At 35.0% G+C, this 271,733-nt stretch overlaps 44 protein-coding genes, 3 long non-coding RNA genes and 1 other non-coding gene across 58 annotated transcripts; 18 read left to right on the top strand and 30 right to left on the bottom strand.

The window, feature by feature from the left end:
* Positions 1-14,718: 14,718 nt before the first annotated feature.
* LOC105953339 (sugar transport protein 8) lies at positions 14,719-18,032 on the bottom strand. Its single transcript, XM_088820613.1, has 5 exons — positions 17,886-18,032; positions 16,926-17,750; positions 16,525-16,844; positions 15,819-16,445; positions 14,719-15,382 (listed from the first exon to the last, which is right to left on the bottom strand). Exons 2-5 carry the CDS (start codon positions 17,038-17,040, stop codon positions 14,942-14,944), a joined length of 1,503 nt encoding a protein of 500 aa, XP_088676739.1. The 5' UTR covers positions 17,041-17,750; positions 17,886-18,032; the 3' UTR covers positions 14,719-14,941.
* A 1,442-nt stretch (positions 18,033-19,474) lies between these two features.
* LOC105953265 (sugar transport protein 8) lies at positions 19,475-22,164 on the bottom strand. Its single transcript, XM_012976922.2, has 4 exons — positions 21,731-22,164; positions 21,305-21,624; positions 20,143-20,769; positions 19,475-20,058 (listed from the first exon to the last, which is right to left on the bottom strand). Exons 1-4 carry the CDS (start codon positions 21,843-21,845, stop codon positions 19,618-19,620), a joined length of 1,503 nt encoding a protein of 500 aa, XP_012832376.1. The 5' UTR covers positions 21,846-22,164; the 3' UTR covers positions 19,475-19,617.
* A 2,568-nt stretch (positions 22,165-24,732) lies between these two features.
* On the top strand, positions 24,733-27,188 carry LOC105953338 (sugar transport protein 8). The gene is made up of 4 exons (XM_012977001.2): positions 24,733-25,045; positions 25,239-25,558; positions 25,667-26,293; positions 26,521-27,188. Exons 1-4 carry the CDS (start codon positions 24,919-24,921, stop codon positions 26,959-26,961), a joined length of 1,515 nt encoding a protein of 504 aa, XP_012832455.1. The 5' UTR covers positions 24,733-24,918; the 3' UTR covers positions 26,962-27,188.
* A 270-nt stretch (positions 27,189-27,458) lies between these two features.
* Positions 27,459-29,525, bottom strand: LOC105953264 (mavicyanin). Its single transcript, XM_012976921.2, has 2 exons — positions 29,222-29,525; positions 27,459-28,031 (listed from the first exon to the last, which is right to left on the bottom strand). The coding sequence occupies exons 1-2, from the start codon at positions 29,382-29,384 to the stop codon at positions 27,661-27,663; spliced, it is 534 nt and encodes a 177-aa protein (XP_012832375.2). The 5' UTR covers positions 29,385-29,525; the 3' UTR covers positions 27,459-27,660.
* A 1,122-nt stretch (positions 29,526-30,647) lies between these two features.
* On the bottom strand, positions 30,648-34,323 carry LOC105953337 (sugar transport protein 13). The gene is made up of 5 exons (XM_012977000.2): positions 33,960-34,323; positions 33,538-33,860; positions 32,847-32,971; positions 32,468-32,759; positions 30,648-31,762 (listed from the first exon to the last, which is right to left on the bottom strand). Exons 1-5 carry the CDS (start codon positions 34,093-34,095, stop codon positions 31,061-31,063), a joined length of 1,578 nt encoding a protein of 525 aa, XP_012832454.1. The 5' UTR covers positions 34,096-34,323; the 3' UTR covers positions 30,648-31,060.
* An 8,174-nt stretch (positions 34,324-42,497) lies between these two features.
* LOC105953336 (protein TIME FOR COFFEE) lies at positions 42,498-49,132 on the top strand. Its single transcript, XM_012976999.2, has 13 exons — positions 42,498-42,944; positions 43,030-43,584; positions 43,670-43,875; positions 43,960-44,185; positions 44,275-44,662; positions 44,786-44,843; positions 44,948-45,049; positions 45,154-45,421; positions 45,549-45,630; positions 45,715-45,781; positions 45,879-46,229; positions 46,338-48,474; positions 48,550-49,132. Exons 1-13 carry the CDS (start codon positions 42,845-42,847, stop codon positions 48,588-48,590), a joined length of 4,581 nt encoding a protein of 1,526 aa, XP_012832453.1. The 5' UTR covers positions 42,498-42,844; the 3' UTR covers positions 48,591-49,132.
* Positions 49,133-51,813: 2,681 nt separating this feature from the next.
* On the bottom strand, positions 51,814-54,858 carry LOC105953335 (vacuole membrane protein KMS1). The gene is made up of 8 exons (XM_012976998.2): positions 54,507-54,858; positions 53,799-54,010; positions 53,606-53,684; positions 53,213-53,512; positions 52,954-53,111; positions 52,584-52,700; positions 52,307-52,489; positions 51,814-52,219 (listed from the first exon to the last, which is right to left on the bottom strand). The coding sequence occupies exons 1-8, from the start codon at positions 54,568-54,570 to the stop codon at positions 52,037-52,039; spliced, it is 1,296 nt and encodes a 431-aa protein (XP_012832452.2). The 5' UTR covers positions 54,571-54,858; the 3' UTR covers positions 51,814-52,036.
* A 4,907-nt stretch (positions 54,859-59,765) lies between these two features.
* On the top strand, positions 59,766-64,304 carry LOX5 (PLAT/LH2 domain-containing lipoxygenase family protein). 2 transcript variants are annotated; one of them, XM_088820616.1, is made up of 10 exons: positions 59,766-59,962; positions 60,137-60,346; positions 61,027-61,322; positions 61,405-61,651; positions 61,738-62,075; positions 62,156-62,242; positions 62,317-62,424; positions 62,565-62,872; positions 62,951-63,214; positions 63,358-64,304. In XM_088820616.1, exons 2-10 carry the CDS (start codon positions 60,139-60,141, stop codon positions 64,124-64,126), a joined length of 2,625 nt encoding a protein of 874 aa, XP_088676742.1. In that variant the 5' UTR covers positions 59,766-59,962; positions 60,137-60,138; the 3' UTR covers positions 64,127-64,304. The 2 variants fall into 2 exon arrangements, with proteins under 2 accessions (XP_088676742.1, XP_088676741.1); XM_088820615.1 differs by lacking the exon at positions 59,766-59,962 and having other exon boundaries at positions 59,999-60,346.
* A 432-nt stretch (positions 64,305-64,736) lies between these two features.
* Positions 64,737-65,713, top strand: LOC105953333 (photosystem I reaction center subunit II, chloroplastic). The gene has a single exon (XM_012976995.2). It carries the CDS (start codon positions 64,921-64,923, stop codon positions 65,557-65,559), a length of 639 nt encoding a protein of 212 aa, XP_012832449.2. The 5' UTR covers positions 64,737-64,920; the 3' UTR covers positions 65,560-65,713.
* Positions 65,714-68,331: 2,618 nt separating this feature from the next.
* LOC105953332 (Haloacid dehalogenase-like hydrolase (HAD) superfamily protein) lies at positions 68,332-70,559 on the bottom strand. The gene is made up of 8 exons (XM_012976994.2): positions 70,396-70,559; positions 70,221-70,286; positions 70,046-70,143; positions 69,903-69,940; positions 69,687-69,774; positions 69,339-69,548; positions 69,171-69,236; positions 68,332-68,698 (listed from the first exon to the last, which is right to left on the bottom strand). The coding sequence occupies exons 1-8, from the start codon at positions 70,439-70,441 to the stop codon at positions 68,510-68,512; spliced, it is 801 nt and encodes a 266-aa protein (XP_012832448.2). The 5' UTR covers positions 70,442-70,559; the 3' UTR covers positions 68,332-68,509.
* A 1,861-nt stretch (positions 70,560-72,420) lies between these two features.
* LOC105953330 (thermospermine synthase ACL5) lies at positions 72,421-78,409 on the bottom strand. Its single transcript, XM_088820618.1, has 10 exons — positions 78,203-78,409; positions 77,839-77,905; positions 77,628-77,722; positions 77,419-77,521; positions 73,688-73,776; positions 73,441-73,597; positions 73,267-73,342; positions 73,091-73,149; positions 72,842-72,978; positions 72,421-72,729 (listed from the first exon to the last, which is right to left on the bottom strand). The coding sequence occupies exons 1-10, from the start codon at positions 78,334-78,336 to the stop codon at positions 72,648-72,650; spliced, it is 999 nt and encodes a 332-aa protein (XP_088676744.1). The 5' UTR covers positions 78,337-78,409; the 3' UTR covers positions 72,421-72,647.
* Positions 75,216-76,701, top strand: LOC148768961 (uncharacterized). Its single transcript, XR_016032112.1, has 3 exons — positions 75,216-75,469; positions 76,180-76,223; positions 76,338-76,701. It is a non-coding gene; the product is annotated as an uncharacterized LOC148768961 (long non-coding RNA).
* Positions 78,410-82,031: 3,622 nt separating the features above from the next.
* Positions 82,032-85,249, bottom strand: AO1 (amine oxidase 1). The gene is given in 5 exon segments (XM_088820617.1): positions 82,032-82,418; positions 83,075-83,625; positions 83,735-83,848; positions 83,981-84,889; positions 84,891-85,249. Coding segments are annotated over 5 exon segments (1,980 nt in total). The 5' UTR covers positions 85,125-85,249; the 3' UTR covers positions 82,032-82,246.
* Positions 85,250-87,913: 2,664 nt separating this feature from the next.
* Positions 87,914-90,610, bottom strand: LOC105953329 (Mitochondrial import inner membrane translocase subunit Tim17/Tim22/Tim23 family protein). Its single transcript, XM_012976992.2, has 5 exons — positions 90,347-90,610; positions 89,482-89,656; positions 89,206-89,396; positions 89,021-89,093; positions 87,914-88,275 (listed from the first exon to the last, which is right to left on the bottom strand). Exons 2-5 carry the CDS (start codon positions 89,645-89,647, stop codon positions 88,190-88,192), a joined length of 516 nt encoding a protein of 171 aa, XP_012832446.1. The 5' UTR covers positions 89,648-89,656; positions 90,347-90,610; the 3' UTR covers positions 87,914-88,189.
* A 1,696-nt stretch (positions 90,611-92,306) lies between these two features.
* Positions 92,307-94,894, top strand: HSP70T-2 (heat-shock protein 70T-2). 2 transcript variants are annotated; one of them, XM_012976991.2, is made up of 2 exons: positions 92,307-92,514; positions 92,888-94,894. In XM_012976991.2, the coding sequence occupies exon 2, from the start codon at positions 92,908-92,910 to the stop codon at positions 94,642-94,644; it is 1,737 nt and encodes a 578-aa protein (XP_012832445.1). In that variant the 5' UTR covers positions 92,307-92,514; positions 92,888-92,907; the 3' UTR covers positions 94,645-94,894. The 2 variants fall into 2 exon arrangements, with proteins under 2 accessions (XP_012832445.1, XP_088676740.1); XM_088820614.1 differs by having other exon boundaries at positions 92,308-92,514; positions 92,877-94,894.
* A 450-nt stretch (positions 94,895-95,344) lies between these two features.
* Positions 95,345-97,023, bottom strand: LOC105953327 (uncharacterized). The gene is made up of 2 exons (XM_012976990.2): positions 96,552-97,023; positions 95,345-96,443 (listed from the first exon to the last, which is right to left on the bottom strand). The coding sequence occupies exon 2, from the start codon at positions 96,401-96,403 to the stop codon at positions 95,522-95,524; it is 882 nt and encodes a 293-aa protein (XP_012832444.1). The 5' UTR covers positions 96,404-96,443; positions 96,552-97,023; the 3' UTR covers positions 95,345-95,521.
* A 5,969-nt stretch (positions 97,024-102,992) lies between these two features.
* LOC105953326 (Sec14p-like phosphatidylinositol transfer family protein) lies at positions 102,993-106,303 on the bottom strand. The gene is made up of 7 exons (XM_012976989.2): positions 105,877-106,303; positions 105,508-105,628; positions 105,117-105,205; positions 104,984-105,030; positions 104,756-104,844; positions 103,932-104,065; positions 102,993-103,821 (listed from the first exon to the last, which is right to left on the bottom strand). Exons 1-7 carry the CDS (start codon positions 105,970-105,972, stop codon positions 103,111-103,113), a joined length of 1,287 nt encoding a protein of 428 aa, XP_012832443.2. The 5' UTR covers positions 105,973-106,303; the 3' UTR covers positions 102,993-103,110.
* Positions 106,304-114,064: 7,761 nt separating this feature from the next.
* On the top strand, positions 114,065-114,786 carry LOC105953263 (uncharacterized). The gene is made up of 2 exons (XR_001172410.2): positions 114,065-114,249; positions 114,571-114,786. It is a non-coding gene; the product is annotated as an uncharacterized LOC105953263 (long non-coding RNA).
* Positions 114,787-119,184: 4,398 nt separating this feature from the next.
* Positions 119,185-123,064, top strand: LOC105964145 (putative serine/threonine-protein kinase WNK9). Its single transcript, XM_088820619.1, has 7 exons — positions 119,185-119,806; positions 119,901-119,938; positions 120,054-120,281; positions 120,382-120,602; positions 121,115-121,272; positions 121,371-121,800; positions 122,201-123,064. The coding sequence occupies exons 1-7, from the start codon at positions 119,741-119,743 to the stop codon at positions 122,842-122,844; spliced, it is 1,785 nt and encodes a 594-aa protein (XP_088676745.1). The 5' UTR covers positions 119,185-119,740; the 3' UTR covers positions 122,845-123,064.
* Positions 123,065-125,810: 2,746 nt separating this feature from the next.
* Positions 125,811-132,855, top strand: LOC105953324 (uncharacterized). Its single transcript, XM_012976987.2, has 8 exons — positions 125,811-128,701; positions 129,053-129,182; positions 129,334-129,416; positions 129,706-129,941; positions 130,668-130,754; positions 131,174-131,273; positions 131,450-131,642; positions 131,966-132,855. The coding sequence occupies exons 1-8, from the start codon at positions 126,542-126,544 to the stop codon at positions 132,571-132,573; spliced, it is 3,597 nt and encodes a 1,198-aa protein (XP_012832441.2). The 5' UTR covers positions 125,811-126,541; the 3' UTR covers positions 132,574-132,855.
* A 93-nt stretch (positions 132,856-132,948) lies between these two features.
* On the bottom strand, positions 132,949-134,399 carry LPA19 (photosystem II 11 kDa protein-like protein). Its single transcript, XM_012976988.2, has 3 exons — positions 134,084-134,399; positions 133,483-133,898; positions 132,949-133,221 (listed from the first exon to the last, which is right to left on the bottom strand). Exons 1-3 carry the CDS (start codon positions 134,148-134,150, stop codon positions 133,084-133,086), a joined length of 621 nt encoding a protein of 206 aa, XP_012832442.1. The 5' UTR covers positions 134,151-134,399; the 3' UTR covers positions 132,949-133,083.
* Positions 134,400-147,099: 12,700 nt separating this feature from the next.
* Positions 147,100-151,831, bottom strand: EMB2820 (Cytidine/deoxycytidylate deaminase family protein). Of its 2 annotated transcripts, none has more exons than XM_088820620.1 (11): positions 151,109-151,831; positions 150,956-151,007; positions 150,776-150,849; positions 150,275-150,396; positions 149,971-150,053; positions 149,798-149,894; positions 149,282-149,683; positions 148,507-148,622; positions 148,023-148,411; positions 147,845-147,921; positions 147,100-147,655 (listed from the first exon to the last, which is right to left on the bottom strand). In XM_088820620.1, the coding sequence occupies exons 1-9, from the start codon at positions 151,209-151,211 to the stop codon at positions 148,243-148,245; spliced, it is 1,218 nt and encodes a 405-aa protein (XP_088676746.1). In that variant the 5' UTR covers positions 151,212-151,831; the 3' UTR covers positions 147,100-147,655; positions 147,845-147,921; positions 148,023-148,242. The 2 variants fall into 2 exon arrangements, with proteins under 2 accessions (XP_088676746.1, XP_088676747.1); XM_088820621.1 differs by having other exon boundaries at positions 147,845-148,411; positions 151,109-151,384; positions 151,514-151,689.
* A 9,953-nt stretch (positions 151,832-161,784) lies between these two features.
* Positions 161,785-165,855, top strand: LOC105953322 (RNA recognition motif XS domain protein). Its single transcript, XM_012976984.2, has 3 exons — positions 161,785-162,724; positions 164,526-164,839; positions 165,287-165,855. The coding sequence occupies exons 1-3, from the start codon at positions 161,853-161,855 to the stop codon at positions 165,640-165,642; spliced, it is 1,542 nt and encodes a 513-aa protein (XP_012832438.2). The 5' UTR covers positions 161,785-161,852; the 3' UTR covers positions 165,643-165,855.
* A 3,151-nt stretch (positions 165,856-169,006) lies between these two features.
* LOC105953319 (cysteine synthase) lies at positions 169,007-172,067 on the top strand. 3 transcript variants are annotated; one of them, XM_012976982.2, is made up of 11 exons: positions 169,007-169,183; positions 169,491-169,547; positions 169,655-169,764; positions 169,892-169,949; positions 170,492-170,755; positions 170,830-170,967; positions 171,082-171,133; positions 171,242-171,321; positions 171,453-171,512; positions 171,596-171,676; positions 171,777-172,067. In XM_012976982.2, exons 2-11 carry the CDS (start codon positions 169,506-169,508, stop codon positions 171,867-171,869), a joined length of 978 nt encoding a protein of 325 aa, XP_012832436.1. In that variant the 5' UTR covers positions 169,007-169,183; positions 169,491-169,505; the 3' UTR covers positions 171,870-172,067. The 3 variants fall into 3 exon arrangements, with proteins under 3 accessions (XP_012832436.1, XP_088676751.1, XP_088676750.1); XM_088820625.1 differs by lacking the exon at positions 169,007-169,183 and adding an exon at positions 169,239-169,310; XM_088820624.1 differs by lacking the exon at positions 169,007-169,183 and having other exon boundaries at positions 169,387-169,547.
* A 440-nt stretch (positions 172,068-172,507) lies between these two features.
* SECE1 (secE/sec61-gamma protein transport protein) lies at positions 172,508-173,190 on the bottom strand. Its single transcript, XM_012976983.2, has one exon. The coding sequence runs from the start codon at positions 173,142-173,144 to the stop codon at positions 172,629-172,631; it is 516 nt and encodes a 171-aa protein (XP_012832437.2). The 5' UTR covers positions 173,145-173,190; the 3' UTR covers positions 172,508-172,628.
* Positions 173,191-178,222: 5,032 nt separating this feature from the next.
* LOC105953262 (transcription repressor OFP13) lies at positions 178,223-179,194 on the bottom strand. Its single transcript, XM_012976919.2, has one exon. The coding sequence runs from the start codon at positions 179,151-179,153 to the stop codon at positions 178,431-178,433; it is 723 nt and encodes a 240-aa protein (XP_012832373.2). The 5' UTR covers positions 179,154-179,194; the 3' UTR covers positions 178,223-178,430.
* Positions 179,195-180,557: 1,363 nt separating this feature from the next.
* LOC105953317 (late embryogenesis abundant protein D-34) lies at positions 180,558-182,728 on the bottom strand. The gene is made up of 4 exons (XM_088820623.1): positions 181,865-182,728; positions 181,492-181,782; positions 181,258-181,397; positions 180,558-180,753 (listed from the first exon to the last, which is right to left on the bottom strand). Exons 1-4 carry the CDS (start codon positions 182,201-182,203, stop codon positions 180,720-180,722), a joined length of 804 nt encoding a protein of 267 aa, XP_088676749.1. The 5' UTR covers positions 182,204-182,728; the 3' UTR covers positions 180,558-180,719.
* On the bottom strand, positions 182,716-184,318 carry LOC105953318 (Lactoylglutathione lyase / glyoxalase I family protein). Its single transcript, XM_012976981.2, has 4 exons — positions 184,184-184,318; positions 183,664-183,891; positions 183,111-183,186; positions 182,716-182,954 (listed from the first exon to the last, which is right to left on the bottom strand). The coding sequence occupies exons 1-4, from the start codon at positions 184,253-184,255 to the stop codon at positions 182,914-182,916; spliced, it is 417 nt and encodes a 138-aa protein (XP_012832435.2). The 5' UTR covers positions 184,256-184,318; the 3' UTR covers positions 182,716-182,913.
* A 3,549-nt stretch (positions 184,319-187,867) lies between these two features.
* Positions 187,868-190,509, top strand: LOC105953314 (hypothetical protein). Of its 2 annotated transcripts, none has more exons than XM_012976977.2 (3): positions 187,868-188,003; positions 188,603-189,014; positions 189,391-190,509. In XM_012976977.2, exons 2-3 carry the CDS (start codon positions 188,678-188,680, stop codon positions 190,344-190,346), a joined length of 1,293 nt encoding a protein of 430 aa, XP_012832431.1. In that variant the 5' UTR covers positions 187,868-188,003; positions 188,603-188,677; the 3' UTR covers positions 190,347-190,509. The 2 variants fall into 2 exon arrangements, with proteins under 2 accessions (XP_012832431.1, XP_012832430.1); XM_012976976.2 differs by having other exon boundaries at positions 188,630-189,014.
* On the bottom strand, positions 190,493-191,564 carry LOC105953316 (hypothetical protein). The gene has a single exon (XM_012976979.2). The coding sequence runs from the start codon at positions 191,113-191,115 to the stop codon at positions 190,579-190,581; it is 537 nt and encodes a 178-aa protein (XP_012832433.2). The 5' UTR covers positions 191,116-191,564; the 3' UTR covers positions 190,493-190,578.
* Positions 191,565-192,441: 877 nt separating this feature from the next.
* On the bottom strand, positions 192,442-194,071 carry LOC105953315 (C-8 sterol isomerase). Its single transcript, XM_012976978.2, has 3 exons — positions 193,240-194,071; positions 192,993-193,142; positions 192,442-192,910 (listed from the first exon to the last, which is right to left on the bottom strand). The coding sequence occupies exons 1-3, from the start codon at positions 193,924-193,926 to the stop codon at positions 192,626-192,628; spliced, it is 1,122 nt and encodes a 373-aa protein (XP_012832432.2). The 5' UTR covers positions 193,927-194,071; the 3' UTR covers positions 192,442-192,625.
* Positions 194,072-205,824: 11,753 nt separating this feature from the next.
* Positions 205,825-206,507, bottom strand: LOC105953261 (uncharacterized). The gene has a single exon (XM_012976918.2). The coding sequence runs from the start codon at positions 206,343-206,345 to the stop codon at positions 205,962-205,964; it is 384 nt and encodes a 127-aa protein (XP_012832372.2). The 5' UTR covers positions 206,346-206,507; the 3' UTR covers positions 205,825-205,961.
* Positions 206,508-212,658: 6,151 nt separating this feature from the next.
* Positions 212,659-216,221, bottom strand: LOC105953313 (Major facilitator superfamily protein). Its single transcript, XM_012976974.2, has 9 exons — positions 215,855-216,221; positions 215,233-215,462; positions 214,624-214,688; positions 214,372-214,534; positions 213,952-214,100; positions 213,593-213,832; positions 213,346-213,514; positions 213,158-213,250; positions 212,659-213,073 (listed from the first exon to the last, which is right to left on the bottom strand). Exons 1-9 carry the CDS (start codon positions 215,931-215,933, stop codon positions 212,774-212,776), a joined length of 1,488 nt encoding a protein of 495 aa, XP_012832428.2. The 5' UTR covers positions 215,934-216,221; the 3' UTR covers positions 212,659-212,773.
* A 3,525-nt stretch (positions 216,222-219,746) lies between these two features.
* LOC105953312 (NAD(P)H-quinone oxidoreductase subunit, putative (DUF581)) lies at positions 219,747-222,512 on the bottom strand. 4 transcript variants are annotated; one of them, XM_088820627.1, is made up of 4 exons: positions 222,445-222,512; positions 221,642-221,816; positions 220,448-221,260; positions 219,747-220,100 (listed from the first exon to the last, which is right to left on the bottom strand). In XM_088820627.1, exons 3-4 carry the CDS (start codon positions 221,218-221,220, stop codon positions 219,971-219,973), a joined length of 903 nt encoding a protein of 300 aa, XP_088676753.1. In that variant the 5' UTR covers positions 221,221-221,260; positions 221,642-221,816; positions 222,445-222,512; the 3' UTR covers positions 219,747-219,970. The 4 variants fall into 4 exon arrangements, with proteins under 4 accessions (XP_088676753.1, XP_088676752.1, XP_012832427.2 ...); XM_088820626.1 differs by having other exon boundaries at positions 222,214-222,501; XM_012976973.2 differs by lacking the exon at positions 222,445-222,512 and having other exon boundaries at positions 221,642-221,984.
* A 5,681-nt stretch (positions 222,513-228,193) lies between these two features.
* On the top strand, positions 228,194-229,003 carry LOC105953260 (uncharacterized). Its single transcript, XM_012976917.2, has one exon. It carries the CDS (start codon positions 228,348-228,350, stop codon positions 228,915-228,917), a length of 570 nt encoding a protein of 189 aa, XP_012832371.2. The 5' UTR covers positions 228,194-228,347; the 3' UTR covers positions 228,918-229,003.
* A 391-nt stretch (positions 229,004-229,394) lies between these two features.
* Positions 229,395-230,130, bottom strand: LOC105953259 (Acyl-CoA N-acyltransferases (NAT) superfamily protein). Its single transcript, XM_012976916.2, has one exon. It carries the CDS (start codon positions 230,071-230,073, stop codon positions 229,561-229,563), a length of 513 nt encoding a protein of 170 aa, XP_012832370.2. The 5' UTR covers positions 230,074-230,130; the 3' UTR covers positions 229,395-229,560.
* Positions 230,131-230,618: 488 nt separating this feature from the next.
* On the top strand, positions 230,619-231,750 carry LOC105953239 (uncharacterized). Its single transcript, XM_012976894.2, has 2 exons — positions 230,619-230,787; positions 231,132-231,750. The coding sequence occupies exons 1-2, from the start codon at positions 230,714-230,716 to the stop codon at positions 231,598-231,600; spliced, it is 543 nt and encodes a 180-aa protein (XP_012832348.1). The 5' UTR covers positions 230,619-230,713; the 3' UTR covers positions 231,601-231,750.
* A 632-nt stretch (positions 231,751-232,382) lies between these two features.
* On the top strand, positions 232,383-234,905 carry PHP (PLANT HOMOLOGOUS TO PARAFIBROMIN). The gene is made up of 4 exons (XM_012976971.2): positions 232,383-233,511; positions 233,931-234,013; positions 234,127-234,217; positions 234,586-234,905. The coding sequence occupies exons 1-3, from the start codon at positions 232,518-232,520 to the stop codon at positions 234,214-234,216; spliced, it is 1,167 nt and encodes a 388-aa protein (XP_012832425.2). The 5' UTR covers positions 232,383-232,517; the 3' UTR covers position 234,217; positions 234,586-234,905.
* A 5-nt stretch (positions 234,906-234,910) lies between these two features.
* On the bottom strand, positions 234,911-235,802 carry LOC105953311 (non-specific lipid transfer protein GPI-anchored 5). The gene is made up of 3 exons (XM_012976972.2): positions 235,425-235,802; positions 235,266-235,322; positions 234,911-235,183 (listed from the first exon to the last, which is right to left on the bottom strand). The coding sequence occupies exons 1-3, from the start codon at positions 235,741-235,743 to the stop codon at positions 235,074-235,076; spliced, it is 486 nt and encodes a 161-aa protein (XP_012832426.2). The 5' UTR covers positions 235,744-235,802; the 3' UTR covers positions 234,911-235,073.
* A 1,098-nt stretch (positions 235,803-236,900) lies between these two features.
* LOC105953238 (non-specific lipid transfer protein GPI-anchored 26) lies at positions 236,901-238,495 on the bottom strand. 2 transcript variants are annotated; one of them, XM_088820384.1, is made up of 3 exons: positions 238,050-238,495; positions 237,362-237,424; positions 236,901-237,278 (listed from the first exon to the last, which is right to left on the bottom strand). In XM_088820384.1, exons 1-3 carry the CDS (start codon positions 238,372-238,374, stop codon positions 237,142-237,144), a joined length of 525 nt encoding a protein of 174 aa, XP_088676510.1. In that variant the 5' UTR covers positions 238,375-238,495; the 3' UTR covers positions 236,901-237,141. The 2 variants fall into 2 exon arrangements, with proteins under 2 accessions (XP_088676510.1, XP_012832347.2); XM_012976893.2 differs by having other exon boundaries at positions 237,362-237,463.
* Positions 238,496-239,429: 934 nt separating this feature from the next.
* On the top strand, positions 239,430-240,917 carry LOC105953258 (non-specific lipid transfer protein GPI-anchored 21). The gene is made up of 4 exons (XM_012976915.2): positions 239,430-239,822; positions 239,943-239,969; positions 240,239-240,298; positions 240,517-240,917. The coding sequence occupies exons 1-4, from the start codon at positions 239,489-239,491 to the stop codon at positions 240,699-240,701; spliced, it is 606 nt and encodes a 201-aa protein (XP_012832369.2). The 5' UTR covers positions 239,430-239,488; the 3' UTR covers positions 240,702-240,917.
* A 757-nt stretch (positions 240,918-241,674) lies between these two features.
* LOC105953308 (non-specific lipid transfer protein GPI-anchored 20) lies at positions 241,675-242,800 on the top strand. The gene is made up of 3 exons (XM_012976970.2): positions 241,675-242,074; positions 242,352-242,405; positions 242,515-242,800. The coding sequence occupies exons 1-3, from the start codon at positions 241,744-241,746 to the stop codon at positions 242,682-242,684; spliced, it is 555 nt and encodes a 184-aa protein (XP_012832424.2). The 5' UTR covers positions 241,675-241,743; the 3' UTR covers positions 242,685-242,800.
* A 1,363-nt stretch (positions 242,801-244,163) lies between these two features.
* Positions 244,164-248,360, bottom strand: LOC105973301 (uncharacterized). The gene is made up of 2 exons (XR_016032113.1): positions 244,943-248,360; positions 244,164-244,471 (listed from the first exon to the last, which is right to left on the bottom strand). It is a non-coding gene; the product is annotated as an uncharacterized LOC105973301 (transcript).
* Positions 248,361-250,623: 2,263 nt separating this feature from the next.
* Positions 250,624-252,997, top strand: LOC105953257 (Bifunctional inhibitor/lipid-transfer protein/seed storage 2S albumin superfamily protein). The gene is made up of 3 exons (XM_012976914.2): positions 250,624-251,145; positions 252,240-252,275; positions 252,533-252,997. The coding sequence occupies exons 1-3, from the start codon at positions 250,749-250,751 to the stop codon at positions 252,763-252,765; spliced, it is 666 nt and encodes a 221-aa protein (XP_012832368.2). The 5' UTR covers positions 250,624-250,748; the 3' UTR covers positions 252,766-252,997.
* SDE3 (P-loop containing nucleoside triphosphate hydrolases superfamily protein) lies at positions 252,922-257,668 on the bottom strand. The gene is made up of 5 exons (XM_012976968.2): positions 257,417-257,668; positions 255,951-256,785; positions 255,704-255,874; positions 253,583-255,049; positions 252,922-253,482 (listed from the first exon to the last, which is right to left on the bottom strand). Exons 2-5 carry the CDS (start codon positions 256,749-256,751, stop codon positions 253,213-253,215), a joined length of 2,709 nt encoding a protein of 902 aa, XP_012832422.2. The 5' UTR covers positions 256,752-256,785; positions 257,417-257,668; the 3' UTR covers positions 252,922-253,212.
* A 977-nt stretch (positions 257,669-258,645) lies between these two features.
* On the bottom strand, positions 258,646-260,922 carry LOC105953306 (proteasome subunit beta type-2-A). Its single transcript, XM_012976967.2, has 3 exons — positions 260,574-260,922; positions 259,686-259,809; positions 258,646-259,161 (listed from the first exon to the last, which is right to left on the bottom strand). Exons 1-3 carry the CDS (start codon positions 260,729-260,731, stop codon positions 258,829-258,831), a joined length of 615 nt encoding a protein of 204 aa, XP_012832421.2. The 5' UTR covers positions 260,732-260,922; the 3' UTR covers positions 258,646-258,828.
* A 1,659-nt stretch (positions 260,923-262,581) lies between these two features.
* Positions 262,582-263,140, bottom strand: LOC148768962 (uncharacterized). The gene is made up of 2 exons (XR_016031988.1): positions 263,045-263,140; positions 262,582-262,949 (listed from the first exon to the last, which is right to left on the bottom strand). It is a non-coding gene; the product is annotated as an uncharacterized LOC148768962 (long non-coding RNA).
* A 1,140-nt stretch (positions 263,141-264,280) lies between these two features.
* On the bottom strand, positions 264,281-267,456 carry PAP85 (cupin family protein). Its single transcript, XM_088820631.1, has 7 exons — positions 267,134-267,456; positions 266,025-266,468; positions 265,760-265,935; positions 265,588-265,668; positions 265,186-265,461; positions 264,762-265,080; positions 264,281-264,675 (listed from the first exon to the last, which is right to left on the bottom strand). The coding sequence occupies exons 1-7, from the start codon at positions 267,423-267,425 to the stop codon at positions 264,494-264,496; spliced, it is 1,770 nt and encodes a 589-aa protein (XP_088676757.1). The 5' UTR covers positions 267,426-267,456; the 3' UTR covers positions 264,281-264,493.
* Positions 267,457-271,733: the final 4,277 nt, after the last annotated feature.

A 271,733-nucleotide genomic window follows, 5' to 3' on the forward strand; every position in this document is an offset into this window, starting at 1 on the left:
ACATTTTTTGGTAATTTTGATCGTGAAAATATTTTTTGGTCGTCCTACCAATGTTACCCAAAATCTGTGTACTATATAGTATACAGTTTTTGATGATTTTGATCAAGAAAAAGTTTTTTTAACGTTTCCCCAATTTGACCCAAAATTTGTGAAAAAGTATAGAGTTTTTGGTGATTTTGATTGTGAAAAAGTTTTTTGGACCTTCCACCAATTTTATCCAAAATATGTGTACTATAGCATACATTTTTTTGGTGATTTTGATCGTGAAATAGTTTTTTTGACATTTCACCAATTTTACCCAAAGTCTGTGTACTATATAGTACACAATTTTTTGTGACTTTGATTGTGAAAATCTTTTTTGGACGTTCCACCAATTTTATCCAAAATCCGTGTACTATAGTATACAGTTTTTGGTGATTTTGATCATGAAATAGTTATCTGGACGTTATATTAATTTTACCCAAAATCTATATACTATAGTACACAGTTTTTGGTGATTTTGATCGTGAAAAAAAGTTTTTCTGACGTTCCACCAATTTGACCCAAAATCTATGTACTATAGCATACATTTTTTTTATGTAGTGTGTGTTTTGTTTTTAGTGTGTATTTACGGTGTAGTGCTTGTTTTTTTATTGTGTTTACGGTGTAGTGTGTGTTTTTCTTCCTGTTTTTGGTGTAGTGTGTGTTTTGTTTTTAGTATGTGTTTAAGGTGTAGTGTGTGTTTTATTTTTAGTGTGTGTTTATGGTGTAGTGTTTGTGTTTTTTTTCCAGTGTGTATTTTGTTTTAGTATGTGTTTTCGGTGTAGTGTGTGTACGGTGTAGTGTGTGTTTTGTTTTTAGTGTGTGCTTACGTCCTACCAATTTTATCCAAAATTTGTATACTATATAATATACATTTTTTGGTGATTTTGATCGTGAATTTTTTTTTTGGACGTTCCATCAATTTTATCCAAAATCTGTGTAATATAGCATACAGTTTTTGGTGATTTTGACCGTGAAATAGTTTTTTGGACTTTCCATTTGTTTTACCCAAAATCTGTGTATTATAGTATAGAGTTTTTGGTGATTTTGATCATGAAAAAGTTTTTGGGTCATTCCACCAATTTTATCCAAAAATTGTGTACTATATTATAGCATACATTTTTTTTGTGATTTTGATCGTGATTTTTTTTTTGGATGTTTCACCAATTTTACCTAAAATTTTTGTATACAAATAGCGTACAAGTTTAGGTGATTTTGATCGTGAAAAACTTTTTTAGACGTTCCATCAATTTTATTCAAAATTCGTGTACTATAGTATACAACTTTTGGTGATTTTGATCATGAAATAGTTATCTGGATGTTACATTAATTTTACCCAAAATCTATATACTATAGTACACAGTTTTTGGTGATTTTGATCGTGAAAAAGGTTTTTTGGACGTACCACAAATTTTACCCAAAATCTGTGTACTATAGTATAGAGTTTTTGGTGATTTTGATCGTGAATTGTTTTTTGGACCCTCCACTAATTTTATCTAAGATCTGCGTACTATATTAAAGCATACAGTTTTTAATGATTTTGATCGTGAAATAGTTTCTTGGACGTTCCACAAATTTTATTAAAAATCTGTGTACTATAGCATATTTGTTTTGGTGATTTAGAACGTGAAAAAGTTTTATGGACGTTCGACCAATTTTACCCAAAATTTGTGCACTATATTATACATTTTTGGTGATTTAGACCATTAAATAGTTTTTTGGACGTTACACCAATTTTAACTAACATCTTTGTACCATAGTAAACCTTTTTTGGTGATGTTGATCGTGAAAATATTTTTTGTTCGTCCTACCAATTTTACCCAAAATCTGTGTACTATAATAGTATACAAGTTTTTTATGATTTTGATCGTGAAAAAGTTTTGTTAACGTTCCATGAATTTGACCCAAAATCCGTGTACTATAGTTTAGAGTTTTTCGTGATTTTGATTGTGAAAAGTTTTTTGGACCTTCCACTAATTTTATCCAAAATCTGTGTACTATGCATACATTTTTTGGTGATTTTGATCGTGAAATAGTTTTTTGGACGTTTCACCAGTTTTATAGTATACAGTTTTTTGTGATTTTGATCGTGAAAACATTTTTTGGACGTTCCACCAACTTTACCCAAGTTTTTGGAGATTTTGATCATGAAAAAGTTTTTTGAACGTTCTACCAATTTTACCCAAAATGTGGGTACTATATAGTATACAGTTTTTTTGTGATTTTGAGCGTGAAAAAGTTTTTTGAACGTTCCACCAATTTTATCCAAAATCTGTGTACTATATAGTATACATTCTTTTTGTGATTTTAATCGTGAAATCGTTTTTTGGACGTTGCACAAATTTTAACTAAAATCTGTGTAGTATAGTATACATTATTTGCTGATTTTGATCTTGAAAATATTTTTTGGAATCCTACCGATTTTATCAAAAATCTGTGTACTATATTATACAGTTTTTGGTTATTTTGATCGTCAAAAATATTTTTGGACGTTCCTCCAGTTTTATCCAAAATCTGTGTACTATAGTATAAAGTTTTTGGTGATTTTGATCGTAAAAAAGTTTTTGGGACGTTACACCAATTTTACCCAAAATATGTGTACAATAGTATAAAATTTTTGGTGATTTTGATCGTGAAAAAGTTTTTTGGACGTTCCACCAATTTTATCCAATATTTGTGTACTATATAGCATACTGTTTTTGGTGATTTTCATCGCGAAATAGTTTTTTTTACGTTCCACAAATATTACCCAAAATCTGTTTACTATATAGTATACAGTTTTTGATGATTTTCATCTTGAAAAAGTTTTTTTGACGTTCCACCAATTTGACCCAAAATCTGTGTACTATAGCATACATTTTTTGGTGAATTTGATCGTGAAATAGTTTTTGGACGTTTCACCAATTTTATCCAAAATCTGAGTACTATAGTATGCAGTTTTTGGTGCCTTTGATCGTGAAAATGTTTTTTGGACGTTCCACCAACTTTACCCAAGTTTTTCGAGATTTTGACCGTGAAAAAGTTTTTTGAACGTTCTACCAATTTTACCCAAAATCTGTGTATTATAGTATACAGTTTTTTGTGATTTTGAGCGTGAAAAAGTTTTTTGAACGTTCCACTAATTTTATCCAAAATTTTTATACTATATAGTATACAGTTTTTTGTGATTTTAATCGTGAAATCGTTTTTTAGGCGTTACACAAATTTTAACTAAAATCTGTGTAGTATAGTATACACTATTTGGTGATTTAGATCTTGAAAATATTTTTTGGATGTCCTACCATTTTTACCCAAAATATGTGTACTATATTATACAGTTTTTTGTTATTTTGCTCGTTCAAAATATTTTTGAACGATCCTCCAGTTATAACCAAAATCTGTGTACTATAGTATAAAGTTATTGGTGATTTTGATCGTGAAAAAGTTTTTGGTGATTTTGATCAAAGTTTTTGGTGATTTTGATCATGAAATAGTTATCTGGACGTTATATTAATTTTACCCAAAATCTATATACTATAGTACACAGTTTTTGGTGATTTTGATCGTGAAAAAAAGTTTTCTGGACGTACCACAAATTTTATAAAAAATATGTGTACTATTATAGTATAGTGTTTTTGGTGATTTAGATCGTGAATTTTTTTTTGGACCCTCCACCATTTTTATCTTAAATCTGTGTACTATAGCATACAGTTTTCAATGATTTTGATCGTGAAATAGTTTCTTGGACGTTCCACAAATTTTACCAAAAATCTGTGTACTATAGCATATTTGTTTTGGTGATATCGTACGTGAAAAAGTTTTGTGGACGTTCGACCAACTTTACCCAAAATTTGTGTACTATATTATACATTTTTTGGTGATTTTGACCGTGAAATAGTTTTTTGGACGTTGCACCAGTTTTAACTAACATTTTTTTACCATAGTATACATTTTTGGTGATCTTGATCGTGAAAATATTTTTTGGTCGTCCTACCAATTTTACCCAAAATCTGTGTACTATAGTATACAAGTTTTTTATGATTTTGATTGTGAAAAAGTTTTGTTAACGTTCCATGAATTTGACCCAAAATCCGTGTACTATAGTTTAGAGTTTTTGGTGATTTTATTGTGAAAAAGTTTGTTGGACCTTCCACTAATTTTATCCAAAATCTGTGTACTATGCATACATTTTTTGGTGATTTTGATCGTGAAATAGTTTTTTGGACGTTTCACCAGTTTTATAGTATACAGTTTTTTGTGATTTTGATCATGAAAACATTTTTTGGACGTTCCACCAACTTTACCCAAATTTTTGGAGATTTTGATCGTGAAAAAGTGTTTTGAACGTTCTACCAATTTTACCCAAAATGTGTGTACTATATAGTATACAGTTTTTGGTGATTTTGAGCGTGAAAAAGTTTTTTGAACGTTCCACCAATTTTAACCAAAATCTATGTACTATATAGTATACATTTTTTTGTTATTTTAATCGTGAAATCGTTTTTTGGACGTTGCACAAATTTTAACAAAAATCTGTTATAGTATACATTATTTGCATTTTGATCTTGAAAATATTTTTCTGACATCCTACCGATTTTACCAAAAATATGTGTACTATATTATACAGTTTTTGGTTATTTTGATCGTCAAAAATATTTTTGGACGTTCCTCATGTTTTATCCAAAATATGTGTACTATAGTATAAAGTTTTTGGTGATTTTGATCGTAAAAAAGTTTTTGGGACGTTACACCAATTTTTCTTAAAATATGTGTACTATAGTATAAAATTTTTGGTGATTTTGATCATGAAAAAGTTTTTTGGACGTTCCACAACTTTTATCCAAAATTTGTGTACTATATAGCATACTGTTTTTTGTGATTTTCATTGTGAAATAGTTTTTTTTTACGTTCCACAAATATTACCCAAAATCTGTGTACTATATAGTATACATTTTTTGGTGATTTTGATCGTGAAATAGTTTTTTGGACGTTTCACCAATTTTATCCAAAATCTGAGTACTATAGTATGCAGTTTTTGGTGCCTTTGATCGTGAAAACGTCTTTTGGACGTTCCACCAACTTTACCCAAGTTTTTCGAGATTTTGATCGTGAAAAAGTTTTTTGAACGTTCTACCAATTTTACTCAAAATCTGTGTATTATAGTATACAGTTTTTTGTGATTTTGAGCGTGAAAACGTTTTTTGAACGTTCCACTAATTTTATCCAAAAATTTTATACTATATAGTATACAGTTTTTTGTGATTTTAATCGTGAAATCGTTTTTTGAACGTTACACAAATTTTAACTAAAATCTGTGTAGTATAGTATACATTATTTGGTGATTTTGATCTTGAAAATATTTTTTGGATGTCCTACCATTTTTACCCAAAATCTGTGTACTATATTATACAGTTTTTGGTTATTTTGCTCGTTACAAATATTTTTGGACGATCCTCAAGTTATATCCAAAATCTGTGTACAATAGTATAAAGTTATTGGTGATTTTGATCGTGAAAAAGTTTTTGAGAAGTTACACCAATTTTACCCAAAATATGTGTACTATAGTATTATAAAGTTTTTGGTGATTTTGATCGTGAAAAAGTTTTTTGGACATTCCACCAATTTATCCAAAATCTGTGTACAATAGCATATTGTTTTTAGTGATTTTGATCGTGAAATAGTTTTTTTTACATTCCACAAATTTTACACAAAATCTGTGTACTATATAGTATACAGTTTTTGATGATTTTGATCGTGTAAAAGTTTTTTTGACGTTCCACCAGTTTGACCCAAAATCTGTGTACTATAACATACATTTTTTGGTGATTTGATCGTGAATTAGTGTTTTTGACGTTTCACCAATTTTACCCAAAGTCTGTGTACTATAATATACAGTTTTTGGTGACTTTGATCGTGAAAACCGTTTTTGGACGTTCCACCAACTTTACCCAAGTTTTTGGAGATTTTGATCGTGAAAAAGTTTTTTGAACGTTCTACCAATTTTACCCAAAATCTGTGTACTATAGTATACAATTTGTTTGTGATTTTGAGCGTGAAAAAGTTTTTTGAACGTTCCACCAATTTTACCAAAATCTGTGTACTATATAGTATACATTTTTTTATGATTTTAATCGTGAAATCGTTTTTTTGAAATTGCAAAAATTTAAACTAAAATTTGTGTACTATAGTATACATTATTTGGTGATTTGATCTTGAAAATATTTTTTGGACGTCCTACCAATTTTACCCAAAATCTGTTTACTATATTATACGGTTTTTGGTTATTTTGATCGTTAAAAATATTTTTGGACGTTCCTCCAGTTTTATCCAAAATCTGTGTACTATAGTATACAGTTTTTGGTGATTTTGATCATGAAATAGTTATCTGGACGTTATATTAATTTTACCCAAAATCTATATACTATAGTACACAGTTTTTGGTGATTTTGATCAAGAAAAAAGTTTTTTGGACGTACCACAAATTTTACCCAAAATTTGTGTACTATAGCATAGAGTTTTTGGTGATTTTGATCATGAATTTTTTTTTTGGACCCTCCACCATTTTTATCTAAAATCTATGTACTATAGCATACAGTTTTTAATGATTTTTATCGTGAAATAGTTTCTTGGACGTTCCACAAATTTTACCATAAAATATGTGTACTATAGCATATTTGTTTTGGTGATTACGAACGTGAAAAAGTTTTGTGGACGTTCGACCAGTTTTACCCAAAATTTGTGTACTATATTATACATTTTTTGGTGATTTTGACCGTGAAATAGTTTTTTGGACGTTGCACCAATTTTAACTAACATTTTTTTACCATAGTATACTTTTTTTGTGAAAATATTTTTTGGTCGTCCTACCAATTTTACCCAACATCTGTGTACTATAGTATACAAGTTTTTGATGATTTTGATCGTGAAAAAGTTTTGTTAACGTTCCATGAATTTGACCCAAAATCCGTGTACTATAGTTTGGAGTTTTTTGTGATTTTGATTGTGAAAAAGTTTTTTGGACCTTCCACTAATTTTATCCAAAATTTGTGTACTATGCATACATTTTTTGGTGATTTTGATCGTGAAATAGTTTTTTGGACGTTTCACCAGTTTTATAGTATACAGTTTTTTTGTGATTTTGATCGTGAAAACATTTTTTGGACGTTCCACCAACTTTACCCAAGTTTTTGGAGATTTTGATCGTGAAAAAGTTTTTTGAACGTTCTACCAATTTTACCCAAAATCCGTGTACTATAGTATACAGTTTTTTGTGATTTTGAGCGTGAAAAAGTTTTTTGAACGTTCCACCAATTTTATCCAAAATATGTGTACTATATAGTATACATTTTTTTGTTATTTTAATCGTGAAATCGTTTTTTGAACGTTGCACAAATTTTAACTAAAATCTGTGTAGTATAGTATACATTATTTGCTGATTTTGATCTTGAAAATATTTTTTGGACGTCCTACCAATTTTACCAAAAATCTGTGTACTATATTATACAGTTTTTGGTTATTTTGATCGTCAAAAATATTTTTGGACGTTCATCCAGTTTTATCCAAAATCTGTGTACTATAGTATAAAGTTTTTGGTGATTTTGATCGTAAAAAGGTTTTTGAGACGTTACACCAATTTTACCCAAAATATGTGTACTAAAGTATAAATTTTTTGGTGATTTTGATCGTGAAAAAGTTTTTTGGACGTTCCACCAATTTTATCCAAAATTTGTGTACTATATAGTATACAGTTTTTGATGATTTTCATCATGAAAAAGTTTTTTTGACGTTCCACCAATTTGACCCAAAATTTGTGTACTATAGGATACATTTTTTCGTGATTTTGATCGTGAAATAGTTTTTTGGACGTTTCACAAATTTTACCCAAAATCTGAGTACTATAGTATGCACTTTTTGGTGCTTTTGATCGTGAAAACGTTTTTTGGACGTTCCACCAACTTTACCCAAGTTTTTCGAGATTTTGATCGTGAAAAAGTTTTTTGAACGTTCTACCTATTTTACCCAAAATATGTGTATTATAGTATAAAGTTTTTTGTGATTTTGAGCGTGAAAAAGTTTTTTGAACGTTCCACTAATTTTATCCAAAATTTTTGTACTATATTGTATACAGTTTTTTGTGATTTTAATCGTGAAATCATTTTTTGGACGTTGCACAAATTGAACTAAAATATGTGTAGTATAGTTTACATTATTTGGTGATTTTGATCTTGAAAATATTTTTTGGACGTCCTACCATTTTTACCCAAATTTTGTGTACTATATTATACAGTTTTTTGTTATTTTGATCGTTAAAAATATTTTTGGACGTTCCTCCAGTTTTATCCAAAATTTGTGTACTATAGTGATGTGTCTAATTGGGCTTTAACCCAAATGGAAAAAAGCCCAAGAGGCTCATTAAAAGGAAAAGCCCAATACAAAGGCCTTAATTAAGAACTTTATGAGAAGCTTATGGGAAGAAAACTAATGTTTTTTGTCCCACATTGGTTTTCTACAAGAAAACCATACCAAACTCCACCTATGAATATGTGTTAGCAATCACATAACAAGGTAAGCACTATTTAGGCAATTAATAAATATTATTTGCTTATATTGTGATAGTTTTCTGACTAGAGCGTCGGAGGACAATCGCCGGGCCACCCCCGGCGTGTCACCTAGTGTTTTCAATTGTTTTGTAGGTTAACGAGTGGAGCGATCCCTTCGACTACCTCGTACGCGTGGCAAGGACTCTCGGCATTCCCGATATTGGGCTTGAAGATTCTCGGACTTAGGAGACTTGTGCGCTTCAAGACCATTGGGCTGACCCAACATTTTGGAGCAGCATCATTTTGGTGCCGTCTGTGGGAAAGAAAACTAGATCGCGTGTCATGAACGGAGGTGGTCTAGGCGATCTCAACCAACTTCCTTGAGGAAGCGATGGAGTCTCAGAGCCGCCTCGAGGTAGCGACAGAGTCTTAGAGTCGCCTCGAGGAAGCGACGGAATCTCAGAGCCGCCTCGAGGTAGCGGCAGAGTCTTAGAGCCACCTCGAGGAAGCGACGAAGTCTCAGAGCCGCCTCGAGGAAGCGATGGAGTCTCAGAGCCGCCTCGAGGAGCGGCAGAGTCTTAGAGCCGCCTCGAAGCAAAAGAACTACGAGAGCGGCCAACGAAGAGGGTCAAAGCGATCCCAACCAACCGCCTCGAGGAAGCGACGGAGTCTCAGAGTCGCCTCGAGGTAGCGGCAGAGTCTTAGAGCCGCCTCGAAGCAAAAGAACTACGGGAGCGGCCAACAAAGAGGGTCAAGGCGATCCCAACCAACCGCTTCAAGGTAGCAGTGGAGTCTCAAAGTTGCGGAGAAGGAAAAGAACTACGAAAGCGGCCAACGAAGGTGGTCAGGGCAATCTCAACCAACCGCCTCGAAGTAGCGGCAGAGTCCCAGAGTCGCCTCGAACGAAAAGAACTACGGGAGCGGCCAACGAAGGTGGTCAAGGCGATCCCAACCAACCGCTTCAAGGTAACGCTGGAGTCATAGAGCCGCCTCGAAGGAAGAGAACGACGGGAGCGGCCAACCTTGCGGGATCTTCAGCACCGGTCATCTAGATGACTGCAGAGGAATTATAAGCCTTAATCGAGAAGACGGCGACCAAAGTAGCATCTTGGGCACCGACGGACGCTGTAGCTCAGTATATCAATGCTCAAAGCACAAGTAACATTGAAGAAATTATTCATATGGGAAACGATCCTACGAATTATGTGCATGTCCATACCACTCCGCCAATTCTGAGCTCCATGACTCAGACGAAAGAGTATCGCTCGACGATCAAAGTTATTCCTCCGAACGGGCTCCTCGAAGATACGCTCACCACCACTCGCCTCAGCGTAGCGCATCCTCAGACCGCATGCCTCGAAGATACGATCACCACCACTCACCTCAGCGTAGCACATTCTCAGACCTCGCGCCTCGAAGAAACACTCACCGCCACTCGCCTCAGAGTAGCACATCTTCATACCGCGCGCCTCGAAGATACGCTCACCACCACTCGTCTCAGCGTAGCACATCCTTAGACCGCGCGCCACGAAGAAACGCTCACCGCCACTCGCCTCAGCGTAGCACATCCTCAGACCGCGTGCTTCGAAGGGAAACTCGTCGTCAATCACAGCGTCCACTAAGGCAAAGAGCCCGGGCCCCTTCAAGGGAGAGAGCGACGCAAAGCCGTCGGACGAGAAGCGGTTATTCCCGGTCGTATGACTATCGTCAAAGACCTCGAGGCGGGGGACACCACGAACATGCGCACCACCGCGAAACTCCCCTCGAAACTAACTCGGAAGTAGAGCTTCCCGACACCAATGAACAAGAAGGCATCGACCAGGCTCCGATGACTGCAATTAAAGGAGTCCTCGGCGAGAAGTCTCGACGTCGACGGTCGCTCACTTTGGGGCATTGTCCACCCGAATTACGCATTTATTCCTGCTATTATGGAAGAAGTGTTGCCTCTCGGATTCAGGATCCCAATCTCCCCCAATTCGACAAAACCGGGGATCCCCAAGATCACTTAAATAATTTTTACGCCAAGATTGACCTCTACGATCTTAGTAACATAGCCCACAACAAGATTTTTCGGACCACGCTAGCTGATCAGGCACAAATTTGGTGCAACGGCTTGCTCGAATGGTCCATAGACAATCTAGACCAACTAGCGACAATTTTCCGTCACCAATACTCTATAAGCAAGAAATACGTCAAAACTGGTCGTATCTCTTCAAGGTCATACAACGGGACGGAGAGTCGCTCATGAATTACCTGCAACGATTTGTCAAAGCAGTATATGAAGTGCCCATCCTTAATCACGAAATGTTAACCGACATACTGCAACACAATTTGAAGCATGCTCGTTTTCAAGAGTACATCGAAGGCCGACCCCCTATGACCCTAGAGGAGCTCCTGAATCGCACAGAGAAGTACGTTCGGATTGAAGAGACTGCAGAGATGAGGGTCACCTTAAGTGAAAGCGTGATGAGGGAAGCCACAACTATAATATAAAAGAAGAGAGACGTCCCGCCAAAAATCGCACCTTCGAGAAGTTCTCAACTCTCAAGGATAAACTTGTTGACATGATGATCATCGCAGAGCAGATATGAATTCTACAACCACCGAGATGGATGAAGGAGAATCCAGAACGATAAAATTCGGATGATTACTATGAATACCACAGAGATCGAGGTCACTCTACTGAGGAGTGTTTTCAGCTTACGCAAGCGCTCGGAAGACTTGTCCAAAACGGGCATGTAAACCACAACATTTTCGAGTCTGCAAAATATAATAAATACGAGACAAGAAAAATAGGGAACAAATAAATTTATTAATCAAACGGAAGCGGATTACAATCTCCGTGAATTCCCCTGATTCTTCTCTCATATTCTAGATTTTGATTCAAGGGCTTAAAAGTTTGTTCTTGAATCGAACATATGATTTCCTATCACGAACACCTCGAATTTAAATATGTTATGAATTCGAGGAATCGAACATATGATTTCCTATCACGAACACCTCAAATTCAAATATGTTATGAATTCGAGGCGGAGGCTCGAGACGTGAGCTTGAGAGCTCGATATGTGTCTGTGTGAGTCTGATTTTTACATGCATAGAATGTCTTCTTTTATAGACGCAAGCTAGGGTTTATTAGCACAAGCTAGGGTTTCATGATTTGCAGCATGGGCCAGACATTTTAAAGCCCAAATATATTATGGACTTTAATTTGAGACCTAATTAATAACAGATTTATTTTCGTTATTAATTAGTAATTTATCTCAAAATTTCGATGTCTACAGGGCACTTGAGAGAATTCCTAGAACAATCGCAATCCTGAAAAAATACTTTACTTAGTATTTACTATTGCCCCACGCGGGCTCCATGTAATTTCTTTTTACCAATAAGTCGGTGGCATACCGCCCCGGACAATATTTTCAAGGCATACCGCTAGCCGCATGATTCTTAATAAACTCTTTTAGTCGGTGGGATACCGCCACCAAGATTTCTACATCAACCATTTGTCTTCTCTACGCGTTTTCATTCAAGGCATCTACAATCGATTTAACAGAAAATCAATAGACTCAAAAACTAGCTAAAGGGGAAGATATCAAGGATCACAAAGGGTCTGGCCAGCCCGAACCTTGGTTTCTCGCTCCCCAAAGCTCCAAAAAATAGAGCAGCTAAAGCTCCGGGGAGTCTTACCAGCCCCATAAAACTTAGATAAACGGGCAGACTTCCTACATAAAAAAACTTGAAGGTCTGATCAACCACCAAGTGTAAAAATACGAACTTCCCACTAGGCGTTAAAGCCAAGGGATACCGTCTTACCTAAAAAGATAAAGTAAAAACTTATTTTTTACGAGAGTCGAGCCTCCCACTAGGCGATATAGCCAAGGGATACCGTCTCACCGAAAAAGATAAAGCATAACTCATTCTTTACAAAAATACGGACTTCCCACTAGGCGTTAAAGCCTAGGGATACCGTCTTAGTTAAAAAGATAAACTAAAAGCTTATTCTTTACGAGAGCCGAGCCTCCCGCTAGGCGATATAGCCAAGGGATACCGTCTCACCGGAAAAGATGAAGCATAACTCATTCTTTATGAAATGCGTGCTTCCCACGAGGCAATAAAGCCAAGGGATTTCACCCCGCTAAAAAGACAAAAGTAAAGCTCATTCGTTACGAGAGACGGACCCCCCACTAGGCAATATAGCCAAGGGATACCGTCTCGCCGGAAAAGTTGAAACATAACTCATTCTTTAAGAAATACGCGATTCTCACTAGGCAACAAAGCCAAGGGATATCACAACTTCTTCCAATAATTTTGGCGATTGATCGCCGCTGTACAACAAATGGGCCTCCCTTCAAAAAATATCATCGCCTAAGTGCAGCAACCGCCTCTCCAAGATCCATGTAGCCGACTTCAAAATTTCCTGCTACCTTGAAACTCAAGGAAAACAAAAAAAAATATTTCGTCTTCGACCGACTATTCTTAATTACTCCCAGGCAGACCCACGAGCCCGTGGCTCAACTGGGAGTGGGGGGCTTAATGATGTGCCTAATTGGGATTTAACCCAAAAGGCAAAAAGCCCAAGAGGCTCATTAAAAGGAAAAATCCAATACAAAGGCCTTAATTAAGAACTTTATGAGAAGCTTATGGGAAGAAAACTAATGTTTTTTGTCCCACGTTGGTTTTCTACAAGAAAATCATACCAAACTCCACCTATAAATATGTGTTAGCAATCACATAACAAGGTAAGCACTATTTAGGCAATTAATTAATATTATTTGCTTATATTGTGATAGTTTTCTGACTTGAGCGTCGGAGGACAATCGCCGGGCCACCCCCGGCGTGTCACCTAGTGTTTTCAACTGTTTTGTAGGTTAACGAGTGGAGCGATCCCTTCGACTACCTCGTACACGTGGCAAGGACTCTTGGCATTCCCGATATTGGGCTTGAAGATTCCCGGACTTAGAAGACCTGTGCGCTTCAAGACCATTGGGCTGACCCAACATTTTGGAGCAGCATCATATAGTATAAAGTTATTGGTGATTTTGATCGTGAAAAAGTTTTTGGGACGTTATACCAATTTTACCCAAATCATGTGTACTATAGTATAAAGTTTTTAGTGATTTTGATCGTGAAAAAGTGTTTTGGACATTCCACCAATTTTATCTAGAATCTGTGTACAATAATAGCATACTGTTTTTGGTGATTTTGATCGTGAAATAGTTTTTTTTTTACGTTCCACAAATTTTACCCAAAATCTGTGTACTATATAGTATACAGTTTTTGATGATTTTGATCGTAAAAAAGTTTTTTTGACGTTTCACAATTTTGACCTAAAATTTGTGTACTATATTATACATTTTTTGGTGATTTTGATCGTGATTTTTTTGTGGACCTTCCACCAATTTTATCTAAAATCTTTGTACTATATAATATACATTTTTTGGTGATTTCGATCGTGAAAATATTTTTTGGCCGTCCTACCAATTTTACCCAAAATCTGTGTACTATAGTATATAGTTTTTGGTGATTTTGATCTTGAAAAAGTTTTTTTTTGACCTTCCACCAATTTTATCCAAAATATGAGTACTAAAATCACAAAAAACTGTATACACTATAATACACAGATTTTAGTTAAAATTGATGCAACGTCCAAAAAATTATTTCACGATCAAAATCACCTAAAACTGTATACTATAGTACACAAATATTAGTTAAAATTGGTAGAACGTCCATAAAAATATTTGACGATCAAAATCACAAAAACGGTGTACAATAATAAGTACACAGATTTTCGGTTAAAATGGCAGAACGTCCAAAAATTTATTTCACGATCAAAATCACCAAAAACTGTATGCTATATAGTACATAAATTTTAATTAAAATTGGTGGATAGTCCCCAAAAACTTTTTCACGATCGAAATCACCATAAACTGTATACTATAGTATACAGATTTTCGATAAAATTGGTAGAACGTCCCAAAAACCTTTTCACGATCAACACCAAAAACTGTACACAAATTTTGGGTAAAATTGATGAAACATCCAAAAAACTATTTCACGATCAAAATCACCAAAAACTGTATGCAATATAGTACATAAGTTTTAAATAAAATTGGTAGAACTTCCAAAAAACTTTTTCACGATCAAAATGCAAAGTGTTTAATTTAAATTGATCAAACAAAGGTAAATACAAAGAGCCTTATATATTAATTTAATAATTTAAATCGCAAGTAAATATTCATCAACAGGACAGCTTCCCAGATGTACAAACATACCAGAAAGTGTCGAAAAAAAATCGAAAAACAAGACCAACATTAATCTGGAGACAAAGGACAAACGAAAACCGAAAACTAATTCACCCAAAACAACACTATGTACACAAAATCCTTTTTACATGTTCACATTATTCAAGCCATGTCGTCTCTCTTCCCTTCCTCGTCGTCGTAGAACTTTTTCCACACCGGATGCTGCTTCCATACTCTTTCCTCAATAAGCTCGATCGGTATTCCTTTCGTCTCGGGCAATAGGAACACGACAAAGAGTCCCATCACGAGAATCCATGCGGAGAAGAAGAAGAATATGTACGCCCTCATATGACACATCATTGATAGAAACGCCTGCGCGATTATGAACGTGAATATCATGTTTGTGCTGACAGCAAATGCGAAACCTGCTGTTCTTGTCTCGATCGGGAATATTTCACTCGGAATCAGCCACCCCATCGGGCCCCACGACCATGCGAACGACATCACAAACGTGCACACTAAAATAACCACTAGAGCTGCTAGCCCCTTGTGCAGTGTGCCGGTTGCACTTAGATGAGTTAGCAAGATTGCTCCAATCGCAACCTGCATGCAAGATTTTTTTTCGATCAGATCGATGAATTTTCGTAGGGGTTAAACTTGGAACGAAATTTCCAAATTCAGCCAATTCTGATGTAGAGTTTTCCAACTTTGAAACAAATATCTTCATTCCGATTTTGATGACCGAAAATAGTTCCGATAAATCCAATTTTTTTTTCCCAGATATTTTTATGAAATAATTATGTTACATTATATATGTAAGAATATATTAAATAGTATAGTTTAATAGGTGGGACTAGATTAGTTTTTATTTAACTCGTTAAATAAAGACATTTTTATTTCAGATTTTTTTTTTAATTCCAGAAATTGGAATTTTTTTTCCGATAAACTTATTTTCGATCCGATCCATTCGACTTTCAGCCCTAATTTGACGTTGTAATATTAGTAGAGAGAAATTAAATACTATTAACAACTATCATACCTGTGAGATGAACATCTGGACAGAAGCTTGGAGAAGCAGCTTTCTCCTTCCTACTTTATCCACAAGGTAGATAGATACGAAAGTAGCACCAACATTAACCAATCCGGTAATGACAGACGACAACAACGAAGCATCGGATTTAAACCCTAATGTCTGAAACAAGACAGGAGCGTAAAACATGATTGCATTAATCCCCGTCAGCTGTTGGAACACCTGAATTATATTAGCAACAAACAGCGCCGGAATTCCAGATCTCTTGAACAGTTTCTTGAATGGCTTCTTCACTTGTCTCCCTTGTTCGCATGCAGCCACAATTTGCCGAAACTCGGCGTCAACTTCATCGACACCCCTTATCTTTTTAAGGGCCTTTTTGCCCTCGTCTTCTTTGCCTCTCTCGATAAGGCTCGATGGCGTTTCGGTAATTATCAGAGATCCGACCAAAAGAACACAACCTGGTACTGCTGCAAGGCCTAACGAAATCCTCCATCCGTTGGGATGAATCATCGACGTGGCGTAGTTTATTAGGTTTGCGATGAAAATCCCGATTGTCACGAAGAGCTGGAAGAGGATATTCACCGCCCCTCTGTGTTGTACCGGTGCGATTTCTGTTAAAAACAACGGAACCGCCTGCAAAAATGGTTTTAAACTTTTAATCAAGACTTTATGCAATGATTATATGGTGTACATTGTATGTATATATGCTTACTTCGTTTCCGAAACCAACTCCAATGCCGAAAAGAATTCGACCAACAATAAGCATCCACTTGGCCTCGGCGGCCCCACACAAGCAAGCCCCACCGATGAAAAAAGTCGAAGCCATAAGAATAGTGGGGCGGCGCCCTAAAAGTGTACAAGCTCTCGATGCAAAGAAGCTAGCTATCAACGCTGCTATGTACAACGAAGATGTGAAGAGTTGCAGCATTTGGTCATCGTATTTACAGTAGTTGTTCTCCGACACGTGCATTTTCCTCTCGTGTACGTTCGGGAAAAACTTTATCAAGAAATCGTCCATAGCCGTTACTCCACCTGATTAATAAATAAAACATTCAGACTTCATATTTTTTTTCAAATATATATATATATTTTGACTAACGCATGTTTATGTACCCGAAATGCCGATGTCGTAACCGAACATTAGCCCTCCGAAGGCAGCAAGTATCCAGCATGCAAACACATACGGTGTCACCTTCGACTTGTAATGTTCGATATCGTTGTTCGCCATTTTTCTCTGCTTCTCCGATTATTCCAGAAATCGTATATATTTCAGAAAATCCTCAAAACTTAGAATATATCCCTAATAAGAAGATATATACACACAAATGTCCTTATATTTCTTGTTGTCTTGAATTTTTATCTACATATGCAGAGGGGGGCGGGGGCGCGGGGGAGAATATGAGATAAAGAGTTCTATAATACAGAAGAATCTTATAGAATCTTTATCCGTTATTCTCCAGTTATATTTCCCTCTACATATAAAAAAGAAAAATATTTCAAAATTGCAAAGAATCTGCCCTACTTATATACTATTTCTTTATCTCTCTAAATTTAGGCATTCCAAGTAACGGATAATTTTTTGGATAACTGACGGTGAAAACTGCACCATTAATGAAGGTAAACAAAGATTAACCTTGTATTACTACCACAATTAACGGGGTTGAATTCCGTTTATTTCTCCTCAGTGAAATTCCACCACCTTTTCTTTAATTAGCAGATCCAATTGACAAAATTTTACAAAAAATAAAAAAATCTACTATTTATAGATAATTAAATAGATTATACTATTCAATTACCAAAATACTTTGGAAAAGGCGTTACGACGGCGTTTCATTGTCCCAAACTTCTCAATAGCCGATACCACCGCCTTGTTGTCGGAGTCTGCCGCCGCCGCCGCCGCCGGAATGTGTTTCAGCTGCATGATCTCAATTCTCAAACCTGAAGAAGAGAAGAAGAAATAAACACGAGCTTTAGAAATGAATGCAGATTAATTAACTAATGAAACGTAAAATCCAAATAAATTCACGGTGAATAAATACATCATTATACAGTAAAATTAGAAATTAATCCAACCGTAATCTGAAGCATCGCTTATTAACTTCGAATCCATTTTGTAGTTCAGTAATTTCTTCACCGTTCGAAATTTCCAGAGAAAGAATGGTCAATAATACCCTAAACCCTAATCAATTTGGGAAATGGAGCTGATACCACTTCTACTCTGATTGTCAATATATTCTTTTTTTTATTTTTTATTTTTCAGGGCATTTTTTTTTCTCACGATAAAATTAAATAATCTAAGAATAAATTACTGTCACCCCTGGGTTATGGTTAAATTACGAAATTTCCTCTTATTACAGTCACCCCTCAACTATGTAATATCTTACGAAAATACCTCTCAAGAGGTAAATTTAAGGATGTTAAATCAGTAAGATCGAACCGAAATTTCAGTACGCCAACATTTTATACTGTTTACAGAACTGAATATACGATTTGGTACGGTAAGTAATCGAATTACATAAATTTTATGTAAAAATATTTAAAAGGATGGAGTGTCTGCAATTACCCAAACAAGAGGGTTGTTTCGTAATTTGGCCATATCTCAGGAGGTGGCCGAAATTTGCCCAATAATCTAATAAAACTCAATTATATTATTGGACTTTCAGTGATCCAATAAAAAACATGCTTGGAAGGCAAGATAAGCCATGACAACATAGTATTTACCGGTCGACTCGACAAGTTATTGGGTACCAAACATCAAACAAACCAATTATTTAGTTAATCATGATTAATCTCCCCAATTAAACGATACCTTAAGTTTCTTAGACTTTTAATCTTATTTAAGTAGTGTTTGCTGCAATAGCTTTTTTAAGTGTTTGCAAAATTATTTTTTCTGAGCTCTCAGTTCGCTGGACCGGCACTTGGGCCGAGATGACCGGACCTCCGTTAAATGGGCCTTTCGATTTTACTGAGCGAGCTACTAACTTGGCCCATCAATCTGAATATAGGGGTTCGGCCCATTGGTTCGAACAATACATTAATAATTATGGCAAATTACGGCAACCCCTGAGGTATGACCAAGTTACGAAAAAACTTCTCTTGATTGGGTAATTACAGCCACGCCCTCCTTTTAAATATTTTTACATAAAAATTATGTAATTCGGTTATTTACCGAACCAAATCATATATTCAGTTCGGTAAACGATATGAAATATTGGCGTACCGAAATTTCGGTTTGGTTTTACCGATTTAACATCCTCATATTTATCTCTGGAGGGGTATTTTCATAATATAATACATAGTTGAAGGGGGCTGTAATTACCCAAAAAAGATGGAGGTTTTCGTAATTTGACCATAACTCAGGCATTGGCCTTAATTTGCCATAATAATTAATAATATTTCAAATATACTTTTATCTGAATAATATTCACCAATTTTTATTCCAATCAAAATTCAATTTTTTGCCTTTTTTTTTTTTTTGTGTAATTTATTGTTTCTTGGTGAATGATGAATTTGTATTGTAATAGGACTGAACTGTGCATTGAGTTTGATTAGCCTATTCGAGTTTTCGTTCAACTGAACTCGCACCCGTGAATGCCTATTCGCCGATGGATATCAATGTGCTATTTCGGAACTAGAATAACGAAAACACGATACCGAAGTATACAACTTATAACGTTTATAAATTAGTATTAAACATTAGGGAAACATCCTGGATGACGAGACGAACAATCAGTTCCGATAACAATTTTCGATAAAAAAAAAAAACATACGTAGAAAATCTCCCTTAAATGTTCGTATTATATATTTATGCCATCTCGTCTCTCTTCCCTTCGTCGTCGTCGTAGAACTTTTTCCACACCGGATGCTGCTTCCATACTCTTTCCTCAATAAGCTCGATAGGTATCCCTTTCGTCTCGGGCAGTAGGAACACGACAAAGAGTCCCATTGCGAGAATCCATGCGGAGAAGAAGAAGAATATGTACGCCCTCATATGACACATCATCGATAGAAACGCCTGGGCGATTATGAACGTGAATATCATGTTTGTGCTGACAGCAAATGCGAAACCGGCTGTTCTTGTCTCGATCGGGAATATTTCACTCGGAATCAGCCACCCCATCGGGCCCCACGACCATGCGAACGACATCACAAACGTGCACACTAAAATAACGACTAGTGCTGCAAGCCCCTTGTGCAACGTGCCGGTTGCGCTTAGATGCGTTAGCAAGATTGCTCCAATCGCAACCTGCATGCAAGATTTTTTTTTTTTATCAAATCGATGATTTTATCGAGTTGTAATCGATGATTTATCGAGATGTAAATATCGTACCTGGGAGATAAACATCTGGACAGAAGCTTGGAGAAGAAGCTTTCTCCTTCCTACCTTATCCACAAGGTAGATAGAGACGAAAGTAGCACCGACGTTAACCAATCCGGTAATGACAGACGACAACAACGAAGCATCGGATTTGAACCCTAACGTCTGAAAAAGGACAGGCGCGTAAAACATGATTGCATTGATTCCGGTTAGCTGTTGGAACACCTGAATTATATTGGCGACGAATAGAGCCGGGATTCCGGATCGCTTGAACAGTTTCTTGAAAGGCTTCTTCACTTGTCTTCCTTGTTCGCATGCGGCTACAATTTGCTGAAACTCGGCATCGACTTCGTCGACACCTCTGATTTTCTTGAGGGCTTTTCTGCCCTCATCTTCTTTGCCTCTCTCGACCAGGCTCGAGGGCGTTTCGGTAATTATCAAAGATCCGACCAGGAGGACGCAGCCTGGAACCGCTGCAAGCCCTAGTGAAATCCTCCATCCGTTGGGATGAATCATTGACGTGCCGTAGTTTATTAGGTTTGCTATGAAAATCCCGATCGTTACGAAGAGCTGGAAGAGGATATTTACGGCCCCCCGATGTTGTACCGGTGCGATTTCGGTTAGAAACAATGGAACAGCCTGCAAAATTAGGTACATTTTCAAGATTTATATATGTTACCTTAACTATTCCTCAATTTTATATTATAGTAAATTACACTTAAACCAAACTTGAAGGGAGGTATATGTAATTTTCCAAAGTTGGGGGTGTAGATGTAATTTGACCTAACATCAGGGGACGTAGGTGTAATCTACTGTATATATATCATTGGGCAAATTACAAAAACACCCCTCTTGTTTGGTTAATTACAGCCACCCCTACTTTTACATATTTTTACATAAAATTATTTAATTCGATTATTTACCTAACCAAATCGTATATTCAGTTCGGTAAACGGCATGAAATGTTGGCGTACCAAAATTTCGGTTCGGTTTTACCGATTTAACATCACTAAATTTACCTCTTAAGGAGTATTTTTGTAAGATAATACATAGTTGAGAGAGTGGCTGTAATTACCCAAATAAAAGGGGTGTTTTCGTAATTTGGTCATACCTTACGAGGTGCCCGTAATTTGCCCTATATCATTTACTACTTATATGGTGGTATAATACTTACTTCGTTTCCGAATCCAACGCCAATGCCGAAAAGAATTCGACCAACGATAAGCATCCACTTCGCCTCGGCGGCCCCACACAAGCAAGCCCCACCGATGAAAAAAATCGAAGCCATAAGAATAGTGGGGCGGCGCCCTAAAAGCGTACAAGCTCTCGATGCAAAGAAGCTAGCTATCAACGCTGCTATGTACAACGAAGATGTGAAGAGTTGCAGCATTTGGTCATCGTATTTACAGTAATTATTTTCCGATGCGTGCAATTTCCTCTCGTGTACTTTCGGGAAAAACTTTATCAAGAAATCGTCCATAGACGTTACTCCACCTGATCGATCAACAAATATTTTCGAAAATCGTCAAGTACAAATATCCATATTTCATTTTCGAATATATATATATATATATATTTTAATTTATTTATTTTTATGTACCCGAAATGCCGATGTCGTAACCGAACATTAGCCCTCCAAAGGCAGCGAGTATCCAGCATGCGAACACATAGGGTGTCACCTTCGACTTGTAGTGTTCGATATCGTTGTTCGCCATTTTTTTTTTTCGGTTTTCCGCTTCTCCGATTATTCCAGAATATTCTTTTATTTGTAACCTAACAAGAAAATATATATACACAAATATTATTTATTTATTTCTTTTTTTCCTTTTTTTTCTTATCTATATATGCTTAAGGGGGTGGAGAGGATGAGATAAAGAGAAGTTTTATATAAACAAAATAATATAAAATCTTTATCTTTTGCTCTCCATTTTTATTTCCCTATTACATATACAAAGACTAGAATTAAAAAAAGAAAAATAAATAAATAAAACTATGTCAAAATTGTTGACATTGGACCTTCTTATATAGTACTTCTCTGAATTTAGGTGCCCCAAATTCGGATAATATTTTGGATAAATTGATGGATGAGGTTTTTTTAATTAATGGTGAAGATTACGCTATTAATGAGGATTAATTAAATTAATTTCAGCCAATATTTTTCTATATATACTATAAAAAGAAGATTTACTTGATTTAATGGCAGAAAAATGTGAATCACAATTATATGGTTGACTTCAACTTATTTCTCGTCAAAGGTCAAAGATTACATTTTAAATCAATTATAATCACGCCACGTCATGAGTGGATAAGGGTCTAAATTATCATTTGTGCGAATTAAAATTTTGTTGAAATTAAATAGCGGTAGATTTTGAGCTATATAGCACGGAAACTTTAAATACTATTATTTGGTTAAATTAGTAGCACTTCTCCCCTTCGATTAATTTTGTAGGTGGTTGATTAAAAGAGAAAAATACAATTTTGTCCTTAAACCAATGTTATAATTTTGTTAATTAAAAAACTTTTTAGACTATTCACATCTAATACTAGAATTTTAACAAATTTAACACAAGATGTATCTAACGAGTCAAACATCTTACTGGCCAAATAATTAATTAGTCAGTGGAATATTAATCCAACATCACCTAATCCGATGTAATCCGATATAGGTAAGCAAATGAGGCCTTAACGTATTCGCATTTTGGATACGTTTTGTGTTCAATACTCGATATGGGCCATTTTGGAATTTCGGAAAAGTTAGAAACATTTTTTAATAACAATTTCCAAATATTTTTGTTGTTTCCCGAAATATTTACATGATTTAATGATCACTTACAAATTTATACAAATTAATACTCCCTCTGTTCCATAATATCTGTCTCTTTTGAGAATTTCTTTTCTTTCATATTATCTGTCACTTTACAATTCCAATGCTGCATTAATTGCTTATTTTTCAATTTTACCCTTATTAACTCTGCAACACTCTTCCTGCATTAATTAATAAACAAGGGTATTTTGGTCCATCAATATATACTTTCCTAAAATCAAGACATATTTATTGAGATTCTTAAGATTTGTGCCAATGTAAAAAACGACACCTATTTAGGAACGGATGGAGTAGTTGATAACAATATTTATTTTGAATATATTTGTCATGGAAATTTAGGGTAAGTTACAACCACCCCTTGAGGTATGATTAATTTACGAAAAAACCCCTCTTGTTTGGATAATTTTATCCCCTCAACTATGATTTTTTCTTACACCTCCACCCTTATGGTGTCAAATTCAACAGAATCATCTAAATTTCGTGGAATATGCTCTAGTTTATACTCGTTTTGTGTAAAATACAGTTTCTGATGCACCACAATCTGATATATACAAGCCAAAAAACACATATTATGATCATCTTGCTTCAAAATGTGGAGTTCGAATAAGATAAACGGATACAATAGTGATGATACTCTATATAATCTCAAAGATTCCACTAAAATTAAAACCACAAGGGTGGACGTGTAAAAAGATTTATAGTTGAGGGGGTGAATATAATTACCCAAACAAGAAGGGAATTTTCGTAATTTGACCATACCTCATGGGTGGTTGTAATTTACCCAGGAAATTTATAAAGAGAATCTATATAGAAATAAAAATTTATATATATATTAATACCATATTTTTAATATACCCCTATCTTTTTAATATTTGCACATTGCCTTCAAGTTTTTGTATCCCGTTTGCTTATATCCCCGTTTCCCGATTTGTTCGACGCTACACCCAGTGATAAACATCGGGCGGGTCTTCTGCTGCCACGTGTCTCTTTTTTGTATTTTATAATATATTATCCTCTAGGGTTTACCTTTAGGAGTTTTAGAAAAATAAAAAAAAGGACACGTGGCAGCAGAAGACTCACCCGATGTTTATCACCGGGTGTAGGGTCGAAGGAACACCGTTTCCCTGTGTGCTAAAGACTAAATAGATTATCACTAATTTAAGTTTCTAAGGGAATTTTAAGTGAAATAAATATTACAAAATGATGACTAGGCAACAACTTGGTTGCATATATACACGTGTTACATCCAAATAAGCATTAACAAGTTGACACGTGACGTGGCAATTAATAATAACCACTTACATAAAACATTATAAATAAAATTAATCTATTGATCGGAGCAAATAAAATACATAAATGTATTGAAATATTATATAAATTATATGATTGAAGTTATTATATGAATATTTAACAAGTGGATAATTTGATGCTTACGATTGGAGCAAATAAAATTTATGAATGTATTGTATTATTACAACAAACATTTCACGAATATTTGACGCCTCGTTTTAATACTTGTACACTGGAGTTGGTGTACGAATTTCGGGTGAAAAAAATAAAATAAAAAAAGGACTTCTTTTTTCAAATAATTGTAAATAAAAACTCGATTGACTGGGTTTATTATCTCCTACATTTAAGTATTTTTTTCAAGAAATGAGATGAATTTGGTTATGTATGGAGGGTGGTCAAAGCACAAAGATCCTCTTTATCAGGGGCAATGCTGTAAATTAGGAACTAACCCCTCGCGAAAACATGCCTTTAAAACTCCATACTTTGTTAGTGTGAAAAAAAACACACTTGTACATTTTAATTACTACTTAGCTTTACTTTTAACACTTAATTACACTCCCAAAAAGAGGGAAAAAGAAAATCAAGATTCATGTTCATGCAAGCCTAGTTTATTGAGACACTCTCTATACAATTTTTCGAGTTACGACGATTAGAAGATCGGAAAGATCGGAAAGATGACGAACAATAGCGCAGAGCCTTCCGCACGTAACTACAAATCGAAGATCACACCTTACGTCGTGGTGTGTTGGATTTTCGCAGCCTTCGGAGGATTGATGTTTGGATACGACATTGGGATTTCGGGTACGTACGTACACACACGTGCAATAAATTAAATGCTTGCACACTTTATGCAATTTTATATAAAATAAGGTTTTAGGGGGTGACGCGATGCGACCCCCTAATTAAAAATTTATGGCATCGCCACTGCTTGTAACAAATAACAATACATCGACACGATAAATCAATTGTTTTTGTTGTTGTTCGATTTTTTTAGGTGGAGTGACGGCGATGGACGATTTCTTGGAGAAATTCTTTCCGCTTATTTATCAGAGGAAGCTACACGCAAAGGAAAACAATTACTGCAAATACGACGATCAACTTCTTCAGCTTTTCACGTCGTCGTTGTATCTCGCGGCTCTCGTCTCCAGCTTCGGAGCGTCCAAGGTGTGCACGGTCCTCGGGAGGCGCCCGACCATTAGATTGGCTTCGATACTCTTCATCATTGCGGCTATAATTAGTGGAGCGGCACCGAACAAAACTATTTTGATTATCGGTAGGATATTGTTCGGAGTCGGAGTCGGATTCGGCAACGAGGTAACGAATCGACAACTTATTTTCTCGTTTTTTGGAAATTTAAAAAATCTTGTGCATGCACATTTTGCATGTCGAAATTAAATTGTTAAAAAATCAAAATTTTCGCAGTCGGTTCCGCTCTTCCTATCGGAAGTAGCGCCGGTACAACACAGGGGGGCCGTCAACATCCTCTTCCAGCTCTTCATCACAATCGGAATCTTCATCGCAAACATCGTCAACTACCTAATCTCCGCCGTCCACCCGTACGGATGGCGAATCGCCCTCGGCCTAGCCGGCGTCCCGGGCGTCGTCCTCCTCATCGGCTCGTTCATCATCATGGAGACCCCCTCCAGCCTGATCGAGCGCGGCATGGAGACCGACGGCCGCGAGGCCCTTAAGAAGATCCGCGGCGTCGACGACGTGGAGGCGGAGCTCGAGAGCATCCGGTCCGCCTGCGAGAAGGCCCGCCTCGTCAAGCACCCGTTCAAGAAGCTCATGAAACGCGCCAGCGTCCCCCCGCTAGTCATCGCGATCTCGATCCAGGTCTTTCAGCAGTTCACCGGGATCAACGCCGTCATGTTCTACGCGCCGGTCCTCTTCCAGACCGTCGGCTTCAAGACCGACAGCTCGCTCCTCTCCTCCGTCATCATGGGCATGGTCAACGTTCTGAGCACCATTGTCTCGATCATCGCCGTTGACCGCGTCGGCCGTAGGAAATTGCTCCTCCAAGCTAGTGTCCAGATGTTCATATGCATGGTGATACAATATTCTTCCTCTATTATAATCTATTTTATTTAATTTACCTACAGTAGAACCTTAATTTACCTACAGTAGAACCTCGATTAAATAATAGTTTATCTCGGTCCCGAATCGGTGAAAACGTGTTAAATTATTAACTCGATAATTTAATAATTCGCTAAATTAATAAAATTCCCCTAGTCCCAACTGTATTAATTTACAGAGGTTTAACTGTATGAATGTAGGTTGGAGTTGGATCAATTCTACTAGTCCACTTGAAGCCGACGGGGTCACTCGACAAGAGACTAGCGGCGGCGGTGGTGGTGCTTGTCTGCCTTTTCGTGATGTCGTTCGCGTGGTCGTGGGGTCCAATGGGGTGGTTGATTCCGAGCGAGATATTCCCTCTGGAAACGAGAACCGCCGGATTCGCATTCGCGGTCAGCACAAACATGCTCTTCACGTTCGTTATCGCGCAGGGATTCTTGTCCATGCTATGCAACATGCAGTCGTACATCTTCTTCTTCTTCGCGGCTTGGATTTTGGTGATGGGATTGTTCGTCCTGTTTTTGCTGCCCGAGACAAAGGGAGTTCCGATTGAGGCCATTACCGAGAGGGTTTGGAGGAAGCACCCGGTTTGGAAGAATTTCATGGCGAAGGAAATCGTGAGGAACACCGAGATGAACTGAAGTGGGATTCGAGAGTTGAAATGAATCGTCTTCCTCTCGCCCGAGTTCTGTTTTTTTGTTTTTTGGATTCGATTTATTTGCGGTTGTTGGTTATTTTTTTCGTTTCGAAATAAGAGAGGCTTTAGATATTGCGCGCATTGAAGCGCGGATGGGCGAAATAAAGGGCGGAATAAAGTACTTCTTGTATTGATTCAACTTTTTTATGAGGAAAAAAATCGATTTTGAAACTTGACTCCTTTTTAAGTTGTTCATGAGCTTACGAGTCGGCTTGCAGATTTTATTATTATTTATTTCTTATTTATTATTATTATTTAATAGTAATGATAATAATAATAATAATAAATGCAAGTTCATTTTTTTATTTTTCATTATAACATAAATAACTGTCATAATAGAAAAATTAATACCTAAATTAAAAAAAAAAAAAAAAAAAAAAAGTGAATGAGTTGAGCTCGAGCTCAGAAAATGAAACTTGATGAGCTCAAGCTCGAAAAATATGGTGAACTCGGCTCGTTTACACCCCTAAATCGATAGGGTTGAATAGAAGACTGAATAGAGGTACGCACATTGTGTATTCATATATATATGATTTGTCAAGAAAGCGAAAAAGGAAAGAAAAAATATCATGAAATGAATTATTTTCGCCCTAATTAAAAACTAGTGCATCCGATGATCGAAATCGATATCTCATAGTTTACATTACCAACGAAATAAAAACACGAGCGCTAGCTGCGAAATCGTAAGCAGCAATTCGAGCTTAGTGATCAGAGGAGGTGCACCACTGGGAGAAGGTGCGGGAACCGCAGACTCGGGAACTGGAGAGGGGGTGAATATTCCGGAGGGGGTGGGCGGTGCTGAGGTGGAAAGAGGGAGAACGTTGATGTCGACCTTTTGTCCAGCCTGGCAGTGACCTGGCACGCCACATAGGAAGAAGTGGTGGCCTCTAGTGTCGATGGTGATCGAGTCGTTCCCGCTTGTGTGTGTCGAGATGGGAGAAGATACATTGCACGCGCGGTATTCGGTGTGTGTCACTTGCATCACGTTGTGGAATTGAGGATTGTACTCGAAAACTGAAATTCGAAAAAAAAAATCAAAAAAGGAATCATTCATATATATATATATTGATGATTTTAAAGTATAGAAAAGTTTTAAAATCCAAAAAATTAAATAAATCCAGATTATATTCATGTAGTCATATAGTGTGGTTGGTGAATATTGAAGTAGTGGGCATCATAATTAAGGCGTGCACTTTTGACAAACCATGTTTGATGTTGTTTACTTTTATGATAGTACCATGAGTTATTTGTTTGTCTTACACGACTCTCTTACAGTGTGATTTTTTAACGGAATCTTTTTGGTTTCAGTGAGAATTCCTCGAGAAAATGTCAATTCTACCTCAAAACAGTTTTTGAAATATAGGTGGCACTGGTATACCTTCTATAACCACCTTATTTTCTTGAACATCATTTTGCAGTACCAGTGCACTTTCTTAAATTGCTAGTATGAACCATCATAGCATATATAGGCAATTTTTTAAACATCCGTGCATGGTTACTTTCAATATGTTCTACGTCTTGTGACTATTCATCTATTTTATTTTTATGCAAATAGGGGACAAGAAAAATTCTATGGCAAGATGGTGGTTTAATTCGATGGTTTTTAAGGAGTCAGAACTGAGGTATGGGATAAAGAAATCAACGGAAAATCTTGGTCCTATTGAAAATACTAGTGAAGGTGAATATCCGAATCTAAAAGGTAGGACTAAAAACATTCACAGTTGGCGGGGTCGTGACAGTTCTAGTTACAGTAATATCGACGTTTAGGGGTGGAATTGGCATTTTTTGGTAAATATTCTCTAGAATAAAAAATATTGCATGAAAAATCGCATCGTAAAAGGGTCGGTGTGAAACGGAAACAAACATCAGGGCGTGGGTGTTTTGGTAATTAGAAATAGGTAGGGGTATTTTCGTAATTTGACCTAAGTTCGGAGGATTTTCGTCATTTACCCTAAAATTTATCGGTGCTCTAGTGTGGCCACTCTCCCACCTTCCACTTAGACTGTTGGAACATGGAATCCAACTAAGAGAAATCATTAATTATAAGAAGAAATCAAGAACACAAACATATCTAGTACCATATATAATACTATGAAACATCATAAGATATTCAAATTAAAATTAAATTAAATAAATAAAGGAAAGAACATTATTTATTTGCATGCAGAGAAAATATTAATGAGAAGATGAAAAGAAAAACATACCGATGACGTCACCAAGTTGAAAGGTTTTAGTAAGAGCCCATTGTTTGTAATCAACATTGCCAATTGTAGTCCATCCTGCAGAATCTCCCACCTTATATACACCTCCATTTGTTGCCTCAATCGAAGCTCCGAAGACGATGATCAACCACAACAAAACCGCCATCTATCGATATTTCTTCTTCCTCTTCTTCTTCTTTTTTTTCTGCAAAATATGTCAACAATTTGAGTATATATATATAAGTATAAAAATAATAAAAGCTGGGATTTTGGGGTTGTCGATTATAAGTTTGGTGCTTTTAATGATGAGTGATGACTAATGGCTACTGTTTTTAAGGAGTTTGTTGGGGGGTGGTGGGGTGTGTGGGGAATTAATGGGGCTCACAGGCGTGGCGGAGTCAGTATAGGAACAGAGGGGGCCATGGCCCCCTCGGTATTTCTCAAATCTAGAAATATATAAAAACTCGAGTGAATATAGTAGCATTAACGGCCCTCCCCCTAGAATTTTTAATTAGTGTATTGGCCCTCCGAACTTAAAATCCTGGCTCGGCTAGTGGCGTGGCTGAAGTAGAATACCACTTTCTCCATTTTATTTGATTCTTTATTATTTTTTGTGATAAATAGTATAAAGAAAAATTTGAAGGTTAAAGTTTACTAGTGGCTATAGTGGCATGGTTGGCTGTCCATGTTAATTAGCTTTTAGTTCACTCCAATTCTTATATTCATTATTCAATGTGTGTTTTTAAGACAGCCAAAAATATGCTTAGTTAATAAGAAATTTTGAGTTCATTTTCAACAATTGTAAGAATTTATCTAGGCAATATTTAGGGGCGTGTATGTATATATATCAATCGAATCGAGACGGGATTGATTGAATTTATTGAGTTTTTATAGTTCTGTTTGAGTTTTGTTTGATATAAGCAACCGAATCGAAAGAATCGAGTTCAACTAAAAATTGATGTTTTCGTACATATTCTATCATTTTTTTTTTCTAATCGAGCTTGGGCTCAAGCCAAGCTTACCGAACAAAAATACGTGTTCAAATTTGGTTCGTGGCGTTTACTAATTGAACTCAAATGAACTTCTAAAAAGCAATCTCAAATTAAGTATTGAATAATTTAATTAATTAGACTTAAACAATATTATTAATATTAATTAACAAAAATAATAATCCTGTCTCACATTCTCACTATCTTAGTCCTAGTTGTTGGCGGCCGCATAACTAAAAAACATCATAACAATTGTTGGAAAACTTAAAAGCAAAGAATGATTGAATAATATAATTAAGGTTGTCTCTTGTGCAATGAATTAGTATATGAAATGTTGTAATAATTAAGATAAATTAAATCGAAATTAAAAAGCAATATAATTCTATGAATTTTTAAAAATAAAAAATTAAGATCAATGGAGTTTATAGATAAGAAAAATATTTATCCTTGGTCCAATCTAAATTTTTTTTTTTTTGATAAGGGTCCAATCTAAATTTTAGTTTCTCCTTGTTACATAGTAGTGAAACAAACCCCTCTCTTGCATAATATACATACACATACACCTATATAGAGAGTAAATTACAATCACCTCCCCGAGATAAAGTTATAATTACGAAAAAGACCCTTTTTTGAGAAATTACATCCAACCCCCTACATTTTGTAAATTTCTTGAATCCACCCCTCTACAAAAGGGTGTTAATGTAAGAAATGTGCAAATTGGAGGGTGGTGGATGTAATTATGATAAAATGAGGAGGGTTTTTATAAATAGACTTTATCTCAAGGGATGGTTGTAATTTATCTTATCTATTAAATTATTGTAGCATAATTCAAAATCTACACCCAAATCCTTTATTAATTGTGGATTTGCCCATTTTTCATCTCAATATTACCATTTCCCCACTTGCCATTATTCTCCTCATCTCCAACATCACTCATAAACCTCTTCCACAACCAATGCTTCTTCCACACCATCTCCGTCATCTCCTCTATCGGCACGTTCTTCGTCTCCGGCAATAGGAAAAACACGAAGAACGACATCACGAGAACCCACGCGGAGAAGAACAAGAAGATCCCGAACTTGAAAACGCAAAGCATTGACAGAAACGCCTGAGCGATGACGAACGTGAACACCAGGTTCACGCACACCGTCACGCTCTGCGCCGCCGACCTGGTCTCCAGCGGGAACGTCTCGCTCGGGATGAGCCACCCGAGCGGGCCCCACGACCAGGCGAAGGCGGAGACGAACGTGCAGACGAGGATCACGACGAAGATCGCGTATCCGTGGCTCAGGTTGTCCGAGTGGTCCGTCACCTTGAGTCCCAAGATCACCGCTATGACGACCTGCGATAGGAACATCTGGACACCGGCTTCGAGAAGGAGCACGCGCCGCCCTAGCTTGTCGACCGAGTAGATCGATACGATTGTGGAAAGTACGTTGACGGCCCCGAGGATCACCGACGAGTATAAAGCCGCATCGCTCCCGAATCCGACGGTGGTGAATAGGACCGGCGCGTAGAACATGATCGCGTTGATTCCCGTGAATTGCTGGAAAACCTGCAGCAAAGCAAAATTTCCCGGTAAAAAAAAATTCAAAAAAAATGAATGATAGTAAATAAGAATTTATTTAATTTAACACCCCTATGTTGTATAATGTTGCTAAAAAGTCCTTGTATTATTTAACATTCTTCCTGCATGGTACGGTGAGTTTTGATTGGGGCAGTTTGCTGAAACAATTGCATTGTAGAGAACTTTTTGCAAATATTAATTAATAATGGGTTTTTTGCAAAAACTACCCATATGTAATCACTAATTGCTAAAAAGACCCTTGTGTTAAAAAAATTAACAAGAACCCCCTATGAATAGTCAAAGCCAAAAAGGCCCCTAACAACTTATTGTGTAACGCACGCGCGGATTGTGAGAGTACAAGTGTGTTTTTTGACTTGAAAAGTCAAAAATACCCTCCAAAATTCTTTTTGTTTCCTTTTTAGTTATATTTTTTAATATTTATTTTGTAGGGTACTTTGGTGTTTTCACATAAGTCAACACTAGATTTCGAAATAAGAACCGGGTTGCTTCAAAAAACGCAACATAGAGGGGCTTCTTTCTAATTTTTTTAGCATAATGGATTTTTTCAGCAATTAGAAATAACACAGGGAGGTTAATTTGTGCTATTAACTCTATTAATAATATAGGGAAAGTTTTAAAAACTAAAACAAACATAGGGTGTTTAATGCAATTGTAAACAAATAAAAAACAAACCTGTAAAGACAAAGCAATGATCAATTGAGGCCTGTTTTTCCTCATGAGCAAATTCCTGAAAGGGTGCTTAACTAGCTTGGCTACACGGCTAGCCTCGACGAGCTCGTTGAATTCGGGCTCGATATTATCGGTACCTCTAATTCTCCTTAGCACCGCTTTTCCTTCGTCCAAACGCCCTCTTTCGATTAAGCTATTGGGTGTTTCCACCACCAATAGTGCTCCGATTGTCAGAAGGCCGGCCGGTATTCCGGCCAGCCCTAGTGACAACCTCCACCCCCATCCTCCAGCAATTCTAGAACAAAAAATAAAAATAAAAATTGTCATGTTTCTAGATTAATGACGTCATTAATTTAATGAAAATAATTATTTATTTAATTACTTAGCAGTGCCGTAATTAACGAGGTTGGCGAAAAGAATTCCGATGGTGACGTTGAGCTGGAATAGAATGTTGAGCCCTCCACGTATTCTTGTGGGTGCAATTTCTGATAGGAACAGCGGAACTGCCTGATAATTAATTAATTAATTTAATTACCAATTAATTCACAATTAGTCTAATTAATTGAAATAATTGAAGGAAGAATAAACAAAAGAAGAAACTACAAGGAAAGTGTGATACTTTAATCTTTAATAAATTGGGGCCCCAAAGAAGTAATATTCATACATGTGCAATAATGCAACTCATTATTAATGGATAGAAAAATATATTAAAGTATGGTGTAAAAGGCTGTAAGAATCAGTATCAGTGTATCACTGTCCTTCTTTGGACCACAAATATTTTCCCAAAATACCCCTACCAATTATAAAGCATGTGCATTTTCTTGTGTCACATAATTTCCAATTTGGACTGTATTATTATTATTTCTATTTTTATAAAAAAAAATTGTTACAACAAACAAATGGGAGAAAATTCAAGAATTAGGACGAGGATGTTGAAGTGTGAACACCATATTTTTGAACTACGAAAAAAAGACACTCACATAGTCGTTATACGAGTGTTCGGAATTCGGATCCAGAATATGAAATTCGAACGTAAGTAAGATTAAAAAGAAGAAATTAAAAGAAAATGGTACCTGATTAGCGAAACCGACACCGCATCCGAGCAAAATACGGCCGACGATAAGCATGGCTAGGTCTTGGGCACCGGCGTTAAGACCAACTCCGATAATGAAAAATAAACCCGCAATTAACATGGTTGGTCTCCTTCCGAGCTTTCTCGTCGTGTAAGAAGCGAAGAAAGTGGCGACTAAACCCGCGAGATACAATGATGACGTAAACAATTGCAGCCCTTCGTTGTCGTATTTGCAGTAATTACTGTTTAGCCCCGGATCGTTTACTTTCTCGTGCACCGCGGGGAAGAATTTCTTCAAGAACGGGGCCATTTCCGTCACGCCACCTGTAATTTTTTTTTTTAAATTAGTTTAATTGCAAAAACTTAATATAATTAATGGTATATATTATTTGAAGAAAGAAAAAGAAAAATTAAAAGACTAACCCGAAACACCGACGTCATAGCCGAACATTAGACCTCCGGTCGCCGCCATGATGCATGAGATGATTACTATAGGGGTGATCTTGGCCTCGAACTCCGTGCCGCCGCCCGATGAGGCGGCAAATCCTCCTCCGGCCATGTCTCCAAGCTGTATGTATATGTGTGTATATTATGTTATATGTAAGTATTCCAAGTTCAAGAAAAGAGGGAACAATGGAGTTGATTGCTAGAGTGATGAAACTATGGGAATACCTAAAGAGGTATATATAGAGTTATAGGTTAGTGAGAATTAAAAAAAAAAAAAAATAAAGAAGGGGTGATGGTTTGTTTTTGTTTTATTATACTTCCCACAAATATCATGGTATATAATTTGTTATATTATACGGTTGAATTTTTATAAATTGATACAGTTGGAATTAGAAATACTTTATTAATTTAATAATATATCAAATTATCAAACTAATAATTTAATATGTTTCAGTGAGATAGGATCAGAATAAAATATTTTTTTTAAGCGAAATTATTAATTTATCGACATTCGTATATATTTTATATAAACGCGATCAAGAATATGTGCAAGAGTTCATAAGAACCATGGGGATCTTTACACGTGCACCATTTAAAAATGGTTTTCTCTTTTACTTCCTAGTTGACGGCTATAATTGATAGTCAACGCACGTCTCTACATCTCAGGCAACAATAAATAAATAAATAGATTATTTCTTTTGTGATCCGGTATTCGGTATTTATTTATTTTATTTCATTTTGGAAAGAATACTAATAAAAAATAATTTACTCTTAGGATCTTTTTGCTTTTGTATAAAAATAAAAAATACAAGATTTTTTTATATAAAAATGCAAAGATTTTATTACAAGCTGTGAGGATCATGCCACGTGGCCCTATATTAGCTGCAACAAGATAAAATATGTATATTAATATTAAAAAACAAAAAAATCAAATCGTTGTGATCCATTAAAAAATATGATTGGTCAAATATTTGACCTTTCTAAAATTCTCAGTGTTGAACTTTTGTTACATAAGACAAAAGCTTCTTGTGACACGTGTTTTTGTGGTTTGATATTTTTTAAACTTTTTATAGGATATGGTAGAATCAAACATACATGTGTGGCCATGTGACTCACAAAATTCCAACCAAGAAAAATGTGTTAAATTAGTATTTATATATATCTTATATATAAAAAAGAAACGTCGGCAACTCTAAAAAAAATTCTAAAAAATTCTAATGGTATTTCTGTAAATATTTATTTTTAATATTTTCTTTACTAATTTTCTTACTATAATTTCCAACAATTATTAATTTCTTATTTTTCACAATATATCTCAAATCTTAAGAGATAAAGATAGAAATTCAATTTGTTAAATCTTAATTTATATATTTGGATCATAAATCTTAATATGCAAAATTTTAAAAAACTAATGTTATATATAATATGAATAATACTACATTATTAAATTTTTCTATGTTAGTGTATAATATTTTCCTATTATGTATTAAATTGATTATTTTTTTTCACTTTTTAAAAAATATCTCGTGCATCGCACGGGGAAAAAATACTAGTATGTATAATATAACTAAGAATTTGTAAGTATTTATATGTGTGTGATTGCGTATAACTCAAATGTGCAGAATCACTGATCAGTGTATTTCATCAGGTGTAGCAGAATTATGTGAATAATGCTACAATTATATTGATGTTATTTTAGGTTAACAAGCAAGCACCTTTTTTATTGATGTATTATATTTGATCATCAATTTGCAGAAACAGGAAACAGTACAACAAGAATTTTACACCAAAAGATAAGAGATGTGTTAGATGGATACCTAATTCTTTTTTTTTTCTTAATTAATTGCAATATATATATATATATATATATGCTCATTGTTTCATTATTTTTAGTTTTTAAAGAGAATTATATGGAAGATATAAAAGAGTATCATCCTAGTGATTTATTAATAGTGTCACACTTTTAATTAAACATTTAATTTAGTCCAAATTTAACTTAATAGTGTAGCTTGCATTAGAGATTTAAATAGCTAAGGAATTTCTAGCCAAAACTAGTTTTTTTAGGAGCTATGTGCAATTAAATTTAAATTCAATTTCTGCCAAATATTTTCATAAAAGTCAGATTCCTATACAGTTATACTTCATAGGATATATATATATATATATATATATATATATATATATATATATATATATATATATATATATATATATATATATATATGCAAACCTAAAATACCTCATACAAAGGAGCCCAATAAGGCAAAGGGCCCAAGCCATGGTAGCCCAAAGAGATGAGCACCTTAGCCCAGTGGGCCTCGACGGGAAATATGTCGACTAATTGCCGAGCAATTTGCACTCAGACGACTGTACCGAGCTGGAAATCCGACACTGTGGCAAGAGCATTCATTGCCCTAACGAAGCGCCACTGACAACCGGTCAGTGGCATTTAATGCATCCGACACTACCATTTAATGCTGAAATGATCGGCGCAAGCCGAAAAGTCGGAAACGGTCATAACGTCGTACTAGCTAGCCTTACCAAAAAAGGATTAGCGGCGAGTTGACAGGAACGGCAAGGCGACGTATTCTCAGCCCAGTTTTTTAGGAACTCTTTGGGACCCGATGAAGGTAAGTATAAATAAGAACCAATCCTAAAAAAAAACACCATTCGACACCTACCGACTTGACCGTCGGAGCGCTAACTTCAACAATTGTGGGTTCTCACCTTTTGTAGATCGGCCGAGTTCTCCGAGGCCCATATCGAGTAGTCGACCCCTCAAAAGTGACCCCACATCATCAATCGTGTTCGACAGACGGATCACTGGAGTTTGCAAAAGCTTTTACAAATGGAATATGAATTTCACTTAAAACAATTTAACTCATAATTCATAACTTCTGCTTTTAAATAAGTTTTAAAAAACACCTAAATAATATTGCACCGAAGTACATATTTTACTTTCTCCATGCAATATATTGGGCTTCATTTATTTTTTTATAACAATGCCTAAAGCCCATAAATAATAGTCCTTAAAGAAGATAATAAATAAGCCCATAAAATTTAGCTTATGCTCAAACATTTTTCTTAATGACAAACTAATTAACAAATTAATTAGAATAAGAATTGCCACGTCATTTTTACAATAAGCCTAGAGTTCGCTTTCACTAAATAATAACCTCACCAAATTTTTATGTCCACCTGGCAACATTTTGAATTAATTTTTTTTTGTCCACACCACATAAGCTTGGGATCTGATGAAATTAAATAAATAATAAAATAATAAATAATAAATAACAAATAATGAATAATAAAAAAATAACAAAAAAAATAATAACGTCTCTATCCCCCACCGAAAATTCTAAAATAATATAGCCAGATTGTCTTGTTCCACTATCCAAATAATATATTTTATTCCCCCAATCTTTACAATTAAATAATGTCAAAACGATGCAGTTTTCAACAGTTTCAATAATATAAACATATAGTACAAAATAGTATTTAAATAGGGATAAATAAAATATCAATTTATGCATTCCCCTAGACGAAAGTGGGAGGTGGGCCCCAGTCATAGTGTAGACTAGTGCTAATATATTTCCTAGATAAGATCCTAATATATTAATATTACAACTAGTAATTAAAAATTGGGACAATTAAAGTATTATTTTTAATATATATTTACAGTTTAATTTAAAGAAAAATAAAATAAAATAAAAATATCTTGGCTAAAGACACTGTATCACATTACACGCTTGTCGCATTTCATGGACTTTTTGAATACTATATACACTTTACAAGTGTGTATGAGTGTGTGTGGAAAAGATAAAGTGGAATTTAAAAAGTAAATAGTTAAATTGTTCAATATATATTATATACATATAATTATGTATATATATTGGATAGAATATTAATTAAATTGGTATGGCATATTCTTTAATATGTTGTTTATTTAATTTGGTAGAAAACATTTTTTTAATATTAGACCAAACTCTTTGATGGGCTTTCTTGCCATCCACAACCACTAAAAAATAATGTTTCTCAATTAATATTAAGCAATTAAGTTTTAAATAAATTGAAGATGACCCTTTTGGTTGTTGAATCATACAAACATTGAGATAAATTTATAATATAGATGATGAAAGTGATTAAAATAAATTATTATTGTTATTAATAATAATAATAATACTAATACATAATAATATGCACCCCACCCCCCCACCCCACCACCACCACCACATAAACTTGCTTGCCAGCCATGTATATCATGCAAAAAGGTGCATCATATCTTGCTCTTTACATTATAAAATATAATTTAATTTATACAATAGTTATAATTGGCACCATTTATTTCTCCTAATTAGTTAATTAAGACATCACTTTCAATATTATTTCCTATTATTATTATTATTATTATTATTATTATTATTATTATTATTATTATTATTATTATTATTATTATTATTATTATTATTATTATTATTTATGGGATGTGATAAATACCGAATCAAATTTAATTATATCATTTTGATTTCAAACGTGATTTTGACTGTGTTTTAATTTGAATTTGGCAAAATTCAAAGCACGTAATTCGTAGGCCTTTGAGTTAGTTTTCTAATTCAACTTAAATCATTGAGATTGGATATCGTGTGAGAAATATATTCATGAATCGACGAACATTGCCAACTACTTTAATATTGTGAGTTATTTAAAATTCAAAATGCAAATCATTCATCAATAAGTACTTTTATCTAGTTAAATTCAATTAGATTAGAAAGCTAACATATATAAATAGAGTTTCCGAATTTTAAATTTTATCAAAATTAGACAAAATAATGGTTAAGTAACATTTAACGTCAGAACAACATTAGTAAATTTGAAAAGGATATTTAACATTTCAAATTAAGTTAGGACAAGTCATTGTCCGGTCTTGTTAATAAATAAATTACATAAATAAATAAAATAAAAAGAAGTCATTAAAAAGTTAAATTCGAAGGCAGACACGCACACGCGGTTAGAAAAAGTGCCACGTTGGAAATGATGACGTCATTAAGTGGGTAGACACGTGGCTGGTATTATTTGAAAAATAAAAAAATAAAAAAATAAACAAAACAAAGCAAAAGCAGTGGTGGCTCAACAATTTGGGGATGTGGGTCCCACGGGTCCGACGTGGTCGATACAGTGTCATAAATAATGGGGTTATTATTTTATTTTTTATTTTTTTATTTTTTTATGGGGTATAATTAAAGTGACAGTGGGCTGTCCTATACAGGGTGCTTTTAACGTGAACTTTAATGCACATTTTAGTACTCTTGATAATGCTACTTTTATTTATTTAAACCAAAATTAAAACAATAAAAAAATAAAATAATTGTACTTTGACGTTAATTTATAGGCCTTTTCTATTATTTTATTTACGTGGATTAAAGAGAAAGTGGGTTTAAATTTTCAAAATTTTACTTCAACTAAAAAAAAGGAGTATTAAAAATTAAAATGAATTAAATATATAAATATTTTTAAATATACATTATAATTATAAAAAAAAATGATATTGTATGTTTTTAAATACAAAGTCCAAATTTATAATCCTAGGTAGACTATGCCTAACTTCAAATTGGTGTTTATATTATTTAATATCCATTATTATTATTTATTATTATAATATAAAGGGTAAATTACAAACACCCCCTGAGGTATGACCAAATTACAAAAACACCCCTCTTGTTTGGATAATTACAACCACCCCTCAACTCATCAAATTTAGTGGAATCTTCGAGATTATATGGAATATTATCACTTTTGTACCCGTTTTATCCCATTCAAACTCTACATTATGAAGCAAGATGACCATAATATGTGATTTTTAGCTTGTATATATCAGTTTGTGGTGCATCAGAAACTGTATTTTTTACACAAAAAGAGTACAAACTAGAGCACATTTCACGGAATCTAGATGACTATGTTGAATTTGGCATCATAAAGGTGGAGGTCTAAGAAAAAATCATAGTTGAGGGGGGTAGATGTAATTATCCAAACAAGAGGGGGGTTTTGTAATTTGACCATACCTCAGGGGGGTGTTTGTAATTTACTCTAATATAAATTAATTGACTAGTTCAACTTAATTAAACTATGAGGCTACACGCTTTTACATGAACATGATTTCCGAAAAAAATAATAATAATAATAATTTAATTAATCGTCCATGCCACGTCATCGCTTAGTTATTTTGCCCGGTGGCTTTATCATTCCCTCTCACAAGATATTTGGCTTTAGATGAGTGGTGGATGGGCATTAGCCAATCACATGATCCAAATGCTCTCTAGAGGGATATAACAAACAACAAAAAAATTGAGATATTCTACACGTGTCGTTACCACAATTGGACACGTAAGGAAAATGACCATGCCACGTAGGAACACTACTACAAATGGCGGGACCAGCCAACATTGTGGGCCCCATCAGGGAAAAGGTGTTTAAAATATATAAAATCAATTACAAAAAGCGGGTTTTTATATATATTAGCATTTTTTAGTTTTTTACTTTCTTGATTTACTTTCTTAGGAAATGAATCTTCATAAATTATTCTCATGAGTATAAATATTGATTTAATTATATTTTTGAAATTAAATGAATTTTAAATTTGTAATAAAAGTTATTCAAAAAAAATATATATACTTATATATATAAAATATTTTTTTACACTAATATTGAACCGGCATAAATATTCTTCTTAATTGAGCAGATATTTAACTTAATACTAATAATGTTCAACAATTTTAATTGCAATCCATATTATTTAAAATTCAAGATTCTATTATTAACTTCAATTTTTTTAATTCAAAGTGCAATTTTGACTAGAGAAGCAAACCGCAACAAATACAAAAAAAAGAACGTAAACCGAAAGGTGGGACCCATAGAAATTTGGAAAAAGATTAAAAAATTATGACAAAGCACCATTAAAAAATAAAATAAAATAAATATCTAATAGACCATGTTTTAATAAGCATAATAATAATTAAATAATAATGATTTGTACCGCTACGTGACAATTAAGCATTAAACCGATAATAAAAAATAAAAAAAAGTTAATCAGTTGGGGCCCACGGGCATTTCTCGGAAGTTCCGTGACCGTGACTCCAGTTTTATTTCCCCCGACTGCTTCCTTCTCCACCGTCAGATCATTCAAAAAATCAACGGCGGAGATCTGTCCCAATTCTCCACGCCCCCACCAAACATGTCTGCATCAGGCTGCCAGCTAGGACTTTTTAATTCCAACTCTCCACGTTGCCACTTTATCTGACGGCCCATATTTTCTCATCCATCCCGCCAACAAAATCTGGACCGTAGAATCCGGACCCACACGGTCCGTGAATTAATTATTAATTCATTAATTATCGGCTGTTTATATAATAATAATAATAATAATAATAATATAATATAGCTTTATTATTATTTTATATTAATTGCAGGTCTCAAAAAATTGATGACTTGCCACTTTGGAATAGATTTGATGTATTAGATCAGATTCACGGGCATTTAATTATAGAAGAACAGTAAATTCTCAGCATTTACTTACTATTTTTTAATTAAATTAATAATAGGCTAATTTTTAAATTAATTAAAAAGAAAATTAAGTAGTAAATTGCGGAACCGGAAAATAATGAAATTTGACCGGGGCTTTACCGATATCTTCTGCGGTCACCTAGATTCCTTGTGATCGTCATTTTGCTTTTACCAAGGTCACCGTTCAACCGGCTATATCCGGTCACTCCTAACCTCTCTCTCTAAAGGTTGTAGGGAATTATTTGTTTAATGTGTGTCCTTTTACTTTTTTTTTTTCCTTTTATCTTTTATAATTTATAATTCACATATTAAAATTTGGCTTATTAATATTAGAGCACACTAATTTTTGTCTTGCTCGTTGTAATTAAAGATTAACATTGATTAATCTTTTATATTTAACTACAATTCGTAAATTATACGAGTTTGTACAATGAATTTACTTAAAAATTATGGGCAGGAAAAATAAAATACAAATAATTATATGTCACGCTTCAACTTTTTCAGCTAGATCAACTTGTTTAGAGAAACATAACTGAGTAATTGATATCGATTTCGATAATTTGGGAGTATATTATCAAATTTATGTTAATGATATACTTATAATTGAATTGCAGTTTGATAATCAATCAAAAAATAAAAAATAAAATTGACTAAATGTTTCCACTAATACAATGATTAGAAGAAAAAAAGAAACATAAATAATTACATATTGGCCCCTCCCAATCAATTTACAGAGCCGTGAGTAGAATGCCTGCCTCAAATAATAAAATGACAAAAAAATCATGGAAGCTTGTGGAGGAAGGGAAACCGACACGTGGCGGTCACGATTTTTATTTTAATGAAGGGTAGATAATACCGCCATGTTGGCAACTAGGGTATTTGTAGCCGTTGGATTAACTAAGGAAATGGAGGGTGGAGATTGATTTAAATGACAAAGCGAGCGCATCTGAGGCCTCCACGTAGGCAAATTTGTAGATGTGAAATAGCTCCCCTTCAAAAACAGATGATGAGCGAGAGATTGTGTTCAGCAGAAATAAAAGGATTCATTTAGAGAGAGAAAGAGAAGAGCAACTTGTGAAAGCTGAAAGCGAAAGGAGGTAGAGAGAGAGAGAGAGAGAGAGAGAGAAAGATCTTAAAAGAAGATTGCGGTTTTATCCGGCCGGATTTATACTAAATCTCGGGTGTTTTCCGGCGATTGCTTAATTTCCGGCGAATTATGCGATAAAGCGGAGTCTGATGAGATATTATCGGGTAGGGTTTGTTGAACCGGGTCAAGCTCCGATTTTTATCAGGAAATTACAGTAATGGATAGGAACAGAGAAGCCAGAAGAGCTACTAGTATTGTGGGTTCTAATGGCTTCAATAAAAGAAGACACAGAACAAATAGTCTCAGAGATTCCCCAGGTAGATTCAACTCAGATCTGACTTAATTTTTTCTTCATCAAGATTCAATTTTTTTTTTTAAAGATTTGATTTTTTTTGGTTGCAGATGAAGAGGGGGGGATTGAGTTGCAGGAATCTGCGAGATTAAGGGAGAGAGTGAAGAAAGATCGAGATCGAGAGAGGGAGAGAGAGAGAGAACGGGAGAGAGATTTAAGAGAGAGAGAAAGGGAGAGAGATTTAAGAGAGAGGTCCAGCCGTAGTAGCAGTAAGAGAAGAAGAGCAGAGAGATTAGCTACCAACAGAGACGATATCGGTGGAGATGAAACTACAGATGAAAGCTTCAACGAAGACGACGATGAGGAAGACGAACACACCGCCACCGCAGCCGCCGCCGTTCGGTCGTTTCCGCCGCCGCAGACGGCGGCGGCCGGTTCCATTTCCAACCACCACCACCACAACCAAAACCACAGTTTCAGCACTAGTTTTAGTCAGCAGCATAGTAGCAGCAGCGGTAATATTATGAGTAGTAATAACAACCATCTACAGCATCGGAAAAGCTTCCCACTGAGCTCTTCCTCCGCCAAGGTCTTGAGAGCGCCGCCGGTCTGGAAATCCGGCGATGAAATGATCAGCGCCTCCGTTCCAAGAAAAGCTCGCTCTGGTAAATTTAAAAAAAAAAAAAAAATTTTTGCCTTTTCTTGATTTTCCTTCTTCTCAATGATTTCTCATTTTTTTATTTATTGAAGCGTCTACGAAGAGGCTGCATGATTGGATTTCAAGCAGCAGTAACAACAACAGCAGTGGCGGTGGAGTCGAACAGAATCCCGGCCAAGTTTCCGATTCTCCGGTGGGACAGGCCCCGGTTTCTGCATCACCTCCGTTGCAAATTCCGGCGGCCGCCGCCGCGCCACTCTCTCCGTCTTCTTCCAATGCTTCCGCCAGAAAGAAGCTTGTTAGTGTTTCAAGATTTCATCTTTTTTTTATTTTTAATTATATCGAATCTAAATCGAGACCGATTTTTTTTGGTAATCTACAGAAAACTTCCATTAGCAATCCCGGGCAGAAACTCAAGCCACCGCAAAAGGTCTCATCTTCTTCAAAGCCCAGCTCATCGAATCCCGAAGAATTGGAGATCGAAATCGCGGAGGTTTTATACGGTTTGATGACACAATCACAAGGCCCTTCTTCTTCATCGAAGAAAGAAGATTCTAGAGAAGTTAAGAATTCCGAAGCAAATACTTCGAGCCCTCTTTCCGCTGTCGGTAAGTATCAACTCTGCTTAATGTAATTTAAGTTCCGTTTTATTTTTTTTTCGATCGAAAAATTGATAAAAAAATGTTCTTTATTGCAGCCCCAAAGAGAAAAAGGCCGAGGCAAATACCGGAGAATTCCGTTTACCGAGACCCTGTTCCTGCGAAACCAGGGGCAGAGCAGATGCCGAAGATCGAGATTTTGTCTCCTAATTTGGAGAAAATTTCTGGATCCGGAGGTGAAATTGGGTACGAAATGGGGGGTAATTCTGTAATTTCACAAGCAGAGCCGCCCGTACCGGCAGCATCGGAATCGACGAAGCTGGATTTGGAGTTGAATTCGGTGGTGGAAGAATTGAGGGAGAACCGAGATTTGGTTGCTAAGGAAGAGGTGACGTCACCAAAGGAGAAAGAATCTCCTGCATTAAGAACATTAAGAACAGAGAATAGCAGCAACATGGATTTACAGTCAACAACTGTCATTAAAGAGTGAGTTTATAGAAATTCGATATTCATCGAAACCAAAAAGATTTGATTTTTATTTATCTTTATTATTTATTTTCTTATTGGGTATTGTTAAATCGGGTTTTTGTTTACTTTTTGGGAAATCAGGAATTTGGTGTCGCTGATGGAAAATCGGAAGGAAGAAAAGTTCGAAATAGATCTAATGGTGAGTGGAGCACAGATGATTAAATTTTTTTTTTTTAATTATGTTGTTTTAATTGATGAAATGGGATTTTTCATTTGATTTTATTTTTTATAATGGTAATTCAGGCGCCGCCTCCACAAGTAAGATCGTCTCCGGAGAGAGATAACAAGATTGCTTCGAAGGCATCAACAGTGGATCCTAAGCCGATTTTTTCAATTGATGATGCAGTAAGTAGATCGATCGGTCATTTTTTATCGAATCTTTATTTTATTTTATTTTCGTCTAGAAGTATGTTTATGATTTAATTTTTTTTTGCCCTTAAAATTTGAAGCTGTCGGTACCAAAAAATAAAGAAGATGAGAAGGGTTCGACAAATGTGGCAGCTGAAGAAAAGAAAGGTACAGGGTTAATCGAAGAAGCAGAATCTCACAAAGAAATCGAGAGTAAGGGAAGGAATATTGATTTGCATCTCGATTTGGAAAAGTCCGATAGAGACGGCTGTGCTGGATTTAATTCGACAGTGAACAAATCGCAACCGCAGATTCATAAGCAGATGCCGTTTAAGCCAACCAAAGAAGAACCACCCACTGATAAATCTGGTATTTTTTTTTTTGTTTTTTTTTTTTAATTTTTTATTTATTTTTCTGGGCTTAGTATTTTCGTATCTTCGAAATTATTTATTCGGTTTCTGATTTTTTTTTAATATTTTTTTTTTTTCGGTTTTAGGTCATGTAACAAGCTCATTGCCTTTGCCTTTGCCTATGCCAATGTCAGTTGCTAACTGGCCGGGCGGGCTTTCTCCGATGGGGTATATGCTCTTAATTAGCTATTATATTTCGATGCTCATTTATTCTATTTTTAGCGATTTAATTAATTTAATTATAATTGGCAGATACATGGCCCCTTTGCAAGGAGTTGTCTCGATGGATGGAAGCGGTGTCACACCATCACATATGCAGGTAAATAAGTTTTTCCTTTTTTTTTTTTTTCTTTTCCATTTCAGTATTTTTTTATTTTTTTTCGTTTTCTTGATTGTTTGTGATTTGAATTTCTCAGCCACTATTCTCTCAGCCCCGTCCGAAAAGATGTGCCACACATTGCCACATTGCTCGAAATATACACTGTCTGCAGCAGTACATGAAGATGAACCCCTTTTGGCCGGGTCCCACACCACCCCCAGCCTCGTTATTCGGGTCGACCCGCCCGCCCGCGCATGATCCAAATGTGAATGTAACAGTTAGAGGTGGTAATAATAACAACCCCGATAATAAGGCTCACAGCCCCAATCACAGTGGAAAGGAGAAAATTTCTCAACCGAATATCAATTCCGATTCTTCGCAGAGAAAGCAACAACAGATTCTAATCCAGCAACCATTACCGCCTTCCGTATCACCCCCTAATTTACTGGTATTTTTTTTTCCTCGTATTTTTGCTCACCCCACTATTTTATTTCTTGATTTCTTTCATTTCATGTAACTAAGGTTTGATTATTTTATTTATTTATTTATGTAACAGGGGCCCACTTTCATCTTCCCGTTGAACCACCAGCAGCAACAAGCAGCCGCCGCTAGGCCGAGCTCCGCGAAATCTCCGGCTGCCAGCAGTGCTTCGTCCGCCGCTGCCGCCACGTCAGCAGCCGCGGCTGCTGCGGCGGCTATGAGCTTCAACTACCCTAACATGGCTCCAGCCAACGAAACTCAGTACGTGGCTATTATGCAGAACAACGGGTACCCTTTTCCGATGCCTGCTGTGGGCCCCCCTCCGAATTACCGGGGCCCGGCCATGCCGTTGTTCAACGGCTCTTTCTACTCTCCTCAAATGATTCACCCTTCACAGTTATTACAGCAAAACGCGAGTGCGCCTAGTAATTCCTCGTCTTCTCAGAAGCACTTGCAGAGCCAGCAGCAGCAGAATCCGTCGTCCAATAAAACTCAGCCACCTCAGCAGTACGCGCAGCACCAATCGAGGCCAAGGCACCACCTCGAAGGTGATCAAGATAACAATAGTAGCCCATCGACGAATGATAGTAGTAGTAGGGGGTATCGGCCTCCCATGAGTATGTACGGCCAGAATTTCGCTATGATGCACCCGCAGAATTTCGCCTTGATGACTCATCCTCCTCCTCCTCAAAACGAGAAGAAGGGGGCCCACCAAGCGTCGAAAGGTGGGGGCGAACCCTTGCCTCAGCATAGTTTTGCTATGTCGTTCGGTCCTGTGAATGGAACTAGTGGTGATATGATGACATCATCAATGGCTCAAAATCAAACGATGTTTCAGAATTCCGCGCAGAATATGATGATATCATCAATGGCTGCACACAAGAAGAGCTTCAGAATTTCCGATGACGGTAAATCGGGAAGCGCCGATTCCTCTGGGAAGGCGGCTCTTGGCGGCGGCGGTGGTGGTGGTGGTGGACAGTCGATTGCGTTTACGAGAGGTGATTCGCCGGTTAGTTCGATTCAAGCTAATAATAGTGTGATTGAGAGTTCTGCTCGATCTTTAAACAATGCGTCGAGTTCTGCACATAGCTCTAGGGCTGTGGCGGCGGCGAATGTTGTGGGGCCCACGAGTGTACAGAATGCTCATATTGCTCAGCTCCACCACCACCAGCAGCAACAGCAGCAACAGCTGCAGCAGCTGCAGCAGCAGCAGATGATGCAGTTTAAACAGCAGCAGCACCAGCTTGCAGCTAGTCGGAGTAAGGTGGTGCCGCCGCCTACGAATAATACCGCCGGAAGTAATAATAATAATATATACTCTGACCAATTGAATTTGTCTTCTTCTACCATGGCTGCCAAATTTCAGAATGCGCAAAACCACGTACAGAGCAACACCAGCAGTAATGGTGGGGCCCAGTCTCCGCAGTGGAGAAGCTCCACTACGAAAACCCCGTCTTCTTTGGCGGTGCCACCGCCAACAACCACGGCCACAACAACGTTAAAGAATATTCCTCAGCATCAGCAGCACTCTCGAAATCAACCTCAGTTGATGCACACTCAAATATCCTTTAGTGGCGGTTCAAATCAGAAACCACCGTCAGCAAGTCCACAAGGGGGGCAAGGGCCCCCTCCACCATCTTCCCCAATGATGGTCGGCGGCTCTCCGACGACCTCCTCCGTCTCGAAAGGTGGGCCCGGTGGCAGCCCGCGAACCACTTCGTCCGCTTCTACAAGCAACAAAACGGGCCAAGGTTCTTCCTATTCGGTGCAGTCGATAATGCCTAATCAGAGGTCTCCCTCGATTCTTGGAAACCCTAACGTAACTTCTTCGTCCAGCTCAGCACCGAAAGCTCAAATGCCGAAAACTATGCAGCAGACGCAGATGTTCTTCTCGAATATGTACAGCCAATCGCAACCGCCACATTCGACGAGCAATAGCCCGAACGCTTCGGGCCCCGGCCCATATTATACGCAGCGGAGGCGGCAGGACCAGCTGGCCCCTGGCAGTGCTCCCACGCCGGCTGTGGGCCCCACTAGTGCTAATACGAACGATCCGGCCATAGCAATTGCTGCGGCAACAAAGGGTGGTGGTGGTGGAGGATTGCCCCCTTCACAGGGGGTGATGCACGCCATGTTGCCAGCTGGCTTCTCGTATGTGCATCCTGTTCCGGCGGCTGTTCCGGCGAAACCTTCCGAGCAGAAACAAACCGTGGGTTAGTATTTACATGCCACCTGTCTTTATAAATGGGGAGTAAATTTTTACGAGTGAGTTTTAATTTTTTTAACAGGAAACGAAAATTTGCATCAATGGCAGCCTGAGAAGAAGTGAAAGAGACTGTGCAGTGAATCGTAATATCACAAGACAAAAAACACTCTGATGAAACACATCTTTCGTGTGGTGGATTTAGCAAAAAGGCCACCGTTTTTCTCGAAGGAAGTGCAAGGAGTGCTTTGGAGGTTGGATGGTGCTCTCTACATGAAAATTGTCCTGAAATGCAAATGCAGTGAATTTGGCTGTAATTTGACGGTCAAGGAGTCGGGGCTTTGAACGGGAAAAAAAAGATCGGATTTTTTGCGTTCGGTTATGGAAAAAGAAGTTAGGAAGTTAGAAAAAAGCAAGTGAGGAGCACAGCATATATGAAAAGATTTTCTCCCATCTGTTTTGTTTGGTCATAGGTAGTGGAGCTTCTTTTTTTTCTTTTAATCTTTAGTATCTTCTGTTTAGCTTTTGCTGAAATAACTAAAAGGAAACTAAAAAGACTAACATTTGGACATATATATATGTATGTATGTATGTATGTATGTATGTATGTATATGTTGTTTTTAGTGATATGGAATGATGGACCACAATGTAGTTGTGTTTGTATGGATCTGGTTGGAATATGGGAGAGGAGGAATACTTTTTCTAATATTACAAACTCTAAATATTGATGTTTCTTTTGTGTGTGTGTGTGTGTGTGTGTGTGTGTGTGTGTGAGAGAGAGAGAGAGAGATAGAGAGAGAGAGAGAGAGAGAGAGAGAGAGAGAGAGAGAGAGAGAGAGAGAGAGAGAGAGAGAGAGAGAGAGAGAGAGAGAGAGCTGTTGCTTGTTGGTATTGTGAGAGAGAGAGAGAGAGCTGTTGCTTGTTGGTATTGTGAGGGAGAGAGAGAGTGATGCTGGCAGTTGTGAAATGGGGAAGTGGACCATTTTGGTTGGTTTTTGTTTACTTGGGGCCACAAACAAAATAATAATTTGTTTGTGGTCCAATTAATTTGGTGACCACGCGCCTGTGTTTACTGTCTGCATATTACTACACGTGGTCTATGTCTATTCGACATTTATTTCATTTGCATCCTTCTTTTATCTTCACATTTGATATCTGCACCTAATTTAAAGTTTTTTTTTTCTTTTTGATCTTTGACAAATGCCTCATTGCCTCGGAGTTTGATCAAGATTTAATAAAATTAATGATGATAGAACTATTTCTTCACACACACACTTACCAACATTTCTAATATAAATTACGGCCACCCTCCTGATCTGATGTTAAATTATGAAAAAAATTCTTCATGTTTGAGTAATTACAGTTATTCTCTCAATTATGAATCTTGTTACACGTCTCTACTTAGGCGTCAAATTTAATGGAATCTTTTAAATTATATGGAATATTATTTAGTTTGCACTCGTCTTATCTCGTCCGAACTCCATATTTTGAAACAAGATGATCATAAGATGTTTCTCTTGGCTTGTAAATATCAAATTGTAGTGCATCAGAAAATGTATTTTTCCGCAGAATTTAGAAGATTCTTTTGAATTTGACACCATTAAGGTAGACGTGAAAGAAGATTCATAGCTGATGGGATGGTAATAATTATCCAAACAATATGATTTTTTTCGTAATTTAACCATACATCCATAATTTACAGTTCTAACAAACTTTGTAAAAAATCTAATTAGCTATTTTAGATATTAACCTAAAGGGGAAATAACTTGTGTATTACTATAATAACGCAATCATTAAAATTTATTGAATTAGGAGAAAGCAATAATACACAGTGGGACCCACAATGTTGCAAGAAAATCAGACAGAAGAAGTCACATCATAGAAATAAACAACCTGGAAATCAGGAAAAAAATTTATTGTGGATTTCATATTTGAGGGTGTTTTGCTGTCAGTAAATAATTTGATAAGGGGTATAATAGACTTTTCACAAAGTCTCTTTATTGTGAAACTTTGCCATACAATTACCGACAGAAATGAACAAATATATATGGACCCATATTCACTGCAAAGGTATGGTCCTTATTTTCTAGCACATGGTACAAGAAAACAATGCTGGCCCAGGTTCGGAGTGCGGTTTTGGGTAGGTTTGGAGTGAGGTATGGCAGTCTTTAGTCAAATTAGTCAATTATCCTTTTATTTTATTTTTTCCTCTTTAGTGAAGAATTATTCAATTGTGCATTTAATGAAATCCGTCTTCATTTGCTCAATCTCAATATTAAACAATTTTGGGAGCAAACTTTGTGTGGATATGACTTATAGTCGATGTCAGTACGTATAAGTTAAAAGTTTTGCATCATTCAGTGATGCAGACGATGTGTCGGTGAAATGAGTTAAGTCTACCTAACAAATTTAGTGAAAATGCTAAATCATATCGAATACATGTAATTAAGAACAATAATGCATACCTTGCAATTATATATGACACTTCAGGCGTTTAACACTTGCGCGCCTTCCTCCGTATGACGGATAATTATTCTACTAGTTTAAATGTCGAACTTCCGTATATTCTACTCTGACAATTTTGCTTTATTTGCATTAAATCGTCGTAACATCTTTTGGATGTAATTCGATTGGACCAAAATCTAATCTACAATATACGTTTATGTCGGTAACGACTACAAATTATTCTTCTCTTGCATCTTTGATCACGAACTCAAATTTCGAGATTTGAGTAGTTTGCTTAAAACCCCTGAAATTATTAAAATATGAAAACCCACTGTCTATACTATTATTTATAAAGATCTCATCATTGTACGGATTAATATATAGATTTTGAACTGCGTACGTGTACAAAGTATAATCGCTAATCGCAATTTAAAGCACTAATTCCGCTGCACTATATGTTGGACTAATCACAAAGCATAATTAAGAATATAATAATCGAAGGAATAAGCAATTAGTACGAATCTTTGATTAATCAACTTTTTTAATGCTTAAAGAAATTGGGTAGTGTGTTTGCCTTGGATTAATCAACTATTAATTAATTAGACACCAATTATTAAAATAATAATAATTAATTGGACACCAAGTAAATCGAATCCAATCATCCCTTACGTAACTGATAATAATATGAATAGTACAAAGTATATTCTCTCCAAGAATTATTATTAATTATAATTTTATTCCAAATTACAGGGTTTATTCGAAAGTGAAAAACTAATTCCAATCCTATTCTAAAAAGACCCAAAAAATCGAAAAAATTGGAATGAAAAAGTTCTTCCAAAATTGAATTTTTTTTTGGATCGAAATCAGCGATTTTTTTTTTCAATTAAGTACTCACATATAATATAAAATACATAATAATGTTTCTTTTATTGCCCAAAAATTAGTTACACAAAGCTCTTTCATGGCAACAAATAGCTTAAATTTTGTATTCCTTATGTACAAGCTTTGACATGTGGGCTTCCAAATGCAAAACCTCATCCTATTATAATTATAAAAATTATTATTTAAAAAAAAAAGACTAGAAATAAAATTTAAATGAAAACAGGAAAATAATGAACATATAAATTCATCTAGAAGAATTCTCAGTAGGGTTGTCCGACTTGTTCTTCACGGCATCGATTTCCTTATCTTGCAGCTTCTTTAAATACCTTTGCGCAGTCGAGTTCACAATCTTAACGAAAAAATTCAATAGCATGATCCAAACCACAGTATTCCAAACTAAAGCAAGCGAAAAATCCCATTTCTTCACCTGATAAAAAAAATATGCAATGTTATATAGAAAGTGCATAGAAAGGTAATTAAACGGGATTAGGCGAAGCGGGACCCGCAAATGTACCTCGACATTTGAAGGGACGTTATTAGGTTTAGTGGCTAAGTACTTGTCTTTCATCAAATGAAGCTTCGTAATAAGGCTTGGTATGATTGAACTGAAACCAGGTAGAAAACTAAGCACCCAAAGTAGCTCGTTTTCGATCCAGTAAAGAAGTTGGTTGTTGCATACGCATATGATAAAAACTGTCTGCAGAATTATATAACAACATTTGATCAAGTGTAATAATAATTAAGAAATAAAAAAAATAAAAAAGGCGACAAATCGAGGTTTGTTTATAAACCTGTATATGAGTCTTGATAATAGCTTTGCCTATAATAGTGGCGAAAAAGAATTCCCAGAAAGGGATTCCGAATTGTCCGCACATTATTCCCGCAAGATCGAATAATGGATTAGGTACCTACAAAATATTCCAATAGAAGATAATTTAAAACTTTTTTTAGCAAACTCCCCCCGAAAGAACTCACTTTACAGGGGGTTGTGTGCTAAAAAAATGCATTATAAGGGGTTTTTTTGCAAATATTTATATCCGGGGAGTTTTTATTAGCAATTTGACATACACATGGCTAATAAATGCAATAAACTCGGGGTTATAATATAAGAAGAATGGAACGGTGGATTTTCGAGTCACGTGCGAAAATTGAATTACTAACCGAAGCAAGAACTAAAATTGTGAAGAAGTTCAAATACTGCGCGTGAGAAAGGAACCAAAGCTTGGTTTTATTTAGTTGAGATGATATAAGCCCGTCTTTTTCTGCTGAGGAACCATCCAATTCTTCCATTGCATTCACCGTACTGCCCGACAAACGAGCTGCATAACGAATAAATATCAAGTCCTAAACATGAATCGAGATACATCACTAATGAAAAATACAATATGGCATTATTGCATGTAGAACCTATGTATAATACCTGCCCTTGAAATGAAGTAGGGTGGAAGTTCACCGAGGGCAGTACCTAGACCCCACAGAATAGCCTCCAGCTGGACCTGAGGCAAAATGCTGCTAAGGGGAATCTTTACACCGTTCGATGACTCAAAAAACGGGGGACCAAAATCAGCACAGTCCTTTCCGAGCCACGTGGGACCGGCTTTCAACTGTATTGTGTCGTATGGAGCACTTTTGATGTCTGTTCGGCCGCATTGTATTGCTTTTATAGTGAATAAGGCGATGTGGGGTCCAAGGTATAGAACAAACGTGTGCAATCCAGATCCTATTTTATACATAAGAATTAACAGAATTAACGCATAATAATCAAGAACTAAGGAATTAGAATGGAAATTTGCTTGTTCGAGTCTTTGCTTACCAAGTCCTATCGAAGATGCAACACCAAGAGCAACCCACCACAGTCCAAATCGAACATAATGGATAACTTCTTCAACATGCTAAATTGCCGATTAAAGAAGCGTTAAATAAAGTATAGTAATTTGCAAATGCATCAAATTGAACAAGGCAATAGTACGAAAGAACCCGAAAAAAAAAGAGGGTATTTCGGTCACCTTTTCATGAGGACCATGAACAGTGAGAAGTAGTGCACAAGTTATCAAAATAATAGAACTCAACGGAATAAACCAATTGCGATGCGACAATAGATAAACTACTGATTTTCCGAGATATTCTCTAACAGCAAGAATGAAAAGCTTTAGTGTCTGGAAAGGCTGAGAGCTCAGCGTCAAGTTTTCTAGTTCTCGTCGATGCTTTGTATGAAGCCCTGCAAAAGCAGAAACTAGTCAACCGAAGGAACATAAAAACCCGACTCTCCACCAAAATCAGAAAGGCCGTCGTTCTAAACTCGAGCACGTAAGCCAATACATAGACGCTTAAGAATTCTTTTAAGCTTCATTGAGTCGTAAAATTATCTTGCTTCTTTTCGGTAAAGATATAATTAACAAGGGGCAATAACAATTTTCTTTAGACAATTTCACCAACATAAACATTTCTTGTAGTAAATACACAAAATCATTTAATGCAGATTGTTACTAGTGTGTTGAAATCTAATTAATTCCCCCAATAAAATAAATTCCATTGAGGCATTACTACAAACACCTTTCAGCATATGCTGATATATATGCATACGAAGAACTCCCAATTGAATTTCAATCATCAAAATGGAAAAGGAACCAACCAATCTATACTCACTTCCCACTTTTCCAGAAACAAATCCCTAACCAAAAATTAAACGTTAAAAAATCCATATCGAAACTTGCCTGAGATCGACATGGCTATATCGCCGGAAATACTGTCGGAATTTGATTTTTGGTCGGAGCCCATTTACCTATATTCTTTACACACGCCAACCCATCAATGTATGCGTACGAATCAATCTACGGAAATGAATTAGAGAAAGGGAAGAAAAGGGATTGTGTTCATCAGAAAACAATTTTTTTAGAGAGAGAGATCTGATTGAGAAGCGAATTTTCTGGCAGATATATAATTTACCGAATTTTTGCATGGGAAATCCCGCCCTATACATTTATTAACGACCGAAAATTCATTATTACTACTGTTTTATTGGACTTCAATTTCAACTGAAGAAATGTTTTTTTTTTTTTCTGTTATGAACCAGACATTCATCTTTAATGATTTTAAATGGGACAAATTCAATTTTGGTCCCTCAAGTTTACACTCATTACATATTTGGCCTCGTATGTTTGTAAAAATTACATTTGATCCCTCATATTTCAAAAAGTCGACACTTTTAACCCTTTCCGTCAATTTTTCGTTAGTGCTAACGGAATCAAGCTTGTGCCCTTCAATGCCTTAACTGACGGACTAACGGTAAATTGGCGGAAATGACAAGAAGTGTTGAATTACTGAAACATGAGGGACTAAATATGTTCTTTTGTGAACATGGGGGACCAAATATAAAATGTGTGCAAACTTAAGGACGAAAACTGTATTTTTCTCGATTATAAAAATAAAATAAAATATTCAAGTGAGTTCAACATAAATATTGGACTTACACTTGTAGTTGGCCCAATACTTTAGTAAAATATTAGGCCGTATATTGGGCTTCTATATTGGGCCGTAACGTAAAGCATAGAGTGTAATATTGGAAGTAATATTTTATTTTTTGAATATTTTAATTAAAACTATTGTTCATGTTTAATAATATATATATATATATATATATATATATATATATATATATATATATATATATATATATATATATATATATATATATATATGAAATGCTATTTACGGTCACAAAATTGCTATTTGCGGTTTTTCACAAAATCCCCCAAAACTTTTAAAAAAATCCAAAAACCCCCCAAAACTGCAAATAGCAAAAAAAAAAGAAAAATCGAAATCAAGCTTGAAGAAGGGTTGGGCTTCGATTTTTTGATGTAATTTCGACTCTTTTATGTGTAATATGCATTGGGTAGGTCGATTACGGAACCAATTTCATGTTAAAAAGCCCTACAAATCGATTTGTATGGTTTTTTTTTTCGCAAAAAAATGTTCAAACGCCCAAGATGAACGCCCGGAACGTGCGTTCGTACACGCCTTGGGCGTTCGATTATAAAAAAAATTTGGCACTGGACGCCCAACTTGGGCGCGCAAATGCAGCTTGCACGCCCAACTTGGGCGTGCACTGCATGAATGGGCGCCTAAGTTAGGCTTTTACGCGTTTTGGGGGGAGGGGTTTGAATTTTTTTGGGAAGTTTTGGGGTTTTAGAGAGAAAAAATGTTTTTTTGGGGGGTTTTGTTATAAACCGCAAATAGCAATTCCATATATATATATATATATATATATATATATATATATATATATATATATATATATATATATATATATATATCGCTCAGTAAAATTTCCCAAAGAAACCAAATTTGAATAAGTTGGAAAGTTAGGCACAATTCTTGATTTGACTAAGCCAGCTTTTCGAATGAGATTGGAAATTAAGTTAATCCGATTTGGCTTCGTTAAGGGCTTTTTAGTAATTAAACAATTGTGAAATCGGCAAACAACTTGATTTAATTTCCCTATTTGGTGGTAGTTGAAATAATGCAAGTACCGTTTTGCATTATCTTTTGAAAATGAAACTTTATCCGCTTCACTATTTGCATTGAATATTTTGTTCCATTGATAAATATGGTAGGTACATTTAAATACCAAAAAGAAAATATGAAAAAACAATAAAATTATAGATTTTTTTTTTTTTTTTCTAGCGAAATGACCCGCAGTTAATCATATACGTGCACTGAGTAAACCTACACTCACATATTTTCATTCTGAAAAACAACAATTAATTAGAAACGAATAAAATACTAATTTATTAACTAATCTACGATTAGTTGAGTTTAATTAATTTATCTAATCCGAGATTGAAATGTTTGAAAAGTGCACGTGTTTATGGATTAGTATGTGATGCTTATCATGATAAGGACAATGATTGACGTAATAAAAACAACAACGAGAAAATTGAGTCCTTCAAGTAAAGAATATATGCACAAATAACCCTAATTTTTGCAAGTGAAATCTTTTAAACCACAATATAATAATATAAATCCTTATTCATTTAATAATTCTGTAATATTTATTTATTGCCATTATTATCTTTTTGTGGTTCCCATAGTGGGGGTGGCTTTCCATATGTTTGGTTGTTTAGATAGATTCCCTTTTTACCCTTTTTGCTAATTTTCCTAATAATTAATTGATTTATTTATTTTTGTTAAAATTATTCTTTCCATTGGCCACAAGAAAAGAATAAAACTTAGTGTGTTAAAATTTCCCGTTATCCTTTTCTTTTATCTTTCAATATGTGGTATTTATTGTTTCAAAAATATTTGAATTATTTTTCAAAAATGACCATTGAAAATTCTCAGATTTTATTGTAACATAATTAGTTGCCAAAAAACATAAATAAACACTATTTTTATTCCAAAAATTATCCTTCAAATATTTTCAATCACATTTTTAGTGGTACACTAAAAATTGTCTAACCTCAAATTACAATGCATTACTCCATACGTTTCAAAATAAGTGTCGTTTAAGGTAAAACGCACACTAGTCAAGAAATCTAATAAATAACTTTATTTTTAATGGAAAAAATCCTAAATTGTCCGTTACAAATCTTGAAGAGAGATAAGTTAGTGCTACAAATTAATAAGCCTGAACAATTAATGATATAAGAAAAAATTGATAAAAGAACAATTATTTTTTTCTTGAAACTTTAAAATTTAAAGTGACATTTATTTTGAAATGAATGTAATACTTATCATACCGTGCATCCGATATAGCATCTAATAAGTAATAACATCATGATCGTACTACCAAAATCTAGTTCAATATATTTAAAATATATAAAAAAAACTAATTTTATTACATATTGACAAGAATACCCCTCATCAATTCAAAACTTGACAGCCCAACAACTATCATTTAATCCAAAAGTACACCAATGTGGAATCACATTTAAATCTTTGGAAATAAAAACCACATGTGATCTTACTAATCATGAAATTGACTACAGCATAATCAATAATATAATATTATATATATATATATATATATATATATATATATATATATATATATATATATAATGGAAAAAAGGAGTTGATTTTGACCAAAGGTTCTGTGTTTACACTCACATTTCATGAATATATATTTATACTTTCACACCCTCTTACTATTAATTTAATTTATCTTAATGATCGTCTAATTAGATTATCCTAATTAATATAAGTACAGTTAAACGAGTCGTCGTCTCCAAGTGGGATATTCAATTTATTAAGCCATTGGTTAAAATTGACCGAACAATTAATTATTTTCTTATTACAAAATAAACTGCATTATTTTTAATATTTGCAACTAGGGTATATTCTTTTTTAGGTGGAATACTTTTAAATATTCAAGTTGACATGTTTGAATTTTTATAGAGAAAACGCTCTAACTTGTGATTTCGAAAATTAGATGAAAATTTGAGTAATCCTGAAGAAAAAAATAATTCGATTGGTTGTTTACGGACGCATACACATAAGTGCATGTTATTATGTGTAGATTAAAAGTTTAAGATCATTTAGTGTAATTTAATGAGGGTAGTATCTATAAAACCGTTTACGGGAAATAATGTCAAATGTGTCGAATAACAACAACAACAATAATAATAATAATAATAATAATAATAATAATAATAATAATAATAATAATAATAATAATAATAATAATAATAATAATAATAATAATAATAATAATAATAATATAAAATATAATCATTGTAGCATTTAAAATGAAAAAGAAAACACGATACCTTTTCTTTACATTGGAATTAAAGGGTTCTTAAATTAGCCAAATATGTGAAGACAAATCACATGGTTGGTCTGCTAACCACGTGGCATGTTTTATGATATCACACTTTTCCATATAAAACAAACGAATGCTGACGTGTCAAATTACGTTGTAGCAAATGATTACCCAATAATTTCAGATTATGGAACAGTTTAATTTAATGTAATGCAGATAAAACTTGTGAGAACGATCAAATAAATATTCGATGTAATTTATTTTATATTGTTATTTATTTGGCTGTGACTGTGAGTAAAGCATTGTTATTCAATCATTGCTGTCAATCCACGTCATTCTTAATAAAACAAGAAACAAATAATATATATTTATATTTTTATAGTATATAATTAATATTATAATTGCTTATGGATTGATTCATATGAATTAATAAATATAGAATAACCAATTAATAAAACTTGTATGGATAACAGGATAAGTCTTTTATAAAATGAATCTCAAATCATATAAAATTCTTATTTTGAACTACAATTTGAGTAGTTTCATAGATTTTACTTTTTAGAGGTAAATTACGATCACTGGTAAGCTCAAATTATAAAAAAGTCCTTTATATTTGGATAATTGTAATCACACCACTCATTTATATATTGTTTTATAAAAAAAAACTTTATGCACGTAAATTTGATACTACAAGGACGAACGTGTAAGATAATATACATAGTTCATACTTGATTGGATAATTGTAATTACCTAAAGATGAGAGATTTTTTCGTAATTTGACCATATCTCAAGGGCGTAGTCGTAATTTTCCCTAAATTTTATCCATGAGATTATTGGTTGACTTATATAATAATTGCAGAAAAGATAATGTGACAGGGAATAAATTAAAGATTAGGTAGTACATACAATAAAGTTTGATGCAATTTAAATATCTAATTTAAAAAAGATAAAAAAAAGTAATAAAATAAAAATTTAAAAAGATCCATGCAGAAGAGAACATGGCAAACAAAAACAGAGCACATATTAAACACAATTCACGAGGAGAAAAAAGAAAGTAGGTAATCAAAGCAGTAGATTTTGGTGCATGAATTAAAGCCAATATCCACCCAATCCAATTACGCCAGCTGTACACTTAAATAATTAATAATGCCAGGCTGGAATGCCAAGGTGGAAAATATTTATTTATATTCCTCATTTAATCTTTAATAAAGACAACACTAATCTTTTTTCTTTTTTCTTTTTTACACAGTTATCGAAATAGCTTCAAACAGTAAATTGTGATTGTAGGGGGGTCGTGGCCCCCCGTTTACCTTCCGCCATTGCTACCTACTTAGCCATTAAATTAAGAGAATTTAAAGGTGTTAACAGATTCGAAACAAAAATTAAACAATTACCAAGAAGACGCCATTGGTGGGTCTCTCTCTCTCTCTCTCTCTCTCTCTATATATATATATATATATAAACCTCTCTCTGAAAACCCAGCATCTCTGATTTCTTATTATTCCCCCATTAGAAAATAATTTCAATTTCTCATTTTCTTGTTTTTTTTTGCAATGGGGATATTCCCACCGTGTCATTCATCAGAGATGATGGAGAAATTGCTGGGTACGGTGTGCGGGAAGATTAAGGATGAACCAGTTGTTGAGCTGAAGAAGATAAAGGGCACAGTTGTCTTGATGAAGAAGAATGTATTGGACGTGACTGATTTTGGCTCTTCGATTCTTGATCGGTTTCAGGAGCTTTTCGGTAAAGGCGTCTCTTTGCAGCTTATTAGCTCCGTTAATGGCGACCCTGGTTTGTTTCTCTCTCTCTCTCTCTCTCTCTCTCTCTCTCTCTCTCTCTCTCTCTCTCTCTCTCTCTCTCTCTCTCTCTCTCTCTCTCTCTCTCTGTGTGTGTGTGTGTGTGTGATCAGGAAATTAAATGAAGAAATGGGGTAGTTAAGATTTAAGAATCATGGGTTTTTCTTGCTGTCAATGATGGCGACCCGGGTTTTGTCTACTCTGCTCTTTTTCTCGTGTGTGTGTGTGTGTGTGTGTGTTTAATCAAGAAATGGGGTTAGTCAATAATTAATGGAAAGAAAACAAAGAATCAGCTACTAAAAAATTGCAAAAATTAATGGCTTTCTTTCAGTTGTATGTCTGTGTGTGTGTGTGTGTGTGTGTGTGTGTGTGTGTGTGTGTGTGTGTGTGTGTGTGTGTGTGTGTGTGTGTGTGTGTGTGTGTGTGTGTGTGTGTGTGTGTGTGTGTGTGATCAAGAAATGAGGTTAGTCAGGAATCATTGCTGTTTCTAATTATTAAAAGAATCAGCAGCAACTAAAAAAATTGCAAAACTAAATGGCTTTCTTGATTGTGTTCTTCATGTGAATCATCTGTATGTATGTGTGTATGTATATGTTTGTGTGTGTCTGTGTGTGTATGCATATAGAATGAAGTAAAGGGTAGTCAATAATCATGGATTCTTGGATTCAATGGCAGCAAATGAGAACAAAGGCAAACTAGGCAAAGAAGCATTCTTAGAAAACTGGATCTCGAAAATCACTTCCCTCAACGCAAAAGACGAAGCCTCGTTCGACGTCGTTTTCAACTGGGACGAATCGCACGGAATCCCGGGTGCATTCATAATCAGAAACCACCACCACAGCCAATTCTACCTCAAGTCACTAACACTCGAAGACTTCCCCTCTCACGAAGGCCCGATCCACTTCGACTGCAATTCTTGGGTTTACCCCACTCACCGCTACAAATACGACCGCGTCTTCTTCACTAACAAGGTACTTAAACTTTTCAAGATTCTTACATTTCTAAATAATTCGAATGTAATAAACTCCGAGATCAATGTTTTTTTATCTACAGACGTACCTGTTTGATGATACACCGCAGCCGCTTCGGTTTTACAGAAACCAAGAGCTGAAAAATCTTCGAGGGGAAGAGAGGAGTAGTGGCATGTTGAAGGAGTGGGATAGAGTGTACGACTATGCGTATTATAATGATTTGGGAAGTCCCGAAAAGGGGAAAGATTACGCCCGCCCGTCTCTCGGTGGTAATTCGGATTATCCGTATCCGCGTAGAGCTAAAACGGGTCGTAAACCGAACAAAAAAGGTATATCATTGGAATTTAATATAGTAGGTTGTTCATTTTGGTTGTTGTAGTGAAGTCTTGCTGAATTTATTCGAGTTGACTTGCAGATCCCAATTTGGAAACACGATTATTCCTCTTGAGTTTGAGTATTTATGTCCCGCGCGACGAAAAATTCAATCAAGTGAAATTTTCCGATTTCATCGCATATGCAATCAAATCCATCGGTCAAGTATTCGTACCAGAGATCAAAGCTGTGTTCGACAAAACAATCAACGAATTCGACACTTTTCAAGACGTGCTGAATCTATACGAAGGTGGGGTGAAGCTTCCGGAAGGTCAAACCCTAGACAAGATCCGGGCCCACGTACCGTGGGAGCTCCTCAAGGAACTCATCCGATCCGACGGCGAACGGTTTCTCAAATTCCCCACCCCTGATGTCATCAAAGGTATTAACCAAAAAAAAAATCATTTTCGAAATTTTTCGGACAGCATTCATTACATAAGTTCTTGAATTTGTTCTGTGCTGAGGATAAAACAGCTTGGAGAACCGATGAAGAGTTCGGTAGAGAAATGCTAGCCGGAGTTAACCCTGTTATTATTCGTCGTCTCCAGGTAAAAATGGGATCTTTTTTATTCCAAAATATTCGTTACGAATAAATAATATTAATATTTTTATAATTTCACAGGAGTTTCCACCAACCAGCAAATTGGATCCTCAACAATATGGGGATCAAGATAGTACCATTAGACGAGAACATCTTGAGAAAAACATGAACGGGCTTTCCGTCGATGAAGTAATATATATATATATATATATACACACACACACACACGCACACACACACACACACACACACACATATATACATATATATACACCTTGTCTATTTTCTTACCGAATTACAAAGTAGGCTAATATAATGTTATTACACAGGCTATGGAAAAGAATAAGCTGTTCATATTGGACCACCACGATGCTGTAATGACGTACCTGAGGCGAATAAATACGACAACAACAAAGACTTACGCGAGCCGAACGATACTTCTTCTCCAAGAAAACGGGACTTTAAAGCCACTTGCAATCGAACTGAGTTTGCCACACGAAGAAGGAGACGAGAGAGGAGCGTTCAGCAAAGTATTCACTCCTTGCGATGATGAAGGAGTCGAGAATTCGATTTGGCAGCTGGCGAAAGCTTACGTGGCGGTCAACGATTCGGGCTATCATCAGCTCATTAGCCACTGGTAATAAAACAATTAAAAAAAAAACCGAAAGACACGATTTTTTTTTTTAATTTCATTTTTTTATAAAAATGCACGCAGGTTGAACACGCATGCGGTTATAGAGCCGTTTATAATTGCTACAAATCGACAGCTCAGCATTGTTCATCCGATACACAAGCTTTTAAAACCTCATTTTCGAGATACAATACATATAAACGCCTTGGCTCGACAAATACTCATCAATGCAGGTGGCGTACTCGAGAGAACCGTATTTCCAGGAAAATACGCAATGGAAATGTCGTCTGCGGTTTATAAGAACTGGAACTTCACCGAGCAGGCCCTTCCGGAAGATCTGATCAAACGGTTAGGAATTCGTTACCGAGATTCCTACTTTCCAATTTTTTTTTTTTTTTTTTTTTTTGTCTTAAAAATTCAATCTTGATTTTTTCTTTTCGTAAACAATCGATACGGAGTTTTTTTTTTGTTTTTTTCGGGCTTCAATGCAGAGGAATAGCAATTCCGGACTCGAGCAAGCCACACGGGTTAAAACTCGTGATCGAGGATTATCCGTTCGCAGTAGATGGATTGGAGATCTGGTACGCAATCGAATCTTGGGTGAAAGAATATTGCTGTTTCTACTACCCTACAGATGATGTCGTCAAAGGAGACACCGAGCTTAAAGAATGGTGGAAAGAGGTAAGAGAAGAAGGGCACGGTGACTTAAAAGAGAAGCCATGGTGGCCGAAAATGGAGACGCAGAGCGAACTTATTCAGACATGTACGATAATAATATGGGTCGCTTCTGCCCTTCACGCAGCAGTAAATTTCGGGCAGTACCCTTACGCAGGGTACCTTCCGAACCGGCCTACCGTGAGCCGAAAATTCATGCCTGAAGTGGGGTCCGCAGAGTACGCTGAGCTGGAGGCGGACCCCGATTTGGCGTTCTTGAAAACTATAACTGCGCAGTTTCAGACGCTTTTAGGTGTTTCTTTGATCGAGATACTTTCGAGGCATTCGACGGATGAGGTTTATCTTGGGCAGAGGGATACGGTGGGCTGGACCACGGACGATCGGCCCTTGGCGGCGTTTGAGCGGTTTAGTGCGGCTTTGGTGGAGATTGAGACGAGGATTACGGAGCGGAACGATGATGTCGCGCTGAGGAATCGGGCGGGCCCCGTTAAGGTGCCGTACACGTTGTTGTATCCGAGTACTTCGGATACGAGTAGGGTTGGTGGGCTTACCGGGAAGGGGATTCCGAATAGCGTCTCGATTTGAATTTGTTTGTGTATAGTGTAACATGGTTAGAGAATAAGTTTTTTTTGTGTTGTTGTGAGTTTGTTTGTTTGTTCTTTATTGGTTATATTACATATTAAAAGGAGTATTCTTTGTTCACATTGTTTGTAAGCATTTGTAAACGAATTGAGCCAAATCGAAAGCAGTTTGTTTGAATTTTTATCGAGTTGTAATAATAAGCAGCTGAGTTGAGCTTGAATGATTCTTTAATCGTCGATCATGAATCGAAACATTGTAGTTTGATTTTTTTGTTCGTATTTTACTTTCCTTTTAAAACAAACTCAATCTAGGGGCAAACTACATAGCTAATCGAATGCATATGTTCGAACTTGATTAGTTATGTAACGAATCGAGCTCGAACGAACTTCTTAGGATTGATCTTAATTCAAAGTCTCTATAAATTTGCTTTAATTTTAAATAAATTAGTTCTATATTTTCTATGATGATGTCATTAAAAAAGCAAAATTAAGATTACGTAATAATTTATTTAAATTTATGTTCAAAAATAAATAAATATCTCAATCTATATATATATATATATATATATATATATATATATATATATATATAGACAAAATTGGATGAATAGGCCTTCTAAAAAGAAATGGCTAATCCTACGTGTCAGTTTCAAACGTTCTAATTGGTCAAACACCATATCACCTTATCAAATATCCAAATTTCCCTCCACACAAAAAATAACCAAATTCCAAACCCTAAATTCTCATCAAATATTCATTCAAATCCAGAAAAATAAAAAATCACTGGAAAAAAAAATCATGGCAATGGCAACTCAAGCATCTCTCTTCACCCCCACCCTCTCCGGCACCAAATCCGTCGATCGCGCCGCCGCGCCATGGAAGCAGTCCCTGGCACAATTCTCCGCCGTGAAGCCGATGAAGGGCGCCTCCGCCGTCTCGCACCGCCCAATCCGCGCCATGGCCGAGGAAGCTCCCGCCGTGACTAAGGAGCCGGAAGCGCCGGCCGGATTCACCCCGCCGGAGCTCGACCCGAGCACCCCGTCCCCGATCTTCGGCGGCAGCACCGGCGGGCTCCTCCGGAAGGCGCAGGTGGAGGAGTTCTACGTCATCACGTGGGAATCACCCAAGGAGCAGGTGTTCGAGATGCCGACCGGCGGCGCCGCCATCATGAGGCAGGGCCCGAATCTGCTGAAATTGGCCCGAAAGGAGCAGTGCTTGGCCCTGGGGACCCGATTGAGATCCAAATACAAAATCAAGTACCAATTCTACAGGGTTTTCCCTAATGGAGAAGTGCAGTATCTCCACCCGAAAGACGGGGTTTACCCGGAGAAAGTCAACGCGGGCCGTACCGGAGTCGGGCTTAATATGAGGTCCATCGGCAAAAACGCCAGCCCGATTGAGGTCAAATTCACCGGCAAACAGGTTTACGACTTGTGAAAAGGTGATATGGTATTTGGTGTATTTGTTGTAATATTTGTGTGATTAAATGAATTATTTATTATTATTATTAGTTATTTTGTGTTTGTTTGATGTATTTTGTGTATGGTGAAAAAAAATACTCTTGTTATCTATTTCATCGAGTTTTTTTTTTTTTTTTTTCGAATTGTTTCGTAATTAGTTAGCGCTGGAAATTGGAACGGAACTTCAAATTTCTGTTGATTCTTATCTGAAATTTCCGATTTTTGAAACAATGGTTTTCTTTCGAACTTCAAAAATTTAATTTCTAATTGTCTTTGGAATACATGTGAAATTCTAATTTTCGAAAATAATTCTAAAATTTCATTTTTAATCCAAAGATAATACTTAGAATGTTAGTGTATACTATATATATGGATATAAATAAATGGATCCTTGCTGATTTTTTGTGTAATGATCTTATATCTGATTATTCTAAATCTACTCTGAACCTTTGTAATCACTTCCTAATTTTGATGTAATTTGGAATACTTTGCTGGTTGGTAATGAAATATTTATGTTCAAAAAATTAAATAAAAAATAAATGGAACCTTGGATTTTGTTGATGACTAATCGAAAATCCATCTTTGAATAAGTTTTTTCATTTCAATTTCTGATGTCTCTGGACTTTAATCGGACTTATATTCTTTCCACAAATTGGTAATTCATAGCAAATCCATCTAGTTTCCGGTTATTTATATCGAATGTTTTTTTATTACTGATATACACACCAATATAGATGTATGTGTATGAACGAATGATAACTATCTAACCGATGTATTTCACCACGTGGAATAGTATGAACCTAGTTTCCATCCTCATGAGTTATTAGTTATTACTAGTGGATCAATGTTTAGTATTTAATTGTATATGAGTTCTTGAATATTCTTGGCACAATTAATTATAAAATGGCGAAAATATTTATATGCTTCCATTATTATTGAATATCTAATGGGAATAGAATATCATAAATAAAATAATCATTAACAAAAAAAAGAACACGTTAAGTAGAATATTAATATCTGACCATTGATTGAGATACTCCAACTCCCACGAAAGATAATGACAACAATTATTTTACAATTAGTGGAATATTTTTATTGCATTGATACAACAGCCAGAGCTATAATATATAGGGCTGTGCATGGATCGGTTTTAACCACTAACCAACCCATTTTCGACCCACAATTTGTGATGGTTAATCAACCATCAACCGACCCATTTAAGTTGGGTCGATAATGTCAACCAACCCATGTATAGTTGGGTCGATAATGGTTTCTAATATGCTAAAAAATTGGTTAGTCGGTTAATATCGGCCAACCAACTTTATTCATTAATTTATTATTTATTAATTTTAATTAAAATATTTAATATTTTAATTTCAAATTTCTATTTTATATCACATTTATTAAATTATTTAATATTGACAAAAATCCTAAAAGCAATAAATCTAACCTAATTATCTAATTTGAACTATTTTAATTTTAAGACATATAGTCTAAATATTTGGACGATTATTATTTGTTGAACTATTTATGTTTAATTGTAATATATATGCCCGTAATGTTTTGAATCTTTTATTTGAATATTATTGAACTAGTCGCATTTAATTTATAAAAGATATAGCGTTGTAACAAGTAATAAAATATTAAAAAATAATTAAAAAATATTAAGATGGATGACCCATCAACCAAACCACCAACCAACCCATTAAATTGGTTTTCAACCATCATCCAACCCATGTAAGTTGGGTCGATAACGGTTTCCAATATTTACCAAAGTTGGTTAGATGGGTTGGGTTGGTTTTATGACTGGTTTTTAACCAAACCAACCAACGCACAGCCCTAATAATATATTGTTCTAAGCTAATTTTTTTATTTTTTTATTTTATTAATTAATTATTTTTATATTAAAATAGATTTTAAAATGGTTGTGCCTATCCTTGTCCGATCCCCACTCGGAGAAAATGACATGTCCTCCACGTAGACATGCTCTTCAGAAAATAATATTTTATTTTATTTCATTAGAATCCAATTCCAGAAAATACATAATTTACTCTAATTGTGCTTATTAATTACAACTTACGGCTTGTTTAATAGCTCTTTATGAGCTCTTAATGGCACTCAAATCTTATTCGGTAAGAGGTAACATTGTTCGGCATGTTTGATAAGAAGTTCTTAATGAATCAATTTCTTGCTTACCGATTCAGCTGAGAATTTTTGACTTATTCATTCAGAGGCACATTACATAGATATTGGACCAATTTGTCCATATACAAAATTTTGATTATTCCAATTACTTTTTTCTCTTTTTATCATCAAACACAAAAACCGAGGACTGTTTAGTGTGTAATTAATTTTAAAATATAATACAAAGATATCTTCTTCTCTTATGTTTAGATATGTTTATGCAAGAAATAAATTTATGTTAAATTTTTTTATTTTTATATATGTTTCTTAAAAAAAATGGATTAGATTTATCTTAGGCTATATTTATTTTTATTAAGAGAAATAATCAAGTAATTACATGTGACGATTGTTATTTTTCATTAACTTTTATTGATAATTTTATTAGTAACTAAATTTATTTGTTTATAGTTTTGAGGGTTAATATAGTTAAATTACATCATTCAGTTATAATAGGATTTGAGTTACCAAACATACTTATGCATTTAGCGTTCAGTATTCAAACAAAAACTCGAGTTCGAACACACACTAAACTATTCAAAAGATAAATAAAACAATACTTTATTCATTTAAAGTCGAGCTCGAGCTCAAGCTCAAGCTCGTATATTCCAGAAAGTAAATACATTTTTTTTATTTAGTGGCAAATTAATGCTTCTTTTTTATTTTTGTGCAAACAACGTACAGCAGAAATAATTTACATTGAGATGAATGTACAAGAGGTTGATGCATAATGTACAACAAGAGTTTCAAGCACCAACAGAAGTGGCTGAAAGAAGTGAATCAATTTCAGTTATGGTGTGGCTAATCCTCTTCTTATCACTGTCATTAGCGTTAACCTCTTCATTAATTACCCATATTTCTGGAATCACTTGTGCCATGTTTGTTAATATCTCCAATGCATAATCCGCTTCTTTGCTCTTAATTGCGCTACCAACCTTTTTTCCAATTCATATAAAAATGTACATTTCAATTAAATCATCCCAATAAATAATATCAAAAAATACATGAATCACGAGGCACGCGTTGTACAAGTAACTGTTTTTTCGGGGAAAATTACAGTTTTCACCCCTCAAGTTTGTACTGATTTCACATTTGGTCCCCTTTATTTATAAAAAATACATTTGGTCCCTCACGTTTCAATAATTTGACACTTTTAGTTATTTCCGTCAATTTACAATTAGTACTTCAGTTTAAGGCAGTGATGTGCACACGCTTTATTCCGTTAATACTAACAGAAAATTGACGGAAATAATAAAAAATGTCAAATTATTGAAGCATGTGAGATTAAACGGGTTTTTTGTAAATATGAGGGACCAAAAGTGAAATTGGTGCAAACTTGAGGGACAAAAACTGTATTTTTTTCCTTTTGTTGATTTACACGTGGCAAACAGAAATATTCAGACTCACCAGAACTGTTCGGAGGCCAAAGATTTTCCCAGCTGCAACGTTCTTCACATTGTCGTCAAAAAACAGCTGCAAATTTCGACAATTATTTATTTATTTATTTATTATTAAAAAATAAAAATGAAAAAATTATCGAGAAATTGGATTTGATCGTGTGGAGCGGCGGCGTACCGTACGGCGGGGGTCAACCTCTGCCACGTCAACACCGATCTTCATAGCTTCGATCGACGGCTTCAAAACCACCGGAAACTCGTCGGGGCGGTTCGATTTCCACAAATTAGGGTTCATCGTCTCGAAACATATGATTTTCTCGAAGCAATCTCTGATTCCCAATCGATCCAGTGCTTTATCCGCGTGAATTCTGTCCGAATTCGTGAAAATCTACCAAAAAAATAAAAAAAAAAAAAAAAATAAATATATATATATATATATATATATATATATATATATATATATATATATATATATAATCATCGCCGATGAATTTTCAATTATTCATCATAGTTTTGTTTTTCTTACGATTTTCCGTTGGTTGATCGACTGTAAGAGGCGGCGCAGCCGTGGGTCTGGCCGGATCAAATCATAGGGCAATCTTCCGTGCACGAAACTATATATCGACGGCGGAAATTTGAAATTGAAGGTCAGTTTTTTTTTTTTTTTTTTTTTTTTTTAATAATTCAAATTAGTGATTTTTTTTTTTAAATTCGAAAATGAAGGAGTTCTTCTCTTAATTACCTGTGATAATCATCGGGATTAATGTTATACCCTAAAGCCTGCAAAAATAATTAGGCGGATAATTAATACAGTTTAATATATAAATTGAAATAATTAGTTTTAAAATATTTAGAAAAATGAATATAAAATTAAATAAAAATTACCCGAAGGCCAGCTAAGGAGCTTCCGTAAGTTCTAAAAAGCTCTCTGTTTACATTTGGCGCTTCTGATTCTGCAAACCCACATTTCTCAACAAGAAAATCTGCATTTAAAATAAAAAAAAATTAATATTTTAATTAAAAAATTAAGAAAATAAATTAATAATATTAATTAATTAACCTTGAACGTTTTGCTTAAGAGCTTGCCCAATTCCAGACTTGGAAGAATACAAGGTGTCGTCCAAATCTGCCCATATACAATTTCAACAAAATAATTATTGCATGAACAAAATTATTATTTTTTAATAAAATTATTATTATTACAAAAAAAAAATGTGTGTGTAATAAATAGTTACCAAAGATGAGAGAGTCAAAGGGGGAAGAAATGGTGCAAGAAGCCATGGAAATGGAAGAGGGACAAACTTGTTGAGAAAAAAAGAATGAGGGGCTTTTTGGTAAATTTACTTTGGAGGTTTGATGGAGGATTTGTGATGGAAAGGGACAAGAAGGGGATTTTGAAGAAGATGGAGAGAAGGGTATTTATAGGAAGTGGAATTAATTAAGGGGTTGAAAAGAAATATCAGGAAAACCGAATTTGATTTGATTGATGACTCAGCGTGGGACCCACACGCTATTCATCTTATTAGTAGAGAAGTTTAATGATTTGTTTATCGGTTAATTGTCCGAATTAGTGATTAAGAAAAGTTGCACCGACCTTTTAAGTGAACATTAATTAATATTTAATGTTATGCTTTGGTTTGGCTCTAGATTGTTATAGGGGCCGAACTTATCTGACTTTGGAGTATAATCTTCGAGATTCGGTTACTCATAATTCTGTATGGATGTAACTGTAAGATGGAGAAATAGTACGGGGAAATATTTGTAATTAGCAATACCACAAGGGTTTATAGGTTATTTAGTCTTACTTCAGCTGTGTACGTAATTTATGAGACGAAAAAAGTATGCTAAATTAATTTCTTTAGTAGCATTGACCGTTTTCTGAGCACGGTTGACCATTTAATAAAATAGTGAACTTATGAAAATGTTCTGATAATTGATGGTGAATTTCTAATTGTCGATATCGATAAAAAATGACAGTGATTTTATCGTCTCACCGCGTGGTCTTATGTTGTTGATAGACGCGCCTTGTAGTTCATATGGATTTTTAGCTGATAAAATCGTGATGGTATTTTTTGTAAAATAAACGAGCGATGAATTTTTATTGAAAATGAAAGATCGAATATTTTTTATTGCGACTAGGGACTTTTTTAGCTTATTGCCTTAATAAATAATGATTATGTTCTAGTAAAGTGCTGTCAAGCATTTTAATTGAAAATTAGTTATGTTTGGTGATTAGACATTTATAACGAATAAAAAATGCGACGTGACCTTATGTTTACTCCAATAATTGTCCTTTTTTTTTCTTCCTTTTAAATACAATGGCATGAAAAACGTGAATGAATATATTTCAATAATTTTATTCTTGACTATGTGGCCTTCATTCTTAGATTACGACCATTCTCTAAGATAAAATCAAAATACAAAAACATATCCTATTTGTACAAACAGTACTCCCAATTATGTATACACGTTTATCTTTACAGTGTCTTACTGAATGATGGTGTTTTTTGTAAAACAATACTTACAGTGTCCTACTGAATGATGGTGTTTTTTGTAAAACAATACTTACAGTGAATGATGGTGTCTTTTGTAAAACAATACATAGTTGAAGGTGGTTGTAACTATCCAAACAATAAAGATTTTTCTGTAATTTGATCTTACATCAGAGGCTGGCCGTAATTTATTCAAAATTTAAATGGAGTTTATCGATACAGCCTTTACCTCGAGGGATTTTTCGTAATTTGACCAATCAATATATTTATATATATATATATATATATATATATATATATATATATATATATATATATATATATATATATATATATATATATATATATATATATAACTTGTTATGCTCACCAAACTAATAAATCTCTAGCCCAAAAGTGTTGCCCGCAAGGCCCAATGCTTATTTTCAACTTGATTTTTTGTTTTATTCTGAAAGAATAAATATAATCAATTTAATTGAAATGCGTCAATATCAATGAATGAACAAGAAAATAAAATTTACAATAAATGTAAATTTTGTATCTTCACATTCTAGAATTTCTTAGATATTCTAAAAAATATGCTTGTATTAGATAATAATAATAATAATAATTATTATTATTATTATTATAGTTTAAAGTATATAGAGAGGACTATTGAGGAATTCATATTTCAAATCAAGTATCTTTAATTACATTTTTCTTGTCCATTTAATGATCTTAACATATTTTAATCAAATCGAGTATATTTAATTTCAGATCAAAAAAATATAAACACTCGGGAAAATGGAATTATATATAAATTAAAAAAATACAAAATACATAAAGTAAACATAATTTCTTTAAGGCTTCACTATTACATAAGCAACAACAGAAGTAGAGAGGAGACAAACACTTCCTTAATCTTAAACCTTAATTTTCTTTCTTTTTTTTTTTTTTAAATTACTCAATTAAATAGCAGGAAATATAATAATTCAAGAAAAAGATATAAAGCTTAATTAATTCTTTCTGTAAGCATTTCCATGGCCATAAATGAACCTGGCATTTCCTTCACTATAAACATGTGTCTCATTGTTCAACCTGCAATTAATCAAATTAATTAAAACACGTGTTAAATAAAATCTATTAATTAATATTTTGCAAGAATGTAAATATTATATTGAAATAAAATTGATTTATTTATTTTATTTACGATTTTCGGACAGCTTTGCTCAATGTAGAGGACGACGAGAATGTTTTGCCATCGAGATATCTGTTCTCCCCTTCGATTCTCTGTTTTATTCTCATATCGAATTCATCGGCACTCAGTGCGAACGGAGAATCCGAAGCCTGATTATTATTTTTATTTAATCAATTATAATTTATAAAATAAACATATAATATCAAGAATTTTGTTATGTGATAAATTTTTTTTATTGACATAACATATAATTATTGATACCATGATCCATCCCCACGTGTCAGCATATGATGGGATATGAGCTGAATAAGGTACAACATCTGCACATAAATCATAATTTTTAATAAATATATATAATATAAGAAGCCCCTTTTCCATTATTTATAATTAATTAATTAATTATTTTTTTTAATTAATTTTTTTAAGGATGAACTTACATTTGAAAACCTGCTTCAGAGTATTGAAGATGCAAGAAAACACTTCTGTGTGGCTGAAAATTCCAGCTGGTCCTGCCTGTATTATTGGAAATTATATATATATATATATATATATATATATATATATATATATAATTTAAATAATTTGAATGAATAAAAATCACACACACTAACCTGTGTAACAAAGATGCCAGCTGGATTAAGTTTTGGTTTAACAATTAATTCATAAAAAGATTTGGTGTAGAGTTGGTAACATGGCCCTCCTTCAATTGGATCTGCTAAATCTCCTATTATTACATCATAAGTCTCTTCTCTTCTTTCAAGTTCAGCCCTAAATAATTAAAATAAAGTAAAAGAAAAAATAAAAATAATTTCTTTTAAATTAATAAAATTATTGGAAAAAAATAAATAAATAAAAAACCTAGCATCATTGATTATGAGTTCAAGTCTAGGATCATAAAAAGCTTCCTTGTTGACCAGCAAATGTGACTTGCAAAAATTTACCACTTCCTGCATCATGATTAATTAAATAATATTAAAATTAAAGAATAGAAAAAAGGGATTTTATATTATATTAAATATGGAGCTCACTACCAAAAAACAAGGCTTTTGTAACAGAAATTTTGTGACAGGCTAAATCTGTCACAATGAATGACTGAATTAGTGACAAATTTGTGATCGATTCTTATAAAACCAATTTACAATTGCTTTTGACGCAATTGTTATGAATTATGTGACGAATTTTGTGACAATAAATATTCGGTCACATTTCGGTCACATAATTTGTAACAGAAATTTATTCCGTCATAGTATTTGTCATAATTTGTTTATGGATATGTAATTTAATTAGTATGAGTTACAAATCTGTCACAACATCTTTTTCGTCAAAAATATTTCACATGTAATTCTGTCACGAATACCGTCATATTCTAAGTTTTGTCATTGGTCCGTCACAACATCATTTTCATCACAAATGGGTCACAATTTTTTTTGTCACAACTCCATCACATTCTAAGTTATGTCATTGATCCATCATCGCATCCTTTTTGTCACAAACACGTCACATAAAATTCAGTCATAAATATGTCATATTCTTGAGTTGTGCCATTGATCCGTCACAACATCCTTCTCGTCACAAATGTGTCACGTATTATCCATTCACAATTCCGTCATATTTTAAATTCTTCATTAATCACTTACTAATATTTATTTAGTCATAGATCCATCACAATCTAAATTTCTTCATAGTTTGTCACTACCTTTGTTCGCTATATATATCTCTTTAAAAATGTTATTTATTTACTCAAAAAAAGAAGAAGTTATTTACATGTTGGTTAAAATCCCAATTATGTCACTAACCGGCCCTATTTATTTTATATTTTGAAACCATAAAAAATAAAATAATAGGAAAAAAATATAGAATAATATAACAAATGCAACCTATTTATTATAATTTATTAACAATTTCAAGTAATTTGATTTTCTTATAGAAATTATGTAAAATGGATAATTAGTCAATTTATTAAAATATTTCTTATAATGGCGTGCACAAAAACTGTATTTAAGCTAGTTACACTATTATTATATGTTATCCTTGTTTTGTTTTATTATTGAAAATCTATTATTTACAAATTTTAGTGTTATATCAATATATGTTGAAAATACCACATTTAATGTAAACTAAATTATTAATTTGATTCTTGATTTATTATTAATATTATTATTACTTAAAACCACAATTTATTTTTTGAGCATGAAAACTAATTCTAGCAAAAAATATTGGTCTGACCTTCTTATTTAATTTTTATATCTATATTTTTTTTAATTTTGTTTTTATCAAACTGATGATAAAAGATATTGATAACAATTGAATTTAAAAAAAAAAACTAGTTAAAAGTTAATAAATTAATGATAATTTAGCATTAACTCCCCCACTACGGCGTCATAGTGAAACCCCACCCAAAACAAGCCATTTAGGTTTTTGAGTTTTGCACATCACAGGCACACACTCACGTTTTTTCTCCACTCATCGTCAAAGGGCAATGGCGGCAGCGGCATAAATCGGGGGTAAATGATTTATAATGTCGGGCAACAACACAAATGTGGTGGCGGAGAACCATAATTGATTTGTACGATGAATCTACACCCATAAGGCAGCGGCGAGCGATTGTCCTCGTCGGTACACTATCATTTGGGCATGAAGGTAAATTTCAGGATTAATTTATCAATATATATATGCGTAGCTTTTCTGTTTGACTTGTAAATTAATAGGTGGGTGAAAACCGAGTAGAATGTGATGGTTTGATACATATTGAGAAAATTATTGTGTATATTAGATGTATTTGACTTTATTGGTTAATTCAGCAAAAGTTTCGGTTCGGTGATTTTACAAAATTCTCTTGAATTTGGGCGTATGGGGCTATTTGTTAGCTATATCCCACCATTATTTTGAAATAAATCCTTGTAAATTGTAGATTATGACATTAGCCTGTGGTTGCTATCTACAGAGGCATAAGAGATATGCATTATATTATATGTACTTTCTGAAACAATAAATGATGTTTGTAGGTAATTATAATTGGATGATGTGAATTCGAAACTATTGAATGTGTTTTAATTAGATGGACCCTGAGGTCCAAGACGTTTTAAGCAGAAGCTATGCAGCTTCTGTTTCGTCTCCCTCTTCACATATTGGGTACATTAACACCTACATGAAGTTGTTCCAACATTAAAATGGTACTTGTATAATCAGGCCATTCTACAGGTTTTGGTTATGCTCTTGCTTGGAATAGTTGTTCCTTTTTTAATCAAAATATTTGTCTTCTATCTTAGAATACGATGGTTGGCTCTAATTGGCACATTTTATTTTTCAGATCTTATTATTTCTGATCTTTGTTGAATTTTTTATGGCAGGATATTCAATACGGAAGCTTAACAGCTATAGTAACTGGTATACGGTATGTGATCGGGGGTAATTTTCTTTTGGTGTTCTTTCTCTTGGGGTTCTGCTTTATGTAAGAAAATTGGACTTAGTTTATTTGAAATTTCACCTTTTTGTGTTACATTGTCAGATGCAGTTTAGATTATTCGTGAAGATGCAGATGTGAGACTAGTGTTGGGCAGGGACCACGTGCTACTCAGATATAGTATGAAGTTGTCGAATTGTCAAATTGGAAAGATCGTCCAAGATGAACTGGTGGGGGTTGAGGGGATGAGAGGGAGAGAAATATAAACGACGATAACATGGCTTGCGGATGTTGGAGGTGATACAGGACAATAGTTTAGAGATTGGGTCTTTGTTATAAGATATTTATGGCTCGACATTTGTAGTATATTTTTACCATTAGATATATTAGCAAACTTTTGAAATATCACAACAGAGATAATGGTTTTGTCTTAATATACTTATATGAACATTTTATTGGTTTTGTTGTACATTTCTTTTGATACAGACAATTTGTGACAAAGTGTTTGTGACAGAGGATTGGTGACTAATTGTGACGCTCTCAGTGACACAAATATATAACGAAATCTTTCATTCATTGGTGATGAATTATTGACAACATGAATTGTTTATGACGGCATCCGTCACAGATTTTAGGAAAAATATTTTCATGTTTATTGACGGATTCATGACAACACAAACTATTTGTGACGGAATCCGTCACATAGTTTAGGGACGGGTTATTGACAGCACAAACTGTTTGTGACGGAATCCGTCACATAGTTTAGGGACGGATTATTGACTGCAAAAACTTGACTTTGACGGAATCCGTCACAATTTTAGGGAAAACATTTTGTTAGGTAGTGACAAATTATTGACAGAAAAATATTGCTTGTGACGGAATCCGTCATAGATTTTAGGTGTCTTCGATAAGGTAATTTTGACGGAATTACTTTCATTTGTGACGAACGTTTCTGTGATAAACAGTGTGATGGAATTAAAATCTCCGTCACTAATTTAATTAGTGACGAGGGTGTTTCTGACAGACATATTCCGTCCCTATGCCGTCACTAAAGCTTAATAGTGACTGATTTTGTTGCTTTTTGTGACAAAATCGGCTGTCACTAAAGCCTTGTTTTTTGGTAGTGGCTTATTAATTATTATTATTATTATTAAATATTATTAATATTATTATTATTATAATATACCTCATCAATGTCACACATTATAACCTTATCAACAGCCCAGTGTCTGAGTATTTCTCTTGCAGTAGAGCCTTCACCTCCCCCCATAATGAAAATTGTTTTTGGACTGAAAAAGTTAATTTTGTGGATTAAAATGAGATAAGTTATAAATACATGGGCTCAAATGAAATTACAGAAAAATAACATAAAAATATTTAAATTAAAAAAAATACTTTGGATGATTCAAAAGTGGTGGATGGACAAGACATTCATGGTAGATGAACTCATCAATCTCTGCACTCTGTAGCTTTCCATCAATTACCAGTGCCTGAAAATTAAATTAACATATAATTAAATCAATAAAATTTAATTAGTATACTAATTTATTAATTAATTACATTATATTAGATATAAATGTTAGTATTTACATATATATATATATACCTTTCCAAAGGGCTTAGTGTCCAAAAGTTGGATGTCTTGGTACTGTGAGGCACCTGTGTGCAAAATGCTGCACCAAAAAATAATTAAAAAATAATAAATAAACAAAGTGAACTTTATAATATTTAATTAATTAATATGTTTTTAGCTTCCTTGATCTTTGCTTTGCTTTGTCTCAACTTTCTCATACATATATGTAATATCTCCACACACACACACACACACACACTTCAATTCAAAACTTAACAATGTGAATATATGTTTGTCATGGAAGATTAATTAGCTAGTGTTTTCTAATAAGTTAATTAGTCACATTATACATATGTATATATATTATGTATATGTATAATGTTTATGTATAGATTACCTCTTGAGAGCAAAGCACCACCTCAAATTCTCTTCGATCTCTTCCTCGTACCAACAACTCTTTCTTTGAGCTGCAGCAACTGCATGACCATTCCCGTTACCATTACCATTACTCGAGATTGAAATATCACCCATTTTTTTTAATAATTTCTTATAAGTTAAATATATCTATATATGTATAATCCAGTAGCTACTTATAGATATAGAAAGATGGAAATGTAATGGATGGATATATATAGAGATGAAGGAGGAGATGGGGGGGGTGGGGGGGGGGGTGGGGGTGGGGGGTAGGGGGGTAGGGGGGTTTGGATGTTAGAAAATGAACATGCACCAAAATCTTAATGGATTTTGGGAAAAACACATAACCCTAGAAAAAGGTTTGATAAAAAAGAAAGATCAACTTGCGGTTTTTAAGGTTGATTTTATCTCGCGTGGGTTGTGTTTGAGTTTGTTGCCATTTGCCAATGGACATAATTCATTATAATATATTATATATACATACATATGTATACTCCTCATCACTAGTGTTTTGTCTTCCAAATTAAGACATGTGTGTATATGATGTTTTGAAATGGATAATGCTCCCTAAATTATGATGTGTATATATTATAATTTGTAATGATAAATAAAATATTTAAAAAATGTCAGAAAATCCGAATTATTAACCCCGCAATTTGTTTGGTAAACATTCTTGAGCTCCTGTAAAATCAGGACAATTATATTTTCACATCTTGCTAGAAGCCCCGCGGTCGACTTAGTTTGAGAATTTAGACAAAAATAATTATTTTAAGCTGAAAATACCTTATTATCTCCAAATTCATCAGTTCTCAAAACCAAACTGACTCACTCCAAAAAATGGCATTTCTTTTACTATTCCGTGCTATCTCTACTAGTGCATGCCGCCGACCGTCTAATTTCTGCCACAATATTATTAAAATAAATAAAAAAAATATTTTCATATCTAAGATGTTTATTTTCAGTCCAATTTTTTTTGTTTTTCCTCTTTTTAACATTTCCGAAGGTTGCGTATTTAAATTGAGAGATTTGAAATGGATGGATTTGGACACGTAAATAATTTTGTAGATAGCATGTGGAGAAATTAAGTGGGCATGATGAATTAAGGTGATGCACTATATATATCTTGTGTCACACAGAAATAACCATCATCATCTATACATATATATAATATGCTGAGAATCGAGATTTTATGGGTACTGCAAAAAGATATAAAATATAATGATTCAAGGGGTGACAAAACCCCAATATTTTGGTTTATATATTTTATGGGTGCATGCAATATCTTGGGTTTGAGAGAGAGAGAGATCTCTAGAGAGAGAGAGAGAGAGAGAGAGAGAGAGGCGTGCAGTGGATTTGATGATTTTGTGTTCTGTTTGGTAAGAAAAGATAAACGGCGTGCTAACACAGACGCACTCAATCATCACCATCACCATCACAACATCAATTCTATTCCAACACATACAACATATTGAAAATTATAATATATATATATACAAAAATCTAAAAAAAAAAACATGATATATTTGTTATCCTCTTTTAGGTATGATTGGCCACATGTCGATTTATAATCTATCCCTTGTCACCACTTTTTATGAGCTTGAGGGTCCAGCTGGGACCATTAAGCATGGCTTACAAAATATATGATGTCAAATCTACATCACCATGATCATCATCATCATATCCATAATATAATCTTAAATTAAAAAAAAAATCCTTCATGTTTGGATATTTACAACCAAGTCCCCCATCGAATATAAATCTTCTTGCACGTCCACTCTTATGGTGTCAAATTCAATATAATCTTCTAGATTCCGTGAAATGTTTTCTAGTTTGTACTTGTTTTGTTTAAGAATGTAGTTTCTGATACATCACAATCTGATATTTAAAAGCCAAGAGACATATTTTATGATCATCTTGTTTCAAAATATGGAGTTCGAATGGGAGTAAAACGGGACAAACTGGAAAATATTGCACATAATCTAGAAGATTCCACTAAATTTGACACTATAACGTGTAAGAAATTCGTAGTTGAAGGGGGGTTTGTAATTATCAAAATATGAGAGATTTTTTGTAATTTAATCTTATCTCAGGGGATGACTGTAATTTACCATATATATATATATATATATATATATATATATATATATATATATATATATATATATATATATATATATATATATATATATATATATGCAGATCAAGTATGGTGACAAACAAGAAAGGATTTGAAATTGTGATGATGGATTTACCTACCAAATGTGTTTGAGATAATCATGTTTCTCACATGGTCCCATAAATGAAATCTTCTTGCTAGGTTGTAGTTTTGATTTTCCTTTTCTTTTTTACAAATTAATTCGTAGCTACGTATATATAAATTGCACGAGAGGTGCATAATTGTATTGAGCTAGCCATGTGCGATAAGTTCAATTAAGAAATATTGACAGAGAAAATTGAACTCGAATCGTTAAACATCAATGTCGTGCTAGTATAGTTTTATGTATAGACATTAAAGCACCTAATTTATAAATCAGTTGTTCTTTCATTAATAATAATAATAATAATAATAATAATAATAATAATAATAATAATAATAATAATAATAATAATAATAATAATAATAATAATAATAATAATAATAATAATAATAATAATAATAATAATAATAATAATAATAATAATAATAATAATAATAATAATAATAATAATAATAATAATAATAATAATAATAATAATAATAATAATAATAATAATAATAATAATAATAATAATAATAATAATAATAATAATAATAATAATAATAATAATAATAATAATAATAATAATAATAATAATAATAATAATAATAATAATAATAATAATAATAATAATAATAATAATAATAATAATAATAATAATAATAATAATAATAATAATAATAATAATAATAATAATAATAATAATAATAATAATAATAATAATAATAATAATAATAATAATAATAATAATAATAATAATAATAATAATAATAATAATAATAATAATAATAATAATAATAATAATAATAATAATAATAATAATAATAATAATAATAATAATAATAATAATAATAATAATAATAATAATAATAATAATAATAATAATAATAATAATAATAATAATAATAATAATAATAATAATAATAATAATAATAATAATAATAATAATAATAATAATAATAATAATAATAATAATAATAATAATAATAATAATAATAATAATAATAATAATAATAATAATAATAATAATAATAATAATAATAATAATAATAATAATAATAATAATAATAATAATAATAATAATAATAATAATAATAATAATAATAATAATAATAATAATAATAATAATAATAATAATAATAATAATAATAATAATAATAATAATAATAATAATAATAATAATAATAATAATAATAATAATAATAATAATAATAATAATAATAATAATAATAATAATAATAATAATAATAATAATAATAATAATAATAATAATAATAATAATAATAATAAATAAATAAATAAATAATAAGTAATTAAATTGGGCTGAGCACTCTAAATACAAGATGGGCCCATAACGTTGTCTAATTCGCAGTCCAGCAAACCCTTGTCAAAATTTATACACTATTTTTTTTTTTGATAGGAAATTTATACACTATTGACTATGCACAAATTTTTAGTTAAAATGTCATATATAGAGTGGAAATTAGAACCGAATTGAACTAATATTTCACCCGTGTGATGGATGGAGATATTCATCGTGAAAGTAATTATTTCGATTAGAATAAAAGTCCTCGAATATGCAATAGAAAGTAGTAGAAAAATATAAAAAAAAAAAACGATTCCGTTGGTGTTCAATTTCTCACAAGGAATAAAAAAAGGCTAAATAATGTATTAAAAAATAAATTAAATCCAAATTTCTCACATTCTCCCCAAAAAAAAAAAAATCTTTTCCATTGCATCAGAAAGTTAATTCTGCACAAAATAGTACAACTGTAAAGTCAACGGATCTGTTAAGTCAACGGTTGTGTTTTAAGCAATGGGTTTCTCTCAAAAAAATTAGATGGCCTCAGCTCAAAACCATCATACAAAACAGGCATCACTGGATAATCTTCTTGCTGTGGATTATGATGAAATCCAACAGTGTACCAAACAACCAAATCTTTATTCACAATACCCTTATTCCTGCACAAACACATTAAATATCAATTAAATAAACAATCATATAATTAACAACAATTTCTTACATTAAAAAAGGGGCAAATTGCACTTCACCCCCTTAAAAATGCCTTTTTTTGCACTCCCCCCCCCCCCCCCCCCCCCAAAATAAAAAAATGAGACTGTCCCCCTTCGAAATATACAACTCGGTGTACTTTGCCCCAAATGTATATTTTCGGTTTAATTCTTGTCGGACTTGAGTAAATTGGTAGGGTAATTTTGTCTTTTGAGGATTTAAATGTCATTTAACCTTTTGTTTTCACCCTACCTTACAATGACTATGAAGAACAAAGAACAAAATTTGTAGAATTCGGAAGAAAATCCCGTCTAATTTGGAAGAGAATTTTGTTAATTTGGGAATCCTAAGTAAATCTGAAAGTAGGATTTTCAAGCTGAAAAGGTATAATGACATATACACCCTTAATTTGGTGAGAATTAGACTGGAAATACACATTTGAGGCAAAGTGCACCGGGTTGTATATTTTGAAGGGGAGATAGTCGCATTTTTGTATTTTGAGGGGGGAAAGTGCAAATAAGGCATTTTTAAGGGGGTGAAATGCAATTTGCCCCTAAAAAAATTAAAAGATAATAATAATTTCCAAAATTAATTTAATTTAATTTACCTATTGCTCCAAGTAGCCAAACCATCATCACCATGACTTCTATCAGCATAAAACCCTCCAGCCCACCTCTCTGTTTTATTATAACAAGTCACCCAAATTTGGTACTTAGTATAAGAAGCCCTAATTTGTGGATAATCATCGTCGACCAATAACGAAATCGCGGGCCGGCCCGTGATTAACTTATATCCCACATTGTTTCCGATCTTCGTCTTCTTTTCAGGATTGACAATCAATAGCTCCACGGGCTCTAATCCCACTCTAATCCTGGCATCGGATTCCGTTTCGACCGTTTCCTTAACAACCCTCCAGTAACTCCTCCTAGGTGTTGAATTGACGGTTTTGCCCTTCGCCCTAACGGTTTCGAGTTTCGACTTAACGAACGAGTTTTCGGCACCGTCGATGTCCAAATCGAGGTAGTACGTTAGAAAGTGGTCGTGGTTCACCGCTATTGCATTTTCCGCCACGAGTGTCCCGTAGATTTCGTCGGTTCTTGTCTGATCTGCGTTCGTGTATTTCGTCGCCTTCATTTCAAGAACACCTGATAAACTCACCTGCAATATATATATTTTCATTTCGATTTCTTGAATTCGTTTCCACTTGTTTGATTAACATACTAAAATTCTTGAAAAGGGCAAGAAAGTAAATAACTAAAAACATTACCCCTACTTTGATTGAACCACTTTTCTTGAACTCCCAGTCAAGTATATAATCATAGTTCCCCACAGTTGCCACCATTCTCACCACAAGATTAACCTCTGCTTCACCACTTATTATCTGCAAAAAATAAAAAATAAATTAAATAAAAAATAATAATCAGTTTATTATTATTATTACAAACTTGTCCTAAAGATTCAATCTTTGCATATGATGATCAATTATCAATATATAAATCAATATTTTTTTTACCAGTTTTCCAGGTACACCAACTTCTGTGTGCCTCCAAGCAACATTTCCAGCGAAAGACTCGAAAATACAAATCGCGTTCGGCACTTTTTGCACGTGTCCATCTCCACCAGCCATGTATCCATCCATGTAAACGGCATTTTCCGGACAATCGATAAACGGGACGAGAGAATTAGCCGATCGGCCGAATCCGAACTCTCCCACATCCAAGAAAGTTCGGTAGTACCATTCTTGAGTGGGGTCCATGTACGGCACGAACGTCTCCGACACATGCCCTCGATAGAGCACGCGTCGAAACCTCTTCGTCGTCGGGTCGAAGATCGAGGCGGTCGATATAATCACACCCGCTCGCGCATCGAACGCCACGTGAAATTCCCAATTCGCCCATCTAACCTCATGCATGTCGATTGTTATGCTCGAGTTTTTCTCGTTGCAAAAGACGGAACTGCCCCTCCGCGTTTGGAAATCGGCGCCTTCGAGTTTCGGCAAGTGGGTTTTGAACCTATCGGAATATTCGATCACTTGAATTTTCTCGACATCGACTAGCAAACTTATGCCTTCGATAGGGCGGGCCCACATGTTGGAAGTGCCTCCCCTGTAAAAGCATGTGACTCTAACAACTCTCTTTATTGCAGCTTCACCAAACCAGCCTGTCGTGAGGGGCATGCACGTAATTTCGGATAAGTTGAGGCCTCTTCTCGCAATCGAATCTCGAAATTTAGGGTAGCTAGTCGAAACCCTACTCGCTACGAGAAGCTCATCGAATGTGAACGGTGGATATCCATTGCCTTTGTGAAGTCTGTCGGATACGATTGAATCGGTGATTAAGTCGACAACGAGTTCGCGCGTTTCGCCGTTTACGCGGATCACTACATTGGCTCGACGAGTGGGGAACGAGCGGTTTTTTTCGGTTTCGGTCGGAAGATAGCCATTTTAGGACATGGTTTTTCTCCGGTTCTTCAATGTCAAGAAAATGAAATGTTGGATTATTGGAAGAAGGGGTATTGTGGGAATAAAAATTATTGATTGTATGTCTAATTGAGTTGATTTCTTTAGGGGTGAGAGGATCTAAGGGGTGAGATTGGTATATGGGAATATTTAAGAAAAGACACAATAGTGTGGCAAGAATTAAGACATGAATTATCATGGTAATCAAGAATTGATTTTTAGCACATGAGAATTTTGTGATTCAAGAATCGGATAGTGGGGGGTATCATATATGAACAAAAGGGATTAAATTTATTTTGGTTTATTGTGTTTGGCTTTATTTTGAATGATGATTGTGGCCCACAGTGGCGCAGAGCCAGTATAGAGCTAGTCGGAGGGGGTTACGGTCTCCCCAACAATTCTCAAATCCTTATTTGTGTATAATTAGAATTATCGACCCCTCTCATATAGTTTTAATGTATTCCGTCTCGAACTTAAAATCTTGGTTCAGATAGTGGTATCGCATGTGTGAATGAATTTTTGTTGTAAGAGTTAGGTAGAAATATTGATATTCCCATGTTACCATGTGTCAGCTTTTTGAAAGGTTTTTTTGTTGTAAGGGAAAATACATTATATACTATGGCATAATTAATATGTATTAGTTGGCAAAGTTTATTATTTTTTTTGTTTACTTGCTTTGAGGGCTAAGAATACTTGATTTTGTACATGCTTTTTTATCAACTTCTCTTTCTCTTTACGCTTGCGATTTTAAAGAGAAGATACAGATGCACTAGGTGAGAAATCGGACAGATCGGATCACATGTAGAACTTTGGACAAATCGGAAAAATCGGAGATCTGAATTTTGGAAATTGGAATTCTGAAACTTATTTCAAAATTGAAAAGATTTGAACCGAAATCAGTGGAATTCAAAAATTCTATTTTTAAATAAAAAAATTCTGATACAATATAAAATCATTGCTATAAACATAATTTTTAGGAATTATTTTCATAAATAAAAAACGTATCGGAATCACGTATATATTACATGATTCAAATAATTTTTAAAAATAAAAAATTAGATTCATTTATTTGAATTGGTAATGAAATTTTTTATTCCCAAATCGTATTTTTTAAAATCGAATCGACAAAAATCAGAAATTTTAGTCCAATTTACAAATTAAATCCCACCATTTCTTCAAAGCAACCCCTTTTGTACGGCTAAGCCCAATTTATTAGTAAGCGGCCTAACAAAATTTAATCCAATGAGCCCAATAGGATTTTCTTTTTCTCTCTCTTTTACATTTTTCTTGTTCGTAAATGATTAATACAAATTCAACAAAATTATTAATATTGATCTATCGATTATTTAATATTTCGGTAAGTCAAGTCTCAATCTCATCGTGTCTATTAATTCATAGAGATTTAACTGCACGACGATCTCCAGATTAGGGAAAACTTATCGAAATTACTATAAGAGTTTAATTTGCACTTAAACAATATGGGAATAATTACAAGAATTTAAAGAAACCAGTTCTTGATTAGTGAACACAAACAATGAGTTATTAATTATCAGTAAAATTAGGAGGATTAATGTTTTTTAGTATAGATTGTGTGAATTTAAGTGCGGGATTATGCTCAAAAAAATTGCAAGGTCGAAGCTCAAACGATTGACTAATCGTAGGCATGATCGGAAAATCTTCTTGGCAAGGTACATGGTGAAACCCTAACGTGTACCATAACACTATGTCCTTGTTCTCTATCTCTCGGTCCCTGCATTTAAAAAATAATTATTAATTAATCGAGATCAATCGGTTGTTGACTCGCTCGGAACCTTAATCAGATGATCCATAGGTGGATCGTCTCACGATTAAGTGATCGATGCTTCCGGACCACCGATTCTTTTAAATCGTTTCAAAATTTTTAAGTAAAAAAAAAAAATTAAAAAAAAATTAAAAGATACCTTAGGCTCCATTTAGCCAAATTATCATCACCGCGGCTTTGATCGGCATACATTGCAGGTTGCTGTTACTGGCTGCCATGTTAGTTCTGGCCCAAAATTTTATATTAGAATATAGGGTAAATTACAAACACCCTCTCTCAGATATGGTCAATTTACGAAATAAAATCATTTTGTTTGGATAATTACATCTACCCTCTAAACTATGATTTTTTCTTACACCTACACCTTTATGGTGACAAATTCAACATAATCACCTAGATTATGTGAAATGTGTTCTAGTTTGTACTCGTTTTGTGTAAAAATATAGTTTCTGATGCACCACATTCTGATATATACAAGCCAAAAAACGTAGAGTTCGAATAAGATAAAACGGGTAGAAAAGTGATAATATTCTATATAATCTCGAAGTTTCCACTAAATTTGATGAGTTGAGGGGGTGGTTTTAATTATTCAAACAAGAAAAGGGTTTTCGTAATTTGACCATACCTCAGGGGTGGTTGTAATTTACCCTAGAATATATATATATTTGTGAGGTAAATTATTTGTCCTTTTGTATTGTAGTGGAGAATTTATAAATATGAATTAGTTATAATAAAATATTCTTATCATCTTACAGGGAAATGGGGAAACATACACGTGAAACGGCATCTCCCAAAAGCGAAAATATCGGAATTTGAGAGAAATGTATAAATATTAGAAGTGTAGAGGTATATTTATAAATATGTTACATAAACATCTATAAGTTTTTATTTATATGTAAATTCTTTTTACATATTTTCATACAAAAATATATTCAAAATAAATATTATTATCAACTATCAATTTGCAATAGATTATTAAAGCATGTAAAATAATTAGCGAAGCATCAAAAATATTTTGAAATTTGGTATTCAAACATGTTTATAACTTCTTAGAAATTGCAAAATGACCCATAAGGTGTCCAACAGGTGTCCTCGAGTATCGGACACAAGGCGCGGATACGTTAAGAACTTGAAGTTTACGTAACTTTTAAGGAGATTTTACAGAAGAAACTAATGCAGTTTACAGGTATGAAAAGAATGACGTCATCTTATTGTAAATGCTGAATTTTCAGTGGTTCAAGTATTCAAGGGGCTGCTGCTAATTCATGAACAACCCAACAAAACATTTAAAAAAGTTCGGAAAATTACCCGTTTTACATCCCCCAATCGAAGTGACAAAACTGTTCGATTCGATGTAAGTTTTCGATGAATCAATTGGATACTAAAATATTGGAGAAAAATGCGATAGTATATATATTGATATATTCCCCCGTCTTATATTGATAAAATCAAGGGAAGTAACTTCAAGTATGTCTGTCGAGAAACTTCTCTATCACCACTGAAAATGCAGCGAAACCAGCACAACCTACACATGCTGCTTTCGGACCACCTAGTGAAAACCACAAAACAGTCGTGAATTAGCAAAACGGATTTTAGCAGACATTCTCGATAATCAGTACAAGAAATAAATCTGATACGGAACAAATTCGATTTAGTGAATTAAAATCATCGCAATAGAGAGAGAGAGAGATGAATAGTCAACTTTGTAACAGGAAAGTCAATAGAATCGCGAGTTACCGAAATCAATGCCATACGCCAAACAAATTAGTATTGCAAGTTCGCCAATCGCATGTTTTGCAATAGCATTTTGCATTTCAACTAATGAAAGAGTTAAATCATGCACAAGAAAACTATCTTGGCATTATAAAACGAGTTTGTTACGACATTATGAACCCTTCATAGCTACTAAACGGGAGAACAAGAGATCGAAAGTTTAGGTCTACTCTTTAGGAACTTCGATATAGCAAGCAGATAACTATAAATTCTAGGGAAAATTACAGCCAACCCCCTGAGTTATGGTCAAATTACGAAAACCCCCCTCCTGTTTGGGTAATTACAGCCACCCCCTCAACTATGTATTATCTTACGAAAAGACTCCTCCAGAGGTAAATTGAGGGATGTTAATTCGGTAAAACCGAACCGAAATTTCGGTACGCCAACATATTTAAAAGGAGGGGTAGCTGTAATTACCCAAACAAGAGGGTTTTTTTTTCGTAATTTGGCCATACCTCAGGGGTGGCCGTAATTTGCCCTAAATTCGAATACATCAGCAGAATTTAGTCAAAAATTATTACCTCTAGCCGATATTGCGCCTCCAGTTACACAACCAGCAACAACTGTATTTGTAATATCGTGCTTCGCCCGTACCTTCAAAATTAATTACCACCAGTTAAATCACTAAACAGATTTTTTTAATTTTTTTTTCCTAAAATTGTGAAAATATAATTTTCTTTTTTCTAGGTATAGAAAATATCGAAACCTTCTCAACGACGCATTCAGAAGCAGAGTAAACAACTCCCATAACTGCAAAGGCCTTGCATGAACTCCAGCTCCTTTGACCCATCTGCTTCGCTTGGTAAATTATCTGTTGTTTTCCAGTCATTTGATCTTGCATTACGGGATTATCGAGTGCGCCGAGAAATAATCCCATCATTAAACCCAATCCACCCCCTGCATACTACTAAAATTAAAATTTAATTGTCCAAAACCATATAAAAAGTAATTAAACAAACCAAAATGGGGTTTCGGAAAATACCCATTACTCCACTGACGACACTGCGTACGAGACAGTTATTCCAAATGTCCTGCCCTCGAATTTCCTCTACTGTAGGCAAGCGGATAGGCTCGATTGGGGGCTTCGGTGGTGATTCTTGTGTGCTTGAAGAAGCATTTTGTGGTTCACTCTCGGGAATCGAACTCATGAGGGGCGTCTGTGCAATAATAGTAAATTGTTATACCATATTATATAAGAGATTAGAACAGAAAACGAAAACGTAGAGGAAAAAAGTTACTTATTCTTGAATAGACCAAAAAAATGCTTTAGTAACCAATTTCGGAAAAAAGGCTTCAGTAATTAACGTCTTGCTACCAATTTTACGACACGTACTAATCATATGCATCTTAATCCAATCAATATATTTGCTTACAAGCTGACAGGCGAATTTGGTTTACGCAGACTCCAGTGAAAATTAAAAAAGTCGGATACGAGAATCGCCTCATTTAACCAATCAAAATCTTCCCATTACTAACTTCGTGACTGGCTAATACGAGCAAATCTTCATATTGAAGTGTCTGTTTTATTTCTAATTTTAGAGACTACAGCAAAACACAAAATCGAAGCTTCGATGCACCGAACTTTACCTCACTCCACTTTAATAACTCATCTAATTATGCGCATTCCAGTGAGCAAAAACTAAATTCAACCAAAAAAAACAAGACTGTGTTCTTCAAGTAAAATGATTCCATAAACGAATACAATTACTGCAAAATCACTTACTTTTCGAGAGGTAAAATTGTGAACTAAATTCCCCATACGATGAACTAAGATTTGGAATTATCACGAAAATACCTAAATCATACATGAAATTGAAACGGAAAATTCGAGAGATTAAGAAATGTACCTTGGAAACGATTGAGAAGATTAAACCCCACGCGCTAGGGTTTTAGAATGTGTGTGATTTGTTGAAACCAGAAAGGAAATGAGATACCGTTGGATTTCGAATTGAAAAAAGGAGAAGAACAATGACTGATTAGGGTTTTAGATGTGTGTGACGAAGTAAAATAAATAAATAAATAAAATTGGGGGTTTTGAGTTTTTGACTTAAAAAACAATTTTGATATGAAAATGGATACTTGCTCAAGAGGAAACCAAATTTAAAATACCTAAGAATTATTTCCATCTTTTTACACAAGGGTTTTAGGGAAGTTTCACATAGATTAAGAGCTCGTTTTGCTAAACTTATTTTAAACAGCTGATAAGCTCTTGCATCTAATAAGTTGTTTTAAGAATTGATAAGTTTTTACGTTTTTTTATAGGGCTGGAAATCGGACGGAATGGATCGGAAATACCTTATTCGGAAATTTTCTAATTTTTTTCGGAAGTTAAAAATAGGTTCCAATTTCCGTTCCAAAAATATCGGAATTTCAAAATATATTCCAATTTCGGAATACCTCGGAATCGGCGGAATTTCGGAATTTTCGGAAATTGCATTAATTCTTAATTTTTTGTTCCAAAATCGGAAATAATGGTAATTTTAAGATTTTTTTTCCTAATATTTTCGTAATTTTCCGGCAAAATGCAAGAATTCAAAACAAAGGTTAATAAGATGAAATGTAAACACTTGTAAAAACAACATAATCAGTTTATCAAAGCAAACATAGTTTTTGCAACATATGCATAGAAAAATAATTCAGAAATACAATAAATATATATATATATATATATATATATATATATATATATATATATATATATATAGAGAGAGAGAGAGAGAGAGAGAGAGAGAGAGAGAGAGAGAGAGAGAGAGAGAGAGAGACCATAAATCTAACCATATAAGCATATATCATAACTTTTATATTTTTTATACAATATATATCGTACATTATATATTTCGGAAATAAAATCGGATCGGAAATCGGAATTTCCAATAATTTTATATGTAATTCCAATTCCGTTCCAAAAATAATCGGAAAAATTGGAAATCGGAATATCGGAAATTGGAATGAAAAAATAGGTTCCAAATTCGGATATTTTCGGATCGGAATTGGCGGAATTCGGAAATTCCGTTCCAATTTTCACCCCTATTTATTTATTTATTAATTTTTAAAGTGTTTGGTTAATAAGTTTATAGGCTATTTTTATTCATTATAATATCTCTAAATAAGGTGTGCAGAGGTGCGTTTGTAGATGCCACATCTCGTGTAAAATAATGTAACCAACAAAACGTATATGTTTTACAAAAGTTGTATATTTTTGCACAAAAAGAAAAACGTGATTTTATATTTTATTAATATAAAATATACTTTCGATAATTTCATGATTTTTAAATATTTATACAAATTGAAGTGATACTATATATGCCGCGATTTTATGATTGTTTTTTTTTTAATGGTATTATTTGATATAAACAATAAAATCTTTGGAACTATTATTCATTGTCAAATCAATCAACAAAGAATAACGGTCATATTTGCGACAAGCTTATTAAAAAGAACACAAGTTAGTGATTGAGAAGTAAGTCGATATTAAGTGTTTATTTCTAAAAAAATGATAGTGATTGTAAATACGTAGGAAATCAATTTTAAATAGGAAAAAGCAGAACAATAATGCCTTCCAAATGACAGCTTAAGGCAAAAAAAGCAAAAACAATATTCAGAATCTACAAACAACTAAAAATAGATTATGTGCAAAAAAAGCTCAGAAGCTGTTTCTAAAAACTTTTGCAACGTCAACTAAAATTAGCTTAGAAGTAAACTCAAAAGATGGGCCTAATAATTCAATTAATAAGCCCAAATTAAAAGCCCAAGTTGGTAAAATAATTAATTAGCTCTAATTTAAAAATATATATATTTTTTTTTTTCAGATCGTCGTCTCCAGAAACTTCACGTTTTGAGTTTCGAACAAGCTCTAGAATATGTAGTCAGCACCTTTTGTATGTATCGTGTATTTCGTTCTTCCCCATTCAATACTCTCTCTCTCTCTCTCTCTCTCTCTATCTCTCTCCTCAATTCGCCTGCAACTTCAAACACTTCTCTCTCTCTCTCTCTCAAGAGTGTTTCAACAAATTAAGTAAGTTCATATTTTCCGTTACATTCTATACTTGCTATTTTAAGTATTTTACTCTGCATTTTGCTGTTTGATTAATGGGTTGTTTTTATGCATTGTGTTTTTGCTTCTGGTAATTACTTAGTTAGTTAATTGAGTAACCTGTGTGTGTTTCTTGCTTTGCTTTGATTGTTGATTATCACTTTGAGTAATTAACTGAAAATCAAACATCCTTTTGGTTTTAGTTCTTGATTAGCTGTATCAATGAGCATGATTTCACATTTTAAAACGTATTTAAGCATACCAGAGATTTTTCTAGCATATGAAGTGATGATGTCTTTGTGTTTGTCAAAATGCCGGTGTGGGGAGCCTAAAATAAAAAATAGAATCATTTCAGGGAATCTTTGATTTTCAAGAATGGATGAACCAGCAGCATACACTGTAGCATCCGACAGCGAAACAACAACAACAACAACCGGAGAAGAAGAAAAACCGTCACCTCCGTTCCCGGAGATCGCAATCGGAATCGACATCGGCACCTTCCAATCGAACGTTGCCATCTGGCGAGGCTCCCAAATTGAACTCCTCAGCAACTCTATCCGCTCCTACGTCACCTTCAAAGACGAGCTCCCCGCCACCGGCATAACCACCAGCCACCACACCGCCGGCGGGGACCACCGCGAGTTATTATCCGGCGCAGCAATCTTCAACATAAAACGTCTGATCGGCCGTGCCGACACTGACCCTGTTGTCCACGCCAGCAAAACACTCCCGTTCCTCGTCCAAACTCTAAACATCGGGACCCGACCGTTCGTAGCCGCCTTCGTGAACGACACGTGGCGGTCAACCACCCCTGAAGAAGTCCTTGCAATATTTCTTCTTCAAATTAAGTCAATGGCTGAAGACCAGCTGAAAAGACCCGTTCGTAGCGTTGTGATAACCGTTCCCGTTTCGTTCAGCAGATTCCAACTCACTCGTATCGAAAGATCTTGTGCTATGGCTGGGCTTCAAGTTTTGAGGTTGATGCCCGAGCCGACAGCTGTCGCCTTGCTATACGCTCAGCAGCAGCAGATAAATCTGCAAGAGAATATGGGAAGTGGGAGTGAGAAAGTCGCGTTGATAGTCAATATGGGGGCTGGATTTACTGATGTAGCTATCACCGCCACTGCAGGTGGTGTTTCTCAGATCAAAGCCTTGGCGGGAAATTGTTTGGGCGGCGAGGATATACTTCTCAACACGATGCGCCACCTGTCACCCGACATGGAGGCTCGTTTTTCTAACCGTGGGCGCCACGAGATAAGGGAGATGGGGTTGCTTCGATTGGTCACGCAGGATTCAATCCACAAACTCTCCTCACAAACGAATGTTCGAATCGATGTCGATTTGGGAAATGGGAGGAAAGTAAGCAAAATTCTTGAAAGGGAAGAATTTGAGGAAGTGAATAAAGACATCTTTGACGAATGCGCGAGGCTAATACGACAATGCTTACGCGATGCAAGAGTTGAAGCAGACGATTTGAATGATGTGATTCTTGTCGGTGGATGCTCGAATATTCCGAAGCTGCGAAATATTATTACAGGTGTTTGTAAGAGAGAATTGTATACGGGTATCGACCCGTTTGAGGCGGCGGTTCGTGGGGCGGCATTGGAAGGGGCGGTAGCTTCAGGAATCAACGACCCGTTCGGAAGTTTGGATCTTTTAACGATCCAAGCAACTCCATTAAGCATCGGAATAAGAGCAGATGGAAACACTTTTATACATATCATAAATCGAAACACAACAGTGCCTGTTAAAAGAGAAATGATTTTCACAACGGTGCACGATAACCAATCCGAGGCTTTGATAGTTGTCTACGAGGGTAACGAGGAGGTGGCTGAAAAGAACCATCTTTTGGGATTCTTCAAAATTACAGGAATACCCTCGGCTCCAAAGGGCGTCCCGGAAATTAATGTGTGTTTCGATATCGATGCTTCGAATGTTTTAAGAGCTTTTGCGGGGGTCGTTATGCATGGGGCCGAAAATGTTGGCCCCTCGTTTATGGAGGTGAGGATGCCTACGGTAGATGATGGGCATGGTTGGTGTGGTGAGGCTCTTAATCGGGCTTTTGGGTCGAGTTTGGATTTGGCCACGGCAAAAAAGAAAACCGGGCATTGAGGTAAAATAATGTGGAGTTTACTTATATGCTTTTTTTGTGTAGTTTGTTGAGTAAAGATTTTTTTTTTTTGTTTAATAAATCTGTTTTGTTGGTGTGAATCTTGTTTTAAATGTGTCATATATCTTTAGGAGGTGATGATTTGTGGCTGCAATACAGTGCTTATGCTCCTAGGTATGTTAATTATCAGAGTTTGTTACCTTATGTTCAATAGTATGTTGTTATACTAATAAATTGATTATATTTTTGAAATTATTGAAGCATGTTGTTACAAGTAGTGGCAACTTTTTGAAAGTTGAGACCAAACAACTTTTTTACCTACCAAAACCTAGTAGAAAACCAGACAGGAAAATAACTTTTCCATTGTTATTACCATAGAGCATTGCTGCCAAAGTTAATAAATAGTGTTATTAAGGAACTTTGTTTAGTTTAGAAACAAGACAACTTAGTGTAAGAAAGGTCAAGCCCTGCTGCTGAAGTTACCATCAACATAATAGTGATGGAGACCACTACAGTTGGCACCGAAAAACTCGTTTATTACTTCTTGTTATTGTTGTCGAATTGCTTCGTGTGATTGTTGGGATGGATGGATATTGTCGCAGAATCGAAATTAGCATTTTCGAAAAAAAAAATCAATTTTTTTTTTAAATTAAAATATTAATCTACCTGATTACTGTCCAATATTTCCGAAAAAATCAAGAATCGGAACGAACAAATTGGAAATTTAGATCGAAATCGGCAGAATTTGGCCCCAATTTGCAGTCCTAACATTACTTAAACAAGATTCTATAAGGGGAAGAAGAAGAAGATTATATCCATTACTGAAAACTCAGGAAAAGAGAATCTAATAAATATCATAATAGAATAAAAATGCAATCTTTATTCATTCCTCCAAGCATACAAAAAGAAAGAGAAGCCAAGACCTTGTGCATTAGCTTCCCTCAAACTCTCCGAGCATCTCCAAGACAAAACCGGCGAATCACAAACCGACAAGCTTGTCTGAAACATGAAAACAGCATTGCCTAAACCCGGCCCGAACAACCAATTATGCACATCCCAATACACTTCGACCGCAAGCCCATCGATCAAGATCGAGTAATTCCCTCGAAAATTCCACTGCAAGTGCTTAATTTGCATAACCGTCTTCATGTCAATACGAACAACAAGACCCGGATCTCCGCTCGAATGTGGGTCGTACTCGATTTTCAGGTCGTGTGTCGGCCCGTTTTCGAAGAAACGGGTCTTCGTTTGGTACACCCTCTTTGCAGAAATGTGCTCCCTCTTTGAAATCAAGACTGCATTCAAGGGCGAAGCGATGGCTCCCGTTTTCTTGAGTGCTTCTTTCTTTAAGTCACCAACTAACAAAAGCATCTCACCGCTCGAGACGATTGCTATGTAATAACCCTCTAACGGCTCCGACCTGGATCCGAATTTAGCCGAAGAAAGATCCCAAAAGACTTCGATTTCGGTTGAGTCCACTTGGGAGAATTTGGACCCTTTCCTCTTCGAGAAGAGAGAGGGTTTCACATCTATCTTGCAGATGCAATGGTGCGAAGAATCGTCGATTTCGACACTAAGGCATTGGCCAATCAAGTTTTTGCTCCATGAAAGGGTGATCAAGCAAGATTTACGAAGCAATTTACACTTGTACACACAGGTGATTGAATTCGGACAGGCTTTTTTAGTCACCACTGCACTTGAACAAGAAGCATCCGCAACTTGCACACCGTTTTCCCCAAAGCAAGAAGGGAAATCTCTCATTTTGCTCACATTCAAGAAAATTCCGAGCCCTAATTGTGATCTATTGAAGCAAATAAAAATCCGATCTTTACACACTTTTTTTCTTTTTTCCGACAAAGAACGAAACCAAAAGTTCAAGAAATCGAAAAGGGCATGTGTGGAAACATACCAATTGAAGTGAATTTCAAGAACCCACTTTTGATTCGTGTCTGAACTTCATTTCTTGGTAGGATTATGCAATAAAAAGTTCTTGCATAATTCTTTTTTTTTTTTTGAAGTAGCCGGAGTAAATTGATTTGTAAGGAAAGGACAAATGAAATTATGGATTAGGAAAATTGTGTAGGAAAACAGAGTATAAGAAACTAGAAAGACTGTCAGTGAATTATGTAGGGTTTTCTTTTTTTTATTTTGTTTGGGTGACAGAGAAGACCATATCCAAAAGGTTTGAATTTTCACTATCAACTTCGTTTGAAGAGAGCAGAGAAAATAATGGTCACATGCCTAAAGTTGTGTAACTGCTTGCATTGAAATATTGAGAAAATCGGATGCAAAAAATAAAAAATAAAATTTTTTTTTTATTTTTTGAGAATAAATAAAAAATAATTATGAGAATATTTGAAGAAACAAAGAAAAGGAAAGATTCCTGTCCATTGATGACAAATCCCTATTAAATAGGTCATATTGTTCAACAGTTGTTACCTTCAGTTCTTCTGCCAAGATTTCAGGACAGATTTTCTTACAATCATTTACTTATTATTTTCATAAACACAAGTAAAAAATTATAATAATAAAAAAAAAAATGTCAATCTTGTTTGATGTATTTTGTACTGTTTAGTATGTTCTTTTGTGAAAAAAAAAATGAATAAAAAAATTTGTCATCATATAGAAAAAGAGAAGTGCAAAGATTTACCACTATTTTTGGTGATTTAATTTAACCAAAGATCCATCAATCCTGGCTAAGTGATGGGGTTTCCCACTATTATTGTCTGAAACAGACAAATTTTAGAGCATATTAAATGGAAATATGTTGTAATAAACTTCCATTTCTTTTATCTTTTATAAATATATGTATGTATGATGATGTGTGAGTAACATAAAGCAAATAATTGTGCAGGCAACAACATTATTATTTGCAAATGTTTTTGCCCATAATAACTTTTTTAATAAAAAAGTAGGATCCGAGGAAAAAGGACTTGGTTTTAATAACTTGCAAGAAACACCAATTAATGCAACTTCCACACACCAAATCTGATGCAATAATACAGTTACTGTGTGTGTGTGTGTGTTTTTTTTTTTTTTTTTTTTTTTGTGTGCATGTATTTTCATGTGGTCATAAAATAGTGTATGTGAGTAATGGTTTTTTTAGGTTAAATAAATTACGACACCAGGTCCAGAAGTAAGGTCAAATTACGAAAAACCCCTAACGTTTGAGTAATTATAATAACCACCTCCTCAACTTTTAATTTTCTTGCACGTTCACCCTTATGGTGTCAAATTCAACATAATTTTCTAGATTTCGTGGAATGTTCTTTAGTTTGTACTCGTTTTGTGCAAAAATGCAGTTTCTGATGCACCACAATCTGATATTTACAAACCAAGAGACATATCTTACGATCATTTTGTTTCAAAATGTAGATGTTTCAAAATGTAGATCTCGAATAGGGTAAAACTGGTATATTGAAAAATATTTCAGGTAATTTAGAAGATTCCGCTAAATTTGACATTGAAGAGGAGGAATGTGGGTGATTGTAATTACTCAAACATGAGAGAATTTTCGTAATTTGACACTACCACAAGGGGTTGAGAGTAATTTACCATTTCTTTTAATCATAATTTCCTTATAAATAAGCTTTTAAAACACAAATGGACAAATTTCTGGTCCTTACGTAAAATCTTTTAGCCTGTAGGTCTAGTCACTTTTCAAATTTCAGTAAAAAGAAAAAAAATCTAAAATAAATTATATGTGTCAGTAAAAAAAAATTAATTGTTATTTCTTTTACTGGTTTCTGATAAATTAGACTGCTTAGACTATATATAGCAATATTCAACCAGAATATTTCAATGGTCAAAAAAGTGTGTTACATATGAGACAAAACATGGTAATATGGATGGAATTATAAATTTTAATCCTTCATTATTTTAACCAAATCCTCATATTGTAAAATAATAATATATTAAATTTAATATTTATTGCAATAAAAGAAAAGAAAAAAAAAAGTATATGAAATGAATAAAAAAATGTGGTCCAAATGAAAGCAAGTAGCGTTACACCCCTTTTGCCCTATCCTCTTTTCTCTATCTAAATATTTTCTTTTAATCAACTATCATAATTATAGTTAAAAACTTTTTCTTTATTGCAAAGGAAATATAGATCAACTTTTGATCATTTTGTCACCTTTTTTTCAATGCGGGACAACCCTATGGTTTTTAAGAACCGGTTGGAATAAAGATAGTTTGCGAAGACGGGTCGAAATATAACAGTTCGAACCTCCGACTTATTGGTCGACCGGTCGACTTACGAGTTTCAACCAACTATAAATTTATATAAATCGATCATCATAAATAGTATACGTAGGCCGTTGATATTGATGTAAATAAAAAAAATTGGTTCAAGAGACGGCCAATCATGATTTCGAGTAAACTCTTATTGACCCGATTAATTTCCCCATTGACCGCGAGTCAATAAATGTGAACTCTTGGCTCAAGACTTGTTCAAACACTAGTTAAAAAGACATAAATCAAAGGCTTAAGCTAAATCGTTGGGTTCGTAAACTCCGAGGTTCATTCATGGTGTTATATTTATTTTAGGGTAAATTTCGGTCGCCCCTCAAGTAAAGTTAAAATACTGGAAAAAACCCCAATGTTTGGATTATTAGAATTATACTTCCTTAATCTATGAATTTTCTTACTCTTTCACCCTTGGGGTGTCAAATTCAACATAATCTTTTAGATTTCGTGGAAATTTTCTCCAGTTTGTACTCGTTTTGTGCAAAAATGCAGTTTTTGATGCACCATAATCTAATATTTACAAACCAAGAGACACATCTTATGATCATCTCATTTCAAAATGTGAAGCTCGAATGGATAAAACGGGTACAAATCGAAGAATATTTTACATAATCTAGAAGATCATTCTACTAAATTTGAAATCGCAAAGATGAACGTATAAGAAGATTCACACTTGAGGGGTGGTTGTCACTATCCAAACATGATGGTTTTTTTTTGTAATTTAAAATAAATGATACTATTTTTTATTTGTTTTTGATAAGAAAATATCTATATTGGGCCATATCATAGATATATCTAACTTTCGGTACCTTATACATTCATAATTATTGGCCCAATTCCCTAAACATTGGGCTAAATATCTAGTCCGATTAAAAAAATATGCTAGTATTAACCAAGAAAGCTCGGCCCAAACTAATTTTTCTTGAAAACCAAATTTTATTGAGCTGCAAATTGTGTAATTGCACAAAAGTTCATAATCTAACTATCTTTCGTATGCTAGACCCGATGAAATATATCGAATAATCTCACATAACAATCTACAATAAGTACGAACGCATGCAAAATGTATAGTAATTTATACAGGAGTACGGTGTGGCCGGATAAATAGGATAACACATCTCGATACTGCTTTCGCTTTCGCCTAAAAATTAGCTTAGATTTTGAACTTTGTCATAGTTTTTTTCTCCGAGCTGTTAGCGAGATAAAGCTTGATAAAGATAAATATCGCTAATCTTGTGGTTAAGTGGTACCATTTCGTTTTTTCTAGTAAGAACTATCGTGTTCGATTTTTTTTTTAGGAAGAACGACACTCGACAAAAATGATAAATAAATAAATAAAGCATAATGTTACAAAAAAGCCACTAATGACAAGAGAGTACTACCAACCACCAAAGCAGTTACCTTTTTCACAATATATATATATATATATATATATATATATATATATATATATATATATATATATATATACATGAAAACACAATAAAAGAATGGGTTCCACACCTCACGCATGAATAGTGTTAAATATTTTTAGCCATATTCGAATTTTGTTTTCTTTTAGAATTTAAAAAGTAAAATAAATATATAAATACTAGTTAATTATGTGAAGAAGAATTAAAGAAAGAAAACTACAAAAAAACCACCCATGTGACAACCCCTTAACTCATTGATTATCTCACCACTAAACTTTGTAACCAGACAACCTAGTAGTCAATATTTAGTCATGTCTTCACACAAACATTTAATTTTAAATTTTTTTAGTGGGGTTCCTTAATTAGTCAACTTTTAGATACTACTCTTTCCTACTAATTAATTAAGTACTTTGACCTCATTTGAACTTGTAACCGCCATATTGAAGAAAATAAAGTTAAATATGTGCTAAATCGAGTGAAATATATATACTGAATAATTTTTTAAAACAAGTGAAGATAATATATATAATGTATTTCATCTGGTGTAGCATCTGAAATAAAATAAAAAAGAAATTAATCTATATTATCACTTAAATAATGTTTTTCTAAATCTAAATTATTAGATATCTCTTTTGGAATATTGCAAAGTACTCCCACGAGGCTTGTCTATGAAAACAACAAAGTTGCACATATTATTTATTATCTTTACAAATAATATAGACATTGTGCAAAATAGAGACATAAATCAAGAAATATTGACAAATTAGTACTTCCTCTCTTACCACTTAATTTTCTTCCAAGACTAATGTTTTCTATAAGTGGCCCTAAAAAAATATTTGGCAATTTACATCCACCTCCCTAATTTAAAGTCTAAATACAAAAAAACTCTTCGTTTTTGAGAAATTACACCTAGCCCCCTGCAGGTAACTAACCTTCAAACTAATGTTGAAGTAGGTTTCATTTTTACTAACTAATGTCTAAAAATCAAAGCAATTAACAGAAATGTTAAGTCGCATCGTGTATATATAATTATATATAAATATAAAATAAATAAATATATATAACATCAAGCACAATATTCTATCCCTGAAATAAAATGTGCAGATCTAGTGAGCATCTACATTAAATAATATTCTTCAATGTCACTTTCAAGAATTTACAATAATACCTGCTAATGGCAGCAGACTGTCCAACAAGAAACAAACCATAAAATTCCAAATATCAAACAGTTTTTCATTTAATTACAAATAAATAAAACAGATAAACAAATCAATATTTAATCTATTTTATGTATTATCACTTTGACATTTCTCCACTGAGCCCCTCTGATCATCTCTTGAAGTGAGTGACACATACAACTTAATATATATATACACGTAAAATTATCATTTTGCACCCCTCAAGTTTGCATATATTTCACATTTGACCCCTCATATTTTCAAAAATTACATTTGATCCCTCATGCTTCAATAATTTAATATTTTTGGTCATCGCCGTCAATTTACCGTTAGTTCCGTCGATAGTGAGGGCACATGCTTGATTTCGTTAGTTTTAACAGAACCTTGACGGAAAAGACTAAAAATGTTGAATTTTTCAAAGTTGAGGGATCGAATGTGTTTTTTGTAAACATCGAGGACCAAATGTGAAATCGGTGCAAATCTGAGGAATGTAACCTGTATTTTTCCCATATATATTAAAGAAGAAATAAAGCTAGTACAAAAAGGAATTTTGTCTACATCAAACTTAACCATAAGCTAAAATACAAAACAAAATCTTATTATTATTGAATAAAACAACTAGGTTATAACAAAATTATTGGAAAACACAGCTTTAAGCACATAACCTTGATTGATTAACGACAAATTAATACGTGACAAAATATTATTACATATATATATACACACACGTAGGTGTATGTGTATGTATTCACATTTTAGTGTGTGTAATTTCAGTTCCCAATACAGTTTCACAAGGTCATGTTCATATACATATATAATATATATGAGAATATAATCTGCTCAAATTGACTTTTGTAACACATACATATATTCCTACCATTGTTAAAACCAACATAATTACGATTTAATTAAATATATTAACTGACTAGATTAGTACAAATAACAAGATTACAAGAGGAAGAGTTTTCAGACATGGCTCCAATTAATATTTATTTTTTTATATTTTATTATTTTAAATTAAAGCCATTGACATTGCAAAGTCCAACCGAAAGGTTAAAATAATTAATCAAAATTTCAAATATTTGAATATGTACTAATTATTTAATTGACATCACTGAGTCCAACCAATTTATTTTTTTAATTTTAATTTAAAATCTTCACTATATATAGCAAAAATAAAAAAGTACAAATAGTAATTAATTAGTAGGTAAATTTAGTTCTTCCTCGGAGAATTCGCCGGCGCGTTGATTATTTCCGATGAGGTGGTCACCGTCACGACCACGTTATCTTACTTCCATGTTATGTTTTTTTCTTTTGGCACAAAACCAAAGTTTAGACCACTTAGCACTAAATGTGTGACATAATTAATTAAATTATTAAATATATATATATATAATTAAGTATATTGCACGACATTTCACAAACCACTTAGCACGCAGTCTATTTCTTTACACAAAATCTTGGAGACAAAATCAGTGTACTATAACTATGCAATAAATTACCCTTTTGAAATTGAGAAACAATTTAATTAATTAGGAGAAAACAATGAATTAGTTATAACAATTATTTTGGTTAAAGGGGAAGATATATATTATATATAAATCTATGCATGCACTCTTAATTTCTTGATCTAGAACCGTTGGGAGATTGACATGTGTCGGCGGATGATTTGTGGAGAGACGATCGAGATGAGGCCACCCAACGGAGGCCTCATCTTCGACCGGTAGATCATCTCGTCGTACGGCCTTCGGTAGAACTTCAGAAACGGAACGAACGACTCGCGCGACTTCTCGATTTTGCTCGCTTGATGAATCACATCTTTATTCGAGCGGAAGAACATCGCCGGGGATTGCAGGAACGAGGGTTTCGGAGTTCTCGGGTGGCGGATGGTTGACTGGTCAAACTTTTGCGTCTTCTGCGGCATCGGCGTCGATGGGAAGAATCCCTTCCGGACGAAGAAGTCGGTGCCGCCACCGCCACGTGGCGGCGGCAGCCCCCGGGCAGTCGGGGAGGCGAAGGAATGGGACCTCGCGTTGAGAGGTGAGATGGTTGGACCCGACGAGAGTGAATTAGGGTTCGTGGTGGGCCCCACTTTCGACGCTGACGTGTCGTTGGTCAACGAGAGGTACCACGGTTTGAGTGAGTCCAAGTGGTGGGAGACGGTGAAGGAGAATCTCGAGGAGGAGCACGGGCCGAGCTTCGCGGCCGATGAGGTGTCGAAACGGAGGGAAGCCGCTCGAGGGTACGTCGTGAAGTTGTTGTAGTACTCTTGCGAGTCCTCGAAATCGATCGAAGAGACCACCGTTGTCAACGGTGAGAGCTCCACAAATGATTTCATTCCCTTAGATAAAATTAGCCAAAATAAAATTAAATAATATGATTAAAACACAATTAAACTATCTTTCTATTAAGGTATATATATATATATTAAATTAAATTATATATATATACCTTCCAAAGATAAGGAAATAGGGAGGGCGGGTCAATTACAAAGGCCTTGTGAACCCGACCCGGATAATAATCCGCAACTATTTTCAGTGCTGGCAACAACATATTCATAAAAGCAGACGCTGACCTGAAAAAGCCTGCAATTTTATTCCACTCAACAGTTATAAATCACATTTTAGTCAACAAGAATCTAACAAACCCCAAAAAAAATTCAAATAAAATAAAATAATATATATAATTTTATCAAATAATAATGGGACCCCTTTTTTGTTTTTTTCTTTTTTTTTTTTAAATGAAAAGTCAAGAAAATTCAAATTACTGTTGGGTCTGGGTCTGACATGTAATAAGAAGAAATTAAAAAAAAAAAAAAAAAATTATGGTCCCTTTTGAATAAACATAATTGAGCTAAGAGAATGATTGAATGACATAATATACCCCTACATACACTAGACCTGACCGTGACACATCAGGGGCACTCCGGGCAATTTCTGAAAAAGTTTTTTTCCGACACAGTCTTCTATCCGATTTTCCGACATGATTGATTTACTTAAATAATTAAGTGCTCATTAATTGAGTAATTAGGCGTGACCATTGGAAATTAAACAAAGGATTATGATTTTTTTTTTTCAGACTGGTTAATTAAAGTGGGAATTTTGTGTGGAATCCCTATGCATTATGGGAATTTACATTATAAAGCTGTGTTTTAGATTTTGTTACACAGAGTGTATATTTATTGAAAATTTCTAATAATTATTATTTTCATCATTATTAAACATAACTATATATATAATATATATTGAGATTAATTAAAGAAAAATGAGACTTACAGGCATCAAAGAGGAGAACAAATTGGTCAACATTTTTAACCATGGTTTGTATGGCAACTTCCAGTGTGAATACTAGTAACCTAGTAAACCTGCAACAGTTAAAATATAAATAAATATAATAAAAAATAAAAAATAAAAAGTAAAAAATAAAAAATAAATAAAATAAATAAATAAAACGAAAAAGGAAATAGGCCCACTTCCAGAAGTAGATAAAATTATGAAGCTTACAGTTTCTGAGAATGGAATTTCTGATAATCTTGCTTGATTCGGAATATCTGATATTTAGCAGCATAAAATACAATTAATATTTAATTGTAATTAGCAGCATAATTAAATACATTAAAAAATAAATAATAATTACCACGACAGGCCTTAATTCATCGTCATGACCAGCAACATAGGCAACACCCTCACCAATCTCAGCAGAGAATTCATCAGCTATCAGATTATCTTCAAAATTAAAAATAAAATTAAAAAATAAATATACACATTACATTAAAATCAGTGTCATATAGTAATATTTATTTAAATTACTTTTTCTCTTTATTTCAAAATACTACAAAAAAAAAAAAAAAGTAAGATTCCTCAGTTTAAAAACAAGACGAAAAAAATGTGAAAAAAGTAGACAACAGACAAAAAAAAAGTTAGAAGGGTGGCGAAAAACGTGACATCTTCATTTCAAACTTAATCAGTCCAAAAAATAAATTTTGAAACAAAATAAATAAATTAATTAGTAAAAATAATTAAATTACCAGTGGAGATAATGGAATCTCGCCATGAAAGACAATTCCTAAGCTGCTTAGCTGCTTTCTTCACACTATCTCCTTTTGATTTCAAGAACCTCTCCACACACGCATTGTTGCAGAACTTCTCCTGCCACGTCATCATTCGTGTTAGCCAATCAAAATCACTTCTCCACACACACACACACACACACATACGTCTTGGTGTGTGTTTGTGTTTTTTTTTTTTTTTTTGCTCGATAACGAACATTTTTTTTAAACTTGTATGTAAGCAAAATATATATAACGCAGACATGATATATAAACGTATATATACTACATACATACATATGTATATATACACGCAGTGGGAGGTGTAAGTGTGTGTGTATGGCGAACCTGTTTGACAGTAAGAGGAGATTGTTTCTTGAGAAGTTCGAGTACAGATTGAACTCTCTCTTTCTCTTTCCTGGGTTGTTCTAATTTCCATCCCATTATTATCTTCTTCTTCAACTAACAAAAAACACACAGAACAGTGGTGTGCTACTGCGTGTATATATTACTGTGTGTGTTTTTGTGTGTGTGTGTTTGTGTGTGTTGGAATGAATCTATCAAGAAAGCACAGAGATACTACTCTTCTTTTTCACGCAACCATTTTCAAATATCCAGACTGTATCTCTCTCTCTCTCTCTCTCTCTCCTTTTCACACTCTGCTGTGTGTGTGTGTGTGTGTGTAAGAGAGAGAATATTTTCACTGTGTGTGTGTGAGATTGTAGAGAGAGAAAGTGAGAGGAGAGAGAGAGGGGATGTGTGAGAGTGATAGTCTATGTGGAAGAAAAAGAGCCCGTATTTATAGCCGTGACGGAAGCCGTTAAGTGGCGTGGGACTGTTTATCAGACGGCTCGAAAGCGAGGCGTAACGGAAAACGTCGACACAGTTACGTTTCAATTTTGTCCTTTCCACTTTTGCCCCTGTCATTATTAACAAAACTCATTTCTGTTCTGGGCTTTGCATTTAATTTATCTTCATTTATGGCAAAATTAACATTTTCTTCTGCTTTATAATTGTGACATGTGTACTCGATTTTGACCCGAATAGTGTCCAATTTGAGTCAATGCGGGTCATGAACCGACCCGGATAATATATTTGGATCTTACACAATCTATTTTAACTAGGGTAAATTATAACCAACCCCTGAGGTATGGTCAAATTATGAAAAATACCCTCATGTTTGGATAATTACAATCATTCTCTCAACTATAAATCTTCTTTCACGTTCATCTTTGCGGTGTCAAATTTAGTAGAATTTTCTAGATTATACGGAATATTCTTAATTTTGTACCCGTTTTATCTCATTCGACATCCACATTTTGAAGCAAGATGATCATCATAAGATGTGTTTTTGGCTTGTATATATCAGATTGTGGTGCAATTTAAACTGTATTTATGCACAAACTAGAGAACTTTTCACGAAATCTAGAAGATTATGTTGAATTTGACACCATAAGGGTGGGCGTGTAAGAAGATTCATAGTTGAAGAGGATGGTTGTAATTATCCAAATATGAGGAGTTTTTTTGTAATTTGTCCATACTTCAAGGGTTGGTTGTAATTTACCTTGTATGTTGAGACTAATAATATTACCATATATTTTCTCACTTATTAATTTACCTTTAAATACAAATAATTTTCCATAAATTCAAAACATATGATATATGTTGCTATAATTAGGTAAATGATTTTTTTTTTTTTAATCTTATCTAGCTAGCTTATGACATTCAATATGAATTTCTCATCTTGTTCAGCCTAATATTGATCGATTTACTAAATTAACTTAACACCAACAAAATTATACGTAACTACAAGTTTGGTTCAAGTCGAATTTCGCTCGAGCCCTCTAGTTTGAATTATCTAACTAGTTTCGTACGAAATAGTGTATATATATTAATAGATTTTATTTGACATAAAAAATGCAATTTTTCCAAGCATTTCGTCCATACATATATATAGGGGTGTAAATGAGTTGAGTCAACTCATGGGCTCGTTTAGCTGGCTCGACAAAAGCTCGAGCTCGAGCCCATCTTTGATCATTCATAAGGTCATCAAGTAAAAGCTCGTGCTCACCAAATTTGACTTAAGCTCGAGCTCGAACTCGAAAATAATAGCAAGTTCGCCTCATTTACACCACTTCATATATATACGATCTAGTTGTTGCTGTTATTATTATTATTATTATTATTATTATTATTACCACATTCGTTGAAACTAACTATTAGAGTACAACATAAAACATTATATAGAAATGGTAAAATGAATTAAAGATAGTACAAAAGGTAGTGCAGGACAATGGTCGGATTGTAATAATGAATTTGGAGAAATTTAGGAAGAAAATAAAACCCGTGAATGGATTCGAGCAATTTTGGGTGTGTTTGTTTGCTAGGATAGGATAGGGATAGGTTGTACTGATTTTTATTCTATCCCCTCTGTTGGATTTTCCTGCTTTTCTCTCACATATCTTTCTTCTGTTCATTCGTCATTTATCACTTCCAATCGAAATTAAATAATTTATTTATTCAAATAATTCTAAATCTATGTGTGCAATTATTAGAGGTGGTAATTAAAATGATATTTCAGATTTTTACCGATTTCGATTTTAAATTTCTAAAATTTTGGAAGAAAATTGAAGGCCAAATTACGGCCACTCCTGAGTTATGGTCAAATTACGAAAACCCCTATTTTGTTTGGGTAATTACAGTCACTTCCCTCAACTATGTATTATCTTACGAAAATACCCCTTCAAAGGTAAATTTAGGGATGTTACATCGGTAAAAAAATGAATCGAAATTTCGGTACGCCAACATTTCATACCGTTTACCGAACTGAATATACGATTTGGTTCGGTAAATAATCGAATTACATAAATTTTATGTAAAAATATTTAAAACGAGAGCGTGACTATAATTACCCAAACGAGAGGAGTTTTTTCGTAATTTAACCATACCTCAAGGGGATGGCCGTAATTTGCCCAAATTGTAATAATACACATTAGATTACGTAACTGATCTAATTCTATTTTTCGATTATTTTTTCCAAAATTACATTTACAATATGAATATTATTATGTATCATATATTATATGTGGATGAATTCAATTTTGGAATAAGTCTTTTCATTCTAGAAAACTATAGTCGATCCACTAATTATAAGGTCTTGTTTAGTTGCCAAAAAACTTTAGTCCGAAAAACTCATTTAAAGACAAGATTATTATGATTATATAATATTTGTAGATTGACCCTAAAAAATATTGGATACAACAAATTAAACATCAAACAAATTTCGATTATTTAATTAATCATAATTAATATTCTCAATCAAACAAGACCCTAGTACATAATGCATACTACATATTCGATCCACTAAGCTCATTCAAGGTTCGACAACTACATATTAGATATTGTGTATTTTAATTTATGATGTTTTGATTAAAAAAAAATTATATTATTATACTTAAAAAGAATAAATTAAATCAAGAATGCAACATCAATAGTTTTTTGTTTTAAAAAAAAGACCTATAGTAATAGTTTAATTTAATTAAAATAATTTAGTCAAAACTTTGGTATTTGCGGCAGCCTTTTAACATACACATATATCTTGACTTCGTTCTTCCTACGGCGGAGACCAATTTGCAGTTGCACGTGCGTGTCACATGTTTTCTTCTTCTAAGTGAAAAATAATTTTTACTATTTCCCGTTTAAATACAAATTATATACTGTTTAAATTTGGTTTCTTATCCAGTACTACTACAGTTGTACCAGACATTCTCCACGTGGCACTTAATTATTAGATAACACTATTCATCGTCATTTGAATGGAACAACGTTTCTATTTTTGTATTATCAAAACATCCCAAAACTTTTAAATATTTATAAAAATGGCCACAAAACGTTTCCGACGAATGTCATGGCGTTTCGGTTTCCAAAACGTGAAACGCGTGTGTACAGAAGTTTCCGTGCATCATAAGCGGGAACCCCATAATCATTTCACTTTTTTTTTATATCTCATAATAAAAAATTATATTGTAATTTTTTTTATATAAAAACCTCTAACACGTGGCAAAATTAGAATTAAAGTTGGATGCATCCTTACCTACTATGAAACATAACAATGGTTTTTTTTCAAAATTCGAACACCCACTATGACTTTTTACCCCCACATATAGCACGGTTTACTTATTATTTCATCATATCATGGTTTAATCATTTAGAAATATGAAAAAAAAAATAAAAAAAATCCCAACCTAATAATAACTATTTATTAATTGACTTCATTTAGTGGGTTTGTGGGGTTTGCCCTAGTATGGCTTGTGCAAATCTTAGTCTTCAATCTCATCATGACAAACCAAACAATTAAAATAAAATCTATTGTGTTTTCAATTTATTTAATAAATAAAGAACAGACAGCTTATCAATCTCCTGCAATAACTTGTAAATTATACCAGAGATATAAACTACAATAGATATAAAAGTCATGCGTTACAAACTCGGGTCTCATTTAACTACCCATTCTCTTCCTTAACGGGCTAATTTTTTTTTTCAAGAATAGTTAATTAAGGTTGATTAATTAGTGGAGATAATCCAATTTTAATAATGTAGGACCCCTTTGTTTGCTTTTTCTTCTTTTTTTTTTGTCAACTTAATTATTACTCAAATTTAAGTATTTAACTAGGCTGTTTTTTTTTTCAAGAATAGTTGATTAATTAGTGGAGATAAGCCAAATTAATCACGTAGGACCTCATTGTTGGCTTTTTTTTTTTTTTAAATAATTTAATCTAATTTTTTCTCTTTTTGGCAACTTGATTATGACTCAAATTTAACTAGGCAAATCGTGGTTTGCTCCAGGGATAAAGCCAAAAGGGTGCGAATTTAAAAATATGTTATGATTGTTAGCGTAATTAATTTTTAAAATCTAAATCCTACTTTTCCTCTTGCCTGAACTTAATTTTTCTTTTATATTTTAAACTTAAAAATTCAAGTTTATTAGAAAATTCATACGTCTATTGACTTTAACTAACCTTTTAATATCTTACTTATAAGTTATAAGTACTTGCACAAAGATATTAATAACTCTAATGAATCAAAGTGAATAATTATAAAAACGAGTAGAATTTAGGTTACAATCGCTGCAGTCCTTGAGTTAGCTTTCTAATTGAACTTGAATCAGCTAGATTGGATGTCGAGTCATTTATATTTTGTATTTTAGATAACTCAAAACATCAAAAGTTGCGGGTAGTGTTCATGGTTCAGGCATATCTTTCTCATCCGACATTCAATCTTAGAAATTTAAGTTGGATCAGAAAACTAACTCAAAACACTGCAAATTCGGCGTTTTAAGTTTTGCCGAAAGCAGACTAAAAAATGGCCAAAATCAAGTTTGAAGTCGAAAACAGTATTAACTAAAACTGAAACGACAACTATCACATCCCATAGTAACCTGAATTGTAAGAAGCGAGCAAAGTTTTGATACGTTGTCTCACAAATAAAGAAAATGAAACAATATTTTCATTTTCTTTCAACTTTGGAGGTTTAAAATAAATAAAAATATCAAATTAAAGGAAAAAATAAAATAAAATAAAAACTAGTTAGGTGGTTGGTAGTTTTGGACCTTTGGTTAGCCTGCAGCATGACAAAGATGGAAAGGTTAAATGATGTGTGTCTTTTTAACGTTGTAATAACAAAGTGAAGGTATCAATTCTTTTATTTTTCTTTTTTCTTTTTTCTTTTCTTCAGATAACCGTTGCCAAATTCTTTAATTCAAAATTAATACTCTTGAATTGAAAAAAAAAAGAAGTGATAATTAAATTTACAAATTGGAGATTTAAATAATTAAATATATAAAGTTTGATTTTCTGATTAAACGAAATATGTCACCTTATATACCTTAAGTCTCTTTCGACTATCACTTTTAAGTTATATTGACTAAATAGTAGAACTTAATTCGATAATTTTGTAATAAAATAGAAAATTAACAACTTTATCTACAAATACTAGATTTAATATGTATAGAACCGAACATCTTACTAATTAAGTAATTACCTAATTAGTAACAAATTAAATCGATACAGATAATCGAACGAGACCTTATTGATTGGATCGTAACGACCCATACCCGTATGATTGCTCTATGGGGGCCAGTTAGAAGAAAATGGGTTTGCGGTCGATCAATTGGGTTGGCATCAATTAATATCGTGCAAAATATTTGGACCAAAATTAATAATAATTAAAAACATAAAATTGGCAAAGAAGTTAATTAATGATGTTCTTTCTGCACAACTTGTTCTACGTATGTAAATCTGGTAATGATTAATAGGTCTGGAAAAAAAGCAACCTAATTTTTGTTCAAATTCAAATCATTTGGCCTCCACTTCTGTTTGATAAAGATTGCCCCTTTGACAACAAAAAGTCAGGGGCAGAGATTTAGTCGCATAAAGTTTAAGGTTAAATTACAATAACACCCCGAGGTGAAATCATTTACAAAAACACCTCATAATGTTTTTTATAATTACATCCACCCCTGCATTTTTTGTAAATTTCTTACATTAATACCCTTTGTAGGGTGTGAATGTAAGAAATTTAAAACATGCAGGGGGTGAATGTAATTTCTAAAAAATAAGGGATTTTTTGTAATTGCCTCACCCCTGTAATTTGTAACTTTCTTACATTAACACCCTTTTGTAGGGGGTGGATGTAAGAAATTTAAAAATGCAGGGGTCTAAATGTAATTTCTAAAAAGAAGGGATTTTTCATAATTACACTCACCGCTGGAATTTGTAGATTTCTTATATTAACACCCTTTATGTAAATGAATATAAGAAATTTAAAAAAATACAAGAGTCTAAATGTAAATTTCTCAAAAAGAAGAGATTTTTTTGTAATTACAGTTTACCTCAGGGAGATACTATTTTCACTAGCCATTTTCAACACACAAATAAATTATGCAAAATAAATAATCACGCAAAAAATCGAATCGAGGGAACACAAATCACAAGAAATAAACCTATGCATCACATTAAATAAATGTAATTTCAAATATTTTCTTGGTGAAAAAAGCAATAAAATTGCAATATATTCATTCGAGTAAAATGCAAAAGAAAAAGAAAAGACTTGAGACAGAATTTTGATTGGACGAGACAATTCGCAGGTTGATTTGAGACTAAATGTGCAAACCGAATGAATTCATTCTGAGAAAGTAGTTTGTTCAGTTGATTGAAAGTTGTGTTCTTTAGTGTAATTTCAGCAAAAAAAACAAAAATAAAATAAAATAGTGCTTCACCCGTGAGGGAGTAAAGACTATTGAATTTATTTTACGCAACAATTCAATAATTTTGACGTAACAGTACTAAGTTAATTTGTGATATACTACAATACAATATGTCCCGGGTCCGATCAAACACATGCATGCTACATATTGACACCGGTGAAAGAATAGACACCAAGTATATATATATATATATATATATATATATATATATATATATATATATATATATATATATATATATATATATACACTCCATCCAAACACCCTGGTGTGTGTGTGTACGGGTGGAAATCGGAATAAAATTTCTGACTACTGTCGATTTCGACCCGGAAAATTCTGATTCGGAACCCTTTTTTTTATTCCGGTTTCTGAAATTCCGATTCCCGATTTTTTCGTTCCGCTTTTGGATCGAATTTTACTTTCGAATATTTTGATTTTTTTTTTTGATATTATATATATATATATATAATTTTATAATGTATGATTTTATTATATTTTGTTGGAAATTTTTGAAAAGAAATGATTTTTGTAATGAAAATCCCCATTGTATTCGAATTTGGAACAAACAATTATAAATTCATGTAATTTTCATAATTTCCAAAATTCCCCGATTACGAGGCATATCGAAATTGGAATGAATATTTGAATTCCAAAAATTTGGAACGAAAATTGGAACACATTTGAACTTCCGAGAGAAAATGAAATATTTCTAAAAAAACTACTTCCAATCAGTTCTGTCCGATTTCTACCCATACGTGTGTGTTATTAAGTACACGAATAAATATTATGCAATAAAGTGATGCAATACTAGAGCCCAAGAGATTCTCCAAGTGAGCATAAAGTGATGGTAAATGGGCTTAAATATCACATATGTTTTGTTGGGCTAAAAAATGGATATATAATAAAGCCCAAACACAATATCCAACTTTTACCAATTTTAATTACAATCAACTACAAATTAATATTTAATTGAAATCTTTATTAAATAATAAAAAAGAAAAATATTAATATGTGGGATTGTCTAAACACATGATTTATAGCCTTAGAAAGAAGGGAAACAAAGGACACAAAATTAATAAAAAGGGTAGTTTCTGAAAGCTTGAAAACAATGGGTAAAAATAGCTTCTTCTACCACAAGTCTACTAGGTACGAGAGAGACATATTACCAAGCAGATTAATAAAAAAAATGAATACGTGGCATGCATGTTTGGTTTGCAAGGGATTGTTAAATTAAAAAAAAAAAAAAACAAATTTTAAAAAGAAATAGTGAACCTAAACTTCACCCCTGTCTAAGCAAAGACCACCATAGTTTCTCTCTCTAAAAACCTTGTTTTCTTAAATTGTTTATTTCACCTAATATGAGAAAAATCCCCTTGTTCTCCAAATGGGGTGGCTTCATTCCTTTTTCTCTCCCCTGAAGAAGCTCTGGATTCGTCTCCACTCGACTCACAACAAGAGTACGTTTCTCGATCATAACTCCGTCCAATTTACTTACTTCTCTCTTTTTTTTTTTTAAGTTCTTTCGTGTTTCGATACATTGATAATCTACTTCGAAGTCTCAACACGATCATGGGGGGCAATGGCCCCCCTACGACTTCTTGAAAACCTATAGTGTTTTTTATATGAAGATTTGTTATTTGTTAGTAGTGTCTATTGTGGATTGTAATAAAGTTGCGTAAAGTACATTCACATGCAATAAAAGACGAAACTAGGTGATCACGACGACATTGTTTAGGGAATAAATATACGAAGCTTACTCACTTGTCGATTTTTCTCAGGGAGAGGCATATACATACTTTACGAAGATGTCAAGTCCTGCCCTTACGAAGATGTGCATGTACTTTGGTCTATATTGGTTGAGTCGCATCCACCGCCAGCTTTGCCGCCGCCAAAGTGATGGTTCTCGATAAAAACACACACCGGAAATACATCATGAAAATCAAGACTCGAAACTTACACGTATATTGTACATAATAAGATAGAAATTTTTCCTTTTTCTTGTTTTAATTACGGATTCAGCTTCTTGATTTCCGCATCGAGCTCACATTTTCGTTTTTCACATACAGAGTACGATCATAAATTATTGAAGTTCAAAAAAAAAAAATCCGGGTTTTATTTTCCAGTTACGATAACTATATATATTTCGATGAGAAGTGATCGAAGGAAAAAGCAACGTTGCATCAAGAGTTCTTAGCTTACCAATAAATCTTTAAATGGCTTTCTGTTGCCTTGTCAATTTCCAGCAGCTGACAATCGAAAGTTCGACGGCTCCTTCACAACTTCCGGAAGGTAAAAGGTTGACTAACGATAGGTACTGAATGGGTGCAACACAACCTATAAAAGTATTTCAATATCCATCGCTGTAATAATATTTAGATGATTAGAAAGAGTCGAGCAGTCATCGGTGATGATTGTGGGCCCACCCCCGAAAAGTTTAATGCATTAACCAAACATCAAATAAGACATAATTGTTTAACTAATCACCGCTTATAAGTTCTTAACAACCAAAAATCAAATAAAAAATAATTGTTAATGACCGATCGTAGTTTGGCTATTTGTATACGAACTACGACAACTTCGAAATTTCATCCCTCGTGTCGGGAAGGATCGAAATGTCAGTTATCAAACCAACTGTAATATATCAATTCAACACCAAATACGCTCGACTATTTTTCCTTCCACGACAAGTGCTTGTGCTATGGGAAACCTTAATAAAATAAAAGTGTAACATAGGTTTACTTTTTTCCGGATTCTTTTTCAGATGTTCGTATCGGAACTTCTGAGATGCTACTAGCGTAATGATCGGAATACGGAGAATATTGCAACTGACCAGAAACTGCAAACGTAATCGTGTCATTGATTTCCATAGGTTTGGCAGAAACAGAATTTCTCCAAGTGATACTATTGGCTGAACTCCTATTTCGGAGAAGCTAATCAAGTAAGGCCTCGTTTGGTTGCTGCCAAGATAAGATTAAATAATCTAACGAAACTCAATTAAGTTGTGTGTATATACATGTGGACTTACCATTCAGTGGCGCAAACGAAGACGTGGAATCAATTGGAGGAGATCGAGAACACGAACAATGGCTCTGATTACGGAGGCGTTTATGATCAGCACCGCCACACGATCGCCGCCGGTGCAGCTTCAATCGGCTATTATTTTCCAGATTCTCTACTAGTTTTTTTGGGTAATTTACGAAGAAACCCCTAAACTTAGGCTAAATTATGAAAAAAACCCCACATATTAGTAATTATCAATCCTCACCCCACCCCCGACATTTGTTTCCTGTCTTACATCGACCTCCTTATCATATGATTTTTCATACAATCTTTTTTATTCCGGTGAATATTTCGTGAAAATTGCTAATTTTATGCAAGCAAACGTAACATTTCTTTATGTTAATTTTTTTAAAACAAAAAATAATCTCAAAGGGGTAATCGTGATACCAAAAGGTTGTGATTTTGGTATTTAAGAAGAATAAAAATTTCGTGTAAAGGCCCCGAAAACTTAAATTTGTGTCCTAAAAATGTTGCAGGGATAAAATCGGCATTTTTTCGATATCCCACGACTCAAAAGGATTATTTGAAAAATCACACCATAAATGTTAGTGGACTTTACGCAGGAGTTATCTATCGGCGACTTTCTTTATCATTTGAGCCTTCTTATAGCGAAAACTTTCGTTTATCTCGATACTTGCCATTCATCGGGCTTTGGCCTGATGGGCTTAGTTCACATCTATCACTAAGTCTTGGCCCAATAATTTTGGGTAATGAAGGGTTCGGCCCAATATTACCGAACTGACCCTCATCAAAACTAATAGCATATAAAAATGAAATAGAAATATATACTGCAAAAATTAGTGCCATAAAAATTTTAGATTAATTAATAGGAATGACCCTAATAGTTATCCACATATCATTGGTGCCATGATTGAAACTTTTTTCTACCTTTATGCTCCAAAAACCAAACATGCATATATGTGGAGCCACACAATAAAAGATAGATCACTAATCCACTTATTCACTTTTATCAATCACTAGCATATTATGATTTTCATGACTAATGTAAGTCATGTAAATATAATCACTTCGTTTATCCGATGAAGTACACTGGGTAATTTTTAACTATTAACGTGGTGGAATAACTTTCGACTGAGCACACATATACTTAGATGTATGTATAATTATGCGCAGATCATTAATGGTTAATATTTAACAATCACCCAATATATTTCACCGAGTGTGGCATCAAATAAATCGTAACGATGTAAATTGACCTACTATTGTGGTATTGCCAATCTTTCCTATTAATTCATGTTTTTCTCTTTCATCTTTATATAAAGATGCCCAATTTTCAAAAAAATATATATATATATATATAGCGTGCATTGAATATTAGTTAGATGTCACAAAATTTGGAAATTTCCATTTCTGCATGTCTCTTTTGACTTCATGCATGTGACCTTGCATGTGCAGATGTGCTTATATATTTTTCAATCATGCACACATCAAAATATATGTAAATTAAATATTATATATATATATATATATATATATATATATATATATATATATATATATATATATATATATATATATATATATATATATATGATATTGACAAGTATCTACGTGTATATTTTATTATGGATGGATCAAATGCATATTTAAATCTACCGTACGTATGTATCCTTGATCACCTTCCATTAAAAAAGAAAAAGTAAAACAGAAAAGCAAATGTTCAAACAAGTATATATATATATATATATATATATATATATATATATATATATATATATATATATAAAAGCGCACACACGTATAAGTGTGTGTAAAACATATGATTTTGCTTCTTCATAGGTTTTAAGACAAGAAATTAAAGGTAGTTTGGTAAGTGAGTAGACCAAGAAAAAAGTTTACGTGTACTTTAAAACCACTTGATTATTTACACTGAGTGGATTTGAATTGTAAATTTGATTAAATAATGATTAATTAAGCACACAAACACATATATGTGTGCGCGATTATATGTAAATTTTGGTTGCGAACCACCATAACAAATCACATGTGAAGTAATTAAGCCAAGTTTTTTAAAATCAATTCAACATAATAATATTGATAATATGATAAGTATAATTTTCAAAAATATAAGTTGCACACTTTAGAAAGTTATACTCTTCTAGAAGCAAAGCAAGAAATAGTGTATTACACGTAGTTAATGCATAGCTGACTCTACAGTCAATTGTAAGTCTAATTAATTAGGTGAACCATTAAATAATTCAGTTGATAATTATATATATTTAATCTATACAAGTACAGATGATGATCTGTTGTACGTAAAAGTACAAGACTTTTATCATTTTCCCAACTCATCAATGAAGAGAAACTTCCTTTATTTATTTATTTATTATTATTATTATTTATTATTTATTTATTTTTCTTTCTTTTGCGTAAATGGCACTTTATTTTTTTGGTCAGCAAACACAACTCTTGAAATTGATTATTTGGAAGACTTTCTCGAGGGGTAGGTAAAGTCATTATTATTTTTAAATAATATATTAATTAATTTTGGATTTGCATATCTCATTATTGACCATATGGAGGCACATTTCAGCTTGTTTACAACTAATATTCTGAATTTTATTTTTTTTAGTTATTACATGATAAAAAAATATATAATAATATTTTAAAATTAGTGTGAGACTTGGTTCTATTTAAGTTCCAGGCTTTATTCTAATTGGTTGGGCCTTGGCCAAAATGAATTTTTAACTAATTTTAGGGTAAATTACGAACACATCCCTGAGGTAAGGTTAAATTACGAAAAACTCACTCATGTTTGAACATGGGTAATTACAATCAACCACACAACTATAAATTTTTCTTACATTTTCACCCATGCAATGTTAAATTTAGTGGAATCTTCTAGATTATCTGGATTATTCTCCAGTTTATACCCATTTTAACCTATTCGAGCTCCACATTCCAAAACAAGATGATCATAAGATGTGTCTCTTAGCTTGTAAATTATCAGATTGCAGTGCATAGGAAACTGCATTTCTGCACAAAACGAGTACAAACAAGAGAATATTCCACGGAGTCTAGAGGATTTGTTTCCTTAAGGATTGATGTGTAAGAAAATTCATAATTAAGAAGTGATTATAATTACCAAAACAAGAGGGGGTTTTCTTCGTAATTTGACATTTATTCGGGGGTGGTCGTAATTTACCCTAATTTATAATAGGACAAATGCCAGAATCAGATCCACAATTGTCCGAGTATCTTTTGGGAAAGAGAAAAAAAGTAAATAAACTACTCAATTTTCACGACAGGAAAAAGCGCTTTCCCCACTAAAACACGCTTTCTTAAATATAATCCATCTCTTACCAAAATCCGTACTAAAATATCCCTGAAACCCCCACTTGCGCCACTGCCAAAGTCCCACATTATTAAATTGAATTAAAATCCAATTTATTTACAATTCGTAGTTTTTTTGGTCCCTCCCTCCCTCCTCTTGCTTAGCTGTTTTCAGGCCTGTCTTAAGAAAAAAAAAATAAAAAATTATATGCTTACATATACATACATATAATCGGCGTGTGTGTGTGTGTGTGTGTGTGTTTGTTTTACAGCTCTTGTTGTACATTAGAAAGAAAAGGAGAGGTGGTTTTGTCTGGATTTTGAAGTCTTGTGGTGTTTTGAGGGGAATATTAAATATAATTTAATTATTAAAAATAAAAAGTAATAAAAAAAAATGTCCTTTTGATGGATTCCCCTATGCATCTGCTTCCACAATTAAAATCATTCTAATACCATTTTTGGTGTTTTTTCTGGTTTATTTATTTATTGTGGATTTGTGGGCTCATCATCCCTTTCACTTTCTCTCTCTAAAAAAACCAGAGAAGAAAGAAGAAGATAAGTTAGAGTGAGAAAATAATTTCAAGACTTCAAGAAATGAATGGTGCCATTGTTCTTGATTCTGAGTTTGTTGAAGTTGATCCCTCTGGCAGATACGGAAGGGTATGCTCAATTTCCCCTTTTCCTCCCAAATTCAATTTTTTTGCAACTTATTTTTCATGAATCTGATTTTTTTTTTTTTTTTTTTTGTGTGCAGTATAATGAAATTCTGGGAAAAGGGTCTTCAAAGATAGTGTATGTATTCATTATCATACATTAGATTCAATAAAAAAATGATCTTTACCTCTGTTTTATTCATTAAAAATTTGATCTTTAATTTACATTGATTTATTAATCTGTTGGTGTGTAGTTATAGAGCTTTTGATGAGTATGAAGGAATTGAAGTGGCATGGAACCAAGTGAAGCTGTATGATTTCTTACAAAGCCCCGAAGATCTCGAAAGGCTGTACTGCGAAATCCATCTCCTTAAAACATTAAAACACACAAATATTATGAAATTCTACACTTCTTGGGTGGATACATCCAATAGGAACATCAATTTTGTCACCGAGATGTTCACATCCGGCACTCTCAGACAGTAAGTGTTCTCGTAACTATTCTCGAAAAATCGAAAAAAAAAAGATCGATTCTTGATTTTGGATAGTGCAATCTTGACGATTTTCGGACAATTCGATAAGGTTTAGGATGAGGCACAAGAGAATCAATGTTAGAGCAATCAAGCATTGGTGCAGGCAGATCTTACACGGGCTTCTCTATCTTCATAGCCACAATCCTCCGGTTATTCATCGGGACCTGAAATGCGACAACATTTTCATTAATGGTAATCAAGGCGAAGTCAAAATCGGGGATCTTGGTCTTGCGGCGATTCTCAGGAAATCCCACGCCGATCGGTGTGTCGGTGAGTTATAACTAAAGGTCTCGTTTGGTTGGGTAGATTAGTCGTGATTGATTAAAGAATTGGACTTTGTTTGATGTTTGGTAAAATTCAATAATTTTCTCATGGCGTATCTTGCCTTTAAGGTCTCGTTTGGTTGGTAAGATTAGACATGATTAAGTAAATAATTGGACTTTATTGGATGTTTGGTTAGTCTAATAATTTTTAGGGTCGGCCCGTAAATGTGAAAAAAACGGCTCTAATCTCGACTATGGTCTAATAATACAATCGGGTTTTCACAAGATTATTTAATTTTATCTTGGCTAATCATAGGAACCAAACGAGGCCTAAGGAGATTATGTAATCTTATCTTGGCTAATCATAGGAACCAAACGAGGCCTGAGGAGATTATTTAATCTTATCTTGGCTAATTCTTATCTTAAGAACCAAACGAGGCCTTAAAATATATAATCATAAGCCATTATCAAGATTAGAAATCAAATTGGTTTGATTATTTGTATTTTTTTATTTATCAGGAACACCGGAATTTATGGCTCCGGAGGTGTACGAAGAGGAATACAACGAACTAGTCGATATTTACGCATTTGGCATGTGCGTTTTGGAAATGGTCACATTCGAATATCCGTACAGCGAATGTACCCACCCCGCTCAAATATACAAGAAAGTGATGTCTGTAAGAAATCGAGAACCCCCATAATTAAAATTTCTACGACTAATTCAAAACTTAGTAACAATACATTATTTTTTTTTCTTTTTTCGTTTTGTTCTTAGGGAAAAAAACCGGATGCTCTCTACAAAGTTAAGGATCCCGAAGTGCGTATATTTATCGAGAAATGTTTAGCTACGGTTTCCGATAGGCTTTCTGCATGGGAGCTTCTTAATGATCCGTTTCTCCAAATCGATGATTATGGTTATGATTTGAGGCCGTTGAATTTTCATCGAGATTACGATGAAGCAGGCCCCATTTTAAGGCAGTCTCTTATGGGTCATAGCGGAAACAGTTCTTTAGTCAACGGTTACTCGGGTTATATATGTTACGAAGAATTGGATTCACACTCGCTTGAATATGAAACAACTAAGATTAATTTATTCTCGACACAATTAGATGAAGATGATTTCGAAAATGTGGATATTAGTATCAAAGGGAGACGGAGCGAAGACGGAACTATCTTTTTGAGACTCAGAATTGCAGATAAAGAAGGTATTTTTTTTTTAATAATTGAATTGGAATATATACGAGATTACTATATTATAATTATTGATGTTACCGAAAAAAAACACTATATTATTATTATGTATTTTATATTTTAGGTGACTAAAAAATTTGGAACTTTTCGAATTATAGCTAATTCCGATCCAAAAATTTCCGATTTTGGAACAAGTTTTTTTCGTTCTAATTTCCAAAATTCTGTTTTTTCCATTTTTTCTGGAACATAATTGGAATTAGTTTTTCACTTCCGAAAAAAAATCGGAATTTTTCCGCAAGTGCTAATTCCGATATGATCCGCCCAATTTCCACTTCCAATTTTGTTCAAACTGTCGATTTTTTTTTTTGAAATTCCCTCTATAATAAATGGTTAAACATTGTTTTTTTTTTCCAGATCATTACCGAAATATTTACTTCCCTTTCGACACGGAAACCGACACCGCTCTAAGCGTTGCAACCGAAATGGTGTCCGAATTGGACCTAACAAACCAAGACGGGACTAAAATAGCCGAAATGATCGACGGCGAAATCGCTTCATTAATACCCAACTGGAAAACCGAATTCGCCCTAGAAGACACAAATCATAAATTCTGTCATAGTTGCGCTTCGGATAGTAGTACTTCTTACAAGCCAGCTGGCAAGAGCCTCAAAGTTCTAGAATGTACGAAAGACGGATGTGGGTCCGGGTCCATACATGGCCGGTTCGAAGAGATCACTTACCAAGTCGAAGATTCCCTAGTGGGCCCCACCGATCAAGAAAATGAAACGTTCGATCAATTGGCAGAAAATAAGGATATAAGGCAGGAGCTGATGTGGCTCAAGGCCAAGATCAAAGATAATTCGAAAGGGTACAAGGATGACTTTGAGCTTAAATTGCCTCCTTTAAATTCCGAAATAAACGTGGTTAATCAAATGGTGTATAATTCTTGTAGTCCGGTGCACCTTGCCACAGCCAAGAATTTCTACGCTGGTGAATGGGTCCCAGATTCGATTCACCGGGCAAGTTCTTTGCCGGTTGATTATGCTACGGGTTTCTAGAAATTTTTTTTTTCTTTTTTCGTGGAGCTCGTAAATTGTCGAATTTTCAAGTGGAAAAGTTGCTCATGATCAAGTTCACTTGGATTTGATATGAGTGGATGTATATTGCAATCTAATTTTATATAGCAAAAACAGTATAGAAAAAGGTGGCATTTTCTTGTATTATATCTTGTGGAGCAAATGTATACATTCATCTTGTAATAAGAGATTTCATTTTCAAGTATTTGGACATCTACAATGGTTGGAAGCATTTCCATTTCGATTTTATTCTTTTCCGAAAATTTGTATTTTTAAAATTTTCAAAAACAAAATCTCCGAAACAATTTCAAATGTTTCTGTCTCTTTCAAATATGATTTGACTGTAATAGTAAAAAGATTTACCTATTCCACTAAAAGAAATTCACTATAAAATAAATAAACATCACTTTATTTTTCAAAATTCTTCTAAAACACTGTTTTCAAACATTTTTAAACATAATCTGACTGCCGCGTTATAATATAAGGGCAAATTACGGCCACCCCCCTGATGTATGGTCAAATTACGAAAAAATCCCCCTTGTTTGGGTAATTACAGCCACCCCCATCCTTTTAAATATTTTTACGTAAAATTTATGTAATTTGGTCATTTACCGAACCAAATCGTATATTTTGTTCGGTAAACGGTATGAAATGTTGGCGTGCCGAAATTTTGGTCCGGTTTTACCGAATTAGCATCCCTAAATTTACCTCTGGAGGGGTCTTTTCGTAAGATAAATACATAGTTGAGGGGGTGGCTGTAATTACCCAAACATGAGGGGGGTTTTCGTAATTTGACCATAGCTCAGGGGGTGGCCGTAATTTGCCCTATAATATAATTATAAACCCTAAAAATGCTTCCAAACATTGTCTAAATATTTGCAATAAATAGTCAACGATTTGAGGTTGAAATATGTGGCATAAATCTTCTTGAATTTTTCTTCAAATTTTGTGACACTTGTTGTCCTTCTCTATCAAGGAAGAATTAGTTGTGGTCCATTCCACCACTAGAATATAGACTCGTTGATAAATATGCCCAATTTTGCCCTATAGTTGATAAATACCTACCTTTAGATATAAGATATTTAAGCCCTCTATTATTTAAAGTTATATATATTTGGATGAATTATTTAATTGTGATATTTTACTATGCTTTGTTTCTTAAGGTCAAATGGTGCAAGCATTTTCATGGAGTGTGACAAACAAGAGGATTAAACAAGGAAGCAACAAGTGTTTGTAAGTGAAGACATAAAGTTGAAATCATTTTGTTTTTTCTTTTAGAGTAAGTTGATTTAACTTTATAAAAGAAGACTTCTAGACTTAGAAAAGACATCATAACAACATCCTATTTAGTCACATACTTCCTATCCAATGTGGCAAAATAATTCAATCTCATTTAATATATCGAAATGATATTTACAGAGTGAAATTTGACATGGCACATAGTTAGTTCAATAGTTATTAGCCTTTTATATTTCAGAACCTTATCTGTCGATAACTCTATCGATCCAAAAAATCTCTCGACACTGATTTTTGTGCTTTTAAAAAAAAAATATGTGTTGTTCAACACGGATCCAAGTATGGATTCCGTGTTGACCAACATTGGATATCATAATTGGGATAATCGTTGTCCATTTAATAACGTGATGAAGTTCAACTTTTGTTACATACAACCAACATTTTCCATATTTGCATGCTTATTAGTAAAAGGGGGTTTATTAAATGAATTAATAAGTTGTTCCATAGTGACACGTATACATCATCAACACTAAAAGCAGATTCCTTTACAAAAGATAATAGTCTTCCATATAACCACTCATATATGATATATCCACTTGTCACACCAAAACTCAAACTATATCCCTTTTTTTTTTATTATAAATTTTTAAGTTTAATATTTTTAAATTAATAATACTAATTCTTTCAATAGGTAAATAATTTTTTTTTACATAATTAACATAAGTAATACAAAATTATATTGTTTGTTTCTTATAAAAAGTCGGTTGATCAGGTACTAGCCGATCAAATCAAATTTTCAAGATTTTAGAACCAAGTGACCCATATCTACATGAGTAGGTTGATTATCGACCATAATTTATAAGTCGGAAATACTTCAGTTTATAATTATAACTATACTCTTGATATTCTATTTATGTATTTGAAATTATAATTAATACCGGCATTAAATTTTACTTATTATGTTTACTCAATTTTTTTTTTTACTTATTATGTGATAATTATTTAAAAAAAATTAACTAAAAGTTATCAAAATAAAGAAAAAAAAAAAAAATCCAACACCAAAGGAATAGAAATACCGAGTAAGCCCATATAACTCGTTAAGCCCAACTCAGTTGTGTCCTACCACTCTCCACAATAATTATATTAATTGGGCTTAGCCCATTTGAATGGTGTTATTTTTAATTTATTTTATTATTTATTATTATTATTCTTATTATTAATTAGGGTAAATTACAACCACACCCTGAGGTATGGCCGATTTACAAAAACCCCCCTCTTGTTTGAGTAATTACAACCACCCCTAACTATAAATCTTCTTACACATCCACCCTTGCAGTTTCAAATTCAGTGGAATCTTCGAGATTATATGGAATATTATCACTTTTTTACCCGTTTTATCCCATTCGAACTCTACATTTTGAAGCAAGATGATCATAATATGTGTTTTTTGGCTTGTATATATCAGATTCTAGTGCATCAGAAATTGTATTTTTACACAAAACGAGTACAAACTAGAGCACATTCCACGAAATTTATATGATTATGTTGAATTTAACACCATAAGGTTGGAGGTGTAAGAAAAAATCATAGTTGAGGGGTAGATGTAATTATCTAAACAAGAGGGGTTTTTTTGTAAATTGATCATACCTCAGGGAGTTGGTTGCAATTTACCCTATTAATTATTATGATGCAGAAAATGAAAAAGAGAAAAAGAAGCACAGAAGCTTCTGAAAAAACCTGACTACATTCAATCAGAGTTCTGTAGCAGCCTGCCCAAATCTAGAATCTTTTTACCCCCTTGGATTCCCATTACCTTTTTTACCACAGTAATTACATTTTTCCATTAAATTAACTTTACATAAATTACTGCTTTTCTTCCCCCCAATTTTTCATCAAAGAAAAAAAAAATCACTAATTTGTAAAATGAATAATTGAAATTTATTTTTATTTTCCCCTTTAATTATTTCAGTTTTTCCTCCCTCCCTTTTCCGCATTCTTCTGCCGTGTAGTGGGAAAAAGAAAATTACAGGGAGGAATCTGCAATATATATATATATATACACACACATATACTTACACAAAAGTCGATAGCAATTTCGTTTCGTCGGTTTCTTCGCTTATTTTTTTTTTTTTTTTTAATTTTCTCCCATCGCAATTGTTCTGCCGGAAATTGACGTCATTTGATCTCGGATTAAACGCGCACCGATTTTTCCGGCGAGGTAGAGAGATTGATTGACGCGAAATTTCGTTAATTCTTTTTTTTTGTTACATAAGAATTTGGGTGGGCTTTTGGTTTTGCTTCAGATCTGGTAATGCTAGACTGTACAATTGGGAATCCATGTCGATTTTTTTTCAATTTTTCGGTAATGTAAAGGTGAATTTGGTCGGAATTTCGGCACGAGTAGGAAATTGAAGAGTTTTTCTTATGTAGTTGGTGCGTGAAAATGGAAGGTAGTGTAAGATCAGGTGGTGTGTTGAAGAAGAAGAGTTCATCAGGGTGTTTGATTATCAAAAAGAAGGTTGATAATCGGAATTCAGGAGTTGGGGTTTCGAGTGTTAACATCACGGAGAAAAAGCGGCCCAGATTAGCTGCGAGTGATGATTCGAGTGCAAGTGATGAAGACGAGTCGTTGGAGTTTATGAGGCGAAAAGTAAATGATAGTAGATTGCATAATGGCTCGATGGGGTATAGAAGAAGTGAGATTGAAAACAGCGAGTACGATATGAACAATGTCGGGTTAGATATTAGTGGGGAGAGGAAGAGGAGTAAGGTAGAATCATTCGAGTTCGACGAGTATGATGAATTTGATAGAAAGAGGGTGAGAAATGAGTATGAAGAGGGCAGGTTTAAGATGGTTGAGCATATGGGTGGTGAGAATGCAAAGGAATTTGTGACTGGGTCGTCGCGTAGGAATTGGATGGTGGATAAACGGAAGCAAAGTTCGTATATTCATGGCTCTAGTAGTGGAAGGATTAAAGGGGGCGAACACGGTGGTTTGAGGAATAAAGGGTTTGAGTTGGAGGATGATGAATCACAATTGCCAATTTCGTTGGTAAGGTTGAAGTATGAGGAGACTGCCAAGGAACCAATCAGGGTGCAGGGGAAAAACGGGGTATTGAAGGTTATGGTGAATAAGAAGAAAGGGATGGATTTACATTCTCATCATAAGAAGTATGATCGTAGGGAGGTTGACGAAAGAGCAGGTTCCAGGTCGGAAGACGTTTTAAAGAACTTGTCGCCACCACTGCCTGTTTATCGAGCTTCGAAAGCACTTGAAAACCGAGCTTTGTTGGTTGACAAGGAGAAAACTATTGAGAGGAAGAAAATTGAGGTGAAGTTGGAAAAAGTGAAACCGGTTTTGAGTAAAGGTATAAAAGCTATAGAGTCGGAAAGTGATGGTACTGATACTGCACTTAAACTGGCACCACCAGGTCTGCGAGTTTGTAGCTCAAAGAAAGTAGTGAAAATGGAGGAAGAAAGAGCACCTTCTGAGAATGTCACCCCTGTTGTTAAAGTGAAAGACGAGAAAGAAGGGAAAGCGAAGCGTGGTGGAAGTACGGAAAAGCAAATACTGCGAGAAAAGATAAGAGGAATGCTAATTGATGCTGGGTGGACTATTGATTACAGACCAAGAAGGAACAGAGACTACTTAGATGCTGTGTACATTAACCCTAATGGAACAGCATACTGGTCGATTATCAAGGCTTATGATGCCCTCAAAAAACAGTTGGACGAAGACAGTGCTAAAAGAAAACTTGATGTGGGTTCTCCTTCATTTGCTCCCCTATCTGAAGATCTGATAAACAAACTCACAAGACAAACCAAAAAGAAAATCGAGCAAGAAATGAAAAGGAAGCGGAAAGAAGAAGGCACGACTAAGAGTGCTAAGAGATCTGCTGTTAGAGATGGTGGAGAGAGCTCAGACAGTGACCAGAACGAGGAGAGACTGAGTTCCTATAAGAAAGATAATTGCAAGTCACAGAGAAGCAAGTTGCTAGAAGTGGATCGGGAGAGGAGTGATGATGATGTAAGCGATGATTCGCCTGAGAGGAGTCTCAGAAAAGTGAAAGTCGGAAAACCTTGTATTGCTTCCAGTGCTAACGTCTTGCAAGGAAGAACAAGTAAAGTAATTGGGAGATGCACACTTCTTGTTCGTGGTTCTGATGGATATGTTTCATACAGTGGAAAGAGAACTGTTTTAGGATGGCTTATTGACTCTGGAACAGCACAGTTGAGCGAAAAAGTGCAGTATATGAACCGTAAAAGGCATCGGGTGATGCTAGAAGGTTGGATCACAAGAGACGGTATACACTGTGGGTGCTGCAGTAAAATCCTTACAGTTTCGAAGTTTGAGGTGCATGCTGGCAGCAAGTTACGTCAGCCTTTCCGGAACATATTTTTGGAGTCAGGAGCATCCCTTTTGCAGTGCCAGATTGATGCCTGGAATAGTCAAGGAGAATCTGCACGTCGTATTTTCCATGCTGTTGATGTCAATGGTGATGACCCGGATGATGATACCTGTGGTATCTGCGGTGATGGGGGTGCTTTGATCTGTTGTGATAGTTGTCCTTCGACTTTTCACCAGATCTGTTTAGAAATACAGGTATTTATTACATGGTTCTTGTGGTTATGCTCATTAGTACAGAGTGTATATGGTTTCGTATATGCCCTCACTTTATCTTAGAATAATCTGGAGTTCTTGTTAGGAGGAAAGCAGAAATCTGCTTTTAATTTGCTCCGAAGTAATATTGCATACACTTCTATTTTAAGTGAATAATGTACTGCAAGATATGTTAGTCAACACTCCCCCCCCCACCCAGATGATACACTCTCGCAATAGTGACGAGAGATTATAAAATGCTTAACTAGTCATGTTTTCGCGTAAATTATATTTTGTATTTACTTTTTTTTTTCTTTCTTGGAGGTTAAGTACTTTCTTCTCAATCTATTTCAGATGCTTCCGTCAGGTGATTGGCATTGTCCAAATTGTATATGCAAATTTTGTGGGGATGCCAGTGAAAATGCTTCAGAAACCGATACTAGTGGTGACGAACTTACCAAATGCAGCTTCTGCGAGAAAAGATGTAAGTGTTTTTATGGGTTTGAAATTCTCTGTGTAGCTTTGTCTCTTATTTTCTATCTTTCTGTATATCTCATAAACACACATACAAATGAATTTTTTCCTTTAATGAGTTAAAACTGAAAATGCCGTTCTTGTTATATTGTTTCTTATAGATCACAAATCATGCAGTCAGAGGATGTATGCTCTACCTACGAGTTCAAATGCTTCATCTTTCTGTGGGATTAAGTGCGAAGAGGTATTGTTTCTTCATTGAATTAAAAGCTAGAACTATGTATTCATTCCAAAATGTTTTCGTGCTTTGTTCGGGTAGCCCTGAGGCCCAAATGAACATCTTAGAAACGACATTCCAAAATGTTGAAGATGCAGTGCAGTAGGGTTAATCTTTGCCATCAAGTTTTCAATTCCGGAATTTCACATCATTGACTAATACTTAGATTGCTTGAATTGTATATGCGATATGTTGTTCTCTATTTTCGCTCAATGATGGGGCTTCAGAATAAAATTCTCTTCTTTTGCTTCTTCAGCTCTTTGATCATTTACAGAAGATTCTTGGAGTTAAACATGAACTGGAGGCAGGATTTTCATGGTCATTTATTCAGCAAACAGATGTTTCTGATACCCTGCATCCTCTGTTTCCTCAGAGAGTGGAATGCAACTCCAAGCTAGCTGTTGCATTATCTGTTATGGATGAGTGTTTTTTGCCCATTATTGATAGGAGGAGTGGGATTAATATGATTCGTAATGTTCTCTATAACTGTGGGTAAGCCCTTATTTACCATGGTAAAGCATATATGAAAAGACGTGTCTGTATATATAAACATACATAACATATTTTATCCGCCTCATTTATGTTGCACCACACTGCTTGGACATGCTGGAAAATGGTGATGTAACTTTGTGCGACACGTAAAAATATGGTTTTGGCCTCGTCTAGACATACAAGATAACACACACACACACACACACACACACACACACACACACGCATATATATAGAGAGAGAGAGTGAAACACTTTCTGCCTCCAATCTTCTACTTTACGTTTATTGGATTATTGGGTCCCCAGGAACAAGTTTATGGACATAAAATTGGTACTGTCTTGAACGTTATTTTCAACCACAAATGCCTTGTAAGCATTGGATCCTTGACTATATGTGAGATGTAAGCCTGTGATTATGTTTGTGATGCTGAATTTGTTTGGATGGAGCGTTATCCTAGGTGCAGAGGTGGACTAAGTGAGGTGAGTAATGAGTGAAAGTCTTACTTAGTGAGGTTTTGTTGATGAGGCCAAGAGCTTTTTTCTTATGTGATCAAGAACCCAAAAGTTTGCAATTCGTGTAATGGATCGTCTTAAATTGAAGACTAAAATCTGAAAGTGAAACATGTGATATCTGAAAGTGAGAAGTGTGTGTGTGTGTGTGCGCGCGTATGCTGTGTGTGCATGCAAATGCATTATAGTACTTATAACTAATATTTGTGCTTTGCAGATCAAATTTCAACCGTCTGAACTATAGTGGATTCTATACGGCAATTTTGGAGCGAGGTGATGAAATAGTTTCTGCAGCGTCTATAAGGTAATAAAACAATGTTTGACATTAATGGTCCGTCTGTCGTAGTGAAATAAAATTAAATTACAGGTTTAATAATCGTTAATACATACGTGAATGGACTATGACTTACCAATTATCTCCTAATCATGTTTCTTCATTTTCTTTCTAATCTTTGTATTGTTCTACAATGATCAGTAGTCTCAGATTTATTTTAATTTACTCAAGTAATGGTTTACTGCAACCTGGTTTCTTATTAAGTTATGTATCTCTTTAATTATCTGCCTCAATTTACTGGTACCAGGTTTCTGCACAGTGTTCTATTGATAATTCTACTTTTCTTATTGAGTAAAAATGTCCTATTCCTTTTTTATTTTCTTTTCATTTTTTTTTAGTTTGTCCTGAAAGGAAACCCAATCTGATCATATGATTATTCATCTCATTAGGATCCATGGAACCCGTCTAGCTGAGATGCCGTTTATTGGTACTCGTGAACTCTACAGGCGGCAAGGAATGTGCCGGCGCCTTCTATCTGCAATTGAAACTGTAAGAATATTGTATTGGTCTTGCTGACCTGTCATGTCCTACGAAGTGTGCTTACTTCTGAATTACGGCCCCTTTTGACAGTTAAATTCACCCCCCCCCCTCCCACCAACCCCCACCCCCACCACACATTTTTCTGTGTGCCCACATTGATTAATAATCAAGAATTGCAACTCCAGGAACTCCGTTCTCTTAATGTTGAGCACTTGATTATTCCGGCCATATCAGAGCATATGAACACATGGACTACAATTTTTGGTTTCCATCGACTTCACAATGTGCTCAAGAAGGAAATGAGGTCCATGAATATGTTGGTGTTTCCAGGAACAGATATGTTGCAGAAACGGTTGATGGAGCAAGAAAGTTCCGATGGTAATCAAATATGAACGAACTCTTTTTGCTTCAGAATTAGTTTTTTTTTTATTATTAAAGTTTAAGGAAATGTTTGGCCTTTTTTGACATTCTTTACATTGTTCCCCTAAAATTAAAATATGACTTTTAGGGGGAGAAAACTACACAATCTGTTTGCTATTCTTATTAAAATCACACGAAACGTCACTTTATTTTTCAATTTTTATTTCCAAATGCCTTTCGACATAGTTATCATATTGTGAGTTTCATAGCCCCAAAAGGGTGCAAAATATTGTCTTTAAGTTATGTTAACTTTGCCTCTGAATTCATCCTTTCAACTGTAGGTATGAAGGTTTCTGAATCAACCGAGAATCAAGATCAACCCAGATTGCCCGTTTTGGTAGAAAAAACTGACGTTGATTCATCTAATGAACATGATAATAAGCAGACAAGTGACAGTTCTGGATTCTGCCATAACTCCAAGCCCAATAGCAAAGTTAACGGTCTCGGTTTAATTAATAATCCAGCAGCTACTATTGCTTCAGATTCTGTTTGTAAATCTGATATCATTCTTGCTGTTGAGGCTGTCACAGGCAACACACGCAAAATTGAATCTCCTTGTCTGAAATCTACTCGTGATTCTTACGGCAAAACTCCAGTTGCAGCCGAGGGTATTGGAAAGCTAAATAACCCTTTGTCTTTAGATAGCGCAGAAATCGTAAATAATGGAGAACATATTGCATCTTTTTCTACAAGAGTTGTTGAGGATCAGCCGAGAGAGCCTACTACGAAGAGTGAACTTCTAGAAGCTTCCATTGATTCTGCTGCCACCTCTGATGAAAATGATAAACATGGAGTAGAAAGCAAGGTACCTCTTGTGATCGATGAAAAAGTTGCTTCTCGTGTTTTCTCTTCTGAAGACACAGAATCTACTGATAAAAACAGCGGGTAGTTTACCCTCAGGTTTTCTTGAAATTGGTTAAATTATTTTTATCGTTCGGAAGCAGTTCTTGAATTACTAGGGCTTTTTTTTTTTAGATAGATGCCGAGGGTGAGCAGTAAATGAAATTGGTTGATAGATTTTTTTAGTTATTCGGGGTATGCCGATAAAATTAGGAAAAAAAAAACAATTAGCTTTTGTCCGAAGGACGGACATATTTATTCTGTACCACATTGTTCGAATATCGGCCCACGAAGCCTCTATAAGAATGTGATCAAATAACATTAAGTAGCAGCTCGAATTGTAGCCTCTGTGGGTTCGATAAATGTCTCGATATTCCACGTGTTGTAGCATTTATAATGTCGGAATTGTGAACGACAACTATAATAACCTCTGTAACCGAGTTTTATTCTGGAAGAGAGTTATATAGGCCCATTAATTAAGGCTATATATACATGAAATGAAGGGTAAATTGTACCTAACAACACAAATAGGTTCATTGTGTTTACACCGAAAGCAATTTCACAAAAAATCTTCTGCTGTGTTGAGATCACTCAATATTTCGGACCTGACTTCTTCCGGAAGCGATGCAGACGGGCCCGCTTTCGAGTAAAAGCCGGCAAGAGATCTTATCGCCTTTTCGATCATAACATAGGATTCCTACAAGCAACAATGTCCAAACGTTATAAAAAAACATCGCTCTTTCATTTCATATTTTAAGCTTAAAAAAGCATACAAGAAACTCGTAATGAAAAAAAAGTAAGGATTTTTTGCGGATTGATATCAAAACGGTTGCAAAAGACTATTACGTATTATACATAGTTAGTAACACACGAAATCTAACTTACGGAGAAACATAAGCACAAATTATCAAAGGTTGTTTCTTGACATGGTAAAATTATTTTGAAAGAAACTTACTACCTCATTGACAACTGTCTTTTGGCCGCTCCAACTACTCAAATATTCCCGGATCGATTCCTTTGCTGCATCAGCTGTTCGTCTGAACTTAGCATTGTTCTTTGTATCCTCGTTTACCGATTCACGAAGTGTTTTCACAACCTCTCTAGCGGATTTCAAGTAAGCCTTTGGCAGAACTTTACCCGATTTTGTTTTCTCATTAGGATCGAACAAGGATTTCAAAGCCCCACCTAAACCCTCGTCTTCTTCCTCGGTAGCATTCGAGTTCTTCTCATCGGCATTTGCTGGTAACAACATTAGCTCAGAGCTCAAGTTCAAGAATGCAAGTACAGAAGCAGAAGAACCTCCAATAATTAAACTTCTACGCGGCGACTGTTCCTCAAACGAAAGCATGGCACGACACCCGGATTGAAACCCCTCTGTTACACAGTTAAGAAGATCAGTAGAAAGAACATAGATTCCACTGAGGCAATTTGTCGAACAGTTGGTGGGATGGCATTGATTAACTTGTGGATGCAGATACAAGACTCAATTACAGAACAAATTATATAAACATGAACACGTTAGTGATTGTTTCTAGAGAGAGAATATATAGAGAACTCACTATTGTATCTTTCAGATGATTTGGAAACGGCGAGTGGGCACATTCTTGCTGAAGGGAAAGCTGCCATTTTTAATTACCTTTTGAAAATTTTAAACGATATTCAGTAGCAGCTTCTTCTTCTTCTTGTTCATACTAAGTTACGAACAAAATCCGTCACTAAAAACATGTGGTTGGGTTGGGTTGTGGTGCTTGCAAACAGCAGTTTTTTCTCCAGTTATCCGTTGAATACTCTGTCGGGGATTTCATGAGAACCTCGGGGTAAAATAGTCAATGTCAATCAATAAAGTTATTTAAGATTTTTTAGTACGCTTTTTTTTTCCAGTGAGTGTTTTTGGTGCAGTGTGTGTTTTTATTTTTAGTGTGTGTTAGTGTGTGTTTTCGGTGTAGTTTGTTTTTATTTTTAGTGTGTGTTTTCGTGTAGTGTGTATTTTCGGTGTAGTATGTGTTTTTACTTTTTAGTGTAATGTGTGTTTTCGGTGTAGTGTGTGTGCTTTTTTTGTAGTGTGTTTTTTTTCCAGTGTGTTTTTTCGGTGTAGTGTGTATTTTTATTTTCTGTGCGTGTTTTTTGTGTTGTGTGTATTTTTTTTTAGTGTGTGTTTTCGGTGTAGTGATTTTTTTTAAGTGTGTGTTTTTATTTTTAGTGTGTGTTTTCGGTGTAGTGTATTTTTTTTTCAGTGCTGGTTTGGATAAAATTAGTGGAACGTTCAAAAAACTTATTCACGATCAAAATCACCAAAAACTATAAACTATATAGTACACATATTTTGGGTAAAATTGGTAGAACGTCCAAAAAACTATTTCCCGATCAAAATCACCAAAACATGTATGTTATAGTACACATATTTTGGATAAAATTGGTGGAACGTTTAAAAAAAAATTTCATGATCAAAATAAACCTAAAACTGTACGCTATATAGTACACAAATTGTGGGCAAAATTAGTGGAATGTCCAAGAAACTATTACACAATTAAAATCAACAAAAACTGTATGCTATAGTACACAAATTTGGGTAAAATTGGTAGAACGTCCAAAAACTATTTCACGATCAAAATCACCGAAAACTGTATACTTATAGTACACAAATTTAGGGTAAAACTGGTGGAACGTCCAAAAAACTATTTCATGATCAAAATCACCAAAAACTGTAATCTATAGTACACAAATTTTGGACAAAATTAGTGGAACGTCCAAAAAACTATTTCACGATCAAAATCGCAAAAAACTGTGTGCTATAGTACACAAATTTTGGATAAATTGGTGGAGCATCCAAAAAAACTTTTTTACGATAAAAATCACCAAAAACAGTAAACTATGATACACAGATTTTGGGTAAAAGTGATGGAACTCCCAAAAAAACTTTTTTCACGATCAACTCACCAAAAACTATATACTATAGTACACAGATTTTGGGTAAAACTGGGGGAATGTCCAAAAAAAAATTTCATGAACAAAATCACCAAAAACTGTATGCTATAGTACACAGATTTTGTGTAAAATTGGTGGAACGTCAAAAAAACTATTTCACAATCAAAATTAGCAAAAACTGTACACATAGTACACAAATTTTGTGTAAAAGTGGTGGAACGCCCAAAAAACTTTTTCACGATCAACTCACCAAAAACCGTATACTATAATAGTACACGGATTTTGGGTAAAATTGGTGAAACATCCAAAAAACTTTTTCATGATCAAAATCACAAAAAAACTGTATGCTATAGTACACAATTTTTGTGTAAAATTTGGGAACGACCAAAAAACTATTTCACAATCAAAATCAGCAAAAACGGTATAATATAGTACACAAATTTTGGGTAAAATTGGTGGAACGTCCCAAAACTATTTCATAATCAAAATCACGGAAAACTGTATACTATAGTACACAGATTTTGGGTAAAATCGGTGGAACGTCCAAAAAACTATTTCATGATCAAAATCACCAAAAACTATATACTATAGTACACAAATTTTGGATAAAATTGGTGGAACATCCAAAAACTAGTTCACGATCAAAATCGCCAAAAACAGTATGTTATAGTACACAAATTTCTGATAAAATTGGTGGAGCATCCACAAAAACTTTTTTACGATAAAAATTACCAAAAACTGTACACTATAGTACACAGATTTTGGGTAAAAGTGGTGGAACTCCCAAAAAACTTTTTCACGATAAACTCACCAAAAACTATATACTATAGTACACAGATTTTGGGTAAAATTGGTGGAACGTCCAAAAACTATTTCATGATCAAAATCACGGAAAACTATATTAGTACACAGATTTTGGGTAAAATCGGTGAAACGTCCAATAAACTATTTCATGATCAAAATCACCAAAAAATGTATACTATTACACAAATTTTTGGCTAAAATTAGTGGAACATCCAAAAAACTATTTCACGATCAAAATCACCAAAAGTTGTATGTTATAGTACACAAATTTTGGATAAAATTGGTGGAGCATCCAAAAATATTTTTTTACAATATAAATCACCAAAAACGGTACATTATAGTACGCGGATTTTGGGTAAAAGTGATGGAACTCCCAAAAAACTTTTTCACGATCAACTCACTAAAAACTATATTCTATAGTACACAGAGTTTGGGTAAAATTGATGGAACGTCCAAAAAACTTTTTCATGATCAAAATCACCAAAAACTGTATGCTATAGTACACATATTTTGTGTAAAATTGGTGGAACGTCAAAAAAACTATTTCACAATCAAAATTAGCAAAAACTGTATACTATAGTACACAAATTTTGGGTAAAATTGGTTGAACGTCAAAAAATTATTTCATTATTAAAATCACCGAAAACTGTATACTATATATAGTACACATATTTTTGGTAAAATTGGTGGAACGTCCAAAAAACTATTTCATGATCAAAATCACCAAAAAACTGTACACTATAGTCCACAAATTTTGGGTGAAATTGGTGAAACGTCCAACAAACTTTTTCACGATCAAAATAACCAAAAAACTGTATACTATAGTACACAGATTTTGCGTTAAATTGGTGGAACCTCCAAAAAATTATTTCACAATCAAAATCAGCAAAAACTGTATACTGTAGTAAACAAATTTTGGGTGAAATTGGTGGAACGTCCAAAAACTATTTCATGATCAAAATCACCGAAAACTGTATATACTATAGTACACAATTTTGGACAAAATTGGTGGAACGTCCAAAAAACTATTTCACGATCAATATCACAAAAACTGTATGCTATAGTACACAAATTTTGGATAAAATTGGTGGATCATCCAAAATTCACGATAAAAATCACAAAAAACTGTACACATAGTACACAGATTTCGTGTAAAAGTGATGGAACGCCCAAAAAAAAAATTCACGATCAACTCACAAAAAACTTTATACTATAGTACACATATTTTGGGTAAAATTGGTGGAACGTCCAAAAAACTTTTTCATGATCAAAATTACCAAAAACTGTATGCTATATACACAGTTTTTGTGTAAAATTGGTGGAACGACCAAAAAAGTATTTCACAATCAAAATCAGCAAAAACTGTATACTATATTACACAAATTTTGGGTAAAATTGGTGAAACGTCCAAAAACTATTTCAAGATCAAAATCACTAAAAACCGTATACTATAGTACACATATTTTGGGTAAAATTGGTGAACGTCCAAAAAACTATTTCATGATCAAAATCACCAAAAATTGTATACTATAGTCCACAAATTTTGGGTGAAATTAGTGGAACGTCCAAAAAACTTTTTCACGATCAAAATCACAAAAAACTATATACTATAGTACACATATTTTGTGTAAAATTGGTCGAACGTCCAAAAAAAACTATTTTACAATCAAAATCAGCAAAACATGTAAACTATAGTACACAAATTTTGTGTAAAATTTGTGGAACGTCCAAAAACTATTTCATCATCAAAATCACCGAAAACTATATACTATAGTACACAAATTTTGGGTAAAATCAGTGAAACGTCCAAAAAACTATTTTATGATCAAAATCAAAAACTGTATACTAGTACACAAATTTTGGAAAAATTGGTGGAACATCCAAAAAACTATTTCACGATCAAAATCACAAAAAACTGTATGTTATAGTACACAAATTTTGGATAAAATTGGTGGAGCATCAAAAAAAAACTTTTTCACGATAAAAATCACCAAAAACTGTACACTATAGTACATAGATTTTGGGTAAAATTGGTGGAACGTCTAAAAAACTTTTTCACGATCAAAATCACCAAATACTGTATGTTGTAGTACACATATTTTGGGTAAAATTGGTGTAATGTCAAAAAAACTATTTCACAATCAAAATCAGCAGAAACTGTATACTATAATACACAAATTTTGGGTAAAATTGGTGGAACGTCCAAAAACTATTTCATGATCAAAATCACCGAAAACTATATACTATAGTAAATAGATTTTTGGTAAAATTGATGAAACGTCCAAAAAGCTATTTCATGATCAAAATCACAAAAAACTGTATGTTATAGTACACAACTTTTAGATATAATTGGTGGTGCATCCAAAAAAAAATTCACGATTAAAATCACAAAAAAACTATACACTATAGTACAAGGATTTTGGGTAAAATTGATGAAACGTCCAAAAAACTTTTTCACAATCAAAACCACCAAAAAATGTATACTATAATACACAGAATTTGGGTAAAATTGGTGGAACGTCCAAAAGACTATTTCACAATCGAAATCAGCAAAAATTGTTACTATAGTACACAATTTTTTGGTAAAATTGGTGGAACGTCCTAAAACTATTTCATGATCAAAATCACCGAAAACCATATACTAAAGTATACAGATTTTAGGTAAAATTGGTGGAATGTCCAAAAAGTTATTTCATGATCAAAATCACCGAAAACTGTATACTATAGTACACAAATTTTGGATAAAATTGGTGGAACGTCCAAAAAATTATTTCATGATCAAAATCACCGAAAACCATATACTAAAGTATACAGATTTTAGGTAAAATTGGTGGAACGTCCTAAAACTTTTTCATGATCGAAATCACCATAAACTGTATACTATAGTACACAGATTTTGTGTAAAATTGGTGGAACGTCCAAAAAACTATTTCACAATCAAAATCAACAAAAATTGTGTACTATAGTACACGATTTTCGGATAAAACTGATGGAGCATCCAAAAAAAAAATTCACGATAAAAATCACCAAAACTGTACACATAGTACACATGTTTTGTGTAAAAGTGGTGGAACGCCCAAAAAACTGTTTCACGATCAACTAACAAAAAACTGTATACTATAGTACACAAATTTTGGGTAAAATTGGTGGAACGTCCAAAAAATTTTTTTATGATCAAAATCACAAAAAACTGAATGCTAGTACACAGTTTTTGTGTAAAATTGGTGGAACGACCAAAAAACTATTTCACAATCAAAATCAGCAAAAATTGTATACTATAGTACACACATTTTGGGTAAAATTGGTGGAACATCCAAAAACTATTTCATGATCAAAATCACTGAAAACTGTATACTATTTTGGGTAAAATTGGTGAAACGTCCAAAAAACTATTTGATGATCAACATGACCAAAAACTGTATACTATAGTCCACAAGTTTTGGGTGAAATTCATGGAACGCCCAAAAAAAAATTTCACGATCAAAATCACCAAAAACTGTACACTAGTGTACACAAATTTTGGGTAAAATTGGTGGAACGTCCAAAAAACTTTTTCACGATCAAAATCACCTAAAACTGTATGCTACACATATTTTTGGTAAAATTGGTGGAACGTCCAAAAACTATTTCATGATCAAAATCACCGAAAACTGTATACATAGTACACAAATTTTGGATAAAATCGGTGTAACGTCCAAAAAACTATTTCATGATCAAAATCACCAAAAACTTTATACTATAGTACACAAATTTTGGTTAAAATGTGTGGCACATCCAAAAAACTATTTCACGATCAAAATCACTAAAAACTATATGATATAGTACACAAATTTTGGATAAAATTGGTGGAGCATCAAAAAAAACATTTTCACGGTAAAAATCACCAAAAACTGTACACTAATGTACACAAATTTTGGGTCAAATTGGTGGAACGTCCAAAAAACTTTTTCACGATCAAAATCACCTAAAACTGTATTCTATAGTAAACATATTTTGGGTCAAATTGGTGGAACGTCCAAAAAACTATTTCACAATCAAAATCATCAAAAACTGTTTACTATAGTACACAAATTTTGGGTACAATTGGTGGAACGTCCAAAAACTATTTCATGATCAAAATCACCGAAAACTGTGTACTATAGTACACAGATTTTGGGTAAAATTGGTGGAACGTCCAAAAAGCTATTTCATGATCAAAATCACCAAAAACTGTATAGTATAATACACAAATTTTGGATAAAATTGGTGGAACATCTAAAAAACTGTATGCTATAGTACACAAATTTTGAATATAATTAGTGGAGCATCCAAAAAAACTTTTTTCACGATAAAAATCACAAAAAATTGTACACTATAGTACGTATACTATAGTCCACAAATTTTGGGTGAAATTCATGGAAGGTCCAAAAAACTTTTTCACGATCAAAATCACCAAAAACTGTATACTAATGTACACAAAGTTTGGGTAAAATTAGTGGAACGTCCAAAAAAAATTTTTACGATCAAAATGACCTAAAACTGTATGCTATAGTACACAGATTTTGGGTAAAATTGGTGGAACGTCCAAAAACTATTTCATAATCAAAATCACCGAAAACTGTATACTATAGTACACAGATATTGGATAAAATCGGTGTAACCTCCAAAAAATTATATGATGATCAAAATCACAAAAAACTGTATACTATAGTACACAAATTTTGGATAAAATGTGTGGAACATCAAAAAAAACATTTTCACGATAAAAATCACCAAAAACTGTACACTATAGTACACAGATTTTGGGTAAAAATTGTGGAACGTCCAAAAAACTTTTATACGATCAAAACCACCAAAAACTGTATGCTATAGTACACAAATTTTGGGTAAAATTGGTGGAACGTCCAAAAAACTATTTCACAATCAAAATTAGCAAAATCTGTATACAATAGTACCCAAATTTTGAGTAAAATTGGTGGAACGTCCAAAAACTATTTCATGATCAAAATCACCGAAAATTGTATACCATAGTACACTGATTTTTGGTAAAATTGGTGGAATGTCCAAAAAACTATTTCATGATCAAAATTACCAAAAACTGTATACTATAGTACACAAATTTTGGGTAAAATTTGGTTTAAACGTCCAAAAAACTATTTCACGGTCAAAATCACAATAAGTTGTATGATATAGTACACAAATTTCGGATAAATTAGTGGAGCATCCAAAAAAACTTTTTCACAATAAAATCACCAAATACTGTACACTGTAGTACACAGATTTTGGTTAAAAGTGGTGGAACGCCCAAATAACTTTTTCACGATCAACTCACCAAAAACTGTATATAGTACAGAGTGTTGGGTATCGGACACGTGTACGCAGCGGAAAACAAAAATTTTATGGGAATTTAAACAAATTTAAATCACATAATCACATGCCCGGTAATTATAAACAATTAATTGCGTACCTTTACGCTTCCAGCGAAATTAAAAACGACAATCATGCGAATTATTTAATCGACATTAAATCAATTAGCATGCTCGCATTAAATCATTTAACGTGCTCATAGTAAATCATGAATTTCATTTAATCAAATAAAACATACAAATTCGTAAAACCTACTACGAAATGATCATGAATAATTTAATCTAATTAAATTATAATCTAACGAATACCGAATGCGAGAATTACCTCTTGAAGCGTGAGGTTGGCGCACGAAACGAAACAAGATTGACACGGAAACCATTTCGTGCAATCCGGGAGCGGCGACGGCGAAGCAGCGGCGGCGACGGTGGGAGATACGACGGCGCGTGAGGATCACGCGCTGTCTTCGGGCGGCGCGTGGGAGCGTGTGCGTCGTCGGCTCGAGGCTTGCTCATCGGTTCTTCGATTCTTCGATCTTCCTCATCTCGGATTTCACCTCGTATAGTTCGATCTACTAAAACGTGGCACTAGACACGCAATAGTTAGAATAAACGGAAGAATAAAAGGAAGAACAAAACTACCACAATTGATAGACCAAGGGAGGCCCATTTCCGGCGGTGGAACGGCGGCGACGGCGGCGGATGTGCGTGAGAATGGCCAAGAGATAGAGAGAGGCGAGCGGCTAGGGTTTTTGTGAGATGTGTTGTATACGTGGAAGACCTATAAATCAAGTATTTATAGTGTCTTGCATAAAATCCCTAACTGGCTTAAGTTGGACCGGGCCCAACAACTTAAGTTCGTTAGTTCTTTACTCGCTTGTTTCTCTCAATTCAATGATCGAAAAATTGTAACGATTACATTTTCGGAATCATTATAATGTCCTCGTCATTACGAGTGCCAATTCTCGATTTCTAACTTTCTAACTTAGGGGAAACCCTAAGTCAGTGCACTTTCTAAATTTGGAAGCTTCCCCGTTTACAAAGTCCACTGAGATGTTCGCCTATTCTTTTCCTTTTCTTATTCTCATTCATAATTCCAAATTACGAATGTTGGACCCAATCATATTGACTTCCAATCATGCAAAGATAAAATATTTTTATCTCTAACCATTTATTCAAAGATCTCATGTGCACGAGCAGTGTGACCCTCGATGGTTTAGGTGTAAGTTAGCCGTGGGCCCACAACCCTTTGTGGCCAAAACTCGTCCCTTATAGTTACGATTAAGATGAAGCTCGTTTCACCTTAATCACCCAACGAATCAAGATTGACGTCTGGCAACTACGCGTCATGATTCCCTAGATACAAATGAAGTGCCTGCAAGAACCTTTTGATATAGTTAACGTACAGTACGATCCATTCGATTCATATGTCCTGATTGAACTAGAGGCATTGGTTCATCGAGACCTCCTTAGTAGTTCAATGACTGTGCGATCGTTCTAAGTGTTGTAATAGTTACGTGCATGACTTAGATAATCGAATTCTCTAATCATCACTTAGTCAACTCTGGCCAGAGACTTAGAGATTACAAACTATAAGAACACACAGGACATCCAAGACTATTCTAGCGATCGAATCCCCGACTACAATGCACAGACTTCCCACTAGATTTTGGACTGCACGAAGACTGGCCCTTGGGGCGGTGCTCGGTGGAACTCAAGGACAGGTCGCGATACAGCTGGTCCTCTAGTGAAGTCACGATGATGTCTAGGTCATAAGGACTAATGGTGTACATCTATACCATAGATATCTCTACTCGATTATTGAGAACCACTTAGAGATTCTAGGGTGAGGGAGTTCAGTGAACTCGTCAACTTACGAGCACCCACTTATGCATGCCGATATCACAATATCGTTTACTGATGAGATGCAGTATACATATACACTAAGTGCTAGTCTCTTAATGGGAAAGGTCGATATCCTCATTGGTGGGGTAACCCTTCGACTAGGAACACGTTTAACAGTTATAATACTAAAGTAAATATCTCACGATCCTAACGATCAATTACTAGTACTTATAATAACTGTAACGACTATATATATGTTTGTGACAAAGGGACAAAGACATAAAATGCCAAGGTGTTTTTATCATTAATACGAAAAATGTTTGTTTATTACAAGAATAAATGGAAAGACCAGATCCACAAGTTGTCTTGTTGGTCACCAAAAACTGTATGTTATAGTAAACAAATTTTGGATAAAATTGGTGGAGCATCCAAAAAAACATTTTCACGATAAAAATCACCAAAAACTGTACACTGATGTACACAAATTTTGGGTAAAATTGGTGTAACGTCCAAAAAACTTTTTCACGATCAAAATCACCTAAAACTGTATGCTATAGTACACAGATTTTGGGTAAAATTAGTGGAACGTCCAAAAAACTATTTCACAATCAAAATCAGCAAAAACTGTATACTATAGTACACAAATTTTGGGTACAATTGGTGGAACGCCCAAAAACTATTTCATGATCAAAATCACCGAAAACTGTATATTATAGTACACAGATTTTGGGTAAAATTGGTGGAACGTCCAAAAATCTATTTCATGATCAAAATCACCAAAAACTGTATTACTATAATACACAAATTTTGGATAAAATTGGTGGAACATCCAAAAAATTGTATGCTATAGTACACAAATTTTGAATATAATTGGTGGAGCATCCAAAAAAACTTTTTCACGATAAAACTCACAAAAAATTGTACACTATAGTACACAGATTTTGGGTGAAATTGGTGGAACGCCAAAAAAACTTTTTCACGATCAAATCACCAAAAACTATATACTATAATACACAGATTTTGGGTAAAATTGATGGAACGTCCAAAAAACTATTCCACGATAAAAATGACCAAAAATTGTACACTATAGTACACAAATTTGGGATAAAATTGGTGGAACGTCCAAAAAACTATTTCACGATCAAAATCACCAAAAATCGTAAAACTATAAGTACATAGATTTTGCGTTAAATTGGTGGAACGTCCAAAGCACTATTTCACGATCAAAATCACCAAAAACTGTATATTATAGTACACAAATTTTGGATAAAATTGGTGGAGCATCTAAAAAAACTTTTTCACAATAAAAATCACCAAAAACTGCACACTATAGTACACAGATTTTGGGTGAAATTGGTGGAACGTCCAAAAAACTTTTTCATGATCGAAATTACCAAAAACTGTATACTATATAGTACACAGATTTTGTGTAAAATTGGTGGAACGTTCAAAAAACTATTTCACAATCAAAATCAACAAAAAATGTGTACTATAGTACACGATTTTTGGGTAAAATTGGTGGAACTTCCAAAAACTATTTCATGATCAAAATCACCGAAAACAGTATACTATATTACACAGATTTTGGGTAAAATTGGTGGAACGTCCAAAAAACTATTTCATGATCAAAATCACCATAAACTGTATATTATATTACAAATTTTGGATAAAATTGGTGGAACGTCCAAAAAACTATTTCACGATTAAAATCACAAAAAACTGTATGCTATAGTACACAAATTTTGGATAAAATTGGTGGAGCATCCAAAAAATAATTCACGATAACAATCACCAAAAACTGTACACCATAGTACACAGATTTTGGGTAAAATTGGTGGAACGCACAAAAAACTTTTTCACGATCAAATCACAAAAAACTGTATATTATAGTACACAGATTTTAGGTAAAATTGATGGAACGTCCAAAAAACTATTTATTTTTAGTGTGTGTTTTTGGTGTATTGTGTGTTTTTTTATTGTGTGTTTTCGGTGTAGTGTGTGTGTTTTTCTTCAGATCGTGCTTTCGGTGTAGTGTGTTTTTTTAGTGTGTGTATTTGGTGTAGTGTGTGTTTTTATTTTTAGTGTATGTTTTTATTTTTAGTGTATCTTTATTTTAGTGGGTGCTTTCGGTGTAGTGTGCGTTTTTTTTATTTTTTGTGTGTGTTTTTGGTGTAGTTTTTTTATTTCAGTGTGTGTTTTTATTTTCAGTTTGTGTTTTTTAGTGTGTTTTTTCGGTGTAGTGTGTTTTTTTAATGTGTGTTTTCGATGTATTATGTGTTTTTATTTTTAGTGTATGATTTCGGTGTAGTGTGTATTTTATTTTGGTGTGTTTTTTTGGTGTAGTGTATGTTTTCAATGCAGTGTGTGTTTTCGATGTAGTGTGTGTTTTAATTTTCAGTGTGTTTTGGTGTAGCGTGTTTTTATTTTCAGTGTGTGCTTTTGGTGTAGTGCGTTTTTTGTGTAGTGTGTGTTTTTATTTTTAGTGTGTGTTTTTGGTATAGTGTGTGTTTGTTTAGTGTGTATTTTTGGTGTAGTGTGTGTATTTATTTTCAGTTTTTTTTTTCGGTGTAGTGTGTGTTTTTATTTTCAGTGTGTATTTTGAGTGTAGTGTGTATTTTTATTTTTAGTGTGTTTTTCCGGGATAATTACATTTTTGGTCCCTTATGTTTGGCCCGATTTCACTTTTGGTCCCCCTTGTTCCAAAGTGAAGAAAGTTCACCTCCAAGTTTCAAATTTAAACACTTTTGGTCCCTGCCGTTACATGTCCGTTAGCAAGTAACGGAAAACACTATTTTGGGGTGAAAATTGAAATTTTAAATTTTTTTGGAGCTGAAAAATAATTATAAATTGAAAACAGACTACTTATAATTAATTTTTTAATAATATTAAGTATAATGAAATTTTGCTAGTTAATTTTTTTTATTATTAAAAAAATAATCATAAGTAGTATAATTAAAACTATATTAAGTATAATTTACCATCATTTATTTAATTAATATCTATTTTATTATTAAAAACAAAAGAATCGATAGGGTCGCTTCGGATTTTTTACTACCAACGAGGCCCCAAAAAGTTTTATCATAGTGGAAAAATAAAATATTTTTGGCAAAAAAAAATTATCATTAAAAATTTAATTATAAGTAGTATAATTATAATAATATTAAGTATAACAAAAAATAATTTGTTAAGTTAGTTAATTTTTTTGTTATTAATTTTTTTTATCATAAGTAGTATAATTAAAAATAATATTAAGTATGATTAAAAATAATTTATTTAGTTAATTTTTTTTATTATTAAAAATTTAATTATAAATAGTATAATTATAATAATATTAAGTATAATAAAAAAATAATTTGTTTGGTTAATTTTGTTTAATTATTAAAATGTATAAGTAGTCTATTTTTAATTTGTAATTATTTTTCAGCCCCAAAAAAATTTAAAATTTCAATTTGAAACAAGGGGACCAAAAGTGAAATCGGGCCAAACATGAGGGACCAAAAGTGTAATTATCCCGTGTTTTTCCTGTGTAGTGTTTGTTTTTTTTAGTGAGTATTTTCGATATAGTGTGTTTTTTTTCAGTGTGTGTTTTCAGTATAGTGTGTATTTTTATTTTCAGTGGGTTGCCGGTGTAGTGTGTATTTCTTTACGTTATACAAATATTTTCAGTTTATTTGCAAAAAGTACCCATGTAAAATATCTAACTGCAGAACGAGTCCCTGTGATAAAATATCTCTCAAAAACCCCCATGAGTTTTAAGTCAAAGACACATTTCCCCCTCTAGCTCTATTTGCAAAAAGTACCCCTGTAAAATATCTAACTGCAGAACGAGTCCCTGTGATAAAATATCTCTCAAAACTCCCCATGAGTTTTAAGTCAAAGACACTTTCTCACCTCTAGCTCTATTTGCAAAAATTACCCCTGTAAAATATCTAACTGCAGAACGAGTCCCTATGATATAAAACATCTCTCAAAACCCCCCATGAGTTTTAAGTCAAAGACACTTTCCCCCCTCTAGCTCTGAGAACACAAAATTACCCACAAATTGCTCTCCTACATCATCTCTCTTTTTTTTTCATCGTCGAAGGTGGGTGAGCATATCTGAATTCCGTCGAAAATATGATTTACCAACCATTACACACCCCACAGCCACGTTGTTTCGCTTCACCATTCGTCGTTCCAGAAGCTTGACGGGAACGAGTAAACACTCCCAAGAATCTGTCAAGGGAGAGTGTTAAGAAGATCAGTAGAAAGAACATAGATTCCATTGAGGCAATTTGTCCAACAGTTGGTGGATGGCATTGATCAACTTGTGGATGCAAATACAAGACTCAATTGTACAGAACAAATTATAAACATTAACAAGTTAGTGATAGTTTCTAGAGAGGGAATATAAAGTGAGCTTACCATTGTATCTTTCAGATGATTTGGAAACGACGAGTGGGCACATTCTTGCTGCATGGAAAGCTGCCATTTTTAATTACCTTTAGAAATTTTAAACGATATTCAGTAGCAGCTTCTTCTTGTTCATACTAAATTACGAACAATCCGTCACTAAAAATAAATTTAAGAAAGACAATAACACCAGTTTTTTCTCCAGTCATTCGTTTGAGTACTCCTTGGGAAATTTCTTGAGAGCCTCGGGGTAAAATAGTCAATCGAGCACTAAGAACAAAAGCCTGAGTGACGATAAGTATTTAAGATATTTTAAATAAATTTTAATAAAGTCAATATTTGTAGGTTCTACAAAACCTCGAAACACTAATTCTACAAACATAATAGTTTGAGTTAATAAAATAAACCGATCAATTTTTAAGGATGTCTTGAGGAAGTAGAACCCTAAAAACAGCATAGTGATGATTCAAGCTTCTCTCTCCCTGCAATCTGTGAACACTTCCCAATGCCCCGTCATTCGGGTTCGGGAAGGCATAAAATACGCGTTTTACCCTCTGATGCACAATCGCCATAGCACACCTAAATCCATGTTACAATGTAAGAAAAATAATCAATTAAAATTAAAATTACGAAATCCATGTCAAGGTTTATATTAGAGCAAGAGTGTCACTCACATAGTGCATGGCTCCCACACAAAGTATATATCGTAGCCAGTACATAAATAAGGTTTCGTCGAGTCACAATGCAAGCCATTCGTGTGATTGTTCATTCTTGCTTCGTCATCCTTTACCTGAGAGATCAAATGTAGCAAACTATATACCATTAATGAAATCTGAAATTCTTTATTGTAAGCACAAAGTTACATGACGAGATTTTGATCTATCAAATACTTTGACATATCTCGCTCTATCTATTGAAATGGATGTCATTATTGAAATTGCAAAACTTTTCGAGTTTTAGAAATTCAAGAAATCATTGGTTGGATCAAACCAAGAGCTCCAGATTTCACTTTGCTTGGGCTAGGCGTAGAAATCGGACGCATCTGATCGGAATTAGCACTTTCGGAATAATTCCATTTTTTTAAGTGATAAACTAATTCCAATTCCGTCCTAAAAAGAATCGTAAATCGTAATTTCTGGAAATTGGAATAAAAGATCTTGTTCCAGAACCGGAAATTTTCAGATAAAATACATAATAATATTGATACTGTAAGTGAAATTTTTGGAAATTAAATTTTAATCGAAAATCGGAATTTAATATGTATTCCAATTCCGTTAAAAAAAAATCAGAATAATCGAAAATCGAAGCTTTCGGAATTTAGAATGAAAAAGGTTATTAAAAAATCGGAAATATTCAGATCGAAATTGGCAGAATTTGGAAATTCCGTTTCAATTTACACGTCTAGCTAAGGCCAAAATGAATAATGCCCCAAAAAGAATAGGAACTTACAATTGAATCAATCTTTTGCCTTTTTGAGGGCGACCGTGTTGGAGAAGACACAATATAATCTTCTTCTCGAGCTAACTCTGCACCTTGTCCATTCATAGGAAAGAGAAGTCTATCTCTTGCAGCAGACTTTTCAATTGCTACAATGGCAGCATGTCTTAAAGGGTGCCAATAGCCATTATTATAATTTAAATGTGGTTTTTGCTCAATCCACTCCAAAGGGTATAGACAAGAGACGTTTTTAAAAGATTCATTTGCTTCGTTGGTCGAACATCTTGACAGCAAAATTGAATCTTTGTCCATTTTAGTACTGTCTGAAAGAGCATTGCAAGACAAGACCTGGTCACACGAGCTAGCAATAACCAGTCTAGTCAAAGGATCGACTATAACAGCAGCATTGACAACCTACCGAGAAAAAAATTATAGCTTAAAAACGACAACAAATAGAGCATGAAAGTATTAAAAAATAGAAATAAAAAGAACAGAATGTTGAGATTACAAACTTAGGTGAGTATTTACCGAGATACCGGACTTTGCCATATGAACTGCAAGTTTCATGTAGTTGAAAACTGATAAAGAATCCTCTTCACTAAATCCAGTTATGCCATCGATATTGCTGTAATCAAAACAAAAGTCCGAACTCTGAGTTTACATTAAAGAAATATAAATTTGACACACTCTCGATTACTCACTAGGTGGGTGGATGAAAAGAAGTTGGCCACAGTTTGCATTGTTCTTGCCATTCTTCTTTTGTCAATGGAGCATATTTGCATACCTGAATCAATTTCAGTTCGTTTAAACCAATCAAGGATATAGGAAACATTCACAATTTAAGAAAAGCTGCAAATATTACTTAAAATCAAATTATCGAAATACATTGCACATACTATTATTTTTTCAGGGGTATGCACAAAAATATACTGATTTAATTAGATAAGAAATTAAGAGCTGAAATATAAAAAAATAATAATCATAATAATAATAAAGATGACCCACTTTTGTAGTGAAAGTACTCAACTGGTACGTATTCACAAGCTCCACCAAATCCTCTGGCATACAGTTGGGCTCACCATCGTTTCCAAAGGCCACGCATAAGATCACAGATAATTGATATTTACCTGTCCGATAATAACCTTGATGTCAAATACAAACTTACAATCATCTATAATCTAAGGCTACCCAGAAGAATAACTGGTCGAAATGAATGCAGCATTTTTTCTTGTAAAGGGCGTTAGAGAACATGATGAATCTAAGCACAACCCATATCTTTTCAAGACATATTTTCTTGTTTACAAGGATGTAATTTTTTGCAGTATAAGCAAAGCACACTAATGGGAAATGCTAATAACTTTTCCGGTCGATTTTATTTAAATTCCTATCTGAAACCACACACAACCCATTTTAATCTTTATGAGAAACCAATCACATTATAAATGAATAAATAATTGAAAGTGAGAAAGGCAAAAGGCAAGATATTTTGAATGAGCGGAAAACAACCTTCATCAAGACAAGTCTTCCGTATGCGCCTCACATGGCGGAGATCTTCCAATGGTGCTATATGACTTAACTTCCTAACAAACATAAATTGGCGGGGAAAAAAATGTTAAATAGATACCTACGAATATTCTTTCCGGGTAGTTAGAGAAAAAAGTAATTAAATTCGAAACGAGAAAATACTTCATTATAGTGTTGGCATGCTTAGGCTCGACTGTGGAAGCAAGTACATCCACTGCATAAATATACTCACTAAATCAGAGAAAAACAAAAAAAGGGGGAAAAAAAACAGAGATTCGAATTGAATTTTTTTTTTTAATCATGAAAAATATATACCAGTAGTCTGTAGGTGGGGAAGAACTGGATCTTTCTCCGGAATGTGGATGATTTTCCAGCACTCCGATGAAACTGTAGCCGTTTCGTCAGTACTACAATTCATCAGAATTATTGCCGCAGCGGCAGCAAAGGCTTTTGTACGGGCCGGGCCGGGCCGGTGTTTAGGGTTAGGTAGTATCGAATTCGAATTCGAATTTTGAAATGGGATAACCTAATTGGAGTTGTCGCTGTAAAGAAACCAATTTTGCTCTACCAACAAAAACCCTAATTTTTCGCCTATCAAATCAGTACTCTGCTCTTATTAACAGAAAAACGTTGAACAATAAACAGTACGCAGAACTCTATCGCTAATCACTACGTAATGCAAAATCTGTTCTGATTAAGAAATGAATGCAAGATGTGTACTTGTCTGGGATAGGAGAGGAGCTTGTTTATGAAGAAAAATCACCGTAATTATGTATTCCGCCGTCCGCCGCCGCCCGCCGCCACCGCCGCTGAGTGGAATATGCTGCTAAATTGTTCGATAAACCCTCAAAAGCTAGAAGAGTAACAGACTTTTGGGCAGAGCCGTAGAAGGCAGTGGTTTTACTTTTTTAATAATTAATTAATACAAAAAATGAAAATAAAAATTGCATACCCATTTTTTTTTCGGAAAAATAATATTAAATAGCATTAATTTGTAATATTAATTGGGAAAAAGATTATTTTACATTTTTAAACAATATAAATTATAGGGAAAATGAGGGATAACCCCCTCAATACACAAAATAATAGAGTCCAGGCCCATTTTAATATTTACCATTTGTAAAGAAATCTAAAATTAACATTAGGAATTGTCAGACCCCCTCACGTGTTTATTATTCCAATTTTGTCCTTTCTTCCCCCACTCTTTCTCTCTCTCACCCCCTCTCTTCTCAACCGTCATTTTTGACGTGTTGTTAATTTATTATTTTTCTTCTCTCTCATCTCTCATCTCTTCTCTATCTTCCATAATTTCCTCTATTCTCTCTCCTCTCTCCTCTCTTCTCTCTATTCTCTCTCTTCCACAATTTCCTCTCTTCTCTCTCCTCTCTCTCTTCTCTCTCTCTCTCCTTTCTCTTCCCTCATTTTCTCTGTTCCCGTTCTCTCTCCTCTCTCCTCTCTTCCACAATTTCCTCTATTCTCTCTCCTCTCTCCTCTCTTATCTCTATTCTCTCTCTTCCACAATTTCCTCTCTTCTCTCTCATCTCTCTCTTCTCTCTCTCTCTCCTTTCTCTTCCCTCATTTCCTCTGTTCCCGTCTGTTTCATTTTTTCTCTTTAGTTTCTTTATATCTTCTCAATACTTTATCTTTTCTTCTACATCTCATCTCATTTTATAACACCATAGTATCTTAAATTGAAATATAATATAGTGAATTAATGGAAAACTATAGTTAACTACCAATTTTTTATAGTTGACATCGGAACAATTGTAGTTGACTATCCAATTTTTGTAGTTGACTCTGGCAACAATATAGTTAACTACCATTTTTTTATAGTTGACATCGTAAAAATTATAGTTAACTATCTAATTTTTATAGTTGACTCTGGAAAAAATATAGTGAACTATCCGATTTTATAGTTGACTCTGGCAACAATATAGTTAACTACCATTTTTTTATAGTTGACATCGTAAAAATTATAGTTAACTATCTAATTTTTATAGTTGACTCTGGAAAAAATATAGTGAACTATCCGATTTTATAGTTGACTCGGATATATGACTGTAAATTTTTAAGTTTTTCGACAACAATGATCTCTTCTTTGTTGTGGACTCTGATAAAACAAATTTCATACGAAACAAATATTTATGAGTCAACAAATAGTGCGACCATAGATCTGTAGATCTAAAAAACAAGCTTGTTTACAAACTCCATTTTTGAATAATCAACCATGGAAGAATTCCGAACCGTCGCATATGGTCGTCGCGTACTGTTGCATACGGATCTGTAAGAGTCTTCGATTTGTCGTCTGGAGTCGCTGATAATGGTGTCAGAAAGAGAAATTATGGGGTAAATGCACAAAATTAGGTTAATAGAAGTCGGTGATAGAGATGGGTGTATAGGAAACTACCTGTCTTCTTCTTGCCGTTCTTCACCATTGTTTGTCAACCTGTGTTGCTGAACGAATTGCACAATAATGGTATTCTGGTTTTTTTTTTCTCTGAAGATATGTAGCAAACTAGGGCAATGTTCGAAAGGGGAAAAGATCCGATATATATTGCAGTTTGTTTTTTGGGCGATTTTCTCGGCATAAATATAGCAGACCAACGGAAATGAGAGAGAAATTATATTGAAGAAAATGGTTGAAGATATGCAGATTTTGGGGAAAACGGTGGGGGGGTCTTTGCTATTACAAATTATAGGGGTAGTTCAGTAATTGACATTTATGAGGGGGTTTGACCCATTAAAAATATTATAAGGTGGTTAGTCTTAATATTTTTTCTAATGAGGGGGTTATATCTTATTAACCCTAAATTATAATATGATTATTATTATTATTAAACTAGAGATGAAAACAATACATATTTACCATCAATATTAGTTTATTATTGGTATTTCAAATTTGCTATTTTATTTGACAAATTTAGGATAAATTACGAAAAATGCTCTAAACTTAGGCTAAATAACGAAAAACACCTCTACATATTCATAATTACAAAATACCCCATCTGACTAGCTGTTGATCGAGTTTCTTAACAGAAAATGTGTACAGTTCATTATAACTCTATTAAATAGGTGATAGATATAAAAACAAATTATATGTGATTGTGTAAAAGTCTATTCCTTGAAATCAAAAAAATTCCGTGAAGTCGGGAGATTTTTGATAATTACGAATAGATGAAGGTAGTTTTTGAAATTTAACCTAAGTTCGGGGAGTTTTCGTAATTTATCCTAAAATTTAATAAGAATTAGGACATCTTTGTATTTTGGCCCATCGATTCCTTTGGTGGGGCGGCGATCAGGGCCCAGTTCTTATAAGGGCCCGAATTTCACTTTTTTTTTCTTTTTTTTTTTTTTTGTATTATTAGTATATAAAATTTTATTTTATATAACTTCAATTATTATTTAATAAATATAATTTAGAAATAGATTTATGGTTTATATTGTCACTCAAGAGATTATTTCTTCGAAATTTCTGATCTCATTTTTCATTAATATTTTATTTAACAAAAGTCAAAATTTATTTTCGATACCATATTGGAGATTTGACTTTGAACGAGTTTAGTATAATCTGACAATGAAATGAATTTCTTACCCAATTTTAAGAAACAAATGTAGGAAAATAATATGAATTTTGTAATCTAGATTTAAAAATATTATAAGTCTGGAAAAGTTTTCAATATTTGAAATTTAATACTATTAATTAGATAATGTTTTGAATTTTATAATAAATATCAAATTCGATTTTTGATTTAATGCATAATCATGTAGCGTTTGACCAGTCAAATCGTAATTTTGAAAAATAATTCCACTATAAAAAGAGCATGTGCTTGTACAATCTTTCTACACCAAACACAATTTTTCTCTATACATTGAATTATAAAAAAAGTGAAAAATGTCTCGTGTGTGCTCTCTTTTAGTAGTATTTTCTTTCTTGATAATTACTCTAACTGCACCTCTTATTCAAGGTTTGGAAGATGACTCCAGCCTGAACCACCACCACCACCACCACGCTCCCCCTCCTCACCACCACCACCACCATGCTCCTCCTCACCACCACCATGCTCCTCCTCCTCACCACCACCACCACCACCATGCTCTTCCTCCTCACCACCACCACCACCATGCTCCACCTCCGCACCACCACCACCATGGCTTCTGAAAAAATAAATTGAAGTGATGGAGAATAAGGCTGCTTTCATTGTATTTCATGACTATTTCATGTTTATGATCATATGATTATTTGTTTGTAATGCATACATATATGATTATATATATATATATATATATATATATATATATATATATATATATATATATATATATATATATATATATATATATTTTGTTAGAATTTTATCGTACATACATACGAATTCTCAAGAACCACATTCTTGAATCAACGAGAATTAAACCTAAACATAAACACGGAAGCGTACCTTACATCATGTAATCGAATCTTCGAAACTCCACCGGATTTGGGACAGGTCTTCCAAAGAATCCGCAGTTCCTTATTTTTCTCTCTAACGATGGATTTTAGAAGAGATGGAATGATTGCGTTTCTTTGGGGACCACGACCCTTTATATAACTGTAGAGTCCAGTTATATTATAATTGTGATTCAGCCCCATCAATAAATCACAATTAAACCCTAATTGTCTCTACACATTTGGCCCATAATTATAGTCTAATACCAATAAGTCCAACCCAATAATCTTTATTAGATCACAATTAATTTAGACTTTCTTTTAGATAGACATACACATTTACGTCACATATGTGAGCCCACATGATTATTGAAATAATTCCAACAATCTCCCACTCGGGCCACATATGCTATATACCTTATAAATGTGTATACCTTATGAGCTCAAATATTGCTATCATATAAAAAGGTATTCCTTACAATCTCGTCCAGACCATACTGATATAGGACTAAAGAGGCTTTCGTCACATTGAGCGTGTCTAAACCCAACAGTAATCACGTATACCAATATAGCCAAACGACATAGATCAAATCATGGTGTGTAGCATGGAAATTACATATAATGTGATCTTAATATGCATATTTCCAACTGGTCCTACTTTAAACTTTATTGAGACCAAACCTTTACATAATTGTACAAAGTGTAGAAAAATACTTTATTTCTGCAGAAAACCAAATACACAAAATTGTGTCCAAACATATCATAGAGCTACCAAAATGTATTTATATGTACACATACATACAAACTCCCACTGAACCAAAATATCCTTAAATGATATAACACCTACATGAGCAATGCTCATGAATACCTTATGTGTTAATCCTTTAGTAAGCGGATCCGCAATTGTGGAATTTATCTTAATATGCTCTATGTACTGTTCACTTTGTACCTTTAACAACAAAGAACTTTCACAAGCTCTTGTTGTTCGAAAGTATAGCTGTTGAATATTGTCACCCTATAACTGTAATACAAATCAACATGTGCAGCCTAATGACAAGTGTTTATAGCTATATTCAAAATAAAATGCCAAAAATAACCATACATTTTTAACCATCGTGAAAAGAGCTTAAAGTGTTTGCTTAACACCCATGTCGAAATAACTCAATCACTTAGGCCTACATTAACCAAAATGGATCTATAGTTTATACACATCACAAAACTCAAAATCAGAAATAAACCACACGATCTCCCAAAATATCTGATTTTGATAAATGAGCATATGTGTATAACTTACATTCCCTATAATTACTGTATAACCCATTTGGCTCCTTTGCTAAATGATCCACTTTATAGGGTTATTCCAATATCTGCCTAACTTTATGCACGCCTTAACCGAATGCGTGTATTATGTTACATTAAAATATTTATTGGGCATTGAAATGAGACGAAACAAGTCTCCTTTGTTGTGAGATTATCTCCCACTAATCCTTGGGTATGTACAATCATTAACTTTATTCATCTTAAAGTACAAACGAGATAATTAGCTTATGATTGTAACATCATTAACGGGAATTTTAAATTTCATTAATGGACTACTTTAGTTTGCAATCAATATCCTTCAAATCTTTAAAATTTTATGGTTGCACTTTATTGTTCCAAAAATATTACTATTTGAGAAACATATTCCTTGTGTCCATTAATCTCTTAATAGAGTCGATATGAGTGAAATATTTAATGACTAAACCTACCATATATCTTTCAATATTGACCATTTGAATTACATTTGGTCTCAATTATTTGTAACCAAATTCACACCTTATGGCAATTTGATAAGATCTTAATGTCTCGTCATTAATTTCAACTCATCTTTAATGCTTTATTATTTTAAGGTTGTTGAGTTTGCTCTTTAAGTAACAACTATCAAGACTTGATTGGGGAATTGTTCAACATTGTCTTATCAAATCTCTAAATGTACTTTTCAAACAATGACAAGTATAAAGACATGTACATTGTCAAAAGCAGTATTAGGAATCGAATTGATTCCTCTTTAAAGACAATGTCTATAATCTAAATTTATCCCCTCAAACTCAACATCCTTAAAAGATTTTAAATTTCCCCTTTTAAAACATAACATATTGCAGCACTTAATGTTTCTCCTAAATGTACCTTAGTGAAGAAGAATGACTTATCATACTTCCTTGAATGTCATTGAATGTTTTATTCTTGAATTTTGTACCATTTTAAATTGCTTATGCAAGATTTTACTGTATGAGACTTTTATTTAAATTATAGGTCAAATTTTGAATTATGAAATAGACCAAACTTAATGTTTTCAAATGAACAAGCTAACCAAATTTGTTCAAGAGAAAATCTAAATCCATCTAATGACGGTACCAAATGTCTGTTTCATAATTCAAAAGAAAACCTAAGAGTCCTCATAGTTTCAATCCCAAATCTTACATAACCTTTATAGATGTATATCTTTCAACATCAATTAAATGTTGGTTATGTGAATAACCCTTTATATACACATTTATGTGAACAGTGTAACCCATGATCTATTCACTAAATGTGTCTAGGTACAAAGTCAAAATATATTTTAGAACAAATTAAAGTGAGAAACAAGCATAATTACGTTATTCAACGTACCTCAGATGTAAACTGCAATTATAATGATTTATCTTAAGATGTACTAGTCAAATTAGCACTTAGTCTTTTCTCCCTTAATTATTTATTCTTCGTGTGAACGGTCAAAGTTTTATTCTTTATGTTTTACAACAAATCTTATATTGACCGTTCACAGAGAAAAATAAATTAAACCATATCCACTTTCAAGTCAGCGAAACCACACTAACTGAAGTGCTATAGCTGAAAATGAGATTAAACTATTACTTAATGTGCTTACTTATGTTCCTTTTATTTATACATAATTGAAAACAAGTAAGGTCAAAATCTCATTTGTTTCAGTTTTATTGTTTTAAATAAAACGTATCCTTAAGGAACCATCTAGTACGTAGCCCCTAAACAAACCTTATGCCCAAAATAAAATATTAAAATTGATGCACATAATGATCTTAAATTTTATAATTAGAACAAAGATATACTCTAGGTTATTCTATTATTCTATCCAAAATAAAAATTAAGATCTATGCACCATAATAAATAATAATGATAAAAATATTTGTGCAATTAAGCATAGGCAGATAATGTATAAATAAATGAAATAGTGAACGTAAATAAAATCAATATGCCACATTATGATCCAAAGTTTAACTTTGAAAACTTTAAATAATTATGAAATACATCTCAAGATGCCTAGCACAGCATTAACATCAAGTCGAGGGGACAATAATATTAACTGTAAGTGGCACTCTTGTTGTAGTAATCAAACATTGATAGTAAATCCTGTCAAATAATAAGTCCATCGAGGGATGCAACTATCATTCACATGGAACCCAACAACCATCACATATTTATTACCACAGATGCATATGTGGTTCGGCCAAATATCAACATACCGAGGGGTATAGTTAAATATTCGCATGAATTCACATACACACAATCATCTTCACATTCTCAATAAGCTAACTTACGCAGAGAGGTCACGAGGGTGGCTTCATGCTTCAATTAGTTCTTTTAAATGTCAGACAAACTTAATAACAAGTCATTAGATGTACCAAAAAATTACTCAAAAAATTAAAAGTCGTTGAACGCTAAGGATCTAAAGACCTCACTGTATTGTTTTCGAATCAAACTCGGTAATATGGTTATTCATAAAAATGAGTATGAATTGAAAACATCAAATCCATCTTTATTTTGAATTTGAGCTAAAGAAAATGTGGGGCTCACAATTCAACCTTATTTAGATTTAGAGGCCAAAATAAATTTCAATAAATCTAACTTTATATGGATTTGGACTATATTGGTAACTCAATTTAGACTTAAAACAAGCGTTTCGACTCAAATGCCGAATGAGTCAAACCTTATTTGGTTAATTAATAACCATTATTCATATGTTGATTCGTTAGTGTTTAAATTATAATTGGTCAGAAACTTATTGAATTAATAAATTAATTCATATCCTTAATTCGACCCATTAATTAAAACATTTAAGCCTAACGAACTTTAAAATCTGAAAATTCCCTAATTAGCCTTAGAAAACCGAATTTGAAATTCAAAATGAAATTCACTTTATTGACCAAACAAAACCTTAAATGAATTTAAAAGAATTCATATATGAGTTCGGTCCCCCAAAATAATTGAAATATTTTAAACGGCCTCAAAACCTTAAATTAAATTTTTATTCCTTAAAAATTGCCCTTGCCTCAAAAAACCAGAAAATCTTTCAACTTAAAGGACTGAATTAAAATTTTGAAAGAAAAGCCTTTGAGAGGAAAGGGACCTAAGATTCAGAAATACTTAATTTGAGATTTATAATATATTTTCAAAAAATATATGACTGCTTTGGGAGAAACTTTAAAAGTGGGGACTGAAATGTATTTTTCGGAAGCTTTGGGGCTGTAATACAGATTTTACATTATTTCAAATCGTCCCCAGCTCAAAATCAGGAATAACCAAAATATAGGCCAAATTGAAATGTTTCTAAATATCTCAAATTTGAAATTACAGAAACCCAAAATCTGGGGTTAAATTGTAATTTCCCAAAAGTCCATTCTACCCAATTTTCTTTCTTCAGACCCGCCGCCACCACCATGACTTTGCAACCTAAGCAACACCACCGCCGAAAACACACAACTCACAGTCTCTCTCCGTCGGCCACTAAAGATCCCTTATTAGCGAATCGCCAAGGACAATGGCTTGTGTTCGCTATATTGACCGCCGGAAACGGGAAGAAGATGGTGGTGTGAGTCATGGTCGTCGCCGCGGAGAATCTTGCGACCGTGAATCACAGCTAATGGCCGCCGTCTTCTCCTGGCTGAACTGTATTTTGGAGGACCTAAAATTTGTTGTGGTGGTGTTGGTATGGTGATGGTGGAACCATAGCGGGGACTAATTTTAAATTATTGCAGCGGTGGTGCCGAAGGATGGCTCGGCCGGAAAACCAAATCAGCCGCCATTCATTTACCGTTGCAAATTGGAATTTCAGACTTTTATCGTAAACCTTAATTCTTTAATCTTAATTCAATTCATGAGAATTGACTGAACCATAAAAAATCATGTATCCAAAACGGAATCAATCAATAACAATTGAACAATTTCAAATAATTGAATTGTATATCAGATTCCGATTCGCATAAAGAGAGGAAAAATCAGATATGCAACCCAGTAATTAAATGCTATTTCAGATTTAATACTAGCCCTAATTTCAGATTCAATGTCTGACCAAAATTTTTAGATCTTAATTCAGGATTACATAACACAATTATGGATTCAAATTTCGATAACAATTTACATAATTAAATTCATAAAATCATATCTCATATAACACCTAAATCCCCGATGATTCAATACATGGTGGCTCTGATACCACTTGTTAGAATTTTATCGTACATACATACGAATTCCCAAGAACCACATTCTTGAATCAACGAGAATTAAACCTAAACATAAACACGGAAGCGTACCTTACATCATGTAATCGAATCTTCGAAACTCCACCGGATTTGGGACAGGTCTTCCAAAGAATCCGCAGTTCCTTATTTTTCTCTCTAACGATGGATTTTATAAGAGATGGAATAATTGCGTTTCTTTGGGGGACCACGACCCTTTATATAACTGTAGAGTCCAGTTATATTATAATTGTGATTCAGCCCCATCAATAAATCACAATTAAACCCTAATTGTCTCTACACATGCCCATAATTATAGTCTAATACCCATAAGTCCAACCCAATAATCTTTATTAGATCACAATTAATTTGGACTTTCTTTTAGATAGTCATACACATTTACGTCACATATGTGAGCCCACATGATTATTGAAATAATTCCAATATATATATATATATATATATATATATATATATATATATATATATATATATATATATATATATATATATATATATATATATACTTTTCACTATGAAATTAAAAATAATACAAGCATTTGCAGATGAGTTGTTCTTATAATTTAAAATGCACTGTTATACTAACAAATCATTGCAATTGTTGGTCTTTCTCAATTACCGAAACATCAAAATCATCCGGTTTATGTTTTTAATTTAATGCTTTTGTTTTGCATACATCTATGACTACAACTACAAGCCCATTTATTAAAAAAAAAATAATGCAAAATTATTAATTGATTCTAAAAGTATAGTAGTAGCCTTAAGATATACACTAGAACTTCATAAATTAATACTCAATAAATTAATAATCTCGCTTAAATAATAGTTTCTTTTGTCCTGATTCGGTAAAATCTACTAAATTATTATTCGATAATTTAATATTTCACTAAATGAATAGAATTTTGCTAGTCCCGGTTGTATTAATTTATAGAGGTTTAACTGTATCGTGATTGAAAATTAAAGGACTTATCTGGAGTATAATAATTCTGTAGGGGTGAAAATGTATTTAAACTTAATATCTCTTGCTATAAAGTCCAACCATGGAGAACCCAGAAAAGGCAAAGACATTCTTGATTTCAGCTCGTGCTTCTGTTTCCGCCGTAACATGCCAGGTGGCAACCCTCACTCTTCCGTCGCCGCCCACTCCCACCACCGCAAATCCCGCTGGGAGTCATCCTCCTCCACCTCCGCCGCCGCCGCGGCCCACAAACCCTCTGCCACCAAACCCACCCCCAACCCCACTACCAATCCACCACCACACAACAAAGATCCAAACAACAAAGCTCCGACGCCAAAGCCCAAGCCCAGGCCGGAAAACCCATCTCCGAGGCCCGAAAACCCCAACTCCATTTCCGGGCCGAGGCCCGTTTTCCCTTTCACCGATCCGCCTCCGCCCCCATCTTATGGCTTCCACATGCTCGACCGCCGGAGCATAGTCCTCGCGGATGGCTCCGTCAGGTCGTACTTCGCCTTGCCGCCAGATTACGATAATTTTACCCACATGCCACTGCCCGGTTTGCGGCCCGAATTCCGCGGCCCGCATGAATTCACACTCGAGAGGCCCCCATTCCCTATGAGCCCCGGATTTCCGGGTCAAGAATCCAGGACCCGTAACCCGGATAATTGGAATACGGGCCCCGAGAGCTCGTTAAAACGAAAGTTCGGCGAAGATGATAGGGGATTGAGGGAAGATGGATTCGAGAGACAAAGGCAACAGCTCTTACAGTACGGAAATGCAAACGGGCCGGGCCCGAGTAGTGGGTATAGTTTGGGTAGAGGCGATGAAATGAGAGCCCCGAAGAACATGAGGTTCATTGAGGGAAATGTCAAGAAGATTAAGCATAATGAGGTTGATCAAAACGCGATAAACAAGGCGTTTTTGCATTTCTTGAAGTTGGTTTTCGAGACTTCGAGCCATAGGAAGAACTATTTGGCGGACGGAAAACAAGGGCCGCTGTCGTGTTTAGCCTGCAGCAGGTTAGTTTGATGCTTTAAGAATAAGATCACAAAAAAAAAAAGATTTTTTCTTTCGTCTATGTAGATATTGTTGTGTGAGTTATGTATTTGCTTACATCTGTGGTTTAGAAGCAGTGATGAGGTGAAGGCGAAGTTATTCGATAGGTTGCATATATACATTATATTACACTTCACGTAATTTACTTGGATAAGCTCTCGTTTGGGACCGAAGATACACAATTTGCTGGAAACGTCGTATAGTATACATTTTCTCAATGCGTGATTTTGGTGCTTTCTAATTTCGTGTAGGGCTAACTGATACTAGTGATACGATTAGTTAGTTCTGAAGGTGTGTATCCCAACTGATATAGTGATGCAATCCTTAATTTAATGTGCAACTCCTCAATTTCGGTGTCGGTAGTTTTTTTGTTATTTATTTATTTAATTTTCGGGATCAGTAGCTGGGGGTCACTTGCCCGAGATGTGACATACATTGCGGTTTATAGGTTAATGGATGAAATGATGCTGACAGTGTACGGCACTCCTATTCAGTTGTCTGAAAGCACTTTGTATTTTGTGATGATACTATCATTTCGGCATATCGTACTTAGAAGTTCGAAGTAATACCTTTTCAAGAATGCCATTTTTTTTTAATGTGATGTAGCTTATTTCTTAAGTTTCGTGAGAGTGCTTCGTGTTTTTGGTAATTATATAATGCCTTGTCTTAAGCAAGGGTAGTAGACATGGATAACCCGTAACAATGAGTGGGTTTGTAAGAAGTTCATCAGTTTGTGCTGGAATTTGGGATTCAGGTATATGGGTTCTTTTCCGACCCAATTGGATTTTACCCCGACTAGTAATTATCGGGTTTGTTTTTGGGTAGTAAAAATACTACCCGAAAACCCGTTACTCAATTAGATTTATAAGAAATTAGATAGTTAAGTAGAAAAGATAAAGGGGCTACGGCTCACTCATCAAGTTAACTTCTTTTAGACTTCGTTCTTGTTTTTCACTTGCTTCTTGAATTGTTTTTGTTCGTTGCGGATAATATTTGATTTTTTATTTTGCCCCAAAGTCGATTATATAGGAATCATACATCATACGATCATTGTAGAAAGTTCCACACATGTGGGCTTATGGTAACTCTTGATGGCAAGGATATTTAGCAATAATCAAGATCCTACCTTTTCGGTTTCACATTCAGATTTTTCCGTCGTGGACTTTGTGTTTTTTTGCGATTCGTGCAGTCATTAAGTTTCGTGTTACTTCTGTTTTAGAATGCAAATAAACGTGAGGCATCTCCGATTGTAGATTTTGTACCCTATATATACGGAAGTCAATTTGACTTGACTATGTTGTTAATGTAGAGGTTCGATTGCTGCCTATCTGAATAGCAATGAATCTTAAGTCCGGTTTGGATGATTTCGATTACTTATTGTTAGCCTTATTCGACTTACTCCACTTATTTAATCCCTCCGAATAATTTCATTATATCGATATCTTTATTATAGAGAGTAAAGTGTGTTCGTGCATTGGGGGGGGGGGGGGGGGGGGGGGATTTAGTTCTCGGGATAAATTTGAAGGATTGTCTAACAGTTCTTGATTTCAATAGCATTAGAAACGAGTGCTAAAGTTATAACAAATGGTTAGAACCCTCAGCATATTGCAACATACGACAATCCGATTTGTTGCTTAACGGGATTTTTCAGATTATCTAATCCAATAAACGACAATCTAATGCACAGCTATTATCGTGAAAACTCGTCTCTTGTGTCTGTGACTAGTGCACGGTTTTTTGACATGAGAAAAAATATACATACAGGTCATCGAAAGAATTTCCCGACACGCACAGTCTAATCTTGCACGCGTACAACTCAGACAATGCTGCTGCGGAATCAATAGTCGATCACTTAGGCTTTCACAAGGCTCTGTGCGTTCTGATTGGCTGGAATTATTCGATGCCGCCCGATAACTCGAAAGCCTATCAGAAAATATCTGCTAAAGAAGCAGAATCGAATTTGGATGATCTGGTTATGTGGCCTCCTTCCGTTTTAATTCATAATACAATCACTGCAAAAGGTAGAGACGGTCGTATGGAAGGTATAGGAAACAGAGCTATGGATAGTGTTCTTAGAGGTATCACACAAACCCCCCCGATTTTTTATTTTTTTTATTTTTATTTTTAATCATTTTTTCGCAGTTATATATATATATATATAAGTTTTGTTTGACATTAATATTAGAAACTCCTAGTTCTATTAGAGACGAGTTCCACGAAGTGAGAAAATTGCTCTCTCTTGAACTGAAAAGACCGAATGCAAATCGTCTTCTTGATTAACTGTTTATTTTTCTTCTTCCGAAATTGTGTATTAAATAAATTGGGCCTCACAAAATAGGTCAAATGGATTTCATACTGTCCTTTGTCGGGAATTAGTCGAACGGGAGTCTATTTTGACGAGCAATCATCTCTTCATCGGCACGAATATATCAATTTAATACTTATGTTTTGGTAGATAAAATGTCCGATTAAATTACGACGAATTTAGTTTCTTGATTCTAAGTCTGTGAAATCTTATCGTTTAGATATCGGATGTGCTAACGGCAAGTCAATGTCGTTGTATTCGAGAGAAGGCCATTTGGGCATTCACATAGTGAGATTCTCAGGCAATGAAACGGGCTTGAAGGAGGCTTTAGGCCTGGCCCGTTATTTCGAGAGGGAGAACCGCGGGCGCAGGGAGTGGGCCCGCGTGCAGCCCTCGACACTCGGTAAGGATGACGAGACCAATCCGAACCTTGTGAAAGTGGACCCCAGAACTGGTGACAAAAAGAGAATATTCTACGGGCATCTAGCCACCGTTGCTGACCTGGACAAGGTCACGTTTGAGATCAAGAAGAAGGTCTCCATTGTTAGCGTAAGGGATATCTTGCAATCGAAATAAACTGTTTTTTTTTCTTCATATAATACCGATTTATATGTGAATTTTTTTGGATGAATCGAGTGGGATTATTTTGAATTGTATCATCACCTTCGATTCATCCTGAGTTTCTTTTTTTTTTTTTTCCTTTAATGAAACTATATATTTACTTGTGGAATGTTTTTTTTTAAGCTTAAGATGAGAAAAAATATATAGTGATTATCTCTTTGTAACAAATTTAATTCAAGCAACACAAAATAAAAGGAATTCAAAGAAAGATAAACTTTATTTTTAACGCAAAGTGATAACATATGACATACAATTAAATATTACAAAGAAGAAAATGCAAAGGCAAAACAACGTAATATGAAAATTAAATGAAATCATATAAAACATAGGGTAATTGGCACTTTGCACCCTCGAATTACATGTATTTGGCACTTTACACCCTTAAATAAAAAAAATAGCACTTTGCACCCTCTAATTAGTATTTGCTTGGCACTTTGCACCCTACTACACCTTTTGGCTAAAAAAATGACCTACAACCGATCATATGGGTTTCAAGAGAAGCAACTTTGGCCTTTTACTGCAACTGGGTATATTGGGATGAAAAAAACATATTCAAAGAATTCCTAAGAAGAAGCTCTAATATTTTTTTTCTTCAATCCTTCCAAAATAAATCTTATTTTGCCCTAATATGCTAATTTATTAGCTATAATTCAAGAATAGTTGGAGAATCTACACAAGAAATCAACACTGAAATGCTTTTAGGTAAAAAGATTATCTAAACTTTTATGAACTGTGTATGCTGATATACATAGGGATTTTATAATTTTCCACCTCTTCTCTTTTATGTGTTCATTATCAATAAAAAGGGCTCTTCTTCTCTTTACCTAATCGGTTTTTGAAATTCTATGGGGATTTATATGGAAAATGTTCGGTTCCAAATAAGGTCAAATTATTTGATTGGAGGCTTTGTAAATAGACACTTCTTAAAGTTGCCGGTTTTATTATTTGTGGATGAATTATGTCATGCTTGCCATCATCCCTCTATTCACTCTGTTTTTCAATTATGAGTTCTTTGTGTATCATAATACAAGTCATGTATGTAATCTGCAAACAAGTAGTGATTCAAAAAATATTTGATACACTTGGCTACTACATTACAATCAGTAAGAATTCATTATAAAGATTAGAGCTGAAAAAAATGGAACGAATAGCTTATAATTCATAAACTTTGCAGGTTTCCAATTGAGAATGAAGAAAGAAAAGTAAAAGAACGATTTTTAAGTTAGTTGGAAATTATAAAGACAAATATGCCCCTCTTCAAACCCATAAAACAGGTTGTAGGTTCATTTTCTAGCCAAAAGTTGCACTAGGGTGCAAAGTGCCAAGCAAATACTAATTAAAGGGTGCAAGGTGCTATTTTTGTAATTTAAGGGTGCAAAGTGCCAAAGACATGTAATTCGGGGGTGCAAAGTGCCAATTACTCTAAAACATATGGTATAGTTATTTCAGAAAATACAATAACTGATTTAACAATAAACACGGTAGCATAGAAGTCAAGCAATTGATATTCAAATAACCTTTAAATTATCGTAGCGGCGTCTAATCAGTGATGTATAATACTCAAAAAAACAATATTACTTGTAAAAATTGCAAAAGAGATAGCGTCTAATCAGTGATGTATAATACTCAAACAATAATATTACTTGTAAAAATTGCAAAAGAGATAAAGCGTATATGCCGCTACATAAATAATTGTTACATTATCTTACGTTGGTAGACATTGTTGCTTGTGGCACGGCAAGGCAGACAAATTTAGACCATTGACTTGGGATTGCGTTTAGAGTTGGTGTAAGATAATGCTTGTGTTGTGTGTGTGTGTGTGTTTTTTTATTATTTGTCATTTTGTATATTTTTACAATTGTTTTGTCTAAATCTCCCATAGAAACAAAAGGAGTTCCTAAGCACCCTTTGGGACGACGAAAGGGTGTGTGTAATTTTGGGTAAATTACGGCCCCTGCATGCGGTAATGTTAAATTACAAAAAAAAACTCCTATGTTTGGGTAATTACAATCGCACTTTTTTCAATTATGAATCTTCTTACACATCCATTTTTATGGTGTCAAATTCACTATAATATTCTAGATTATGTGAAATGTTCTTTAGTTTGTATTCATGTTGTGCAAAAATGCAGTTTCTGATGCACAACAGTCTAATATTTATAAGTTAAGAGACACATCTTATGATCATTTTGTTTCAAAACGTGGAGCTTGAATGAGGTGAAACGAGTACAAACTGGCGAAGATTTCACTAAATTTGACACCGTAAAGATGGACGTGTAAGATGATTCATAGTTAATTACCCAAATTATGAGGGATTTTTTTCGTAATTAAACCTTACATCAGGGGTGAACGTAATTTATCCTATAATAATACCAGAGTAAGTACTAGGTAGGAACAAGAACTAATAAAAGTTGTGGTCCATATGTTTTTTTTAAGCATTTGCTAATAGAATACATCAATTGTTCTTAGATATTATCCAATCATTTACGGCCTATTTTGGTTTGCTGGACATGGGTGAATTTACTACTTGGCCCTCAAAAGTTCCACTATTCAAATTTACAATAGTAAAACTGACCTTTGTTTTGGTTCAACAATAAACAATTTTTAAAATCTAAACTTTTGTCAACTTGATATATTTATCTTCCAGATAAATTTACAAACTCATTTCAAAATATTGTACGAAAATATTAAAACAAAAATGATACAAAAAACCTCTTTCATTAGCCTTTGATTTCTTTTAAAGTTCACAAGTAATTTAATAAGGGGGCACTTTAGACTTTTCGCACTTAATTCCATCTAATCAACAAAACCACACATAATCCGATGATATCGAAATGCCAATCCTGTATACAAGCGTACATCTTTTGCTGTAACTGGTTATTCTTTACGCCAAACCCGTATGCTTGTTTAATCCGTCTAATCCCACCGTCCATAAAACGAAAGCCGACACAAGTAATTGCTAATATAATACATTATCTTATTTATAATATTATGTTTTAGCTTCCATTTAATAATTACTAAAAGAATTCTTTTTGCAACCTCTATTGACCTTGAATGTTTGTGTCATTACATTTGGATTTGGAATCTTTTTTCAAAGGAAAGAAACTTTCAAAATGCCCATCAAATTATTATTAAATTATCAAATTGGTTTATAAAAAAAAAGAGGAAATTCAATTTTTTTTCTCTTCTTATTAAAAAAAGATTGAATTTTTATACACACGATATGTGTTTGACCACGGCACAATCATTGTTGATTATCCAATTTTGTACCTGGGACAAGTTTCAGGCAACATTCGTTGGAAAAATATAAAATATGAAAATATAAAAATAAATAAATAAATAAAGCGTTATCTTCACTTGAAAATATAAAATTAATTTATCGGGCGTAATTAATTGTATAAAAGACTGACAGTCGACGCATCAAAATCATACGAAAATCATTTCTTCTTACTTATTTCATAGCAACTCAGAGAAAAGCCCCACCGAAAATTTTTAAGGTGATTATGCTTTAATTACACTCTTTTAATTCAATTAATTCGCATCGTTCCGTTTTATATCTCTCTTCGTAGCTGTTCGAATCTGATTTACGTCACCGGATTTGAGCTGAATTTCGCTGAAAATAGGGCAATTTGATTTGTTTTACAATTTTGTTTTTTGTTCTCGAAATTGAATGGAATTTGATCGAGTTTTTAGATCTGTAAAAAAATGTGTTTATGGAATTTTTGCTTCTTTTTATTTTCCCCGAAATTCAGTGGGTGAAAAATCATAGGTTTTAATTTGATTTTGATTACGATTTTATTGCAGGTTTAATACACAAACATGGCTCTAGATAATACTGGAATAGCTAAGGATGTTACTGAAGTAAGTGTGTGTGTGTGTGTGTGTGTGTGTGTGTGTGTGTCTTTGTATATTTATCAACATTTTATGTTTATTGAGGGTTAAAAAAATTGCATATTTATCTTGTGTAGTTGATTGGTAATACACCATTGGTGTACTTGAACAACATTGTTGATGGTTGTGTTGCTCGTGTTGCCGCCAAGCTGGAATCGATGGAGCCATGCTCGAGCGTCAAAGATAGGTAGGTATAGTTCGGTTATTTCAGAAAAAAATGGTCAATAATTATATAGTATTGTTTTTCGTACTTGTTCTTAGTTGATATTAGTTCTTGATCGTATTTCGGTTTTTTTATTTTTTTGTTTTGGCAGGATCGGTTATAGTATGATTACGGATGCTGAAGCGGAAGGGCTCATCACGCCTGGACAGGTAAATTGATATGTATTTCAACCGAAATTTTAGCTTTTTCTTAGGGTCTGTTTGGATCGTGGATCTTGAAATGAGTAAAATGAATATGCAAAGAAAAATAAAATCGATGAATTATGAAATCCCAAGCATGTTTGGTTCCTAAGTAAAATGGTGATGCAAATTTAGTTTCTGTAGGCCTCGTTTGGTTGGGAGGATTAGCCATGATTAGCCTCGTTTCAAAAAAATTCTCAAAATTACACTTATAATATCAGTACTTATGTATTTTGTATCATAGGTGACTAAAAAAATGGAATATCCGAATTCCGCCGATTTTGGAACAAAGTTTATTCATTCCATTTTCCGAAATTCCAATTTACGATATTTCCCATTTTTGAAAGAAAATTGGAATTAGTTTTCAACTTCCGAAAAAAATGAAAATTTTCCGAAACTGCTAATTCCGATAGGACCCGTCCGATTTCAACCCCAACCAAACGATGCCATAGTGGATAGTAATTGTTAAATCGTAAATACTTTTTCTGACACCACAATTTTTTTGTCCGAAGAGTGTCCTCATCGAGCCGACAAGTGGCAACACCGGTATAGGGTTAGCATTCATGGCAGCAGCAAAAGGGTACAAGCTAATAATCACAATGCCAGCTTCAATGAGTCTCGAACGGAGAATTATTCTCCGTGCCTTTGGTGCTGAGCTGGTCCTAACGGACCCCGCTAAGGGAATGAAAGGTGCCGTTTCAAAGGCTGAGGAAATACGCGACAAGACTCCCAATTCTTACATCCTTCAGCAGTTCGAAAACCCCGCCAATCCCAAGGTAACTGATTATTTATATTTATATTGATTATTTATTGGTAATAATCAATTAAAATAGTGCGTAATTTGTTTTAGATACACTATGAAACTACTGGACCTGAGCTGTGGAAAGGGACGAATGGCAAAATCGATGCGTTTGTTTCGGGTATTGGTACGGGAGGTACTATTACTGGTGCCGGAAAATATCTTAGAGAAAAGAACCCTGACATAAAGGTTGATTTTTATTTTTTTATTTTTATTTTTAATTTAGCAAAATATCCATGAATTTATTGGTCCGTAATATGATTTTTTTATTATTTTGATTTTCGTAATTTTCTGTTTTTTTAGCTGTATGGTATTGAGCCGGTTGAAAGTCCAATTCTTTCTGGAGGAAAGCCTGGTGAGTTTTGCTGATTTTGTTGCATATTAATTTTAATTGTTTATTATTTATATTGATTTTGGATTTAAGGTAAATAATGTGATTAATGATCTTTATATAATATTCAAGGCCCACATAAGATTCAAGGAATTGGTGCCGGTTTCATCCCTGGTGTTTTGGAAGTCAACCTTATCGATGAAGTTATTCAAGTAAGACTTGTTTATTTTCTTCATGTTCCTAAAAGAATAAAGAAATAAAAAAGAAAAAAAAATGAAAATTCGATCTTTTGGATTATTGAATTTGACTTCAACCGAATCTTGACAATCTATTATATTTTCAGGTGTCAAGTGACGAGGCCATTGAGACCGCGAAGCTTCTTGCGTTGAAAGAAGGGTTGTTGGTAAGCAGTTTACTTTTGATTTTATTCCATAGACAGAAAATATTTTTTAAGGATTTTAAGGTTGTAATAATATGATATTATAGGTGGGAATATCATCTGGTGCAGCTGCTGCTGCCGCAATTAGGATTGCGAAACGGCCTGAAAATGCTGGAAAACTCATTGTTGTAAGTTTTTTTTTTATATCTATCTATTGGAGAAGAAAAAAAACCCGAAGAAATTCATTTGGTTGATATAATGTAAATGTAATGAATTTTTGTAATGCAGGTTATTTTCCCGAGTTTTGGAGAGCGATATCTCTCTTCTATACTGTTTGAATCGGTCAGAAAAGAGGCTGAGAACATGACTTTCGAGACGTGAATCAGTGCATGCAGCTTTCGAACAACGGGATGGGGATAACGTGACGATAAATTTGGAAGATTCGGATTTTCGAGAATTTATCAGTTTCTGTCATGTTATTTTATTGTCGTTTTCGCATTGTTTACTTGCTTTTGTTAATTATCCTTCCGTGTTTTGAATTTCGTATAAATAAATTTGAATAATGTTATTTTATTTTTAGTTTTAATTTTATTTTTCCAGAGTAATGTTATTTTTCCTAATTACTATTGACTAACTTTGGTTAATCAATCAAATAGCAACCCAATAACTCATTTTCATTTGAATAGAGACGAAATTTAGCTCGAGCTCGATTAAAAAAATGTATACAAAAATAAACTACTTAAGCTCGACTCATTATTAGGCTCGATTAAAGTTAATTCGAACCCACTCGACTCTATCGCTTATACAATCATAATAAAACACAAATTTAAAGCTCGATAAATTCGCTCGTTCAACTCGATTCAATTCGTGTACGCTCATTCCACTCTGACCACAGTAGTAACTTCAACTCATAACCAAAAAATTATAGATCAATTAAAATGAGGAAAAAAGGAAATTGAAAAAAAAAAAAAAAAAGGTCAGAAGGTAATAATAATAATAATAATAAGAATAAGAGGGCATAAATTAAAATAAAAACTTTCATATATAATATAATAATATTCCTCATTTATCAAATGCAGGAGCACGGAGCAACAGTGCACCCTCCCACACCAGATCCGAAGTTCCTTATCTTCTTCATCCTCAACCAAAGAAATCCTGAACACCTTTCCCAACAAAAACCCGGTCGGAAATCTCGGCCAAAACGGCATTGACAGTGAGCAAAACGACACTCGAACCTGCGATCACACCCAAAACAACCCCAGTAATCCCCAAAACTTTATTAAAAGCAGGCCACTCAATTTCCTTTATTTCCTCCGCGACCCCGCTCAAGAAACCCGCATCTTCCTTCTGCTGCTGCCTCTCCTTCATCGCCGCCTTGATTTCATTTCCCAATTCCGTCTGTGATTTCTCCGGCTGGATTTCCTCAGGTGGTCCGGCGGCGTTCTCGCCGGCGGCGGTGGTGGTGTCTTCATTTTCTTCTTCTTGGGTGGCTTTTGGGATTGTGGTGAAGTTGCGGGGCCTGGATGCAAATATTGTAAAATCTGGGGAGTGTTTGGTGGGTGGTGCTGCGAGTTTTGGTGTGGTGGAGAAAATTGAGTTTGGAGATGTGATTTTGGAGGGGGTGAAGAATGGGAGATTTGAGAGTGAAACTGCCATTGGAATTTTGGGAGCAAAAATAATTAGAAGAAAATGTAATAAATAAATTTTAATAAACTTTAATGAAAATAAGAATATATTTTGAGATTTTTTTGTGGTTTTGGATTATGGTGCCACAAATTCAATGTTTGTGAATATGGGCTATAAAATAGGCCCAACTCTTCTCAAAATAATAATAATAAAATTTATAAAAAAGGGGTAAATTACAACCACCCCTGAGGTATGGTCAAATTATAAAAATCCCACACTTGTTTGGGTAATTACAACCACCCCTCAACTATAAATTTTCTTACACGTCCGTCCACCTTTGCGGTTTCAAATTTAGTGGAATCTTCAAGATTATATGAAATATTATCACTTTTGTACCCGTTTTGTTCCATTCGAACTCCACATTTTGAAGCAAGATGATCATAATATGTGTTTTTTGGCTTGTATATCAGATTGTGGTGCATCAGAAACTATATTATTACACAGAACGAGTACAAACTAGAGCACATTCCATGAAATCTAGATGATTATGTTGAATTTGACACCATAAGGGTGGAGGTGTAAGAAAAAATCACAGTTGAGGGCGGTAGATGTAATTATCCAAACAAGAGGGGGTTTTTTGTAAATTGACCATACCTCAGGGGATGGTTGTAATTTACCCAAAAAAAACTATTTCATACTCGATTTTTAGAAGCTCGTTGAACTTGGTTTATTAACATAATGCACCGAACATAAACATATTTTTTGCTCGATAAGTTATGGAGTTCGACTTGGTTATAAGTAAAAAAAAATTGTGAAATATGGGTAAGAAATTGAGTTGATGGAGCTTGGTGGATTGAAACTTGTTCGAACTAGACCGATTGCTGATTAAATTGAGCTCAAATATAAATTTTAAAGATCGGTGAAAATTCAAACAAAGTCGAACAAACATGGACTTCTGCACGTTCCTTTAACAACCCTAATCGATAGTGGAAATTCATTTGAACTCGCTTTATAATCACCATATCGAATTGAATTCCGTTATGACGTAAAATTCAAATTCAAATTCAAATTGAGCTTGAACTGAACTCAATTGAAACTTGTTCAAAATCGATTCATTGAATAATCAAACGAATATGGAGTCAACAATAAATTCGGACAATGTATAAACAATAATACGTTTGACCAGATTCGCTTCATTTACACTCCTATCGATCATCCGAAAGTGAAAATCACTCTATAGTTGGAAAATGTCAATTATATATCCTAGGGGTGAAAAGGGCAACGTGGCTAAGAAAGATTTACTCATTGGTTTATAACCAATGGACAATTCAATATTGTAAGATCCCACATGGGAAGTACTATAGTGTCACATGAATTAATATTTGAAATTTGATAATTGTTATTTTATATTGTTTAGTTCAAATAAATGGTGTCGACAACAAATTAAGAAAAAAACAATGAAATAAATTGTTCTAAACAGTGATAGAGAAAATGTTTGGGGGGCAGTGACAAAAGGTAACTGTTTTGCATCAAAGTGCTTTTAAATTTGTGATTTGATTGAAATGACATATATATATAAATAAATTAAAATATTGTCAGAATGTAGACAATCTTTGAGTTATTGGAAGTTAGCAAACATTGCATCATTTTCAGTTATAGTTATAGTCATGTCTTCTTCTAATTATTACACTTCAATCCCACTGTTGTACTATTGGTTTGCCTTCTCACAAACACATAATGTAATAACCTATTCCACATAGGAAAAATGTAGGATTCTCTGTGAGCTTGTGGTAGACCCGTTGTTGCACCGGTGCCTAATAGGGCCAGTTGGTTGACGGACAGATCGAGTTAACAAAAGGTCGGATGTTACAAATGGTATCAGAGTCGACTCGGAACGACGGTTAGCCACCTCGAACATTCTTTATTACTATTATTGGACACTGATACCTTTCACGGACTTTTAGTGTGGGCTTGTAGTAGACCCGTTGTTGCTTCAGTGTTTAGTGGGCCAGTAGGTTGGCTAACAGACTGGATTAACAAAACCCGGGGCGTTACATATAGTGTCTGCTAACTCGATTTAAAAAAAAATATATTAAATTTATTTTACTTAATTTTTTTTTTGAACTTAGTATTATGTTGTTGATTGTTGACATTAGATGTAGTGCTTTTCGGTGCAGCAATTTAGTTCCACTTAATATTCAATTATTCATGCATGTGGTAGTAGGTGAGGTGCTGAATTGGAAACATAGACTTAGGAATGTAATAAAATTAAAGATAGGTTTTATAATTATTGAATATTTATTAGCCCATAATCGAGATTGATTAATTCAGGTGCAACTTTTTTAGTTGGTGAAAAAAGCCAAACACCAAAATCACAAGTCGTTTTCGATTTAGATATGGGTTCATAATTTTGGGTCCTCATCTTTCGATTATTCCTTTCTACTATCTCGTTTTCAAATTAAGTATCGTTTAGGATTTCAGCACACGTATTCAGATTTCAAAGTATCGTTTAAGATTTCGAATATCATTTCGAAAAAAACAAATTAATTATCCCAATAATATAACCTTGATCATTTAAAGATGCGATGGAGATAATTAATATTAGAGCTAAATAAATATGGATAAAACAGGAAAAACAAATTATATTTAATGTATTATTAAAATTCTAAAGTGACGTGTAATATAAAATAAAAATATTTCTCCATAGTGACAATTATTGTGTTCAACATTGCCAAATATTTGTCAATAATTCCAAAAATTATTCTTCAAAACTAGTCATTTATTTAAGGATGTGGTCTTGTTTGTGCACTCATGATTAATTAATTACATGTAACTACTCAAATATATATATATATATATATATATATATATATATATATATATATATATATATATATATATATATATATATATTATGTTTGTCCTCTCCATAATCTTGATTTGTCTCCAGTGATTAAATTAACAAAATTAAGCACACATGCATTCATCTTCTTGTTCCAACTAGTTATAATTATTATTACATATTCATTTAATAATAATTTAAAAAAAAAATCTGAAGTTAAGCAAAACACAATATAGCAGTCAAGTTTGTCTGTACTAGAAGCCCACTCTCCCAAAATTTTGTCCAAAATTAAAAATATTATTAGTAAATTAAATTAAATTAAAATGTTGCCTTTATAGCATACAAATTTACAAATCCTATAACACCTAACAGAAAAAGGTAAATGCCGGCTTGGAGTTTGGTAATGAAGATTGTTATGGGAATTAGGTTTTTATTGTCACTGTCTAATTAACCAACCATAATTAAGCATAATTATCAGACAAATTATATTGTTAATATAACTAAGGGACTTGATAAATACACGACGTGTTTCAGTAAACAGTAAACGTAGAACATTTTATTTAATAAATTAAAACTTAGCATCAATCCCATCTTTTTCTTTCAAACATTTATTTTGCCATAATATTGCAATACTAATCGTCAAAACACGAGTTTATCGATTTTTTCTGCTGAACTCAGACTACTGTCTACCGCAGACGCTTGTTTTTCTAGATTTGTGAAGCTTTCCTAAATCGAATTGTTCCACCATTTTTTTGTGTTCGACAACACTAAATGTAATAAAATTAAACATACGGTAAATGTGTGCAGTGGGATTTAAAATTAAAGTTAAAATTAGAAAAATCGTCCTGTATTTATCATTTCAGTTTAAAGTTAGAATATTTTGTATTAGTATATGGTTGGATTGCTTTCTTTGGATTCTTTTTATTTGTCTTTAAGTGACCTATCAATAAAGTCACAAGATGGTAGTTGATTAATTAATTCTATTTTTACAATCTTAACTTATATCAAATACTATAATTAAAATTTCTCTAACTTTGGGTTGACAAAAAAAAAAAGTAGTATACAGATTGAATACTTACAAACAATTTATAATTTTCTTTATGATTGGTTGGGCTAAATGATGTAGATTAATTGAAGTAAATAAATAAATATGTTACTATATTATAGTGTAAATAAATTGGATCGCACCCTTAATCTAAAATTGGCTCCGCCCATGGTATCAATTATAATATGCTATTACTAATACAAGTTACATATAGAATAATATGTATAATATATTGGTGAAGCATAAATAAAAATAATAATAATAAATTAAAAATAAATAAATAATTGATATGGAAAAAAGAGATTGCAAATAAACAAGTAGAAAAGGCTATTGACCGATTAGGCTTTGCCTGGACTCCTGCATTTCAATGCTCTTTTATGAGACAATATTTTTTGGATTTTGTGTGTCATCAAAAGCACCAAAACATTTTTCCTATAATACAAAATTGATTGGTAAATTATTTTATAGAAAAATAATCCCTTCCATTTCCTTTTAAAATACATGTACAATAATTAAGAATAATAATGATAATGAATTAAAAAGAAAAAAAGAATTATGACGAATATAATACATAATAGCATTAATAGTAAATCCAAAATTTTGATAAACTGTTTTAAAAGTTGATACGTTGTTATATCGTATTTTTAGAATTAAATTTTAAATTGTTGGGATAATGAACTTATAAACTATTTTTACTCGTTATAATATTAAAAAATAAGCGGGTAAATGTACTTTAAAAAAAGATATTATTTGCTCCCTATTAGCTTATTTTTATCTTTTTAAATTACCGAATACTTTGGAATAACTTATAAACTCTTTTGAACAACTTATAAACTTGGCCAAACACCGGCTTAAAAAACGAGAAAATTGTTTCGAGTATACGTATAGATTGTCCACGTTTTTAGCTTAATTAGAGATTAAAGAAAAATGATTGAGATGAAATAAATTATAAAACGGGACTCATTATGAAGTAAATGTCATCATTTTGCAATAATACAACAAAAGTATTCGTATATATACAATTGAATCTATATAAATTAGTTCAGTCGGAATCAACAATGTTTTACTTTTACTAATTTAGTAAAATATTAAATTATCGAACTACTAATTTAACACATTTTCATAGAGTCAAGACGTGAAGAAATTGTTAATGAAATGAAGTTCTCGATTATTAACTTATCGAAGTTATACAAAATTGTTCGGTCGTAAAACACGTTCGCGAAACGAGAAAAAAAACATTCTTATGCCAAGACAAAAGCACTTTACACGACACAAAACCTTAGGAATATTACACGTAACGAGATATTATTATTTAACTCAATTGCACTATTAAATATATATATTTTTTTATTTAATTTTCTTCTTCAGTTAGTATAATATAATAATAATAATAATAACCTTAAAAAAATAAATGAAAAAAAGAGGTTAATTAAATAGACAAATGTGGCCGTCGGTGGTGGTGGGTTTTCCGGCACGGCGGCGGCGCCAGAGATACAATGACGTCAGCGAAAGCGCCGACTATGAACTTGTGTGTGTGCTTAGGGTTTAAGGTTAGGTAGCACAAGAGCAGCTCGTTCAAGAATTCCCAATCAGCTTTAGCGTCTGTTGGATCACGCGCCTCGATCATTTCCACCATGGATTTTCTGAAGTCGGAGTAGGGGTCCGGCGAGTACGTCTGAACCGCCACTCCGCCGCTCACCACCGCGTCGGAATCCTGAGATAGCGGCGGCGGCGGCGGAGGCGGCGGCGCCTCGAAGATGGAGTTCGACATCCCAGGGGAGGAGAAGAAGAAGCGGTGGGAGGCGAAGGCGGAGGTGAAATCCGGCACGGCGGACTCACCGTCGGAGTCTTCATCGGAGGAGAAGAAGTCCTCGCTCGCGGCGGCGTTGGCGATGGTTGTGGTGGTGGAGAAGGTGAGAGATTTGGAGGTTGAAATGTCGGAGTCGTTTACATCGTACAGAGAGTTGAAATTCTTGAAGAGATGTGAGGGATTGTCGGCGGCGGTGCCGCCGGTGGCGGTGGTGGGGAATTTATCGTCTTGATCATGTTCGCCGCTGACGGCGGCGATGGGTGGCGCGGAGAGAGTGATGGTTGGAAAACACTTGAAATTGGAGAAGCAGAGGTTGAAGCTTTTCCAAAGAATGCCGGACATTTTTTTTTTTTTTAATTATTTAATTTAATTTAATTTAGCAGTTGTATAATATATGGTTGCATGAGTTACATATATATATAGTAGTTGACACTTGGACTACAGTTGGCCAGAGAATAATATTATAATATGACACTCTTAAGTCTTATCTGTCTAATTATTTTTTTTCCTTTTGCTTATTCTTTTTTTGTAAAAATAGTTACATAAATCGGTTTAAATAATAAATTTAGGATTAATTATAAATGGAAAAAAAAAAAGAAAAACAAAATTAATAGCAATGTTTATTTACTACATTTTTTTGATGAAAATTAAAAGTTTAAGAAATTCACGACGAATCAAAACAGAAAAATGGGTTTTTTGAGACCTAAACGATATCGAATGATCGAATTTTGTTGTAGAAAATCGAGGATAAAAGATGAATCTAAGAGCAAGGTAACAAGAAATAATTAAAAATAGCTTTTGGCAAGTTAACTAAATTACTTTATCGGGTGTAGTATCAAATTAAATAAGCATTATATCCTAATGGATCTCATGATCCAAACCAAAGAATCGAACGGCTGATTCTCATATACTCCCTTTGTTTCTAATTAATTATCATTTTTCAACTTTGCACTAATATTAAGAATTTTAATAAATGTGTCTTCAATTAACCTTGTTAATTTAATGACGCGACAAGAGAAAATTAATACTTAGAATTGAATTAAGAAAGTAACAAATAATATAGTATAAAACACAAATATTTGTTATAAAAAGACAATTATTATGAAATAGAGGGAGTATATTGTAATAACTTAAAAATATTCGATCAGCACATGATAGAACAATCAACCAATCAATCTTGATGAAATGTATAAATAGTAGAAGCACAATTAGAAAGCAACAAATAGGAAAATATTGAGAAGAATATATCAAAAAATACCTAAATTTAATCAATATATACAGGAGTACGTACGCCCTATTTAGCTACCAATCTAGTGTTTATATCACGTGCAATTGCCGGTAAGTCACATGGTTAATTAGAGTGTTGTCAAGGTGAATTTTGACGCGGGTTTACCACCCGACTGTCGTAATTTCTTTATTGTTTCTACGGTGGAGTGTTGAGAAAATTCCGGGAATTGTTCGAGCGGTTTGAAGGCAAGGCCGCAGCGCCCGAAGCTATTCAAAAGGCATTATCGCGATTCACGAGGATGTTGGTCGGTTTTACGGTTATTATTGAAGGGGATTGTCTTCAGGTCATTCGAACCATTAACGAAGACTACCTTCTTAATGCTTTAAATTCTTGGATCAATTTACTTAATCGAATAATTCTTCAAAGTACATTGATAAATAAAAAAAAATTGGTACAAATGAAGCAATCAAAATGAAGAATTTAAGCTTCATATGCAAATAATGATTAATGACTCATCCTTGAACTAAGATTTATTGGGACATTTATTAAACTTTAAAAAGAGTATTGCTACAGCAAATATACAGGGATACTATCGTAATAATACATTACTACTACCACTATTACTTATTTCACATTCGCTTCGTACTATATTTACAGAAATACCCCTTCGTCAACCTTCCTCAAGCACCCGGCGGCGGCCCACCCTCGTTCAACCTGACCAGGGCCGGTTCTGAGGGGAGGCGAAGTAGGCGGTCGCCTAGGGCCCCCGAATTTTAGTAAAAATTTAGGGCCCCCAAATTTTTTTTATACCATTTATATATTAGTATTTATTTAAAACAAAATATATATTATATGTATAATTATTGCGAACTCTAATTCATGAATAGATATTGATCGACGATTTTTACTTATTTCTACAATTCCTCTAATCATGGGGCCCTCAATTATAATAGTGCATTAGTTATTTATTTTTATATATTTACACTTGTTTTAGTGCTACTTAATGAAAATTATCCTTAAAAAAAATCGGGGGCGCTGCCCCCGAACCCCCGGAAATTTATAGCCTTGCCTCTAGCTATATACCTTACAAAAATGAGTTCACATAGATTTTATCATCTTTTTACAAAGAGTTTTAACGTAGATTGTAGAAGGGCCCCATTTTTCAACAATCTTCAAGTCTCGCCTAGGGCCCCCAAAATCTCAGGAACGGCCCTGAACCTGACGGCAGCCGCCACCGACGCCGCCACGCCGCCCGGATGTGTGTGCAGATTAGGATCGTTTCTCAGCTCCGCCGCTATAACCCCTTCAGCATCGTCCCTCGTCGCGGCCTTGTCCGCCGGCAACTTCGCAATAGCCCCCTAAACAAATTAATTAACACGTCATCAGTAATATAAACAAGAATTAAATCAACGGTCGGCGTTTCTGAAGTTGGATTAATGGGCCGGTAATTACTGTTAAGACGTCGGCGAGCTTGACTTTGCCTTCGTCTCCGACCAAACCATCGTTGAAGGCGGCGGCGGACTGAGCCGTCGCAGCAAGCCCGCCGGGGACTATGAGGCTGGAGCCGGTAGCTCTGCACTCCGCCGCCTGTATTGCGGCGGCGTCGCTGTGGTTGACGGGCTTATTACCGGCTGTTCGGGCTGTGGCTTCCAGTGCTTCTCCGATGGTTATTGCGCTCTGCATCACTCCTCCCGCCGCCGCCGTGTTCATCACCGGCGTCGGCTGTATGTACTGCCCCAGAACCTGTCGGAAATTCCAAGATTAAGTTTCCACTTTTATTATTATTATTATCTTCGAATTTGGGAAAAGATTAATATATAATTACCTGTCCACCGACTGATTCGGTGATAATACGAGCCCCCGGAAGAGCAGTTTCGGCGACGGCGACACCTTCCTTTCCGGCGACCACGTCGGTTACATCACGGTGGCCAACTAGACCGGCCCTCTCATTTAAAGTGGCGGCGGCCTGCATGGTGGCGGCGGGTCCGCCCTTCTGGGTCTGGCTGAACACCTGGGTTTCGGCGGCCTGCATCATGGCGGCATCTTCCGGCGCAATCGGCTTCGCCGCCAGCTCGCCGGAAACCTGGAAAACGTCGCCGTATTTGATGGGTTCCTGCAGTTCGCCGCCGTGATCCTGCGGCCTTTTCGGTTGCTCTTGATTCATGATAGATTAACTTGATTTAGGGTTCGAATTTGCTGTGAATTATTGCAGCTGGATTCTCAAACAACTCCATACATAAATTAGAAGTATATTACAGGCTTACAGCTTCTGCGTACGATGAAAAGACGTGGCAGTTTCATACAAGGACAGCGTGGCTTCGTTTTGACACGTGGCACCTCGAGAGCATTCGTGTCATTTTCTTTGGGAAAAAAAAAAAAAAAAATTATTTTGTTTCTCCAAAGGCTAATCTGCTTAGTAATAGAATTGGATTAAAAATCATTCACTCATACTTAATTTGACTACTTTTTGGATATCTCACATTTTCACCCCTCAAATTTGCACCAATTATATAGTCCTCCATGTTCACCAAAAGCACATTCAGTCCCTCGTGTTTCAATAATTTAACACTAACGAAAAATTGACGGGAACAACTAAAAGTGTTGAATTTTTAAAACATGAGGGACCGAAATATTTTTTGTAAACATGGGGGGGTCAAAATGTAAATCAGTGCAAACTTGGGAATGAAAACTGTATTTTTCCAACTATTTTTTATTAGAACAAATACAATCTTGAGATTATTCAACAAATTCACATAATCCCATCCTACAAACCAAACGATATAATTCGAAATACTGCTTAATAATCACAACTATATTATTTAACATTTTATTTACTAGTACTATTTATTTATTGCAACATATAAGTGTTGCGGTTTAGAAGAATGGAAGCTGGCTTGATACCTCCAAACCATTTCCTGCATTTTAGAAACAAAGATTCATAAAAACAAATTTCAATTTTTGCAGGAAATTATTTCGAAATAGTGAGACAGAAACAATAAATTAAATTTATTCCGAAAAAAGAAAGAGATTCAAGAATGAATTTTGCCGATGCGTGGATTGACTCGACTCACCATCTGGATCGAAGAAGAAGGCTTGCTTCGTTTTCCCATCTGGTTGCGTCCTCTCGTGGATCTCGATTCCTTTATCCTGATCAGGTAAATACGAAGCAAATCTTTCATAAGAAACGGGGAATTTAAGTCTGTTAATGATGCTCAAAATCAACTGAGCTTGTTATATAAAAAGGCTCAAGAAAGACGAGTAGCTCACAAACGAAACCCGACTACTAATATCAAAGTGAGCACCGAATCGTAAATTCTATATGAAACCTATAAATCGTATAAGTAACACTACCATTAAACTAATTACACGAATAGCATTAGAAAATTTTAGCCCTGCGCTAAACTAAACAAACTCCGATTATTTCTCGAATCTTGAATTCCTTTGCATTAAAAGCATTGTACTCAAAAGTACAACTCTTACGATAAAACTACGACATAGTTTCGGAAAATCCAACCGAGTTCGATACATACGATATAGCAATAATCTCCGATTAACTTCGTCGCAATCCTATATTACTACCTAAAGCAGGCAATTCTCAACTACTAGGTGATAAACAGTTGTTACCTTAAGGCTCTGCACAAAGGAGTCGAAATCGGGCACGGAAAAACAGACATGGTGCCCTCGGGGGAGATTCTTCGGGTCTGAAACTGCTGACGTGGCACTCCATGGTCCTTCTGGAAGCTTCGAATTTGGATCCCTTTCTATGAGGTGCAGGAACAGAGATGAACCTAATTTCAACCATATCACCCCAAAATCGAATCTTGGACTCTCCACTTGCTCAAATCCAAATATCTGATAAATAAAAAAATAAAAAAAAACCCACAAAATCAATTTCCCCTTTTATTTTTATTTTTTTAATTTTATAATCCCAAAATTCAAACATGCATCCTGCAATTTTTATTACGAATTTAATTTCAACCCTAGAAACTGAAACCCAGAGAAATCAACAGCGGTAATTCACGTAAACCCACAAAAACCCTATCTTAATTTTTTTTTTCGATTTAAATTTCAATCTCATAAATTTAACACGGAAAAAAGAAGAAATTGAGAGCAATTAAACGTCAGAAAAAAATAGGGGAAGAACCTCAATGTAGAAATTGGCGAGGCGTTTGATATCAGGGGATTCTCTAGAAACATGATTGAGGCTGGCTGCCATTATCTTCTCTGAATTGGAACCGAACAGATTTTTTATTTTGTACTGAAAAATGCAGTTCAGTTCACTCTTATTTTATTTCGCATGTTATACGACGTCGTTTAGACACCTAATTTTTTTATTTATTTTTTGTTTTTTACATTTTTTTTTGTTTAGTTTAAATTTTTGTATTTGTTTCTAATTAAGTTTGAACTTGAGTCAATCTTTATTTGTTTAAGAAAAATATGTCTTCAATTTGATTGGATATGTTAATGAATTGGAATCGAAGGAATTTACGAGCATCGATCTCGAATCGAATATCGAGTAATTTAATTTGTTTTTTAGCTGCAACATTGATAGTAGGAGCAAAACAATGCAATTATAATATAAGAATAACTCATCAACAAATGCTTGTATTATTATTTCATAAAGAAAAATTACATATATATTTATGTATGTGAGAAATATTTAATAATCAGGAAATACATGAAACCACCATTATTCTCAATCACTTCAATTTAGTTTTTTTTAGAAGCCATGGTGGTGGTGGTGAGGAGGAGGAGCATGGTGGTGGTGGTGGTGAGGAGGGGGAGCGTGGTGGTGGTGGTGGTGGTGAGGAGGGGGAGCGTGGTGGTGGTGGTGGTGGTGAGGAGGGGGAGCGTGGTGGTGGTGGTGGTGGTGGTGAGGAGGAGGAGCATGGTGGTGGTGGTGAGGAGGAGGAGCGTGGTGGTGGTGGTGGTTCATGCTAGAGTCATCTTCCAAACCTTGAATAAGAGGTGCAGTAAGAGTAATAATCAGGAGAGAAAATACGACTAAAAGAGAGCACACACGAGACATTTTTTTTTTTCCGAGTGATATAGAGGAATATTTTATTGGTGTAGAAAAATTGTACAAGCACATGCTCTTTTTATAGTGAAATTATTTTTCAAAATTCAGTTTGACTGGTCAAATGCTACATAATTATACATTAAATCGAATATCAAATTACTATAACTATAAAGTAAAAGACAATATGATTTTGAACCATATTTGAATTACTATGAAATATATTTGTTTCTGAAAATTATGGGCAAAATGTGAAGAATCTGGTAAATTGGGTAACGTCATACCTGTCTGCTAATATTAAAACCTTATTCAAAGTCAATCTCTAAAACGAGATAGAAAATAAATTAAGTTTGACTTTGGTGTGAAGTCAAATATTAGTAAAATTAAATTATATTTATATTTTCACTAATAATAAAAAAATAATTATACAAACAAGAATGAGCTTTCGTAATTTAAATATATTCTAAGAAGATGATTAATATAATTTCACAAATAAAAATGAGATTTTAATAATTAAATACCTGTTCAAGGAATTATTTTTAATTTCCTCTCTTTGTATTTAGGTATTATTTAAATTGACCATTAGTTTGAGTAGGTAAATTGTAGTTAGACTACATCTCATGAGTGATTATTGTAATTTACTCGTACAATTTTAAGGTCACACTTAACTTATTTTGAAATTAATATTACTATCAAACTAATAACATTTTGAAATACATTATGGTTTAAAACTCAATTTTCGTCGAAGAATTAAATACTGAATTATGGGAGAAACTCTTAAATTGAGCACCAAATATCTCAAACAACACATGAAAATATTCATAAATTGGTGGTCCACGAGTAATTTAATTTAATTTAAAACCAGAACATCGATAATAGGAACAATGTAAAAAAAAATAGTAATAGATATAACTTAGTTTTGTTTAGACAAATCAATTAAATATTATTCAAGTAAGAATTCTTAACTTCTTGAGATGATTAGTCTATTGCATGTATACTTAATTCACTTTTTGGCATATAATATGATTTTTTTAAAATATTTTCGTATGTGAATATAAAATATAAGTCATAAATACATGAGACCACTGTAATCTTTTTTTTTTTTTTTTTTTCTTTTTTTCTTTTCAATTCGTATTATTACTACAAATTCAAAATTAAAGAATGACAAACGTAACCGGGGCCGAGTTATAAGCTTGATTTGGATGTTCTGGTATGTAAAAGAACAACAATTGCAATGATCTATTAGGAACACAGTGCATTTTAATTTTTATAAATAACTCATCAACAAATGCTTGTATTATTATTTCATAAATTAAAAGTACATAAATATATAAATTTATATATGTTTGACAAACATCTAATCATGAAATACATTAAATTTTTCTCCAGCACTTCACCTAATAATTTTCTAGAAGCCGTGGTGGTGGTGGTGTGGAGGAGGAGCATGTCGACCGTGGTGGTGGGGCGCATGCGCATCATGTTTCGGTGGATGAGCGTGGTGAGGAGGAGGAGCATGGTGGTGGTGGTGGTGATGAGGAGGAGGAGCATGGTGGTGGTGGTGGTGAGGAGGAGGAGCATGGTGGTGGTGGTGAGGAGGAGGAGCGTGGTGGTGGTGGTGGTTCAGGCTGGAGTCATCTTCCAAACCTTGAATAAGAGGTGCAGTTAGAGTAATTATCAGGAGAGAAAATACGACTAAAAGAGAGCACACACGAGACATTTTTACTTTTTCTTTTTCTTTTACTGCGATGGTATATCGAAAAATTTGTGTTGTGTCGAAATATCGTACAAGCCCATGCTCTTTTTATAGTGAAATTATTTTTCAAAATTTAATTTGACTGGTTAAATATTCCATGTTTATGCATTAAATCCATTACCGAATTAATATAGTTATAGAATCAAATATTAACTATTCCTATTTTATTTTGGGATATATTTGTTCCTGAAAATTGTCTGAGAAAATGTGAAGAATCTGGTAAATTGGGTAACATGTTCATTTCATACTTGCTAATACTAAAATCTCAGTCAAAGTCAATCTCTAAAAAGTAAAATGGGATTGAAATTAAGTTAAGTTTGACCTTTTTTGTGAAATCAAATATTCGAAAAAGTAAATCAAATTTAATAAATATTTCAATTTCTAATTCGATCGGGCCTTATTTAAATTGAGCCATAGTACTCAAACTCGGGTCATACATTTTTCGGATTCGATATGGCTCAAACTCAACCCTACTAAGAGTTAGTTAAACTCGACTCAAATTAAATTGGGTCAAACAATCGGGTTTTAAGTAGGCGGGACTCAATTGTTAGTCCTACTTTTAAGGTCACATGGTAAATATCACTACAAGCCCAATAACATTATTACTACGCTCCACCAACATAAATTAAAGTCTAGATCTAATATAACTATTTTATTCTAATTCCATATTTTAATTCCAATTTCTAATTCTAATTCTATACACTATAAAAACACAAGTGGTATACATGAAATCTATTCTACATATACTTATTAAAAAAATTACTCAAGCCTTGAAAGGTAATAATCATACGAACTTCGACATTTTACCTAACGTCAGATAAAATTAAAATTACTGGAACGAACAATCTTTCACGTTTCCAATCAACTCTCGAGTCCGAGTATCTCTCGAGCTAGCATGATGAAAATTCTCTCAAATACGATAACATAAATTTATTAGATAATTGGTAAAAAAGACCATGTAATGAATCTTGTATTATTTCTGTCCAAGAAAAAAAAAATAACAAAAAAAAAAAAAAAATCACAAGGGGCAAAATTGTAATTTCATTTGTCGGATATCTCTGAAATAATACGTTACCTTTTTCCAATTTGCAGAATAAAAATGGAAGTGCTATCCTCTTTACTGCTGTCTTAATTAGCTCACGAGGGGGCTAACTGCTGAGGGATCATCGATTTTGTCGAAACCCTAATTCTCTGGTAAAATTTTCCTCCCCTTTTTCTCTTTCAGTTTAATTCAACTGTAGCATACATTTTTCATAATTCATATCAGTTAATTACATGATCTACAAATTAATTCAACTTTTTTTATACTGCTTTTTTCTGTAAGAATTCACTGTAATTTTTGGTACTTAGAGAAAACCCAGATGTAAGAAAAATTAAGGAAGAAAGCCCATGATCAAGAAACCTTGAAAAATGTCTGTAAAAATTGAGCAAGAAAATGGGGTCAAAATTCAGTCTTTGCATGCAGATAATCAGATGAGATCTTGTTATTTAACTGGTAATAGATCTTGAAATTAGCTACCCTTTTAATTTTTGCAATTGATTTATGAAATTTAACCATCCGGGTACGAATAAATCGGTACTTATCTATATGCATATGCTTGTTGTGTCCGAAATCGTAGTCGAATGAGGTAATCTATTTTAAAGATTCTTGTTTTTTTGCCGATCATATATATAATCTTAACAATATTTCAGCAGGCATTAACTTTGAGGTTTGAATCGAGTTAGTCTTTTACTAATTCGAGTTTACCTAATAAAGCTCGAGTCTTTATAAATTGGGCATTTTCCAATTTCAGTTTACAATGTATACAACTTCTGTGTAGTTGAGCGAACCTTCTAGAACGTGGTGGAAGTATTTGGAGTTTGGAGTTATGGAGATTGAAGTTTCCGATTATACCCTCGATTCGATGCCGGTTCCCCTTTGTGCGTCTGGTCAAGGACTCCCTTATGCCCCTGTTGACTGGCCGAATCGAGGCGATGTTTGGACGTGGAAAGTGGGAAATAAAGTCAACCCTTTCGGATATTATAGACATAGATACTTGCTTCTTCCACCGAGGCTTCAGAAAAGTCCGACTCGAAAAGAATGGCTTGGCAGCAAACTGGCAATAACTCGTTATCTTCAATCGGAGTTTCCTGAAGCAGATGTTGATGCGTTTTTCGCAATGTTTACTTGGAATATTCCAGCTGAGAAGATGTCCGTGGAGAAAGGTCAGTTTTATGCATTTGTGAACTGAAATGCTAAATGTTTTTTCGATTTTACTTAAATTTCAAGATTCTGCATAACTTTTTCATCCAACCACCAATTTAGCTGATTCAAGTCGCGTTAGAAAGCCAACTCGAAGGGCTACGACTTTCATGCTTTGAAATTTGCCGTATTCGGACAGTAAAATGGTCAAAATCATGTTTGAAGTAAACTTATTGTGGGTTGGGAATTCAAACTGAAAAATGGTCAAAATTACATTTGAAATAAGTACGGTACTGGTAAAACTAAAACGACGTTTAAAACACCCCGTTTATTAAGCTACATTTATTTTTGTTTTCTGGTTTACTTGGAAACTCTTTTAGATACATTTCTCGATTGCAGGTAAAAAGATTGAAGCTAAAAAAATTGCAGAGAAAAAGCGAAAGCGACCTTCTTCCTCGAGAGCTATAACAATAACAAAGAAGCAACCGAAATCGGAAAGTCAAATTTCGACGAGAACAAGAAGCTCCGCTAGAAAATTCATCTCTCTCTCAGCTCACAACACAACAACCTCAGCCGATGTGAATTCGCCACCGGCGGCCGAACCACTACAAAATGACCAATCTGCCCTCGCTTGTAGGCCCCACGACTCCAAATCCCTAGCGGACCACCTGGCGGAAATGTCCTCGGAGGAATTCGAAATCTACCTCAACTCACTCGACGGCACTTTGACGAACTCGGCTCCCGAAGCAATAAACTCGCATGTCCAGATAGACGAATTCAAGAAAGTTCGAGACGAACTAACCTCACTTCTATCGATCGGAATCCCGAGTTTAATCGCCTCGAACAAGCTTCTAGAAGTTCAAAACTTGTCGTATAAGCTTCAATCCGATCCACATCTAACCAAAGAAGAACATTCCATGCTGAATCTCATTCAAGAGATTCCACCAGCAAGCAAAGACTTACCAGAAAACGAGGGCGGCAGTTCGGACAATATCATTTCCATGAAAATTCAGTACATGTTGTGTAAGGACAAAATCGCCCTTCTGCAGGCCGAAGACGCGTCAGCCTCGTCAGCAATTCAAGAAATCGATCAAGAAATCTCCAAACTGCAATCCCGTAGAGCCAAACTTGCTAAAGCTGTTGCGAAGAACCAGAAAAGGATAACCGAACTTGCATCGACTCAAAACCAGGTGTTCGATTCTGTTGCCAAGATTGCTGACGTGGCAGCACCCACAGCTAGCAACAGAGTGTCGCAAAGGCAGATGAAGCAGAAGGGAATATCCAAACGGGGTTCGGATAATCTTGCCAAATTTGCCCCGCTTAACGGGTTCTCCTTCAGGCGTCGATCTGAATAAGATTTACGTTTCTGAAATAACATTATCTATTTACATAGTATTATATCGATAACACCCTATCCGAATTGTAGTATAATTTTGGTTATTTGTCGGAAGTTAACGTTTTTTGTCTGAACCGAAAGGGTGTCTGTAGTGTTTATTATTCCTTTTTTACGTGTTTAAATCATCGATTTTATTGCATTTGAAAGTTTAGGTTTACATTCATACATACAAAACAATAAAAGATGTAACCCTACTGTGCAAGAACAAGTTTGCTGATCCCACACCCCCAAATTTCAGCCCCCTCGACAACCCCCCTGCGGGGCCCACCCTTGGGCACCGTGACGCTCAGCTCTCCGTCCACAAACACAGCCGTAGCAAGCTCGGGGCGGGAAGAAGAGGGCAATCTGAACCGCCACGTGTCGACCTCCAATTTGTCGAGGAGTAATTCCATTTTGCTTTCATCACCACCACCACCACCGCCCTTGATCTTGTTCTGACTGTTATTCCTGACGACGATCTTGACCACACCAGGGTGAATCTCCACCGCGTGGGCCCTCATGTCGTCGCCCACGGCGGCCACATCATCATCATCATCAGCATCCACCTCGATCTCCGCGGAGAACCGGAAGAACTCGGGCCCCTCCTCCACCGCCACGTCAGCATCGGAGCCGAAGGGCAATTCCAAGACTTTGCTGAAAACGTGAGGCAGTTTCCTCAGCTTTTTGTGGGCGTAATTTCTTTCCGTTCGTGACGATTCGTTGTTGACGTTCCTCTTGTTCGATGTCATTCGAGGGTTATAAAAAATATACGAATATTAACAAAAAGAAAAATAAAATATGTATATAGATTGTCGGAAATTAACCTTAATATTGATGGACGTACAAGAACGATGTTTCGATTGTTCGTATTAAATATTAATCGTAGGTTACGTATTATATATACATATACATATACATATACATATACATATACATACACATATACATATACATACACATATACATACAGTTCTTGAAGAAAAGATTAGAAATGCGAAGGAGAAAAAGAAAGAAAAGAAACAAAAAAATATGTAATAAATATTTACATATGTGAAAAAAATATCAATGAATGGCTTTTTATGGGGGAATACGATGCTACACCTGGTGATTTTCACCGGGTGGCTCTTTTCTTGACATGTGTCCTTTTTTATTTATTTTATAATTATATTTCTAAAACCCATTGGGCCATAACTGAACCCGTAGTGGGAATCTTATTAATTAGGGTGCCTGGTTATATTAACCAGGTGTAGCATAGAATTTCCCGCTTTTTATGCATAACACATGCAGATGAAAGTTGACGGAGGCGTTGACCAACACGAGAGAAAATAGAGATGTAATTGGTATTTAACTAATTTATCATCCTTTATTAGTTGAGAGTCAAATTACTAATCATGACTTTTCTTCACGAGTCAAAGTTGCTTCTTTATTTTTCACCTTCTAAATAAAGTATATTCATAATAATTACCTAAATGTAATTAATTAAGTATTCTTGTTATGTTTGACCCAAATTTATGTACCACGTAAACTTTTTTTTTTTTGAGTAATTCAAGTCATTATAAGGGGAAGTAGGGGAGGGGGACTCGAACCCTAGACCTTTTACCCTACTGGTAAGGCTAGGTACCAACTCTCCTAATGAGGGTTGGTTGTACCACGTAAACTTCAAATTCTTAATGTTTTCGCGTTTCAGACATGTTTCGTGTTCGATACCCGAGGACAGCTGTAATAGACCTTATGAACTATTTTGCAATTTTTAAAAAGTTAGAAACATGCTTGAATCATAAATTTGTAAATATTTTTGTTGCTTCTCTAATTATTTACGTGATTTAATGATCAATTGCAAATTTGATAGTTGAGAATAAAATTTATTTTGAATATGTTTGTATAAAAATATACATAAAAAGAATTTATATATAAATGAAAACTTATATACATTTGTATAGCATATTTACATATATGCCCCTATACTTTTAATATTTATACGTTTTCCTCAAAATTCCCGTATCTATGTTTTTGGGACATACCGTTTCTCATTTGCTGGAATCCCCGTTTTCGTGTTCATGCTATATAGGCCCAAATTGATCATGAAAAAATAAAACTAATTTCCATTAGCTACAAAAGGAGTACACCATTTCCATCTCTTTTATACAATTTAATGACAAAAACAAATAAAAACAATAACACAAAGCACAAAACCAGCTGCATCTAAATCCTAATTTCTCACGAGGAATGAGAATTGATTTTCTTCCCTTTCTTTTTTCCTCAAGTAGGGATTAGAATTTTCCCACGTGCAAAATCAAAATCTCGACTTCGAGAAGACGGCAGCCAAAATTCTTTCTTCAACATTTGAAACCCTCTTACCATCCCGAACTTGAAGCATTCCATTACAGTCGAAACCAGTTTAGTATCGTCGTTCATGAGAAACCCCTGTCTGTATTCCAATATCCACGTATTCGGATCCAACTGCACCACCGATGAACTCCATTTTCCTAGTACCCACGAACTATTCCCTGCTCGAATCGAATAATTCGCTTCCTCCGACAACCACTGCAAGAACCAATTTTTTTTTTATTAATTAACTACATGTAAAAAGGTTAAAAGGGTCATTTTTTTTCAATTGAGGTTTTACCTCTGTAACTTTCCCCGATAAAACGGTGAACGATCGAGGGGAATATTCTGCTGTGAGCAATCCCGCGGTCTGCAATGGCCAGCCCCAAATGCTCACTTCCTCGGCCGTTGATTTGTACAACACGCATTTCGAATTTAGCAATAAACCGTCCTGAATTAAAATTAAAATTAAAATCAAGATAATGCTAAAAACTAATTATTTAATATTAATTAACATCATTCACATGTAATTTAAAGTGAATAATAACCTGGGTAATTTTCCACACAGAATCGACAGAGGTGCAATTCGAGACCTCTTTGCCGACTAGCACTTCTAATTCGTTCTTCAAGAACGTGAATTTACCTTTCAGCCCCTCGATTTCCGACGAATTTCCACCCAACTCCGTCACTAAATCCGGCGACAATTTAGCCTTGACAACACCAGAAACCACCCAAGACAGACCACATTCGACGCAGAAAATCAAAATCAAGCCGAAGAGAAACCTCACCGCGAAAAACCCTAAACCCGATTCCTTCTCTCCCTTCTTCCCCCTTTCCAACTTCTCCTGCAAAACCGCACTCGCGGTTGAATCCAGAGGCGGCGAGGACGAATCCACGCGCCGGATCTGATACCTCGATTTCTTCGGCGGTGTCGAGAGATCGGCCGGCGAAGGAAAAGCGATGGGGCTTCTTCGAACTCCGGGCCTGGCGGCGGAGAATTTGGTGAGGGAGCTCTGCGGCATCAAATCGAGAGTCGCGTTCATGCTCGCGATGCATATCTCGCAGCTGCAATTCGCGTCTTTTCTGCATCCGGGGAAGTAGAAACTGTCTCGTGTTTCCGACTGGCTGCTCTCCGCCGTCGTCGCCGTCGATTTTGCGGAGGAGTTTGGAGTGAGAATCACTGATTTCGTCGTGGCGGCGGCGTCTTCGGGGGTTTTGGATCTTCTTTGAACCATTTTTTTTTTTTTAATTCTGTCTCTTGGATTTGAAATTTGTGTGTGGGGGTTTCGCAAATTGATTTTCTTGGGGAATTTGATTGGTGAATTGAACACGAGAAATTGAAATTTGGGGATTTTTTTTAAAATTTGAATATCCAACGGTCTTCTAGGGTTTTAATTAAGGTAGCCCGTGAGAGTAGGGAGGGATGTAGGAGACAAGAATAAAATGACTGATATACCCCAACTAATTTTTTTTTTTGATTTATTTCACTGCCCAAAATTTTTCCTGAGCTTTTATTTATTAATTAATAAGAAAATTTATATTGATACTTATTTATTTATTTTAAAGATTAAATTTTAAGGTGTTTGGATATAGGACTTGATAGGGTCAGTTCGGCAAGTTTGGGCCGAACTTCTCACAAAGTTGGCCCTTCAAGACGAAAGAAAGTGGGTCGTGAGAATTAAATGGATTTAAGGTGTCGAATGCTCATTAGCTAAAGTTTATAGACTGCAAAGAGCTCGTCACTTGAAAATAGAAGAGATCGCTACCAGAAAAGACGCAAAAAGAAGAGTTCGTTAGAAATGTTGAAGGACACCAGGGAAATGAAGTTTCAGAGGAAATTAAGGTGTGGTAGGTGGGCAACTGGCGAAGAGTCGTTGGAGGAGCAAGATGCGGGATTTTCATTCCATAGATAGATTAGGAAAGTAAATCAATCAAGGTATATCAAGTCGTGGGATTCTCTGATCGTTAGATTATATATCTGATCCGGAATGGAAATTCTTAAAGCCCAAAAGGTCTTACTCAGCCCAAATCAGAATACCTCGTGAGCACTTGACCTTAAGGCCCAATGAAGGGTGGGCCAAGGCCCAAACCCCCTCGACTAGAACATCGACCTCCCGAGGGGAACAGCTCCCGTGGGGTTCGTGGGTCCCTTCCAAGGCCCTTTTAGCGGCGATGAGAAGGACAACATTAATGACGATTGACAGTTGCCCAGTGGACCGGTTCCGGCGCATTAACTACCCTGTCAAATTGCATTTAATGCCTGAAGGCCTGAAAGACCCGCCGTTAGTAAAAAGTCCTTCTTCTGGGCTAGCCCGGGAGGTACGGAGGGAAGCCGCTCTAGCCTCCCGAGGGAATGATGCCCAACGCCGCCCGGAGAAAGGGGAAAGGCAGCCACCTCGGCAGTATATCCGGCTTTCCTGGAGACTCCAAGGTGGAGGGTTATAAATGCCTGCCCACACTCGGTAGGTAAAGGCAAGTAAGAATCCCAAAAAAACATATACAACACTTTCCTCCATTCAAACCACTGGAACCAGTTGCTGACTTGATCGTCGGAGTGCTAACCCCGGCATCAGTCCGGCTAGCCCTTCTGTGCAGGTTAACAGGTTAACAGCTCGTGTTGAAGTTAGAATACCTCAAAACACTCCGCCAAATCTCCAAGGTGGTTTCGGGAGGATCAATTGGCGCCGTCTGTGGGAAGCGCTTACTAAAAACAAGCCAATCTAGACTCCGCCGACAGGCGGTAACATCCGGCCCGTTCTAAGTAAAATAGAATGGGTTCCCCGTCTGGCGTCGTTCGTGACCTATCCAACCAGATGGAGCAAGAAGCTACCCCTCCCCCTTTGGGAGCAATAACGCGAGACCCAAGTTTGGAGCCCGTAGGACTCGGGACCACACCTGCTGAAGCAAGCACCCTGCGGGGAAATGAGGCTTCTACAGTGACCCTTACAGTGGAGCACTTGCAGGCCCTCATATCCGCTGCATCCAAGGGAGGACCTCTCCCAAGCCCAGCGAGCAACACGCCTCCCAAGCGAGGACCACAAGGCCATCTTGAGCCACATTGTGCTGACCAGGAGGAGGACGCACCCTTGCTCGAGGAGGACTACGAAACCGAGGGAACACCTTTCACTAGGAGAATACAGGGAGGTGGTCTGCCGGCCACGTTCCGACCTATTACATACGAATACACGGGGGTGACCGACCCGTGGGAGCACATATCGCGATTTAGTACCACCGCCTCATTACATCGACTGACAGATGGGGTTAGGTGTCTGGTGTTTGCAACCACGTTAGCGGGGCCGGCTCAGAGGTGGTTCAGCCAGCTCCCGAGAGACTCAGTGGACAGCTTCGCCCAACTAAGAGAAATCTTCTTAAACCACTTCGCGAGCTCCAAGAAACAAAAGAGAAGTACCCTCACGCTGTTCGCTGTTCGCCAGCGGGAGAACGAGCCATTGCGAAGTTATGTGCGAAGATTCAACACAGCAACATTGGAAATACCCACGACTAGCGAGGAGGTACTCATAAACGCATTGGCACAAGGACTGCGTATGGGAGAATTCTTTGATTCAATTTCTAAAAAGGCCCCGACCTCTTTCAACGACCTACTGAAGAGAGCGGAGAAGTACATAAATGCAGAAGAGGCACGCCAAAGCCGGGCCTCCGAAATAACGGGGATACCAGAAAGAAGAAAGGAAAAGGGTAAAGAAGACGGGAGGAAAACCCTGGAGGTATTCCCCCGAAGGGAAGGGGGCGCCGAAAGGCGCACGGGACCGCGATTCGAGAGTTACGCCCCCCTAAACGCGCCACCTTCGGAAATCTTGGTCGCCATCGCTAACCACCCGCGACTGAAGTGGCCCCGGACGTACTCGGAAGTCCCCAAGAGGCCAATAGGAACGGGTGCATACTGCCGTTTCCATAATGATCACGGCCACTCCACCGATGATTGCCAGCATCTGCGTGATGAGATAGAGAGGCTGATAAGAAATAGGAATTTATCGGAGTTCGTGAGGGAGGGCCGAGAGGCGGCACCCAAGGGGCAAAGGAAACCCGGGCTGCCCCCGCCAGGTACGGAAAAGCTAGGAAAAAGTGAGGCCCCTCAACCCCCCAACAACTACATTCACACGATTTTTGGCGGACCCGCTGGGGGAGATTCGAACCGGGCTCGGCGAGCCCATCTGCGCGAGCTGCAGGAATTAAGAGGAGAGCTGGCCATGATGTATCGGGTGTCCCTCGCTCCACCAATCACGTTTGGGGTAGAGGACGAGACTGGTATACACCAGCCTCACAACGACGCGCTCGTCATCACGGCAATGGTAGCCAACTATGATGTCGCGAGGATATTAGTAGATACGGGAAGCTCGGCGGATATAATATACTACGACTGCTTCAGACAAATGCGTCTGAATCTGGAGGTACGACGAGTCGATACGGCGTTGGTAGGCTTCGCGGGAGAAGTAGTACAGCCAATGGGAGAAGTTACCCTACCTATATCCTTGGGGACTGAGCCCCTCCGAGCCACCCGATCGGTTAGGTTCCTAATCATTGACGCTCCGTCCACCTACAATATGATAATGGGCAGCCCTTCCATGAACGTCTTCGAAGCAATAGTATCTACCTTCCATATGAAAATGAAGTTCCCGGTAATGGATAGGGTAGGAGAAGTGAGAGGCGACCAGGAGCTCGCGAGAAAGTGCTACAACCTCGCCCTGCGGGAAAGCCGGCGCATCAATCCCGTAAGCTGGGGAAAGACAGAAAGGCCCCAGGAAGATGACATAGGAAGGTCCGAGGAAAAAAGACCCCGTATAGACCCAGAGGAGAAAGAAGAAACGCATATACAACCAATGGAGGAGCTAGCAGTAGTGTATTTAAGCGAGGAGGACCCAAGTCGGGTAACAAAGATGGGCACTAGAATGAGCCCGGATATCGCGGAAGAGCTGCGGTTGTTCCTCCAAGGAAACCAAGACGTGTTCGCGTGGACCCCCCGCGACCTGCGAGGAATTGACCCCACGGTCACGGAACACTGCTTAAACGTCAGACCTGACGCTCGACCGGTCAAGCAAAAGAGGAGACACTTTGGCGCCGAAAAGGACAAGGTGATAGAAGCTGAGGTTAAAAAGTTGCTTGAGGCAGGACACATCCGAGAGGTAAGATTCCCGTCCTGGTTATCAAACGCGGTTCTCGTCAAAAAAGCGGATGGATCATGGCGAATGTGCGTGGACTTTCGCGACCTCAACCAGGCCTGTCCCAAGGATCATTATCCGCTCCCGAGGATCGACCAGCTGGTAGACTCAACAGCCGGGTGTGCGATGTTAAGCATGATGGATGCATCCCAAGGGTACCACCAAATTCGTCTAAGGAAGGAGGACCAGGAGAAGGTCAGTTTCGTTACTTCCACGGGAACATACTGCTACGTAGTAATGCCTTTCGGGTTGAAGAACGCGGGAGCAACGTACCAAAGGCTGGTGGATAAAATGTTCCGAGAGCAGTTGGGAAAAAACATGGAAGTCTACGTGGACGACATGCTTGTCAAAAGCAAAGAAGTCGACACACATCTAAACGACCTAAGGGAGACATTCGGCACGCTGCGCAAGTATGGGATGAAGCTTAACCCATCCAAGTGCGCGTTCGGGGTACAAACGGGAAAATTTCTAGGCTATATGGTGACACAAAGAGGAGTCGAAGCCAACCCCGAAAAAGTGCGAGCCGTCATAGAAATGAGGGCACCAAGAAGCATAAAGGAGGTACAAACACTAGCGGGAAGGATAACCGCTTTGAGCCGTTTCATTTCCCGGGTGGCGGACGCCAGTCACCCATTTTTTAGGATCCTGCGAAGGATTCAACGGTTTGAGTGGGACGAGACCGCCGACAAGGCATTCGAGCAATTGAAAGTAGCCTTGACACAACTCCCACTCCTAGTAAAACCAGAAACCGGGGAAAAATTATATGTGTACATGGCCGCAGGAGAACAAGCCATCAGCGCAGTGCTCCTCAGCGAGAGGAATAGGGCACAGCACCCGATCTACTACGTAAGCAGGATGCTCAAAGGTGCGGAGAAAAGGTACTCGGAAATCGAGAAGATGGGACTCGCGTTGGTTACTACTGCTCGGAAACTAAGGCCATACTTCCTCTCTCACTCAATTGTCGTCAGGACCAGCTTCCCCCTCAAAACAACTTTGGGGAAAATAGACGTCTCCGGGAGAATGGTCAAATGGGCAGTCGAGTTAGGGCAGTTTGATATAGAGTACGAGCCAAGGATTTCCATCAAGGCTCAGGCTTTAGCGGACTTCTTGCAAGAAACCACGCGAAGTGAAGAGGAGCAAGTGTGGAAAATATATATTGACGGGTCATCAAGTCCGGTCGGGAGCGGGGCCGGCGTGGTTATAACAAGTCCCGAGAAGGAAAAGTACGAATACGCTATCAAACTGACATTTAAGGCTTCTAACAACGAGGTCGAATACGAGGCCTTGATACATGCACTTCAGCTAGCCGCCGAGGTAGGAGCTGATGCGGTAGAAATATATTCAGACTCTCAATTGGTGGTACAGCAGGTCAACGGAACGTTCGAAACAAGGGACGAGAGGATGGAAGAATATAGGGCAAAGGCGAAAGCCTTGATGAGTAACTTTCGTCGGGCAGTCCTCGAGCAAATCCCTAGGGAGGAGAACGAGAAGGCAGACTTCTTGGCAAGAATAGGGAGCCTCTCCGCAGAGTGCTCCTCTAGGAACGTAACCATTCTGACGGGACTACCTAAGAAGCCGCAGGAGTTGTTTAGCACGGAGGCAACGGTCGATTGGCGAGCCAAAATCATACAGTGCTTACAAGGTGGAGTGATCCCGGACCGGCGAGAGCAAGCCAAGATGGAGTCCAAGGCCCGGTACTTTTGCCTAGACGGAGGCATCCTGTATAAGCGGGGATTTACGAGGCCACACCTCCGGTGTTTGGGGGAGGCAGAAGCTTCCCATGCTATCCGTGAGGTACACGAGGGATGTTGCGGAGACCACGCGGGCGGAAGGACCGTGGCGTTGCGATTGCTGAGGGCGGGGTACTTTTGGCCCACAATGAGGAAAGATGCATTTCGAATGGTAAGGAGTTGCGAGAAATGCCAGAAATACGGCCCTCGCATACATGTCCCTGGAGCAGACATGACAATCGTAGACGCACCGTGCCCGTTCGCGCAATGGGGAATAGATCTCGTCGGCCCTCTGCCTATGGCCTCGGGCCAGCGAAAATTTCTGGTAGTAGCCATCGATTATTTCTCCAAGTGGGTAGAGGCGGAAGCACTCGCCAGAATCACAGATACAGAAATAATGAAATTCATTTGGCAGAACATCTGTTGTAGATATGGGATACCTAGGAACCTGGTATCGGATAACGGGACGCAGTTTAATTCTGCGAGAATCAGCAAGTGGTGCGAAGGGATGGGAATCAAGCAAAGGTTCGCAGCGGTGGCACACCCACAGGCCAATGGCCAAGTTGAGGTAACGAACAGAACGTTGATGGAGGGAATAAAGAAGCGTTTGGAAAGGGCGAAAGGCAGTTGGGTGGAAGAACTCCACTCGGTCCTATGGTCTTACCGGACATCTCCTAAGGAAGCCACGGGGGAAACACCGTTCGCACTAATACACGGTACTGAAGCAGTAATACCATTAGAAGTAGGCATGCCCTCGAGCCGTATACTAAGTTTCCATAAGAGGAGAAACAATGACGAAATGAGGGGGGACTTGGACTTGATCGTAGAGAAAAGAGAGCAAGCGGCGATCAAAATGGAAGCAAGTAAGGCCAGGATGAAGAACGCATATGACAAAAAAGTAAAAACGAGACAATTCCAAGTAGGCGACCTGGTCTTAAAGCAAGCGGATGCCTTGAAAGCGGTTGGAAAAATGGGCCCCAACTGGGAGGGCCCTTACATTGTCAAGAAAGTACTCAAAGGAGGGGCATACGAGCTGGCAAATGCGGAGGGAAAAAAATTGCCCCGGCCATGGAACATAGGCCATCTGAAGAAGTTTTTTACGTAAAACGAAGGATGGATATTTTAAAAAAAAAAAAAAAAAAAAAACGAAAAGTGTATTTTGAGGAATGTTTTTTGTAGTCGCGCGTCAACGTCGACGCCCATGTATTTTGAAGTAGTAAATGAAGAAGGTGTTTTGTGATAACTTACTGATAGGTTCGTCTGATATAAAGATATATTACGAGAACCTTGACCCCAGAGCTCGAGCTCGGGGCGAGACCTTGGCCCTTGGAAATTTTTTAAACAAATTTCTTCCAACGGTTAGGGTGGACCAGCTGAGCTCGAGCTCGCTGGCAACCGAGAAGCTTGACCCCAGAGCTCGAGCTCGGGGCGAGACCTTGGCCCTTGGAAATTTTTTAAACAAATTTCTTCCAACGGTTAGGGTGGACCAGCTGAGCTCGAGCTCGCTGGCAACCGAGAAACTTGACCCCAGAGCTCGAGCTCGGGGCGAGATTTTGGCCCTTGGAAATTTAAAAAAAAAAAAAACAAATAAAATAAAAAATTACGAAGAGGCCACTGAAAAATCTTGCGGACAGAAAATCTATATTGGCAAAATAGAATAGGCAAAATAATATAGAAGCATTCCAAAGACAGATACGGATAATCGAAAAACAAACAAAACAAACATGTCTTAAAAACTGGAAAAACAAAACAGAGTCTGATCACAAGGATCGTAGCAAAAATCTAAGATTGGGCAGAAGAGGCGCGAGGATCGGGAACAGCTGCTGAAGTTGGCGGACCCACGGGCGCAGAGGCGGCAGGCAAAGAAGTAAGGCTGGAGGGAACCTCTTGAGCAGCCACAGATGAAGCAGGAGCAGACACACGGGTAGAACCCTCGGTGGGAGAGGGCCCCAAAGAAGCAAGTAACTGCCTAGTGAGGGGTTCCCACCATGGGTCGCCGATGAGCTCTTGTGGGTTGCCCTTCCAGAGAGGAAGCTCACGACGCATCTTGCTCAGGACTGATGTGGGAGGAAAGTCAACAGACACCCCCTGCTCTCCAGAAAGAACCTCGCAGGCCCGGATGGTCTCCTTCACATAATGCATCCCAATAGGGCAGGCTTGACTAAGGAAGAGCTTGGTGTGGGGATAGCGATCGACGATGAGGGCTCGATATCGGTCTAGCACGGCCAGTCCTTCGGCCGTAGACAAGGTTTCTCCCAGGGATTTGTTTCTTTCTTCAGAGAGGCGCCGCTCCATCTCGACTCGACTCTCGCGAGTCAAAACCTCGAGCTGCTCTAAAGCACGATCCCGCTCCTCATAAGCACGAGCCAACCGACCCTCCATCACACTCTTTATCTCATTATACCTGGCCATAGCATCAGCAAGTTTCTCCGAGAGATCTTCGCACTGTTTAACCACAGCCCCATTCTCGGTCATCAAAGCGTGAAGACGGGCCGAGATCCTTTCACTTTCGGCGCGAACCTGAGCTAGTTGGTCACTAAGCTCACGGTTGATTTGACATTGGGCTGAAGGATCCTCGTCGCCAAAACCGGAGGCCATGATCGAGCTCGCCTAGGATGTGGAAGGAAAAGTAGCGTCAAAAGTGTGCGCATTAAAAGATAACAATAAAAGAAAGAGGAAAAAACGGGTTAAGATACCTGGGCCAAACATAAGGCCAACTGGGCGCGCTTCGAGGGATGAGGAAGACCGCGGAGATACGTGGCATCTGCGGAACTTTGCCCCCGGGCCAATTGGAGAAGCACTGAATCAATCTCGGCGGTAGGGTCCTGAATGGCGAACAAACAGGGAGACTCTGAGCAAGACCTCTTTGCGGGGGGAGAGAAATCACTCACGAGGGGTCGCTTGGAACTCACCCCAGCTGACTCACCCTGGGCCTCGGCCAGTCCCTGGCTCGGGCTTGGCAGAGCGGTGGCCGTGTTGCCCCCCGTCTCGCTCCCGAGTATGTCAATCACCAGCCTAGGACTTGCAGAGGGCTCAGCGGGAGGAGAAGGACGAGGACTTGGCGAGCTTGAGCTAAGGGAGGGGGCTTGAGCCCCCCGGGATGGTTCACCAGTGGCACCGACCCCAGTAGAGGGACAAGAGGGGGCAGCCAGGCTTTTCTTCTCGGCCTCTGCCATTTCCATGAGCATGTCCAACATCATTTCACCTGCAAGAGTATTTTCTCGAGGGTCAATAAAAGAAGCATAAAAGAAAAGGGGACTAAACAAAATAAATATACCCCAGGAGCGAGGGTCAGAAGAGGGAGTCCGCCAAAGGTGGGCGCGAGAGAAAAGGGATGGATTGTTCACTATCTTCTCAACGTTCCAAGAACGCGGTTGAGCAAGGGCAAGCAAGGAGGCCGTCTCGCTCTCATAGCCGTAATCCGTTTTAGCCCGTTTCGGGGACTTGGAGAGAGGAGTGGGATCAAAAGGCCAAGGGGAGGGCGAGCGGACAAAGAAGAACCGTCGCTGCCAAGAGTCTATTTTGGTAACCATTCCGCTGAAAAGGCGTTCGGGAATGCGGGTCGAGAGATGAAAGTAACCCGAGGCGGATTTATTATGGGTAAAAAGCTGAAAAAAGAAATCGGGCCTAGGGTCTATGCCATGACTAACACACACTATATAAAAGCACGACATGAACTTTATTGCATTGGGATGAAAATAATGTAAGGGAATTCGGTAAACTTGGCTAACCCCGATATAAAAAGGATGGAGAGGAAGGGTTAAACCCGCCCTAAATTGGTCTAGATACCATGTAAGGTACCCAGGCGGGGGTTGAGAAGGCAACTGAGAAGGGGTGGGAAGAAGAAGCTCGAAGGAAGGATCTAGACCCTGATAGGAGCGAAGGATGTCTAGATCCAGAGAGTCCACCATAGAGTGGGTAGCCTTCCCCTTCGGAACGGCTCTCGCCCTCGAGGCTCGGTTCTGGGAAGGGGAGGAGCCCGAGGCTTTCTTCTTTAGAGGACGGCGCCGCCCCCGAGCAATCGGAGTGGGTCCCTGCCGGGGAGGAGAGGCCGTCCTCTCTGACGAAGAGGTGCTCCGGGAAATCATGAGCGGTCAATTTACTTTTACAGACTGAAATCAAATGAAAGGAAAGAGAAGGAGTACCTGTCAATGAGGGGAAGAACGTCAGAATGCTGAGGACAAAATAAAAAGAAATAAGGGGAAGAAGAGAAAGCAAGGAGGGAAAAGGCAAACGACTTTGTTTTCTTTTCAAATGCCCAGGTCACCATTAAATGAGCGCAGGAAACGAGGGGTCCCTCCGTAGGAAGCACGGTTTTCTAGGTAAAACACAAAAAGTCGGCAGACAAGGCCCAGGATGAGCCACGTGGCCTGAAGCTTGAATACTCCGACCCTCCAGGTCTCCCCTTCCGGTCGTAGAAGGCTCGGAGTGGGGGACTAGTTGATCCGGAATGGAAATTCTTAAAGCCCAAAAGGTCTTACTCAGCCCAAATCAGAATACCTCGTGAGCACTTGACCTTAAGGCCCAATGAAGGGTGGGCCAAGGCCCAAACCCCCTCGACTAGAACATCGACCTCCCGAGGGGAACAGCTCCCGTGGGGTTCGTGGGTCCCTTCCAAGGCCCTTTTAGCGGCGATGAGAAGGACAGCATTAATGACGATTGACAGTTGCCCAGTGGACCGGTTCCGGCGCATTAACTACCCTGTCAAATTGCATTTAATGCCTGAAGGCCTGAAAGACCCGCCGTTAGTAAAAAGTCCTTCTTCTGGGCTAGCCCGGGAGGTACGGAGGGAAGCCGCTCTAGCCTCCCGAGGGAATGATGCCCAACGCCGCCCGGAGAAAGGGGAAAGGCAGCCACCTCGGCAGTATATCCGGCTTTCCTGGAGACTCCAAGGTGGAGGGTTATAAATGCCTGCCCACACTCGGTAGGTAAAGGCAAGTAAGAATCCCAAAAAAACATATACAACACTTTCCTCCATTCAAACCACTGGAACCAGTTGCTGACTTGATCGTCGGAGTGCTAACCCCGGCATCAGTCCGGCTAGCCCTTCTGTGCAGGTTAACAGGTTAACAGCTCGTGTTGAAGTTAGAATACCTCAAAACACTCCGCCAAATCTCCAAGGTGGTTTCGGGAGGATCAATATCTTTGCCGGTCATAGCTCCGACGTTAGGTGATCCTGACTGTCAGTGGAGACAGGTTGGGAATGAGGTCTTGAGAGTGTAGTTTTTACACCATCAGAACTTATATGTTACTCGAGTGTAATTTTGCCAGCCAAACGCAGCCTTGACTAGATATGATATGTATGGATTATTTGGTTTGGTTATAAATTTCTTCTCCCATTTTGAAATAGATTGTGACCTAATGGTAAATAGTAAATTACATATATGGGTCAAGAGTTGAACTATTCTCTGTCAGATTTCTGACCCGAGTTGCCGCATATATATATATATATACATAAGTACTTTGCAGAATTTTGTGTGCTCTTTATAAACTAAACACATTATCATACACTGATAGCAGAAGCTTATCTTTGATGTAATTACAACAAATTTATATATATAGTACATGAATAAATATTTATAATTAACTAAGATTAATCTTAATTAACTCTTTTGTTTCAAGTAAACTTATATTAGTAATATAATGATGTGCTTTGTGGAGCAGATACACCTGCTTTAGGAGTAATTAATTAAATTAATAACCCTGATTATGGCTAACTAGTTACATTAAGCCAAGTGGCCGATTAAATTATTTTTTAAATGAAAATAATTCGCATATACCAGATAGCTTTGATTCTCTTTCTTGAAAATTAAATGGATATTGGTGAAATCATTCAGACAAGTTGTGTGAGTTAGTTGACACATTTTATATTAATGCCATTTTTGACCTAGCTAGCTAGTTGGTAAACTAATAGGTTAATTAAGAAAAATACTACTACAACTTAATTAATTAATATAATATTTTATTAGGTTTGATAATTAATCCTCCTTTAATTTTAAATGACAAGAAAATTATTCGAAGTGCACTGAGTAAATCTCGTCTTCGTACTGTAATGGTTATTAATTCAATAAAATTTTGCTTTAATGCAGTAATTAGGGTTATGGAACTAAGCTATATATAAAATTGACAATATATATATATAAAAGGATTTTAGATATATAAATTGAGACAAAAGTAGAAAAAAACCAGACATGTAGAACTAACCGTCTCTGTACAAAACAAGAAATTAAAATAATTAAGGCTGATTAATTTATATATATGTCTTAATTATTCCAACCAATACCAAAGATTTAATGGTAGCTATAGCTAATTAAATTACTAGATAATTAATTTAATTACTCAACAAATAATAAACTTATATAATTAATAAGAGAATCTAGAGTTATCTCCCACTTGAGAAGTACTAGCTGATCTAGAGTACTTCTTCGACGACGACGACGACGAAGAACTATCGGCCGCCGATCTTCTTCTGAGCATCTGCATCATTCCATCGGCGACTCGCGTCGCCGGGTTCGACTTGTACTTCCGGCAAAACGACATGTGCGCTTTCACGGCTTCATCCACCAATAACAACGTCGTCGTCGTCACTACTTTTCCGGCTCTCTTCGTTATTTCATCTCTCACGGCTTCCGAGCAAAGCCCGCAAAGCCATTTGCCCTCGAATTTCGACTTCACTTCGTTTATGTACTCCTCCGTGCACTCTTCCTTCAAACCACAGCACTCGCACTTCACCACTTCGTTCTCCATTTCTCTCTCTCTCTAGATATTCTCTCTCTCTCTAGATTCTTGAAGAAGAAAGGAGGAGGGAAGTTAATATAGTAGGGGGGGATTGGGTAGCCATAATTTTCTCTCCATGTTATAAGGGACATTGAGCAGTGGGAATATGAGACAAATGTGGGGCCTTGATTGATAATTTGATAGTGAAGGCCCTTCTATTGCAATTTGTGAAAATAAATAATTAGAATGTGGACTACCCTTTTTCATGGTTTATTTTATATTTTTTTTAGGGTAGAAATTTCATAATGATGGTTGATAGGCAGTTACTTTCGGTTGACATTGTTGGGAAGGGCTCCATACGGATAATTTATTTTAGATTTAACGTCCGTTGAAAATTCTAATTAAAAAAAAAAATTTGACTATGAAATTGGTACAATTTAAAGCTCAATTTGGCAACGTTTCTATTTTAATTTGAGATAATGTAAAATATAAATATTATTTTAATTCTTTGTGTTAGCTTTCTAGATCATATTCAATCATCTTGATTGGAGATCGGATCTGAACGATATGATTAAAATCAGGGCACTTAATCGGATCTGAACGATATCGACAATGATACCATTTGAATTTGAGCCTTTGAGCTCGTTTATGACAATGATTCCACTTGAATGTTAGAAAATGTGAAAGATGAAAGTTTTAGTTCGTCGAGTTGGATTTTTAAATTATCCTGAATCATGTTCTTGATTGTGGATCAGATGCAAAAGATACGATCAAAAATACTAAATCGTGCCAAAAGATTAATTTTATAAGTCAACTAAGGTGAATAAACAATAAATCAATTAAAAGTTAGTTAAATGTAAATTAAAAAAAGCCAAAAAAAATAAAAAAAATCAAGAATGGATATCACCAATTTAGCTATAATCAGTTTATTTAAATAAATGTTGCCAATGTTACTATATCTCTTTCCCCTTTTAAATTTCTTTACAAGACTTGCAGAGATGAAACTAGGGGTGGTAAACGAGCTGAACCGATTCGTGAGCTATGAGCCAGCTCGAAAAAAGCTCGAACTCGAGCCAGTTTTTAGTTGTTCGTGAGCTCACGAGCCGACTCGCGAGCCTTATTCACCATTTATATATTTTTTTATTATTTTTTATTTAAATAATATATAATAATATAAAATATTATAGAAATAAATAAAAATAAAATAAAAATATTAAAAAATATGTATAGTTACAACTTATTGTTTATTTTGTAATTTTTTTAAATAATTTAATAATAATTAAAAAATATTTACAAAAGAAGAAGAAAAACAACAATATGAGCTTGAGCTGGAGCTCAACAAAATAAACACGAGCTCGAGCTAAAAAAAAGGAACTCGACGAGCTCGAACCTGCCAAAAGAGGCGAGCTCGACTCACTCGTTCACACCCCTTGAAACAACACACACGTATGTGTGCTTATATGAGCATTAATGAATTGAATGTGGAGAGGTTGCCATTGTCTCTACATTAAATGGTCAACTGCCATTGACCATGATTGAATGATTGGGCATTTAAAGAGTGGTTTACGTGGCGCACATAGTTTCTGACTGTACAAACATGTTCATGCCCACAGTTCTAAGCTGGATAAATTGAACCCTATTATTTATTGCATAATAATACGTGGACATCAAATTAATCTTACACACATGTAATATATTATGTTTGTTGCTTAATTAGTTTTGATCCACCTTATGGAACTAATTAGTATTTCTTTCGTGCAGAATTATTTATATTGTTTTGGACTGCATTCGTGTATTACAAGAAAATAATTATTCTGTTCCATAATAACTGTCAGTTTAAAAAAAAAATGTTTTATATTATTTGTCACTTTACATTTTAAATATTGCATGAGATGTATTTTTTTGTGCTCTAGTACTATTAATTCAACTCTTAGCATTAATTATCACTTATAAATCGATAAAGGTTGTTTTAGTGGATTTTACTATTTATTTATTTATGTATAGCTTTTTTGGGTCGTTTTAAATAGTTCACCTATGAAATATGTGGGTTTTTATTATTTTTTAATTTAATTTAATTTAATTTAATTTATTTGTGATAGTAATTGTTTGTTGTGTAAAGTTAGGAACTTATTTATTAGGTCACATGCACAAAATAGTATTGCACGACAAGCAAAACTCGACATTTAATGTAACGGAAATATGTTCGACAAATGGCTACAAATTATAAAGTGCTGAAAGTGGAATTTGACATTGGTTTTATTTTACAAAAATAAATAAATTAATTAATTAGGGGCAACAAAATCCTAATTTCCACTATTCACAAATCCTTTATCAGATTTTCTTATGTCACGTTATGTTGATTGTCGTTCATAACTTTGTTAGAAAAATGACACAGCAATTCAATTATTACACTATGATTATGATATACTCAACATACATATAAATAAATAAGAGTATAATTAATCTTGATCATTTAATGATGTGATAAAAAAAAAGTTATTAATTAGAGTATAATTAATTAGGTTAAAATAGAAAAAAAATGTATTAATACAATATTAAAAATGTAAAGTGAAAAATAATATGAAGAAGAAAAATAAAAGACACTTATTATAAAATAGAGAGAGTAGTAAATAAAATACGATAAAAAAAATAAAAATATTTTATATTTGATGTTGAAATTTAATAAATTAAATTGAGGAGACCCTCAAAATCATGTTTGGATTTGAGGCCACAAAGAAAAAGTGCTCGTGATTGATTGTCCTTGTCCAGTTGGCAGCCGGCAATTCCAATATAATTGCCACGTAGGACTTCCTTTAATTTTAGGGTAAAATTCATTTTGCACCCCTGTACTATGATAAATATATCGTTTACCCCCCTGAAGTATTGAAAACATCAAATACCCCCCTGCCGTTAGTTTTTTTCTTCTATTTTCGTTAGTCAAACCCTTTGACCGACTATTGCAAAGAAATGTTGGCTTTTTTTTAACGAAAATACCCCAAAAAATTTCTATATATAGATTTCAGGGCTTTTAGTTTTCATTTTTTGTGGGTTTTGTGCCGTTAGTTTTCCTATATATAGAAATTTTTTGGGGTATTTTCATTAAAAAAAAAGCCAACATTTCTTTGCAATAGTCGGTCAAAGTGTTTGACTAACGGAATTAGAAGAAAAAAACTAACGGCAGGGGGGTGTTTGATGTTTTCAATACTTCAGGGGGGTAAACGATACATTTATCATAGTACAGGGGTGCAAAATGAATTTTACCCTTAATTTTATTCGGGATAATTATAGTTTTGGTCCCCCAAGTTTGCACGTTTTTCACTTTTGGTCTCTCATTTACCGCCGTCAACAAAATACACACTAATGTTGTCACATTTTAACACATTTAGTCCCTCCGTATGTTTGACCGTTAAGTAGTAACGGTCAACGGTTGAATTTGAGATCTTTCTTAGAGAAAATTGCAATAACATCCTTGTATTCTTTCAAAATATTATAAAAACCTCTAAAAAATTATCCAACCATAATTTAACCCCAATTTCATCAATTAATCAATTTTAACCACTGACCCCGATTTTTCAAAATTTGGTAATCCGACGTTGACTTTCTTTTTAACTCGGTTGGCTCTTTTCTCGATTGATTTTTTTGCCGCTGTTGACCGATGTTGAATGTCGTGTTAACAACGTTGACATTTTTTTTCTTGATTTTTATTTTATTTTTATTAGATTGTTGAGTAATGGAAAAATATTATTTAAAAAAATTCAAAGTTGATAATCGACGAGAAAATAATATCCTAAAAAAGTCAAAATAAATAAAAAAGGAAAAAACTCAACGCATCTCAATGATGGAAAAATTTTAATACAAAAAAAAAAGATAAAAATTAACGGTCGGTGTTAGCCCCAAAAAGAGTTGTACTAGAGTGGTTATATCATTTCAAATTACTCTGCACATATTAATTCATCTTCTTCATTTTTTTTTTTGGCAAGAAATTTGGGATGCACTGGCGGTTCCACGAAGAAAAATTTGAAGGGAAGAAATTATGGATTTTAATTTTTTTTTAAATTGTATTTAGGCCCTAGAATTTTAGAGAAAAAAACTTTGTTAGAAATTTTTAATTTTAATATTACGATACTAGATATTAATATAGTATTATTATTGCGTTATACAGTAATTGTGTTGATCGGAAAAAAAAAGAGTCACAGGAAAAAGTTCGAAAAAAATCAAAAAAAATAAAAAGTCAACATTGTTAACAGAGAATACATTGTCGGTGAACCGCGTAAAAAACAATATTAAAAAAAAAAGTCAATGCAAAAAAAAAGTAAAAAACAAAAATCAACGGCGGTCAACGGTTGCTGTAATGGTGGTAAAAATTGGGGTCGTTTGTCCAAATTGATTAAATGATGAAATTGGGGTTAAATTAGGGTTGAATAAAAAATTTCTCTATGAAAAATCCCAAATTCAGCCATAATTTAATAGTTGACCGTTACTTCTTGACGGTCAAACAGACAAACGGACTAAATGTGTTAAAATGTGACAACATTATTGTGTATTTTGTTGACGGCAGTAAATGGGGGACCAAAAGTGGAAAACGTTGCAACCTTGGGGGACCAAAACTGTAATTGTCCCATTTTATTCCAATAAAATGTTGCACCTATATTGTAATAATGCATATATATTAGTATTTTTTTTGTTTCATATTAACTGTCACTTCGGAAAACAAAATACTTGTTTTCTTAATTGATGTGCACTAACCTTAACAAACATTTAAAAAGAAACGAGGAAGTGTCATCTACTCATCTTAGAAATAACTGTAATCTCATTTTATGAATATAACCTCGATCTCGATCATGTCCACATATCGTTTAGATTCTCGATCGCAAGCTATATATCGATCACGAAAGTGATTCTATATCAATCAATACTAATATATAACATCTTTTCTAGAAACTAAAATAATAAAATAATAATGGAATAATTATAAATTATCCATTGCTTTCATAATATATATATATATATATATATATATATATATATATATATATATATATATATATATAGTTGAAGAGTTCAAATGAATATCCACATGGGGTTCTTGTTTTCTTCCTCCATAGCATTATAATTATTCATATGCAGGTAGGCTAAAAAAATATAATTGCCTGATGGGGGCCTGAATTTTGTATTTATTGCCCTTCACATGGCTTCTCACATGCTACAATATATCTTATTTTCTCCTAACCACTTATTCTTTAATCATTTTTATTTCCAATCATCCACCATATATATATTTATTTTAATTCATCATATATTTGTATATATATCATATATAAAGCATATCATATCATATCATAATAATTGAAGAAGAAGAATATCATGTGACAATTGATGAAGAAAGTATTTTTTGGTTTCTCTAGTTGCAAGATTTGGTGCATCTTATAAATATATAAATATATTATTTATGTATATGGTGGTCATGATTTTTTGTTATAATAATCTCAATTATTGTACTAATTAACAATATGTGCTAATTGATTGTTGAAGTGACATTTATAGGTAGTGTGCATGTTTAGGCAATAATAATAACATCATTAAGATGGAATTACATTACCATAGTAATATTTTAGTAATTAATTAATTAATTACCATTATGCATATATAGGAGTTAGATATGTAGGGCTACAAAATTGAAACATTAACCAAATATTATTCTTATTTAAGGCTAAAGTGGCCAAACTCCACAAGTGGTTTCCCTTGTTTTATATTGTCCTAACTTTTTTTTTTCTTTCTTGAAAATTGAATTAAATAAAAACTATAGAGATGTGACTACACACACACTGTGGAGATTTATTGGCCATGTGAATTCCAATCAGTTTGCCACGTGGGAGGTTCCCCTAATTCAATTTCCAGGCTCAATTTAATTTAGAAACTGACATAATTAATCCAGAAAAATGAAAATGATGGTTCAGCTTCAAATACAATTGGCATGGTATTAATCTTTATTTGATATTTGGTTTTTGTAGCATACTATATAAAGAAGTGCCTTGTAAGTTATAAAATTTAATTGACCCAAGTTCGAATCTTTTCGTTAACGATCGCTAGGTTGAGCTCAGTACACATGGTGTGTGGTTTACGTCTCTCGTATAATTTACAAACTATTATACGAGAGTGTAAGTTTACCCAAAACACTTGGTTGGTTCTTTCATTAAAAAAAACCCAAATATGAGATTTATTTAATTAAGTAAACAAATTGAAATTGGACCAAATATGAGATTTATTTTGTCTGTATGTTTGATGCTCTCGTGGCATGTTTTGATAAATGGACCATTTGACTTGTCACATTAGACAAAGTAAATGAAATTAAAGGGTACTTAAATTAGAAGAGAAATATCCTAAAGTTACAAGACAGCATTTTGTTACAATATACAACTACTTTTTTCTTTTTCTTTCCCACCTGTATATATATAATATCAATTTGATTTCATTTCCACGTCAGCGTTCTTCTCGGAATCGGAATCGGATGAATCTTCCGGAAGGAGGCCAAGTAAAGGCAAAGGTAACAAAGAACTGAGATTGCATAAAATTATGAGAAAAGTTAGGTTGTCAAATTTATCCTTTGTCACACCAAATAGCTTAGTTAATCCAGCTCCTATCAGACCGCCTAGAACACTCCCACCGTTGGATATCGACATTAGCGTTGCAAATAGAGTTGCTTCCATTCCCTCCGGACATATTTTCGCTGCTAATACAAGAACCGGCATAAACGACACCTGTGCAAAAAAAAAAAAAATAGAACTCGTCATTAAATTTTGTCGAAAATAACTATACAAACTATACGGTATGATAATGTATACCTGTCCAAGAACTGTTATTATTAGGGAGTCACCCATGGCGAACCATTCGTCGTTTATACCCAACTGCCGGTTCAATCCAGTGACGAGCAAAACCTAAAAAAATGTAAAATTCAAAACCGATAACGGAATTTGCAAACTGAGTAATCGAAAAAAATGGCTTCGGGTTGAAAAAGGGCATGAAGCTTTACTTGAGTCATCCCAAGAGCTGAACCGATAATAGTGGTGACTAGAAATATCTTCCTCAAACGAACAGTTTTCAAAAAACCGTTATAAAGTCCAACACCGAGCAGTGATGCAATAGAAGTAACGAGCTTCACACGCCCCAGAAACTCTGGGGTAAACCCAAGTTTATTTGTACTGGAAAAAAAATATAATAATTCTTAATATTCATCACTTCGAAGAAATGAGAAAAATGGATTTAAAGAATCAACGTACGTGAAGTAAAACATGGCAGAGTCGGATTGTGGTGTCGCTTGCCACAGAAAAATAAACAATGTGGGAAGAAAAACATTGGGCTGCTTAACAGCATCACACAATTGCGTTATGCTGTTCGTGGAGCTTTCTAGGAAGCCCCCGTTCAAGAGAATATTCTGCCCCCTTATTGGCTGCTCTTTCACAAGGACCGAAACTGCAGATGTTATTAAGGGAAGCAAAGCCGTTAGTCCAAAGACGAACCTGCAAATTATTCACAATTTCATTAAGAATAAAAAAAGGGTCATATAATAATAGCAGAAATGTAACAAAAAAAAAAAGAAAAAAAAAAACCGAACAAAAGATGGTATTATACGGCATACCTCACACCATAAGCACCGACGAAGGAGCCACTGAAGTAGGAACTGACAATGCCACCAAAAGCAGAAGAACCCCAGCATAAAGACTGAAGAGATCCCGACATGCTTTGTGATTCACCGCGAGACCTCTCCACAACCATAGAGTCCACAACCTGCATCGTCGAATGGCGTAAAACAAGAACCTTAAGGCTCTGTTTGGTTCGTGGATTTCGAAATGAGGAAAATGAAAATGCAAAAGCAATCGAAAATCTCTAGTATGTTTTGTTCCTAAGAAAAATGGTGATGAGAATGATTTTGTGGGGAAACCATGTGATGAAAATCTCTAGTTCTTTCATCTTTTTACTTATCATTTTCCTTGATACAAACAGAGCCTAAATGATTTAGGTAGACAAACTTATATTCATAAAAGAAATAAATACTTACAACATCTGAAAAGGCTACAGAAAGGGATCCGAGAAGTATGCAGAAAGCAACACCATATTTGGTGTCGACAAATGTAGCCATCAAACTCCATGAAAAAGCTCCTAAAAGTCCCGACAGAACCAAATATGACCTTCTTCGATAGCCAAAAAGCGGGAAGGAATCACTGTAACATAACACTCATAGTTAATTATAGAAAAAAAATTATCCGAATATGGAAAATGGTATAGATAGTCAGGGTAAGTTGATATGCACCTGATAAACCCGTACAAGGGTTTGACTAGCCAAGGTAATGAAGATATACCAGATATGACGGCTGTCTAGTTAACCATGAAGAAACGTAAGTCCTTGATTTTTATTTCCGGGAAAAACAAAAGGTTAAAATGAGTTCCTTCTCAAAAGCATCCAAAGAACGGACATAAATCATTTATGAGCATCGTAACTTATACTTGAATAACTATTATTCCAACATAAATTTAACTTAATTTTTTACGTCATAGAAATCTAATTGGCTATACTAATTCCAACAAACGGATTAAGACAGTGCACAATTTATATTGTCTGAAAAAAAAAATTAGCCAACAGACTGATCGCAACCTTTGTCTCGATGATACAAGGACATGCACGTAAACTTACTATCCTAGGAGCTAAACAAGTATATCGAAAAATAACAATCGAGGGTACATCTTTATAGTATTTGTGGTACGACGTAGACAGACCTGTAATACTGACACCGCTTATTGGAAAATTAAACTGTTCTTTTTTTCTCTCCTAAACGTATTTTCTTGATTTAAATTTCGACAGGTACCACATCCGCGCATCATCACTTACGAATTAACTGAAATTACCTAATAAATTGATTACCTCTGCGGGGTCTAAGTGTAGATCATCTTTCATGTAGAAACTGACTGCAAGCCTGGATAGGCCCAATACACCCTGAACAAAATATACCATCGCAACGGCAACATTATCGGGGGTTAATTCAACCCCAAAGCAACTCATGGAGTTAATAGAATATCTTTTCTTGCGCAACACAGTTTTATTCGATGAAGCAGTATCTTCGTCTACGGTGGTTGGCGCAACGCCGTCTTTCCCTGCATTGTGGTGACAAATACATTACCTTATGAAAAACTTCAAAACACACACACACACACACTCATTGTGAATTCCACCTCTCCCCTAGCACATATAATTCTATGCTTGAATGTATAATCAATTTCTTCTGGGTTATAATTGCATTTACGAATTGATACGCCACTTCTCAAATAGTATTTCTTACATTTTCGAACTAGGTCATCGTCACTACTTAATCAATCCCCAATTTAATTGCACAAAGCCCCCCCAAAAAAAAAACTGAACATGAACGCACATATATATTTTTCTATAATCATTTCATCCATCAGCAAGAAGCTTTTGAGCTCAGATACAACATGAAATTAAAATTAAAAAAAAATAAATAAAAAAAAAATCGTGTGAATTGGCTTACCATATCTGGAATCTAACAACGGTTCTGAATCGGAATCGCGCCGGAGGGAGGCGGACTGAATAGAAACGGAGACGGACATGCCGGAATTTCGGGGAGGTCACCGATGGATATTTGGTGGGTGGATGGCAGTTTCCGGTGGAATTAACGGAGATAAAAAGTGAACAAGGAAAATAGAGGATTTTGGGAGGGGTAATATTGGTAATAGAGTTGCACTTACTAAACTGCACCTTTTTTTTTTCTATCGTGTCACGGACTAAATAACTAATGAGTTATATATATTTTAAATTTTTAAAATATAAAAAACACTAATACTTGGTGAGCGGCAATTAGGTGATTAATGGTAGTTCTGTAATTACCGTTGAGTGGTAGTGTTATATTTACCTGTTGAATGTCAGTTATGTAATTATCTGTTTAGTGGTATAATTACTTGTTGTATGGCAGTTCTGTAATTACTTGATGAGTAGTAGGTTTGTAATTATTGTATGTGTGTATATGTGTGTGTTAAAAGTGTGTGAGTGAGAAGTGTGTCGGAGTGTGTGCGCGTCAAATTGTAACCGTGTGTCAAAGGTGTGTTTGTGTGTGAAAAATGTATTGGAGTGTGTGTATATGTATGTGTGTGTGTGAAGTGTGTTGGTGTGTGTGTCAAAAGTGTGGATGAGTTTCTGTATACGTGTGTGTCGAAAGTGTGTGCGAGTGTGTGTTTATTGGAAAATCATTTAATTTTATCTGTCAATATAGTTTATAATTATATGTAATTATAATAAATGATGATCATAATCTAATTACAGTAACACATCCTCTTGAACTTTGACCATTGGTTGGATTATTACTAATATCTTGTCAGATTTGTTAATGACGTTCTTAATGTTTTCCTTTCATGGGAAATTAAAATTTCGACTATTTGTGCTCTTCGGTCAAATGAAACGAAATATATTTTAGGAATGTCCGTTTAATGAGAACCAATATTTTATGCAAGGGTACGTAAATCGGATTACGGCAATTTCTTCGTCGATTATCTATGTTATTCCGTTTCTAGGTTACATGATCGTGTTCGTCTCGATCTAGAACTGCGATGAACTTTGGAGTTTAGCTGAAAAATTATAGAAAACTCCGGGAGAAATGCATGTCTTATAAAAAAAATTGAATTTTTATACACGATTTTAATATATACCCTCGGAGAATTTTACTTAATTGGTGAACATGTGCATAATTATCGGAATCGGGGATTAAAGTGCCACGGTCCGGTTGGTCGGAGAGGGGCGAGACGGTGGCCGGACGGAATTCGCCGGAGCTCGCCGAGAGAGGCGGCGTAAGATGGGCAAGTTGATATGTTTATATTTGTTATTTTAAAATTGTTTATGCCGAAATAAAAATAAATTTGAAGGTTAGGCAGATTAGTTACGTTGGCAACATATGTAAAAATAAAAGAAATTGTGTATATTGAAAATGTATAGCATGAACAATATATATATAACCGACACTATAATTCATGAGAAAAATCTCATATTATTCAAATAGTAATTAAAAAAATATATATGAAGTTCCGGCCACCAACTAATATTGCTTTCAGAAGCCTTCCGGTGGTGGAGCGTGGTGGTGGTGGTGGCTGTGGTGGCCATGATGTGGAGGATGAGCGTGGTGGCCGTGATGCGGAGGATGACCGTGGTGGCCATGATGTGGAGGATGGGCGTGGTGGCCGTGGTGGGGAGGATGAGCGTGGTGGTGGTCGTGGTGGTGGTGGCGCTTTAATGAATCAAGATCCCACATTGCGTCTTCTTCTTCCACTATTCGCTCATTTAATTCACTGATTTCGAAACTGATCGAATTCGAATCTTCTTCCAAACAATTCGTGAGAGATGGAGATATGGCGATAACCGATACTGCAAAGAGAAACAAAACAGCATACACACGAGACATTTTTTCTTTAATTTCTTTGTTACAAATATTTTTGAGTTTGTTTGGTGAATAAATTGAAGGAACACTAAGCCATTTTATAATAGGTGTATTATGTTTTTACATTGGAAAATTATTTAAAATTTTATTGGTCAAAAGGTAAGAAAAATAGGTATAAAGTTTATATGTAATTATAATAAATGCATACAATCTCATCTTTGTGAATTTGACCATTGGATTACTAATTACTATCACTCTTGTCAGATTTGTTAATGACACATTAATTTATTACGTTATTAGTAAAGAATTAATTGTATATAATTGTTGTAATATATGTGCAATATAATCCAACATTAATTCACTTGATTTAGTCAATGAAATCTTGACCAAGCTAGTTAATGTGATTTTGAATAACCTATTGTTGAAATGTAAATTTTATTTTTTTACTTTTATTACACAAAAAAACCATCTTTTTGTACTTTATTCGAAAATTTTGGTAATTAATTATACTTTTTTTTTCTCCTATTCGATCCATCCGGTTTTACACTGTAGTTTCGATGCATCAACAAAGTCAAACACTTCCTTTAAGTCCAAATTTTGGTAAATTGTACTATTTTTTATTTTTTTTCAAGTCGATCTGTTCGGTTTTCGACTGTAACTTCAATGTGTCAACAAAACAAACATCTCTTTCCAGTCCAAATTTTGGTAATTGTATTTTTTTTTCTTTTTCCGATTCGATTTATCCTGCTTTCGACTGTCGCTTCGATGTATCAACAAAGACAAACACCTCTGTTAAATCCAAAATTTGGACGTTGGAGCTTTTCAAGAACCCTAATTGCTAAATGGTCCCTAAAAATCCAAACTTTAATTTCTGAATTATTACTATTATTCAGCGGTTGTAGATTTCACGAGCCAAACGGTCCCCTCCCCTGGTCCTGTCTCCCCAATTTGTACCAATTTCAAATAATTTCATATTAGCTGACATGAACCCTAGAGATTTTATTTTTTTTATTTGTTTCGTCAATTATTTTCCACCGTTGATCATCGAACAACAAACTATTCATAATCATGTATTTGAGAGAGAAAAAACAAAATCGACAGTTGATCAATAATTCGATTATATTGACCGTCATTTTCGCCGGTCAATTAATCAAAGTGTACAATCGGTTCGACGGTTTGGGTAAACCCAATGCATCTACTTTCAAATAAGAGTCGTTAAGATAAACGCACACAGATTAAGAAATCTGATATATAGCCTCTCTTTCAGTGGAAAAGCCCCAAGTTACCCTTTACAAACGTTGAAGAACGATGAATTAGTTGTACGAATTAACAAGCTCGACGCCAAAATTGGTTTAAATTAATTAATTTTGCCTTGAAATTCTAACGTGACACTTAATATGGAAAAATATGGCAAAAAATGACACTTATTTCAACAAGCGGTCGATTCTAGTACAGGCCCGACCCAATTCATGGTCATGTTAAAGATAATTTCAAGAATAGTTAGGTGGTGTTTGGAAAAGCTTTTAGAAACAACTTATGAGCTTGTTTTGCTCATAATTTGTTCATTGATATGTGCAAAATTAACTTTTATTTTTGCTTCTCTTAAAATAAGTTGTTTTTTCTATTTAAGTTCAATTTTCAAAATATTTGAACATCCATTTTTTTTTTAAATAAGCAGTTAATTCACAATCTCTACCTTCTGCATGTGATTAAACTTTTGCAAACACCACATTAATCTCTAACACATTAATTAAGCTTGCTCAACCAATATTCAAAAGGACAAAATCCTGAAAATGATTTGCTGCATAAAGCTGTATTATTATTATTATTATTATTATTATTTATTATTACATGAATTAATCATTTCTTGAATAATAGATGCTCACCAAACATGGCCCATAAGTCTAATTAAAGTATTAATCCAATAATGTAAGATAATCACTTTCTCCAAATACGAGGTGCAAAGCTAAAACTAGGCATCATTAAACAATTCAAAAGATGACAAGATCACAACCATTAATTAATTAATTAAAGAAAATAAAAAAGGAATCTACTCAATTAAAATTATGAGATGATTATCTACAATAATAGTGCTCTAACATCATCATCATCATCTCTAAAACAACATGATTAACCCTTAATTATTTTAAATAAAAAATAAACCTCAAAAAACCACACTCAATACAAATGAGCATTATTATACAAATTCTTGATTTTCGGCGATCACGAAAAAGTACCGTAGACCTCGTCGGTGTCGGAAGCTGCGGTGGGCCCCACCTCATCCTCGTCGTCATCGTCCTCGAGCATCATCTCCGTATAACGACACTCGCTGCTACAAAACGCCTTCTCGCCCCTAAAAAACGAAACAGTCATGATTAGGAGAAGTAATCGAAAGGATCATATCGGAATTATCACTTTCGAAAAATTTCTAATTTTTTTTTCCGGAAGTTGGAGTGAAAAAAATATTCCAAAACCGGAAATTTTTGGATCGAGATGATAATATTGAAATTATCGGAAAAAAATGGATTTTTTTGAATTATTTTCGGAAAATATAATCGGATCGGGAAATCGGAATTTCACATGTATTCCAATTCTGATAAAAAAAAAATCGGAAAAATCGAAAATCTGGAAATTTCGGATCGGAATCTACACATCCAAGAAGTTACTAAAACAATTTCAAAGTTCAAAAAGAAAACCAACCTATACATGTAAATGTCTTTCCCCTGTCCAAGATTCTTCTTACAATTGTAGCAGAAACTAAGGAAACTCTCCGACGGATAACTCATAGACCTATTATGGGGAACCGAAACATTCTCCTTTCTCGATTCGGAGAATTTCACAACTCCACAGCAGCTCTCGACAATGCAGTCGTCGAATATATGGGTGGTTCTAGGGTTCGGACCGTAGGATATCACACAAGTGTAATCCTCCGAAAGCTCGATTTCGCTAGCAGAGAGGCTAGTCAAAAGGCCCGAATTCGACGAGCTAAACGGGGATTTCTTAACGGGCGAAGGCGAACACGGGTCGAACACATGGGAGTTTCGGGTCTTGATACCGAAATCACCCGGAGATTTCGGGGATTCGTTGGGGGAAAAAACAGAGGGGGGAAGGGGAGGGACTTGGATTTTCAACTGCGAACCGAATAGAACCATTCTCGTGTTCGGTTTCGATGAATTCGGGCCGGGCCTTTCGTCAATGAGGGCGTCGACAAGGCCAAGGCTGACTTTCCTAGTGTCTAGTTTGTCCCAATAGAGATTCTTGGCTTCTGGTTTGGGGGTTTTTGACAAGGGGGCAGAGGGGTTTTTGTTCAGGCAAGAAAATGGCTTGGAATCAAGAATTGAAGTTGGGCTGCTTGTAATGGATGATTCTGTTTCATTAGGGCTTCTTGAAAACAACCTAGGTGAAGTGAAAAACGAGGATGTGAGCTGTCTGTAATTCATTTTGGGGGATTGATCGGAGCCATAATCTGCCATTGCAAGAATCAAGAACCCCCTTTTTCTTGAAATCAGTTCTCTGTATGTAAAATCAAAGTAAAAAAAAATTCAAGAATTAAATAAAAATCAAATCTTTAACACAGAGAAAATCAAAAATCAAGAACCCTTGTTCCTGAAATCAGTTTTATGTATGCAAAATCAATGTAAAAGCATTTCAAGAATTGAAAAAAATCAAATCTTTAACACAGAGAAAATAAAAAATGAAGAACCCTTGTTCTTGAAATCAGTTTTCTGTATGCAGAAATCAAAATCAGAGTAAAAAAATCAAATCTTTAACACAAAGGAGAACAAAAATATGAATCCTTGTACTTGAAATCAGTTTTCTGTATGCAGAAATCAAAATAGAGTAAAAAAATCAAATCTTTAACACAAAATGAACAGCTGAGAAGTGAATACACACCTGAAATTTATCACCCACCTTCAAGAAATAAAAAAGAAAAAAAAGCTCAGCTTTTTCCCCGAATTTCTAGCAAATATTCTCTCTTTTTATTAATTTTTTTTTTTAATTTATTCTTGCCCCCCTGGGTAAGAATGCCTTAGCAATGTAAGAACCCTCTTAGAACCGACATATGAACCTACACTCAATAGTCATCAATCAGTACTCACAGAAATTAAATATAGGTAATTCAAACAAAAAACCCAGGTTCTAAATTTTCTTTATTGGCTCTGTAATTTATTTTATGGCCCCTCTGTGTTTATAGTTTGTTTTCTTGCACCCCCCACCCCCACTATTATTGTGAACTGAGCCAAAATAGGTCACTGTTCACCATAAAGAATCAGCGCCTTACATGCAGACAAGGCCCATGAGATCAAAAAAAAAAAGAAAAAAAGTACCTGAAGAGAAAACAAGGGGAAACAAAATCAACTTTTCTTTTTTTCTAATTTATTTAAAAAGATAAGAATTCAGAAAAATAAAAAGAAAAAAAATGCAGTGTTTCTCTCTCTAGGATTGCCCTTTTTTTTTTTTAGTACCTAACTCAGTGAGTGGGGTGCACTTTTTCTTTAATTTGCTTCCCACTGTAAAGATGGAATTTTTATTTATTTTTTATTTTTTTTCTGCTTCACTTTCAGCTCAGTTTAATTTGATTTCATGCACGCCCATGGTAATTATATATTACTTGCAGAAAGAAACGTGTATTGCGTGCGTGTGTGTGTGTGTTTGTGACAGAGGGAGAAAGTGTCAATGGTTTTGATGAATCCCACCTCTCTCTTTCTGAGTTTCTCTCTCTATAAATGGCAGTTTCTCTCTCTCTCTCTCTCTCTCTGTGTGTGTGAGAGTGTGTGTGCGGTTTGAAGAGATGGAGCTGATGTAACATCACGCACGCACGAACACAATGTGTGCGCGTGTGCGGGGGAGATGACGACATTTGTGTACAAAAAATACAGTACTATATTTACTTTTTTCTTATTTCTACTGCAGACAGAATCTTGTAATTCTACATTATTTTATTAAATAATATGATAATACTTTTTGAAAGGAGGAAAAAAAAAAATTAAATTCATATCCAAATTACGACTAACCCCTGAGGTAAGATCAAATTACAAAAGATCCCACATATTTGGGTAATTACAATCATCCATCAACTATGTATTTCTTTTACGAAAAAACCCTTCATTCATTCAATAGTTAATTTTGACACCGTAAGGATGGACTTGTAAAACAATAAGTAGTCGAGTTTGAAATTTTTGACGAGTCGAGTTCGAACTTTTTTTAGTTGTTCGTAAACTCACGAACCGGCTCGCAAGCCCTCCTTTAATTTATTTTTATTTTTATATGTTATTTTTATTTAAATATTATATAATGTTATAGTAATAATATAGGAAGAACATAACAAAATTAAAAAATATATAATTACAGTTTCATTTATTTATTTTGTATTTTTTTGTTATAATATAAATAATTTTTCATTATAATTAATTCAAAAAAAAAAGCTAAAATAAACTTGGACTCGAGCTCAAACTCGTCAAAATTGGCTCAAGTTCGTGCCCGAGCCAAAAAAAAATACTGGATGAGCTCGGCTCGTTCACCCCCTATCTTAGGAGAGAGGGTCGTAATTTGCCCTTAAATCCATAGTTAAAAATTGTGTTAAATCTAGTATTTGTATTTATTATATTATAATTTTGTGTGCATTGATATATAGCTTAGTAAAATAAATTATTTAAGATAATTAAATTTAAATACATAAAATTATTGAAAGAATTGGGTCGCTCTCTATTACTTTTACTCAGAAACTTAACCTCACATATAATAGGAACTGGGGTGGGCTGAATGCTGATGATGCAACATACATTGATTTATCGGACCCACGTAGGGCCCACATTGATGCTTCTTAACTAGAGTTAGATTTGCAATGTTGTGAATTTTAACTGCGGTTAAGCTAGCTATCTATAGCTACTAGCTAAGCCCACCTCATTGAAATTTGATGTCATTTTCTTGTTTAATTGCAGAGCAGAAAAGTTGACTTTAATATTTAGGGATTTGCCCAATTCTACCTCAATTAAAGGAACCAATAGATTTTCACATATTATTATACACCATAAAAACAATTTTTTTATTTTATTTGAAATATTAAAATTAATAAAAACTCTAATTATAACTATACTTTTAATATCTTTTGGTAGAACAATAATTACCAAATTTAATGGGGTATTTCAATTTTATATTCAACTATTATATGTTATTTTCGGGCTAATTACGACTTTATCAATTTATAGTATGCTACATTGAATAAAATGCACCGGGCTGATCTTTATCATTTATAACCACACAAAAACACGCACATACTCACATTTGTGTATTTAGATCAACGATAAAAATACACCCAATATAACATTTATCGGGTGTAGTATATAAATAACTCGTCTTTACAAAGAAAAACCCAAAACTCACGAATAAAGTGAATACATATATCAAATTGTTTACAATTTTCATATATTCTTTTTAAGTGTGTGCATGGGTCATATATCCGCGAGTTTATAGCAAACTCCGCCATCGTCTCGTTAAACACTGGTTCTTAATTTGATCGAACCAAACATGTGGATTTTCGATATTACTATTTATAGTTGTAAACTTTTTTAGATAAAATGTCCAAACATAAATAAAGAATAAATAGTAAAATAGAAGGTGATGTAATCAAATTGGAGTTAGTAAAAAAGGTGGGACCCACAAAAGTTGCTAAATTTAGGGGAAAGAATGGGAAAGAAGTGGGGTCCACCGACTCGGCTCAGTACCATCATTGTCAAAGACTCGTCGACTAACTCATAAGCCTATGGCGTGGGCCCAATCACGCAAAATTAGGGCCCCTTGATCTTGATACTCACCTGCCAATTACAATAATTGTAATGTGACCCCACAACTCTTTTTTAATTATATTTTTTTAAATATGTTTTCTTTCATTTTCACCTCATTTTCATTTTTTTTTAATTATGGATTGAAAGTTATTGAAAAATTAGTTATATTTTTACATAATTAGTAAACCATTGAATATGCCTTTATGCTATGATTAAACTATGTGAAATATAAAAAATGTATAAAGAATAATTTTAATGGGTAGGTAAAAGAGAAAAAAATGACAAAATAAAAACTATATAATGAATTATTATAAATTTTGTACTCAAAAAAAATATATTATAAATTTATTAATGAGGTTTCAAATAGTTAAAGAATTTCCCTTCCGATGAAAAAAGACCAAATCTCTTTTATAGTCCCTCAAATGTAAATTTTATTTCACTTTAGTCCCTCGTCTTTAAAATGCATCAATACCATCCTTCTTCTCCTAAATTGTTCCAATGTGATCCTTCCCTTAACATTCCGTTAACATCTAACGGAATATTATTTCAACGGTATGTCAAGAGAAGGAACCCATTGGGACAATTTTAGGAGATGAGGGATAATTTTGATGCAATTTAAAGATTAGGGATTAAAATGAAACCAAATGTATATTGGAGGGACTGTAAAAGAGATTTTTGGCAAAAAAATTGGAGGTTGAATGTGTTATTATGTATATACACATGAGTGTATGTATTATTATGTGTAGCTCAATGATGCAGGGCCACCCGATATATTTCAGCAGGTGTAGCATCTACAAAATCGGGAAAGAAAAAAACACTAATCCTTAAATACAATGCATTAAACATATCTTCACATCATGGCCAATAGTAATATATAACCAAATGAATTAATTGTATATTGCATATATTACAACAGTTAAACAATGTTAAGTCATTGTCCTTGGACATAGAATTCAAACCCCATTAATTAATGTAGTAATTATATTGCCCATACTTGATATTTGTAATAAATGCATACAAATTAAATGCCTAATTTTTATCATTGACCAATGTATTTAATTATCCGAAGTCATACATCTACATACATTATATAAAGGCATAGAAAGACTTCAATTTTTGCATAGAACTTTTGTACTAAATAACTAAATTAATTAAAAAAAGTAAAAAAAAAAAAAAATGAGGTTACACTTACGTGTGTGCTATGTTTTATTTCTATTTGCACTATTGGTTCTAGCCATGACTCCATCTCTTACGCACTGTTTGGAAGAAGAGTCGATAAAATTGGATTTCGAAATTGGTGAATTAAACGAGGGAATACAATTGTATGAAGAAAAGTGGACCATTGACTCATCAAACCACCACCACCACCACCACCACCATGGTAGAGCTCCGCCTCCTCACAGCCACCGTGCTCAGCCTCCACGTCTTCACAGCCACCACCACGCTCGTCCTCCTCGCCATCACCATCATGCTCCGCCACCACAAGGCTTGTGAAATTAAGCAATATTAGTTGTTATTGGCTAATTAAATAATTTGGATGATTATTTATTGTATATATTAGATTTTCTCAAAAGAATACTTTAGTTTACGTTCAATCTGATGAGATTAATTAAGATAAGATCCTTGTAATTTTATTATAACCTAAGTCTACATTTGGATTAAGAACTAGCATTTCTCCACGTGCGATGCACGAGATTGTAAAAAAGAAGAAAATTTAAATATATGATAACTAATTGTATTTAAAAAAGTCCACGTTGGTGTGTGTAAAAGAGAGAAAAAGAGTTAAAAATACATTATCAGAATGGATTATGATTTTGCTAGCGAATTTGCAAATTTGATTTGTTCCGAAGAAAGCCATTGGAGAAAAAAAGGTAGAAAATATAGGATATGACAAAATATACTAATAATTAATTTATAAAAAAAATACAAATATTAGGATTTCTTATGTTATCCTAGCGTTTTTTGCTTATGGATTTACTGTCGAATAATTAGTTGAAAACCCAATTTCATAGAATATGAAATATATGGACGTTGAATAAACTTCATTTTGACGCAATAATTTGTAAATCGCAAGAAATTCGGATTCTACAAGACAAATCTTATACTACAAGATCAATCGAGAAAATACTGATAAAGGGATTCGAGATTAGATGGTTAGACAACACGCTCTTTTTACGCTTCTAACTAAACCAACGTTACATGTTATTATTCATTTTTGTTTTCTCCAAAATAATGTAGTAGCTAAGTGTTCATGTCACACTTTTAATCAAAAGAGCATAATTTTCTTGATAAGGATAAAGTGTCATTTCATTAAGACTTAACAATAATCTTTAAAAAGAAATAGTGTAGTCATTGAAAAAATCAAACCCCACCAAAGGGCACATCAAATATTTAATCTTGTTATTAATGTATCGACATCATCACCATGTATGAGAAAATTTAATTTGGGCCCATCAAAGAAGTGGGTAATTAAATCTTAGACATAAAAATTGAAACACATCATCCGAAAAAACAAATTTTACCCATAACTTTTCAATGTTACGAAATAAGGTGCAAGATGTGACTGCCGCTATGATTTCTCGTTCTCATTTGGTTGCTAATCAAAATAGATCAAATTATTTAATAAAACTGAAGATTCAATTAAAAACACGCCTAGAAGGCATGATCAGCCATGGTAACATAATATTTGTGGATCGACTTGATAAATTATTGAAGATACCAAAATATGAAACAAAGTTTGATTATTTAGTCAATAATGACTAATCTCCGCAACCAAACGAGGCCTTAATACATGTTCTTTTTTCAATTGCTTTTAACACTAAAATTAATATTGAAAATCAGTAAGGCTTAGCCTAACTTGTCGATAGTCGGGTTTAATCAGAGGTCGGACGATCGAATCCCTTTGACTGACTGTATTATAAGGTCATGTTGTAAACGATTAAAATAAAATAAAATTAAAATACATCTTTAGAGTTAATAAACATAAAGATTAGTTAATTCCAGCTAGTTTTAGGCCAGATAATTAAGTTGATTTTTTGTCCACTTGTGCATCTTAACGAGAGGCCCATAAACACCTTATATTAATTTGGTGGCCTTTTACCTGTACCTAATTTATCCTTTTTTTCTTAATCATTTCCAATAATAATTTATTATTCTAACCGAGAAATAATATTCCTCAAAATTCATTTTTTTACAAATTAAAAATTAATTTCAATTCCGTTCCGGAAAAAAATCGAAATCGTGATTTCAGAAATTGAAATGAAAAATTTGTTCGAAAAGCGATTTTTTTTTTGTGATCGACATCAACCGAAATTAGATGTTCCATTTTTTTTATTATTCCATAAAATATATACATAATTGTTATAATATAGTAAGTGTGATTTTCGAAAAAAAATCAATTCTTTTGGAATTAATTAAAACTGGATTGGAAATTGTCTTATATATTCCATTTAGCTACAAAAGGTTCAAAAAAAAAATTGAAATCGGAATAAAAATTTTATTATTCCAAGGAAATTTTCAAATCAGAATTGACCGAATTCAATAATTTAGTTCCAATTTCGATCCTCCAAACAAAAGTATGATCCTTTTTCAAACATAATATATTTTATGCCATTTTACTAGTCAAATTTGTACCAATCAACTAGTCCATGTTTTAAATGTTACTTATTTGAATTATATGACCAAACAAGCCAATAATTCCTTTAACAAACATCAAGTATTAAAACACACACACACACACACACACACACACACACACACACACACACACACACACACACACACACACACACACACACACACACACACACACACAAATGAATCAAAATCTTGATCATACTAAATCAGAGACACAAGAAGAAGGGAATATTCCAGAATCTTCGATGACGAACATCACCCTCCGGCCAATCGAACTATCCGACGTGGACGATTTCATGACGTGGGCAACCGACGAAAGGGTGACGAGATTCTGCCTGTGGTCCACCTACACCAGCAAGGAGCAGGCAGTTGACTACATCAAGAACCACGCGATCCCGCATCCATGGCTGAGATTGATCTGCCTCGACGACAATCGGGCCGTCGGATCCATAACCGTGACGCCGTGCACGGATTCCGGATACGACAGGTGTCGGGCAAAGATTGGCTACGTGGTGGCACACGAGTACTGGGGCAGAGGGATCGCCACGCTGGCGGTTAAAACGGCGGTCGCTGCGATTTTTAAGGAGTGGCCGCATTTGAGGAGGCTTCAAGGTGTCGCTGACGTGGACAATAGAGGGTCGCAGAGGGTGCTCGAGAAGAGTGGATTCGAAAGGGAGGGTGTTTTGAGGAATTACGTGGAGTTGAAGGGCAAGATTGTCGATGTTGTCATGTATAGTATCGTTGTTTAAATCGAGTTCGTAGTGTACTAGGTTGTTGTTTTATCTCGTTTTGAGTATCTGCTATAGTATTATCGATTATATTTAGGGGTTTGAAATCGGACGAATCAGAGATGATTAGTGCTTTCGAAAGAAAAAAAAAGCCAAATTTTCTCGATCTAAAGAAGTAATCCTCGTTTCGTTCCAAGAGATTTAGAAAAAAAAAAATAACAAATCATGAATTGGAATGTAAAAAACTTGTCTCAAATCATTAATTTCCAGATACATTGGCAGAACTCGAAAATTTCATTTTTTTATAATTCAGTAATAATATGAAACTAGACAAGGAAGTTGATGTTATAAATGTAAATTTTCACAAAAAATATGATAATTTTCGGAGAATATTTGGATCTTAAAAAAATTATGATCTAATGGGAAATTTTGACAATTCTCATATATTTCAAATTCAATATAAACATTAAAATAAATATTATTTGATTACAAAGAAACAACATAAGATTGTTGATGCAAGTCCCACAAGGGATGATGACCTAGCGGCCGAGTAAACGAGCATGTGTCAATTGACTCAAGTTCGAATTCATTTGTCAACTGCCACTAGATCGAGTTTGTCACACATTGTTGTCAGCATAGTTTGGTTTTTACGTCTCTCATATGGTCAATGTAAATCAGTCCTCAAAAAACTGTAAATCAACATATCTCTAACCTCACCTTTATTAAAACAATATTTCCTCAAAAAACATTCCTTAACAAAACCAACCTTTTCAAGCACTCTCTGTGAACCTATATTCTCCTCCTCCACCAAAGCCTCCAACCTTACTATAAATGGAAACTTTTCGAAAACACTCGGGATCGCTAATCTCACAGCTGCAGTAGCAATACCTAAACCCCAACAATCACTTCCAACGGCGTAGCCAATATGTGCGCGGTGCCGATCGTCGCCGGATTCCGGCCGGACGGATATGTATCCGACCGAACGATCGTCGAGGCAAATAGAGCGGCGCCACGGGTGCGGTATTGCCACTTTTTGGATGTAGATTAGCGCTTCTTCTATGGTGGTGACGGTGTTCCACCTTAGGTAGCGGGTGACTTTATCGTCGCTTGCCCATGCTAGAAAGTCGTCGGCGTCGGAGAGTTTGAACGGTCGGAGAGAGATTCTTGTGGAGTCCATTATTTCGGATTTCAATAATTCAAATTGAATTGTAATTAATGAGATGGGATAAACAAATAAATAAATAATGGTTTTTTGTTTTCTAAACAAAAATGAATAATAATGTTTTTTTTTTTGTATGGACAACAAAATACTAGAACAAATGGACTTGTTAGTTGGACCACTTTATTGGTCGTCCCGTGACAAGCATCTTATTTTAATTAGTTCAATGTCTTGTATTACATTATTAAACATTTGCAAAAATATGAACACAATATAATACTATTTTAATGTTATGTTGAGATATATTTGTCACTTCAATTTTATATTCATTTATTGTTTTTTTTTTTTTTTATTATTATAAAGTAGTTTAAAATATGTCTATTTTTTTTTTCTTGTCTCCAACTCATGGCCGTTCATACCAAAGCAAAATGAATAGTAACCTGATTTCACTTTCCGTGTAATTTCTTAGAAAAAACCAATTTTGACTTTTCCTTGTGCCAGAGTTGACCAAATAATGCCATCTTCTTTTCCTTATTTATCAAGAAATGGAGAGACGGCTATTAATTAAATTAAAACAAAAAAAAAATTAAAAAAAATTGAAGCATTAATCAAACAACAAAAATCAACAAAATCGTCTAATTTGCCAGAAGCAGCTCCGATGGAGAGATATTCCGATTCCGACATCACTCTCCGGCCGGTGACAATTTCCGACGCCGACCACTTCATGCAGTGGTAATTACTGTGAAACTAAAAAAGTTAAATTAATTGTTTCTAATTTCTCCTTAATTCAATTTTCAATCTTCCGATTATATAACATTAGTTTTTTTTTTAAATATTGCATATCAAGATTTATAATACAAATATATAGATTAAGATTTAAGAAATATTTCTACATCTCTTAAGATTAGAGATATATTGATGAAAAATAGGAGATTGATAATTGTTGAAAAATATAGTAAAAAAATTAGTAGAAAAATATATTAAAAATAAATAATTACAAAAACATCATTAGAGTTTTTTAGGGTTGCCCAGCGTTTCTTTCTTTTATATATAATAAAAATATATATAATTACCAGGTATTTCGATGAAAAGGTGAGCAAATTCTGCTCGTGGGACGTATTCGCGACGAAAGAAGCCGCCGTGGAATACTTCATGAGAAACGAAATCACTCACCCGTGGAACCGGGCCATATGCATGTCGGGCCGGGTGGTGGGGTGCGTGTCGGTGAGCCCGTTCCAGGGGAGCAACAAGTGCCGGGCCGAGATAGGGTACGTGGTGGGGTCGGAGTACTGCGGGAAGGGGGTGGCGACGGCGGCGGTGAGGATGGCGGCGAACGCGGTGTTCGTGGAGTGGGGGGGTTTGGAGAGGGTGGAGGCGGTGGTGGATGCGGAGAATCCGGCGTCGCAGAGGGTGGTGGAGAAGGCGGGGTTTGTGAAGGAAGGGGTTTTGAGGAAGTACTATTTGTTGAAGGGGAAGCCCAGAGATGCTGTTATTTTCAGCCTTTTGTCTACTGATCCTGCTGTTCATTATTTCATGGATATTTGATTTTTTTTTTTATTATTTCAATTTTTTTTATTTTTTTTTTTAGTTGTGAAAAAATAAAACTTGTGTTATAATTGTAAAATAAATATACTATGGATATTATATATTTACTTTGTATATGAATGAATACCAATGTTGAAAGAAATAATTTTATGGATGAGTGTGATATGGTGATATGGTTGATTTCAATTACATTTTATTGGTTTTTCATAATTTATTTAAGTTACAATTTTTAGTATTGTGGGTGAGTTAGAATTCCGATAAATTAATAATCTTGTTTAAATAATTTTTTTTTCTGATTCTAACTCGAGGACAACATGTTAAAAGTTCTATTATTAGATTAATGTGTCGCTAATTTAATAGAATTTAATTTATCACAACTGTATTAATTTATAGATGTTTAACTGATGTAGTATTTGAGGTTAAAGTTTGTGCATAATTTCATATTCTACCGATTTAAAAAAAAAATGATTTTGAAAAAAGTTCACAAAATTTTAATTTTCGAATCTTGTCGGGTGGCAATTGGAATATGTAAAAAAATCTTATTTTCGATCCAATTTTAATTTACGAAAAATAATTGCAAAGACCCTCATTGAAAAATTATGCTTTATATTATCAAAATTATTATGTATATACTATATACTACACATGGATGGAAAAATATACCAACTAATAAGATTAATATCTTTGTTAATTTCAAAGGAACAAAAAATATATATTTCACTCATTTTATTTGGATTAAAATTTAGTATTTAACAATTTGAGATTAGTAGAAATTATTTCCTAACTTTCCATTTTTTATCCAAAGGCCCAAACCCTCCTTAAAAGAAGACCTTTTTATTTATTTAATTATTAAATTCACTAGTGCCATCTACTCCACCTAGCTCAGCCGTTCCGCCACCGCGGCGCCTCCAATTCCGATGGACCCTCTAACCCTCCTCCGCGACTACACCATCCGCAACTCCCTCGACAGAATCGCACGTGTCAACGACGAATTCCGCTTCGGCTCCGACTACTCCTTCGCCGCCACCATCGAGACCGCCTACCGCTCCAAGCACGCGCAGCAGACGCGCCGCTACACCCTCGAAACCCTCGTCCACTTCATCACCAACCACCACCTCAAGCACACCGACTACATCCAGAACGCCCGCGCCCTCCGCATCCCCGCCGTCACTCTCCCCGATCGGAAACCCCTCCTCGATTACCTCACCGGAAAAGTCCAATCCTCCGATTCAATCGTCCCCCTAGATTTCCCCAACATAAACCCCCAAATCACCAACCTAGACCGCCCCAACCTCCACCACGACTCCTCCGCCGCCGCGGCGGCGGCGGCGGCCGAACCCCTCGTTTCCGAGAGCGAGGGCAACCTAATCGAATTAATTAGGGCAAAAGAAAAGCCAATTAAAGATAGGGAAGCGATGCTGGTCTTCGCCAATAGGGATTTCTACAGCGTTCTGACCGCAGCCACGAAGCGAGACGAGGAGCGGCAAAGAACAGAGGCATTGCAGAGGAAAGACAACATCGTGGCGAAGAACAGAATCGAAAGCCGGGGTTTCAGTACAGGCGAAGATGCCAACAAGATGCGAAAAATGGGGGAAGGCGTGCCGATAATTCTTGTCCCGAGTGCCTTCTCGACTCTGATCACTATATATAATGTGAAGGACTTCTTGGAAGATGGGGTTTACATTCCAACAGATGTGAAATTGAAGCAAGCCAAAGGGGGAAAACCCGACTGCGTGACGGTGCAGAAGAAGTTCAGTAGGGATCGCGTGGTGACGGCTTACGAGGTGAGGGATAAGCCCACTGCACTGAAGAGCGATGATTGGGATCGTGTGGTTGCCGTTTTTGTTCTCGGGAAGGAGTGGCAGTTCAAAGAATGGCCTTTTAAGGGCCATGTTGAAATCTTTAACAAGAGTAAGTTTTCTTGAAATTGGTTGCAATTGAAATTTGAATTCACATTCGTGTTTTTTGCTTGTTGAATAGATTTTCGGTGTATAATCGCACACATTGGTCGACTTATTTTGTTATATGGAATAGTGAAGATCTGTCATCTTATCTCCACCTTTATGAATGTGTATCGAAAACCTTTTTTTTTTTTTTTTTTTTGGGTTTCGGACTATATTTATTAGCTGGTTTATTTGGATTGCAAAACCAATTTAGCATATTTCGTATGAATTTTATATGCCAAGACGAAGACTATGTCTAATGTTGCTATATAGTGCATGGTTTAATAGGTTTATTACTTGTATTGGCAAATGACAATTGTAATCATATCATCGTATAAGAATCACACGTCGCGTATAAGTAACTTCAATGCTTTGTTTATACGGCAGTTCTTGGGTTTTACATGCGTTTCGAGGATGACAGCGTGGAATCAGCAAAAACTGTGAAGCAGTGGAATGTCAAGATAATTTCGGTCGGTTTTTTATTGCCTCCTATGTTGTTATTGCTTACTCGCAATTGTTGTTCAAACACATCTTTATTTTTTTTATTTTTTTTTTCTGAAATAATTGCTAATTTTATGTTCAGATTAGCAAAAATAAGAGACATCAGGATAGAGCTGCAGCTCTTGAGGTGTGGGACAAACTTGAAGAGTTTATGCGGTCTCGCTCTCATTAGGGTGAGTCCCGTCGAAGATATTAATTATTCTGATAGCTAATTATTTGATACGACGATCGGAAAATTCGCGATTGGATTGACAGTATTAAACATAGTTGAGTTGGCAGGATGTTAATGTTGTGAATTTTCGGAATTAGTTTACGAATGTGCCGTAGATCATAATCTTGTGAATTATGAAAATATATATTTTCTTTTAATTAATCATCGTATGTCTCGATTACAATTTGGTAACTACTAAAGATTTTGTCCGTGGTTTTTAACTCGTCGTTATATCAAGAAACGTGAATAAGAGATCTATCGAAACATGATACTATTGTTAAACGATTTGTCCAAGTGATTAAACGGTAACAATTTCTTTTATCCTTGCAGATGGAGAAAACGAAGCTAGAAGTCAATCGAGGGATTTGATTAATGTGGATTAACCGGTTCGACACACATACATTACATGTTGTAGATTAGTATGCTGCATGTGCTATTATTGTAGAATTGTTAGGAAAATGATATTTATCGCTCTTCAGTTTTGTGCTGGCTTCGAGTTTTAATTACGATTATTATTTGCTCGAGATTTTTTCTCTTTTCTTCGAGTTGGTTTGTATAGAAGTCCTCTTATCAACTGAAGCAACTCCTGTGTAAGTTTATCGATTTTTATAATTCCTGGATTAATCGATATCTAGCCTTTTTCCACCCTTCCTAATTGAGTTCGATTCGAGCTTCATTCCCAATACACAAGTTTATTGAGTTTTACTACAAAAATAATCTTTACTACAAAGAGGATCGAAAATACGGTACAAAATCTGATAATTAATATTCTTCGTATGAAATAACGACTATATATGTAATATGTATATATAATTAATTCAAACAGAAAAAACATAGGATGCTACGAAGAGAACGAAAAACAGCACAGAAACACCAAACTTGTTGGAACTTGCATCAGACGAACCATCTCCGGTAGTTTTTGATCCATCTGCAAGAATAAAAGATTGCATTAAACAAAAACACATACGATTTCGAATAAGATTTTTTTTTTTCTTTTAATGTTTTATTACCTGTATTTGCGTCGGGAGAATCTGGTGCCGAACCAGGAGAGGCAGATGGAGAAGCAGCTGCAAATTATATAGCAAGAGATTTTTTAGTTAAAAAAAAAATTAAATAAGATTATACAATTATTATTATTTTCGAGTTTTGGATTAGTTATTTTTTCTGACCAGTGCACTTGCTGGTGGATACATCCACATTGCAAGCTCCGGGCAGAGCAACGGCCTGAGTTTGGTTGATATTGAGGCCGAGATTGGAGGCGCCACCGTTGAGTATTTGGCACAAGCACTGCGGTTGTGCTCCGACCACCGTGCGGAGCTGGGTGCAGCAGGAGGTGGACGGGGCGGAGGAGTTGCCGGAGATGTAGTTCAGGCACGGCGACATGCTGATTAGGACATTCGTGCAGTCGTTCGATTGGGCCTTCACGCAAGCCCAAATCATAGTGGCCAAAATCACAGCTAACCCCATTGAAGCTTGTTTTTGTGCCATTTTTTTTTTTTTTAATATTAAATGTAGTTTTGTTGATTTTTATTTTATTTTTTGCTTGTGGGATATAAAGGAAATGATTTGAGGTTTATATAGGAACTTTGGAGTCAAATGGGGGTGGGGGGGTGGGGTTGGTTAACCAACTTATTTTCTACTATTGTAAAAAGTCTTTGGTATTTTGTGTAGATATGTTTAAAGGGTTTTAAATAATTAATTAATTAATTAAAAAGAAAAATTGATTTGAGGAGAGATGGAGATGGTTAGTTATGTGGGTGAGCAACCTTGTTCTTGACTAATGATTTGAAGGATGAATTGATGTACCTATTGTTTTGTCTAATACTAAAAGATGTTAGAAGTAAATTCAAGATTTAGTTATACTTTTTAAGGTGGAATATAACACTAATGCATTAATTATCTTCTTTTTTTTTTTTCATTTTTTTTTTAACCTTTAGTAACTCATAGATTATTTCAAACTTGAATCCTCTCGAATGAAATAAGTAATTAATGGAGATGAAATTAATGTGAATGTCATTTTAGTTTTTTTTTTTATGTTTTTTTTTTCCTTTCTAAGATGCATACATGTTTTATTAAATTTGTTAATACATGTGTTGAAACCTTCCACGACACATAATTTGAAACGGATGGAGGATCGTGAAACTTGTGTATTTGGTGGAAATTCGTATATTGATTAAAATATGATCGATTATGTCGATTTATGGTGGTGATGTGTTAATTCTAAAAGGGGTGTGATGAATGTCGTTTTTGTTTTAATAATACCGTTGCAACTTCAAATGTAATTTTGATCATTTTTTAGTCTGAGTTAGGCAAAACTCAAAACACAAAGTTTGTATTTCTTCGAGTTAGATTTATAATCAAACTTGAATCAACAAGATTGAATATCGGTTGAGAAAGTTATTCATGAATCGACAAACACTTTCCACAAATTTGGTAATTTGAGTTATCTAAAATTCAAAACGTAACTCATTCATGCATAACATTGTCATCCGACCCCCAAATTAACTGACTAGAGTTGAATTAGGAAGCTAACACAAATGACTACAATCTCCGTGCTTTGTATTTTGCCAAAATCGGAATAGAAAATAATCCAAATCCCATTCTAGGTCCAACTATAAATTGAAAATTGATAGAGAAACTAATTATTTCAATACAAACACTTATAAATTTAATAAATAAAAAAACATGTATAGCACAAACAAACTCCTTGAATTGAACCAAATCTTGCAGACAAACAAACACACAGTAGTAATACATAAATCAAACTGACTTCTTACAATAATAGTCACAAAGTATTAATTAACTGATAAATTATGCTCTCTTCTTTTCTTGATTAAACATTCTTAAAAAAAACACTCCCACACACACACATAATGAACACTCGCTTCAAAAGATATTGTTGAATGCTATAGAAGCATAGGAAGCTGTAACGAAGACGATGAAATTGGTCGCAAGTTGAAGAAGATTTATATTGCTTGTACTTCCGTTTGATGTCGCGCCATTCGACGGAACTGTCTTCGATCCTGTTCAATTGGGCCGCGTAAAACGAAACGAGTCGAGTAAATATTATTTTTAATTATTGGAATAAATTATGATTTTAATATACCTGTGAGAGATGGGCTAATCGGAGAATCGGGACTTCCATTTTCAGATTCCGGAGGAGAACTTTCTGGAGAACCCATAGGAGAGATTGTAGGCCCGTTAACAGCTAAACAAGTTTACATCAATTTCACATTTACGTTAAAAAACGAAACGTTAATATCTCAAGAATTCAAATATCCATGTTTTGTTTATTTATCGCATTTAGTACCCTGTGTTATATTGAATTGTTAAGAAACTCTCTTGCTATAACATTTGGTTTAGCATACGACCCCCTAAATGCGAGTTTTTAGGTGTAGTTTGCTAAAAACATTGCATTGTAGGGGAATTTTTGGTAATATTTGTAATGCAGGGAGTTTTCAACAATTAGAGTATATATAAGGTTGTTAAATGCTATAAAGTGATAAACCATGTTTTGTGACCCAAAAAATCGACAGTATTTGGTATTCGGTCTTGCAGATGCTACACTAGATATTATTTTATCATAAATTTTCTAATAATCATATACTTACATATATGTAGATGCGTATAAAATGTGGAACATATAATAAACATTAGCAAAAAAAAGATTGAATTATGTTATGTCCACAAAAAGAGAAAAAAAATCCAATTTGCGACGAATAAAAGAATTTAGTACTCGCAACTAAGACAAAAGAAAAATGCAATAATTTATATTGTAATTGTTGAAAACTTACCATCGCACCGGCTAATCGGTGGAGTCTCCACCTTACACGCGCTAGGCAAGCCAAGCGCGAGTGTCTGGTTGATGTTGACTCCCACCGAGCCACCCCCGCCGCCATTGACTATGGCACAAAGGCACCGCGGTTGAGTCTTGACCACATTATCGAGAGCCGAGCAACACGAAGGGGATGGTGAGGCGGCACTACCCGAGACGTAGTTGAGGCACGAAGCCATGCTTATGAGCACGCTCGTGCACCCCGACTGAGCCGTGGCTCGAGCCGAAAGAAGAGCCACCGTGAAAATGATAAATACCCCAACTTCGATCCCTTTTGGCGCCATTTCGAATTCGGATATTAAATTTTAATTTTTGATTCTATTCTTTGTTTTGGAAGAAAATGTGTTATAATTTGGTGTTATTGAGATCACCACAAGGGAGTGATTTTATACTACTACTACATAGTACATGCTATAAGTTTTTTTATTTATTTAATTGATGATTGATTATTCTATTTAAAAAAAAAAGAATTACAAGAAATTAGTATTTGGTAAACTAGAAAAGGTGTTATGAGGTAAGAAGCCGCAATTTACTTAGCCAAATTGGCCATATGTTAATACAACAAATGAGTTGTATACAGATTATTGATTAACCAAAGTATTTTTGCAATATTATAGAAATTCAGACTAGAAACAATTTGGCTGATTACCTAACACTAGTTACATAGTTTGACTTTCATATCATACTTTATAGCAATTTATGTTTAAGACAAAGAAATCTGATGATTAGCAACTATAGGTGTCAAAATTTATCAAGTATTACATTGTAAATGCTAAAACCGATGAAAATTTAGTTAATTAAATAAAAAAAAATTGAAAAAAATAAAGAATAAATGAGAGAATAATGTATATTTAGAGTCGATGTATAGAGAATTTTGATAGATCATGGGCTCGACCCGTAAGTCTAATTGTCGTTTATTGTTGGTGGATCAGAGTAGTGACCTTGAGTCGGTTTAAACATTTAGTTAATAATATCGAGTTAGTTTATACCTTTCGATTTGGACTCTCGAGTCAACTTAAATCGTTTGATTTGGACCTTGTTAGGGCTTTGACCACATCACATAAGCAGATTAAAATTTATTAGTAGTTCTTATAGGCTAAATTACTTCCAACAGAACTCCCATTAAGGTGTTTGAGTGTATAACCGGATCAATGCTACAATTTTCTCCTACAACCATCACAACCGTTCATTCACTCAAGGTGACACGTGGCACTTGCAGCATGCATCTACTTGGTTAAATTTCAAAAATTAGTTAAAAGTAGTTAAGCCACAAACCCCACTTTTGTCCCACATTTTTCTTCTATAAAATAAAACCCCCTCCAGTCTCAATTCTCTTACAACATCATCAAATTCTTTGAAGAAAAAATAAAAATAAAAATTAAATATATATCTCAAAAAATGGCATTCAATTTCTTGATCTTAGCTCTATCAACCATCTCTACAACTACCCTATTCGGCCCGGTGTGGGGCCAGATCACAACCCCGTGCACGCCGACAATGATAACGGCATTCGCGCCGTGCATGAATTTCGTAACGAATAGCAGCTCCAACGGGGCTGCGGGCCCCACCGCAGTTTGCTGCAATTCGCTAAAGTCACTAATGATCAACGGTAAGGACTGCGTGTGCCTAATCGCCACAGGCAGCGTACCGTTCCAAATTCCCGTTAATCGAACCCTCGCCCTCTCTCTGCCACGTGCTTGCAACGTGCCAGGTGTCCCCCTTCAATGCCAAGGTGGGACTAATCATTTTATTTTTCACTTGATCCAACATTATTATTTCATTGCACTTTTAAATTATTATTATTATTAATATTATTATTGGTAAATTAAATAATTTGTTTATGCATTTGCAGCTGCTGCTTCTCCAGTTCCAGCTCCTGGTACTTTATTTTCTTGCCAATTTGTTTAAATTACAAAAAAGCCCCTAAACTTTGGGTGAATTACAAAAAAATCGCGCCTATACATATTTAACTGAAGGGTATAATAGGCTATACACGTTTGTTGTTACAAAAATCAGTCAACAGTTAGTCAGAGGGATTTTGGGTAATTATGAAAATGTGGGGTTTTTTGTAATTCATGCAAAGTTCAGGGAGGTCTTTGTAATTTACCTTATTTATTTATTTAATTATTTTAATTTTATGATTTACAGGGCCTGTGGCAAATGGACCATCAGTTTCTCCTAATGCATCTCCTTCTCCCAGTGTTCAAGGTACATTAAATCGAGTGGAGCCGAACGCATGATTGTTCGAGCTCGTTTAAATTTTTATCGAGATTTTAGAAAATGTATTTGAAAATTTGGTTGACTATCGGTCAAATCGAGTTTTAATCGAGTCGAACACGAATCTTGCTCGAGCCAATTAATTTTCTTTAAATGCAAGATATTTATTCAACTTTGATCGGTTACACTAATTTTTTTTTTCCCGGCAGAGCTAGCTCCACCGGAATCACTATCCCCAAAAGCCGATGAAGCTCCAACCGCTACAAACGAAGCTCCAACGAGCAATACGGGTAGGGCCGGAGTGACACCATCAACGGCCCAAATTTCATACAGCGTTTCGCCTCTGCATCTAATGGCTGTGCTTGGAGCTATTGCTTTGAACTACCACTATTAGTCGATCCGATACGCGATTTTCAATATTTCTTATTGTACTAGGCAAATATTCTTTTCGATTTTTTTTCTTTTTCATATTTATAGTTTGAGTGGTTCGGATTTGCGAGACGACATACTTTTGTTTTGCCTTTTCTTTGGCATATGTAATACTTATATATTGGTGAAGTGATATATGAGATTGTTTATTTATTTATTATTATTTTTTTTGTCATAAAAATTCTTCCAAATTAATAAATTAACAAAAAAATTAGAAGAAATGGATTCACAAATTTAAGATTCTCAAACTTTTAAGACGAAGTGTTTCCGGGACAAGGTTTAATTTTTTATTCGCAAACGATTTGGCCTATTTATCGAGAGCACACGACAAAATGTTATAAGCTAGAGAGATGACTTGATATTGATTATTGAGTATCGTGATCCTTGAATATGATGCAGATAAACGCAGCCCGTAAATTTTAGTCGTCGTCTTATGTAACAACTAAACCGGTAAACTAAATTAAAAAACAAAAAAAAACAGTGATAAAATGTAATACAGAGTAACCTTGATTTAATAGAATCAAGAACGCAGATTCAAGACGTTTTTTTTTCTTTCTAGAATGGTTCTGCTATGATCACATTGTATCTGTCGGACGAAGGCTCGTTAAGTCGTTAACTCGAATTCTAATATTTACCCATTTTAAGCTAGTTTGCGAATCAAGAAAATGAATAAATAGATATAAAAAAGAATAGTTACTGAAATAAACTAATAATGACGATCATTTCTAACCGATTCTTCTGAATCAAAAAATTCCATACAACAAATTATTTCATGTTCTAGAAGATATTGTGGTATTTAATTAGATAAGATCATAACTAGAAAGATCACCTAAAAAAAACTATTACACCATTTTAAAAAAAAAAGTTAGTTAAGGTAGTTGAGCCTCAAAAAAACCACTTCACACCAATATACTTATCTTCTATAAATCCCCTTATATTTGTTCTCACAAATTAAACCAAATAATAAAAAGAATATCTTATAAACAATATACAAACAAAACACACTAATGGAAAAATCCACATGTTTTCGAAGTTTCGCTATGGCACTAGTACTCGTAATAGCTATGCCGGTTATTAACGGCCAATCGAGCACTACATGCACCGGTGCAATGGTCCGTAACTTCACCCCTTGCATTAGCTTTCTTGCGAGCGGATCAAACACATCAACACCGTCCGTTGATTGTTGCAATTCGCTTAGAAGTCTCATGAGCAACGGTCAAGATTGCTTGTGCCTTATGATCACGGGAGGGGTGGCTTTTCAAGTTCCTCTAAACCAAACCCTAGCAATGTCTCTTCCACGTGCTTGTAAGACTTCGGGCGTACCGATTGAGTGCAAAGGTAAGAAATTCTCGAGATTCTTTAAAAAATATATATATATTTTTTGTTTTTTTTAAGGCCTCGTTTGGATTGATAGGTCAGAAAAAGTTGTTGGAGTAACCAAACACCAAATAAAATCATTATTATTTAATTAATCGCGAAGTAATTCGCCCAATCAAACAAAGCCTTCCAATGAAAACATGTATAATCATTTTTGGTTATGTTCAAGATCAATTGATCAAGATAAAATGGAGATTATTTAATATTTTTTTTGTTTTTTATTTGTAATAATTGACAGATACACAGAATCCAGGTGAGGGTGGCTCAAATCTGTCTCCTCCTAGTAATAAAGGTACTACTAAACTTTAATGTATATTTATTTATACATTGGAAGTATATTTATTTATTTATTAACTATATAGAAGAAAAAAATTAGTGACAAGTGTTGTAAAATTTTGCAGCACCAGTTAATCCACGGTTTTCGCCACCGGAAAGTGACATCATACCGACTCTGACACCGCCGGGATTTCGGCCTATTTTGACTTCGGCGGCGGCGCATCCATCGCATATTACTGTTTTGCCATCTCTTGTGGCAGTTTTGGGATTCATCCTCTTCATCAAGGGCTATTGATATTATTTGTGATTGTGTGTGTATGCTTTTCTTTTTCTTTTTTGTATTTTTTTTATTAGAAAAATGATTTGTTGAGATAATTGAGAGGCATTGATTTTTACCCTTCATTGGGTAAATAGCACTTGCATAGCTTAAAGAGTTTATAATACAAAGTTTATAAAAAAAACAAGGGTCTAATATAACCCCCTTAGTCTTATAAATAATAGGGGTAGACCCAAACTCAAATTTGTCATTTTGATAAAACCCATATTTTTCTAAATTACATCAGTACCCTCAATCAAATCCCACAAATCCCGTTACTTTACCTTTTGAAATAATATCAAATCCCTCCCTATTTTCCCGTTAAAACACGATCCCCACAAACCCACGCTACCAAAATCTGCAAACGTCCTAAAGAAAACCAGAAATGTATACACCGGCGATTGACGATTTTCTGCACTCCGAAATCCCTCCCTATTTTCCCGTTGGGTTCGCCGCTTCCCTCCGACCGCCGCCACCTCCGTTGTCGCCGATGGCCAACGACGATAACAACGATATTGGCCATAAGCAACACCTCCACCACCGCCTAGTCCTCCACCACCACCACATCCGACCACCTCCACCTCCAAGACCGCCAAAAACGACCAAGACCTCCGCCGCTCCCACCTCCAAGGTCGTAACAATCAATTTAGGAGTGATATCGTCGTTGGCCGCCGTCGCCGCCGCCGTCACTGCTCCAAACTAGGGTTACTCAAATCTAGGATTACTCAAATCTAGGTTTTTGATAATTCTTCGGCCCATAGTTGATTAACGAGATGCATAGTCGAATTACATCTGTATTAATAGACTATCTCATATCATTTAATAGACTATCCCACTGATATAATTTGACTATGGATCTCGTTAATCGACTATGGGCCGAAGAATCATCAAAACCCTAGATTTGAGAAATGACGGCGGCGGATTTGTGTTTTAAAATTAATAGACTATCTCATATCATTTAATAGACTATCCCATATATCTAATTCGACTATGGGTTTAGTTATTTGACTATTGGGCCGAAGAATCAACAAAATCCTAGATCTGATAAGTGATGGCGGCGGATTTGTGTTTTAATATTGTTAGACTATCCCATATCATGTAATAGACTATCTCATTGATCTAATTCGACTATGGATCTCGTTAATCGACTATGGATCCCGTATTATTCAACCACATAATATATTAATAATTTCATATAGTACATTAATCTGCTATGATAGTATATTACGGTTATAGTAGCGATATGAAATTGTGTTACAAACAATATACCACTGAAATGACAAGAACATTGAGAACAAAACCAACGTAAAGTAATTCCAACATAACCAATAAAATAGTACATTAATAATCTCATAATTTCAATCTATGGTTTTGATAAAATACTTAAAACACATCATAACACAATCAAACCAATATGTCGAGTTAAAAAACTCTAGTACATTAATAATCTCATAATAGTATAATAAAATGATAATGGTAGTATCATACGGTATTCATAATAGTATACTACTGTATTACAACGGTTTAACACTTAACCGAAGTTACCGAGCGATTACATCGTAAACACGACATTAATTAAACATATCAAATCTTAGGGTGGTTTGGAAAATAACAACCATCAGAATCATTTGAATTCATTGAGTTTATGTCCTCGTCGCTATCATCAGGAATGCAGTCGACTTCTTCTTCGAACAACTGCACAAAGCCTGCATTCAATGCCTCACTTCCAGTGGCATCAACGGCTCCAACTAGTTCACCCCCACCCCCTGTTCCATCATCATCAGAAATAACAACTTCAGCATCATATGAACTTAAAAAATGCAGAATACAAATAATTGATTAAATAGACTACCAAATACATTCCAATGTACTACCGAATACATTAAAATCGACTGCTGTAAACAAACAAAACAACTATGAGTCAGTTTCAACTTCATCAACTCGACCACACCAAATATTTATTTCGAGTACTGCGTAAACCAACTACGACACACATATAAAACAACTCTGGTTCGACTGCGTGAACCATCATCTGGCAACTATGTGAATCCTCTTCCAAACAAACATCATCAGACAAAATAAGGATGTATATGTGACGACGTAATTTTTTTAAGAAACGATCTACTTTACTACCAATATAATCAACGTATCAACACAAATCTTAAAATGTCTACCCACCATAACACAACAACCCCGCACAAATACAACGAAAATAAAAACGAAAAAAAAGTTCATACCCGCTTAACGACGGACAACGATGAACGCTCAGATCCGAACCTACCTCCACGCCGGTGAAAACTTCTTCAAAGCCGATGGAAACGATGAATCGATGGAGAAGTTCTTCAAAACCGATTGTACACGTTGTGATAATAACGAAACCGCCAATATACTCACGTAATTTTATTCCGTGATTTTAGGCAACGTATCAGTAATCTCATATCACGTAGTTAAGGAAATAAATGCCGTTCAAAAATAAAGCAGGGGTATTAAAGGGAAATTAAATAATATATTGTGCCAAGTTGGCATATTTGGGTGTATATCAAAAAGGGAAAAATTAATTGGATCTACCTCATTAGAAAATATGAACAATGAGGTTATCCCTAATAAACCCAAAAAACAAAGGTAAATTACGGCAACACCACAAGGTAAGGTTAAATTACGAAAAAGTCCTCTTGTTTTGGTAATTACAACCACTCCCTCAATTATGAATATTTTTATACGTCCAACCTTACAGTGTCAAATTCAACATAATCTTCTAGATTCCATGAAATTTGTACTCGTTTTGTGCAAAAATATATTTTTAGGTGCACCACAATCTAATACTTAAAAGCCAAAAGACACATCTTATAATCATTTTGTTTCAAAATATGGAGCTCGAATGGGTAAAACGAGTACAAATTCTACAACCTTACAGTGTCAAATTCTACATAATCTATAAGAATTCACTAAATTTGACACTACAAATATAAACGTATAAAAAGATTTATAGTTGAGGGGTTTATTGTAATTATACAAACATAAGTGATTTTTTTGCAATTTAAATAGGGTGGTTCGGTTCTAATTTACCCCAGAAAATTATATAAGGGCAGCCCTTTTTTTATTTGACGGTACATATTTTCAGCTTGATTCATTTTTCATCTTTCCGACGCAAAATTCCCTCGATTCCCTAAAATTCCTAAATTCTCAACCAATAACCCTAAATACCGAAGAAATTCAAAATCTTGGAATGGAAGGGATCGAAGCAACCCCCAGCTACTTTATCCCATTGGCGGAAATTCAAGTACCGGATTTATCTACAAAGCCGCGATATCAGAAGATTCTGTTACACTGACCGCCGTTGTCAAATCTTTGAATGAGGGTTTCGATTTACAAGAAGCCAACACGATCGTACAGAAACTCAAATCTGCGGTGAGTGATACAGATTCCTTCGTAATTCCTCGAGGTTTTCTCCGTTTTGGTGACGAATTAGCCATGGTCATGCCGTACGTGGACGGCGGTTCCGTGAAGTCTTTGATGAGTTGGGGCTTCAAGAGAGGATTACCCGAAGATTATGTCTGGTTCCTGCTCAAGAATGTGTTGCATGCTCTCGTGTTGCTTCACAGTATGTCTCTCTTCCACGGCAACTTAAAATGCGGAAACATATTGATCTCCTCCGACCGCCACGTGAAGCTATCGGGTATCGGCTTTCCAAAATATGTAATGGAATGCAGAGTAAACCCGGGCGAGCAATATTTTTTAGCCCCCGAGGTTCTTGATTTAAAATATTCGAAACTGGGGCAGAAATGTGATACGTGGTCACTCGGGATTGCAGGGTTAGAAATGATTAGGGGAAAAGCGCCGCTATCACATTTTTCAAAATCTAAAGCATTTTTAAGGGAGAGTACCACGTGTTTTGAGGCATCGGACTTGTTCATAAACATGATCGAATCATGTTTAGTTAGACACGGCCACGGGCCGGTTCAAACCGGTTCACGGTTCACATTTTCCGGAACCGGAACCGGCCCGTAGTATGGGCGGTTCAGCGGGCCGGGTCGGCCCGCCGGTTCGGGCCGGTTCCGGGTCGGCCCGGAAATTTTGAATTTGTTTTTTTTTTTTTTTTGAAATATTTTATGAATAAGTAAATTAAAAGAAGTACTTTTAAATAGAAAAAGGAAAAGGAAATAAATGAAAAGACTTGAACTTAATTTTAAATTCAAAATTTTAAAGATTTCGAATTTAAAATGATTTTTTGAAATATTTTATTAATAAGTAAATTAAAAGAAGTACTTTTAAATAGAAAAAGGAAAAGGAAATAAATGAAAAGACTTGAACTTAATTTTAAATTCAAAATTTTAAAGATTTCGAATTTAAAATAATGTTTTGAAATATTTTATGAATAAGTAAATTAAAAGAAGTACTTTTAAATATAAAAAGGAAAAGGACATAAATGAAAAGACTTGAACTTAATTTTAAATTCAAAATTTTAAAGATTTCGAATTTAAAATGAAGTTGCCTACGTATCTATTACGGAATCAAAGTCCACGTAGTTCTCTTACCTTCACTTACCTCCCTAGTCGTCTCTAGACAGAGTGTGTAGAGTAGAAGCACGACTTGCTGAAGCTGAAGTCCCACTTTCGACGTAAGCTTCATCGTAATCGTCATCATCATCAACAGCGAGGTGGTCGTCTTTGTGTCGGAAATTGCTTTTTCCCCAATTATCCAAACAAACTCGTGCTTCTAAATTTTCGGGGCGGAGATTGCTTCTTCTTTGATTCAATATATGGCCCGCGATACTAAATGCAGCTTCGACTGCAACTGTGGATCCGGTTTGCAATTGAGTTTGACTTTTGTCGATGCCTAGAGCTTGGGGATGATTATTCCCAATGTTTTGAAAACCGGACCGGACCGGCCGGTTCGACCGGTTCAACCGCGAACCGCTGCCATGTCCGGTCCGGTTAGTTGTGAAAACCCGAAAAGCCCAAAAACCCGGTTCAACTGCCAAAATACCGGTTCGACCGGTAAAAACCGGTTAACCCGGAACCCAGACCGAAAACCGGTTTTCTGCTAAAAAAAAAATTTTATGGTCGGATCTTCGTCAATGGAGGTCGTTGGTGATAGAATCTTGTCGAAAAAGTTTGTTGGTGAACGGATCTGGGTAGTATGTCACCCAGTCCAAGATTGTTGGTGGCCGCCATAGCTTTCCATCGAGAAACGAAAACGAAGAAGGTGAAAGTGAAAATGATGAAAAAAATGAAAAAATAAATTGAGGAAATAGAGTATATGTCTGGGTGGAAATTATGATAATTAAGAATAAACAACAATGAAAAAGAGAAGAAAAGAAGAAGGGGATGGGGATCTGTGAAGACGGGAGGAAGAAGAAAGAAGAGAGAGAGAGAGAGGGGAAGAGGAGAGAGAGAGAGAGAGAGAGAGAGAGGAGTGTGGAGAAATTAATAATTTTAAATTATTTTTTTATAAAAGAGGTGGGGTAAGTAGGATAATAAAGTAATAAAAGTGGGAAGGAAATATAAAAATATAAAATATATTTTATTTGAGGTATTAAATTAATAAAATAATTATATATATAAAAAAAATAAGAAACCCGGTTGGACCCCGGTTGAACCGGTCCAACCGCGACCCGGTAGCTTTGCCGGGTCGATGTCCGGTCCGGTTTTCAAAACATTGATTATTCCTCAAGTGCCGCCAATAAGATCCATATCCATCTCCTTTTTTGAAGGCGTAGTTTGCCTACACAAATTAAAAAAAATATATAAAATTAGCTTACAAATATTAAAACTAGAAAAATATTTTTTTTTGATACTAATGGACTTACCTTGCAATAATTGCATTGAGCTCGACAAGTTCGTCCGCCTTCACAATTTTTTTATAATGCAACCTCCAAATGTCGGATTTAGAAACATCATCACCGGTCCCTTCGGTGGTTGATGATTGAGATGGCCGCTTAGTACTAGCCCTAGGAACCGAACCCCCGGATGGTTGTGGCGGTGGCATTTCCTCCGGCTCATCATCATCGAGTATGTTGGTGTAGTCGCCCAACTCGGGAATTATCGGTATGTGGTCGGTGTAGGTATTGGGAATTATTGATGGAATATCATGTCCCCAAGAACCATCATAACCGTAGTCCATTTCGGGAGGAACTACGGATTTTCCCTTTCCTTTTCCGCTACGACGTGAACTTGAAGACGTTTTTTCACTAAAAATAAAAACAATTTTTTGTTTTTTTTTTCCAACAATTGAAGAGAAATTCGGAAATGCATTTTTACTAACAATTGAAGAGAAATTCGAAAATGCAAAAGAACTTTTTCTTTTTTTTTTTTTGACTAAGAACCGAAGAGAAATTCGAGAATGCAAAAACTAAAGAGAGAATTGAACTTTACTAAACTTTGATATTGAAGAAGTAAGAGAATTGTGAGTGAATTGGTGAGAAATTGGGTTGGGGTGTGAGGGTATTTATAAGAAAAATTGGGGGGGGGGGGGGGGGGGGGGAATTAAAAAAAAAAGTAAATAACGGCCGGTTCACCCGAGCCGGTTCACCGGGCTGATTCACCCGGGCCGGTTCACTAGCCGTTATTTGCTTTTTTTTTTGAATTTTTTTTTTTTTTTTAAATCCGGGTGAACCGCCGGCCCGGCCCGGCGGTTCACGGTTCTTCATTTCTCAGAACCGGGCCCGTCCCGGGTAGGACGGGCCGGTTCACGGGTCCGGGCCGGTTCACTCTGTCAACGGGCCGGTTCCGGGCCCAAAACGGCCCGTGGCCGTGTCTAATGTTTAGTAGACGATGCAAGAAAAAGATGCACAGCGGAACAACTTCTCGAACATCCTTTTGTCCAAAAGGATTTCGGTAGCGGCCTTCGTATGATGGAGGGGGTCCCATTTGTTGAAGATCGTCATGTTAGTGAAGATGAACTACGTCTCAAGAATGGTCATGATATAACGGGTTGGAGGTTTAACGCAAAGTGGCTTCACATGGAACCAATCCTTACAGTTCGAAGAAAAGTATGATATTTGAGGTAATTGAGTTCATCTTTTGCTTTTCTTATTTATGCCTTATTTGATTCATTACTAAGATAAATATTGGGTCTTGAAAATAGGAAAAAGATCACATTCTCACATTCTTTTGGGTAATTAGTATTATTTTATTATTAATGGATATGTAATATGAAAAACACGTTTCCGATTTCCGAATAATATTTATCAAATTTATTTAGTGTAATTCGTCGAGTTAACCATGTAGATGTAACTGTTGATTTGGATTTTGAGGACGTTTGTTTCTAATTTGTTGAATTAAGGGTGTACAGATTTGGAGGATGGCTTCGATTAGAGTCATGGTCTTGCCTGTGCTAGGTGCCCCGTGGATTATGTAGGGGGGCCCACCTCGGCAGGCGAGGATCATCTTAACGGCCCCTGTTTGTTCGTCATTTAGGTTTGGATTGGGGTTTACTGTTCTTGCGTTAGACGATGTGAGGTAGAAACATCTATGCTAGTTTAGTTTTTTATTGTTCGTCATTTAGGTTTGGATAGATCAGGACCGTCGGATTGGGGTTTAGGTTTACTGTTCTTGTGTTGGACGATGTGAGGTAGAAACATCTATGACCGTTCCGACCGTTCCGGCGAACCATGAGTACACGTCTGCATGAGTATAATTTGACATTTTTTGGGAAATATTCCGTGGACTCAAAAGGATTCTGTGAAAATCACATCGTAAGGCGATCGATGTAAGACGCAAACGAACGTTGCGGGGGTTTAGTAATTAGGGATATATGGAGGTATTCTTCATAATTTGGTCTATGTTTAGGGGTTTTTTTGTAATTTACCCAAGAGCTTATAATACAAAGTTCAGAAGAAAACATTCAAATGACAAAAAGTAGAGGAAACACAGTCAGCAAGTCTAGCCCCGTAAATAAGAAACCAAAGAAGGGCATTTTGGGAAACATAAAAATAATTCATTCATATATTTCCCGCTATCACGTAAACGCTGCTTCAGTACCCATTAACGGATTGTCAGTACAGCACAGAAGGAAAGGATCTGTCAGTATTCAGTAACCGCCATGAATCACGCTATTCACCTCCTCCTACTCCTCCTCCTCCTCCTCCACCGCCTCATCCTCACCCCCGCCGCCGCCGCCGACGGTGACTCCGACGCCGATGCGCCAGTCACGATTCCCTCAGTCGCCTGCTCCGACGAGCTGGTCGCCTTCTCGACCTGTCTCCCTTACGTAGCCGTCCCCCCCAACAATCGCACCGACTCCCCTCCGCCGCAGTGCTGCGACCAGGTCTCCACCGCCTTCCGCGACGGCTCCGCCATCTGCCTCTGCTACTTCGTCCTCCGACCTAAAATCCTCGGATTTCCGCTCGATTCAACGAAGATCTTATCTCTCACCTCCGTTTGCGCGCTGGAAGATCGAAATTCCGAGGCTAATTTCTCCATGGAAACACTCTGTTCAGGTTTGATTTGATTTTTATAACTCTGTAATTTTGCACTCTGTTCATGTTTGATTTGATTTTTATAACTCTGTAATTTTGCACAAATACTGAGGCGTTTAAAATCTGGAAATATATTTTAATTCGATTTTCTATTTGCAATTAATCGTGCAGTTCCTCGAAATGAATTATTGTCTGTTTTGGTTCAAAATTAGGTTTCCTGCTATCAATTTTGAAGTGATTTTATTTTGGGGGAGAATGGTTACTGTGAGTTAATTGCTGTTGCTTATGTTGAGATTATATGATTTAGATAGCATTTCGATTTCATGTGATAAATGTATTTAATAAGTTTTTTAATGTTAATTTTGATTAAGGGAAAGCAGTTGTGTGATGTTGGTGTTCGATTGAATCGAACTGAGTTGAATGAGCTTTTGACTATTGATTTTGAATCGAGTATCGAAGCACTCTGTTCAGCTTTGATTTAGAACTCTGTGTATTGCATGAATACCGAGTTAATCGAGTATCGAAACACTCTGTTCAGCTTTGATTTTTAGACCTCTGTATATTGCATGAATGCCGAGGCATTTAAATTATGGAAATATGTTTGACTCGGTTTTTTCTTCGTGAGTTCTGTTTGCAATTATTCAGTTCTACGAAATGAAATTTTTGACTTTCTTGGTTCAAAATCATGTTTCCTGCTATCAAATGTGTTGCTTATGTCGAGCTTTTCTGGTTTAGATATCATTTCTAGTTAATGTGATAAAATGTATTTGATCAGTTTCTAATGTCTGTGATTACTTTGTTCGGACGAAAATTTTGATTAACAGAAAGCAGTTACAGTGGAACTTAGATTATTCAATAAACCGAAACGCTATGAGAGTTTTTTTTATAGCTAAAACTGCATTTTCGAGGCAAGTTTAAATAGGTATTACATTCCAGCAATTACTTGTTCAGTAGATAATCAAATAGTTATGAATTTGTTATTTCTAGAGTTACAGCAACTATTTCACAATCGTTCTAATCGTAATTGAAGAGAATATGAATTAATCATGCATTCGATGGACTTACATTCTTCTCTTTTGGGACTTACGTTCGTTTTTACTATTTTTTTACATCAGACTCAGCTGTCTTGCCTCCTCTGAGAAGTGTACCAGGTAATCCTTTTAGTTAGGATCTAGCCCTTTTTTTATTCTTTCGACCTTTTTTCTTTTTTCCCTATTTGATTTGCCGATTTTACGTTTATTGAAAAGTGCGAATCCTTATTATAAACATGTTCAGGCAACTCAACACACCTCACCATTGTAAGGATATATTTCATTATTATACCCTTGAATTAGAAAAGTTGTAGCAGATCTTGATGTAGGAGATGCCAAAAAAAATAATGAATTTCTGACGGACGCTGATTTGGCAGGTGTTGATAGCCCCCCACCACCCCCATTGATTGGCTCAGATCAAGGATCAAGTGGCAGTTCATCAACTGAAGAACCAGCATTTGATTCACCTTCTCGACCAAGCTTATCAGACATCCCTACAACAATTTCATCTGCAACGAAAACGAAGATACTTGAGTATTCGACTTTGCTGAGTTTCCCTCTTTACATTCTCACTTCTGTATGCGTCACAGGATTTGCATTCGTATACTGAATGGTTTTATGGAAGATTGTATTTCGCATAGTGAGTGAGATATGATTTCGTTTTTTGAGGATTATTTTCTTAAGTCATTCAAATATTAGCAGCTCAAAACATTACTATTCTCTTACTCACATGAACTGTGAGATAAATGTTTGCAGGAAACTCAGATTAGAATAGAACTTTATGCATCAATAATCATCAGTTGCTGTAAATCAAGTATTACAATCCTTTAACTTCCATTCAACACCATTGTGCATTACAAATATCCAAGTTCTGGACCATCACAAAAAAAAAAAAAAAAAATAAATAAAAATAAAAAATAAGCAGAATTTCTAAATGTTGTGCCAATCTCACTGTTCTCAACTTCCAGCTGGTATTTTGTTGTATATATTCATTTGAATATATAAAGCAAAACTTATGTTCAAGAGTCTGCATAAAAAAATAAAAAAATCGGTGTTTTTACTCCCATGGCACATCATCGTTTTCTGCCCCGGTCCAAGGAACATCAGACGGGCCCCACTGAACTTGAGCAGACTGCCATTCATCACCTTTCTCATCCCAATTCCCATCCGACGGCTGGAAATCGTTCGCCACCTCACCGCTCGGGTATTGTTCCTCTGTGTACTCAGGTGGCCCTTCAACACTGAGATCCTCTCTTTCGGGGAGAAAGCAACCCTTATACGAGTCATTGTCCACACAGTACCATAACAGATTGTTCCAATATGGATCCTACCATATTCACACATACATAACCGAAAAAAAACATTAGCATCCAATAACAAATTTGTTAATCACAATTAGAAGCTTAAAGAAAGAAAAAAAATGTTACCTTGCATAGGATGTGTGGATTCCCAATAACCACGAGCAAAGACCTAGCTCGAGTAATAGCAACATTGAACCTCCTCGAGTTGCTCAAGAACCCTAAGTAATGAAGCCTGTCGAATTCGTTATGCTTCACAGTCGAACGAACAGTTGATATAATAATAACTTCTCTCTCTTGCCCCTGAAACTGTTCGACGCTTCCAACCCTAGCATCACCCATACCGAGCATTTCCAGTGCCCCTCTTATCTTGCAGACCTGCTGCCTGTAAGGCGTAATAACACCAATATCTTCCTCTTTCATCCCCTTTTCCTCGATCAAAACCCTGATTATTTCGACCACTTTACTCGCCTCGATTCTATTGAACCAAGATGGATTGCTCCCTTCTCTTTCGTCGCAGCCTTGAATGCCTATAAACAGCATAGGAAACTCCTTATCCGGGATTAGATCCTCCCACGATGATGTCGTCGAGTACAAACATGACTCTTCTTCCTTTGACGGAATCAATTCACCGTAGTAAAAGAGTTCAGAAGGAAGCTTTAGAATTGCCTCGTGGGTTCGGTAATTTCTGACCAATTTGGTCATGAAACTCTCGTTTCCGCTGCTGTACAGCTCGCAGTCGAAGAGCCTCTCCATGAAGGAGATTCCTAGTCCGTAACTCTCCGCATCCCCGGAGAATACCACGGGACCTAGCTGCATAGGATCGCCCGCAAGAACTGCAACCGTGTCCTCCCTATAAAGATGGGATAGTGGGACCAGTGTTTCTGGCTCGGAAGCTTGTCCAGCTTCGTCCAAGAAAAAATACGAGAAATGACCCCTCCGAACGCCTTCCGAGTATAATAGAGACGCACTTGTGTAAGTAGATATAATGATTTTGTACTTCACGAGATCATATCTTGAAGGGCATTTAAAAATGAAATCTTCGACGCAGCAGAATTCGATGAGGTTCGGATTGACGTCCTCGAACGAGCGCGTGTACGCGTTGAGTCTAAAGATCTCATTTTTATGAATTTGCACCGATTCTTGGCTTACGAGTCTTTCGAGTATGTGATCGGCTGCACTGTTTGAAGGTGCGCAGACGAGAACACGAGCGTCTCGTTTCGAACGGTAGATTTGGAGGATGGCTTCGATCAGAGTCATGGTCTTGCCTGTGCCAGGTGGCCCGTGGATTACATAGGGGGGCCCGCCGCGGGAGGCGAGGATCATCTGAACAGCTCTCATTTGTTCGTCGTTTAGGTTAGGAGAAATCGGGACCATCGGATTGGGTTTTACTGTTCTTGCGTTGAACGATGTGGATGGAAAGAGAAAGTTGCGATCTAAAGATCCGGCTGCTTCTACGGCTTGATAGAGGCGTCGCATGCCTGTTCGGTTGTAGTTGAACTGCACGTTGTAGAGGTTGGAATCTCTGTGGATGCGGTGGAATGCTTGGTCGAACTTCAAGTAAATTTCTTCGGCTTCTACCCTGTGAATGTATCCCTGGAAAGTAAAGAACACAAATCAGTAAACAAGCATAAAAGTTTTCTATATAAAGAAGATTAAATGATGATATCACAAAGTGAATTAGGAGGTGGTGGAGAATGGGGATTCTTGACACCTGTAAAAGAAGCGGATTTTACGTCTACGAAAACGACAAAAATAAATTTAATACGAAGTCGACAAAAAAATAAATAGAAAGCAAAATGCTGTCCTTTACAATTTATTGAGCTTCCATATCGACAAAAAAAATCGTTATTTTCGTCAGTATCATTCTTTTTACCGTTGATATTGCTCGTAACTTCCAGTTTCTACTTTAACTAACACAGCTTTAAATACTCGAATTATTCTTACACGTCATTCAGTTTCTATATTAACTAGCGTAATTTTCAATGCTCGAAACATCACAAATATTTTGAATGAAATCAACATTGCCAATTATGACCTAAATATAACACGTGGCTTGAGTGACGAAACATGCATTAGCTAGGCGAAAAAAAAAGGGTAACTTTACGTACTTGCATGCATCAATTAAACACGAACCGCAATAATAAATTACAAACTCATGCAATAGTTACAAACAAGTGCATTTACTGATCGCATCAAGAGAATGGAATTCAATAAACTAAAATAGAATTAGTGCACTTTGTGACGAACCTGATATGCAGGATTTGGATTTTGATCCTCACTAGCAAGCTTCACGAATATGTGGTCCCCGTTAACGAGTGAAGGCCGTTTCTCAGCCAATCCGGGTACCTCAAGAGTCAAGAACTGGTTCCGTTTGCTCTTCATCGAGACACACTCCATGTCATATGCTCGCATATCCTCCTAAAAAAATACAAAAACTCGATACTAAATAAAACAAGTGAAAAAAGGTTTCTATATATAATGAATCGGCACACACCTCCAACTTTATCTCTTCCATCGCAAGCAAAGTCTTGAAAAAAAACCCGTAGTTCCTCTCGGTCAAACCCTCGTTGACCGCATCGGGGATCTGCTGATTATGCACCATTTCCCGAATATTTGCCGGAACAGGATAATCCGACAGTCGATATCGGAACCCGCTACCCGAACCCCTCGAGGGCCGATGCCCAACAATGTACGCAGCATCTGCAGCATGCACATTTACCACATCCTGTTTCTTTCTGCGCGATCTTTGGTACGGTTTTGCGGAAAACAAAGAATGAGAAATCTTATCCTCGGCCAAAAGGAAAACCACCCTTTCGATTGTCTCGTCACCCACGCTGAAATGCACAGCAGCCGAATGAACCCCGATTTCCTTAGGCTTGCACGATAGGTATACAGTCAACGACTGTTCTGGCCCTATCACCCTGTCTTCCAACGAAAATGTTTCCATAAAAGCTTGGATATATTCCACGCCCGAATCGGCTTTCGGAGGCTCTTTGAGAGAAATGGTGAACGAGTTCTCAGGTTTGGAGTCGTAAATGCTGACCGACCAGAGATCTAAGGGCTCGTTTGTGGTGTTCTTGATAGTGACAGGGTGGAATATAGTTTCTCCCACGAATCCTGATTGAGGTTTGCCTCCGACTAGAGGAAACGGGACGGAGATATTTACGAATTGGCTCTCCTCGGATGGATTGTAGCTGCAGATCGATTTGCAGTTGTCGTAGTCGATGAATCCGATGTCACCTTTGTCTCCGATGACTGAGTATTCATCGTCCGATTTGTTGTGAACGGAGCTCATTGAGTCGAAGAATGCAGATGGAATTGAGGGAGCTCTGCGAGATGATAATGTGAAAGATTAGCGCGATAAAAGAGAAATCGGTGTTCGTTTTGCCATTTTAAAATTTCTCTAGGTTTTATTTCTGACAAAAGTAAACACAAAATCTTCCAACATTTATTGACTCGACTAGTATGGTAAAAAAATTATCCCCCTACTTAATTTCAAATTCTTCTCACTAAATATCGTTATCGTTATCGTTATCGTTATCGTTAATCGTTAATCGTTATCGCTCTACTTAGCAAACATGACTCGACTGCTTACAACACATAAACAAAACATTTACTCCCATTTTCGAAATCTTCGAAAAAAAAACACATTTATTCTACTCCCAAAAAATGCAACCAAATATAGCCTTAACAATCAGATACATTCAATGGAAATTTGTGGAAGACAAAAATCCCAAAAAAATAAAGATGCAATAACAAGATCATCACCGCAAATGTAGGGTTACACACACACACACACATATATATATATAGATATACACGCAAGTGTTTCATCTTCAATCATGCGAAAATCAAAAGTGCATTTGAAGAAACAAATGAATTGAGAGCAAAATCAGGATTAATCAACAATAAACATGAAAAAAAACAAGTGTAAATCTTCACTGAAAATAAAATTCGTACCCTCAAATTGAACTTGGAAAACAACGGAAATGAAAAGCGAAGACAAAGAAAAAGAAGAAAAGAGGGGTAGACGAGAAAAACAAGGGTTCTTCAGAAAGAGAGAGAGAGAGAGAGAGAGAGAGAGAGAGAGAGAGAGAGAGAGAGAGAGAGAGGCAAAGAAGGAAGAAAGCACACACACAGTCACACACACTCACTGCGGAGTGAATGCCAATTGCCAAATGTAATTCGTTTTTGAAACGACAATGAATAGCTGCTGCCTGCGGTGGGCCCAGCAACCAGTATTTCTATATCCTCTTTTTATTATTTATTTAAGGTTGTAACTATCTATTTATTTATTCTTTATTTATTTTCATGTCAGCTTTAGTCAATCACACTATATTATTATTATTATATTGTTATTATTATTATTATTGTTTTCATGTCAGCTTTAATCAATTACACGAAATAGCATTGCAAAAAAAGAAAAATTAAATACATGATAATTAAACTGTATTAGAAAAAAATAATCACAAAACAAATTAATTAGTTATGAAATTTAAATTCACTAAAATTACATAAAAAAAGGTTGCAATTTTGAAAAGGAAAAAGAGCTATTTGAATGGATTAAGATTTTGTTAGCGGATTTGTAAATATGATTTGCTATGAAAGTAGCAAAATTAATGGAAAATAAGTTATGAATAAATCAATAATAATTAATTTTATATAAATTTTAAAATGACATGTATATGACATGTGTTAATAAATAAACCAACCCATACTAAGAGAGTTGGTAAAAAGCATTTACTATTAGGATAGAGGTCTTAAATAATCTTTTCCCTCTCTAATTTGTAACAAAATAAAAAATTTCAAAAAATATATTAATAAATTAAATATAAAAAAATAAATAGGGTCTCGTTAAGAAAGAGAAACAATCAACAATCTTCATTGCTTACATCAATTATAAAAGGGGTAAATTACAACCGCTCATAATATATGGTCAACTTACGAAAATTCCCCTCATGTTTGGGTTATTACAACCACCCAATTATGTTTTTTTCTTACACCTCCACTATTATGTTGTCAAATTCAACATAATCATCTCGATTCCATGAAATGTGCTCTATTTTGTACTCGTTTTGTAAAAATACAGTTTCTGATGCACCACAATCTGATATATACAAAGAAAAAAACACATTATAAAAGTAATTTTAGACCAAAAAAACAAAATAGGACCATTCTGCAAAGCAAAATATCAATAAAGCTGCTCTAATAATGCAAGAAGAAATATCACCTCCACTGTCAATACTAAGTGCACATAATTTTCATCTCAAACGACAAGAATTCCGACATATTACAAATTAAAAACAAAGCAATTTTTCCGAGCAGCAATGTTTTAAGGTTTCATAATAACAAAGAAAAAGAAAACGAGATAATCAGGCCGCAGGAACGGGGGCATCTTTGATAGACTGACGCCAAGCATACTCCCTCGCCCCATCCTTGTCAACAATTTTGATTAGGAAATTCGGAGGGGCCACCACCAACCTACTCCGTATTTCGACGATGCATTTATCGACCAACTCAATGGCTTCTTCGACAGTCATATCCCTACGGTAGTGCCTATCCATCATGGCGAGGGCAAAGTAGGCTCCATAGCCAAACGCTGCTTTATCGAGCTTGTGAAGAGAAGCAATGTAATCAATGAAGTACATCGAGGGGCCTGTTTCCTTGTCGTATCCAGCAAGAATGATGTTCACCATGTATGGATTCTTGAAAGGAAAAAAAAAAAAGAAAAGTTAAAGGACGAATCAAATTTATCTTGATTCTTTCGTAAAATGTATGAGCACCCTCGTTCTGGTTTCTATTCTCCTTACATTGAAAAAGCAACATGCTTCATAAAATAGTTGCAGATGATAATAATACTTCAATATAAATATCCACCAAGCTAAAGTAAGTTTTACGGTAAAGATTCTAAACAAAACTAAGAAATAATAGAAAACAGCTACTCGGCAATAACTAATTTTATGCCACAATTTAAAATACGCCTCGGTAGGTGTTTCAGAGAATCTCTTGAAAGACCATTTCACAGATCAAGCACATTTTCGCAAAACTTTTACAGACAAAAACAACTATGATTCGTACTTGTGAGGTTTTTTCTATCAAAATCACAAGATAACTAATCAAGTAATCCTTCGTTCATTTGGATGATAAAGAAACTTAATCGAGCAAAATCAAATGGTCAAAAAAATAGCAGTAAAGAGTGATAAGAGAAATTCGTAAAGAGCTTTATTACCTTCCTCAAGGCGGTGGCAAGCTCGCCTCTGGTGAAGTTAGCAGTAGCTGCAGTAGTCAATGGGATGCCGTTACGAAATTGGTACAAGGATACATTCTTCTGTACGTACTCTGTAAACTGAGCCCTAAGACATCATTACATAAAACGGTTAAAACACTAACTTCAGCCATAGAAAGATTAGTCGATAAGTAAATCAGAAACACATTTAACAATGTAAGAAATCTTATCTAGAACAGAAACATTACATTAGGAACCAATCAAATTACGGTATTTAGTGAACGAATTCTATAAATCAGTTAGAAATCAAATTGCATTAGACTGAACACAATAGCATCACTACAAAATTTTACACTACTGTGTCGCGATCAGCTGATTATTAGTACAAGAAAGTTTAAACTGACCTAATTACTGAACTGAGGCTTAGAGCAACAACCTTAGTCCCTTTGTTCTTCAACCGACTACCGTTGCAAGTTTAATGGTCGATTTACGTTGTTTCCATCTCGTTTATAGTTTTGTTTTAGTTCGCTCTCGAGAAAGCAAAAGTGAAGCTTTCTTTCATAATAGTTTGCTCCCAATTACAATTTACTGTTTGGATAGATAATACATATATTCAGCTAATTAAACTGCGCATGTTTCTAGAAATACCTACACTTGCATCCTGTATCAAAAGTTTTAACCCTAAAATCATTAGACTGAAATACACAACCACGCGCGTGGATCATACAAACTAACCCCAGAAAACGGCCCAATAAACCTCATCGAAACAATTATCCTAGCTAAAAATCGCAGACGCATTCAATTTTTTTCTCCTAAAAATGTAATAAAAAAAATTGAAGGCATCAATCGATAGGTATATCAGTAAGAAATTGAGAAATTGGGGGTTTTTACCGGTCGCCGGTCTCGCCGGAGGCGCCCATGAGTTTGTGAGAATCGAGGATCATGATCTTGTCCTCGTTGGTCTTGTGTACGAGGATGCTGTGAACGGCCGATGTATCGGCAGCTACTATGGCGAAATCTTTACCCACCATTCCGAACACTGACTCCATTTTCTACCTCTGTTAGCACAGCCGGAAATCTTCTAGGTTTTGTGTTTTTTCAGATCTGTAAAATTGAATTTGCCCTAGGTTGCTGATTTCTTCTCAGTTTGGGGGTTTTTGTATTTGGTTTTATGCCTTTTTTCTTTGACTCGAGAAAGGGCGTCTTGGGGAACAAGACGGCTAAAAGCGTGTTTTAGTCTAAAGCATATGTCGCGTTTTGATAATCAAAAAGGAGAAAGTGCTAATTTGAATGGGGAAATTACAGTTTTTACACCTCAAATTTGCACTGATTTCACATTTGGTCCCCCATGTTCACAAAAAACACATTTGGTCCCTCAATTTCGTCAATTTACCGTTAGTCCGTTAGTTAAGTCCCGGGCACACGCTTGATTCCATTAAATTTGACGGGAAATTGATGGAAATTACTAAAAGCGTTGAATTTTTGAAACATAAGGGACCAAATGTCCTTTTTGTAAATTTGAAAGACCAAATGTGAAATCTGTGCAAATTTGAGGGATGAAAACTGTATTTTTTCCTAATTTGAATCATTATTTATGAAGTCTTCACAAATTAGTCACATGTATACTAATGAGTTGCTAATTTATATATTTTATAGGGGCTTATTTGAAATCTTGTAAATGATTATCTTATGAATTTAATAAGCCTCGTTTACTTTTAGTGATATGGTCTAATTAAAACCCAAGCCCACGATAGATTAGTTGTCCACAAAAAGAATCTAGTCCAATTCCAAAGTTTGTGCAATCCAAATCAAGGCCCATATACGACACCGTTTTAAACTATGCATTTACTACCAAGGCCCAAGGGCATTATTATTTAGGGTAAATTACAACCACCCCTGAGGTACGATAAAATTACGAAAACCCCCCTCATGTTTGGGTAATTACAAAACCCCCTCAATTATAAATTTTCTTACACGTCCACCCTTGCGGCTTCAAATTTAGTGGAATCTTCTTGATTATATGGAATATTATCACTTTTGTACCCGTTTTATCCTATTCGAGCTCTATATTTTGAAGCAAGATGATCATAAGATGTGTTTTTTGGCTTGTATATATCAGATTGTGGTGCATCAAAAACTAATTTTTTACACAAAACGAGTACAAACTAGAGCACATTCCACGGAATCTAGATGATTATGTTGAATTTGACACCATAAGGATGGAGGTGTAAGAAGATTAATAGTTGAGGGGTAGATGTAATTATCCAAATAAGAGGGGGGTTTTCATAATTTAACTATACCTCAGGGGTGGTTGTAATTTGCCATATAATTTATTTTTTCTTTTATCGAGCTCACCAATTAAGCTAACAAAATATTCATATATTCATCGAGCAACTCCAATCAATCTTACACCCGGTGGAATTGCAACCGAATTTCCAATTTCCACCTAATTCAGTCTGAAATTTTTCAACTTGGAACAATATTTCCGATCCTGAAATTTTCGATTTCCGATTTTTTCAAATTAATATTTTTTTTTGGAGGAGACTCAAATAAATATGAGATTCCAATTTCAGAACAATTTTCGAGAAATAATATAAAAATTCTAATTTTATTCTGAAAATTACAGTACACTTATAATATAAATATTTTTATGTAGTTTATATTTAGGTGACTAAAACATTGGAATTTTCAGAATTTCGACGATTCGGATCCAAAAAATTCAATTTTATAACAGGTTTTTAATTCCCATTCCTAAATTCCAATTATTTAACAAAACATGAATTAGTTTTTCACTTAAAACAATATACCGTAAATTTTTTTCTTCCAAAAATGTTAATTCAGATCTGATTCGTTCGATTTCCAATTTTAATCCAACACCATTCAATCTCATGCCATAAACCATAAGAGCCTTTTCATTAGTCCATGAATCAAAAAAAAAAAAAACAAATAAAATTTATTTATTCAAATCCAACTCCTCATTTAATTTATTGGAGCCCCATACACACAAGTGTATTTTGAGCCCCCCAAAAAAACCAAAAATAAAATAAAAAAATCAGCTAGGTGGAACAAGGGGGCAGCCGGGGAAAGGGGGACAAGGTGCCCCCTTGGAGAAAGTACATATACAAAGGTTGTCGGCTCTACGGCAACGAGAATATATTTCTCCATGTCCTTGGCTGCACACTCTGCACTTGTAGAAACACGCCGACTCATTCGGGCATCCTACGTTCTTAAACGACGTTCGGCAATCCCCTTCGAAAGATCCCTTTGCTGTGTATGTAATAATTAACCAAAAGATTAAATATTTAAATGAAATAAAATAGTTTTTATATATTTTATCAATGTATGTATGTATGTATGTATACCTGACGCAAGTAAGAAGAGTGCGGAGATTAGGAAAACGGCATATTTGGCTTCCATTGTGCTAATTATACAATAAGTGTTTTTTTGTTATATTGCTTAGAAATGAAATGATGGTGGGTTGGGTTTTATAGTACTAGTGTGTGTGTGTGTGTGTAAGATAGAGAGAGAGAATTTATTTCAAATAGCATTTTTTCGTCCATGGTAAGTGCATTAGAGAGAGAGAGAGAGAGAGAGAGTCTATTTGAAATGGCAAATTTTCGTGCATGGTAAGTGGATTTGTTCGACCCTACACCCGGTGAAAAACACCGGGTGGGTCTTCTGCTGCCACGTGTCTCTTTTTTGTATTTTATAATAGATTCCCCGCTAGGGTTTACCTTTAGGGGTTTTAGAAAAATAAAAAAAAGAACACGTGGCAGCAGAAGACTCACCCGGTGTTTTTCACTGGGTGTAGGGTCGAAGGAACCTGGTAAGTGCATTATTTGTCATGAATTAGTTGCAAAATCATTGGCCATAAGCTGTCCATGCAATATATAAGGAAATATATCGTTATTAATCATTTAAATATCAATTTCTATCCACTAGCGCATTTAAAATGTTACAATATTCTTTTGTTTATAACTAGTATATAATATTAATGTTTAACAGCTATTTTCAATAATATAGGTATTAACCTTGTATTGCATAAAGGAAGTAAAAACCGAAATGTTAAATGTCGTTTCAATTTTTCTAATACGTACTATTTGGACTTCGAACGTGATTTTGACTATTTTCGAGTTCTATTGTGGCGGAACTCGAAACATGGGGATTGTAGTTGTTTGAGTTAGCTTTCTAATTCAACTTCGAACCAGCTTAGATCAAATGTCAGATGTCAAAATTATACTTGAATGAGTTTTTGAATTTTAGATAACTGAAAACATCTAAGTTGTTGACAGTATTCATTGATTCATGCATACATGTCTCACCGAATGAGTTTTTGAATTTTAGATAACTAAAAACATCTAAGTTGTTGACAGTATTCATTGATTCATGCATACATGTCTCACCCGACTTCTAATCTTGATAATTTCAATTTGATTAGAAAGCTAAACTCAAACAACTACGAATTCCATATTTTCAGTTTTTCAAACTCTAGAACGGTCAAAATCGCATTTGAATTCGAAAAGTATTATTAAAACTGAAACGACATTTATCACATTTAGTCATAGAAATATGACTAATTGTCTCAAAAAAACAAAAGGTGGTGAAGCATTATTTCATTCATAGAGAAAGGATTTATACACATAGGAAGAACACATCTATTACAACAAGTTTCAACTTCCCTTCTCTTATTACACATACAGTTAAGTTACTAAAGGTACAACTCTTGCCACCTCTCCTTTATTTACTTACACAAAACAAACTTCATTCCTCTCATATAAACATACCACAAAAACCCTTTTCTCTTCGTCACATCAAAAGCCGACAAAATCGAGAATCGAAGCCACATGACGCTGCCCTTTCCCCTTCTGTCCAGGCCCGGGCATAAAATACGACTGCTCTTGGCTTCTAAATATCTCCTCCACCTCTCTCGCCGGAACCCTAAACGCCAGCTCCTTCGCCTCCGATTGCACCTCGTTCCATATATTCTCTTGCCCTATAAAAAAAAAACACATATCAACCACTCGATCAACATCGATCATTATCTATAACAGGGTATATAGGAAGTGAAACGAAATTTACCAGCCAAGAAGTACTTCTGATTATGTGAGGCCTTAATTCCGAAACCAGCCAGCTGTAAATTCGAATCTTGCGAAGCTACAATGGCTATAGGATGGCCGGCGGGGACCACAAAGGCGTCCCCGACCGATAAACGGGCACTAACTTTCTGATAGTGCACGTCGGTTATTATTTCTCCTTGTCTCTCTTTCCTCCCTTGAGAGCCGTGTTTGCCTTTAGCATTTGCAAGATGTGGGCAAGCCATTTCGAAATACCCACTCCCTCCTACAACAAACACCAGCCTCGTAGACTTCGAATTGTAGTACGGAGCCACCATTGCACCCTTTTTTCGAAAAAAATCGAACAAGAACATATATTGGTTAATCATCACTTAAAAAGAATATACCCAAAGTCGTTAAATGTTAATCAAGATTACATATATTCTTACTTTTGTGATGTTCATGAGTAAAACCGAGACATCCAAGTCTCTGAGCTGCTGGTAATGATTAGGAGAGGCTTCGAAGTACTGTCCGAATTCGTTCGAGAAAACGGGCCGTTCGTTTAACAGATCGATCGGGCCCCACGAAGACGACTCCTTCTCTCTCCTTCCCCTTGGAGAAGATTCCGATTCTTGGCTCAAAGCTCTTATTTGCTCTTTCGATGCCTTTATTATCACCCCTTTGCTCTGCTGCCCAAAAAGCCTCTGCAACTTCTCACTTTGTGTCTAAATACAACGACAACAAAAGATCAAATTTTTAAGCCATTAATCAGTCCCAAACCCTAAACCCTAATGTAAGAAAATAAAGATACATACATATATACATACATATACATATATGTGTGTTCTTACATTGAAGGCAGCTTCGAGTATCTCATTGCTGAAAGTGCTGTAGAAAGACTCTGGATTTTCTCCACCAACACCAAAATACTCCTGCAGACAATTATACACATGTAATTAATTAATTAATTAAACATGATTAATTAACTAATTAATTATCTATAAACAGAGAGATTCAATTTACCTTAAATCTGCCGGGAGTGTTGACAGGCTGCAAAAGCTTCAAAACATACAACCTTTCATTGTCGTCGTTGTTCGTCAAGTACACAATCGATCCAGCTGGGACCCACAGCACACCTCCGCTCTTCAGATTATACGATTTCCTCTGCTTTTCCCATACGTAGCTAATTGTTCCTCTTCCTGCGCCACGTCATCGCCCAATTTACAAACCCTAATTTTCTGATCGATATATGTAAATTGAATCAATTTGAATTGAGAAATTGATTTACCCCCAACGACGAGGAAGACTGATTCGGCGTCGCAGTGATGAGGAAGAACGAAGGAGTTGGGATTCGCTTCGAGAATTGCTAAACGATAATTCTCGATTCCTTGGAGGAGATCGGAATTCTTCGAGAATCGTTCGAGGATTTTGATGTGCCCTTGTTCGGTTCTGTATTTGGAATCGAATCTCTGCGAATCGAAGAAGTAGGGGTTTTGCCTCTGTTGCTCTTCTTCTTTCGATTCCTTTTTGGCGTTCGTCGGATCTCCGCCGCCGCCGCCGCCGCCGCCGTGTTGTTGTTCTTCTTCTCTCTTCTGTTTCTCGTACTCCCACTGGCATTTTTGTTGGCAGTACTGGCGTTGCTGTCCTTGTTCTTGTTTCCCGCATCGGCTTTGGCACTGTTTGAATCGCTGCGCCGCCGGTTCGTCTTGCCGGTGGTGGTTTTCTACGGTGCCTATTTGAATTATATAAAAATGAAATTCAAATAGTAGAACTGTGGATAAAGATCAAATTTAATCGAAAATAACAATTTCACAAAAACAAACTCTATTTTGATTTTTTAAGTAAAAATTATTTCCAATTTTATTCGATTTGTTTTCTTCTCAAAAAAGTCAAAATTTAACAATTAGATTAAAAAATCCTATTTCAAAATTAGAAATTTTCGAATTTCAGAATTTGGAAATTTCTCTTTTCTAAATCATCCATGATATAGAAATATATAATAATAATGATATTATAAACGAAATAAAAAATGAAGTTTTTTAAAATTAAAATCAAATGAAAAATCAGAACAAAATATACTAATTTTGTTCCAAAAACATTTAAAAATGTCCAAAATTCAGAATGGAAAATATTATTCACGTATCAAAATTTTCGAATCCAAATCGATAAAATTCAATAGTTCCATTCAAATTAATTAGAGCCATGATATTTAATCTTGTATTCGAATCCAACGGCCATTTATTCAAAAAAAAAAACTATTATATAAAATAATTTAGATCATTAGCAATTCAAATATTGAAATAAAATAGTCTTCCATATATATATAGGATAAAAACTCAAAACTAGAGTTCAATTTCATGCAATAATATAATAAAGGGTTCAAAACAAACAGTATACCTTCGCCGCCGCCGCCGCCGCCGCCGTGGCGGCGGCTGCCCTCTTGGCCCTCCTGTTTCTTAGTCTCCTGATACTGTTTGACGCACCTCTGCTCGCAGTCGGTAAGTTCATGGTCGTTCTGCCGGTGTCTGCTGCACGTGACGAAGCATTCGAACAGTGATTCCTCTGCAGTTTTCTCTTCTTCTTCTTCTTGATACTTTGTGTGGCACTGTGACGGAACAAGGAGGAGAGAGAAAGTTACAATTAATACAAGGAGGAGAGAGAGTACTTTGGTATTGAATTTGATCGCCATTGTTGGTTTGGTTGTGTTCTGTGAGGAAGATTGAAGGTGGTAGAAATGGTTATTTATAGGTGGTAATAATTAATAATATTATATTGATGAACAGCATGCATGGCTGACAAGTGTGTCTTTACTATGAAAACAGGATTGCTATGGACAGTGGCGGATGTAGCCATGGTCTAGGGTGTGCAGTTGCACACCCTTGGTTTTCATAACATATTACTATTATACATAAAATAACAGAAAAGGCATTTGGTTGAAGTGGTAAAGATATGTCCTGACCTATTCGTAGGTCATGGGTTCGAAACCCACCCTCACAATAATTGAATTTTTTTGAAATCTTATCATTTTTCAACTTTTTGGTTTTTAAATATTTCCACAATTCACCTAAAATTTGTAAATTATAAATTTTTGGTCCACTATTTTTATAAAGTGATATTTTAATTTTTTATTCTATAATTTCGAACCCCCTTGGCAAAAATCTTGGATCCGCCACTGGCTATGGATCATTTATTTTCAAATTAATTTTTATTTTTTTTCAATAATTTTCAGTTATATATATATATATATATATATATATATATATATATATATATATATATATATATATATATATATATATATATATATATATGGACGATAGGATATGTGAACGAGTAGAGCTCGCATGTTTCGAAATGCTTGAGCTCGACTATTTGTACTAACTCAAGCTCGAGCTTGACGAGTTGAGAAAATCGAGCTCGAACTTGCATGAGCTTTGGGTGGGCTCAATTTAAAAATAATTCGCATCATGAATAAAATAATTCTATTTTTATTGTATAATATTAAAATAAAACAAAAAAAGTAAATAAATAAGAAGCTCGTGGGTCGGCTGACGAGCTGTCGAACAACTATAATCTGTCTCGAACTCGAGTTTGAGCGTTTGTCGAGCCGACTCAGCTCGTTTGTCAACCCTACTCATATGACATATCCATCAACTATGTTTAATTCTTTGATAAGATATTTAGAAATTAATTATAATAAAGGCATACTTAATTCACTGATAAAAAAAGAAAATTCATATTTTGCCGATATAAGTAATGAAGCATAATTTTGTTGACGCACTTATCACGTGATAAGTACGTACTAACTAAACGACAATATTGTGTAGCTGGGAATGTCAATTTATTGAGCAGAATGGATAAGAAGTAAAATAAAAATTAACTAAAATAAAAATAAATTAAAATTAAAATTAAAGACAAGGATAAGAACAAACGAAGAGGAACATAAAAATGACAAAACAAAAATTATTATGATCCTCCAATATAGCAAAATACTAGTTTTAATTATTTAATTACTCGTCTATAATATTTAACTGTTGAATTAAATATAAAATGAAGTCCACTCCTGATTGGATTTTAATTAAATATAAAATGAAATATTATAGCAAAAAGACCAAATTGAACACAAACAGAGGCACATGAATATTCAATATACGTAATTATTAATATAATTAACAGTAATACAATATGCAAGCTAAGTAATTTGTAATTAATATTTATGCGTATTAGTATAAGAAGTTGTGATTATTGTATGTATTTAAAACATTGTCCATGCAAAATAATTAGGTCTCATTTAATTGCTAATTTTTCCAACCAAACGAGACTCTTGACGTATACGAACAGAGGGTCAAAATTGTCATTATGTTAGTATAAAAATTAGCGGCCATGCTATATTATTTGTGGAAACTTGTAGACGTCGGAAAACGCGGCGACCATAGCCTGCATGCATGTGCCATGTTTGGGCACGTCCTGCTTAATACAAACACGTATCAATTTGCATGCACTACATATATATTTTATATTATATATATACATATTTCAATTTTTTATCGTTATAATATTTAAAACTATAATTTTTTTTTGTTTTTATTCTCTGCAATAATATTTTTGTCCTCAAACCGAATTTGATTATTCTGTCACTATATTTGCAGAAACAGATAACCATGAAAAGTAGGGAGCCATAATTTATGAGGCTAGTTAATTTATAAGCTGCTATTGAGCTATAATTTTAAAAGCATTTATGTACTTAATTGTTTTTCTCTACTTAAATTTATTTTCCAGATTTTTTGCAAACATTTCCAACTTTTAGAATAGACACTTAATATCAACTTAACTCACAATCACTAACTTATGTTTTTAAATAAGCTTTTGCAAACACCACCTAATAAGTGGCGTTTGTAAAAGCTTTTGATAAGTGATTTCGAGCTTTTTTTAGTTAAGAATCACTTTTCAAGTGTTTGCACTACTAGCTTTTGCTTCTACTTCTTTTAAAGTAACGTGCACTAAATTAAGAGTGTAAATGATCGAGTCGAGTTCGAGCCAAGCACATACGTGCTCAAGGCTCATCGATCTTCATTTGATGAGCTCGAATTCAAGTTCGAGCTCAAGTCGAACCGAACCTGTCGAGCTTAAGTTCAGCTTATCTTATATTTATTTTTTTATTTTATTTTTAATAATTTTTACATAATATTAATTTTTATTTTTATTAAAAAATGTTTATACGAAGAAAAAAAAAAAGCCCTTCTTGTTTGGGTAACTACTACCATCCAAACTATATATTTTATTAGGTAAATTCGGCACCGTAAGAGTGAAAGGGTAAGACAATACATAATGATGTGATATTTGTAATTACCCAAACATAAAAGCGGATTTTTGTAATTTGATCACCTAAGGGGTAGATCGTAATTTGCACCATATTAATTTGTAGGGGCCTTTTGGGATGTTGGGCCAAATTCAAAGCAAATGAAAAATTATAAATAGTCTCTAAAACTTTTGGGCTTTCGGATCTGATCTAACCCATTTATAACCCACCCGCCCCGATTCTATTTGAATTCTTGTAGAGGGGCAAGATGGGTAATTCCACCAAATTGCAATTTCTAAGGTATATATTTCAATTCAATGCTAATTACTTTTTCGCCCCTTCCATAAATCTACTCGAATTATGACTCAATCTTCTATTCGGAAACGTATTTCATCCCAATTTAAACAAATATATATAATCAAAAATCAATATATATATATATATATATATATATATATATATATATATATATATATATATATATATATATGATGATGCTAGAGTATAGCTCACCTAGGATGATGTAGAAAACAAGCAGGGAGAGCAAAGCTGATCAATAGCTATTCGACTCGATGATCCTGAGGTCCCTACAAAATGAGCACACGTGAACTAAGCCGGGGGTTGATCCGGCGGAAACCCCTCCGACGCTCAAGTCAGATGTACGGATCGTAGAGAAAAGTAGAGAGAATAAACTTGTGGTCGATTATCAATAAAAATGAGAACGTACCTTAATCAATGAATAAAACATCTATTTATATGTTGTTAAATGGATTGGGCTTCCTTTGTTGGGCCCAAGCCTTACTTTGAAGGAGCTTGGGCTTTCGTGTAATGGGCCCACTCGTATATGACTGGGCTATCATGTAGTGGGCCTAATTAGTAGATAAATTTGAGGGCCCGTTGGGCCAGCCCATTTAGGTATATCATTAAGCCCCCCAACTCTCGATTCGAGATGGGGACTTGTGCAGAGGGATCCGGGTCGTGTCGAGAGTTAATTGCGTCGTTGATTGAATTGTTTCCGTTGGCGGTGAATTAATTTCCTTAATTTAAATAAGGAATGATTGTATTTATTTGGCAGTGAGGTATATATTTAAAGGATTTAAATATTATACCAGGGCCAGATAAATAATCTCTTTTTGCGGTGGAAAGAATTTAACTTCAACTCTTGCGTAATAAATATGGGTATGTACTTTTAACTCTCAGTCTTTTTCTGTGTTGTTCTTCTCTTGGAAATTTTTTTTTTTTTTTTTTTTTTTTTGCGGTAGAGTAGAAATTTTTTGTTTTCTTGATTGCTTCTCTGGAGAAAAATTTTTCTCATGTCGAACCCGGATAATTCGAAACCGCTGCGAATTAAACTTCGAGATCCGGTTGAAGGAGGCGAGAAAACTTTTGGCACGGTGGGTATGGGGCGCGAGAAGCCAGTAGTATCTGGAGTGGAAACCGGATTCGCAGTGGGCGTTGCACGAAATTCTGTGCAGATGGGGGTGGTAGATGGCTCGGAGGAAGAAGGCGGCTTGAGCCGCGTGGCATGCCGGCTAGCTGCTGGTGAGGGAAATCTTCTCTTGGAAGGTGTGGAGCCGAGCCGGTGTCAGGAGCCGTCGGCTTGCCTCGGGAAGGAGGAGGTTAAAGGGGGGGCTGCCATCCCACGTGGTCCAATGGGGGATGGACGCGCGCGCGCGTCGGGCACGGTGGCCGAGGCAC

The sequence above is a fragment of the Erythranthe guttata genome, chromosome 7 (genome assembly GCF_056151865.1).
Source record: "Erythranthe guttata isolate IM_541 chromosome 7, IM_541, whole genome shotgun sequence".
Classification (NCBI taxonomy): domain Eukaryota; kingdom Viridiplantae; phylum Streptophyta; class Magnoliopsida; order Lamiales; family Phrymaceae; genus Erythranthe; species Erythranthe guttata.

Excerpts from the sequence above, each read along its gene's own strand:
- LOC105953339 (XM_088820613.1), bottom strand. The coding sequence starts at position 17,040 with ATGGCGAACAACGATATCGAACATTACAAGTCGAAGGTGACACCGTAT. Across the intron at positions 16,845-16,925 it reads TTACGACATCGGCATTTCGG|GTGGAGTAACGGCTATGGAC; the intron begins GTACATAAACAT and ends TTTATTAATCAG. Across the intron at positions 16,446-16,524 it reads GAGTTGGTTTCGGAAACGAA|GCGGTTCCGTTGTTTTTAAC; the intron begins GTAAGCATATAT and ends CCATTTTTGCAG.
- LOC105953265 (XM_012976922.2), bottom strand. The coding sequence starts at position 21,845 with ATGGCGAACAACGATATCGAACACTACAAGTCGAAGGTGACACCCTAT. Across the intron at positions 21,625-21,730 it reads TTACGACATCGGCATTTCGG|GTGGAGTAACGTCTATGGAC; the intron begins GTACATAAAAAT and ends TTGATCGATCAG. Across the intron at positions 20,059-20,142 it reads TCCAGATGTTTATCTCCCAG|GTTGCGATTGGAGCAATCTT; the intron begins GTACGATATTTA and ends TCTTGCATGCAG.
- LOC105953338 (XM_012977001.2), top strand. The coding sequence starts at position 24,919 with ATGACGAACAATAGCGCAGAGCCTTCCGCACGTAACTACAAATCGAAG. Across the intron at positions 25,559-25,666 it reads GAGTCGGATTCGGCAACGAG|TCGGTTCCGCTCTTCCTATC; the intron begins GTAACGAATCGA and ends AAATTTTCGCAG. Across the intron at positions 26,294-26,520 it reads TCCAGATGTTCATATGCATG|GTTGGAGTTGGATCAATTCT; the intron begins GTGATACAATAT and ends GTATGAATGTAG.
- LOC105953264 (XM_012976921.2), bottom strand. The coding sequence starts at position 29,384 with ATGGCGGTTTTGTTGTGGTTGATCATCGTCTTCGGAGCTTCGATTGAG. Across the intron at positions 28,032-29,221 it reads TCAACTTGGTGACGTCATCG|TTTTCGAGTACAATCCTCAA; the intron begins GTATGTTTTTCT and ends TTCGAATTTCAG.
- LOC105953337 (XM_012977000.2), bottom strand. The coding sequence starts at position 34,095 with ATGGCCGGAGGAGGATTTGCCGCCTCATCGGGCGGCGGCACGGAGTTC. Across the intron at positions 33,861-33,959 it reads CTATGACGTCGGTGTTTCGG|GTGGCGTGACGGAAATGGCC; the intron begins GTTAGTCTTTTA and ends AAAAAATTACAG. Across the intron at positions 32,760-32,846 it reads GTTAATTACGGCACTGCTAA|AATTGCTGGAGGATGGGGGT; the intron begins GTAATTAAATAA and ends TTTTTGTTCTAG.
- LOC105953336 (XM_012976999.2), top strand. The coding sequence starts at position 42,845 with ATGGATAGGAACAGAGAAGCCAGAAGAGCTACTAGTATTGTGGGTTCT. Across the intron at positions 43,876-43,959 it reads CTTCCGCCAGAAAGAAGCTT|AAAACTTCCATTAGCAATCC; the intron begins GTTAGTGTTTCA and ends GGTAATCTACAG. Across the intron at positions 45,422-45,548 it reads ACCACCCACTGATAAATCTG|GTCATGTAACAAGCTCATTG; the intron begins GTATTTTTTTTT and ends TTTCGGTTTTAG.
- LOC105953335 (XM_012976998.2), bottom strand. The coding sequence starts at position 54,570 with ATGGGCTCCGACCAAAAATCAAATTCCGACAGTATTTCCGGCGATATA. Across the intron at positions 52,701-52,953 it reads CAATTTTAGTTCTTGCTTCG|GTACCTAATCCATTATTCGA; the intron begins GTTAGTAATTCA and ends AATATTTTGTAG. Across the intron at positions 52,220-52,306 it reads ACGTCCCTTCAAATGTCGAG|GTGAAGAAATGGGATTTTTC; the intron begins GTACATTTGCGG and ends TTTTTTTATCAG.
- LOX5 (XM_088820615.1), top strand. The coding sequence starts at position 60,106 with ATGGGGATATTCCCACCGTGTCATTCATCAGAGATGATGGAGAAATTG. Across the intron at positions 62,076-62,155 it reads CCACCCCTGATGTCATCAAA|GAGGATAAAACAGCTTGGAG; the intron begins GGTATTAACCAA and ends TTGTTCTGTGCT. Across the intron at positions 63,215-63,357 it reads CCGGAAGATCTGATCAAACG|AGGAATAGCAATTCCGGACT; the intron begins GTTAGGAATTCG and ends GCTTCAATGCAG.
- LOC105953333 (XM_012976995.2), top strand. The coding sequence starts at position 64,921 with ATGGCAATGGCAACTCAAGCATCTCTCTTCACCCCCACCCTCTCCGGC.
- LOC105953332 (XM_012976994.2), bottom strand. The coding sequence starts at position 70,441 with ATGGCTTCTTGCACCATTTCTTCCCCCTTTGACTCTCTCATCTTTG. Across the intron at positions 69,549-69,686 it reads CGATCAACCAACGGAAAATC|ATTTTCACGAATTCGGACAG; the intron begins GTAAGAAAAACA and ends TTTTTTTGGTAG. Across the intron at positions 69,237-69,338 it reads AGGTTGACCCCCGCCGTACG|CTGTTTTTTGACGACAATGT; the intron begins GTACGCCGCCGC and ends CGAAATTTGCAG.
- LOC105953330 (XM_088820618.1), bottom strand. The coding sequence starts at position 78,336 with ATGGGTGATATTTCAATCTCGAGTAATGGTAATGGTAACGGGAATGGT. Across the intron at positions 77,906-78,202 it reads TGGTGCTTTGCTCTCAAGAG|CATTTTGCACACAGGTGCCT; the intron begins GTAATCTATACA and ends TTTTTGGTGCAG. Across the intron at positions 73,343-73,440 it reads CTGGCATCTTTGTTACACAG|GCAGGACCAGCTGGAATTTT; the intron begins GTTAGTGTGTGT and ends CCAATAATACAG.
- LOC105953329 (XM_012976992.2), bottom strand. The coding sequence starts at position 89,647 with ATGAGTTCGATTCCCGAGAGTGAACCACAAAATGCTTCTTCAAGCACA. Across the intron at positions 89,397-89,481 it reads TGTCGTCAGTGGAGTAATGG|GGGGTGGATTGGGTTTAATG; the intron begins GTATTTTCCGAA and ends AGTAGTATGCAG. Across the intron at positions 89,094-89,205 it reads CTGAATGCGTCGTTGAGAAG|GTACGGGCGAAGCACGATAT; the intron begins GTTTCGATATTT and ends TTAATTTTGAAG.
- HSP70T-2 (XM_012976991.2), top strand. The coding sequence starts at position 92,908 with ATGGATGAACCAGCAGCATACACTGTAGCATCCGACAGCGAAACAACA.
- LOC105953327 (XM_012976990.2), bottom strand. The coding sequence starts at position 96,403 with ATGAGAGATTTCCCTTCTTGCTTTGGGGAAAACGGTGTGCAAGTTGCG.
- LOC105953326 (XM_012976989.2), bottom strand. The coding sequence starts at position 105,972 with ATGGGATGGAAATTAGAACAACCCAGGAAAGAGAAAGAGAGAGTTCAA. Across the intron at positions 105,629-105,876 it reads CTCCTCTTACTGTCAAACAG|GAGAAGTTCTGCAACAATGC; the intron begins GTTCGCCATACA and ends ATGACGTGGCAG. Across the intron at positions 104,066-104,755 it reads TGTTCTCCTCTTTGATGCCT|GCTTTTTCAGGTCAGCGTCT; the intron begins GTAAGTCTCATT and ends ATAAAATTGCAG.
- LOC105964145 (XM_088820619.1), top strand. The coding sequence starts at position 119,741 with ATGAATGGTGCCATTGTTCTTGATTCTGAGTTTGTTGAAGTTGATCCC. Across the intron at positions 119,807-119,900 it reads CCTCTGGCAGATACGGAAGG|TATAATGAAATTCTGGGAAA; the intron begins GTATGCTCAATT and ends TTTTGTGTGCAG. Across the intron at positions 120,282-120,381 it reads ACATCCGGCACTCTCAGACA|GTTTAGGATGAGGCACAAGA; the intron begins GTAAGTGTTCTC and ends CAATTCGATAAG.
- LOC105953324 (XM_012976987.2), top strand. The coding sequence starts at position 126,542 with ATGGAAGGTAGTGTAAGATCAGGTGGTGTGTTGAAGAAGAAGAGTTCA. Across the intron at positions 129,183-129,333 it reads CAGCTTCTGCGAGAAAAGAT|ATCACAAATCATGCAGTCAG; the intron begins GTAAGTGTTTTT and ends TGTTTCTTATAG. Across the intron at positions 130,755-131,173 it reads GTTTCTGCAGCGTCTATAAG|GATCCATGGAACCCGTCTAG; the intron begins GTAATAAAACAA and ends TCATCTCATTAG.
- LPA19 (XM_012976988.2), bottom strand. The coding sequence starts at position 134,150 with ATGGCAGCTTTCCCTTCAGCAAGAATGTGCCCACTCGCCGTTTCCAAA. Across the intron at positions 133,899-134,083 it reads ATCATCTGAAAGATACAATA|AGGGGTTTCAATCCGGGTGT; the intron begins GTGAGTTCTCTA and ends ACTGTGTAACAG. Across the intron at positions 133,222-133,482 it reads AAAAGACAGTTGTCAATGAG|GAATCCTATGTTATGATCGA; the intron begins GTAGTAAGTTTC and ends TGTTGCTTGTAG.
- EMB2820 (XM_088820620.1), bottom strand. The coding sequence starts at position 151,211 with ATGAATTGTAGTACTGACGAAACGGCTACAGTTTCATCGGAGTGCTGG. Across the intron at positions 151,008-151,108 it reads TCCCCACCTACAGACTACTG|TGGATGTACTTGCTTCCACA; the intron begins GTATATATTTTT and ends ATATTTATGCAG. Across the intron at positions 149,684-149,797 it reads TGGCAAAGTCCGGTATCTCG|GTTGTCAATGCTGCTGTTAT; the intron begins GTAAATACTCAC and ends TTTTCTCGGTAG.
- LOC105953322 (XM_012976984.2), top strand. The coding sequence starts at position 161,853 with ATGCCAGGTGGCAACCCTCACTCTTCCGTCGCCGCCCACTCCCACCAC. Across the intron at positions 162,725-164,525 it reads TCGTGTTTAGCCTGCAGCAG|GTCATCGAAAGAATTTCCCG; the intron begins GTTAGTTTGATG and ends ATATACATACAG. Across the intron at positions 164,840-165,286 it reads TATGGATAGTGTTCTTAGAG|ATATCGGATGTGCTAACGGC; the intron begins GTATCACACAAA and ends CTTATCGTTTAG.
- LOC105953319 (XM_012976982.2), top strand. The coding sequence starts at position 169,506 with ATGGCTCTAGATAATACTGGAATAGCTAAGGATGTTACTGAA. Across the intron at positions 169,548-169,654 it reads TAGCTAAGGATGTTACTGAA|TTGATTGGTAATACACCATT; the intron begins GTAAGTGTGTGT and ends TATCTTGTGTAG. Across the intron at positions 170,968-171,081 it reads AAAAGAACCCTGACATAAAG|CTGTATGGTATTGAGCCGGT; the intron begins GTTGATTTTTAT and ends CTGTTTTTTTAG.
- SECE1 (XM_012976983.2), bottom strand. The coding sequence starts at position 173,144 with ATGGCAGTTTCACTCTCAAATCTCCCATTCTTCACCCCCTCCAAAATC.
- LOC105953262 (XM_012976919.2), bottom strand. The coding sequence starts at position 179,153 with ATGTCCGGCATTCTTTGGAAAAGCTTCAACCTCTGCTTCTCCAATTTC.
- LOC105953317 (XM_088820623.1), bottom strand. The coding sequence starts at position 182,203 with ATGAATCAAGAGCAACCGAAAAGGCCGCAGGATCACGGCGGCGAACTG. Across the intron at positions 181,783-181,864 it reads CCGAATCAGTCGGTGGACAG|GTTCTGGGGCAGTACATACA; the intron begins GTAATTATATAT and ends AATTTCCGACAG. Across the intron at positions 180,754-181,257 it reads TCGGTGGCGGCTGCCGTCAG|GTTGAACGAGGGTGGGCCGC; the intron begins GTTCAGGGCCGT and ends GGCCCTGGTCAG.
- LOC105953318 (XM_012976981.2), bottom strand. The coding sequence starts at position 184,255 with ATGGCAGCCAGCCTCAATCATGTTTCTAGAGAATCCCCTGATATCAAA. Across the intron at positions 183,187-183,663 it reads CCTTTGTGCAGAGCCTTAAG|GATAAAGGAATCGAGATCCA; the intron begins GTAACAACTGTT and ends TTACCTGATCAG. Across the intron at positions 182,955-183,110 it reads CTTCTTCTTCGATCCAGATG|GAAATGGTTTGGAGGTATCA; the intron begins GTGAGTCGAGTC and ends TCTAAAATGCAG.
- LOC105953314 (XM_012976977.2), top strand. The coding sequence starts at position 188,678 with ATGGAGATTGAAGTTTCCGATTATACCCTCGATTCGATGCCGGTTCCC. Across the intron at positions 189,015-189,390 it reads GAAGATGTCCGTGGAGAAAG|GTAAAAAGATTGAAGCTAAA; the intron begins GTCAGTTTTATG and ends TCTCGATTGCAG.
- LOC105953316 (XM_012976979.2), bottom strand. The coding sequence starts at position 191,115 with ATGACATCGAACAAGAGGAACGTCAACAACGAATCGTCACGAACGGAA.
- LOC105953315 (XM_012976978.2), bottom strand. The coding sequence starts at position 193,926 with ATGGTTCAAAGAAGATCCAAAACCCCCGAAGACGCCGCCGCCACGACG. Across the intron at positions 193,143-193,239 it reads CTGTGTGGAAAATTACCCAG|GACGGTTTATTGCTAAATTC; the intron begins GTTATTATTCAC and ends ATTTTAATTCAG. Across the intron at positions 192,911-192,992 it reads TATCGGGGAAAGTTACAGAG|TGGTTGTCGGAGGAAGCGAA; the intron begins GTAAAACCTCAA and ends TGGTTCTTGCAG.
- LOC105953261 (XM_012976918.2), bottom strand. The coding sequence starts at position 206,345 with ATGGAGAACGAAGTGGTGAAGTGCGAGTGCTGTGGTTTGAAGGAAGAG.
- LOC105953313 (XM_012976974.2), bottom strand. The coding sequence starts at position 215,933 with ATGTCCGTCTCCGTTTCTATTCAGTCCGCCTCCCTCCGGCGCGATTCC. Across the intron at positions 213,515-213,592 it reads TCTGCCATGTTTTACTTCAC|TACAAATAAACTTGGGTTTA; the intron begins GTACGTTGATTC and ends TTTTTTTTCCAG. Across the intron at positions 213,074-213,157 it reads TAATAACAGTTCTTGGACAG|GTGTCGTTTATGCCGGTTCT; the intron begins GTATACATTATC and ends TTTTTTGCACAG.
- LOC105953312 (XM_088820627.1), bottom strand. The coding sequence starts at position 221,220 with ATGGCAGATTATGGCTCCGATCAATCCCCCAAAATGAATTACAGACAG. Across the intron at positions 220,101-220,447 it reads AAAGACATTTACATGTATAG|GGGCGAGAAGGCGTTTTGTA; the intron begins GTTGGTTTTCTT and ends TTCGTTTTTTAG.
- LOC105953260 (XM_012976917.2), top strand. The coding sequence starts at position 228,348 with ATGAATCAAAATCTTGATCATACTAAATCAGAGACACAAGAAGAAGGG.
- LOC105953259 (XM_012976916.2), bottom strand. The coding sequence starts at position 230,073 with ATGGACTCCACAAGAATCTCTCTCCGACCGTTCAAACTCTCCGACGCC.
- LOC105953239 (XM_012976894.2), top strand. The coding sequence starts at position 230,714 with ATGGAGAGATATTCCGATTCCGACATCACTCTCCGGCCGGTGACAATT. Across the intron at positions 230,788-231,131 it reads GCCGACCACTTCATGCAGTG|GTATTTCGATGAAAAGGTGA; the intron begins GTAATTACTGTG and ends TATAATTACCAG.
- PHP (XM_012976971.2), top strand. The coding sequence starts at position 232,518 with ATGGACCCTCTAACCCTCCTCCGCGACTACACCATCCGCAACTCCCTC. Across the intron at positions 233,512-233,930 it reads TGTTGAAATCTTTAACAAGA|TTCTTGGGTTTTACATGCGT; the intron begins GTAAGTTTTCTT and ends TTTATACGGCAG. Across the intron at positions 234,014-234,126 it reads GGAATGTCAAGATAATTTCG|ATTAGCAAAAATAAGAGACA; the intron begins GTCGGTTTTTTA and ends TTTTATGTTCAG.
- LOC105953311 (XM_012976972.2), bottom strand. The coding sequence starts at position 235,743 with ATGGCACAAAAACAAGCTTCAATGGGGTTAGCTGTGATTTTGGCCACT. Across the intron at positions 235,323-235,424 it reads ATCCACCAGCAAGTGCACTG|CTGCTTCTCCATCTGCCTCT; the intron begins GTCAGAAAAAAT and ends TATAATTTGCAG. Across the intron at positions 235,184-235,265 it reads TTCTCCCGACGCAAATACAG|ATGGATCAAAAACTACCGGA; the intron begins GTAATAAAACAT and ends TTATTCTTGCAG.
- LOC105953238 (XM_012976893.2), bottom strand. The coding sequence starts at position 238,374 with ATGGCGCCAAAAGGGATCGAAGTTGGGGTATTTATCATTTTCACGGTG. Across the intron at positions 237,464-238,049 it reads ACCGATTAGCCGGTGCGATG|CTGTTAACGGGCCTACAATC; the intron begins GTAAGTTTTCAA and ends AAACTTGTTTAG. Across the intron at positions 237,279-237,361 it reads GATTAGCCCATCTCTCACAG|GATCGAAGACAGTTCCGTCG; the intron begins GTATATTAAAAT and ends CCAATTGAACAG.
- LOC105953258 (XM_012976915.2), top strand. The coding sequence starts at position 239,489 with ATGGCATTCAATTTCTTGATCTTAGCTCTATCAACCATCTCTACAACT. Across the intron at positions 239,823-239,942 it reads TGTCCCCCTTCAATGCCAAG|CTGCTGCTTCTCCAGTTCCA; the intron begins GTGGGACTAATC and ends ATGCATTTGCAG. Across the intron at positions 239,970-240,238 it reads TTCTCCAGTTCCAGCTCCTG|GGCCTGTGGCAAATGGACCA; the intron begins GTACTTTATTTT and ends TATGATTTACAG.
- LOC105953308 (XM_012976970.2), top strand. The coding sequence starts at position 241,744 with ATGGAAAAATCCACATGTTTTCGAAGTTTCGCTATGGCACTAGTACTC. Across the intron at positions 242,075-242,351 it reads CGTACCGATTGAGTGCAAAG|ATACACAGAATCCAGGTGAG; the intron begins GTAAGAAATTCT and ends AATAATTGACAG. Across the intron at positions 242,406-242,514 it reads GTCTCCTCCTAGTAATAAAG|CACCAGTTAATCCACGGTTT; the intron begins GTACTACTAAAC and ends AAAATTTTGCAG.
- LOC105953257 (XM_012976914.2), top strand. The coding sequence starts at position 250,749 with ATGAATCACGCTATTCACCTCCTCCTACTCCTCCTCCTCCTCCTCCAC. Across the intron at positions 251,146-252,239 it reads CATGGAAACACTCTGTTCAG|ACTCAGCTGTCTTGCCTCCT; the intron begins GTTTGATTTGAT and ends TTTTTACATCAG. Across the intron at positions 252,276-252,532 it reads TCCTCTGAGAAGTGTACCAG|GTGTTGATAGCCCCCCACCA; the intron begins GTAATCCTTTTA and ends CTGATTTGGCAG.
- SDE3 (XM_012976968.2), bottom strand. The coding sequence starts at position 256,751 with ATGAGCTCCGTTCACAACAAATCGGACGATGAATACTCAGTCATCGGA. Across the intron at positions 255,875-255,950 it reads TGGAAGAGATAAAGTTGGAG|GAGGATATGCGAGCATATGA; the intron begins GTGTGTGCCGAT and ends GTATTTTTTTAG. Across the intron at positions 253,483-253,582 it reads ATCCACACATCCTATGCAAG|GATCCATATTGGAACAATCT; the intron begins GTAACATTTTTT and ends TGAATATGGTAG.
- LOC105953306 (XM_012976967.2), bottom strand. The coding sequence starts at position 260,731 with ATGGAGTCAGTGTTCGGAATGGTGGGTAAAGATTTCGCCATAGTAGCT. Across the intron at positions 259,810-260,573 it reads TCCGGCGAGACCGGCGACCG|GGCTCAGTTTACAGAGTACG; the intron begins GTAAAAACCCCC and ends ATGATGTCTTAG. Across the intron at positions 259,162-259,685 it reads TTGCCACCGCCTTGAGGAAG|AATCCATACATGGTGAACAT; the intron begins GTAATAAAGCTC and ends TTTCCTTTCAAG.
- PAP85 (XM_088820631.1), bottom strand. The coding sequence starts at position 267,425 with ATGGCGATCAAATTCAATACCAAAGTACTCTCTCTCCTCCTTGTATTA. Across the intron at positions 265,936-266,024 it reads AGTCTTCCTCGTCGTTGGGG|GAAGAGGAACAATTAGCTAC; the intron begins GTAAATCAATTT and ends GACGTGGCGCAG. Across the intron at positions 265,462-265,587 it reads TACTCGAAGCTGCCTTCAAT|ACACAAAGTGAGAAGTTGCA; the intron begins GTAAGAACACAC and ends CGTTGTATTTAG.